This window comes from Lepidochelys kempii, chromosome 5 (genome assembly GCF_965140285.1).
Source record: "Lepidochelys kempii isolate rLepKem1 chromosome 5, rLepKem1.hap1, whole genome shotgun sequence".
Classification (NCBI taxonomy): domain Eukaryota; kingdom Metazoa; phylum Chordata; order Testudines; family Cheloniidae; genus Lepidochelys; species Lepidochelys kempii.
The window spans coordinates 56749714-57038071 of record NC_136384.1 but is presented as its reverse complement, the minus strand read 5'-3'; the positions used below and the strand labels follow the sequence as shown (position 1 = coordinate 57038071).

Genomic DNA, 288358 nt, shown 5'->3' with positions numbered 1-288358 from the left:
GCTATATGTGGAAAAAAAGATAGGACTAGACATCAGTTAATTTATTAATCTACTACAGTAAATTAAATAAAATAAACAATTTATTGTGTAATTTCTAAAGTTCTTAATCTCTACAAGTTACTAAATAATTATAAATACCATTATTTTTCTCTTCCCTATCTCTCAGTGTCTTAGGACTAGGTGAATTTAATAGTAAGCAGAAACCTAATTGATATGTTTTCTGTTTTTGCTTTATTGTCTTACTTCAAGTCATACATTACTAATGAATCTTTGTACACTGTACATTGGAGGCAAATTACAGATGAATTAGAATGTCATAATTAAGATTTCAAAATATAAACTGTCAAGGCCTTGTCAACAAAGATGAAAAACTAATAGGAAACAACCCCAAACCAACTAAATGAAAACAAGAGGCAGATAGACAAAAAATACTTGCAACATATGAATCAAATGTTGTGGTTTTGTGGGAAGAATATTGGTCTTTTTTTTAAAACTGCCCCCATGGGTCAGATCTGATGTAATATTTTAATATGAATTTTTAAAAAAACATTTATTAAATTTTGTCCATCCTAAAATCTCTGCTGCATCCAAATAAAGGATAACATTACAAAAGACTGGATTCTCTTCTTATTTACACTGGTGTATGTCAGGATGAGAATAAGGGCTACTGCCTTTCTTTATATCCAAGCACTTTCCAACTTATGCTTAATCAGCTGAATTGATGCTGAAAATGGCTAACTAAAAATTTAGGTAGAACCAAATCATATTCAACTCTTTTTCAGATGCCCTAATTTGACCCTTGCTTGGAGATGGCCTGAAAACATTCTGGTTCTCCCCAAACTTTCAACTGAACTGTTTTTATAACTGTCTCGTTGGTATCTGTTGGTAACTCCTGTTGTCAGCAATGGGAAAATTTCAAAGTGTGGACAGGCTGATGGTGACCATTTAAATTATGACATCACAAGAGTCAAGAAACTGAAAACTGAACACAGAGAAAGGGATTTTTTAATTAATGAGACTTTTAAAAGCTCATTGTTTTTTGTTTGATTTTAAAATTTGCTTAATTCCAACAGCTAATGTACATTTCGGAAGAGATATCTTTGCTAAAATTTCATCTCCCCTGCCTCTTGAATTAAGTTACGATTGTTCACAGTACACATGGTCTCAGACCCTAAGATGTCCTTCAGCAAAACCACAGAAAACTAAACTTAACATTCTTACCTTCTTGATATTTCTATTTGTAAAAAACAAGCAGTCAACTTTATGTATCAAAAAGAAGCAACAAACTCAATTCTTCTCAATTAAAGAAGCGTTGGTCATCGACCTTTTAGAGAAGACAAAATACCTGTTTTTCATAGGCTTTTTATAATGTATGCAAAAAGAAAATAAATTGCTTTTAGTTTCATATTTATTTTTGTGAGGTGCAATTAGATTAAGGTTTAAAAGAACAAAATGTGATGTAGATTATAAGTGGTTCAAATGGTCCATGAAGATCTATAAAACTCTTCCAAGTTTGCGATCTTGAAATTCACTACAGAGCAGAGGACTTTAAGCCTGTGGATCCTCTTGATAGGGTCAAAAGATACTAGTGGAATGGTCATATAGAAAATAATACACAGTGTACTGTACACCTTGCACAAACAATGAAACAAAACAGAAGTAAGGCAACAGAGAGGTTAACAATAGACAAAGCATCCCAAACAACAGGTAGTTAGTAGATAAAGAAATAGTAGGAAGAGTAAGGAGTGATAAGTTTGCAGATGCAGCTTTGTTTACTAACATATTTTGTAGTTTGTAGACTGTTTAGGATCTGTACAGGGATTAGTTGCAAAAATTAGTAAATCAGACATAAAATGTAATACAATGTAAAATGTAATGAGCATTCATTAGTCTATGTACATAATCTGATTTATTATTATGTCCTTTTGGAGCTGTAGTAAATCTTTATACCCACCCCACTGCATTTGAGCGTGATCATCTCAGTGTAGTGTTGCTGTATGCCAATTAAAAAAAAAACAACAACAACCCCTAGTGTCAAGTCCTGATTCAAGCTAATTTCTTGGAAACCAAGTGGAAAAAGATTTCTGAGAATCCCAACATAGACTGTCTTCTATATTTAGCTAAATCAGTTATTTAGTTAAACATACAATAAAATTCTAATCTTCTTTTGTTATCATTCTTCATAAAAACTCCTAACCTGATATTATTTAAAAAAAACCCAAAAACATAAATAAATGAAATAAATCTACAGGGGATAATTATTTTGGAGAAATATCACAAACATCATTGAAAGAGAATGAGAGAAGTCTTAATTGAAAGGTTGTCTAAAAGCATCTCTCACTTAAAGGCACCTGGAAAAAGCCTTTTGTTAGTACTTCTGACATAGAATGAAGGTTGTCAGGGACACAAACTTGAGTGGTTGTCCTCTGAGTAAGATAAACACAAGTGAATTTGGACTTAAGGTCATATGCTGCAACTTTATCAGTAAATTAAGTAATGAAAGGAAATAACTACATAATAGAAGCTCCCTGTCTCACACATTCCAACAGACCTTCCCATAAAGCATGCATGGGAACAATTCTATGACTAGCTTTTCCAGGAGAGTCATCTCCCAGACCAAGAATCAAGAAACAGCCCTTCACCTGTAGGGAGAATCAGGCTCATGTCTGAAATGGACTTGTTTATAACCTTGAAGATCTCAGCCCAGACCCTACTTTGATTTGTGAATTTAGCCTTCCTGGTCCTCAATCCCCAGCCCCATTAAGTTAATGAAGGCTAAACCCTCTAACATAATCACAAGGGGTGGTAGCTCCTAAAGTTATGACAATGAATAAAAGCATGTTATAATCAGAAAACCACCAATGAGTACCCTGTACAGACTGGACAGATCTAAAATCTCTTGAAAACATTTACAGTGTAGTAAGGTGAAGTCATTTTCCACTGGACCCCACATAGTGTGTCTGCAAGGTACTACAATGAATCTGAATGGGGCTGAGTACCTCCTGTGACTTGCTCACATTAATTTTAAAGAGTGTTGAGGCTGTTCAGTACATTGCAATAAGTGTTCAGCACCTCAAAAGCCTTACATTGCATTCTCAAATGCAACAGGGGAAAAAGAAAGAGAAAATACAATCTCAAGACCAAGTCAATATGCCCCCTAGGAAATTTATTTTCCTGACCTAAATCTGGCAATCAGTAAACCTAATTGTATGACATCAGGCATCTCTGACACAGCAAACAGCATCAGAGATCCTATGAACTCTGATCTCTGCATTCCTTTCAGTCCTTTAACAACAATATGTGGCAACTACCAAATACAGAACAACAACAAAGAAAAGGGGAAGTAAGGTGAGTGGAAAATTTGCTGCTGGCTGCCAACATGGAGCTGGGATGGGCTTCTACATCTTGTCAGAAATCTCTATCTTTTGATGGAGGCACCTTGACTAGTTATATAGACTGGCTGAATACAAACAAATTTTCACACAGTGGTCAAAGGCTGTGTTATGGACAATGAAATCTCCCAGTAATCCCAGAGAGCTCAGCAAGTGTCCTCCCTATGGATGCAGAGAGCTGAATTATCACATAACACGCCTGTTTTTCCCCAAGTCCTGAACCTTTATCCTAAACACAGCAGGGAGATCAAAAATTATTGTGCACTGGTATAAATCCTTGCCAGAGTGAGAAGCAAATATTATGTAACTATAATTTATTAGAAATAATATGAAAATACCTAAACAAATCTATTTTATATTTGTGATTGTTATACAATTGAATTCTTTATGTTAATAAACTGAAGCACGCTAGACACATTTTAAATTGCAAGATGTGTATCTGATCTGCTGGTTGTGAATATTGTTCTGTGTTTCCTCAAGAGCAAACACCACAATAATTTCCTTTCCCCAAGTCCTGAGCACACTGCTTCTGGAGTGGGAAAATTGTGATTTTCCTAAGTTTTTTTGATTTTCCATTGGGAAAACTGACAAAATATTTTGTTTCAGGTTAATTTAACATTTTTCTGTTATGCTTTGCCTCACTGGTTCTGTAGTTTGGGCCCCCACTCTCTGACTGGATTATTTCTTCCAGGATGGAATGCAGTGTCCCCTCTGACCAAGCAGATACTAACCTCTCTCAAGTTGGGTAGCCAAAACTTGAAGGACTCTGAGTCAGCGGCTACTTTTGAAAATGTAGGCGTATGTAATTAAAAGCCAGATTTTGCCACCCTACACATAGTAATTAGTACTTTGAGATCCTACTGATTTCCATGTAAGTAAGGGTGGCAGAATCTGGCTCTAAAGAGGAAATAGGGTATTCTTGTCTGTTTCCTTTTACAACTAGTGTTACTCCGAGAATCCATTTTTACTTTTAACCATAGACTGGGGAGAGTCATATAAACAACTCTCCCAAACCCAGAATCTGGGATCAGGCCTGCTTTTTTAAGGACATAAGAGCTGCCTTGCTGGGTCAGACTATGGTCTATCTTGTCCAGTATCCAGTTTCGGACAGCAGCTTGTACCAGAACTTCAGGGGGAGTGAAGAGAACAGGGCAATTATGGAGTGATCCACCCCTGTAATCCACTCTTGGCTTCTGGCAGTCAGAGGTTTAGGGTCACCCCAAGTGATGGGGTTGCATCCCTGACCATCTTGGCTATTAGTCATTGATGGACCTATCTTCCATGCACGTTTAAAAGTGCATGCATACTTTTGTGCATATAGTCCAATGCAGATATGCATGTCTAATTTGTATTAGTCTGCACATTTTGCTTGCACAAACCTGGCTTGCCCTTGTGCATTGGGCATTTTGTACATGCAACTCTGGCACAAACAAAAGTGCTTCTGAACTTTTAAAAAGTGGCCTCAAAATTGAATTGGAATGTCTATTACACATAGCCATTTTTGGTCTTAAATGCTTTATCTGCATGTAAACTTAAAATAAAAATGGGATTTTCTTGTTTATTTTTCTAGTCTACTATTTCAATAAAATGAAAAATGTTATCTGATACATGCTCACCTCACACAAAATGGACTGGTCTAAATTAAATAAGGAAAGAAAAATATTTTTCCGGTTTGATTGTCATAGTCTTTGCAAACTTTATCTTGACATCAAGCAAAGAAACTAATTTGAAATGTTTAAGTAAAACAAATTTTGTAGATTAAAATCATGGCTACACATCTTAGATATTAAAATCCTATTTTAAAAAATATATTGGTTCTTAGACAATGAGTTTCTGGATTTACTTTGTTTAGAAGCTAAATTTCCACCATCTTTTACATCACCAGCTTTAGGCACTGAGAAGACCCTTGCATTGGAATTGCATCCAATGACCTGGAAAATAAATAGAAGAGTATCTTACATTATTGTGATTTTTGTAACTTTCATAAGTATCAACAACCATTTAAAATTGAAACTGCTATCATTCTTCCACTTTTACTTTGGTTATTATTTATAAACTACAAAGAAAAGAAATAGAAAAATGATACTTACATTTTCCTCACTTCTAAATTAGGCAACATTGTTATTAATTATTCATACATATAAATTATAATAATATAAAGTGATTTATACTGATTTACGTTATATATAATGTAAAATCAAATCTGGTATGTTAAAGTGTTACAGTTGCTATGAAACAGTTGTTTTAATTACAAATATGTTTTACCAGCTGTAGCTCTCATTTTTTAATGTGAATTACACTTTCAAAATCCAGAACAGACACATCTGTTGATGATTACAAGTACATTTTTGTGTCTTAAGAAAAATGTATGGTCTAAAATACAGCAAATGATCTTCATAGGTAATTGATATTAATTTTATTTTTTGCAGAGTCTTTGTTTTCTGTAACCCACTGAGGCCAAATCCAGCTTTCTTTTCTTATATTAGTTAAGCCAGTAGGGTTTATCTCAAAAAAACTTTTAAGTATGAACACACTTTAGCATGACTGTCAAATTTTGAGGCCCATTCGAAACATCAACGTGGTCTGTTCATTCCACCTCTTTAGCTGGCATTCATTTGCTATTATTCTCAGAGAGATGTTTAGTAACATTGGACCAGATCATGCCATTGATTTCTAACCAGCACTCCCATTGACTTTAATGGGGAGTTCTGCTTAAAATCAATGGCACGATCTGGACCATTGTGAGACTCTTCATAAGGAGCAAATATAATACCCTATGAAAACTAGAATAAGCTGGAAGTACTGATTGTGTGGCATCAGTCTGTAGGCTGAAACGAGAAAGACTGTTTGACAGCAAACAATATTTAGAAATAGAACCAAGTTAAAGGTGATGTTTTGGCTGCTGGGGTTTCTTCAGGCCATGGTCTAAAAACCAAAAATTTTTCTATTTCTTCAGCAGCCTGAGGAAGGCCTCAAAGAAAAAATGTTGCCTTTAACCTTGTTCTGTATTCCAGCATGTATTTTAAAACTGGAAGAATGTTTTGGGGACAAAAGGGATTGGTTAACTAAAAGATCAGAAGAAAGCTGCTATTATTGGTAAATAAGACTGGTCCTGATTTCACTAAGCCCAGTTATGGACCCAAGCATTCCTCCCAATACCTCTTTCTAAACAGTTCCCTAATGATAATGTTTTTATACTTAAAGATCTGATCCTATAACCCACATTTACACAAGCACCCCACTGAAGTTAAAAGGTCAAATTCTGATCTCACTTTCTCAGTGTGTAAATCTGGAATAAATCCATTAAGGTCAGTGCAGTTGCTTTAGATTTATACCAGTGTGAGATCCCAGAGGAACTACACACGAATGATACCCACATGAATAAAAGTTACAGGCTTGGACCCTAACATTTTACTGTTCAGATGAGGCTACTTTAAGTATATAAATTCTGAGATTAATAAATATTTTATGCTCCTACTATTTTTATATTTTCCTACAAGTTATTGATGGTAATCAAATACTCTTTAATCCATATACAAATTAGGCCTCTTTGATATAATCTATACTTAAATGTTAAGGAAATATAGAGTGAAAACAAGGTAAAGCATTAACTCCTTAAAACAGTTTAGGACACTCAGTATATTTCCTAGGAAGGAGATCATCATATAGACTCACTTCTGTAATGTACATGCTAACATGCACTGCTAAAAATGGGTTTGCCTTTGACAGATATGGCCTTAGGCATGCAGAGATTGTGACATTCATGGGCGTAATGTATGAAAGCCTAACACACAGAGCCTGCATCTTTCTGATTTTCTGAAAATAAAGTGATGGAATCCCACTGAATTTCTAGTACATGTAACCTCAATAAAAATATATGTATTATTGTTCAGAGTTATAGGAATAATCAAATAATTAATAATAATTCTTAGACCGTATAAATTTTGTATGGTCACAGTTCTGCATAAACATTAACATATTAATCAATAATATAGATAATGCGTTTTCGACTTGAGACAATCATTGCTTTTTGAGAGAATAATATGCAATATATGGCAATGAACAAAATCATATCTCAGAGAACAATACATCACAAAGGGTCTACATGGTTTTTAGTTCCGATTCATTCAGAAAATGTAGGGCAAAATTCAGTAGGCAGTGTGTTATTATATAGGTGGCACACTGATTTGGGTTAAATCCTGTTCTCCAATGCCATACCTAACTCAACTAAGTAACTGCACTTAATTCAGGTAGTTCACTGGGCACTCAGAATAAAGGGATCTCCCTCCTACCCCCTCTGTCCAGGCATGGAGTGGCAGTGGAGTTGTTCTTCAGCCCTAAAAGCTGCTGTAATCCCAGATATTTGACAAGTAGCAATAGCTGGTAGATCTTTGTAGTGGTGAATCCATTAGTCCTGCTCCTATTCCTCCCTCTGTCCACTCCCAAACCCGTGGGGTGTCACTATGTACAAGGAGTTCCTGAAGAGGTAGGTTCCACATTGTGGAAAAGGTGAGGACTCAGCACAAACAAATCCCATCCTGAGACAGCAGAACTGCTGCTTCCACAGCAGCTGTACTGTACAAGAAGGAGAAAGATGTGTCATAGAAAATATGGATTATGTTGGGTAAGGATTCCTCCCCTTTCTTATGGGCATGGATACTTATTGATAAAGAGGTAAAAGATCAAACATCCCAGCACTGGTCAGCTGAAATAGAGTTCCAGGAGCCCAAGATGTGGTAGATCAGCAATTGAACTACTTGAAAGACCCTAAAGATGCTACAAAGATGTAACAGGCATTGACAGAGGGCTAGTCCTGCTCCAGTTGAACTCAATAGGAATTTTGTCTTTAACTTCAGTGGGATAGGAATAGGTCCTGACTATGCAAAAAGGAGCCAAATACCTAAACTGGATAAAAAAAAACTTTTACAGAAAGAAATCTGGCTCTTGAAAAGCTTGCAACCTGCTATATTTTAAGCAGTGGGAAAGAGGGAAGAGTGTTATGATATGCAAAATGAGTCAGCAGAATAAATAGAGGTGAATTTTTTCACACTTCCTACTGCATCACGCACACCCTGTAGCATTGTTCAAGAACCAATAAAACTGCTGTAGCCAGTCAGGGAAGAATTCTCCCAACACAGACATCATGTAGGACAGCCGAAGGCTTACCATAGATGTACAATAAACATAAATCACAAACATTTGTGGAGTGTCCAGACTAGTATGTACAAACATGTTAATTAACTCAAGTTAATTGTCAATTAATTAATTTAAAAATTATAGTGTAGACATACCCTTGGGATAAATGACTAACAAAGAGACAAGGTGGGTAAGGTACTATTTTTTTATTGGACCAACTTCTGTTCCTTATTTCAGATGTGAATAATTTTCAACAATAAAATTGAGGGGGACACCACATTTGAGTGGAATGTAGATACTCTGGGGACAAAAATGAGTGACAGTATTTGAAATGAGGAACATTTGGGGTATGCATACCTCTGAGGGATGTTGTGAATCTTAATTGATTTAAAACACTCTCTGATCCTCAGAAGAAAGATATGATAATACCTTGCATTTATTTTGTCAGTTTTATACTGCTATGAATTACCTGTAAAATTTAACAATTTTTCCCCATATAAATCTTCAGTTATGGTTTCCATAAATAATGTTTTTATATTTTTTCATTTTAAACTAAAATATGCCCTTCTAAATGTAAATTTTTACTTACAAAAACAGGGTGTTTCCATCTACTTTGGACTGAACTATGTGTTGAATAATGGGGAATCAGTATATCTCTACAGCTGGGGAATTATTGCAAATGTTTTCCATTATATTCTCTTGAATTTTTAAATAATATGTTTGCATCCTCTATGCACATACTTTAGGAAATTTTCTTACTGGTAGGGATGATCTTGGAAGCAGTGGGTTTTAAGCAAATATGGCAGAATGTTTGAAGTAAAGCAATTTTAGTCTGTAATCTCAAGCATTTGTACCAGAAGACTAATTCTAAGAGTTGTGTTCTTTCAGACAGGAAACAGAAACATATCCCGTGACCTGTCCTAATGAAAGCAGCTCAGATTTCAAATACTCACAACTAGCTGTTCATAGAGCTCTCAGTTGTGCCAGCTAGGCACAGCCCTTAGTGAAGGAAGGTGTGGAACTTGCACCTCCCCTGTGGGAACTCGGAGATAAATTCTGCTTCAGACAGTTTCTTGTGATTTCTTTTCTTATTTGACTTTCACACATCTTTCTTTCCAGTTCCATTTCCCCTATCATACTCCCCCTTATATTTTTCTTTTTTACTGAGACTCAGTGAAACACATGCTTCCTTGTCCCCCTCTCCTTTGAGCTTTCTCCTCTTCCCACTCAAGCCTGAGAAGTGGCCTCACCAGGATGATCCCTTCCTCAGCTTGTGAAGTATCTTTGAACCTAGATCGCCTACTCCACAAGGTTACATGGTGATCTGCTGAACCAACCACCAAATCCTAACATCAGTCTGTTAAAATCAGACTATTCTACACATGAGTAGAAATTGCTGGAATTATTATTTGAAGACGTTTCCAGTTGTGACAAGAATCACAAGACCAAAAAAATCAGTCCGTTTTATGTTTGCTTAACCATCAGATAAGGAGTAAAAGGTGAGACAAATGTACAATCCTGCATAGTACAAAACATCTCAAGATCACTTTGACATGTTCATGTAAATTCTAAAACTACAGAACATGGAGACTTTAAAGGTGGGCTAAATCTTTTACCTCATTTGCTTTGTTATCCAAACGATATACCTAATTGGGAGTAATTTCATAAAATACTTTTCTCCATTCAGCGATTCTGTTGTGTCCCAGTTTACTGGAAGCCACTTAAAGGAGAGATCCAGTAATGAGAAGTTATTTTACCTTTGTATTTGGCACTGGAATCTGTGAGTAAAAAGATAGCTAAATATGGCCTTTATTAATCTTGTCTGCTTTGCACAAATGTTGACATTAAAGCTTTAAGAGGACCTTTCCTTATATGTTTTAAAGCCCTGGTCATGAATCTAGAGAGGATATCGCCAGCACATTTCAGTTTCCAATTTCTAATAGAAATGGTTGAACCTCTCACTTCCCCCCAACTGCCCAAAATGATAGAAAAAGAGAGAGAATATTTTCTTCTCTCTTTCTCATCAAATGCTGGACAAAAATATTATAGAAATTCAGAACATTTCAACCAACTCTCACATTCACTACCAGAATCATGGAAAAAATGGATTTACTTTCATTTGTTAACCCACAAATGCCAGTTACTTTTTATAGTCAGAATTTTGAGAGTCAAAAGACGTCTTTGCTCAGCACAAGATGAGAGGAAGGGGGACAGAGGTAGCCACTTTTCTGTCACTCTTATCCTGGGGGTATCTGGGGTTGGATCAACCTCCAGTGTAACTCAGGGCAGGCTGAGGGCCCCTGGGGAATCACTGAAACACAAAATGCTCCAGTCAGGCCCTTTCCCACTCTCTATGCAATCAGGGAAGGAGAGGGGAAGAGGGGAGAACAAGAATAAGTGGTGTAGAGTTGGCTACACTGGCCTTATGCTACCCAGGTAATCCCCATGCAAGGGGAATCCCCAGCTAGCTGTTTAAAATAGCTTGCCATTCTCATTGAGCTGCTCTGGCTGAGGCCCTACATTATGTATGCTATATGCATTCTGTTGGATATATCAAAGATATGGATTGAAAATTCCCCCACATATTTTGCACAAGTATAATTTTTAAATATATAGTAAAATGGGATTCCAGAGATTAATTTAAATATATTAGAACGTTAAAAATAATCACATCTTGCAGTAATTTTGCCCTGCAAGCCCTATTTCTAGAACCATGTTGAGATCATGGATGAAATTATTAATGATGTTAATTATGCTAAAAAGAAAGCAAGTGTGTCAAAAATATTTGACTTTGGGCTCCATTATACATTTTCTTTCCTTGATTGTGTTTTGCATTCTTTCTTAGGTCGTTGCTCACAATAGTAACAAACTTAGGGAGAAATATCAAAAGCAAGAAACTAAGGGGAAAAAAACGTAATGTTTACCAAATTGAACACAACAACACTGCCAGGGAAAGCAATGCTGTTTTCAAGCTTCTGAGTGAGAAATGAAATCCAAAAGTTACAGAAAAGAATTTAACATTGTCTTATTAAAGATGGGTTATATCAGCTACAACTGTAAGATGTATGAGGAGGAAATGTGCTACATAGTTAAGATAATTGCATCCCTACAGGAATGATCCCTGAAATTTTCTTTGTGGTAGTTTAAGAAATACAAGTGCAAGTATTATAACAATGAATCAAAGTGGAGTGCGCGGCATGTACAGTACTATCACGAAATTTTTCAACTACAGTAACAATCAAGACCTTGTACTGGTTGTGTGACATTTTAAATCCTGGCTATTGATCATAAGCCTTCCCTTCAGGGAAAACCAGGATGGCCCAAATGAGTATTGCTTAGCAGTCATTATATTATTCTAGAGAAGAGTGGCATCACGTGTTCAAAATCAAACTCGGAACTGAAGAGCAGTGAGGAGAATACATGTTCCTCCACATGCTCCTTCCTTATGGTATGATAAGCTTTCCTTTTTAGAGAACGGCAGACAGAGTTCAACTTTCCTTCTGTAGGCCAGGGAGTTGTTATGAAAAGCTGCTCAGTGAACAATGCCATTCCTTATACTTTCTCAGATTAAGGTTCATAGGTCTAAATCTGTAAATCCAGAAGTGATAACACTATTCCAGTTGCTGGTTTTCACATCAAGCCACACCTCCTCTCTGTGGCTTTACACTGTGCCACATGACGATGATCATTTTCATTGACACTCCCACACAAGAGATTCTTAAAATCTTTTAAAAATAACTTTGAGGAAAAAAAAGTTCAGAACTAGAGCTTCATGAACTATTCACAACACAATTTATTCTGTAATTTTCCACAGTCAGACTGTTTATTATTCCTCTCCCAAGCACACTATTAATTATTCAACCAATCCTTTGTGCAAATAATCTTCATCCTGTGGATTGATCACACTGGACTAAGTATTCATGCAAGTGTTCAAGACTCCTGATTCAAGATTCTCATATGTGATTGGTCATCTAATTCACATGCTATTGTTTCTGCTCTCTGATTGGATGACCTTCAAGTTCACACACCTACAGTGAAATTTCAAAGCAGCTGTACAAGCAATTCTGGAACGAAATGTGCAGGAAAAAATATATTTGTTCAAGTATTTGCATGAACATTCATGCAAGAATGAATCACCTTCCACTTTCTGCCAACATAATAAAGATGTAACTTGAAAGTTAATGGAAAGTAAATGGGGTCATACCAACAACAGTGAAGCAAACCCACAGTCATCATTGAAAAGGATATTTATATTTTCCCAGCTATACTGAGAATTATATAAGGCAGATGGTAAAACCCTAGTTATTCATCTAGTCCATTTCCTTGCTACTGAAGGATTATTCCTTTCAGTATTTTCGATAGTAATTTGTCTGGTGGTGGTGTAAAGTCTCAAAGAATGGGAGTCCACCACTTTCCTTGGAGACTTTTCCACACTGTAGTAGAGCTCACCATTAGGAAGTGTTTCTTTTGTACAACCTAATTTTTTTTTCCTTTTTGTCATTTCATGTTGTTACTCCTAATTATTATTAATGATAATCTAAGAGTTATATAACATCTTATTTCCAGGTCTATCCTGAGGCACTGTGTGCCTGATCCCGCAGCCCTTACTAATGTGAGTTGTTCCATTGATATTGAAAATCACTAACTCAAATACAATTGTGCAAAGTGCTGAGTTCCTCACAAATGAGAGTCCCTCCACATTTATTAAATTCAATGAAAATTCAGTATCAAATTAAAACTTCTTGCCCTTTGCAGCCAAGCATCTGCATAACATTGTCCCACCTTATTTGGCCTAGCCTCTTGATCTGTCCCTATCTCTTCTTGTCTGCCACGGATGTTAACCTTGATGCTGTTTGCTTCTCTCACAATCTCTCTGCACCTTTTCCCCCCACATGCCTCTGCATAAAAGAGCCTCCCTAGACTGATTCACCAAACCTTACCTTTATTCAGATCTCTCCTTAAGGCCGACTTATTCCGCAACACCCACTGAGTCAACCAAGACAAATTTTTTTCATCTTGGTAACTTTATTTTGTAAATTGTAATATAAAATACAATCAGCCATGCTGTGGATGTGCTTTTTCTGAATAACCACAATCTTTTGCTTTGTGCATTGTTTCTCCTCCTGCATCCTACCCTGACACTTTTGTCATCCTGTCATTGCAGCTTGTGTCAGAATGCAAACTCTTTAGGAAGGGACTGTTTGTTTCATGTAAGGGACTGTTTGTTTCATGTAATTGTATGATACATAACACACTTTTGTATGCTCAATGGATATTAATTATTAGTATTATTAATAGCCTGATCCTGAAGTACCTAAACAGGAAAAAATCTGTAGACTTTACTGGGCATTTTGCCTCAGCAGAGAGTTAGGTTAGGGCCCAATAAAGTATATTCTGATATACTTTGTTCACCACTTCAGTGCAGCTACCTCTGAGCCGATATGTAGCAACTGTTTTACAGTACACAGTAACAGTACATAATTCAGGACTGGAGGTGAACAACTACCAAAACTGGAATTTGGTCACATCACTGATGTCTAGCACTGATTAAGCTGTTTGACTTGAACTGCAAAAGCACATTTAATCAGTTATGTTGGACAGTGAACTGCATCTGCAAATCATCAAAATGCTCAAATGTTATGTATATCTTTAAAAACCTCTATAGAATCTTATATATTTATTGCTCTCCACATGGGTAGCCACAAACTTTTCCTGGCATGTGTGACTGGTGTATTTTTAATTTGAGCTTGGTTTGTAGGGTTCTGGTCACGTGAGGCAAGCAAGATGGAGGTCTTAGTGGTGTCTCTGGTATCTCTGACGAAGTGAGGGATCAAGTGCCATTTTCCTTTGATTTCTCAGAAAAATGACATTTCAGATGGGCCTTCTGATTTTGCTATAAAAATCTGGAAGAAAATATTTTCTCCTAGTACTAGCCATAGTTCTTGTTGTGTGACATTTATTAATTCCTTCTGTAATTCCTTTGGGAACTGTCTTATTTTCGTTTTTTATTTAACATGACGTAAGTAGCTTTCAGTTTTATAAGGGGACATTTATTTTTTGCACTGATATCTAAATTCCTTTGTACTATCTGCCACAGGTCTGTGTTGTATTATTCCTGGACAGAGACCTATGCACAGTTCACCTTCCTGTAATTTCTCCAATTAGTCTTAACGTTTTCATCACTTAATATCTGGTGTGACAAAAGAATCTCCTGGTTTTTCAAGGAGGAAATCCATTTGTTTTACTGATATCTGTGTATCGGAGTTCTTTTGCACCATCTAACTTAGAGTCCTTAACACCATACATGTGCTCATAATCTCCCTAATTAGTGAAAGTTGTCTTAGTATTGTTACCATTTAATGTTTTGCCTGACATGTCTCCCAGTCCTAAAGGGGAATTTTCTCACATGCATGTGCATCGATTCATAGATTCCAAGGCCATAGAACTTCCCCAAAATAATTCCCAGAGCAGATCTTTCAGAAAAACATCTAACCCTGATTTTAAAATTGCCATTGATAGATTACACCATGACCCTTGACAAAATTATCCCAATGGTTAAATTACCCTCACTGTTACAAATATATACCTTATTTCCAGTCTGAATTTGTCTAGCTTTAACTTCCAGCCATTGGATCGTGTTATACCTTTCTCTGCTGGACTGAACAGCCCACTATAAAAATATAAGTACTAATAGACTGTCTGACTGCACACTTTATGTGAATATAAATTTTGTGTTCACATGACCTCAAATTGTTTATGACTTTACAGTTTGCAATTCATGTGAACATTGGATACACAGGTAAATTAATGAAATACTATGATAACTAGATTTGGGAGTTTCACCCTACTCTTGTGAAATCCATTACCATGGGATTTCTAATGACCTTGCATTTGTACTCATCCAAAACATGATACTTCTGACAAAATAATGCACTATGTTGACACAGATTTAATTCTCGCTCATAGGGAAGCATGCTACCTATTGTTTAACAAAAAAAACCTTCTGGTCGCACCTGAATGTCTTCCATCCAAACACTGACCTGACCCATCCATGCTTAGTTTATGAGATCTGTTAATATCCAATCTTGAGACAGCATGGTTGCAGATAATTATATTTTCTTGTACTACCCTAAACAATTCCTTTCCTTAGTGTTGACTCTTTTTTGGAGATGGTTATGTAATCAAGTACATTTATTGTAAACTTTCTTCATGCAGTTCCTTTTCTCTATTTTCCTTCCAGTTTGTCAACATCTTTTTGGTCCTAAATTGTCCAGACCTGTACACAATATTCTAGATATAGCATCATCAGAACTGCATAGATAAAAATATCACCTCCCAACTCATTTGATTTAATGACATTTTGTATACAGGCCAAGATAGAAGCAGCTCCCCCTCCGCCAGACTGTATTGAAAAACCTTATTTCCAATTTTTTGTTGATTGTCAACTGTTTTTTCAGAGATGCTAGGCACCCAAACCTTCTACTGAAGTAAAGGGGACCACCCAGAACTTTAGAAAACCAAACCATATATCTCTTGGAGTATGACTGCTTTCCCCATGTTTTATTTCCCTCCCACCAAATATCTGTGCTTCATTTTGTGTTTCCTATTTATAGGGCTGGGCCAATATTGTAAAAAAAAAATTGAGATCATCCATGCAACTAAAACTTGAAAATTTACTTTGATGATTGTATGTTCAGTTTTTTTCTTTTCATTAATATTTGTATGAGCAGAGCTGCAGAAAGAGATCCATGGATATTTGAATAAATATGTATTTACATAAGTATTTGCAGTGGAAGTGCTTGCACAGCCATTTTGAAAGAACTTTGTGGGTTTGGAAAAGTGGGAATGGGAAGGAGGGAGGTTTCGACAGAGGACCAGGAGGAGGAACAAAAACATATAAATATAAAACGAACAGCAGTCTTGAGGAGGTGTGTGAATTGTTAAGGGCTGTGACAATAGTGTTCCTGCAGCACTTCTGGGATAGAGAGATATTTAATCATGCTATTGTTGCTTGGAGTACATCCTGGCATTGTGATGGAATGATTGCCTCATAACTGATATTCTTTGGTACCACTTGTGAAGGAGGCATTTAAAAGGGATGTGATGTACTGTGTCCAAAACGGTCACTGCTCTAGTCACAAAGACCTAGATAAGCTCCTTACAATGGCATAGTGTGGTGGGGAAACAAGTAGCACCAGAGTAGAAAGTAGGTGAGAAACCACATCAAGTGAATGTGGTGGAAGAAGATATACATGCTATACTTAATGCCAGCATGTCATGTGTAACAGCACTCACTTGGCTATCGGTCTCATTGGAAAGCAGTGGAAACTTGGATGAACTTCAATGAAGTCCTGAGGCTACTGTCAGTACAAGACCAGGTTCCAAAAGAAGTTCAGTGTCTGCAGCAGAAGCAGCAGGAAGTTGACACACAGGAAGGTACTGAAGAGGCCTTTCCTCTGAGGATGGCAATAAGGGACATATAACTCTGTCCTGAACTTGCTGCTAAGGAGCTCCCCTTGCTATGCAGGCTGGACCATATATGCGGACTGATTTAGCACTGTCATTGAAAAGGGATAATTTTATTTGTTTAGTACTGTTAGCTTTCCATTTTTATTCAGAAGGATTTTTTTAAATTAAATTATTTTGCAAGATATTGTTTAAGCAGTTATAGCTCTACTTTAATATTAGTAGTTGTAGTTTAATGCTTTCCAGGAACTATTGCACATCATTATTTGAAATGATCTTTTCATGTGACCCATCTGCTGCAAACAAGTTTTTTCCTCCTTTTTTATTTTAAATATCAAAGGAAATTTTTATTTAGTTAAAGACATCCAGAATATAAGGGGTGTCAGACAGAGTGAGCACTGGTGTTTGCAGTATTTCATTTTCCAGGAGCTTGTGGGTTTCTTCTAACAACATTTGAGAGAAAGGGACTTTTCCAGGAATTGTTTTCAAGAAGTTAAAGAAATAGGATTCCTAGAATCTTTTGTATTTCTCCAGTCATTTAACTAACTAAAAAACATTATGTATATGTGTGATAAACATTTTTAAAGTCTGCTAAATAACCTGCAAGTCAAATAAATCTTGTTTCTATTGAAGATATATGTCTATTTCTTTCCTTCAGCCAGGAGGAACCCTAGTTTTTTTTAACTCTAAGATCTACATACATAGCTAAGTATAATGCTCTTCTGTAAGGAAAAGATTCAACATTGCCCAGAATTCCTTAAGCATATTTTTCTTCCCCCATTCCACCTTCCTGAGAGATTTCAAACCCCAATCAGCCCATCATCCTGTTTATAAAGATTTGGTCATCCAATCAGGGAATAGAAACAATACTATGTGAATTAGTGACAAAAATAACTTTTTATTCTTTTAGTCTTGCAGACCCAACATAGTTAAGAGAGACTGAGCTGGAGTCTATTCCTTCTTGTATATCAAAAAATAGAGTTAGGCTCTGATCCTGCAAACACTTACACCTGTATTTATCTTTATAGAAGTTAATAGTCTCATTGAAGTCTATGCATAAAGTTAAGCATATATGTGTTTGCAGCATCAAGGCCTTGTTTACTAAATTTCAATTCCAAGATCAAACAGTAACACCTGTGCAACCTTATTAAAGGCCTTGAGTTTCACAGGTGTAACTGAGGCCAGATTTTAACCTGTAAAACCTTTATTACTGATGAACAGGTGTTATCCTATCCACTCTTAACTTTGAGATCCTAAGACTGAGTTTGTGAGAATGGTAGTTAGAAAAATGTTCCTTATAAATTGACTACATTTGATATCGAACAATTCGGAAATAATAAATAAGGAACCTGGGATGCTATGCTTATAGTTACTTCTCAAGGTAGAATTACATTTTAACTCTTTCCAAGTTTCTCTAAAAAAGAAAAGGAGTACTTGTGGCACCTTAGAGACTAACCAATTTATTTGAGCATAAGCTTTCGTGAGCTACAGCTCACTTAATCGGATTTTCTTTTTGCGAATACAGACTAACACGGCTGTTACTCTGAAGCCTGTCATTATGCAAGTTTTTCTCTGTTACTATCAAGACCCATATCATTGCGGATAAAGATAGGGGTTTAGTAAGTCTGGAAATCACTAAGGGGTGGCCTGTTGTTTTTGAATATTATACACTCTGGAGCTTTTCCTATATTCTTTGTTACCTTAGATACATTAAGGGTACCACAGGTCAGAAGCATGTTAATGTACATAAGCTCTGAAAATAGCCGCTGACCCATCAGGTTATTTAGATAGACCTATTGAGATCTTGCACCATGGATTTTGTGAAATAGAGAGACAACTTTTAAAAAGAGCTTCTAATGCTCTACTCTTAGGCAAACAAAGACTTTGGGCGGGGGGGGGGGGGGCTACTGGCTTGAGTAAAGATATGCATGTGCCTAAGTGTTATCAGAATCACCTAATTAGCTGAAGGCTTAATTTTGCCCTTAGAACCAGCTGAAAGCATAAAATTAGAAGCTGGACCAAGGCTCTTTTAAACTTTTGGTCTATAACAGTAAAAACAACCCTTGGAGAAAAGTATATGGTGGGTTTGATAAAACTGCTTTTGAAAAAGCTTCTATTCTAAAATATGGATTACTGTATGCACAAAGTACCATGTTACATTGCTGATTATTTTCTTACAAAATAAATATTCCAACTTAATCATTTTTATAAATAATGTTCTTGGGCGCTTCAGAGTGATGTACCATGTGTGTGAATTGCAAAATGAGATTTTGGTCATTACATAATTACACAGGAATTTGTTTTGTTTCCTTCTGCTCCTCCATCTCTTCTCTCATAGTTGGATTGTAATCTCTTTGGGACAGGAACCATCTTTTTTTCTGTGTTTGTGCTGCAGAGCGCAATGAGTCCAGTTGCACAATTTCTTAGGCACCTGAGTCCACTGACTCCAGGCAACAGGTTCCCATTTGTGGATCACTAATCCGAAAGAGGCACATTCCAGCAGCCTGGACGTATGTGCCTATCTCTGAGAAAGGGGTAGGGTGTAGCGCACACCCCATTATTTGGCCTCTCCTTCCAGCCAATTTAGGTGGCTCCCCATATAGCATGCTGGCTTTTGTGGATCATGTCTAAGGAACCTATGTCTTCCCATTTATAGGTTAGGGAGTACCTAACTCAGACTTTGTAGATCACAGTGTTGCTCCTGTGATTTTTCTAGGCACCCTGATGCTCAACTTGCCAATACCTAAGTACCTTTGTAGATCCTACCCTGGGTCCATGATTGGGGTTCAAAGGCGTGTCCCCAGGGGTGAAAGTAAGGCAGTATGGGCCAGTATGGTGTACCGGTAAAAAGTGGCTGCCAGTACCAGCCTGCACAGCTTTAACATTGCTGCCCTTTTTGCTCCCCCCGCCCTCTACACCCCCCCCCCCTCCGAGTTGGTGGCCCTGCCGGATCCCTAGCGGCAGGGTGGTAAAAGAGGCAGTGACATTAAAGCACTGCCACAGCAAAGGAATAGCACTTTAACGTTGTTGCCCCTCCTGGCTGCTGATGGCAGGGGTGGGCAAAAGGAGCAGCTGCCCTGGGGCCGGTAATTTAAAAGGGCCCAGAGTTCCAGCCGCTGCTGCAGCAGCCGGCTCCCCGGGTCCTTTAAATCGCTGCTGGAGCCCCAGGCACCATGGGCCAGGCAGTGCAGATGGGCTGGCTGGGGGATGCTCACCCTCAGCCCTGCCCCTTCCTCTTGACGCCCCACCCTTCTGGGGGGTGGGTGTGAAGTCGGCCCCCGTACCAGTAAGAGATCAATTTTACTTTCACCCCTGCGTGTCACAAAACAAATAGTAATAATAATGAGAAGATAGCACAGAAAAGTAACTGAAAGAAATCTCCATTATGCTTCCGTTGGATGAGTAATCAAATTATATAGCAAAATAGTACTTGGAAAAAGTAATCCTCTATTGCAAACAATTACTTTAAAAAATCTGATTACATTAACATCCTTAGTCAGCGTGTTACTTCATTTAACTTACTAGAACCCTCCCAACATTTTGGGTTCTGGTAGGTGTTTGGGTGGAGTTCAGACCAATTCTTATTTTTTTCCTGAGTTGTCTGATCATCTACGTAGATGTTTTATTCCTATCATTAAAATCTGCAGGAGAAAGAAAACATCAGCAATTTCTCTGTAACTGATAGTATTTCAAGAGGAAGAGTCAAATGGCTGTTTCAGTATAATTAAATGTATAATCAGAAAAAATATCTAATTATATTTTTTTTAAATTACACTAGTACAAAATGAAATAAAAAGAAGAAATCCTTAGTTTAATTATGGGTCAACTAAAAAGCCCTAGCTGAAATTACTTTTGTTTTAATGAATTGTAAAGGTGCCAATCCTGTAAACTCTTGGGAAGCCCTGCTGCAACCGATAGCATGAGGGCAGACTATGTACCCACATGGAGTCCTAATGAAATTAGCAGAGCTCTGTGTGGATTCAATACAGGAGTATGCCCACATGTTGTCACTTGCTGGATTAGGACCTTGCACACATGCTTAACTTTACACACTTGAGTCATCCCATTGAGCTCAAATGGGAGAGATGGTCTTACAAAATAGCCATGGCTGGAGTACAAATGATTATTATGGGCATTATGTAAACGCAAAAAAGACACAATCCCGGCCTTGGGGGGCTTACAATCTAAAATACACAACAGGCAAATTAGTGTATGAAGAATTGATACCACTTTAGTTACATGTGTTGTTGTTGGGTTTTTTCCCTCTCCAATTTACTTGCCAAAACCCACAAAGAAAAATATTTTAAAAATAGCTAGAATAGCACTACAACTTCTAAGAAATATTTTGGATCTCTTGTTACTGTATTACATACTTTGTGAATCAAACTCATGGTACATGAATTTCATAGAAAGGCAATATTTTGAGTGTGCAACATATCCCAGAGCAAAATGGTGAATCTTTTTCCATAAAACCTTGGTTAAAATATTTTTCCTTTTTCACACAGTGTATGATAGTAGTTAGGAAATGTTAACACTAATAATATACAGGTTTCAGAGTAACAGCCGTGTTAGTCTGTATTTGCAAAAAGAAAAGGAGGACTTGTGGCACCTTAGAGACTAACCAATTTATTTGAGCATAAGCTTTCGTGAGCTACAGCTCACTTCATCAGATGTAGCTCATGAAAGCTTATGCTCAAATAAATTGAGTAGTCTCTGAGGTGCCACAAGTACTCCTTTTCTTTACTAATAATATAATAAATACAATTTATCTATTCTGTATGTGACTATATAGAACATTATAACCAAATGTTCTTATGTCAAAACAGTATTCAAATGCAATATTGTGTTATGACTTTATTCAGTGATATATAATAAAACATTGTTAAATGAACATTTTTCTTAAAGATGTCCTAGGCCAAGGTATGTGTATTTTCTGACATTACTCAGACTACTCAAACCCAGACAAGAAAGTGTTTTATGAAAAAACTTAAGTTTTCCTGCATATTTATGATTTTTGTAGTGCTACTTCCTACTCTCAGCTGTGGACCACAGTTAATTGTCATAATTTGCTTTTACTTTGTGTGATTATTCAGTGCGTGTGAAAGGGCCTAGTCTATTTGACCAAAGTAGTAGGAGGAGCAGCTCTCAAAGATGGGAGGGATCACACAGAGTTGTAGTTAGTCTTCTGTGGCCATAAGGAAGGAAGGCAGGATTTCCCCTTCATCAATACAGTACTGTGCACTATCTTGTGCTACAAAATTTTGCTATAGGAAATTTTTTTTTAAATGCTTGACTTTCCTATATACAAATGTTGTTCATTTACAAATCCATCTCTAATCTTTTCAGATGTATTGAGATAAATAATCTTTAACTTGGATATAACACACTTTTGTTTGCAGGTCTGTGACAGGTTTCCGTCGGTCCTCCAAGCCCCTAGGGGACGATGGAGAGCTACGGTTCCACTGGCAGGCCTTAGTCACACCTTTCGGGTGCTAGGGAATTAGTGGGGCAGGGGGGAGCGCCAGCCCGAGTCTGCAGCGCGCCCCGCGGGCGGGGGGGGGGGAAGCGCCGGCCCGAGTCTGCAGCGTGCAGTTCTGCTACCCAAGGCAGGTTGGCCGGGGTAGGGAAACGCAGGCCTACCCACCTCTGCTGCGTTCCAGCCCAGGGCCCTGACAGTGGCGGGAGGCAAAGGTCCCGGCCCTGGGTCAGTAGGGAGCCATCCACGCTCGCTGACTAAACATACCCACCCCACAGTGCAGTTCTGCCCCCGGCTACTTCCTACCCGGTCTCTCAAGCGGGTCTCTCTGGTCCCTCCAGCTCGTCCGGGTATTCCGCTGCTGGCAGCTCCAGCTCCCCCTCTGTGTCGGACTCACGCTGGCCCAGGCTACAGCCGGGCCCCTCCAGGTCCTCTGGGTACTCAGTGGCTGGCAGTCCTGGTTGCCACAGGCCTTCCTCCCAGTCAGGTTCCTCCTGGCCCAGGGCCTCCCCTGGGACGGCAGCAGGATCGGGAGGGAGCCGCCTGTGTCTGTCTCCCTCCCTGGTGCTCTCCTCACTGGAGGAAGGGCCTCGCCCTTTGTACTTCCTGTCCCACCCCTCCCCTTCCGGGGATTGGTGGAAGCTTGATCTGGCCCCGCCCACTCAGGCTGAGAGGGTGGCTCTTTATCCTCTGGTTCGGAGGGAAGCCACCCTGGCTCCCTACAAGGTCTCAAAGTGCTTTACAAAGGAAGGTATCCTTACCCCTATTTTTCCGGTGGGAAAGTGAGACGTGATTTATTTCCCCCAAAGTCACAGCAAAATAATACTACTTTGCTCTTATATAACATCTTTCATTGGTAGCTCTCAAAGTGCTTCAAAATCTTTACATGTATTTCTCCTCAGAACTCTCTTGTGAGGTACGGAAGTGCTATTATACCCATTTTTACTGATGGGAAACTGAGGCATGCAGAGCCTAAGTGACTTGCCCAAGATCATACAGGAAGTCTGTGGCAGTGTAGAGAATTGAACCTTTGTCTCCCAACTTCTAGGCCAGTGCCCAAACCAAGGAAGAGAGCCCAGGTCTAATGGCATAGTTACTGGACTTCACTGCCTCCCATTTAAGAGGCCTGTTTTGCACAGAATATGTTACATTTTGGGTTGAGACACCAAAAATTAAGTGATTTTACAGATTTATTCCTGCAGTCTTTTCTTTCTTTCTTTTTCTTGTTACTCTGAAGTGTGCTACCTATTTAAGCCCAAACACTCCCCTATTGACACAGTAGGACCACGTGGTTCCACTGCATGTGTAGTGAAAGGACACAAAGGGCCAGATTTTTTGAAGAGTTGAGGTGGGTAAGGTGAGATCTTCTATTAGACCAATTTCAGAGACAAGCTTTGGAGTTTAGACAGAGCTCTTCTTTAGGTTTGGGAAAAGTAATCAGAGTATCACATTAAATACTAGGTGGGAAAGATTGTTAAGCATAATGGGTTAACACAAGTTGCTGGTGGCCAGTTAGAGTGCAGTAGGCAATTAACACCTTTTCAGTCATAGAACAAAGGACGGTTACAATTTGTTGTAATGAGCCATAAAACCTCTGTGTCTCTGTTGAACTCATGATTTTTGGTGTCTAGCAGAATTATCAATTAAAATTCCCAGGATTACTTTTGAAGGTGTCTTCTTTTAAGACAAGGAATGAGAGGTCAGATATGGATGATCAGTTTTTAAAATGTGTTTGCCCATGGGTGAAAGGGTGTTTTTGTCTTTTATAATTATTCTGTGTGTTTGTAGAGAGCGTAGTGATTGTCAGTTTTATCCACATAGTTGTTGATGGATTATTTGATGCATTGGATGAGGTACACTATGTATTGTGATAGGTATGTGTAGGACCCATGGATCTTGAAAGTGGGTTAAGGGGGGTGTGGTAGTAGTGGAGATATGTCTGCAGGTTTTGCTTTTGTTGTTATGGTAGGATCTACTGCTGCTTTGAGTTTGTGTGTTCTGGTCTGTGGGGAGATTGCTTCTGATGATCAGCTTGGTGAGGCTGGGGGGTCCATTGAAGACCAGAGGAGAGGGTTCAGGAAAGATTTCTTTCATGATGTGGTCTCCATTGAGTATGGGTTGTAACTGTTTAATGATAACCCCATATGGATTCCAGTGTGGGATGGTAGGTGACAATAAGATGTATAGGGCCAGAGTGGTGTGTTTCTTTCTTTCTTTTTTTTTTTTTTTTCATATTGAAGCAGATTCTCTTGGGACATCTGGGAGGCTTGTTCCATTATGTGATCTACTTCTCTGGTGGAGTGTCCTTGGTTGGTGGAGGTGATTTTAAGTGTGTTATGGCATATATCCCGGACTTTCTCCTTGGAGCATATTCTGTGCAATCTGAGTGTGTGGTTGTAGATAACAGATTTCTTGGTGTACCTGAAGTGGTTACTGGATCTGTGGAGGTAAGTGTGGTGATCTATTGGTTTCTTGTGTATAGCTGTCTGTAGGGTTCCATTGCTGAAGTTGATCATGGTGTCCAGGAAGCTGATGCAGGAGTATTCTAAAGAGAGTTTGATGGATGGATGGTGGTGGTTAAAGTTGTGGTGGAAGTCTCTGAGGGAGTTTAGGTTTTGTGGCCAGAGGATGATGATATCATTAATGTATCTCAGGTATATCATTGGCATATCAGATTTTTGAAGGTATGTAAGCACCTCAAGTTGCTTAGATACCAACTATTCTGGGACTTCATTTGATGATATGGTAACAGACACCATATAGAAATCTAAGACAAACAGATTTTGCTTGCCCCTCCAGAATTCTCCAGCACCCAGCAAAGTTATTTAGATGGGGGGCTGTAGGAAAGACTTGGAGCTTAATGCCATCTTTCATGCCATTGTTCCACATATGGAACTCCCATGGCTGCAAATGGGAGTTTTGAAATGGATTGATGACAGGAAAAACCTGTTATATTAACAGGTTCATTCTTTTATTTACTAATTATTCACTTCACTGCATTTCATATTCTCATTTGATTTTTGTGCACAGTAAATGTATTTTTAAAGAAGTCTATTGTGTTAACCTTTATTAATATAATATCTAGCACTTACCTCAGTGTAACTATAACCTTTTTTATTATCTTAATATGCTCCACAAGAGGGAATGTGGCGGGGCGTATATCATCCTTGTTTTCCCCATTTTACAGAGGTAATGAGCCCAAGAGAGGTAGAATGATTTGCCTGAAGTCTTGGAGCAAGTCAGTGTCACAGCTGGGATTAAGATCCACGGTTTCCTGGTGCCCATTCCCACACTCGGACCATTTGATAATGCTACTTCATGTGCTCTCTTGCTACTATATATATATACATTTGTTATAACAACTATGTTAAAGAGAAAATTACCTGAAACATAAAATAATATGTCATTATTTTTGTGCCCTGCTATCTATAAACTGAAAGATATATTTTCTCTCAGTAGATAAGCACACACATATGCATTAGTGTATTGCACATAAAGTGAAAGAGAGAGGATTCTGTCCTTTAATGTTATTTTTTACTCAGAAAAATGAACGTGCTTTGCAACAAGCAACTTTTTCTAATACAGTTTAATAATTCTGTGTTTCAGAATAGAAGACGGCTTGTGACTGATGTAGAGAAGAATGACTGAACTGACTGTTTGGAATTATTCTGGAATTAGACTAGAATGAGGTCTCCTCTCTGCCCATCTAAGGTAATATTACTGAACGGCAAGAAATCCAAAGTGATATGTGTCCAGTTGACTGTGTGTTGACAATGTGTGAGGCCTGACAGAAGTTCCATACACCTGAAGCCAAAAGAGCCAGGAAACTGGGTAAACCTGGGAATGTCATCACTCTGTGACACATGGGAAACACAAACCCCTTTCTAACAGGTATTTAGTCAGTGGGATCAGAAGAAATATTAAAACCTTCTGCATGTCGTCAGGTGATATACAGAATTTACTGACAATTAAAGTTAAAAGTTCTGTCACAACAAGCTAGCGTCTTGAAGTTGCAGTGAAAACCGCTAACAAGTTATTTACCAATCAACCTATTGTAGAACATGAAATACAATCACATGCTAGTTTTCAGTTCATTTGTAGAGAAAACCTTTCCAACATCACACATCCCATTTAAAAAAACAAACAAACCCACAGTCAGTTTTAAATGAAAAAGTGGACAGTTAATCATAGATGTTCCAATCCTGCAAGGGCCTGAGTGCCCTCTTGGAGTCAGTGACCGTGATTCTGATCCCCCTTATCCTGGTGTAAATCAGGCCTATGGAGTTAGCTTGGTATAAAATGAGAACAGAATGAGGCCCAGTGGGTAAAGCAAACAGGATTTGGCATACAATATGCATCAAAACTAGTGTGATTTATTTAAAACAATGTTTTTTCTTTAAGTTGTTATCTGTACAGGAGCAGAAAATACATTGAAGTCTGAGGTATACCTTGTTCTGTCTGACTCTGCTTCCTTAAGGTTACATAATTTAAATTATCTACTCCCTCTTCACTATAGATAGCAGTCTGGTCTGTAAAATATATTAATTATTATATAATAACTTTCACTAATTGTTTCTCCCCTTTGGGTATTTAAAAACTTGGTTGTGTTGACAATAGTAAAGGATAATGAATGGTTGTTAAGTTGTCAGCCGTGCAAAATGAAGTACTCAGTCTCTGCTAATCATTTTGGTGAGATAGTCAATATGATTTTACTGATATTATGCCATTATGCTTTTGTCATCTTATAAAAAACCCTTCACAGTAATAAATAAATAATAATTTTATTATTTATAAAACACCCCACCAAAGTGCTCAAATTGCTATACAATAATACATTTAAAACATTCTAAAACATATTACAGACAATACTGCAAATCCTTAATTTTCAGAAATCCTATTTACTTCAGCAGGTTTGACTTGTTCTATAAACATAGGGCTATCAAAACTGGGTCCTTAGTAATACAAAGCACACAGTACAAAAAATGCAATAGGCATGAAACTAGGAACAGTTAGATGAATTTTAAAAATTGGTTTGAATGAGAGAGTTTCCCACAACTTTATCAGGCACTTTAAATTAACTTGCATATACATGGATATCTAAAGTTAATAAATGTCCTGTGCGTTAGAACTCACCAGTAAGATTTATAGGTGTATTATCCTCTCTTAAAGACAAATGCTGTACACATATGCACAAAGTGTCCTTTTGTGGGAGTTGGGTGCTTTTAACTGAGACAGATTTTGGCCCAATCCAAGTATGTAATGCTCATTAATGTTGTTGGGAATTAGGCATATATTGAAAAGGGAAATATACTCTCTAGTGTTTAGTGGGCTGTAATTTTAGAATCCACTTAAATGTTTAGATTGTTTTGAAGCACTTCTTTAATATTATATTATTCTGTGACACCAATGCCCTGCCCATCTATTACTATCAGAGCACTTCACTTAAACAATATTTTATTAATTTAGAATACGAAAAGATGCTTACTCTCTTTAATACTTTTAATCGTAGCACTAGTATTATTCTTTACAGTTTTTAATGAGATCTCAAATTGATTTTGATGCTATTATGCATCTTAGTCTTTTGTTCATTATGCATAACTCAGGTGCTGATGATTTACGGTGCAGCCTAAAACAATGGAGGCTGTTGCTTAGCTTCGAAAGGAAAGTCTCCTGTAAAGTTTAGTTTCTTGGAGGCTCTAAATCATGTCTTGAAGACTGAAGTCCTTTATTAAAGTCCAGAACATGTACAGCAATGGAAACTTCCCTACATTGCTCCACCACTGCTCCTCAGGATGGTTTTGAAGGAGTGTTGTCTCCATACCCATTCAGTCCTTGGTCTTTTCTGCTGACACTGCCAATGGTGATTTGTATTATGATGTGGACATCTGTCCACAAGGAATTCCACTCAGATCACCACCATGTTTTATACTAGGATCATGCAAATCTGTGTGCAAGCTGTTTGGATTTTTTTTTTCATAATTTAATTTTAGGCAGTTTTGTGTCTGAAAAATGTCATTTTTTCATGAAATTTTGTGAATGAGGTGTTTTCACATCTAAAATAAAGAGACGTGTAAAATTTGCTTGTTTTTTAAATTGTCAGTGCAGCTTTGATTGAAAATGGTCCTAAATTTCACCCAAAATGTTGCCCATATTTAAGAAAATTTAACTTTTTTCAAAATTAAATGACCTAACTCCCAGGGGTATTATGAGGATTAACGAACTAATCAACAAAATCCTGTTTGCCGTATTCCTATAAGTAGTCTACTTGTGTCAAATTTTGCTCTCGGTTACAGCAGAGGGGCTACTCGCATGAGTAAGGCAAGCTGGATTTGATTCAGTGTTTGTACAGACTTTTGAAGAAATTTGAAAGCACTAGCTATGTAAGTGGGACAAAGGCTTTTGGATGTGATCCTCTAAGGTACTCATGTGCCTGAGTCCCATTTTTAGGCACCACAAAACTCTGACTTGGCTGCCACCTAATCCTGTGAACAACTAACCTCACTTGGCACTTAAGTTTTTACAGGAAAAGCTCCCAAGGAACCTATGTTTCTGCCTCAGAACGTGTACTGCATCCTTTTCATGAACTGGGGAAGATAAGTGTTCAGCCACCTAAGTAGTGTCTGGGCGCCTGATATGGTAGGTGAGCTCAGAGTCCACCTATTGGATTGAGCCCCTCACACAAAATATCTGGGGGAGGGGAGGGGAGAGGAGGAGGAGCTCCCTTATAATCTTTAGTGTAGTGGTTAGGGCACTTACCTGAGAGGCGTCATATCCCTGTTCAAATCCCCTCTCCCCCTCATGAGGAGGGGATACTTGAACTAGGGATTTCCTACATCCTGTGTGAGTACCTGTCATTCTGGATTGCATCCCAGACCAGTGAGGACCTGTGTCACCACCTGCCCTGTAACCCTGAGTGCCTTCAATGCTCTGCTGCTGTGGCTCACAGGTTGGATGCTGACAGCCCACAGACAAGCATGCCCTGAGTGTCTGTGTGACAAGCATCTCTGAACCAGCAACTCTGATTCCAGCAGCCAGCTTGTTACATCCCAGCAATGCTCTAGTTAATGCCAGCATTGGTTATACCTGGCAATTAGCACCCCAGACATGCCATTTTTCTGAATTGCCAGGGGGTGCTTGACTCCCACTCTACCTCTTCCTTCAAACCCCATCCCTGCCCTCCTGTTCCCACCCTGTTCCATTCCTTCCCCTGAGCGTGCCTGGCTCTCACCCCTCCCCTTCCCCCCTAGTGGCTCCTGCCCGCCATTGAACAGCTGATCACCAGCAGTTGGGAAGTGTGGGCAGGGAGTAGGAACTGATCGAGGAGCTGCCAGTGGGTGCTGAGCACCCACTATTTTTTTTCCGTATATGCTTCAGCCCCAGAGCACCCACAGAGTCAGCGCCTATGCCAGTCCTGAATTGCTTGACAATGTCCAGCCCTCTCCTGGACCATTCAGAGGAATAATTAAGTTTTTCTCCTCTAAAGAGACAAAATGCTCAGGTTATCACTTTGGCATTAACTAGGTCACTTTAATTCAAACACATCACTGGGTTGGTTTACGTTAAAAGTAAAACAAATTTATTTACAAAAGGATTTAGGATATTAAGTGAGTTCAAGTATAAAAGATAGTGTTAGAAATGGTTATAAGCAAATAAAAGTGAAAAAAACACGTCCTAATGGCTAAGACTTAACACAACAAGCCTTTGTTTAAGGTAGTTTCTTTACCAATCTATCTTCCAGCAAATGGCTGACGAACCCTCTGTTCAGGATCTTCCACAAAGTCTGAAGTGCTTGGTTCTATTGCCATCTTAATTTGGGGTTCTTTGACACTTGATTTTATAGTCCAATTAACCTTTGAAATGGATTCTTCTGGTGCTTTACCCCCTCACCCCCACAGTAAAGTTCCTTCAAGCTGTGAGAAAGGAGGCATGGAGTTTGCTGGAGAAGGAGTTTCTATGCCGATTTCTCTCCATACTGGTGTTTGCTAAAATGCAAATGAATGTATCTGTTCCTGCAATCGCTTACTCTTGCCATGATACTGAGTGGTTATCTCCTCCCCTTGTTAGCTTGATGGTTTTTCATGTAAAAGTATTCCCACTGTCTCTTAATGTATGTTGGAAGTACCATCAAGGAGGCAGAACCACATCCCTTTGTCTAGGTGGGGTAACTTCAGTCCTATCTGGCAGATGCTTGAACAAGATAATTCCCAATATATCTGTAATTTTGAATTTGTCTTCTGCCCATGCACCATACAATAATATTAATGATCAGTATGTTATTAGCTTTTTACTGATATCTTACATGACACCTTTTAGAAACAGGTTATGACATTACTGAGTTGGGGTACACTGAATTGATCAGACCAGCTGAAACTCACTACAAGATACCAGTGAACCCCTTGCCTTCTTGTACTGTGATGTTATTAGGGTCACAGTACCCTATTACCTAAGCTAAAGTTTATAAGTAAAGACCTCTTCCCTTTCTGCCTACTCCCGCTCTTTTGTTTCAGGCCTTGCATCAACTTAGGCAGCTGAATGCCCCCAGTTTGTGGATCACTAAGCAGAGACCGGCACCTCCCTGGACTTTGGCACCTATCTACAAAAGAGGGGCAGTGCTTAGCACAGATCCCTCTCATTGGCATCTTCCAGTGGCTAGCTTAGGTAGCTCCCTGCCTAACATGCTAGCTTTTGTGGATAGTAGCTCAAGGTGCCTAATTCTCCATTCATTGTGTAGGAGCCTAAGTGCCTAACTCAAGGTTTGTGGATTGCAGTGTTGTTCCTGGGATTTTTCTAGGCACCTAAAAGGCATTCTGTATCATAATGCTTTAGTCACTTAGTGGATCCTACCCTTTGTACTTCCCACAGCTGCCGAGTTTCTATGTGCCAGGGGGTGCTCCACCCAGGCCCTACCCCCACTCCACTCCTTCTCTAATGTCCCACCCTGCCCCACCTCTTCCTGCCCCATTTCACCTCTTCCCTGCCCAGTTCCATCCCCTCCCCTGAGCGCACTGCACCCTCGCTTCTCTGCCCTCCCCCCAGCAACTCCAAATGCTTTGAAACAGCTGATCCGCAGCAGGTGGTAGGCACTGGGAGGGAGGGAGGGGACGCGCTGATAGAAGGGCTGCTGGTGGGTGCTAAGCACCCACCATTTTTTTTTTACCTTGGGTGCTCCAGCCCTGGAGCACATCTGCACTTGCACACTAGGGACATTTACAATCTGTCTCTTACTGTAGTCTTAATGTGTTACTCCTGTTAACATTAATGGGAATAACTGTGTAAACTCCTGTTCATGGTAATGAAACTCTTTGTGATTGGCAAATTTAGTTTTAATTTCAGTCAAATTCCTTTCCTTGGGATTGGTTTTATTTGGTTATTGAATTATGTGCCCCTCTCATATTCATAGCCTCCTCTGCTGGTCAAATGTCTGTCCGGTTATCTCTCATTAAGATACCTCCTCTTTTTTTATGTCCCACCCTTCCCACTGAGACCACCCTACTGGCATCTGGCTCCCATCTCTTCCTCGGTCCTTTCAAAACCTTGTTATGAGGCCCAGCTGTATTGTTAGTCCTAGAGGCTCAAGCTCAATGAAACTGTCTTGTCACCACCCAGAGGTAACCTTTTGGTATACAGCCTATCCCTAGGTTGAAAAATGACAATTACTATGAGGTTGCTGCTCTCTGACCTAGCATCCTGGCTTTCAGACCACCAAATCAACAGTTACTTTCCACTTTTCCTTGATACTTTTTTCTGGAACTGAAGGCAGGTAAATAATAACTCTCTCTGTAGAAATAAGTGGTCCAAACAAAGTGGTCCAATTGCCTCCAAACTATAGAAAGCAAAAGATGTATTTCTTTTAAGGTACATCACAGAAATATGTACAGAAAATATAAGTGATTATTTGTTTAAACACCGAGAATGATGGCTAAGGAAAGCTTAATACATACTAGTGAAATTCTTAAAAACATCTTAGTTACAATGAATGAGTCTAAAATTTTACCAAGTTTCTGTCCGTGTCAGGCTCCTTTCAGATTTCCATAGTGGTGCAAAACACACTCTTTACTTTAGAATGAATTCTCTCCCAAGACTGACCTTTCTGAGTTTTATCCCTCTCTACTAAAATGAACAACTATAGAAGAAATGGGCCTGAATCACAAAGTTCATATGTAGACCCAAATTTTCTTGAAGTTCAGACTTGAAGTTTTCAGTCAAGTTTGTATGACATAGGGATGCTACAGCTGTGAATTTAAGATCCAAATCTGAACATCCTTTGGGAGGAGTCTGGAACTAGGATTTCGGTTTGGGCCCATCTTTGAAATATAGAGGAGGGTGAAAACCATTCCAATAATACAAACACAGAATCAAAATCATAAGAATGAAATAGGAAAGTTTTATCAAAACAATATACCGCTAGGCAGATACCGAGTGATGGGGAAACCTCATGGGTTTTGGAGGTTTCAAAGACAGATAAGGCATATAACTATGCAAAAGTTTGTTTGCTGATTTCAATAGTATTAATAGAATTAATAAAATAAAATAAAAATAATTATAAAGCGATTACAATTACCAGTACTAAAATATTTAAAATCTTCAATTGCAGTTGGTTTATAGGCTCATTTTTAAAAATGATGTGTGCAATTATGCAGTGTTGGTCACAGGATATTAGAGACACAATGTGGCTGACTTAACATCTTTTATTGGACCAACTTCTGTTGGTGAGAGAGAAGGTTTTGAGCTTACAGAGAGCTCTTCTTCAGGTCAAGAGCAGAAAAGGAGCTCTGAGTGAATCGAAAGCTTGTCTCGCTCACCGATGGACGTTGGTCCAATAAAAGATATTACCTCACCCACCTTGTCTCTCTAATGTGTGCAGTTATGCACACAAAAATGTATGCAAAATTGCATGCCTGATCTGTACTTGCCATTACTATAATTAAAAGTGAAAAATCAGTTATTTGGCACATAAATGTGTAATTTAATTGACCATTTGTATACACAGAAACTTTGTGTATATAATCATGGTACTGGCATATGCAATTTATGAGCCAGATTATGCCGGACTGCTCCAAGATGTGCAAAGGGAGAGCACAAGAAGCCTTCTCTCCACTTTTGTGCCCTAACACACCAGCCTGGCACAGTTATGGTCCCTGCAGCCAACTGAGTGCACGGACTATTCCTTAGAACCTCTGAAGACTCCTGAAGGTACAAGACCCCTGAAAGAATGTAGGAGGCAGAAGGGGCATAGTCTTGCCCTGATCTCTGCACTGGTCAGCAGAGCTAGCTAGCCACACAATAGGGAGTCTATTATTAAACTTTGTGAAGCTTCAACTTTTAATGTTTGATAATAATTTGCATACAACTACACATTTCAGTTTACTCTTTGTTGAGGATTTAGTGCTGGTGAAAGTATTGGTTTCAAAGCTGCAGCGTCTGAAGTCCTCTGTTTAACAGGAGGCTGAGATTTCCATACACGCTGCATTATCAGCATGCCTCAACTTTGATCTCTGTGGGAATTTCTATGGAGATAAAATGGGTATTTAATTCTCCATGGCCCATGCAGTTCTTGACCTATCTTCTGAATCTGCCAGTTAGTGCAAAGTATGGTAGTGAATTTATGACACAGGATCTGGAATTGAGACCCACTAAACTCATATCATATAAAGCTACCAAGCATCTATAGGTTGCGAACAACTTGTAATCCATACTAAGCTAGGGTGAATTCAGACTGGTGGCCTACAGATCTCTAATGTTACACCTTCAAAAATAGGTGTGGCTTTCTTGAAATAAGAGCATTAAACTGAGTTGTGACCTCTTTGGCGCTTACATAAGCAGAGTCTTCCTTTCTCTGAATACACGGGCAAACCTATCACATGTACTGTTCTCAGGCTTCTTCAAGCATACTCTACAATTGTGTCCCACCCATCTACAATTAGTATTCCTGCTCTTAAAGAGAGAGCTCCTATTAACCAAAATGCAGACAAACAATAAAACAAATGTGAGTACAAATCCAAAATCACTTCTATGTGCAGTGTTTTGCAATCTAAAAACAATTATAATTATTCAAGGTCCCTAATACTAATTTAGGAGGAGCACCTATCTCACTTGCTTTACATCTAGCTAGCTAGCTATTATATAGCAGAGAGAGGACCCCAGAACTGCCTCCTAAGTTAGTGGCAGGACCCTGAAATAATTCCAATTTTATGGAAAATAAAAGATACAACAAATTATACTAAAAGAAGCATGTAAAAAGTCAAGCTCTCAAATTTGGAAATGCAAGAATTAAGGTTACCTGTACAACTTAATTTGGCCCGTTTGTATGCATTAGGGTACAGTATTTAATTATATGATCAAATACTATTTTTTTCTCACGTGTGGGATCAGCCAAGTTTGAACAAAGGACCTTCAGAAATACAGCAAAGCCTCTTCTACTTGAGCTAAAGGAGCAACTAATAGCAGAGGTAGTGTGTTTTCCTCTGGGGATCAACTCCTAGAGAGAGACATGACACACAGTTTGTCAATGTGTTCCATATCTTTGTGAAAGGTTGGATATCAGGGTTGCACGTTATATTTCTAGTTCTGAGGGTAAAGTTTAGTCTAGAAGTTAGAGCAGCAGTTACGGATCGGATAGTGAAGAACACAGATTTGACATTACCAGTTTGAAAGGCAATGTATCCCAGTAGATGAGATTGGGGTTCTATTTCCAGCTCTTCATCAAGTGAGCTTGCATAAGCTCTGATTGACTTTATTTGTAAAATAAATAGTTGCCTGCTTCCTGAGGTCTTGGCAAGGAAGCGTTGTGAACTGAACAGAAATACAGAACTAGTTAGAAGAAATTAGACCAGTTCCTGTGGATCAACTAAGTGCACCTTCCTTGCTTAAGGGTACAATGCTGGAGAATCACTCATAAATGTTTGACATTTTACCTGAGATGTGGGCAGGCATTATAGGGTTGAGTGTCATACTGGGGAATTTGGGAAAGATTCTTCCTCCCTTTTCTGAAATTCATCTTGTGCCTGTACAGCTCTCCTCAGCTCCCAGTGCAGGCCAGTACCTCTGGGACACAATTGATCATCATGCACACAATTGTGTGCACAGTTTTAAGATTCAAGCCCTTCCTGGTTTAACATTCTAAACTCAAAATTAAATGCACAAAACCATAAAAGTGATGATCATAGGGAAATTATGTATTAAACAAAATCTATACCTTGAACAATTGCATACCATGTTTTATTAGCTTGAGGTAATTTAATCATGCTTTTATTGCACTTCCAAAAATAACCCCCAGGGTTTTTATAAGTCAACACTGTTAAACTTTTATTGGGCCAAATTTTGCCCTTGGATGCTGCACAAGACTGCCATTAGCCTCAATGGGAGTTCTGCGTGTAGAAGAGAGGGCAGAATATGACCGCTATTGTTTGCTTAGGTCGGCCAAAATATCCATTGACTTTAGTGAGAGGTTTGCCTTAGGGAGGGCTGCAAAATTGGGCCCTATAATTGCAGCTACTGTTCTAAATGTTAGCTTTGCGTTTGTGCTAAAATATTTTTATTATAAATCTTTTGTTTGTGATATTTTATATTTTAGTTTTGCTTATGTATCTTGTTCAAGGCACTTTATAAAAAATAAAAACTAATGACTTAGGAAGTAATTTATTGGTGCATGCCGTATATGAATCCACCTGGTGTCCACACTAACATAGCACAATCCTTATTACTGACAACTCAACCCTCTCCAATGTGAACTTCTGAAGAATGAAAATGAGTCGGTAGTTTAAAGTCCAAGTTTGCAGCCAGGCCTATATTTGTGCATATACATAGAAATACCAGCATTTTGCAGATGCAAACACCAGCTGCTGCAATTAAAAAAAAATCTAGCACCTGCTTGCACATAAATAGTATAATTTGCACCTACAAAACTGATTTGTTTCAATGCATTTTGTGAGGAATACTAACAGTTGTGCATATTTTAGAAATATTGAAATAGACATTCTGGTAATTGCACTAATAAAGTGTGGAAGCATATGTGTCTGCATGGAATTTTGCACATGCATAAATAGAGGTTAGATGTTGACAATGTAAACTTAAATGTCACCAAATAAAATAGGATGAAATAACTTGCAGCCTCAGAGCTGCACAAGCCAAAGGTATTGGCTTCACTATAGGCCAATCAATTCAATAATAAGGTTGACCTGATCTGAAAGCCAACAGCAAATAAACAAACCCAGCTCCTTGTTTTCAAATTGCAGAGTTGCATAGGAGAGGACCATGCTCACACAGAGGACACTCAGTTCTCTGGACTACCCACCTAGTCCTTGCAGTAGAGCTTGGTGAATACTGCACATCATTTTCTGAGAATGTTTGTTCACATTTCTAAACTACGAACTTTAATTGTGTTTGCCCCTCTTTTATGTTTGCTTTCTGTGAATGTTCTAGTGGACATGTTTACTGGCAGGAGTGGTCATTAAAACAGCAACTTTTAAGCAAATATTACAGAATATTCATGGAGAGATAATTTCCAATTCCTGCTCATCAGTATTTGCACCAAGAGCCTGATTTGAAGAGTTATGTTAAGCCAATCAGAGAACAGAAACACCATGTCACCTATGTGCCCAATCAAATCAGGTTATACTTCAACTAAGATCACCAATAAAGCTATAGATAAGAGAATTACGTGAAGAAATTATTCAGCAAATAATTATGAATAACAAATATATTTTTTAAAAGTCATGATCAGTTTGCACACAATTGAACGAAAAGTGAACAGAAAGAGGTGAAATAAAGCAAATGATTAATTATAAAATTATTTACCCAGCTCTACCTCCCCACACTGGGCACAGCAGGCTTCATAACTTACTCTAGCCGACTTACCTATAAAACCCTGAAATGGAGGATGACACAGCTCTGCATGCTCCCTTGAATCACTATTACCATTATTTATTGATTATATGTATTGCAATAGAAGGATCTCATTGTGCTGGACAATGTAAGCAGAACTAACATTTCCTGTACACGAGAGACTCCCCAAGAAAATAGTTTACTACAGCTGAGATACCCACCCCTAAATCCCACAACTGCCATTCTTTTGCAGTATACTCTTCCTGACCACAGGTATGCTGCTGGGACTGAGGTGGAGTGTATGGGTGGATTAATCTTTGGGTTTCTGGCCCCTTTCTACATCTCTCTGGCTCATCTTCAAAACAAAAACAATCAGCTAGGAAAAGCCTGAAGACTCATGGCCACAGATTCTTTAAAACACTTCCTCAACTGACTGATCTTTCATCCGGGAAATAACTCATTGTGGAAACCCACCCACCCAGTGTAAGTCCCAAGAGCTTGTTTACCCTAAAGTCGCAGACTGGTCCTGGGTGCAGGATGTCTGTGAAAGGCCGCAGGCAGCATTCGGTAGACATTACAAAAGTTGTACTTCCATCACGGAATAGGAGCTGACCTCAAAGTCCTGGTGCCCAAGTCCCTACTCTGTTTCACCAGTTTGATATTGGTGTAACTCCATGGAATTACACTGGTTAGAAAACTCATCTAACTGAGTTGAGTCCCAGCCCACTGGGTGTACAAGGCCTGCAGAGTGAGTTTTAGGTTGAATTAGGCACTCTAGAATGGTTCTTTGCAAATTTCGAAGACAGGTCATAATGATGAATAATTGCAATGTTATAACTTTAAAATTAAATATATGGGTCAGATCCTAAGTGATGTCAATTGCATAGTGGTATTGAAATCACAGCTTTACCAGTTTTCACCAGCTGAGGTTCTGGCCCATGTATATGTAACTGTAAGGTGCCCAACAGGAAATTTAGCACTTATCATAATTAAATCATTACAGGCAAGGCTCTGTCCTCAGTTACACTCTTATAATATACTTGCATGTACACTGATCCATTGATTTGCTTCAGATTAAAAAACCATTTAACTGAGAGCAGAATCTGACCTTGAAACTCAATCCTGATAATCTGATCCTACATTCCTTATCATGCAAAACATCTTGTTACATCTGTCTTTGGTCTTACCCATGTCTGTGTCTTGCGAAGTGTGGACATAAGTGCTGGAACTAGGTGTGCTGAGGGTGCTGCTGCACCTCCCAACTTGAAGTGGTTTCCATTATATACAGTGTTTACAGTTTGGTTTAATGGCTCTCAGAACCCCCCACTATACAAATTGTTCCAGCAACCCTGAGTGTGAAAGCACACGGCCATGTGGCTAGCACAAGGAGGCATTCTGGGTGCACAGAGGCAGAAGATGCCCACTTTATGAGGTGCTGATTATTCCACCTACCCCACATAGCTGGGTAGGCCCACTAGCCAGTACATGAGGAGGTGGAGCCATGCCTCTTTTCCCCTCTCTTTGGAGTGTCGTATGCTCCTGGCAGGGAGCAGCAGTCTTTGGGCTCTCCTGAGTGAAAGGACTTCAAATCTGCTTGTTTATGTGGGCTACACAAGGTTTGGGAGAGACTTCTTATGCCAGGTTTTTCAAACTCTTTAAGTCCCACGCACAGCCTGGGACTTTGATTGTAAGCTCCTTGGGGCAGAGATATTGCTCTTGGGTCAGATCTCAGCTGGCGTAAATTGATTTTAGCTTCATCATTGACTTCAATTTGATTTACCGCTAGTCAAGAATCTGGCCCATCATCTTTTATTTATCTTTCTATCACCCATGCACACTTACAGCAAAGTAGGATGATGATTATTATTTATTTATTATACATGCCTTTAGGATTGAATCTCTAAATATTATTAACTGGTATAAATTATTGGCATAGAGAATAAGATTCCAGTCCTACAACTGATTGCACATCATGGGGCTGGTGCACTCGCACAAAGCTCATTGAAGTAAAAGAGGCTAATGGCAGGGGCAGCATTCTTCTTGTGTGCTATCAGTTGCAGAACTGGAGCCCAAATGTGCATATTCTTACATTGTGAACTCTTTGGGGTGGGGACTGTAACTTCCTGTTTATGTGAACAGTGCCCAGCACATCATGGGTGCTACTAGGATATAAGGATTAAATAACAACATCGTACACCTCACACATGCATTTGCATAATCAAATGTTGTGAAACATGGTAAAATTTCACCAGTGCAAGAAACATTTGAGATAACTGAAGATAGGAATTAACAACCACAATAGCACAGACAATAAATTGTTGCATTAGACAATATTAAATGAATGTAACTCTCTTGGAGCCAAATACTCATGGTAGCACCCAGTCCAAACTGTGAATAGGCAGCTGCACGGGAGTAATCATAGAGAAGGAGGGATTTTGCCAATCTACAGCTTAAAAGGCTGTGGATCCACTTTGTGAGGCAGATCAGATCAATTAATTGTAACCAATTCCTCTGCCAGGGACCCTCTGAAACCATGGAGGTGGGGGAAGGATTGGCCCCTTTATGAAAGAGATTCTACTTTCAGAAACAGCTTGCTTTTTTGTGTTTGTGTTTTACCATAGCAGAATAGCATTAGTGCCACTAAAAAGTCTTTGTGTTCAAAAAGGAGTTTAATTCGACTATAGTTGATTAACCTAATGCCTCCACAGATTGTATCAAATCAAAGAAAAGGGGCTGATCCTGCAAGATGAGGATCACTTCTTTAAATAATTCCACTGAAGTGTAGGGTGCCAGGCGCCTTTCAGGATCAAGGGACCTGACTTGACATTCCCCGTGCAGTCTAATCATCCTCTGAACACAAAGGAAAAAAATGTTGTTGTGTATGTTTCTATGCTAGGGGCCCAATCGTGCTCGAATTGAAGTCAATTGGAGTTTTGTCATTGTCTTTAACGGAAGCTGGCTCAGACCCCATTATCACTTTCAGTTGGATACTTTGTTAATAGAGAAAACAAGGACCTGATCTGGGAAATCTTACTCATGCAAATAATCATTCCTCTTGTGAGTAGACCCACTGAAATCAATGAGTAAGTTTTGAAGAATCAGCCCCAAAATTTCCATAAAATTAAAAAGTACATGGTACGCCACAACATGGAACACCCTGAAATTTACAGTACGCTTACAGAGTCAAATTCCTTTGTTTTAAGATCATGGGAAAGAGATAACCCTTGAACTTAAAGGTTAACTGTCCACAGTGAATTGTATATACAGAATATGAAATACATTTTATAAGGCCACTTTATCCAAATCTATACAGATAGATGAACAGTAGACACCCCCACTTGTCATAAATACAATATTACTGATTACTTATCACTAGTATATATGTTTAAACTAACTGGAATAGTAAGATTTTTGGAGGGGCTTTAAACAATAGCATCCACTTTTAAAAATAATTGTAAATCTATTATTATTTTACGAGCAGAAAGAATGCCTCTGGTTTAACTAATGAATCATGTTGATAAATGAAATGCTAATATCAGTAGGTGAACAAATCCCTCTCTGCATGTAGGTTTTGCTTTGTCACTGTACTGTATTCCATATCACTAGAACAAAGGCTGTATGCATAATGAGTCCATGCAAATGAAGTAAAATCAGCAAAAGTATAGTGGGGGAGGGGAAGATGTAAAATATGGCAGTCAGTGTAATGACCAAGGAGTAGAAAATTTAAATGTTTAATGCCTGTATATTCAGGCTCATTTTTCTGTCATCTCTTTGAATGGGTAGACTGAGGTTCTGGAAAGGCCAGAATGAAAACATCTCCCTTTTGGGCCAAAAGGATTATTAATATTATTTAACAGAATGCATATTGAAGAATGTTCATATATACCTTCACTGCCATAAATATTTCTTTATTTTTAAATAAAAGAGGCATGGTTATAATTAGCACCTGGGGAAAAAAAGGCCTGCTACTTGTGTTTTCAAAAAGCTTTCCTTTCCTTTTTTTTTTTTTTTTTTTTGTTGCCCTGCTGCACTGCTTGCATGCCAGCTTCCCATCTCTCAGCCATGATGGAAGCATAGAGTACAATAGAAACACAGAACAATATGAACTACAAATACATTTATATCTTACTGCATGACCTTTTTATGGACTCTTAAATGAACATCTTCTAAAAATATTCTCCGCTGTAAATTACTTTACTACTGATGACAGTGCCTTGCAAAGGTACTTTACAAAACAAACAAATGCACAAAACCACTTGACAGTCATGTTAAACTGAATGGTTTAGCTCCTGTCTGTGAATTAACTTTTTTTTTTTTAAAGGATGTGAATTTCATTTAATAATATATACTGCATGGCATGTGTTTTAACTGCCCATCCTAGTGGCTTGAGTATTTTATATATGATGAATTCATATATAGTGAATAGATACAACTTAGAATCAAAAGGAATACAAAAATAATGTATGTACTGATACATGCTAAGTATACCTTCTATTTTTGTATATTACTGTATTCTGGTTAAACTAATATCTATCCCTAAAAAGCAGTTAATTAATTTTTAAGTGTGAATCTCTGGAAAAAGAACAATATATGTGGAATCTATATTAATATCCGTTTTTTGATTTTAGAGTCTCGTTCCACAAACACACATGGGAGAAACTTTACTTATATGAATAGTTCACTTGAGATCAACTGGGACAAATCACATGAGTAAAGTTATTCATATGTAAGCATTTGCAGGATCAGGCCTTTATTCTATAAATATTTAGAAAACAGATCACTGATAAAATGTATCACTCCCTTACGATTAAACAAGGAAGTTCCTTCAGAAATATCCATGTGGTACTTGTAAAATGTACTATTGAAAAGCTTTCTTACATTTAAATTTAGCTGAATACAAATGGTTTCTTTTGAACTGTTTAAAACCTTTCTTTAGTTGATACCACATGAAAAACTAAAATGAATAACCCTTTCTTCAGCTTGTTAACTCTTTTGTGAAATATCTTAATGTTGTCAGTGTGAGAGTACTGAGCTTAATCAGCAAAATTGACAGGGATTTATGAACTTCTTCTTTCCAAATGCATTTACATATACACAAGCATATATATATACATAAATTCACTTTATTACAGCCATTTTACACAAACTGAACCTTAAGTAGTTGAAGACTTAAAAGCCAATCAAAATATTCTTCATTTATCCATAAGTCTACACACCTCTTAAAATTGTTCCTTTTAAAAAACGGCTAAATTATGGAAATGCAGCCTACATTACTAATATTTGCCAGTTATATCTTGATTCTTATTTGAAATTCCCACAAGAATATAGGCATGACAGTAATATAAACCATAGAAACAGGCAAAAAGTAGAACACAGGGACTTGTAAATAAATCCATGAATATCAAGAAGCAGAGATGCTAGGATTATGCATTTTACCAGTACAGTTTCTATGCTTGTAAACCACAAGGCCAGACATTTGTAAGATGCAGTATTGCCAGCTCTGCAGAGAGAGAGAGAGAGAGAGAGAGAGAGAAAGAGAGAGAGGTGGGGACAGGCAGACACAATAAAGCATAACAACATTCCTGCATGTCTAATAGCTTAAATATGCTATGCCTCCCTCTATCCACACATTATGAGTAATATCAAAGAATCAGTTAATATTTCATCAATAGTTCATCTCTGAACCAAATAGTTTTTACAAAAAAAGATTTGTAGCTTGAATGGGTGGGGGGAATGAAATTTTTAGAGTAACCATATTTTTAAGAAACAATATTTGTGTATCACACATTTAACACAGTACATGCCAATCATAGCGCACTAGCATTATATTATTTGTATTTTAGCATTGTTAGCTTGTCTTTTTTACTTGGTAAATGAATATTGACAGTTCTAACTTCCCTTTTAATAATACAAATGTAATGCATAATTTTAATGTAAAAGAAAACCCTTAATTGCCATATTTTTGTATTATTTGGATTTATGGGGGATGTTTTGTAGAAATATAGGAAGTTTTTGTTTGTTTGATGAATACTGTGGCTTAAACAAAGAGTGACTGAATTGTCTTAACAAAGATGAAGGCTGTAAGTATTGGTTACAATACAATAACCACCTTCCAGATCTCTTAAATCCACAAGATATGTAGTGTGTGTCCTGAGTGGCTTTTGTTTTCAATGTCTTTTGTAAGCTTTTAGTTTTTTTCTGCATCAAATGTCAAGTTAATTTACAGGGCGCTATTACTGATATGTTTCCTTGGTTTGTGGTTTTCTGTGAAAGGCAGGCAGCTGAGACCAAGTCTTAGGATGGAGGGGGAGGGGCAGAAGGAGAACCCATAACACATACAGTGTGCCAGTGTCTGTAAATTGGCTGCCTATATGACAGCGGGCCAAGGGAAACCTCTAGTATTCATTTGCATGCTGAAGAATATCCAGGATTAAACTGAACTGATTTTCATACAGGATTTAGACCTGACATTTATTATTCAGTTCACAGACCTCTTGAAGGAAAGTTTGTTTTCTACTCATAGATGAAAAATCTTCTAAGATAAATAAATGCTGGCTTAGCAGTAACAGTAAATAAATATCTTTCCTATATTTCATATGAATTTCTCTTATATAATTTTTAGACATATGTTCTCCACCAAATTATTGTATTTTGCTCCTTAGCAATTTCAAAGAATAATATCTATCACATCCACTATGTGGCATTTATAAAATGTGTCCATTTAATTCTGGAAGTTTATTTTCCATAAAGAAAAAATAGACAGTTGGTTTTAAACCCAAATTAAAACAATTTTTGGAACAAAAGCTATAAATAAATATATGGACATGTTCAATTTTACACTTGTCCCATGTTTTTCTGTAGATTATTTTTTCTTCATACTGTATACATCAATTAGTAATTTTTATATACAATATGTAAAATGTGAACGATTACTACATAAGTGCCATATGTACTGATATTATACCATGTTACTCATTCATTTTCATCACTTAATAGATGCATAAAATATTTCAGTAATGTTTGGCATTCTAGTCTTAACCATTGGTAGTGATAAAAACTCGTAGCCCTATATTTTAATAAAATGTTAACTAAACGAAGCCTTTACTTTTAATCAACAAATGTAAAATGATTTGACATGTCACCAGTCTGAAGAAATATATTAAAATATTTGGGCACAATTGTTCAGGATGCTGTGCTCCACATATCCTTCCCAATTACTTTGAAACAGGGTACTCAGCACCTTGTGTGAGATGCTCAGCATTCTGGAGGACCAATGACTTTGTAAGTATAGCCAGTGGAAACATTTGTCAATTTTGAGTGCCTACTGAATAATATTTAAAACATAGGCCAGTCTGAGAACTGAAAATAAATGGTTAAAATAGGCCCAATTTAAATGGATGATTCCACAAATATTGATATGCAGTAAGGTTCCAATATACATTGAAAACATATAGGGGCAAATCCTCAGCTGGTGTAAATTGTAATAGCTCCACTGATTTCAGTGGAGTTCTGACAATTTACAGCAGCTGATAATCTTTCCCAGAATATGTGCTTTTTGGGTTGTTCCTGTAAGGCACTGAGCACCTCAATGTAAAACCAACATGGGTTGAGAATACTCAGCACCTCCCATGTTTGGACCCCTTCCTAACATAGAACTGAACAGTGTAAATGTCAGCAAGTCCATGCACGACTGTTTTATTCTAAATATATGTTCAAAGTAAACTGGGAAACCTGTGACATATTTACACATTTTGATATTTATAATTTGTGAAAACAAATTGTTAGGACAGCTGCACCAATGTTTCATTTTGATGGATAGTATGACAGACTGTGAATTATTTTACTATTTAAAAATATAGCTTTACTGAGAAATATTATTTTGTATGGATATAACACATTGAGACATGTACATTACTCTACATATTCCTTTCTAAAGTAAGAGCACAGTTTTAGGGTCATTCTGTAATGTGTGACATTCAATTTATATAGTGATATCTATATATCACATATAAAACAAATGTATATAAAATATTACACTGATAATGCCTACTTTATATACCATTGAGGTTTTTCTCATATTCAAATATTTCATTACCTTCTGTCCAATTTCTATTTTTAACACTGTAATTTAATAGAGTGATGACAGAATCCAAGAAGAACTTTAAGGGAGCCACACCTCTACCACATTAACTTAGATGTGTTCATGTGAGAGCAGGATTGGGTTTATATACCTTTTGGAAATGCTGTATTTTAAATCTATAGGACATGAGGAGTAAGACAAAGGATGGAAAAATCTTTCAGTTGAAGTGTAGCTGCAATGGCATACTATGCTTTATTATGTAATGAACTGCACCCTTTCATTTACTGAAAAATTAATAAGCTTTATTCAAAACATTCAAATCCTTTATCTTGGCCTTCAAAATGCTATTTTTTTCAACTTAAAGATATAGCACTGAATCATCTTTTTCTGGACGAAAGGCCTTATACAGTATTGATTTGCATGTTTTTAAATGTGAACATTTTATTAAGGTGTGTGCTTGTCTAAAGATCGTGTACTTTTTGCAAAGTAATTAATTTTAAAGCAATATACAATGATACAGTATTAGCAGTGTAATAGACAAGTATACATTTCTATGATTCTGTGTTTTTTAGAAAGCTAGGCTCCTCAATGCTACTGTAGCATACTAATGTATAGTATTATCCATTAATACTTTGAGGTCTGATTCAGCCACCATTGCATTGCACTGTACCTTACCGTGTGAATAATTTCACTGATATCAAATGAAGTCAATGGAGCTGTGATGATTTATACCAGCTGAGGATCTGGCCCTATAAGTTAATTCACAACAAATCTATAGAAGAGCAAAGATTAATCATAATTGGTAATCTAAGCATGAAACTGTTAGACTAGGTCCTAATTAATCTCTGAATTAAAAATCATATACAAAACTCTAGGAGGTTCAATAGAAACAGAACAAAATTCCAGTATGCCACAGTTGCCAGTAGATAATTTAATGTTATTGTTCCACAAAGCTATTCTTAAAATACAATGGTAGGGGATGCTTGCTAAATCATTCTGTCAGGTGGGCACTCAGAATATTGCAGCAATTAGACACATCAGATTCATTTTAGAAAACCAAACATATGTTGAAAATTTTACTACTGTAGCTTTGTAGCCTTAGGTAACATAATGTAAAATATCAACAAAAGTAGAGCTTTAATTTTTTTAAGTAAGTAAATCATCCTTCCTTCTTGTGTATGACAGGTTGTGAAATATATATAAATATATATATATATATATATAAAAGACCCTATCAAAAATGGAGCTTTAAAAAGTAGTATGCTTTGTATTTGATTTTTTTTTAAATTCAAATTCCTACTAGTTCTCACTGCTCCCAAGAGAGATCAAGGAAATATTAAAAATACTATAGAAATAAAAAGGATAAGATATTTGTCACTCTCATTTAAATTGAGGTATGCTGCTGTCCTATAAACGTCACATTGGATAACTCTGAAAAATTACCATGAATCTCCATAATTACGCATATTCATGATGGTATTTTGCATAGCACTAGCAGCAGACTGTATGTGGAGAGATGGAGAGGGGTGAAGAAAAACTGAATGATTTGACAGATTAAAATTATTACCAGCATCCTAGAAACAGACACAGCAACAGTTCCATTTGGTTTAGTTTATAAAAATAAAACAAAACCCATAGTAGTACTCATAGAATAATTACATAAATAGAAAATTTCTACTACATATTTTGTCATAAAATGTTAACAAGGATAAACTGCTGAGACATGCCAGTGCTAATTTGAAGGTTTTTTTTTTTTTTACTATTGACAGTTGTAGACAGAACCAGCAATGAGAAAAGCAAAGGAGTATTTTTCAAAACTGCTTTGTTTGTTGCATTTCCAGTACCAGACCAATGCAGAGACTTCTTATTTTTACACATGATGCAGATGAACTGAGTGCGAATTATGTAGGTACATTGTTGTTTCTGTGAAAAAGATGAGGCCCGAGCAATATTCAATAAATTGTTAAAAGGCTATGAAAGATAGAAAGGTTGGCCTGTGTCTAGCTCAATAGTTTTTTGTGCTGAAGCGAAGAGCAGAGTTAATCAGGGGCTCTAGAAGTAATTATCGACAGAGTTTGGGTAGTACAAATGCTTGGGTAAACAGCGATTGTTCTTTCCACAAGATTCCGAATAGAAACAACAATACTGGTATTGTCCTCCACTTCTCATTAAGGGGATTCAGAGATGGAGCTGAACACTCTGAGGCGGATGGGAAACTGACAGGCAAACTGTGCTCTGAACGAATCTCTCATGATCCCACTACAACAGGCTCTGGCTTTTGGCATCAGCAGTGCCAGCTGCTTTGGGAGAAGCCAAGCCTGTCATACTATCTTCTCATCAAATCTTCAATATACAGAGGCAAAAGCATAGTTAGAGCTTAATGAAGAAACAAATACAAAAGAGAAGATTAGGCCTTGTTAACACTTGCATTCATTTGTCCTTATAAAACCTGCAATAGATGGGTTGCTTTACAGAACTCATTCCTTTTTTTTTTTAAAAAGAGGAAAGTTACGTTGATGAGGCGTTGTTTCTGTAAATACTTTTTTTAGATCATGCCATTGCCACATAATTATAAACTAGCAAATTGCTTTGTCAAAAATTCCATTTGAAACAGTTTTGTAAATAACTGTCTGAGTCCATAAACATATACTTTAAAAATGTTGATATTAATAATATGGTACCTCATTCCAACTGAAGTGTTTAGTTACATATTTTACTAATAAAATTGTATGCTTCTGGAAAGTAATCTCACAGTCATATTAAAGACAATCAGTTCTTCAAGGCTAAATGTTTACATTTTGATGGCTCCAGATTACTATAGGGCCAGATTATGAGCCCCTTACTCACATTGAACAGAAACTTACTTCATGAGTAGTCCCACTGATTTCAGTAGTACTACTTGTGGGATAAAATACTATTCATTGTGAGCAAGGGGCTCATAATCTGGCCTCCTGATTCTGTTTTACCTCCGTGAGCTAAATTTATGATGCCCTTAATCAGGGTCCAATCCTGCAATCCTTTTGCATGTAGAACTCTCACTGAAACCCATGGGTATTCAGTGATAGGAAGGTATGAAGAATCAGGGCCTCAGTCTTTAATCATAGAAAACTTCATTGCTTGCAACTGGAGTTTAGCTGGGACAGGCGTAACAGACAGAAACCTGCACTCAATCGCCCTCAAGATCAGGCTTTCAGAAAGGACTTCAGGATTTGGTCTTCTGTTAATTGCATTTGAGAAAAAGGAAATATATAGTTTTACACTATATATAGGTTTACACTAAAGTAACCGGAAAGTTTGATGAGCATAATGCTACAATTTTTTATTGTTGTAAGCAGTCATACAATGAGTATAAAGGTGAATTGTATGTAGATGCACTGTAAAATGTATATTGGTTAATGATACATTTAACTGCCTGTCAACCACAAATGTTGGTAGGGTATATTTTAAATCTAATACTGTAAAGAAATCAAGATAATTTTCATTGAATAATCTGTTTACTATGTTGCACAGTGTGCATGTAAGACCTGTACAAGAAAGATCCATAATAGATCTATAGCTTTAAAACCTTAGATGCATGTTTAATGAAGACAATGTTTCTAGAAGACAATGATGCAGAAGAATGTGCACATTACCTTGTTCTGAGAAACATTTGATTCTTATAAATTTTTGCACAATTTATGTATAAGTTCCATAAGCAAAACACTTTCTTTTCTTCTATTTGCATAATGACAGGCTGTGTCTCAGAAAAATTTGTGTAAGGGACACTTAAGAATTGTTTCCAGTAAGCAACTTCTTTCTGCTATGAAAACTATTAAATAAAATAAACTGACATTTAAATATATTTATATCTATCAATCATATGCATAGTTTGATGTAAACATATAAAAATATAAGACCCTAAAAGCCTAAAATGTTTTTTAGGCAAAAGCAGGTTTTGTGTGTGTTTATTTTCATATACTGACTCACTGCTGCATCCCTGACAAGACGAGGAAGAAGTGCTTATTATAGATGAAGCAAGTGATTTGCAAAAATAAGGCCCCATATCACAAGGACTCTAGCCCCTAAGTTTTCAATAAATGTATGTTTATGTTTACATTACCAATTTTGGGATATTATTATTTGACATCATTATTCTTATTATAACTTCTATAAGAAAATTTTGTCTTTCTGTTAACCACAGAAAGTACTATCATTTCCAAAAGGTTTTTATGATTGAAGGCCTATTGAAGTGAATCATCTTTATCTCCAAAATACTTTCATAGACCCAGAAAGACCTTGAGCAATGAAAGCATGCTTTTAGTAATTATTTAAATGACATTATTTGGTATTGCAGTTACCAGTCAACAGCCCACTGTTGTGATCACGGGAGTTATATTGTGAAGCTGCTGGTTTGGTAATGAAGATGTATATGACTTTTTAAAAAATGTTTATTTGTTCAGTTTTCAATTAAGGGCAACAGAGTTTCACATGATGTTTCCAAATGTCAGTGTCACTGTACAATAGTATTAAAATCAGTATTGGTGCAGTTAGCAAGTAAAATGAGGCCATGTTTGTTTGTTTTTTACACCAAGAAAAAGATGTATCTGACATTGTTACTAATTACTTAAATAAAGATATCAGCTGAATTATAGCTATGTAATCGTTTATGTATCAAAATTAAACAAAGTGCACTGCATCAGTAAATACTTACCTCTTAAAGTCTTTGTGGTTTAAACATACAATTATAAAATAGATTAATACTACCTTAAAAGTACTGTTCATCCAACACATAGTATATTAGATTCATGTTCTGAGGACATAACATGCTAAAAGCACATAGAAATAATGCTTACAGTACTGTTACAGTCCAGTACTGTTATCACATATGTACATCATATATTTAGATATATGATTAATGAAGATCTATTTAGAGAGAGGATATTAAGACACCGTAGTCATTTTTTTTAAACAGGGTGTTGCTGGTAAATGAGTGGTACTGCCGCCCTCAAATTCCAGGGAGCAGATTACAGCACTCTTTTTGTAATGTTTACATTTTAAGTAATTTTTGCAGAAAATTAAATTAAATAGGCAAAGCTATCTCTCTGAAGAACTGAAAAACCTTTTAAGGAGGTTATAAAAATGTCTTCAAAATAAATGAGATGACAGTGAGCCACATCCTAATCTCATTGAAGTCGGTGGGAATTTTACCACTTGCTTCAGTGGGAGTAGGATCTGGCCCAATTTGTGTTAAAAATTCAGAAAATATGTTGAAAAAATAGAAGGGATATATTTCTGCATGTACCTTCAAAGAACTTGCATAATAAGCTACTGTACAGTGTTTTTCATGTACCAGTACAGTACTACCACCATAAAAATTTGATGATTTGCTACAAAAGTCAGGCATGATATATAACAATGATCCCATATTTACAGAGCCTGAAAAAATTGGCAAAAATTAACACTAATTTATAAGATTCATCTGTGTTTGCGCATGCCTCTTTTCCAATAAAATAGCAAAGCAATAAAAAGGCATAAAATGGTATTGCAGCCAACCATTTAATAGGGTCTTGAATAATCCACTCTTACTCACTTGTGTAACGCTTACATTAATAGTCTTCAGGGGAACTACTTGTGCGAGTAAATGCCTCTCAGTGTAAGGGTTGCTGAACTGTACACTAAAGGCATGATCCAAATCCTAATGAAATCAGTGAGAGTCTTTCCACTGGCTTCAGTAGAAGCTGAGTCAGGTGCTAAAGTCTTGATTCTGCAAGATGTTGAGCAGTTGGGCCCCATTCCAGCAAAACACTTAAGAACGTGCTTAAATTTTTAGGCATGAGCATTGTCCTGTATATGCGAAGTTACAGTTAAGCACTTGCATGATTAAACTGAAAGTGAACAGAACTTTGAGCCCTAGTATCTTGTACAATGTATTAAATATTTTAAACTTGTAATCAGAAGGAGTTTCTTGAGATGTCAGATGTTTTGTGTAATAAGTTTTTTCCAGTATAAATAATTATAATTTTAGGATAAAAATAAAATTTCTTTGGGATAGGAACAAGGAAACTAAGGCATGGGATTGTGAGTTTGTACTCTGGGTTTTGTTCCCAGCTCTGCAACAGATTTCTGTGTGAAATTTGGTATGTCTCAAATACTACTTTAAACAGATGCAATTCCACAAAAAATGAATGGGATAATATCTTACCTGCTTCACAAGGGTGTTAAAGCCCTTAATCTGTTAATATCTATGTGCCATTTTGAGAGTCTCTATATAAGTGCTAAGTATTATTGTGATGATGATTTAGATCTTATGCACCTTATTCACAGAAGTAATCTCATTGACTCTAGTGTGACTGTGTGAGTGAGCTGAGCTGAATTTGGCCCAGTATGGGAATGAGTATGTGAGTTGCTTAGCACCTTCTGTGAAATGCTGAGCTCCCGAACTCCCAAAGTTCAGTACCTTACAAGATCTGGCCCTGGGAGTGTATCTGCTTGTGTCCATGCATGGACTGTATGTACACATACACTTTAGCAGTTTTCTCTTGATGAAATTCGCTCAGTTGTGGAGGCCCTCAACAAAATTTAAGATGCATGGGATCTGCTGGATGCAGTGACATTGCCATGCTGATGTGGGCGGAGTGGCCATGTTCTGTCTAGAGCATAATGGAGGAGTGGCTCTGTGCCAGCTCTGAACAGGCCAATACTGAGTTGGTTGTAGGTGAATATGTAAGGGGAAGGAGTGATTGCAGGTCCAGCCCATTGTGTGGAATAGTGGCAGTAGATAGCAATTTTACAGCCTGTGGCTTGCTAATGCATTGGATTATGCATTAATTATGTATGAATTGCTTCCACACAGCCCTTACAGAGTTCCCAACACACAGGCATCATAGGACTGGCAAGTTCAAGAAACCTGGACAATATCTTTTGAAGAGCACAGAAATTAATGTGCAGGGGTGGGGAGATTCCTAAATCCTTGCACAACATTCAGATTTTCTGCTTTCAGGAAATATTTTGAAAATACCTGCTATTTAGCGTATTCCAAAGGCAAAACAATCACTCTTTATGAACTAGGAATAAAAGTCAGCTCTGTCAGGGTTGGTTTAGCAATTTACAGAGAGGGGTATAAACACCAGAGGCAATAATATCTTTATCACTCGAATCCCCCCTTCAAGTTGAACATTGGTATAGAAATCTAAATATTAACACATTCAGTCTTTAGACTGTAAGCTCTTCTGGCAGGAACTTTTTTTTTATTGTTTTGTTTCTTTTTTGGCACAGTTTGCAGTAACTATTGTACAGTGCATCTATACTTTGTATAGTGCTATATCTATCTATATGTTATACAGTCAGTCATGTTAATTTTATTGCAATATTTTGACACTCAGCTTTCTATTAAATCATTTTTTGTAAATGTAATATACTATGTCTCCTTTGATTTTTTGTCCTTTTTCTTCTCCTTAACTCTACTGTTTCTGTGTATCTTGAACATCTTTTCCTTTTCTGTTTTCAATGTTGTTTTTTCTTGTCTCCTGTTAACTCCCTTTTGTTTCCTGTTCTGTTTTCCTTTCCTTGCACTATGTCCTCTCATTGCTTTCTAGCGTTTTCAATCTCTTTCCCTGTCTCTCACCTACTCCCTCTTACTTCAATAATATTATTTTCCTTCCTAAACACTCTAAATCTGTTGCTCCTTATCCTACTTCTAATTTCTAAATTATTCCCTCATGCTTTCCCTCCTCTGTCACATCACATGTATTCATTCCCTACTCATCCATCTATCCATCCCACTCACTCACCCACAGTCACTCATAATCACCCTTTCGGATACCTCCCTTCATACAATTACTCTCTATACTGTCACACTGTCCCATGGTCTTCCATAATCAATATAGCCTATTTGCTCCTATCCATTCATTCATTCATCTGCTCACCAGCATTCACTGACCCACTGTCATTCACCCACCCTCACATACCCTCAGGTATACTCAGCACGGAGAACCCAAGTGGGCCAACCTGTAATCCACCCTGGTCTCAGGGCCTGCCGGGGATATTAGTTGGCAGCTCCTTTATGGAGCAGTGAGCATGGGGGTGTACCTGGTGCGATTCACCTCCCTCCCCAACACCTGTCCCTTCTGTGGCATGAGGAAGACCCTGGCGCGCATCAACCTCACCCCTTTTCAAGCTCCTTCACAACTGTCTTCTTAGGTTCTGGCTGCACTTTCTCCCACACCTCCTGATTTATGCAAACCCTCCCTGTGGCCTCACAAAGTCAGAAGACCTCATCAAACTCCTCCTGGAGCTGGCCAAGGTGGCCATCTATTCCACCAGGAGGAGCATGCTGGAGAGGTGCTCTGTGCCTGTGGGGCCTAATTCCGCTCCTCCCTTTGATCACAGATCCGGGCAGAGTTCCTCTGGGCCATGTCCACTGGCTCTCTAGACACCTTTGAGGAGCAGTGGGCACCGTCTAGGGTTCTCTGCTTGGATCCTTGATTTTGGCCTTATGACCTCACTCCTGTCCCTGTTTTTCATTTGTTGTCCCCCAAGCTTGCCTGAGGCCTGGGCTCAGTAGCTCCTCCCCTTAGGCTGTGGGAGGGGCCTTCAGATGTGAACTCAATAGGTGGATGGGGGTGGAGAAGTGGGCCATAAGAAGAGCTGCTGCTGCCTTTGCAAACTCCCTGCACCACCAGAGTTGAGATAAGAGGTGGTACTGCTGTACAACAGGCGAGCTCATGCCCAGTAGCACCCAAAACCTGGGAGAGTTGCAGAATGAGAGGAGAAATGTTCAGCTTTCAAGTCCAGATCTTCACAAAGTCCAAAGAGGCTTTGTGCTAGGGTTGTTGAATTTTCTCCCACGTGCTTATTTTCAAAGTATCATTTAATATATATTTTCTAGTGTTACTCTATAATCTTTCATGCCCCCCCCGCTTCCCCTACATTATGAACAGTTAAAACATTGTGGGGCACATTTTTCTCTGGCTTTAACTGTGACACCCTAATGACTTCTGAAAAAGATTTGTGGATCATGGTGGATAATCTGCTGAACACGAGCTCTCAGTGTGACATTGTGGCCAAAGGGGCTAGTGCAATCCGTGGATGTGTAAAGGAATCTTGAGTAGGTGTAGAGAGGTTATTTTACTTCTGTATTTGGCACTGGTGCTACTGCTGCTGTCATACTGTGTTCAGTCTGATGTCCACAATTCAAGAAGGATGTTGATAAATGGGAGTGTTCGGAGAAGAGCCGTGAGAATGATTAAAGGATTAGACAACATGCCTTATAGTGATAGACTCAAGGAGCTCAATCTATTTGGCTTAAAGAGAAGGTTAAGAGGTAACTTGATTATGTCTATAAATACCTACATGAAGAACAAATATTTAATAATGGGCTCTTCAATCTAGCAGAGAAAGATATAACATGATCCAATGGTGAGAAGTTGAAGCTAAACAGTTTCAGACTGGAAATAAGGCAAACATTTTTAAGTCAAAGTATTTAGTATTTGTACCGGATGCATTGGGAGCGCCGACACTTTTATTATTTTAAAGGAAACTTCCTGGATTTACTTGGCCAGTGGTATCCATTTATGATTTTCTGACCCAAAAAACTCTGTCAAAATTGATAATTTGAGAGTTGCTTGGAATAGAGACTTGGGTACACAAGTATCTCTGATCCAGTGGAATACAATTTTACAAAATGTTTAAAAAGCTACTGTAGACCTGGGACTATGGCTTTTTCATCAAAAGACACTTTTTCGAATATATTTGTGCCCACATGGTAAGGGTAATGGACCTCCATAAATGCTGATCACTATTAGAATTGTAACTGCATTGGTGCTACATTAGCTCATATGTTTTGGGAGTGCCCCTCTATCAAAAATTCCTGGTATGAGTTGGGTCAAAGGACCACTTAGATGTTGGATGCTAAATTGGAGCCATTCCCCTTATATTTCATTCTTGGATGTATTCCTAATACCTGGAGATTACCACGTAACAAGGCAGCATGGTTCCAACATGCAGAATTGGTTGCTAAAAAATTAATCCTACAAAAATGGAAAAGTTGATCCCCAGGAAATGTTGATGCTTGGCTCAGTTATCTGGCTGACCTCACAGCTAACAAATGACTGGCATTCTGCAGAAAAGGAATGTCCAGAAAATTCAAAGCAGTTTGGGCTGACTTTTTAGAGGTCTAGGATTAACATCGACTCTGAAGATAGATATGTTGCTTCCCCTCCTCTCCCTTTATTCTAACTCTCTTTATTTCATTGTGTATTATGATGAATCTGGTATTTTGGTTTATATGTTATATTTGGAAAAAATAATTTAAAAAATTATAAATACATAAAAAGTGAGAGTAATTGGAACAACTTACCAAAGTTTGTGGTGGGTTCTCCATCACTGACCATTTTTAAATCCAAGATTGGATGCTTTTCAATAAAACACTGATTTTCAACTTGTGGTCCGCAGCCCCCTGGTGGTCCGCAGACTGTCTAAGATTTCCAAAGGGGTCAGCACCTCCATTTGAAAATTTTTAGGGGTCTGCAAATGAAAAAAGGTTGAAAAGCACTGTTCTAAAAGATATGCTGTAGGAATTATTTTGGGGGAGATCTAGGTACTGTGTTTATAAAGGAGGTGAGATTAGATGTCCACAATGGTTCCTTCTGGCCAAATTCTGCCCTGATAGGCACCCTGCACCAGAGAGTCAAATTTTGTGCAGGTCCTGTGCAAGGCTCTCCACAGCGCAGAAGTCACACTGAACTCTTGAATAGTCCATAAAGCAAGGCCTCTGAGCTTCATACACGCAAGGAGGTGCTCTTCAAACTGCTTTTCATGTAAACATGTATGTATGGAGGGGCTATTCTGTTCATACTTATGTGGAACTAGTGGCCAGGATGCCTAGCACGTGGGGGAGTGGTGGGAAAGCAGATCATAATCTAAAATAGCATCCCTGAGTGACTGGTATATTCCATCCTCACCAACCTCCATTCAGTTCCCAGTACAAAGCCTATTTATTTGGGCTTTCTGCTAAGGGAGGGGTGAATTTCATCCCCAGTTACATGTGTGTAATCATATACTTTAGGGAAGAATTTGGTCTACTAAGCATTCGTATTAACAGTGAAATATTTTGCAGCTCTATATGGTTTTTCTAGGTAAACGTGTCATATGAGTGCATGAAAAATGCTTCTTTACTATTTTATGAAGGCTGGTGTATTTTCAGGCATGACCACATACATTTATGTTAAATCAAATCTGCTAACTGTATGTAGGCTAACAAAAATGAATTCTCTAGCTGTAGATGCTATGGTGACCTGTTAGCCTGAATTTCATTTCTAAATCTTTCTGTATGTAAAATTTAATTTAGTTAGCCATGTGCATTTTAGCAATTAATTCTTATTTTATTTATTCATTTATCTATGTATTTTTGCAAACTTCTACCCAGTATAAAAATAGGTGACACATTTTAATGAAGATTATCACTGTTGTGTGTAAATTCCTCAAGTGAAAATGTATTACTCAGAAAATTCTCTTATGTAAGGAGACTACTAATGTATGTAAGTCTTTGCAGGTTTGGGCCCTAGGAATGCAATGAGACTACTTGTATGGGTAGAGTTACTGATGCAAGTACCTGTTTGCAGGACGGGGCCCAGATGCAGTAGAGCAATTTGCAGACCTATTGGTTCAGGATTAATGCAGGTATTTTCAATAAAGCCATTTTGCTCACTGGTATTCATTACATTTATGTCATAACTATATATGTTTCACATGCCAATATAAATATTTTTTTAAAATTAGATATATTTTTGGAGTAAACATAATTCACATGAACTTCCGGGATTCAGAATAAAAGGAGGTGGGGCCAAAATTGCAAACACTTAAGCATGTGAAAGCACTATTGATTTCAGTGGGATTACTCATGTGAGTAAACTTACGCCTGTTCTTAAGTATTTGCATATTGCATCTTAATAATGTCATCTCTCCAATATAAAAAAACATCCTAGCCCCCTCAAAAAAATATAAAGATTATGAAAAGCTGATAAGTGATGTCATCAGTCACAGAGATCCTGCTAAAGTACCAATTTATGTGAATTTGCAAACTGCTAATGAGCAGACATACCAGTATGTTATAAAAACAAACACTTGTACACTGATGATAATTAAGTGCTCTTCTTTTAGGGCTAGACAGTGCTTATACAACCAGCTCTGTGTAAGTGGTTGTGTGGAGCTGATTCCCCCTGCCCCTCTTCAAGACCCTTGCTTCCATCCTGTGTGTAGTAATCTCCATCTGAGCTCTACCAATAGCAGATTACCCCCTGCCACAGCTCAGCTCTGAGCTGGGTACATAGAGACAAGACTCTGCCCATTCTCCAGACCTCTCTGCCCATTCCATGTCCAACATGCAAATATTAAATATATCAGACCAGACAGTCCATTCACAAAGAAACAACCAACCAACCAACCTTGGGAGGGGAAAACTGAGTAGAAATGCCATAAGGTTCCTCTCATAGTTTCATATGAATTCTCCATTCCAAGAGAAGGAATCTGTGGCCTAGTGGAATAGGGATGGATGAGACTTTTAAATTCAGTCGATCCCAAAGAGCTGTGAAGGCAGAGGGCAAATGCATGAATACAGGACGTCTCAGATGGACTGTAGGACACTCTACATGAATAGCAGTATAACTTCTTTAGGAACCCATGCTGTCCTTGGCTCAACCTCAACTGCATGTGCACTACTCCGCTTGGAAAAAGATGCAGAAGCAATGGAAGAGTGTTAATGCTGATAGAAGGAAATTTCCGAGCAAAATTCTGCTGAAACCACCAGGGGAAGCCTGCCTTTGACAGTAATCTGCTCATTAGCTTTAAACCATTTCTGCTTCCATTTTGTGGAGCCTGTTGAAATAGATTTGCTGCAGAGAGGTTCCTCATGTACTGCTCTCTCCTTTATATATCTCCCCTGCCCCTGGTTTTGCTTCTCCCTACCTAAAGGGAGAGGAGCATCAGGATGATTTCTAAAAAGAAAAGGAGGACTTGTGGCACCTTAGAGACTAACCAATTTATTTGAGCATGAGCTTTCGTGAGCTACAGCTCACGGATGAAGTGAGCTGTAGCTCACGAAAGCTCATGCTCAAATAAATTGGTTAGTCTCTAAGGTGCCACAAGTACTCCTTTTCTTTTTGCAAATACAGACTAACACGGCTGTTACTCTGAAACCTGAGGTTGATTTCTGTTACTTTATGCCCTTAGAGACTTTTGATCATTGTTGCATCTTATATTTTGTTCTTCTTGTGACTAAGATGTTTTGTGCTCTTCATCTCTCTGAAGTTTACAGTTGTGTTTGCCAAAGCAAAACTTCTAGCTCAAATAAATTGGTTAGTCTCTAAGGTGCCACAAGTACTTCTTTTCTTTTTGTGAATACAGACTAACACGGCTGTTACTCTGAAAACTTCTAGCTTCTGTGTGTTATAAATAGTGCTGGTTGAAAAACAGAAAACTTCTTTTCCAAAAACTTTTCATTCCTATTTTTGTTCAAAATTTAATTTTAATTTCTATTTTCTAACAAGCTCTAGCTATAAATAAGTATTCAGAATAAAAAATAACAAAGTCCCATAAAAATTCCTCTTATGCACTTGGGGTCTAGCTGTACAGTTTTTATGTGGAGAAGACTCTCATTAAAGTTTTCAAATTAAAAGGAGTTTTGCCTGAAATAGGATGGCAGGATCAGATCCTTGAGCTAAGGATAGCTACTTATAACAACATTTAAGCATATAATGCTTATAATTGAAGTAGATTATATTACTGTACATGAATAAACAAATTTTATTTTATGAACACGAACAGCAAGAGAGAACTACATTTGCAATATTTTGGCTAATATTTCTCAATATTAAAAATAGTTATATACAAATTGTATATTTTGGATTATATCCATTTCTTCCAACCCTTGTATGTCACTTTGATTATAAGCGGTTTGGGGAAGAGATGTTAACTGTGTACTTATAAATCTTGATGGGCCCCACTGCTGAATAAGTGGCTCAGTGCTATTATAATATAAGTATTAAGTAATGAAAAATAAAAGTGAAAAACATACTTCCATGTTTCATTTCAAAATATAGCAAAGAGCTTTATTTTACTGGCAACTCAATTGTTAAGGAAATACCAGTTCTAAATTAAAACAAAATTGGGTGGCCTTTAAAAATTTGTACGGCGACTTGCCATTATTGACCATAATTTCAGAACTTTGTTGATATATGAACCTTTCAACATATATTCCAAACTGGTTAAGTTACAGTACCTGACAGAAAACTGCATACGGTTTGAAATTGATTCACACCATTCTATGCATATAGGTGTATGGATAAAAGACCTTCAGTTAGCAGCCAGCAGGCTCATGTTTTGTTGTTCTTTACTATTTTTAAATTCTGGCACTTGAAGTACACAGTCTATGTAATCTGTTACATAGTATTATTTGCTTAATATAAATTCTGTTTTTCTTAATGCACCACCATGTAATATTAGCAGTTAACATTACGCAAAATTGCTTTGTCACAGTCATGTGAGGTCAGAAATAAAGATTCCACACTGTTTCCTGGTGCAAACCCAAGGTTTCAGTTCTTATATATTTATTCGATAAGCCTGTAATATTATGAGAGCTGATAAAATATTTTTCATTGAAACATTTTTTTCAACATTTGGTTGAAACTAATTTTTTAAACATAATAAAATTCAAAACAGAACTTTTTTCTAAAGATGTTAATGTTTCAGTAAACATTTCAGTTTTAAGTTTAAAAGACAAAAAAAAAAAAAAAACCCAAAACATTTTTACCAATAACCAAAAACTTTTACCAGACATGGTTTCCTAACACAGAAGATGTTTCAGTTTTTGGTTCTTCAATTGAAAAACAAAAGAAGTCATATATATTTTTGAAAAATATATAAAATAGTTGAAATTTCCCTCAAAAAATAATTGGCATATTTTCCAACCATTTCAAAATATTAATCTCTCCCTCTCTTTCTCTAACTAGTGGTGCTGGAACAATTTGTATGGCAGGGTGCTGAGAGCCACTGAACCAAACTGTAAACCCTGTATATGATGGAAACCACTTCAAGCCAGGGGGTGAGGCACACCCCCGCACCTCTTGTTCCAGCGCCCCAGTTTCTAACTGCTAACACTTCCTGTTCTCTAATTGGAAGTAATTTTTGCCTAGTGGGCACTTTCCCCTCCCCCCCCCTCCTTTCTCTGGTTCTAACACTTCCATGGCCCAATGGGACTTGACTTTTTTCTCTATAACATTGGGATTTGGTCCCAATTAAAATTCCCCAACTAACTTTTTGTCTGTGGAAGATCTGGGCCATTACAAGGGAGGATCATGATCTGTGATGGATATCAAACCACATTCCACTGTCCCACCCACATAACCTGGCCTCACTTACTCACAGCCCTGTGCAGAGGGTTAGGGTTAGGATTAGGCTCTGGCCATGATAAACCACCATTACTACAATGGACTAAACAAATACACCTGGCCACTTGGTTTACTTTAAATTGCAAACACACAACCATGCTTACTGTCTGGCTAGCTGGCTTGGCTGAATCTACTGGCTCCTCAAGAGAAAAAATTCATCTGGCAATCTGCAGCCAGGAAAAATTCTTTTCTGACATCAAGTTGGCATCCAGCTAAGATTCAGAGCAAACCAGGGATCCCAGCTACATTAAACCTACTCCCCCACATAAGTTAAATTTAATGTTGCCATGTCATTCATATAAACATAACCAAATGAGGAGAGTGGTGAGGGTCAGGAACAGAATGCCCCCTTCCCTTTTGCCCCTGAAGGAAAGTGAGGACAAGAGCCAATGAGGAGCCAGTGGGATTCAAACCCATCATCTCCCATGGGAGAAAAAAGCCTTCCAAGCTTATTTCTTCCCCTTCTTATGTGTGAAAGGGAAGGCTGGGGTTTGGGAATCAGCCCAATTCCCTCCCCAACAGCCATCCCAAAGCCCTTCCCACACGTGAGGCATTCACTGAAATTCCCATTGTACCGAAATTTCAACATACAGCATTTCAGCCCTCTCGTGTGTACACCTCGTTGAAAGTCTGCTACCAATCAATGTTCCTTCTTTCTTGATTCATCACTGCCTGTGACAGTGTATATGTTCTGTATGATCAGCCTCCTTGGGTTGCCGTAACCTTGCTCAACGCGAGCATTAGCAAAGGGATTCCATTATTTGCAGGTATTAATAGTGCTTTGCCACAAAAGGCTTTGTAGTGCTCTGCTGCACATTAAGCCCCTCTTAATAACATACATTAATGCTAAAGGCATATTTAAACTACAAATGTAACCTTTAGGAGAATTTTTGTTTTTCATTAAAGAAATACTGCATCCCAAATACTAATTAATCTTCCCTACTGTATTTTAAAAAATCATGTGTTATTTACAGCAATAAAAAGTACATGGTATGTAAAGCAACACTCAAATCAAGAAAAACATTGCTTCATAACAGAGCAGCTTGCACCTTCTTTGGCGGCATACGCATATATGAAGTATTTGATCAGTGGTGACTGGCTTTGTTTTGCTCTGTGCTTTATGTTTTGTAAATGCCAACGCAAGCCTGATTAGAATGCTGAACATATCGTTAGCACCATCACTAATAAGTGAACGTTCCCTGATGCTTATTAGCAAGATCTAGCAATGTGGTGAAATTGTCAGTTAAATGCTTGGATTCTGAACAGAGGAAATGACAAGCAATGCTGAAAGTCCAGCTGCAGTGAATATCTCCACTGTAGCTGAAATCACTGGAATGGTGAAACCAGTTTAGGTTCAAGGTTGCTGCTGACATTCAGCTGTCATGGCTTTATTGTCTGCATGCCTTCTCTCCATTGACACATTCAAGGGTACTTTATAGCAACCACAAAGAACCAGTCAATTGATACCATTGCACTTCATGCACACACAAACCACAAGCTTGTTCAGGACTGTTGATACAGTCTAACATTTATTCATTAATGGAGCCATTGAAATTGCAACTTGCCCAACCCCACTTCTAACAGCGTATACTTACTTGTTTAGTCCAAACATTTAGCTATGGCTTTTTCAAGTTTTGCATAGCACTCTCTAATTGAGGTAACATTATCTGCATTTTAATGCTCGGCCATTTGTGTCCAATGAAAGATTACCTGAAGAATCCTGCCATTTACAACACCAGTTTAAATACAGGCAGTCATAGAGGGGGAAAAAATACACAGGAATGTAAGGAAAAGGGAGATATTTATTTGTTCTGAGGCTGCCATTGAAATCTAGTTGCTCAGAAATGAAATAAGAGTCTGTAGTGAAAAAGGGAAAAACATAAGTTTGGCTCAGGGAAGAGACAGTGATTAGATCCATTGTTCAGGACACTTTGAACTTCAATAGTCCTACAGAAAAACTCACTAATGAATCTATTGAAGCTTGCCAGAACTTTGTGTGGAAGACAACTTAAGTTATGGTGCTTATCTAAGGCCTGGTAGTAAAGCGTGTGGTTATAGAAACAGCACACATGTGTCTCTATTAACTATTTGCCTATAAAAACAAAAAAAATGTTTAAAGAATGTTTATGCCACAGATATACTGCACTTCTAAATGCTGTTCTTTTATTTAAAATGTAAATGTTTTGAGAAATAATCAAATTAAACTAGTATATGGTGGAGCAAAAAAGAAGTAAATACAAGATAAATTCAACAATCCAGGCCTATTGGTAGATATTAAAAGGGAAATATTCAAACTCCTAAGTGCCTTCTATTGACATTTGCAGAAACAGGGCTTTACTGAATGAAAGTTTGGGCTTATTTTCTTTAACTCCTTTTAAATATATTAAATATAGTTTCTTTTAAAAGTTTGGCTTGACAGTTGATCAAAGCCTTGAATTGTATGCAGACTCTTAACTTTGCAACCACACTTAGCTTTGCATACACCACTCAGTTTCTCCATTTGAAAAAATAAAATTTGTACATTTAAAAAAAAATCCCTTAATGTTTTTGTATGCTTTTATTGCCTATGAAACATACCGGCTTGACAGCTCTAGAGAATGACATCCTTTATTTATTTACAGAACAAGTGTAGCACAGGCAGAAGCAAAACAAACTTACCTCACATTGCACTGCCACTGGGCCTCAACTCTGATCTGCAGAGACCACTTCTAGAGGTTACAGCGTTGTTGAGACAGCGACAAGGATACCATTGTCGTGGTGGATTTTGTGATAGGGACACCAGTCCGCTGGGAACCAGGCTAAGACCACCAAACTAATTTCACAGAAGCCACTGAATAGACATCAGATAGTAACTACCTCAGCTCACATAGTCCCAGATCCACAAAGGTATTTAGACTATTAACTTCCACTGATTTCAGTGAATTCAGTGAAACCAATGGAAGTTAGGAGCCTAAGTATCTTTGTGAATCTAAGGCATGCTGGCTATTTAAACTAGCCATTCTAGGGCAAGTCTACACAGGAAATGAAGGTGTGAATGCAGCGCAGGTAGGCTGGGGACCCTGGGTATGTACTCAGGTTGCTAGCCTATGCTTGAAGACTATGCCAACACATCTTATACTGTTACCAGTGTTAGCTAAGTTAAAGTGACTGTGGGTGTACTTACCTGCTCTACAATCACACCTCCATTTTCTGTGTAGATGAACCCATGTTTATTCAAATAGTTACCTGGGGCTTCCACCTGTCCCACCCCTACACTTTCCATCCAGGTCCCCCAGCCAACCCCTGACTTGAACCTTACCATCCACCCGCCCTCATAAGAGGGTTAAGGTGGGCAGTAAGAACGGGGTGGGGTTGGCTCCCTGCCGTACCAATTATACTAGGCCCCAGTCCTCCTCTCCCATTCTGTTCCTTTATCCAGCACCTCCTTTTAAGTCCTTCACCAGACCATTTATCTGGTCACTGGCTGCCTTCCCTATGGAGTACCTGCACTGGACATCTGTCCCACATTTACCAAATAAGTTACGAAATATAACCTATCACCTTTTCTTCTTACCAGAAATGGTCCCCCTGACACCTGCTGTGGGGAAGGTGAAAAAACCTCACTCCACTGAAGCCAATCTGGTGGTGAGGGGAAAATTCCTTCCCAGTCTCCTAAAAAGGAGAGACTAGCAAAATGCTCACAGCAGGTCCTAAACCAACCTGATATTTGCCACCTCTAGGGGAGCGAGGGGGAGTGCTGAGTGGAAAAAGGGCTTCCAATGCCCAGGCTTGCACCTTTATAGCCTTCCGACCTCACATTCCTGGGGAGTGAGTCAGCGCTACAAAGCTGACCACCACTCACCTTTTGCGGCAGTTTCTGACCTCGTTTCCCCCGACTCCCCCTTGCAAGTCTGAAGGCAGCATTTTAAGTAGGCTTGGCAGAATTCAATTTTTTTTTTGTAATTTTGACTGACCGTATTGATGATTTTAAGCATTTTTTTTCAATTTTTATCTATTTACATATTCACATTTGTGGAAAATTATGGGGTTGGGGTGGGGGCAGACAATAATTATTTAATGACAGTAGATCTTGAGCCCTAAAAAGTTAAAGTTGTTATAACACAAATTGTCAACATCACATGTCGAAGTATGCAAAGTAAATATCTTTAAATCAAACTCTAATAAGTTCTGAAGCAACATGTTTCTTATTTTGCCTATCAGTAAATGTCAATGATTGTCAATGGAGATATTTTTTCATTGGTTTGTGTGGGTATGGTGAAATCGACATTTACCAAAATGTACTGATAAAAATCTAATCTTTTCCAAACCTTTGAGTCAGAATAGCTGTGTTGTCTTGTCATACTGACCTAAATTGTACCAAAACCATGCACTCAAACTCCCTCTTCTTTTCTGACTAAAAGGCTACATATACTTTAAATGGATTCCTGATTATTTTTCTTTCTACTATGGCCTACTAATTACACCAAGTCTTACTCAGATATTGTTGGAGGAAGGTTAATTAACAGTGGTAAAAACCAGACTTCTGAAACTCAGACTACAATTAGACCAGATTGTCACAGAATTTCAGTTGTAATAGTAGCATTTTGTGTTGATCAAACCTAGACATTTTAATTACATTATCTGCGTCTTTAGAAAAACAGAAATCATTTTTTAAAAAGAGATAAAAGACTCTCTGGTGTAATTTTCTTTTACCTCTCAATAACCCACAGCCAAACCAAGCAATTTGCAAGGCAGGCCTCCAAATGATATTTCTCTCTTCCAGATTACCCCCCTCCCCCCCCCCAAACACACTCCCCAGGAAGAAAATAGCAGAAGGGGAGGAGGACGAGGGAGAGAGAGACTGACTATCATGATATAAACTGTTTTATGGAAGGATTGTTGAAATAATCTTTGAGCTAATTTTTAATTCAAAAGGAGACTCATCTGATAGGTTTACCTTGTAATTAGCAAGAGCGGTAATCAAGGCAACTGATTTATTTTACTGAGAGATCTGAGAGACTGAATACATCAGTCACAGGACAGATTCAAAGTAATTCACAACTTGCTTTGTTGTATGAATCTAGTAGTGACTGGTAGAAAAAAAGAAAGCTAGCACTGTATTAGTATCTAAACTAATGTAAAAATGAAATAATATTTATCCTATGGGAATAATATCTGCCTGGTACTATCGAATACATTGGGTCAGAATGTAGCTAGCAATAGATACTATAGACTATTTTGTTCTATTGCTAGTAGATAAAACTGGTTTATGCTATCTTAAGTAGTTTGAAAATTATTTTTTTATATTAAACTTAACCAATTTTAAGTTTAAATTGGGGTTTGTATAAATCTTTTATAACAGATAACTGCTGACAATGTTAGTGTTTTAGGGTTGTTTGTTGTTTAGCTTGTTGGTGATGCTTAGCAAAGGAGACACTTCCTTTCAGATTCTGTTCTAAAAACCTCAGGGCTCTCTTTTAGGCAGTTCAGCCTAATGGAATTAAGCCTGACATGTTTCAACTCTATTTCTTTATAAAATAAACATAAAACAATGGTTTAGATTTCTAATAACACTCTTGAACCATGTGAGACTCAAACTTTCCCTGTCCTTTACACATCTGTAAATAAAGACCATAAAAGAGGAGTACAACAGGATAAATCAACATGAATCTGAAATCCACTGCAGCATATTAAATGGCGCAGTCTCACTGAAAGAGAGGGTGACCCCACGGCTTCTTGCAGTTTGAAGCTAATTGTTTTTGTCAGGATGGGAACGTCTGGAAGTCCACTGCAGTGTCCCACCAGCAAGGCTTCAGTAACTGAGCTGGCCTGCAGAGAATGAACCCACTTTGTAGCGACACAGCGGGCTCAGACACCACCTATTCTGCTCTCCAAACTGTCATGCATAACAACTTTATTGTGCTAAATTGAACTTGAAAGCAACCAAAGGCTATGAGAAGGAGAGGCTATGAGAAAAGCGTGCTGTCAGCGCTGGCAAAGTCTGACCTGGAAAGTAGGCTCAGAGACAGGAGAATAAAAGACCGGGGCCCTGAACACAGCATATTGTTTCATTTTAAAGTATGATTCCCATACCAGAGAAAGTACCAAATGTGATGTAAATTTATTTAAATAGATTCCACTGCTTAAAAGTTTGCCAGCCGCTCATATCCAACTTTCCCAGCTCTCTGATTCGTTACTTACAGTGGGAATATAATGACATATAGTCATCATTGTAACAGCTTCTTTGCAGGGACACAATGATGATTAATAGCTAGCAGCAAATTTTCACATGGGCTCTGAAGCACTATAGCATTAAGCAGCCAAACACTCCCAAATCCCCCTTTTCTGTTCCACTGAAAAGTCCTCTCCTTGTACCTTGCAGATATGAACAAAGCCTATCTTAATTCCAATCAGCTTTTCCTTATTCAAAGAGACCTTCTCTTTTTCATAATTGATTCATGTGCATTTTTTAGTCTTTCACTGAGCCTGAGCCATTTTTTCACTTTTCTCCTCCCCCCCACACCCCCGGGGAGACTCATCTAAGCAATAATTTGTTGGGGGGGAGGGAAGGGGTTCTTCTAAAATATCTGTTTAAAAGATTTCTTAATTAGTTGAATTTTTTAAAGAGAAAATAAACTCTTTACTTTCTAAGTCTTTTGCAATTATCAATCAGTAGCACTGATGTATGTGCTCATAGAAACACTGACTTATCTTTGCCAGAGTTTTTTCTAAGACTAGAGAGCAACAACAATAAGCTGGTTCTATTTATTGTATCAGCTCTCATTCCCATGAGAGACTTACAGCTGAAACTGTAGACGAGATCCATTTTTCTCGACAGAATTATTTTTATAGACAGACTGTACTAAAACTATTTCCAACATTTTAATTTTTTTTAAACTATTCACGAATGTTTCAGAATCAATGGCTTTTCCACAAATATTCAGTTCACATGTAACAGGCAAAAATATATACAGTTAAGGCTTGCTTCCGCTCTCACCTTCATCAGTTTGCTACAGGTATAACTCAATTCAATTGAGTTATTTCTGATTTACACCAGGATGAGATCAAAATTAGATCCTCAGGATTCAATTTTCATTTCTATTGGAAAAACAACAACTTCAAAAGAAAGGTGTAAATTATATAAATTAGTGTTGAAATTATACATTTGCATTGGTTTTCTTCTTAGGCACTACTGTCTACTGCATTGTCTCTTTCAAATCCAGGATGATATTCCCTAGCTATTTCATTATTGCATATAATGAAGACAAGAATGGTTTCTGAGATTAGCATAATATCTATGAAATCATAGCTTCCAAACATACAACATGTGTGATAATGAAACAAACTCTATAATATTCGCAATCATTATTTCTCATATCCTTCTGGTGACAGCTTCAGTCAAACATTATATATAAGTTCACTGAGGCTATTTGCTAAAACTGACTGAAATTTTTCATCCAAACTTTTTATTTTTTTTTCAAATAAAAATGTCTTTTTGATCAAAATTGTCATGGAAAATTTTCATTTTGGTCAAAAATTTTCAGTAAAAAGATATGGTGATTCATTTTCAAACCCAAAACTTTTTACTTAACAATAAACATTTGGGGTGGGGGTGGGGGGGTTGCTTCCAGTTTTTCATCACAACTGAAAAAAAAAATTGAAGGATTTTTTTTCCCCAAAATTTCCCGGGAAAAATAGAGCATTTTTTAACCAACTCTACTTTCAACTTCAACATGCTTTGCAACATTTTGTAATTAGGTTTGTAGTACTTAATTTGCTTCTCACAGAGATTTTACGCTGATGTAACACCACTGATTTCAGAAGAGCTACTCCTAATTAACTGTGATGTATCCAAAATTAGAATCAGATCCACAGAATTTTTGTCAGGTGGTATAATCTTGGTGCAGTAAAAGTCTTATTACAAAGCTGGCTTTTTGACTGCAGCATGCCTCCTGAAAAACTGGAGTGTGACATGCTTTTCTCTTCATTGAAGGGTATGCTATGTGCCAGAAAATATTATAATGCCCTCTCATGTTTTCAACCAGCAATTTCTGTTCTTTGTGTTTCTCATTTTGGTGTTCTGAAATAATTAAATATAATCAAGGGGTTTAAAAATATATATATTAGTAACTTGTATTGAATAATGCTTGCATTAGTTATTAAACAGAGAATATCACTCATAGTATATCTGGTAGAGGTGGAAACCTAAAATTGCATAAAGTCATTTATTGGTTTATGGATCCAAAGTTTCTCAGATAGAGTCACAATCTAAATGATGTCCCTTAGTGCTGAAATTAGCATTTGGAATCTTATGTAGTCAAAAAACTCTTTATTGATTATACATCTGAGAAGGCTTATGTGTGTTGTTTATTTCAGAAAACACTTTGAATACATGTATTCTTGATACTGTTAGACAGCAGTATGCAAATAACTGCATGAGGGGCTAAAACCTTCCACATACCCTTTCCAGGATATATCAGCACAAGCACATTTAACATGTTTGGGCATCCTAACGTACCTTTAGAGGACAGCAGAATCCCAGCACAGTTAGGGTTTTGAACAGAATCTGCTATTAGCTCTGTCAATGCATACTTCATTCCACTTTTTGGAGCTATATATGTGTGGGTACGACATCAGAGTTGAGACCTTTGTATTTGAAACCAAAGATGTGACTATGATCTGAAACCTCTTTCACCAATTGTCTTGTGTGATTTCTGGTGTTTGAACGTATTACATCATTTACTGTAAAAACAGTAGATGGTTCTGAACTAAAAGCATGATCCAACATGCCTGATCTTTGGAAAAGTCTGTATCAGGATCTAGACCTGAACTCTGCAGCTCAGGCCCATGTCTCTAGTGTATATTATTCCATTTCTTGTGATATATTGTATGTGCATTATCTGTAGACGTGATTCTGCAATCCTTTCTCACTTTGAGGAACATTTGTTCACATATGTAGTTCCAGTGGCAATTTAATAGAAATTTTGTCATGTACTGCCTCCCTTCACAACCTCCCAAGCACAATTCCAGTGATGATGACACAACATCCCTGTGACAACTGCAGCAATTGTAGACCTGGAAAGCATTACGGTATTTTTAACTGTTTTTAGTAGAATAGCAACCTAATTCTTCCACCCTTACTCACCTGTGTATATATAAAGCCTGCTGCAGTTTCCACGATATGCATCTGAGGAAGTGAGCTGTAGCTCACGAAAGCTTATGCTCTAATAAATTGGTTAGTCTCTAAGGTGCCACAAGTACTCCTTTTCTTTTCACCCTGAGTGGTTCTTTACTCCAAGATTTCAATGGGGCTGCTCATGAAGTAAGGTACTATCCAATAAGAGACCATTTCATGAAGAGGTTTCCCCATAAACATAATGTACATTCTTCTTCTCCTGAATCTTTGAGGGAGACAGTCACCCAGGAAGAGAAGGAGAAATTTGAGAATGTGACAGACTCTCAGAGGAACATGGAGACCAGCCTTTCATTCATCATGGCAGACTATTTCATTTTGTGACTGAATTTCCAGATTATTGTAAACTGTTTCAGTAGCTATTTGCTTATCTGAGGAAAGTCTTGCCATTTCAGAATTACCAACTGGATAGAAACTTGACAGTATCTTTAAAATGCTGGTAGTGAAGGACAAGGGACGATTAGTGATGCATAGTAATAATGGAAGCAAAACAGCTATAGATTATATCTGCTTCAACACCTGACATAGCAAAGATTTGACTGTACCAAATGACACAGCATTTCTTAAACTACCATCCACTGAGGTCATAGAATCATAGAATGTCAGGGTTGGAAGGGACCTTAGGAGGTCATCTAGTCCAACCCCCTGTCAAAGCAGGACCAATCCCCAATTTTTGCCCCAGATCCCTAAATGACCCCCTCAAGGATTGAATTCACAACCCTGGGTTTAGCAGGCCAATACTCAAACCACTGAGCTACCCCTCCCCCGCAATCAACTCAGTTCCATCAGATAGAGGGGCATTCATCAGGTGTCTGGATCTTTCCAAGTTTTCCTTCAGAAACAGGGATTGTGCCTTTTGATTCCAAAGCTGGATTTCATCAGAACAGTCTTCCAGGAAATTGCATTTCTTTTTAAGTGTCCCCTTCATAAGGACCTCCTAAGATGTGCAGTTGCTTCATTTATCACGTGAGATGCAATAGGAGTCCCTCAGCCATATTTGGAAAAGAGTTTCTATTTTTTATACTTTCTAATCCCAAAAGAGGATTAAGAAAGGAAATCTTCATTTCATATTAGATTAAAATCTATCTGGAGAGTCCAGCACAAACCTAATTTTTTATTTAAAGTTTACACATGTACATTTTTAAATCAGTTCTGAAAAAATGACATTTTCAAATTTCCTGACTAATATGTATTAAGATACCACTGAAAGAGAGTTGTGATTAGTGGTTGGAGTACAGCCATGGGAGCTAGGAACTTCTGGATTGCAATCTAAGCATTTACACTAAATCTCTGTGGTGCTGGGCAAGTCATTTAACTTATCTGTCTTAGTTTCTCATCTGTTAAGAAGGAATAACATACTTACTTCACAGAGGTGTTGTGAGGATTAATTAATGCTTATAAAGGGCTTTGAAGAAAACTACTGCTTATTATCATATTATTTGTACAATAACACAACCAGGCAATTGTGTGAGGTGGAATATTTGAAGCTAATTATGCAGATTTATAGGGTTTTGACAATATTTATTGTAGTATCTAAGATATCAGTGCAATATAGTTGTGGAATTTTCAGTTTAGTTTATAGTTTTCTATAGTTGTATTCTTCCATGACCATTGTCATTACACTGTTACCTCTTCCTGCTTCCTCTCTGATGTCACCTTCTTATTCTCCCTCTTTCCTGCTTCAAAGCCTCCCTGCTATCATCATTGGTCACTTCACCTCCCACATCAAAGATCCCTTCCATTTTGCTTCCTCTCCTTTCTTATCCCTGACTTCATCATTTACCTGTTACTGTGGATCATATTCCACATTCATTTCCATGGCCAGCCTTTCATGGACAAGAAACTGCTCCCTCTCTCTGATCACTTAAATTCCTCTTCTACCTCTTGCCCTGATTCCTTTCAAGACTTACTACCTGTCAATGTCACCAATTGGTCTGCATTTTGCCCTCCCTTTCTTGAACTAGTGTCCTGAATTAGTTCCATAATTGCCACCTACAACTGCATCCCTTCTCCTCCTGCCCTAGAATCCTTTGCTCTCCTCTCTATCAATTTGTTTGCCTCAAAACCCCACAAACTTTACCCATCCCTTCCAATCCCTTCCTGTACTTCTACTCTTATGCCATAGAACTATATATTACAAGTACCAAGTGGCCTTCCTCTACTGCACATTTATTCACACCTCCTTCAGCCAGGCCATTATCTTTGTAAAATAACACTTCTTCTGTTGCCTGATCAAGTGCTGCTGCTTCTCCACCTTCATGTCTCTTTTAAGAGACCACTCCCGTATCTTTCCAAGATCTCATCAAACTCTTCAAAGAGAAACTTTTCTGCCCTCTTCACCCTTCTTTTTATTCTTCCACATCACATTTAAGATCCTTGTTCTGTCTTTCAAAGGCCCAGAATAATCTAGTTCCTCCTAAACTCTCTTTTCTCATCTCCTTTCACTCCCCACTTTAACACCTTTGCTCTTCTCAAACTTGACAACTTTATGTCCTTCTCTCTCATCTTCATGCATACGTTGCAATCTGGATCAAAAGAGGGTTGGGAAACAATCACTTGAGAAGCAGAACAGAACTGCACTGAAACAGTCTCTTTTACAGTAACTTATCCTTGTGCCCCTTCCCTGGGCACGATTCTCCTTTCTTCCAAATCCTGATTCACACTGAATCCATTTTGGAATGAGCTTCTCTGATAATCCAAACATTTACTCAATGAAGAGGGTGAGTCCTCAGTAATTCAAAAGGGCCACATGCTCAGTGGCCCTTGTGTCTCACACTCTTTTTCCCTTCTTGCATCAGCTTTATTTGCCCCCACCCATTCTCCTTCTTCACCATATTCCAGACAGAGGCTTAGTGGACACCTCCCGCAGTGGTCCACTTTGGAACCACATCTTCCATTTTAACTTTCCCTTTGAAAGAAATAATCAAGGCCTGATTCTCACCTGCACCAAGTGTAAACCTGACATAGCTAACAAGAGCAGAGGGAAAGGTAGCTCTAAGCTTGGGCCATCTGGGAACCAAAAGAGCAGCTGAAAGGAAAGTGATCAGAATTATGCTTGTTGCACTGGTCCCAGAGAGACTGTTGCACTGGATGAGGATCAGGCAGAACACTATGTTATGTCCCACCCGAATGCCCCTTCCTGTCCTTGACATGAGTCCTATGTGCAGGGAAGAGCTAGCAGGTAGAGTACAGCAACAAAGTAGCTGAAGCCAGAGCTCTCAATTTAACATTTTTTAACATTCTTCTAGGATAAGAACATCACCACACTCAAAATAACTAAACACTAATAACAAAAATAGTATCTCTTTCTCCCATGGCTCTACACACGCACAACTGTAGCCCTACAACTGCGCATACACCTTTGGTTTTGCATGTGGGTCTCAAGTTTTTAAAATTTAGTCCACTGTGTTAGTGTCTCTCTGCCCATCTAGGTCCTGAGGAGGCCGGGCTGGCTCCAGGCACCAGCTTTGCAAGCAGATGCTTGGGGCAGCATTCAGAATGGGGCGGCAGTTGGTGTCCCGGGGCAGCAATTCTGCGGTGGCTTTTGGGCGGTGGCCCTCTCTTCCGGGCGCGGCGGCAATTCGGAAGGAAGGCAGGAAAGTTTGGATGAACAAATTGTGATAGCTGTCCAGCCTTTCGGGTCCAAGACCAGGACTTCAGAGAGCCAGATGGACTAGTGTATCCCCTTCACCCCACATCTCTCTCTTATCTCCTGTGGGTCTCACTCTGATGGCACAAAAATGAGATATCAGTGTAAATATCTCCTTATAAAACTCAGGGATATTTATGTCAGGCTAAATGTAAAATACAAATATGACGGTTCCCACAGGATTTACAGAAGATAATAAATGTAGTAGGTCACTGTGTACCAGATTCCAAACAGGCACAATGGGCTAATTTCAAAGAGTTGCACCAAGGATGAACTTGGCCTAGGGGGTAGAAATACGAGAAAATTAATTTTTCTGGCTTTGCTTTTGATTGTTTAGTGTCGATAATATGCTCCGTGTCATACAGCACACAAAAATAAAGATAGTCCTTTCCCCAAATTGCTTACAATTATATAAATATGGGAGGGGTTATTATCAAGCTAAAAGGCACATTAGAAAATGTTCCAGAGATGGGATAACTTGGTGTTGGGGAAAGAGGATTGTTTTTCTCTCCTATTGTGAATATTGCAAAATAAATGAGTTTTTAAGATGGAGTTGAATGAAAGGAGATTTTTCCAAGAGGATCATAGATTTCAGCAGAGCTGCAGCCCCCCCTGCTCTGAGAAACCAACTGATGGGTAGTTTCTGTTGAGCCAGCCTGGCTAAACCAGTCAGAGAGACAAGAGTAATACCATGTGACTTCTATCATGTGACTAGCTCTATGTCATTTGTCTAAAACCAGGTATGAACTTGAACTCACTGTGAACAGCAATGTGTGTATGGGTAGGGGGAGGGAAACCCAGAGATATTCAGATAGAGCAAAAAGCTTTTAAAGACAGTTTGTCATCACAAACAAAACTTGTTTTGAGCCAGTCTGTTCACTGCTAGTTCATAGATGCAGTTCAGGACACAGTTTATACAACACTTATTTTAAAGCCTTCATCCAATGGAAGATAAGGCAGACTAAATTGGGCTGTGATCTGGCAATGAGCTGTGAGTGTGGGTTGTTGTTTAAAAAGGTTCTTTACATATTGTTTATGTTTTCTGCTTCATATTTATAAATAAACCTTGAAATCATACCTGACCCACTCTGGTTTTCCAATATAAAAACCTGTGCTCTGTCTCAGAGATTCTAGTGGTTTGTATCTGGCATCTACAGGAGACAACTTATAAGAAACACCTGAAATAATATAAAATGTAGTATCATTGTCAGGCTATCAAAAAAGAAATCAAAGAACTTGCAGCATGCTATAATCTAGAAAGGTGTCTTAATGTATTATACCTAAGACTGTATGTTATAAACCCACTGTTCTTTCTAAACAAAGAATCTTTTTTTAAAAAACAAAACCTTTCAATGGAAGTGTTGGTAAACTTACATCAATGAACTTAATAAAATTGGACCAGACTCTATTCTTAAATCTCATAAAATTGCCTACATTTTGATGTTTCCTGTATTGGTTCACATTTCCCCATGGAAATATATCAAAGACATAAATAGAAAAGTCTTGAAATCTTTTTTATGCTTTTGATAAGATACTTTCTTCAAATAACATTTAACTTGAAATAACTCTCCAAGCCATGTAGAACAGTTACAGAGCATTTGTTAACTTCTCTTTCTTCCTTTTCTTCCTCCCCCCCCCCTCGAAACAGTTGTTAAAGGAAAAAGAAAGCAATTGAAATTTCACCTACATAGTAGACAACTCAATTCGTTGTTTTGCTGCAAGGTAATCTATACTTGCCAGGGCATACATTGAAGTCTCTGTGATTGTTATGATAACTGAGTTATTTCATGGTGAAGTTTTTAATTGCAGAATTTAAAGTTTCATTCCTTTTGGATGAAATATTATAATTTCTTTACTAAAGTTAACTGTTAATTTGATCTCAATTGCATCTTTTGTTTCTTGAAATGATAATGACATTTCTCTGTTATGTAAAATACATAGCTGTGACAACTGTCTTTTCTGTTCAAACCAATTTTTCAAGTGAAGTTCATGTGAATAAGCTATTGGGTTATCTTGTAAATTCCATAACTGTACTTTCTATTTATTACATTTTACAGTTGAAAAAAGTATTTAATATAGAGGTATTTCTAATTATTATATACACTAGAAAGCAATTTAAAAAAAATTGGTCAGGGATAATATTTTTAAACTACTGAGATTCTTTATCAGATGAAAAGAGAAGACATATATCATGAAAAATAAAATTACAGTACTATTTGAGAGAGGAATAGTTAATCCTTAGGTAAGAAAAAAATTACTATAAATATTACCTTTCCCTAGAGAGAGAAAACTTCGATGGCTATAAAAGACAGATTTCTTTCATCATCATTGTTTTTTTCTTCTTTTTTTCCAGTATTTTTGTGGTGTTTATTTTTTTCCAAATGTTTACTTTTCTTTAGATTTTTATAAAGGGGGAAAAAAAGGCTATGTCTATGCTGAGAACTAGTTTCAATACTCTTTATTGTTAGGGATGTAACCAGATGCTTACCTAAAATGTTTGATCCTCTGTCTTTCAATGGAAAGCTCCTATTTAAACCATAGATAAACCTAGGTCAAGAGAAAGGCATTCTCCTGCTTTATGAACAGAGGAAGTAATCTGGGTGCGTGTTTTAGAGAGATCTTACTCCCCACATAGGAATAAAGCTAAATCTAGAGTTGGTTGCAGGTTTAATATCTTTCATTGAAAGCTAGACCTTCTGAAATCCAGTGCAAGGTAGAACTCAAAAGTGGAGATTTTGTTTTGTGAGGGGCTAATTTCACTAGTCAGTTCATCTCTAAATCCATATTCCTTCCCCACTTGGCTTATATCTGTACAATAGCTATAATGCAGTGATAGAGTTTTATGAACACTTCTTATACACCTTTTACATAGGTTTAAAACTGATATAAATTAACTTTACTGTACTTAATGTGATTTATACCAATCAAGAAGGAACTAGAAAGTCCTTTCTTTGGTGTACAACTGCAGGAAAATTTTACATTAAATGATATTAACTGTGTTGTGACAACTTTTATTCAGGTGCTGCTGTTAGGGTACAATGGTTGTTGTGGTGTATGTTTGCTTTTATGTTTAATCTCTATTATAGTGTAGAGTTACCACTTTTTTTCTTATTGATCTTTGATCAATATTTGATCTGACATATATTTAAACCAAAATAAGATATACTGTTGATTAAATGTTTATATAATACCTATTAGCAGCTATTATTTTATGCCTCCTTCATGTTATGACTACGTCAGTGACACACATCTGACAAAATGTTTATCTATTGCACATCCGTTCTCCTTTTTAATCCCCTTAGCTTTGATTCAAAGCAGAAGATTTCCATTGACTTCAAAGTTTTATTGGATTACCCCCTAGTGCATCCACCCTAGGATCCTAAATCTAACATTTAGAAAGACAAGGTGGGTGAAGTAACATCTTTTACTGGACCAACTTTCTGCTGATGAAAGAGGCAAGCTTTCAAGCTAGTGATCGATTGTCTGATTTCACCCACAAAGCTGCTATTGAGTCATTTAGTGCCCTGGATGAGGTACACCACATGTTGTGATAGGCATGTGTAAGACCCATGCATATTGAAAGTTGTGTGTGTGTGTGGGGGGAGGGTATTGATCATTGTAGTAGTAGAGATATGTCTTCAGGTTTTGCATCTGTTGTTATGGCAGGGTCTGATGCTGGTTTGAGTTGATGAGTCAGTGGGAGCTTCCATCTGATCATGAGCTTGGTGAAGTTGGGGAGTTATTTGAAGGCCAAAATAGGAGGCTAGAGAAAGATTTATTTCAGGATGTGGTGACCATCAAGTATGGGTTGTAACTGTTTAATGATAATCCATAGGGGTTCCAGTGTGGAATGGTAGGTGACAACTAGGGGTGTACACTTGGACTTTTTTTTTTCTGTATTTCAGCAGGTTCTCTTGGCAGATTTGGATGGCCTGTTCCATTATATGATCTACTTTTCTGGAGGAGTGTCCTTGTTTGGTGAAGTGGTTTTAAGTGTGTTAAAGTATGTATTCTGAATTTTCTCCTTGGAGCATATTTTGTGGTATCTGAGTTCCTGGCTGTAGAGAACAGATTTCTTGGTGTTTTTGGGGTGGTTACTGGATCTGTGAAGGTAAGTGTGGTAATCTGTGGGTTTCTTGTATACAGTTGTCTGTAGGATTCCATTGTTGAAGCTAAACAATCTGTTCCATCTTGTATTTAGTTGTGACACTCTGAGTATCTTTCCCAGAGCTGAAAAAGAGCTCTGTGTATCCCAAAAGCTTGTCTCTTTTACCAAAAGAAGTTGGTCCAATAAAATATATTACCTCATCAATTTTTCTCTCTAATATCCAGGGACCAACGCAATTACAACAACTCTACACTTTTAGAAGATATTTCCATATTAGTCACTGCAGGGATAGTTTGTTTTCTAATCTTTTACTTTAATGCTTCCATTTTAGATCTTTTGGGGTTTTTTGCTTACACTCCACAATTTGTACAACATGCCAATAGAATGAGTTGCAGCTTCCTTACGCTCAATCAGCCAATTCCCTAACCTCCATATTAGCATCCTCGTGAAAGAGGGTTTCCACCAGTCTACTCTGTCTTGCACAATACCCAGCCAGAGTGCTACCTGTGGGCAGATGGTGTTTATACCCTTGAAGCTCATACTTCCTTCAGGTCATTAAACTTTGAAGTGCTTCAGATAACCTAGCAATGTTTTAAACTGATTCTGTGCCATTCTGAAGCTTCAGAAAGGCCACAAGTCATTATAAGTACTTTGAAGACGATTTGTATGAGGCAGTGAAGTCCAAGAGACTTGTTATCTTCAGTACTGGCTAGTTCTTAATGGATAAGGCACTACTGTTGCTGAAAAAGTAACCTCCAAGTGCCATAAAGAGGTGACTATTTTTCTCTATTTTATTACTGTTGAGCTCATAAAAGCATAGTAGGAGCTTTACATAAACAAATAAAGACACTCTCTCTTCCCCAAAGAACTTACAAACAACACTCATTCAGGGCACAAATGAAGGTCATGACGGGTCGGACCCCCCGTTCCAAGGTGCCACCTGATGTACTGGGGTCCCACCTGATGTACTGGGGTCCCACTGAGCCTGCCTATTCCACCAGCCTGGGCTCCCTCACGCTGTCCTGCTATGCCAGGCCCGCAAGCCTCCTCCAGCACATACACAGGTGGGGCCACACCCAGCTGCAAAAGGGCACACAGATACTGAAATAAGCTCTGTTGGGAAGACTCAGCCCAGGGAATGCCCCGCACTCAGGTGTATTTCCCCCGCCCCCCTCCTCCCCCCAGGGAGTGTAAACGCAAGATTGTATTGTCTTTTGCTGTATGGAGATCTATACAGTGTAAGCTCATGAAATTCGCTCCCTCCATGTGGTAGAAAATATGCACAACTTTCCCCCGCCCCCCCATTATGATTACACAAACTGGTTATAGAATAAATTAAAGAGAAGTTTATTAACTACAAAAGGTAGATTTTAAGTGATTATAAGGATAGCAAACAGAACAAACCTGATTACTGAACAAATAAAACAAAACATGCAACCTAAACTTAATACATTAAATTAACTGGTTAATAGTAGCAAATTCTCACCCTATATGTCGTTTTATGCATGTTGCAGAGTTTCTTAATGGTAAACTGCACTGCTTGCAGCTTAAATTTCCAGGTATTCTTTTCACAGGCCAGACCTTTTTCAGGTGTTTTCTTCCTTCTTGGGTGGGAAGGCAGTGGAGAAGAACCTAGATTAACTCATTCCCCAGCCTTAAATAGGATTTGCATATGGCGAGAATCCTTTGGTTCTCAGTTTGACCCCCAACCCCTCTGGGTGGAAAAACACTAGAAGTCCAAGATGGTGTCCAGTACCAGGTGACATGATCACCTGACTCTGAAGTGTCAAAGCAGCATTCCAGGAAACTTCCCAGGAAAGAGGGAGATTAGCATCTTCAGAGTCCTATTGTCCTTCCAAATGGCCCATCCAGGCTGATTGCATACTGTCTGGTGGGCATTCTCCAAGTGTAAACACAGTTGTAATTGTTACATAGTCAATATTCCTAACTTCAGATACAGAAATGATACATGCATACAAATATGATAATTATATTCAGTAAACATAACCTTTCCAATGATATCTCACATCACCCATCTTGCATAAAATATTTTCTAGGTATGCCATATTTATATCATAAGCATATCTCTATGAAGAATATGGGCCATAGGGTCACAAGGGTAGTAAACAAACAAAGGGTGGGGAATGGAAGATGTAGGACAAGGGTTGCAGTACAGAGAACACTCAATTGCTCAGCTGAGCTGTACACATTTTGATGATTGCCTTACATTTGTGCTGTATTTTTCTTCCACCCAACTCAGGGGTGCAAGTACATGTGCTCCGTATAAAGAAAAGCAAAAATATACTTTCAGCTTCAAGCTCTTTTTTTTTAGATTTAAAGAACAAACAAGAAAGAACAAAAGCAAAATCTCCATGAAAGAGCATACAGTGTGTGTCAACTCTGCCCTGTACACAAAATTAAAGCAGGGAGAGGGATTTGAAGGGGCAGTATGAACACACACACAAGCAAAAAGCCACTACATACCAAGGTACAGACACCACATCAACTCGTGTGGAGCTTTGTTTAGGTATGCAAGGCAATCCTAAATGCCTATGAATGGAGGAAGCACCAGATATCTGAATCCCTGCAGTTGTATGCTGGACTTAGGGTCAGATTTTCAAAACAGCTCAGCACCAGTCATGTCCCACTGTGATGCTTCTGGCTGGATTTTTAAAAAAGAACATTTGAAAATCTGGTGTCCTATTTTGGGGGATAAAGGTAGCTGAGCTCCATTGAAAATCTGGACCTAGGAGGCTAAAACTTAGCTATGGTGGTAGGATGAAGCTACAGGAACACCTGCCAATGCCTCATGACAAAAAGTAGATTTTAATTTGCATAAAAGTACACAACTTTGTGTAAATTAAGCTCATGTGCATAAAGCTCTGCTGGACAATGAAAAGGGTTCCCACTTCTCCTCAACCCCCAATTAACAATTTATGTGCCACTCCAGCCCCATCTCTATCTGTTCCCCAACCCCACATCAGTTCATTTTGCACCCATACCATCCCTACATGAATTAATTATATACTTCCCAGCCCACCTCATCAGCCCCACATTAATTTTGAGCTCCCAGCCGCAAATGAATGGTGCACCTCCCTGCCCATCTGTAAACCATGCATTCCAGCCTCCAAATCAATTAGTTTTGGCCTGGGGGACACGTCCAGGGGTTTTTCACCCCCACTCCCAGGCTGGGGGGCAAGTTCCATGGGCTTTTAACTCCCCTCCCCTCTCCCACGCCTAGAGAAACATGGAGGAGAACAGGGAAGTGGGGAGGAGCAGAGGTGTGCTGAGCTATTGTTCACAGGAGGGGCTGGGGTAGGAGGGAGTGGAGCTGCCCTGATCTTCTGTGCTTTTTCTGCTTCCTTTCCCCCCTCCTCTACATAAAAACGCCTGGGGGGGGGTTGAGGTGAGGAGGGGGATGAGGGAAGATCTCTGGCTGCCACATCTGGTTGGTTGCATTTCCTAAAAGGGAGGGCTGTTTGGAAGACACTCAAATCATTGGCAGTCTCTTCAGATCCCATCAACTGATGGGTTTTTCTCACAAAACTGTAGGCAGATCTGAAAACCCCCTGTCCACAGATAATCAACAGGTGGACTGTGGGCCAAATCCGGACCGCCAGATGCTTTTGAACGGACCCCAAAATCTTTTCATTTACTGATATCATTATTGTTTTTATGATTATTATTTTCTCTGGATACTGAGCCTTGACTATACCTTTAACCAAGAAATGTGGACCTTGACAAAAAATAATTGACTACCCCTGCCCTAGTCTGGAGAGTTTGCAGATCTGGAAAGGGGAGAGTTATTTCTCGATATTCCCAGCCCTGTAGGTTCAACAATCATGAAATGGGTCCTCCAAAATCATAAGATTGGCTTAAATGTTATCAGATTTTACAAAGGAATAAAGGTTGAGTTCTGTTTATTTGCCTTTAAGTGTCTGAGCCTTTAGAATGCAATCAGGTCACATTTTCAAGGTTTTCCCCACAACCGTGTGGGCTACATTATTTTAAATGAAACTTGAGATTCTTACACAATCCCTTGTCTCCAGGAGCGGGGGCTTTAAGTAAAGAATCAAACATGATCAGACTCATAATAAAATTGTGGAAATTAGCTATACTGTAGCCACAGAAGCAATTCATTGGGCCAGATCATGGAGTATGGCTAAATTGCAGGTGCTGTACACAAGTGACTTGTCCTCCCCTAATCCTGCAGTAGCTCTGTGTAGGGCTGTATAGCTTACCATGCTGCAATACCCGCAAGCGGCCAAAATGAATCCAAGGATCAGTGTGGTGCAGGGGCATCTGGACCTCACCCCCTTTCATCTATAATGCCTTTTTTCTCTGCTATACAGACCACACTGTGGGAATGTAAGAGCTCTTATATGGGCTCTTGACCATGGGAGGATCACCCTTACATTAGGTACCAAATTACAAAAACAGCAATGTGTAAAGTGACCACATGGCACAGGAGAATCTGGCTCATTTAGTTTTCAATGCAGTACAGACTCCAGAAAAGCTGGGGAATATGTACCTCTCATGCCACACAGATGTGACACCTCTTTTCTCGGCTCGAGAAACAAAAACTCCATTCCTGTTGTGCATTTCTGGCAAAACCACTGATGTTGCATGACGGCACAGGAAAATAATTTTTAAATGTGATCCAGTGAAACCACTTTTTTGCCCCCTGAGGCAGAGAAAATAAGCTATGAAACAGAGTTGAAATAGTTACCAATTTCTTAAGAAAAAGAAAGAAAGGAAAAAAAAAACATTCACTCCCCTTTCCCATCAAAACAGACACAACATTTATTTTATTAGGTCCCAGTCCCACAGTTGCTAGCCACTGGGTGGATTGCTGAAGCCCTGTGAAACGCCACTGAAGATTAGGCTCACTGAAGTTCATCACTTAAGCTCAGGTTTCAGAGTAGCAGCCATGTTAGTCTGTATTCGCAAAAAGAAAAGGAGGACTTGTGGCACCTTAGTCTCCAAGGTGCCACAAGTCCTCCTTTTCTTTTCACTAAGCTCAGGCTCACTAGTCTTTCTATGTGGATCACAATGTAGCGTCAGGCCTTAATTAGGTTTGTGATGAGCTCCAGCTTGCGTAAAGAGAGGAAAAAATGACAGAATTTAGCAAGATAATTTACTATTTTAATTTACTATCACATATTCAAGGGCAATATTATTTTTTACATTTGTGTAACAAAAGCTCTTGCAAAATACTGTAGTCTTAACATACAAAGTAACTACAAAGACCAGAAACCTGGTGCTGCAGAACATTGACCTACAGTGATGCTGCTACAGTGGTATCCCACTACTATACTGCTTAGATCAGAGGATTCTGACTTCTTCAGAAAAACATAATATAGATTATGTAAAGCAAACGTGCCAGCGTTTAAAAAGCTGCTACCTGTAGAAAAGCAAAATGCTCAACTTTCCAGATAATTCTGCCTGTCCGTTAATCATGAACATTGGACATTGAGCAGCCAAACTGAAATTTTCATTGGAAAGCAAGATTAAAATTTGGAAAGCATTTTAAAAAACAAACAAACGTAATTTTCAGAATTCATAAAGAAATAAAATTATATGGTTTTCCAACAGTGCCTTTAAATACTGAAGAAATAGGACTGGTATCCTTGAAAATATTTAAGTAGTGTGTTGAAATCTCATAGCTTCTTTCTTCATTTGCTTACTCCTTCTTACCCCTACTGTCATCAGGAGAAATGATATGGGGTGAAATAGAAAGCCTGATTCTGATCTCCTTCATGCTATTTTTCTTGTGTCTCATACCTGTACACACATGGGCCTTGGCAAGTTAGGAGGTTTGTCCCAGATGCCAGACACAATGTTGTTTGTCTTATGGACAAAAAGGAAAATGTAGAAAGCGTGTGTGTGTGTGTGAATCTGGGAGCATTGGAGATGGCTTCAGAAGAAAGGAAATTACTTATTTTATGTAGGAAATATTTTTCTTGTCACTGTTGTCAGTTCAGAGAAGCACCTTCAAAAAGTCAGATTACCAATAGTAGAGAGGAAAATATCCCTACAGACTATGGATACCCTACATCCCACTGTGTTTGGAGACGTCTGATTTGTCACAAACCATCTCTCTATTTTGTCTGTGGTGGATGAATCTCCACCACCCCTGCACCGCTTCAGCAACAGCAGCGGGAGCAGAGGGTATTTCATGGCAGGATGGCCAAGAGCACAGAGGGGGTTAGATGTATGTTTGGATGAGGGTTGGCTGGGGTGGGGAGAGAGGCTGTGCCCATGAAATTCTGCATTCCTACAAAGCCCCATAAGGTTAATTCAAGCTGGAGTGTAGCTAGCTTGTTGAGGGCCCACACTGGCTCTTGCAGCTCTTGAAAACAGGAGGCACAAATTGTGTCCCTCTGGTCATGTGCAGCCACCTGCATCAGCGCAGGGATGAATCTGGCCTAGAGAGTCTGATCAGCTGCTTTATGATCAAGATGTGTGGAGGGCCAGAAGAGGCTGAGGAGTTCCCTTTTACCTACAGAGGCACTCAGATACTACAAAGGCACTTAGAGATGTGGGCTATATAAGAACCAAGTTAACTTGATCATGGCCTCTCTATCTCCACCCTGCCTGTCCCCCCTTCAGTCTGTGGAGGCAGTTGTAACCCTTGGATTACACTAGCACAAACTGAGCCTCTTGTATGAGGAAGAGAGAAGGGACTAGAAGGGGAAGAAGCTCAGTCAGAGCCCACTACAATAGGAGGGGTTGAATGGATCCAAAAAAACCTTTGTGACAAACGTCATTTTAATTTCCTGTGGATGACAAGTGGGAATTTTGGATCTGATAGTTCCCCATCCTTGATGGCTGACCAGCTCTGTCACAGTGGGGATATGGCTGGGCAGCCACAGAGCAGCCCTCTGGCTGCTGCTGAAGAGTATCTCATCTCCAAATCTGATTCGTATGGATTATACCCAAACCTATAAACTGACCCAGGTTTACTCAAAAATTGGCCCAGGCTTACTCAAAATTCAGCCCAGCTTCACTGAAAGGTTCACAATCCTTGGCAGAGTTTTGAGAACCCTGACCCAAATTTCAAGTTTCTAATGACGCGTAATAAATTTCACTTGGTTTGGGGTTTCATTATAAAATTTTTGCATAGCTTTATGTATCTGCTTGTTGTGTTGGCTGCCTCAAATCCCTCTAAACTGTCATCATATTATGATTACTTTCAGGAATTACTGAAATTACGTAAAAGTACTTTACTCTTCAAATATTTCCTTTAGAAATTATCTTCTACTGTACTTATGCAAAACTTGTAAGTAGGCCTATACACCATAAAAGAAAAATATATATACACTGAACACACAGGAAAACCAAAAGCAACTCTAGGCAAATAAAAAGTTGTCCATTTCTAGAAATAAAATACATTTCTCTCTCTCTCTTGCTCTCCCATCCTCCACCAAATCTTCAGTTCCTGGAAGCCATTTGAAACAGGAAATTATAGGAAGATAGGCACTGATTTCCAGCTCTTACATATTCTGATTTGTATAGATACTGTATCACATTCACAAACTACATTATGTTCACCGAAAGCACTTCTAATCCTACAGCATATGTTCAAAGTTCGGTGTTTCGTTGTACTGTATAAGGCTGATAATTCTGAGCTGGTGAGCACCCAGATATCTTGGCAATGGAGACTGCACACAGACAGGTAGATTAGTGTAGAATACCTTAGATTTCAAACATTTTTCCTGCTTATCTGGAGTTCTCTTCCAGTATCTCTATCTTGAAAAATTAAATACCTGGTCCTGTAGTGAATAAATTACATATTATTTTCTTTCTTTGGGATAATAAAATAATCCTCCACTTAAAATACATTAAACAGTTTATCTCACACTGCAGTTTACTACAAAACCCAAATGCAGTTATGGATAACTGTTCACAATATCAATTTTTTAATTTTGTATGACCCAATCCTGCAGCCCCATGTTGACAAGGACTTCAGGATCAGACCTGGGCCATTTAATAAACATGAACACTAGAAATTTAGGCATAAAGAAAATCCATGGAATCCTATAGAATTAGGATTGTAGCAGAGATTTTGCTGAAGTCACCAGAAGTTAAGTTTTTTATTTGAAAAGAAAAATAAAGTTTTTATTCTTCTGGTTGAAAAGTTAACCTTCACAGTGTAAACTGATACAGTGCCATCTTATTGACTCTCCTGTCTATATTGAGGCTATAACAACACCAGGAGAGGTGTGAACTTTCACATTCATTTTAACAGAATGTTAACTTTGAATCTTAATAATGGCCTCTAAATGTCAGCACTGTTAATTACACTTTGCAAATCCTGTCTGCCCCCTCCAAGGATTAGAACCTCAACTAGGTGATAGCTGAGTTGAGAAGATCATTACTGTCTTATGTTGGGGACAGTTACTTGACATTGTGTTATCTTAGATATAGTTACCAAATGTATTTATATTACGAACAGTACATGCATCTAGCATATCTTGTACAGAAACAATATATATATATATTGAGTAAATAAAAATAAACAGACACTTTGCTGGGGAATGACCTGGCAGATACATCCAGTGCAATTAGATATACCTTGCATGTTTCATTTATCTGAGAGTTATCTAGCATATCATATGCATTTTTCCAGCAGCAGCAATAGTATAGGAAGATAAAATGGAACTTGGAAGATGTAATTTCCATGTTTCTTTTGATGATGAGTGGAAAACCAAACAAACTAAAAAGCTATAAAAGTCACAATCAATTAAATTTTTAAAAATTGAGTATAATGTTTTGTATTTTCTCTCTGTTTTACAGGCAAACTATCTAAATTGATACAAAAGTTCTTAACTTCCCCATCTGAATAGGCCAAATAGAATTGTTGTTATCACATCACAAATTACAAGACTGTAACTACTGGTTGGAAAACAAGGCCACCATTATACACAGTAATAACAGTAACCAGGTGGGAGAGGAAGGGCAGGATGTCGTTGTCAAGTTCTAATCTCACTGTTTTCCATGCAACCCTTCAAAACCCAAACCATCCCCTCAGAGACAGAAATGTTACTTAGGGTATGTCTACACTGCAATTAAAAACCCATGGCTAGCCCATGTCAGCTGACTTAGGCTCACAAGGTCCAGGCTGTGGGGCTGTTTAATTGCAGTATCGATGTCTGGGCTTGGGCTGGAGCCCAGGATCTAGGACACTGCAAGGTGGGAGGGTGCCAGACCTCCAGCTGCAGCCTGAGCCCAAATGCAATTAAACAGCCCCACAGAATGAGCCCCATGAGCCTGAGTCAGCTGGCAGAGGCCAGCCACGGATATCTAATTACAGTGTAGACATACCCTGCATATATGTCCATACATATGTCTCAGTACAACTACATGCTAGAAGCCCCTGCAATGGAACAACCAAGTCCAGAGTGTAGCCCGGTTTAGATCCAGAAAAGGCCATTGCAGAGGCATGCCTACAATCCCAAGCCAAGTAATTAGCTGAGTTTTATTTTAGTCGTATCAATGTTGTTCTATGAAAAACCAGAGGTGTGTTGTATCCTATTTGGGAACAATTGTAGCTGGCAGATGCAGCGCTCCAAACTTGTTGCCACAATTGTCCACCAGATCACTGATCTGGAAGGCTGAAGAAAAAGGGCTTCCATGAAAGCCATGTGGAATGTACATTACTTGAAAAATGACATAAAAAAACCTTTTGTGCATCCAGAGAAGCGACTGCGATAACTTAGATATCTTTGATGCCTGTTCTTTTATATCTGATGCCATTCCCTGACCATCTTCCATCATCCTGTATATGGCAAGACTATCTGCACATAAAGGGAAATCTCAGCCAAGTGGAAAGGGAGGCCATGGTCACAGAAACCTCAAACTTGTCCACATTGTACCAGCCGAGCACATAGTTACCTGTTTTATCTCTGAAACAGACAAATAACTGTATCCCATTATTGGGCCCCAAGCACTTTACTGTTGCCTGGGAAAATAATATTTTCCCTCCTACCAAAAGTTAATGGTCAGGTGCCCAAGTGGTGTCAAGCAATCAAATAAGATCTCCACTGCCCTTCAGTGCAAGTGTTCTAAACTGTCTATCTGCAAACAAGTTATTGTCAAAAATACAGTTGTTAACTGCAAGGATCTGTACAGTGCTTAATAAAGTATAATAGGAATCTGGTCCCAACTGAGGCTTCTGGTTGCTATTATAAAATAAAATAATGAGAAATTATCATAAGACAACATAACTTGTGTTAAAGTAAATGACATTTAAATCACAGGCATTACCTGTTCTGGTTGATGGGTGCTTGTTGATGATGCCTTGCAGGCTTGGTTCCTCATCCTGATCCCATTTGTTTTTTAGTAATGCAATTTGCCTAGACCATGGCCACTACCAGAATGGACAGAAATTTCAAGAAAACTATAAGAAGCTGACCAATCTGTGTACCATCATTAGGCACTCTACATGTGTACAAAGTACTCACTGGAAACCAAGCCCCTCCTAAACAGCCAAAGCTGTGTTTATCTTATTATGTTTATCTGTTCCAGATATGGGCTGGTCACAGAGCTCGCTTATCCACACCAGATATGTTCATCATAAAATCCTTTAATGGGTGATTGTAAATCCCTGTGATGTCAGCTCCTGAGTCAGTTTTGAAGTCAATAGTCTTGCCATGAATATTCAGTTTCACTCTCCAGGCAAGCTCTGTGTCTTCACAAATGATAAATCCCAGAAACAATGGCTCTTGATTTGTCTGTAATATGAGTCAACTCTCTGACTGCTTTGGTGTGTCAAACAGCCACAAAATGTCCATATTTCATGCATTGGTATCACCAGATGTCTCTGGCTGGACATGCATTATCTCTTGGGATACGCCTTTTTTCATACCTTGTGCATCTAGGCTGGAATTTGTCCCTCTTAGCCTGGGAGTTCTCTCTCCTTGCCTCAGGTGTTTAACAATAATGACTTTAACACTCACATATCTGTTTATAGCTTCTAAGCTAGTTTTTCAGGTTTTTCAAGTTGCTCCTGCCTTATTTTCTGTTGTTTGACTAATTCTGTCTGCTTTGTTATTTGTATAGCTGTGGCTAGGGTTAAATCTCATTCACTTGTAGCTGCTGTGAAAGATCTTTGTCTGTTAACCCAATAACCAGCCTGTCTCTGATATTTTCATGTTTTGCATTCCCAAAATCACAGTTTTCAGCCAATGTATGTAGCGCTCTTATAAAACATTCAACATTTTCCCCTGGTTCTTGACTTCTCTGGTTACAACCTACTCTTTCATAAATCACAGTTCTCTGGGGGTATAAAGTGTGCATCAAACATAGCCAGAATCCTTTCATAGTCATCTTTGTGACAGACTGCAGTAAAGTCAAAGGATATAAAGATATGCTCTGCTTGCTTCCCCATAGCATAAATTAATGAAGATATCTGTATATCTCCTGTTTCTTTCTGGCATTTGTTTGCAATGCAAAATCTTGCAAAATGTTGTTTCCAGTCTGTCTATTCTGAAGATTTGCCAAAGCTGGGATGATGAAGTGGTTCTGCAACCTTTGTTGCTGTTTTAATTCTGTTTCTGTTCTTAGTTTACTCCTGACACCATGTCATGTTCTTTTGTACCAGATATGGACTGGTCACAGCACTTTCTTAAACACATTAGATGTATTCATCATAAGCTCATTTAATGCTCTGTGAGGTATTGCAGAGGTTCCTTTAAATAAGATATTTTACACATAGTGTCACCTAGTGGCTGAATGGTATTATACATTTTTGCACGCCATTACACATCTGTTCTTAATTCATTCTGCATTAAAGAGCAGGACTTCAATATGTTGCTTCCATGAAATGTCTCCATGAATGCCCAATATTGTGTCTCCAAGCATCCCATCTGCTGGACTAGAGCAGTGTGGTGGACGTATGCAAACCTATCAGGGAGTTCCAGGTTGTGCTTCTTGCTGCGCACCCACAGCCACACTCTGAAGATGAAGACATTGGTACTTGTAGTTCATGTGGGTGTTCCCCTAACTAATGCTTATACTCGTAGTTCAAGAGGTAGGAGCTGAACTTTGATTACATAATCAATTGGGGGGGTGGGGACTTAGTGCCTTCTTTCTGGGATCCAGGCCGCATCCAATGAATAAGGACTGTTCCCCCATCATACCCATTTTAGCTTGTTGACTCATGACTACAGAAAGGGCCTGGCATACTTCCTGCAAAGGGTTGCTGGCCACTTGGGTGTTACAGAAGCTGCAATGCTCCTGATGGCCTTTGTTGGGGGAGGTGCATGGTGTGACATTGGCAAACCAGGCGCCAGCTCATGCCAAGGCCCCTAGGGCTCAACTGAACCTTGACACTAACTGCACTAACTAAATACTAACTGCAACCAGTCTGGCTCACCTGTATGCTGGTATTGTTTAAATAAGTATTTGAATAATGAGAATGTATCCAGACTTATGAAATCCTTGTAAGTTGTTGCATGCATTAATCTCACTTATAATATCTGTATCCCATGTTATAAGATAATATTTAAGTGTTTGTGTAATCCACACACCTCCTATGTGTGGTGTTCTGTCCCATCTAGTGGCACTGAGGCGATTTAGAGAGAGAGATTAATGAGTCTGCTCTACAGCCTTAGCTAAGGCCCATATGGCTTTTAGCTCATGCAGTAGATGCTCATGCACTAAGCTCCAGAGGTCCCAGGTTCAGTCCTGCCCATGGATGACCGGGATCTGTTTGCATAACATTTGCTCAGTAACTGTAAATCACCAGTCATAAGAAAAGCATTAACGAGTCTGAAATACTAGTTTCCAACAGGAGGTGTTATCTTCTGTCCAACAAAGAAGGCCCATCAACACCAGATGAACGATTGTGGAACATCACAGAACAAAAGACTTTGTTTATTGCTCACTGCTCCTCTCCCACCCCAACCCCGAATCGGAAGACGAGACTTACAAGTGAATTCCTCCCAACAGTTGAATTTGTGCCTGGAAGCAGAAGGGAGGAAGGAATAAAACATACTAACAATCAGGGACTGTATCTTTTATGCTGCTTGAACTCTGAGGCACAAGGATTACTTAGCATAAGCAAAAGATCCCAAGTGCTTGCCATGGGTTAGCCCTAAAGGACATATAGAGCTTGCTTATTATAGAAGCTTCTATTGCTTTTTGAAACTTAAGATTGGAATTCATGTGTGTGTGTGTGTGTGTGTGTGTGTGTGTGTATATATATTTACCTGCTTTAACCTTGTAAGTAACTCTTTTATTTCATTTTCCTAGCTAATAAACCTTCAGATAGTTTATTATGGAATTGGCTCCAAGGGCTGCCTTTGGTGTGAGATCTAAAGTAAACTTGACCTGGGGTAAGTGACTGGTCCTTTGGGACTGGGAGTAACCTAAATATTGCTGTGATCTTTGGTATAAGGGACGAATCTATCACAAAGATTAGCTTACCAGGGTGGCAAGATATATTTGGAGGACCCAAGGGGATTATATGACTCTATGTTAAGGTTATTATATTGCTTGAGGAGTTTACACTTGCTAATTGGTTGGTGACATCTAAGCATAGAACTCACAACCAATTTGGGGTTTGCTCCCTGCGTTGTAAAAATCTGCCCTGAGATTTGTACCCATGTTCTTGAGCCTCTCCAGGACAGCTTGACCCTGGCATAGTCTTGGCAGGAGTTACTTACCACAGGACAATTAAGGTTATAGATCTTAACCCCAGTGCTGTTAAAGTTTAAACTTGACATTGAGAGTTTTAAAGGTTAAAGAATAGACACACTGAATGATATGATGGTCTTGAGAGAAAAGACCTTGAACAATTATGTAGGCACTACCCCATAAAAAGGAAACCCCAGTTCAGGACCTGAGAGCTTGGCTCATAAGTTCTGATCAAAGGGAGACTGATGGAGAGAGAGAGGACCCTCTTGCCCCAGATGCTGCAGAGAAGATCACTGCAGTGGAACTGGCCTGATTGCTGCACCTTAGAGCCCAGAAAGAACACAAGCACCAGAAATTAATGGCAGAATTGTGGATCAGGGAAACCAAAGCAAGTGAAGCAGCTGAGGAGAAAGCCCACCAAAGTTGCATGGAACAAATAGCAGCAGTCAAAGTTGACAAGGAAGCTGAGAAAAGGGCAGACAGGAGGCTGATGGTAGATCAAGCAATGTAGTCAAAAAACTGGAACAGCAAAAGGTGCTTCCCCAGCCAGTGAATATAACCTCCACAACACAAGGGTGTAGGAGAAAATCTGCCCAATTTATAAAGAAACTGACTGTATAGAAGAGTTCCTGTCCACCTTTGAGAAATTACGTGGGATACATAATATCCCAATTGAAGTATAAAAATCTCACAATGTTTGACAATATGATTCATGTTGAATATGTACATAAAATGTGTAATTTTATGAAAAAATGGATAATGGGGGTGGGGCTGAAAGTGATTCTGGAAAACTGTTGCAGATGATACTAAACTGCTCAGGATGGTTAAGACCAAAGTAGACTGTGAAGAACTTCAAAAAGATCTCACAAAACTAAGTGATTGGACAACAAAATGGCAAATGAAATTTAATGTGGATAAATGTAAAGTAATGTACGTTGGAAAAAATAACCCCAACTATACATACAATATAATGGGGGATAATTTAGCTGCAACTAATCAGGAGAAAGATCTTGGAGTCATCGTGGATAGTTCTCTGAAGACGTCCATGCAGTGTGCAGTGGCAATCAAAAAAATAAATGGGATGTTAGTAATCATTAAAAAAGGGATAGAGAATAAGATGGAGAATATCTTATTGCCCTTATATAAATCCATGGTATGCTCACATCTTGAATACTGCGTACAGATGTGGTCCCCTCATCTCAAAAAATATATACTGGCATTAGAAAAGGTTCAGAAAAGGGCAACTAAAACAATTAGGGGTTTGGAATGGGTCCCATATGAGGAGAGATTAAAGAGGCTAGGACTTTTCAGTTTGGAAAAGAGGAGACTAAGGGGGGATATGATAGAAGTCTATAAAATCATGAGTGGTGTGGAGAAAGTGAATAAGGAAAAGCTATTTACTTGTTCCCATAATATAAGAACTAGGGGCCACCAAATGAAATTAATGGGTAGTAGGTTTAAAACAAATAAAAGGAAGTTCTTCACTCAGCGCACAGTCAACCTGTGGAACTCCTTGCTTGAGGAAGTTTTGAAGGCTAGGACTATAATAGGGTTTAAAAGAGAACTGGATAAATTCATGGAGGTTAAGTCCATTAATGGCTATTAGCCAGGATGGGCAAGGAATGGTGTCCCTGGCCTCTGTTTGTCAGAGGGTGGAGATGGATGGCAGTGGAGAGATCACTTGATCATTGCCAGTTAGGTTCGCTCCCTCTGGGACACCTGGCATTGGCCACTGTCAGTAGACAGGATACTGCGCTGGAAGGACCTTTGGTCTGACCCAGTATGGCCATTCTTATGTTCTTATGTTTGATCTGATGTCCCAGAAGCAATTGTTATGAGTAGTTACAGATGATGTAAAAAGGCAACCATCTGTGACAAAAAAAACTCCCACAATTTTAGAGGCTGCAGAAATTGCAGCTGAACACATTGAATCAAGGGGACCGCTTGCAATTCCATGTTAAGGCAGTTATAGTGCTTGAGGAGCTTACGCTTGCTAATTGGTTGGTGAAATCTAAGTATAGAACTCCCAACCAATTTGAAGTTTGCACCCTGCTTCTTAACAGTCTGCCCCGAGGTTGGTAGTCGTACTCTTGAGCCACTGCAGGACAGCTCGACACATGGTATGCCACATGATGGTAAGTTACAGAAAATTTTCCACTGGTGTTCCACTCCTGCTCTCTGGCCCATACTATTATGAGAGTGGTAGGAATTTCAATCGCTGAGCTCCAGTCAGGCTGCCCACCTGTGTCCCCCAGTGTAGCTCATTAAGCTGCGAGTGGCTGATTTGCTAGTATTCATATTTGCTCATAGGCAACTAGCAAAATAGTTCCGATGGGAGGGGCAAAACTAATGGTAATCTATTGGCTCAAATAACCTGGTAATCAAATATTGTTTGTTGTGCTTATAATGCTCTAGGTGCTCCCCAGACATTCAAGAAGGCATGGTCCCTGGTCCTAGGTAATCATTGTTTAAGGTCAAATGGACTAGCGTACAAAGTTTATTGCCAAGCATTCAAAACCATGAGTCAGGACCCAAGCCCATAAGATTTCAGCCTGGAAGTCTATGAATCTATTAAATTATTTTAAAAATTATGAGATTTTTTTTTAAATAGTAAATATTTTTATTTGCTTTCTGGTTTCTGAGCCTTCAGGGTTAACTCAGTGCGTGCTTTAAGGATTTTCTCATCAACTATAAGGGCTAGAAACTTCTTCTTTAAATGAAAGCTGAAATTATCCCCTAAACACTTATCGCTAAGAGCTTGGGCTTTGAGAAAAACACCAAATATTGTAAGACTTTTGATAAAATCGTGAGAGTTGGCAACACTGGGAACAACAAATATGAATATTTTATACAAGTCAACCAAATTCACAGCAGGCAGCATAGCAGAAGTGGGTCTTTAAGTGGGACTTAAATGTGATCAGAGTAGAGAGACTGTGGATGATCTCAGGGAAGTCATAGTGCATACCTATATTGTTTATTTTTCACCGATGTGACCATAGCCTACCAATTTCAGTTGTATCCAAACATTACACAAATTATTTCATATTCTGCTAGTGACATACTTAGAGGGGGAAATAGCAAAGTGAGCAGAGAATATTACTGAGAAATGGAGGATTCTAGAATCAGAGGTTTGGGAGTTCTGTCACTCTGACCTTTGAAAGTATAATCCAATCCAATTTATTTTTTTCATTCAAAAGTATCACAAAGAACTTTCCAGTATATAAAATTAAAGGCAAATATAAGTAACCTATAAAGGTTTAGATATCATTGAGGTAGCATCTATATAGGGCAGCAGAGTCAACAGACACAATCAGGGGTCCTGGAACAATTTTTATAGTGGGGGTGCTTATGATGGAAACCATGTATTTGGTGTTTGTTATCACTACTTCAAGCTAGAGGGTGTGGCAGCACCCTGAGCACTCTTAGTTCCAGCACCACTAGACATAATGATCAAGTTTCAAGGAGGATGATTTCTCATGGGGAAAACTGAGAGGTTCAGTACTTCTCATTTGTCACTCTTAATAGTTGTTTCTTTCATTTCTCCCTCACATATAGAATTCACACTGAAGTAGACTGAAAACTTTGTTTTTTCACAAAGTGTCTAAGAGTTATAAAACCTGTATTCAGCTTCATGAATCTCTAGGGTCATAAACACCTATATCCCTCATTCTTTTCTTTTTTCCTTTTTGTAGTTTGCCGTAAATTGGAAATCTTACCTCCAAGTCACTCGCTATAAGTTTCTCCTGTTTTGTAATTAACACCTAGAACCTGCACTTTTTTGAGGCAAGCAGACAAAAGCCTTGTTTTCTGCAGTCCATTAACAGTCTCTCAGTTTATTATACTCTCCCTCCTATTTGTTTTTAATTGAGACCTATGTTATAATGGGACCATTGTTGTTAAATGTAGAATATTGCTACATTAGCACAGATCAGTTTGCCTGGTTTTCATGTACATTAGTAAATTATGAAAGATCAAATATCTCAGGAAGCTGACACATATTGAATTAATCCTGAAATAACCTTGTATTTACTGTTTCAAGTTCACGGTAGTATGTCAAACCACCACACTTAAAAGGCAGTCCCAAAAGCAAACTACAATGGTGCTTGAGGGTAAAATGATAGATGAGATGTGAGGTAGATGATAGAGGTAAACTCGTGGTTGACTCATCTATTTTTGAATAAAGTGCTAATTGCACTAAGGACTAGGAATTTGAAAAATCCGAATATTGTAAATGCATAACCCTGAATGAGGTGTAATTATATTTACATACATAAGGAGACACTAAATGAAAAAGAAACAACAGATACAAAAAGTTATTCATTTCATCTTTCATAATTATCTGGAAAATATATAAATTAATAGCATTCATCTGAGAAATGCGGTAGCTGTGACAGATGTTATATTTTGAATTAAAAATGTAACATTCTTGTAATAGTTCCTTGTGCGTTCTACTTTGTTTAATTTTACAAAATAATTTAAGTTCACTTCTGATGTGAATCCCAGAAAACAAAAGATGACACTCTTTCCCTTTCCATCTACCATAAACTAATCCTTTTACTCTAATGTTCAAGTCATGATAAAACTAAGACCAACATTTTACAAGTCTATTTGTAACTTAACCATTTGTAAAAGTGTAAAGCAAAAACAGAGCATAAGAAAAATTTAGATATTCAATGATGTGGTGTTTGGGAGACATATTCTGGAGATCTCATGCAGCTACTAGTCTTCTTCTTAGCATATGCACAATGTGCCTCAGGTGGCACATGACCAGGATGCATCACCGAATTTGGTCCACTGGTTGGATCATTAGCTTTCTTGGCTTGGGCCGGGTACTGATGGGGAATGTGACTTGAACACTGATCCATCTCCCCCCAGCCAGTAGTAAAACATCATTAGAGATTCTATACATTATAGATAATAATTATCTAACATGAAAAGTATTGCAGCTTACACAAGGTAAACTCTATTTTGGGTACATCATTTTGATGGATAAAGATGAATTAATCATTGGACTGGCAGTTGGTGGCCCTTATGCCAGCCGCAGGGTTGGTCTCTTCCGGTGGGCTGGGGAGATGTTTGACTGGATGCACCCTTGTAATCATGGGTTCTACGGTCCTACATTTCCTTTGGTCTGGTCCCACCCTCATAATCTCCCTTCTGTGGTAGGGCTTCATAGAGGCAGCTGCACGTCCTGTGTGGGCTTTCCATAGATTGCCAGTCCTGAGCAGTGTTACCACACAGGTCTGTTGCAAATGGAGCCTTCCATACTTGCGAGGGTGCAGGCAACAGGTAATTAGTCAGCAGCGTGAGCTAATAACTTTCTGTAATTTGTAAAAAATATAATTGATTATGGCATTTCATCTTAAAAACAGAGTAGTCACTGAACATCTACAATCAGGTTTTCAAATGAAAATTTCACAACTATTTAGCATATGTTGATTTAACCATAGACACATTTTGTCCTCACTGACCTGCTACATCTCCTTTCGAGTAATTAACATCTACTATCTATCACCTTAAAAGTCTCTAAGTCTTGGTGAGGCAGATCTAAAAAACAACTCCAAAGAGACTCATTTTAAAATTGTTCTGTTAGAGGTCACAGTGGAACAGGCCATAGTCTAACCCCAAATCCAATGGAGTGCATGCCATGGGCCTGGGGGAAGAGAGGGACTTCTGCCATGGAGGCTACCTTTTGTAATGGGGAGAAGAGAACCACACACACAGGATCCCTTCCATGCTCAGATCTAGGGTGTACTATCTCACCCTATTTATTTACTGGATCCAGTTAGTACATATTTCAAATGCTTTTTAGCTATGTATTTCCCTGATGGCCTATGGTATTTCTAAAAGCAGTAACATAGTTACCCAATAATCCACAATGTCATACTGTAAATTATGGAGTTTTCAAATGCATGCTGTTGATACTTTTCTTTAATATACTACCTAAGGGTCTGATCAAACTCCCACTGAAGTCAATGTAATTTAGATCAGGCTCTAAAAGAAATTAACTATCAAAAAACTAAATGATAGTCTTTGCTTCTGTGGACACTATTTTTAAGGTTGCAAAATGGTTTCAATAATAGCCCCATGTTTTCACTTCCTCATAATTTACTGAAGAATTCTCCTTTTGAGATGAAATTTTTCGTGCATAGTTTCGTGCACAGAGACAAAGATTTATTTTTATTTTTAACATGTTTGAAAAAATCGCTTCAAGCTGTTTTTGAATTCTGAGTGTCTGAAAAAATACAACATTCACCCTGAAAATTGCTTACTTTCCCCCCTACACTTTTGTTCCCTCCTCGCCCCCTCCCCCACCCTGGCATAGTTAACTCAAAACCAACTACACTTTGAAACTTGAAATGTGGCATGTAAATAGTCCTTACTGAGTAAAACGTCCATGACCAAGTCTGAAAAACAATATGCTTGATGTTAGTTTTTGCAAGTGCATCCTCATCATACCAGGACCTCGATACTAGTTCTTAATGTTAGGCTTGATATGCTGGCAAGAAGACACCACTGTCATAATAAGCTGTTGCCATTGATTTTCATGGGTCTGCTCACATGGTTAAAGTTAAGCATATGTGGAAGTGTTTGGAGGATCAGAGCCTTAGGAAACAGGCTGTGTGCTCATTTGCAAGTGCATAGGATTAGCAGTGAATCATCAGTCTCCAGAAGCTCATGTAGCGCTCCTCCATTGCTGTTATGGCAGGATATGAGGAGGTTTAGGGGCTGCAAAGCGTTACTATGCCCAAACAAAATGTGGGTACCTCACACTGCTCTGCATTCCTTTCTCATCCCAACCCCTCTCACCATGGAACTACAGCAATTCTTCTGGGTTATGACACTTCCATAGCAAAAGAAGTTGAGAAGTAGCCCTGAGGGCTCAGTCTTTGACTTCAGTAGGTTTGCCTGAGCAGGACAGCAGGATTGAGTGCTAAATATTGTTAATTCTAATTCCATCTTGAGTTCCTGATTTAGCACCATATTAATTTGAGAGGAGACATCTGAATAAAATGGCTCAACGTTTTTCGGAAAAATTGGCAAGAAATTAACAAAGTTATGAACTTTTACATATTGTACACTACTAGCCAAGTACAGCTGAAAACTTTCACTGAATCTGAGAGTTCTCTCTTTTGGATTGCTACATTGTACAGGTATGCATATTTCCAGAAATGTACACTTTTTTCAATGATACATAGTAGCTGCTGACTCTTAACTAAGCCAGTGTCCACTTTTTTAAGGAACTGAGTAGGCATAGTTGACCCGCCAACTGGTCAATGAATATTTTTGCCTTCTTCCCCTGCCCTTTTGCCTTTGCAGTTTTCATTTATTTAAAAACAAAAAAATTCCTTGTGCCTAAAATATTAAATTCAAAAACAACCCCCCAAGATTAATGCAACTTAAAAGAGTGCACTATTAAAATAAGAAAGATCAGGAATTTCCTAAACTTAACATTACCTCAACACAGATCATACATTAATTTAACATATATAGTATTTTCTATTCCTGGTTTTTCTGATTTTAATATGTAGCTTAATGTAATACTGTTTATATTGCTAAAGATATACTATAAACATACAGGACAGTACAATATGGCTGGACTTATCTTGCTGTGGGAACAACTTTGTATTACCAGACTTTATATGATTGTAACAGTGCAAACTTAACATTGATTAACACAGCTTTTTGCATTCAATTTAGCTGACATTTAAATTTAAAACCCACTAAGGCAAGAAAATGCTCCCCTATAAGAGTTTCTCCAGGCATGGTATAGTACATAACCAACCTCAGCCCCCTCACAGAACCTTGGCACAATGCAAGGATTCAAAGAACCAGGCCAATTGACCAATACAGTACACATAACAGTGGTTAATTTAATTAACAGTAAAAAGAAAAGGAGCACTTGTGGCACCTTAGAGACTAACCAATTTATTTGAGCATGAGCTTTCGTGAGCTACAGCTCACTTCATCGGATGCATACCGTGGAAACTGCAGCAGACTTTATATACACACAGAGAATATGAAACAATACCTCCTCCCACCCCACTGTCCTGCTGGTAATAGCTTATCTAAAGTGATCATCCAGTTGGGCCATTTCCTGCACAAATCCAGGTTTTTGTGCAGGAAATGGCCCAACTTGATTATCATGCACATTGTGTAGAGAGTTGTCACTTTGGATGGGCTATCACCAGCAGGAGAGTGAATTTGTGGCGGGGGGGTGGAGGGTGAGAAAACCTGGATTTGTGCTGGAAATGGCCCAACTTGATGATCACTTTAGATAAGCTATTACCAGCAGGACAGTGGGGTGGGAGGAGGTATTGTTTCATATTCTCTGTGTGTATATAAAGTCTGCTGCAGTTTCCACGGTATGCATCCGATGAAGTGAGCTGTAGCTCACGAAAGCTCATGCTCAAATAAATTGGTTAGTCTCTAAGGTGCCACAAGTACTCCTTTTCTTTTTGCGAATACAGACTAACACGGCTGTTACTCTGAAACCTTAATTAACAGTGTCTTTCAGTCTGGACTCCTAGTGTTTCTCTGAATTTCCTTACATTTATGGATTGAATTTACGACCACATGGTTATGTAAATACATTTCTGTGTCTGGACTGAGGACACAAATATGATCCTTGACTACTGTGATGTGTAACTCCACCTTTTTTAATCAGTAGTAATGCATGCTCATTTTTTATGTTGATAAAAACAAGTGCCTATTGATATAAAGCAAGTTTATTTTGTCAGTGCTGTATTGTTGTTCATATTGATTATTTCAGCATTATGCCTTTTTCTTTTCCTTTTGCATTTATAAACCATACTGTTGTGAAAATGTTTATATTTTAATTTAGAAAACAAAATTGAACTACCTTTCTTTTTTACATACCTTTTAGTTGTTGACTCAACTTACATATTCCAGCCAAACAGAAGCTTTTAGATTTTGTTCTGGCTTCCACCTTAAATTACATTCGGGAAGCTCTTTACTAATGGCATTTTTAAACAGAATGATTTGGGGGTATGTTATGGCATTTTTGTAAAAATGGCAGGGGAGACAGTCTACTCTTAAAATCTTGCACATTACAGGGTTTTTTTAAAAAATGTGAATGTTCTATGTGGGAGAACAATGTCCGTTCCAATCACAAACTTTCATCGCCTGTAAAAACTGAGTAAAAAATGAAGTTCATGTCATGAAACCACAAAGCAAATTAATGAAATCGTGTCATATGTATCAAGTCTGGCTGTATCTGCTAAATATTTTCTAACTACTCTAAGGGAAAAAAAAACAGAAGGCAAACTAGCAATAAATGAAAACAATAATGGTCAGCAGCATGTGTTGCATGTTATTTGAATGGAAAGTAATTTATCAGTTTTGAAATAAAGGTTGTTTATTCTTGTGTTTCACTGTCTATAACAATCTTTACAATTTATCTGTGAAAAAAGTGAGAAACTGTATCATTATTAGCATATGAATACTTGACACATCAAATTGGCTGTACAATAACAGAAGGACATTTGCTATTGGTGTATGCACACAGACAAAGCAGCCATTTTGAAAAAAAAATGAAATGGTGTGGATGTTTAACCGTTTGTCTGTCTGTCTGTCTGGTTTCACACTACTGCTTTGATTAGGGCAGCTTGGAAGCATGAGCTGAAATTCTTAAAATATAAGCACACACATTAAGTACTGGGCAATTGATTATTTCTTTTATATTTTTATTCAGACATGAGCCATAGAAAAAATATAAGAAACGGGTTCAGAATAAAAGATTTTGTGTGTGTTTGCGTGTGGATGCGCATCCGCACAAGGTGGGGGGAGGGGGCAAAGCCTGCCTGTGTGAAAAGTGTACAGAAATGAAACATTGCCTTCATACAGTTTTATTTCATGGCAACAACATAGTGGGCCTTGGGTCAGATGTGTGAAACTATTTCTCAAAGAAGCTGCATACATAATTGAGGCCCTATGAAGGGTTCTCAGTTGAAGTTGCCAGGCTACATTCATTTCAAAAGCAGAGCCATTTGTTATCAAATTTAAATTAACTCCCTCAGCACTGAACTCCTCATTTAAAGCACAGCTTTTCAAACAGTACTCAAAGTATCTAAGGAAAAGAGAAATTGTGGCTACTAAATGACAATAACATCATTCCCACAAAGAACCGAACTGTTACCCATATTTAGGCCTGCCAAGTAATAGTCTAAACAGATTAATTTCTAAAGGAGCTATTTTGGTGCCTCATTGTGTGTTAGGAAGCACAAAGGTATTCTTTTAAACAAAATCTCTACTATAGCTTTAATATGGAAATAAATCAGTATTTCAGGTTTTTCCTGCTATAATCTGTAAGGTGTTAAGGCTGCTTACATTAAATGTCTCTTTTCTACAAGACTGCAAATGCTTAAATACAGAAATTAGTGATTCATGGAACATTCATAATATGATTCAGCTGCTCATGTTTCAGCTTACATCTGTTGGGTATGATCCTGTAACCTTTACTGACATGTAATTCTTGCACATGTGAATAGATCCTTTGACTGCAGTGTGACTACCTGCATGTGTAAGAATTACTCATGTGAATAAATATTGCAGGATTGTACTAATTATTATTATTTATTAATTTTCAGCAATGCTCCCAGTGTGCTATGTGTTTTCCAAACACAGAAGAAGCCATGTTCTTGCCCCCAAGGAGCTCAAAATGCTGTACTGGTATCTTTTAAAAAGCAATCCATATGACTTATTATGCAGTATCTTAAATAGTAAGTAATGCAAACAAACAACAAATCACAAATATTCATTCCAATTATTTCATGAATTCACTATGGCTGTGTTCATGACCTTTTTGTGATCACTTTTGGCAAACATTTTCACAACTAAGTTTTACTGGCAAAATATTTGTGGAAAGCAAATTTTATATTCTATGCAGAAGAATTTTTATTGTGTGCTCACCCAGGACTCAATCCTGCAGGGTGCTGGACATTCTGGATTTAATGGGAATGTGCATGTGCTTAAAGTTAAGCACTTTGAACCAGATGGTAAAGGTACTTAGGCCTCTGCTGGGATTTTCAAAAGTATCTAGGTGCCTAATGTCCATTGAAATCAATAGAAGTTAGGCACCGAGATGCTTTTGAAAATCTGCTAGGCACCTAAATATTTTAAAAATCTGATCCTTTGTGCTTAGCTGGATTGTGGGCAGAGAGCTCAGCACTTTGCAGGATTGAACCCCCAATAAGGGAACAGAAACAACCCCATATGTCTTATATGGCCAATCACAACAAACCAACATAGCTCAGATTTTGAATATTCGTAATCATATCATAGATATAGATATATAAGCCCCGCTCAAAAAAAAAACAAAACCCCAACCCCTAGCTTGCAATCTGCTTGCATGACAAGAGTTGAAAAAATGGCTAAATTTAACAAATAAATTATTCATTGTGAATTATTCACTCTGTCTAGTCCTAAATTAGGTTTTCTCAGTCCAATCAGCAAAGTTATGCCAACAATTAAACCCAACAGAACATTCTGGCCATATACATATAGAGTGTGTGCCTGAATGCATCATTATACAATGCAGGCTTTCTGAATAGGAAAGTTCCATGAATTTTACATAAAACACAATTATGTTATTTTCTTCAGTGAATTTTATTTAAAATGCTAAGGGTTTATATTTCTAAAGCTGTAAAACCCGGAGATTTTTACCTGATTTAATTAGATATTTCTGTAAGAAATTGGAGTGCCTAGATATGAGTCAGACTTTTGCTATTGCTAAGTTTAATACACAGAACTAAATATAGCATTCTTAACAATCTGTGATTTTCTTTCTTGAAACATAAGTTTAAGGCATGTAATCTACATCCCTTCATCAACATAAGATACTGATTTGTTAGAGTCAAGTCAAGTCTGTTGTAGCTGTTGACATATATGCTAGTAAGTGATTGAATTTCATCTCTGTAGTCTGTGAATGGAAAGAGGACTTTGTTTTAGAAAAGACACAATTTTAATATCACCTAATACTGTTTTTTAAATTACAAATATCACTATCTGCTATAAGAATGATCAATCTGTCCTTTATAAGTTGCACGTGTAAACATGTTGTGCAGCTATTTAAGCAGTTATTAGATGACTGCCACAAATTGTAAAGAATATTAGAAAATGGTCCCATATATGTGCAAATATTTTATGAAAAATATGAGATAAAGGCAAATTAAATTAAAAAGTGAGGACAGTAAAGTTACACAATTTAGCATGTACCTTATGATTTTTAAAGAACTATATATACCATATATGTGCTTCTCCTCAACACTGGATATTATTAAAAAACTACAAACCATTTGCTTATTTAAAGCTCTGTGCAGGTAACAATACTACAGGGCTAGTAAATCCTACCAAGCACTCTTTGAGAATCTTGTTTATTTACTGGTGGAAGTAATACACCATACTTGTGTATCCATGACAACACTGTAACATGCCAGAGCAGTACTAGGTCTTTTCTCGCAATTGCAATATGAGATTAAAAGTAAGAGGCTAAATCTTATTACATAGCAGAAGCTTCTCACAAGATAAAACATAAAGTTTATGAGAGCATATGATAGTTGTTCATGGTAATATATTTGTGCTATTTCAATGCTTTAGTTGGGTTCATCCATTGATTGTAAATAGTACTGAATAGGGAACATACCAGGAAAGATAAAACTTTGCATTTCCTGCTGGAGTTTTCCATAATAGAGAAAAGTGATTCAACAGTGTCAAGAATGAGTCGTTAACAAAATCAGTTTTATAGAGTGTTAAGTTAGATAATACTTTTTGTTGTTTTAGGATGTTTGAGGTTCCTTAATTTTTTTTCATTCTCATGCCAAATACTTTGAGAATGTTATGTGATCCAATGGATTAATGATGTAATTGCCTAGTTATATTTATAACTTCATGTCTTCTCTATGTGCATTTCTCTTTGCTGTGCCAAGGCCACCAAGATGCTAGACTGAGATGAGATGCAAAAAATGGAGGGGAAAAATGTACACACAAAAAGGAAATTCAATTCTCTATTATCCATTATTTTATCTATTGTCATTCTTGATTATCTTACTGTTTTCTTGACAAAATTTGTGCAAATTCTCAAGAGTTAGCAAATCAACTTTAAAAACTGAAATATTTTCTCCCCCCAGCCACAAATTCAAATTAATGCAAAAAGAACTGTCACTTGTCTAGCTGCAGGTTGCTTATAACCTGAGCTAACGTTGTAATACAAAAAATACTGTGCGCCAAATTCTACCCTAATCATTATTGTTATTATTTATTATTTTTGTTATTATTTTTATTATCATAGCACTGACAAGCCCTAGGACCAGGACCCCATTGTGCTAGGCTCTGTATTCCTAAATTACTGAGGTTTCATTAGTTTAAATGAAGCAAGAGTTTGTCTTAATATGTTGTATTTTGTCTTTGGAAGTCTTTGAAATATACTGTATTGCCTAGAAATGTCAATATTTAAGCAAAGATCTGAAGCATACATTGATGTTTTATCCATTTCCTGATCTTGGAAAAAAAAATCTCATTCTTACCATTAACTCAGGATCCTGAATTTGGCAAATGGACAGGTATCTAAAACACCCAGAAAGCCTTTGCTGATACCCAATCTGCCTTGTACCACTAAAAGAAGTGGGTTGGGCATACAGTATCTAGAGAAAATATCTTTAAAATGACTATTTGGGATTGTACCCACTGTTTTCTCATTCGGATTCAGAATGGAGAAAGAGAAAAACCACAAAAGGGAGATAATGAGAAGAAATAAATAATTTCTGTGGATTTATTCTGTCTCTACTTTATCCTCCACCCAATATATTTTAAGTCAGTCAACTTACTTGCAATATGTTCTGGTTGAGCAATGACACTCATACAGCCACAAATGTTTGATGGGGGTGATAAATGTTTTTACAGGCATTTGATCTATGGCCAGGAATGAGAAATTTGTCCGATTTGTGTTGGGGGGTGGAGAGGTTGGTTTTGTCATCATATTTTGAGAGTGGGGTGGCTACTTACAGGTGTTTTGCGCATGTACACACAGACAGACAGGTGTCAGTGTATAGGGAAATAATGTATTGTTCTTGCTGATTCCCTGGTCAGCTACATTCATATTCGGTGGCATATGGTAGAGGAGTGGATTTATAATTTGAACATGTTTCAGATTTTTTTAAAATAAGAAATTACCATTCCATTACAAGTCTTCGCCTTTTGTGGGTTTTTTTACAAATATTTCCCAGATTTACAATAATTTGCCTGGGTAGTTCTGCCCTATTCTGTAGAAATGTCAAAAGAAGCAAACCCAGTTTATCAACCTGCTGCACAACAGAAAGATGTGGGAATGGGAGTTACCAGCTTTAGATGCTGTTGTTCATCCAGGTCCCACTGATATACATGAGGAAGTAACTATTTTAATACTGTGGAATTCAGTTTTACTGATCACTACTTGAGGTGATCATTCATCTCTATGGTTTAAATCTTACCTTCCAAAAGATGTATGTTATGTTGGTTTTGTTATATTGCCTCATTTCCACTGATTTATCGATTGGCATTCAGTTGTAAGAAATAGATTGGAAGTGATTTCTTTGATTTTCCACATAGGAAAGAATGAGTTTTTTTGAGTTTCAGGGAAGAAGGTTATATTTGTTGCCACTGAGAGACAGATAAGGAATATTACAACTTCTGGGTGTGCTAAGTAGAGCCAATAATAATGTATCTTACCTGCCATGGTAGTAAGATCCCCTATTTGAATTTGCTTGGTCCTTGTAAAATGTAGATTTTTCTTTTGACCACAGACCTGATCTAGGAAATTCAATATTTCCTGGATCTGAATGTCATGATCATGTAAACATACAGAAATGATCAAAGGTGGGTTGACCAAATTATTCATGGTGACAGTGTTATGTAGTAGTTTCTTTTATCGTCTCAGGATAAAATTTATATCTAGGGTCAGATTCATCTGGGGATTACTCTGGTTAAATGACAGCACAACGGTCATACTAGTATTTTATAATATTGTCAACTTCTTGAGAGGACAGTTGAAATGGGCAGAAGTTATTCACTAAACTAATACCTGTATTCTAGTGAGTGGAGCTGAAGGTATATGCTTTCCTGATCTCCTGTTTACTGAAACAGGCATATACAGGTTTTTGTGATTCCTGAAGCATATAGAATGTGGAGTTCTGATGACTTACTATTTTGTAATATTATTTTCATCCTATAACTGAGTCTGGACTTTCTTTTTCTTTCTTTTTTTAAGCCTTTATGAAATTGCTGATTTGCCCACAAAACTTTTGTGCAGCCCCTCTTATATTTTCAGTAATGTTTATCCTACATGGCTCCAGCCGGTAGGAGCAGAAGTAGCCAAAGCAGGGACTGCTGCACTGGAGGAAGGAGGTTAAAATGGGGCCCAGATGGGACCAGCCCCCTTCCAGCAATATCCTGGACAAGAACTGTGTAGGGAAGGACCCACATACACACTCTGAGGGCACTAGGTTCCAGATGGTGCCTACCTCCCTTTTCCCTCGCCATATGGCTTTTGGGGACAAACTGCACAGAGAAGCCAGCCAAAAGCTCCAGTTGGTTGGAACAGAACTAGCCAAAGCAGGGTCCTTCAGATATTCCAGTCAAAACTGTAGAATGTTCTTTGACTTTCTCTGGCTTGTGCTGATGGGCTATTTGCTCCAACTCTCCATCTCTCTCTCCATCACAGTCTCTTCACCATAGCCTCACTGCAGACCTGCCACTCTTACTCTTTCCTCGCCTTCCCTGTCTCCCTTCCCTTCCCTTCCCTTTCCGTTCAGCTGATCCCCTCCTAAGTAACGCCCCCTCCCCCCATAGGTGAACTAACATGGCATGTTACCACATTGCTGCTACCACATTGTTTGCTCTGTTGTGTGTTCTACCCCTTACCCCACCCGTGTCTGTCTTGTCAATTTGGACAGTATTCTCATATGGTTTCCCTGTTGCCTCTTAATTTATACTTAGATTGTGTGCTCTTTGGGGCAAGGACTGTGTTTTTGTTCTGTCTGAACAGCACCTAGCAGAGTGGGGGCCTGGTCCATGACTGGGGCTTTTGGGCACTGTGATAACACAAATACAGTAATAATAAAATAAAATAATAATAATACCATTATTTAGCAAATCTAAACAGTGGGGGACACATGACACTACATTTACCATTATTCACTGCCAGGATTGTTGATACCATTAATAAGATATAATACATTTTAGATCTGTCTTTTCATCAGCCTTCAGTGGCTTTATTTTCATTTTCCATGTCTGATAAACTGAGCTCCTTTTAGATTTTTTACTTTTCTCCACAACAATACAGTAGTATTTTTTTAGCAATTATATCTATATATCCTGAAATTAGATATCCATAGGTTCTGTAACACTTCATTACAACTTTGTGCCACACCTACAAATTCTTTGCTACTACTTATGCTGACCGAAGTGCTCTCCAAGTTTCATTAGTGATTGAGTTTAAAACAAAAAAAATGCAGGGGGGGGAGTAAGCCTTATTTTAACTAATAATGTAACCTCTGGCAGCTGAATTTCATAATGTGTATTTCTAATGATTTACACTCAGTGTCACTGGGGTATAACAGCAGTTGCAGAAGAAATGGTTTGGCTGATTGTCCTTTAAGGGGAGATGGGACCAGCCCCACCTGTGCCATAATTAATTAGCTGCTTCCCAGCCTGGTACTAAGAGGCTCATCTGATACTTTAACGGACACCTGAGCCTTATAAAAGGCCTGAGAGAGCTCAGTTTGGGAGTAGAACTGTGCCGTGTAGGGGATGTGAAGGTCCTGAGCCAGGTTCTGCAGCTGAATGATATTCTAGGGGAATCAATCTGGTGGCTGAGTGATCTATAGCAGGTCAGGGGAAAGACACAAATGTGGCTGAGAACAGGGCCTAGAGGATGGTTTGAAAAGAAGCCCATGAAGGGTTGAAGAATCTTTTTTTTGTTTGCTGGTATTTTTTAGTTGGACTTTTGTTACTCCTGGAAGTGGTTAACTTTATGACTTTGCTGAGGAGCTATCTCCAGCACTAAACCATGTGTGTGGAGTTTATTAAGGAGCTGTGAAGAGGGAAACTGAGTCAGGGTGCTGCAGAGCCATCCCCAGCCCTGAGGCAGGTGCTTGGGAGGTGGCTGCCCCATTACAGTGGTGATCAAGATGAATATTTCTAGGGTCCATATTCTGCTCCCTGATTCAAGGAGTTTGAAGTCAATAAACATTCCACACAAATACTGAATGCAGAATTTGGCCTTAGATTAAGACTCACAGAAAACTCTGAGCATGATTAAGCATTTTGTTATGCTTGATATTCAGTTACCACCACACCCCCTTCTACAAGTTATTTTGGCTATTTCAACAATACTCAGTGTGGTGGTAATTGAATTGTTAATTTCACTACCAACTTAATTTTAAGGTAGTTATTGTTTTTCAGTGATCTAGTCAAAAGACCTCATGCACAATATAGCTAGATGTGGGGCCAAATTTGCTAGCACAGAATGGGACCCCTCATGTTTAAAAGTGCTGAAGAGATGTGTGACTATTAGCTAAGGAGCTAGTGCTATTGAAGAACTAAGGAGGTAGTATGACTTTGTACTGTAATGAATCTGAAACTTCTGCCTAGACAGAGATGTGGAACAAGGAAAATATATATATTTTTTAAAACTTTGTTTTAAAGATGTGCCAATTCTTTGCTGTCTATCTTGTTACTGATAGAGCAACTAAATCCATCCTCAATATGCCTAAACCAACCATTCAAATGACAACAAACTAGATATATTTTTCCTTCTTGCTTTTATGTTATGGGTATGTGACTTATTTGCTGTCAGTACCGTTTGTGATGTTCTGTGCCTTATCAACACTGACAGTACAGGTATAGGGCTCAATCTGGCAAGGATTTACACACGTGAATGACCTCATTCAGACTACACGCATTTTCTACTGGCCTAGACAGGCACAATGTTTCTGTGTTCCTAGAATATCCAGACTGGTGAACTGCACTCTATTATGGAGCAAATTCTTACTTTGCTATATTTTGCCTTTAAACAAACCCTCTGTGAGGTAAATAAACTCTTCAATAGAAAATTACATATAGCATGATATTAAGCACAAAGGGAAGGATATATGGTTTCTTTAAAGGAAAGAAAACAAAGTTCAGCCTGAATAAAGACTGGTAGTGGATGGACTAATTTTACCATACTAATTTCCCCCTACTGTTACTCACACCTTCTTGTCAACTGTTTGAAATGGGCCACCCTCACTACCACTATAAACATGATTTTTCCTCCCTTGGTATTCTACTATTAATTGAATTATCTTGTTAGACTGACACCCCCCCACCTCACTTGGTAAGGCAACTCCCATCTTTTTGTGTACTATATATATATCGTGTGTGTATATATATATAAATCGTGGGGGAGGGATAGCTCAGGGGTTTGAACATTGGCCTGCTAAACCCAGGGTTGTGAGTTCAATTCTTGAGGGGGCCATTTAGGGATCTGGTGCAAAAATTGGGGATTGGTCCTGCTTTGAGCAGGGGGTTGGACTAGATGACTTCCTGAGGTCCCTTCCAACCCTGATATTCAATGTATGTATGTATGTGTATATATATATATCCCACTTCATCAGATGCATGGAGTGGAAAATCCATGCATCTGATGAAGTGGGTTCTAGCCCATGAAAGCTTATGCCCAAATAAATGTTAGTCTCTAAGGTGCCACAAGGACTCCTCAAAGTTCATTACATGTTCCAGTTGTTCCTTGGAGTCCATCATGGTGGGGAGGAAAATATGCACTGTCCCAAACACCCCCATTTTGTCCTCTGTTTTTGTGACCATCTCTAAGAGGAGAGAGAGATCCCAAGCTTTTCAACCTATTAACAGCAGTAGGACACTGGAGCCATCTGAGACAGTAACATTAGCTGGGCGGTCTGGAGCCATCACTAGCAAGTTACAAGGCAGTAAGGACACCCAGATTCTTTTCTTAGAGCTAATTGTAACAGAGACCTTCACCCCACACTTAAGTCCCAACCAGTTGGCAGTGTCTCCCTGTCTCTGGCTACCACTGAGCCTTGACCTCCTTGCTCTGTTGAGCAAGCTCATTCTAGTATGAGTTGACCAAGTGTCTGCCAGGTCCCTTCTCCAACAGAGATGGAGCCAGTTACATTTGAATACTGTGCTTTGTCTCACTGGCTGAAGATGGCTCTGAGTTCACCCAAGGTACTTCAACATGGTGTGCAGGCATACATGTGGGGTAGGCAGCTGCATGACTGATATTTGGATCCTAGATAATATATGGGGAATCTTATGTAACACCCCAACATATGTCCATGTGCCAGTGATGTATTCAGGGCACCTTTAGAACAACTGATCTTGGCTGTGTGCCCATCAGAAGTTCACCATTGTGTGATATTACAGTTAAATGCAGGTAGCAAAAACAGACACCAAACCGGAGTGAGAGAGAAAGAGATAGACGTGAAATGCTTTAAAAATACAATTTTAAAACATACTTTTTAAAGACTTTTATAATTTTTTGCCAAATAAGAATGAAATAGAACAATATCCTGGAGTTTCATGCATGTGAAATTTGAGACCTGGATGCAAATAGGAAGACTGACTTCTATTTATAGAACTAAATAACTCCTGCAAAAATCCCCCAAATCCCATCTTTCCATTCTGGATTTACAGCATTTCACTTTTCAGAGCTCTAAAACTTGAATGTTTGTGCATCAAAATGCACGTGCTAGAGGAGCACATTAATTTATTTTATAAGGGGATGTCACGGGATGCACAGCCAGCCCCTCTTCTTCTGGGCCTGGTTGCCCTCTCAAATAAGTCCAGGGAGACCTTCAACTCTGTGCAACACCCGTGTCTTTTATTCTTTTAGTGTTTTCCCACCACCAGTGTCCAACTATATACAATCCTTACAGGTTTCTTGCCTAGCACAGGCTGGGTCAGTAACCAGCTAGAGGACTTCCACATCCCTCCCTCACTGACTGACCTCTCTCTCTTTCTCTGGCTGTCTCGCTCCTTCCCAGCCTTTATAGCTCCTGGCCTATCAGGCTGGCAGGTGTTGCCAATCTCCAGGCAGACATAAGGCTTTTCAACCAGTCCCAGTCTATCCCCCTGGATTGGGGCTGGCATGGCAGGGGCTGATTAGGTGTGTTTGAAAAGCACCCTAACGCAGGCAATAATAAAAAATTTGGGAAAAGATGAAGCTGTGGAGTAAAATAGGATATAATTGTGCACATATAATAAAAATTATAAGTGCCATATTGGGCAAAATTAATTTGGATTGCCTTGTTGTCATACTGTCTGTAGTCACTCATGAATGTAGTTGCCAACCTCAGGCCAGACTGCCACAATTAGGGCACAAACGCCAAATCAGTTGTGTGTTCTGCAGTTGGATTTCACCAACCAAGCATCCAGTGTGGACACCTCAAGCTCTATATCAGCCTTAGTCACAGACAGTCCCCCTTAGACATTCTAGTTTATCTTGCCACCCTGGCAAACCTGCCTTTGTGATAGATGGTCCCTTACATCACAAATCACAACAACATTCAAGTTACTCCCAGTCCCAAAGGACCAGTCACTTGTGCCAGGTCAGTTGTACCTCAGATCTCAAACCAAAGACAATGCTTGCAGCCAGTTCTATAATAAACTAACTAAAGATTTATTAAAAAGGAGTGATATTTACAAGATTAAAGCTGGTAAACATACACACAAATGAGATACAGTCTTAGGTTCCAAAAAGTAATAGCAGCTGCTATAATGTGCAAGCTGTAAATGTTCTTTAAGGCTAACCCAAGCTAAAAGTTGGGGACCCCGTGCTAAGGCTGTTGGAGAATCCAAATGTTAATTAAATGGCTGTTTTGTGTGTCCATTAGTACTTATGTGTCAACAAAAGAATTGTAAAACTTAGTATATCGGTTGCAATTATGGTGTAGATCTGAATGAGTTTAAAAACTAATTTTACAAACGCATATGTGAAATGGTGATTTTCAACTAACGTTTTGATTGTGGGATGAGGTAGGTGAATCTGCTAGACAGAGTGAATGATCTCAAAAACAGGCAGGCTGAAGAGGATTTGTTGAACATGGCTACCAGCATCACTGACTAAAAACATAAGTCACAAGATGGTACTATAAATTAAGTTGTCATTATTAGCTCTGGGCAGCAAACTAGACAGCTAGCAATAATAAATTGTAAAAGATTTATAGATTCTATTTAGTTCAGATAAGCATCCAAAAACATTTAGTATGGATGTTGAAATGAACTTGTGAGTAAAGGCCAAGGCACTTCAGTTAATATCCAGAGGCCACAGTGAAGGCCATGTAGGGACTGACAGAGGACTCCAGAGCCTTAAAAATGGCATATGGTTGATTCAAGAGGTTGTTTTTAGTAATACTGACTCTGATTTACTCTGCCAAGATAGATTCAGATATATGAATTGCTATGCAATATTCAGATATTGATACAATGGTATTTGTTAGATGTGACTTGCACAGTGTTAATCTGGAAACTAAAGGGTTAATTGTTACAGAGGGTCACACATGGGTTAAACTGGAATCCAGTGAGCTATGGTGTCACTGTTGACTAGACGTACCTAGAACAAGTGAAAGGTGATATACTGTTGTAGGCAACGTTCCAACCTGCCCTTAGTGTAATTAATGGAGACAGCACAGAAGAGCAGGTTGAGAAGTGTGGTTTCTTCTATATGGTTAGATCATTGTTTTGTGTTCTTAAGGTCCAGTCTTGCAAGGTATATTGAGCACCCTGAACTCACATGTGGTCAACAGAGGTGATCAACACCTCACAAGAGCAATCCTTATACACCCTTGCCATGTCCTTTTCACATTCAGATAAAAGTTAAGTATTTTGCTCAAGAAATTCTCGTGTTTCATTGTTCCTCTATACAAAATAGTAACCACAGAGGCAAAGCTTAAACGCCTCATGGTGTCATGAGAATCCCATAATATATGTAGCCAAATTCACAGCTTTACTGCATAGTGTAAATAGCACCCTACAAAGGGTTGGTAATACAGGATAACCATACAACACACATGAAACTTGAAGCCAAAGGTAGTTGTTTTCAATCTCTTAAGTGCAGGAAGGAATCAGTATAACTGTACTTAAGCTCACCATTGCTGTTAATAAAATGCTTGCTGTTCCATTTTTGTATGGATGATAGTCCAGTCCTGTCCTGTCCTGTGTAGTTATACTTGCACAATAACAACCTTTTTCATTCACACACATTCTTGTTTCCAAAATGACCATTGTGTTAATGTTACATATTTGATTATATAACAGGATTTCAGTAAGAATTTTTAATGAAATTCATAGGCAAATTGTTCCCTTTTCCACTTGTTTGTTTACAATTGCAAAATTGTATTTAGTAGAGATTTACTCTTACCAGGAATCATTTCTAGGTGCTTTTTTATATTTGCAGTTTGGTTTCACATTAATTATGGGAGAGTTTACTGCAGGAGTGAAGGAGAGACTCCGCCAATAAGAATACAGTATACTTCAGTTAATATATGTACATTAGTCATATTTCTTAAAAAGCCAGAGGCCAAAATGTTCTAACTCGGGTGCCTAAAATTAGGCACTAAATCCAGAGTGGACTATTTATAACTGGTCTGATTTTAAAGGTGGTGAATTTTCCCTAACTCCTATTGGATACTTTAAATGCATACATCACTTAAGTATCTTTTGCTTAATTGCATAATTACTTATTGTCTATCCATAAGAGAAATTTAGTTTTGATCTGACCCATTAGACTGAATGTGTTGCTACTCCATTTAATTACATATTAGCAATATATAAATCAATAAATAAACAGCAAAAATGGCTAATTGCATAATTTGACTTTATGCATTCTGAAGAGGTGTAAATATTGAACTTTACAGAGCAGTACATCCAGATAAATTAGAAGTTGGAAAACCTCATAAGATTTAGTCCACTCACCAGTTTATATCAGACTGTGTAGTAAACATAAGAGCTAATTTCATCCTTGGTTAATGACATTTAGATGTATAAAAACTGATTCTCCAGTGTTCTACTTCAGTTTAACTTCAGTGGAATTACTCTTGATTTACATGAGTGTGAGCTCAGAATCAGGCCTCAGGATTGTGTGACATGAACATTTTCTTTGTATTAGTTTGAAGTACTTAGTATATAAACATTCAGTTCTCTCAAATTCCAGCCATGCAAGGTGCTGGGAATCATGTGATTGACTTCAATGGGACCAGAAGAACCCATCACCTCACATGTGGTACTCTGTACTTTTCCGTATTAGGCTCTAAATGCTTAATTGTAGGAAGCTACTTACTCCAGTAATGTGCATATTCAGGGGCTGATCCCTTGTATTGTACATCAGTAAAGTGCTGTGTATATATTGCCCATTCTGGCAGCTCACATGGCATGTCTATTTAAAGCTATTGTTTTACTCTATACTTACCCAAAAGGAGGTAAATTATGGGTACTTTTTTATACACTGCCCTTAAATATAATTATATCTCTTCAATTTTATAGGAAAAATGAAGTTTAGAACTGACTCTTGACACGTGATGCACATTTGGCAGGAGGCCAAGGCCAATCAGAATAAGTAACCAGAAGAAAATGCCAAATTCTAGAAAATAAAAGTAGCTTAATATGTTTTAATACCAATAAAGTGGTTAAGGTTAGTGGAAACAATCTTTGATCTTTTCTTTTTCCCATAAATTAAAAAATATTTTGTAATACATTATATAGCTCGTGTAGCTCACTCTAACTAGAGCTATCTGTTATGGCGAACTAGAAGCTCTAACTTGTCCAAATCATAGCTGTCAAGCTCTTGAGCAAGACTAGTCACAGAATACACGTTGCAATGATGCTTTACATCCTCCATTGGCACCAGTTCGATATTCTGATCTTGTTTTTTAAAATCCTTAATAGGCAGGGATCATACTACCTCAGGAACCATCTTTGCATTCATGAGGATGAGGATAACTTCACTCACCAAGCATATGGAACCTAGACTTGCCCAGGGTGAGACTGCGGATAGCAGCGGAAAGAGAACTTCATTCCGCTTGCAGAGGTGATCCTCAAGACTGAGCCATGTTGACAGGGCAGCGTACGGAAGCTTGTACAGTGTCTTCTTATATTATACTTCTTCTTGATTAAACCAGAACCTTTAATAATTCCTACATTCACTTCAAGAAATTTAAAAAACAAAAACAATCCTTGTCCCTCTCCCCCATCCTGTTCCTTCAATTTCTTAAGAACCATATACTCCACAAAAGTTCTGTATCTTGTATTTAATTGACTGATTATGTTAATGCAATGGATCTCAAACTGCAGCTTGCGGAATGCTGGTTCTCCGTGTAGAACTTGCTGGTGGTGTATAGAGAGAGAGCTAGTCACAAAGGATTTAGGTACCTACTTGGCACTTTAGGCACCTAAATCCAAAATTTAGAGTCTATAAACCCTCACTCGGCTGCTGCCTAACCATGAAGGAGCCTACATTTCCCTATGTTTCCACAGGTAAAGTCCCCCTGGAACCTAGAAGTCTGCCAGTGAGCATGTGAAAAGCCACCTAAGTCGTGGCACCCTGTGCCTAGCTCATGCCTAGCCTCTGGCAGGATTTACAAGCTAGCAGTACCCCCCACCTATCTCACCTGTGGGTCCTGATCTGATAGGAACACTAAAAAGGTACCTTAGAACATGTATACTAAATCAGGCCCTGCACAACATGTAGACAGAGATGTCCCATTATAGCAGTGATCACTGTCTCCTGGTGAAACTATTCCACTTTGTATAACTAAGTAAATATTCATTTGGCCAAAGAGAGAGAGCTTCTGGGGTCCCTTCCAACCCTGATATTCTATGAAGGCTGACTATGGCCTAGTGGTCAGGGCAATCCCCGGCACTGTACAAGCACCCATTCCAGTCCCTGTCAGGCAGAGTGGAGAACCGCTTGGGTCAGTGTTCTCACCACTTCGGAAAAGGAGAGGCTCTTCTTCATTTTATTTGTTTTATGACCTGGCTTAGGTACCTAACTCTAGGAGAGGGCTCATGGCTGTGATTCCCAAGTGGAGAGAGGTGCCTCCCTCTGGCCTATATTTAGGTGCTTGAGTCCCTTTGAGGTGCAGGGTTTAGACCACACCCTTATTATCACCATTTTCTATTGACTAATTTAGGCCGCTCCTCACTGAATGTGCTGGCTTTTGTAAATCCCATTATTAGGTTCCTAATTCTTCCCATGCATTGTATAGGTAGTCTGGATGCCTAACTCAGAATGCTGGATTCCACTAAGTGACAGTAGACCTAAAGTTATTTGTTGCAACATTGGGTCTAAGGCCCCTTTGTGGATCTAGCCCAAGATGCTAAATATTCTATCTACTTACTAAATTTAAAAAGGTAAAAATACATTAGATACTTTACTAATATTGCTTTTCCCTGTAAGCAATTGCTGCAATTTCCCTCAGGAATATTATGTGACGATGAATGGGCAGGGGGGAGGGGCGAGTTAGTCATGCAATAACGAATAGATGAAGATTTGTCCATGAGACAATCTTTCTAGTTCATGCTAAGAAAAGGTTTGAGAACTCCTATAAACCAGCTTATTCAATGAGGAGTCACACTTAAAACTCCAAACCCCCTTAACTTAGATTATGTGCCCTTTCTCTTCAGGAGACACAATCTGTTTGACCCTCAAAGATACAAACAGCCAGAAATATGACTACAATATAAATTGTATTGCCCTCTTTTTGTAAAGGAGCAATAATATGATAACAATAAAGAACTGATACTAAGACCTACCATCCCAGATTCTTGGATATCTATGTAATATAATAAACCCTATACACAGTGCATTTGGAGATTAACATGACTACTGGATAATTATGTCAGTGCTGCTACAATATCAACATTATGAAAAAAATCCAATGTAATTTACTCTCCATTTGAAGATATGGTAAAAAATTTTAAATTCTTTACATTTAGTTAACAAATTAGACCTTCAAAAGCTACTTCAATTTCCATTTAACTCATCTGATGTTTAAGATCAGATGACAGGCATCTGATTTCAAAAGTCTACTTCTTGCTCTTATTATCATCATTTCACATGAGCATAACTGCTTTTATGTAATGTATAATTTTAAATACAAAAACTGTAATGGCATTTCAACAACTCTTTGAAAGTAGACAGTTACTTTCCCTGAATTGTGTTAAAATCTGTTACAAATCAGAGGATATATCCAAGAAGTAAGGGTGGAGATTTTTACTGCATAGCCTGCATGGGTTAAAGAAGAGGAGGAAAAGAAAAGAGCATTGTTGGCAGTATTCTCCCAGACTTTCAGAATTAAACTCAAAGCCAGACAAAACTTTCCTGGGTCATATTTCATTACAGCCTTGAAACTTGGACCTGCATCACTGGTATTTAAGTGCCTGAGCCTGTTTCAGTTAAATCTGATCTGATTTATGGTTTCAGATATAAACAGGTGTAAAGTTTATTCACCTTGACATAAAGCTAAATTTAGCAGTTTGGATTGAGTTCTGCTCTGAAGTTTTAGGATGAAGTTATGAAAATTTCAAAGTGAAATTTAGGCTGTGAGAACCAAAACCAAGAAAAAACCAAAACTTCTGAGCTTCACATGGGGCTGATAATTATCTAATATGATACAATATGAGAAGTAAGACAAGCACATGGGAAGAAATGGAGTTTCCACAAGACAGGCCTTTCCAAGTGCAAGCTAATAAAACACTATCAATTTTAACATGCCAATAAAAAAGGGAGTTTTTCGTAGCATGTAGTAAGTTTTAAGGAAATATAAACTGTAGCTCTGCATTACAATTATACTTGCTTTTTAAGATGCACTGTAACTTCTATGACAATAACCTTACTGAAAGGATAAGTGGACCTTTATTCTGTACAGGGTAACTACAGCATTCCAAACCCTGCCTGTATACAAGGCCACAAGTGCTGGATTTGCCTCTGACCAAACTATGCAGGAGAAAAACCAGCTTAAAGTCTATCCAAGGCCAATCCCCAAAAACCAAAACAAATGCCGTGCCACCCATTCTCTGCAGTACTGGGCATTGTGGAAAGCTCCTGTAAATGTAACATGCTTCCTGTACTGTACATTTCCTTTTACTCAGTCAGTCTGTCTCCCCTTGCTGTGACTGCACTGCCTGTAGGAGGCTGGGATGGAGTAACCCCAAAGCATATCTTTTATTGAGTGGGGAGACTGACCCATTTTCTGTTAAAGAATCTCCTTCTGTTGTGGGAAGGAAGTGCTACCACTCCAGGTCTTGGGGAAATGGGGGCCTGAAAGAATTAGATAGGGAGGCTCTGAACCAAATTGCAGGAATCACATGATGGGAGACTCAGAGAGAAAGACTTCCGACAGTCTCCCCTCAAATTTTTGTTCTCTTGTCTGGATGAGAGATGCCCTCATTTTGCTCTGGACCTCTCTTTTTCCTGGGTGACTGACAGGGATGAAGTGGAATGTCAGTCAGCTAGGAAGAACCTTCCTCCATATTTGAAAGTCAGAAGACACACTAATCATACTCAGTGCATTTCCCAATGAGCCCAGTTGCAATCAGACTTGGTAGCGTCTGTGACTTTCCTGCGGGGGAAGGGACAGTCTTGAATGGATAATGTCTGAAGTAGCACAGTGAAGCTACCACCAATAAGGAAGTATCCTCTCAGAGTAGGGAGCAGTGTACAAGTCACAGTAGCCACAGAGGTTCACAGAGCCTCTATTGGCCACACACCACTGAAGCTACTTTTCTGCTGGACAGATGCGAAGAAAAATAAAATAATTTTATCTGTAGTGATAACTGTATGAAGTTGATTTTATATACCATCATTGTGGAAGAGGTTATTAGTTCTACAAAAGCTATTATAGTCCAGCACTGAGACATTTCCTATTGCAGCAACATATTTGTATTAAATTATTTTTGGAATAAAGAATTATAACTGAAGGAGATTTTCATAGGCAATATTTTAGTCAATCAAAAATTTTAGCATTCTGAACTCCACTGTCTCTTCTTTTTCAAATGATAAGTAAAAAAGTACTGTATAGTTCATTTTCCATCCTTTTGTTTGCTCCGTAAGTAACTATATACATTTCGTAGAGTTAGCAGCAGCATCAGTAAAGGTTTTCCACACCTTTATGTAAAAAAATAAAATAAAGATGTTGTTTTTTTTTCTTTCCTAAATATATGAAGTAGAAAGCAAGAAGAGAGAGAACCCTTTAGCCATGGATCAGTTCTTTCACGTGTGTGGAAAACAGTAATTTACTTCTCAGTATTTGTGTTTTGTGTAATAAAGGGTAAAATGCTAACTTTTTTCTCTTTTGTTTTACAGATGAAGTTTCTTAAACTCTTTTATGGAGTCTGGTTAGCAATTACATGGATTTTTGAGGAACAATTCCAGAGCTTTGACTGAATGAAATATACTGAAACCAAAAAGAAAAGCTTGGTCTTGATTATCTATATTACAGATTAGCTTGAAGGAAATAATTATTACCAATCTGTACCATAACAGCTGTACTTAACTGCAATGTGACATTTAAGGTCTGTGGAGCAGGGGATGTCTTTTTGTTCTGGGCCTGCATAGCATGCAGCACAATGAGGTTCTAATCCGTGATTGGGGATCCTAGATGGTCCCATAAAATAAACAATATTATATTAATAATAATATTTCTATTATTCTATTTGGATTGTTGCTTTAATTTTATTTTTGAAGGTTTATCTTTAGCTCTTGGAGCTAAACTGTCAAAGGCTCATTCATCAGGCCACTCCCAAACCATATATAGTCCTATGGCCTGATTCTCATCTTGTAGAAATGTAAGGCCCCAGTCTGGTAGTCAAATCTGTGTGAGCAGTACCTGGGGACTGTGCAGAGCCCACTGACTTCAGTGCAGGTCCAGGCAGGCATAAATGTCAGCCCATACAGCTCTGATTGCAGGAAAGCAGCCTTCAAACAGAAGTGACTCTGCAGAAGTCAGATGCAGTTAGACCTAGGTAAAACAGCGATGTAAGCAAAAGGAGAATAGGACCCAAAACACACTTGCATATGCACATTCAACCAAAGAAATAAAACACCTGCACATGTAACCCAAACACCTCCTGGGTGTGCTGTTCTGTCCCACCTAGTGGCACTGAGACCACTTAAAGAGAGAGGTAAAATCAGCCTGCTGTTTTAAAATGAGTCTGCCAGTTGGCTTTTAGCTCATGCATTAGAAGGCTCATGCACTAAGCGCCATAGGTCCCCGGTTCAATCCATAACCAGGGTCTATCGGCGTTACACACCCATATGCAGATGAGGGCTTTGCAGGTGCAATGGGTGGTGCACATTTTGTATCCTTCACCTCTTGCACTGGGCTTTGAAAATATGGCCATTTTAATCAGTCCAGTTGTTTACAGCCATCTCTTAGGTGTAATGAACAAATAGATAGCAAGGACATTGAAGTTGGTTTATTAGAAACCTTTTCATTTTTTATAATTTTAAAATGGAAATCAACAGGGAAAATACCAGATTCATTGCTAATAGGTGAAGTGTGACTTTTCCAATATGTTAAGATTATATTTTATTAGTTCAAGAAAAATATGGTTCTAGAAAATTAATATATTTACCACTCCTTAAAAGATTTTGCAGAATTTTCTGTCTTCTCTCTGTTTCTTTCGCATTATATTTCCCCTTTTCTGATATTTATGCTTTTTGTTTCACATGTTCAGCAATCACAATATATCTCTTATACTCATGGTTTTCAATCAAAATATATTTAAAATTGCATTTAATAAATACCTTTAACATAGTATCAACAGCATTTTATTTTTGTTGATATTTCTGGCTTCACTATATGTCAAAATGTAATTGGTTTATTAAGGACCAATCCTACATTCCTAATTCAAGATAAAACTTTCACTGAAATCAATGGGAAGTCAGTTGTCTTGGTATGGATTTCAAAGTTGAGCCTTTAGCTTAGTTTTATGGGTGTAACAGAGCCTTAAATATTTTTTCTTACCGTTGTCTGGCAGAACATTTTTTCCACCAGTCTAGTTTAACTGGTGGTGTAATTAATATGTATAATTCCAAATTTTGTAATAAAATAAACTGCATATGTTGTTAAGACAAATCTCTGTTCAGACTTTTTCTTAACTGAAGTCCTGGAGTCCCCAGGCTTTTAACCCAGCTCTGGTCTTTTGCTGCAAGTTAATCTGGTGATGAAGTGGGTGGTGTGGTTTGGTATATGTAATCCTGATTTTGAGAAAATGACTATTTTGAACTTGATCTATCAAATGGAAAATGCATCTGGATATTATGGTGATGAGATAGAATTGAATAGATAACACAGTGATGGAGGTATTAAATATGGGTATAATAGATCAGGGGTGGCCAAACCTACTCACCCTCTGAGCCCCATACAACAATCTTCAGAAGTTTGAGAGTTGGGGCACATCTGGTAGGACTCAGGGCTTCAGCTCCTCTCCTGCTGAAGCCCCAAGCACTGGCAGGTGTGCCCCACAGGGCTGTAGCTCTGAGACCCTCCTCCCCACTGGGCAGAAGCCTCTATCCCACCACCCCGCTGAAAGGCAGAGGTCCCGAGCTCCCCCACCAGTCTGGTAGGTAGCGAATGATGGGTGGCAGGGGGGGAGAGGGGGCTCTGTGAGCTGCACTTTAACTAAAAGAGCCACATGTGGTGTGCTCATAAGACACAGTTTGGCCACTCCTGTAAGAGATTATACTAAATAAAGTATTTGTAAGATACGCAATGCACAAGATAACTAGTTTGACATAATCATGTTTATTGATGCGAGCAATATATATTGATACAATATAAAGAACATACTGAAGTTCTACCTTTATATCAAAGTATGCATTAAATTCTGATGTATCTTGCACATATGTTCATTTCAGAAAAAACAGTGTACGAGCCTGTGTTGTGGCAGGAGCACACAATGGAATATAGCTGCCACCTTTCTGGCTCTCCTGAAAATAAATGGAGAAGCCACCCACAGGGCCTTCCCAACAAGGGCATGAGTAAGGGCTAAGGAAGAATGGTCCATAAGTGTAGACATGGCCATGTACCTTGACCATGCAGGGTCTCACTGTATGGATGAGACGATGGTGTTCAGTGGAGGGATTTAGGTTAGTAGGCACTGGGCAACCTTTTGGGAAAGGAGGAGCCTATACAGGGAGGATGGGCTCCACCTAAATCAAAATGGAACCATTCTGCTGGCATGTAAAATTAAAAAGGTTGTAGAGAAGTTTTTAATGTAAGAGCTGAGGAAAAGCTGACAGGTACAGAGGAGCACATGGTTTGGACAGAGCCATCTCTTAGGGGAGAATTTATTAAAGGGGATGCTCTGTATCCTAGTAAAGAGGAGAAGATGGATTTGGATAAAATACAGGCAGGAAGTGAAGAGAAACAGTCAAAATGAAAAGGAGCCCCATTCAATTACATCACATGAAGACAGACACCAAAATATTGACAAGTTTTATAAGTGTTGATATGCTACAAATGCTACAAGCTTAAATACTAAAATGAGTGAAATTTGAGTGCCTGGTATTAAATGATGATATTGATATAATAGGCATCACAGAAACTTGGTGGAATGATGATAATCAATGGGACATGGTAATAACAGGGTACAAAATATATAGGAATGACAGAATAGGTTGTGCTGATGGGGGAGTGGCACTATATGTGAAAGAAAGCCTAGAGTAAAATATATCAAACTATATCATAGAATATCGATGGATAAAAATTCCATGCTTGAATAATAACAGTACAGCAATCAGGACATACTAACGATAACCTCAGCAGGATGGTGACGGTGGTTGTGAAATGCTCAGGGAGATTAGAGAGACTACAAAGACAGAAAATGCAATAATAGTGGGGGACTTAAACTATCCTGATATTGACTCGGTACACGTCACCTCAGGAAGGGATGCAGAGATAATATTTTAAACACCATAAATGACAGTTTCTTGGAGCAGTTAATCCTGGAACACACAAGGGGAGGGGCAATCTTGAGTATAGTTGAGTATATGGGCAAGAGTAGAGTATAGTTGAGTATATGGGCAAGAGTTGAGTATAGTTGAACCGCTCAGTAATAACGACCACAATGTACTTAAATTTAACATCTTTGTTAGGGGGGGAAATACCAAAGAAACCCACCGCAGTAGCATTTAATTTCAAAAAAAGGGAACTACACAAAAAAGCAGAAGCTAGTTAAACAGAAATTTAAAAGGAACAGTCATAAGCATGAAATGCCTGCAAGCTGCATGGAAACTTTAAAAAAATGCTATAATAGAGGCTCAAACTAAATGTATATCCCAAATTAAAAAAACAAAGAGTATGAGGACTGAAAAAACAAATGACACCAAGGCTAAACAACAGTTTAAAGGAGGCAGTTAGAGACAAAATAACATCCTTTAAAAATTGGAAGTCAAATCTTACTGAGGAAAATAAAAAGGAACATAAACTCTGGCAAGTCAAGTGTAAAAGAATAATTAGGCAGGCCAAAAAAGTATTTGAAGAGCATCTAGCAAAAGACACAAAAACTAACTGCGATGCTGGCAGAGCAGATGCTAGCTCTTGCCAAGGCTTTCGGCCTCAGCCGCGCGCTGACAAATCCATTGCTGGAAACCTGTCTGTTTCACCAGTGTGTTAGTATGGTTAAGATGGGTTAAGATGAACTTATAACAGTGTGTTTAGTGTTTAGACTTTATGACATGCTTGTACAATGTTGCATGCATTAATCTCACTTATAATTTCTTTATCACATGCTATAAGTGTTCGCTTTGTAACTGTAAAACTTGTTTGCCCTGAAGCTGTGAACCCAGTCGCTCGGTAGGGATCATCTCCTGCCCATCAAGAAGGCCTAGCAAAACAAAATAGGTCATTGTGGGATGCCACAAAACAAAGACTTTGTTAATTGCCCCTTTATACTCTTGAAGAGGCTGGGAAAAAAAGGGCTTGTCCCATCAGGTTGAATTCGGGAAGAAGGAAACAAAAATATTTGGCAGGAAAATTTTTCATCTCTTTTGCTGTTTGGACTCTCACAGGGATGGAGCTAATAAACAGAAGCAGAGATCCCCAGGGTAAACCAGGGTTAGCCCTAAAAGACATTCAGAGCTGACCAATTACTACAACTCTGTCACTTTTTGAAACCATAGACTGTAACTCATTTGTGTATATGTTTTCCTGTTTTAACTGTGTAGTAACTCTCATTTATTTTCTTAGTTAATGAATCCTTAGATAGTGTGCTATAGGATTGGATACAAGTGTTGTCTCTGGTGTGAGATCTAAGGTACAGATTGACCTGGGGTAGGTGACTGGTCTCTTGGGATTGGGAACAACCTGCATAGGTGCCAACTCTGTGGGTGCTCAATTTGCAGCAGCAGTCAAAAAAGTGAACAGAACGCTGGGAATAATTAAAAAAAGGGTAATAGAGGGATAGATAATAGGATAGAAAATATCATGTTGCCTTATATAAATCCATGGTAAGCCCACATCTTGACTACTGTGTGCAGACATGGTCGCCCCATCTCAAAAAAGATATATTAAATTTGAAAAAGGTGCAGAAAAGGGCAACAAAAATTATTAGGGGTATGGAATGACTTCAGTATGAGGAGAGATTAATAAGACTGGGACTTTTCAGCTTGGAAAAGAGATGGCTAAGAGGAGATATGATTGAGGTCTATAAAATCAAGACTGGTGTGGAGAAAGTAGATAAGGAAGTGTTGTTTACTACTTCTCATAACACAAGAACTAGGGGTTACCAAATGAAATTAATAGGTAGCAGGTTTAAAACAAATAAAAGGACATATTTCTTCACACAACACAGTCAACCTGTGGAACTCCTTGCTAGAGGATGTTGTGAAGGCCAAGACCATAACAGGGTTGAAAAAAGAATTAGATAAATTCATGGGTCCATCAATGGCTATTAGCCTGGATGGGCAGGAATGCTGTCCCTAGCCTGTTTGCCAGAAGCTGGGAATGAGCGACAGGGGATGAATCACTTGATGATTACCTGTTCTGTTCGTTCCCTCTGAGGCACCTGGCACTGGCCACTATCGGAAGACAGGTTACTGGGCTAGATGGACCTTTGGTCTGACCCAGAAGAGCCATTCTTATGTTCTTATGTAAGTACATCAGAAGCAGGAAGCCTGCCAAACAATCAGTTGGGCCACTGGACAATCAAAGTGCCAAAGGAGCACTCAAGGAATAGAAGGTCATTGTGGAGAAACTAAATGAATTCTTTGCATAGGTCTTCGCTACAGAGGATGTGGGGGAGATTTCCAAACCTGTGTCATTCTTTTTAGGTGATAAATCTGAGGAACTGTCCCAGATTATGGTGTCCGTAGAGAAGGTTTTACAACAAAGTGATAAATTAAACAGCAATAAGTCACCAGGACTAGATGGTATTCACCCATGAGTTCTGAAGGAACTCAAATATGAAATTGCAGAACTCACAACTGTGGTATGTAACCTATCACATCCCCTGTATCAGATGATTGCACGATAGCTAATGTAATGCTGATTTTTTTAAAAGGCGTCAGAAGCAATCCTGACAATTACAGGTGATCCAAACTTCAGTATCACGCAAATTGGTTGAAAATATAGTAAAGAACAGAATTACCAGACACAAAAATGAACACGACATGTTGGGGAAGAAACAACAGGGTTTTTCTAAAAGAAAATCATGCCTCACCAATCTATTAGAATTCTTTGAGGGAGTCAACAAGCATGTGGACAAGGGTGATCCGGTTGATATAATGTACTTGGACTTTCAAACCTTTCACATGGTCTCACACCAAAGGCTCTTAAGCAAAGTAAGCAGTCATGGGATAAGAGGGAAGGTCCTCTCATAAATGAGTAACTAGTTAAAAGTTAGGAAACAAAGGATAGGGGAAAATTGTTAGTTTTCACAGTGGAGAGAAGTAAAAAGCGGAGTACTCCAAGAATCTGTAATGGGACTAGTGCTGTTTAACATATTTATAAATGATCTGGAAAAGGGGGTAAACAGTGAGGTGGCAAAGTTTGCAGAAGATACTAAATTACTCAAGATAGCTAAGTCCAAAGCTGACTGTGAAGAGTTACAAAGGGTTCTCACAAAACTGGGTGACTGAGCAACAAAATGGCAGGTAAGTGTTGATAACTGTTGATATATTCAAAGTAATGCACATTGGAAAACATAATCCCAATTATACAAACAAAATGATAGGGTCTAAATTAGCTGTTACCACTCAAGAAAGAGATCTTGGAGTCATTATGGCCAGTTGTCTGAAAACATCTGCTCAGTGTGCAGTAGCAGTCAAAAAAGTTAACAGAATACTAGGAATCATTAGGAAAGGAATAGAGAAGACAGAAAATGTCATAAAGCCATTATATAATTGGTACACCCACACCTTGAATAGTGCATGCAGTTTTGGTTGCCCCATCTCAAAAAAGATATATTAGAACTGAAAAAAATACTGAGAAGGGCAACAAAAATGGTTAGGGGTATGGAACAGCTTCCATATGAGGAGCAATTAAAAAGACTGGTACTGTTCAGAGATGACTAAGGGGGGATATGATAGAGGTCTATAAAAGCATGAATAATGTGGAGAAAGTGAATAACGAAGTGTTATTTACCCCTTCACATTACACAAGAACCAAGGGTTACCCAATGAAAATAATAGGCAGCAAGTTTAAAACAAACAAAAGAAAGTACTTCTTCTCACAATGTACAGACAACCTGTGGAACTCGTTGCCAGGGGATGTAGTGAAGGCCAAAAGTATAACTGGGTTCAAAGAAGAACTAGATAAGTTCATGGTGGATAGGTCCATCAATGGCTATTAGCCAAGATGGTCAGGGATGCAACCCCATGCTCTGGGTGTCCCTAAACCTCTGACTGCCAGGAGTTGGGACTGGATGGCAGGGGATGGATCACTGGATAATTGCCCTTTTCTGTTTATTCCCTCTGAAGCATCTGGAATTGCTTATTATTGGAAGACATGATACTGGACTATATGGACCATTAATCTGACCCAGTATGACCATTCGTATGTTTTTATGCCCATGTCAGGGAGAAAGGAGGCATCAGGCAAATTGCAGGTCACAATATCAGAACCACCAATGGGCCACTACTCCCCATCCCCTGTGGACTTAGTTCTTTATATTCCCCTCACCATGACTTTAAATGCTTTGTCCTATGCTGAATCTGTGCAGATGGGAAAGAAAACCATGAAAGTAAATTTATGTTTGTACAGTGTTTGTACAATTGGATCCAGATGCATGACTAGGGCTCCTAGGTACTAACTACGGTAATACAAAAAAATAAATATTAATAAGTTCCAAGAAATGGGCTGATGAATCTTACTTCTCCTGTGGAATAAGGAACTTAACTGTGACTGTAAATCAGTGGTGGGTAACCTGCAGCCCGTGGTTGCCCACCACTGCTGTAAATGCATACTTCTCTTTAGTCAAGATGCCAATCTAACCCTATGCAACTGTGAAAGGAGTATTCACATGAGTAATGCTAGGATCTGGCCCTATACTTATTTATCTTTGTGCTCTTATTGGGTGAAAAAAGTGAAAAGTCTCACCTCAGATACATGTGCATGGCCCCCTTTGTAAATGAGAGTTATAGGAGTGGATCAGAAAACAAAATTTGCCCTATTTCATTTATCATAAAGCCATAAAGCGAACGTGTACTGGTGTATAATATTAATTGTCAGCATGCTAAGAGGATAAAGGGAACACCAAACAATGTCTAATCTGTTTAATGAGATAACTTATTTCTTTTTCATGTTCTTCTCTATATAAGGCAACCTACAAAGCATGCGTTTTTGTTTTTCCCTTCTGTTATTTTCATCTAGGTGCCAGTAGATCAAAGAGTTAAGAAAATCTTACTGCTATAAAAGGTCATTCAAAACTAAATGCAGCAATTCAAAGTGGAAAATAGAATGAAGGCCAAGGAGATGTTTAATGAAGTAACATTTTAGATGTATTCTTTGAAGAATATTTGCAGAATTGTTTGATTGCTTTAGAGCACACAGGAAACAATAAACCCCACACAGCGTTAACATTGACTTTCTTGGTTACATTCTGCTGAAATGTTGCCAGACCAATTTGGAATCACAAGTATATTTGATATAGAATTACAGAATATGATGGAAATATTCCTGTGTAGTTTGCATAGCAAAATGTTTGAGGAAACTGATCTTTCTGTCAAGATATTGAGGCTTGAGTTCCCTTAGCTGAGCCTGAGGCTAGCTGGCTCAGCCCTCAGGCCAGTTAATAAGCCCAGCTAGGCTGTGGCAGAATTGCCTGATTGTCTGGCCCACTGATTGGCTGCAAAGAGCCAACCAGTCTGCATTTAAGCTCAGCAGCAGAGGTGTCACTGTCTGGCTCAATGTGTCTGTCTGCAGCTGAGATCTCTTCCGTGCCTGCTTTGTTCTAAGCCTTCCTCCAGACCTGCTCCTGCCTTGTTCTTGTCCTGCTTCAGTCCTGTGCCATTGTTCATCTTCTGACTGCAGCTCTGTTGAGTGGCTTGTCTTCTGGTTCCTGACTCTGGCTCTGACTCCCAGTTCCTGTACCCAGCTCCAATCACTAGGCTAACTTTTGGCTCTAATCACTAGGTCAGACTGTTCACATCCCAATTCCTGACACTTTGGCCTAAATATTCAAAGCATAAGAAATGAATAGCTAATTTATATTAAAAACAATTGAGAGCATCACCAGCGAAAGTACTTCTAAGAGTTTGGACCAAGTTTTGGTGAAAAAAATGGGATTGTGGTTGAATGAAATTTCCCTTTAATTTGTTAGAACTTTAATTTTTTATCTCATGCTCTTATAATGATAACAGTAGAATTCTATACTTGGAAACAGTCAATATTGCACGTATTGATTTTATTCAAAAGAGACAAGCTGGTGTACTGCACTTGCATTTCAATGTGTAGATTCCAGTGTCTGCTACTCAAGGACAGGATTCATTTCAGCATCTAAATTGCAACATGCCAAATATGGCATTCCTTTTTTGGTCCAATTTTTCTTAGAAGAAGAAAAATCATAGCTACCTAGCCACAGTGGAATTGACTGTACAGCTGGAAGAAATGTGCCTGTATGTCATTGTGGTTATTACCCTAAACAGAAATGGAAATAGAAATATAGAAGATTAAAAAACAGATTCTGTGACTTTGTTTTACAGAAATTGGCTTCAGGTGAAACAAGGAAACCCAGCCCTTTCATTGTTTCAGCCACTATAGGGTATAGAATAGGTTTCTGAGACCTGGTCTACACTAGGACTTTAGGTCGAATTTAGCAGCGTTAAATCGATGTAAACCTGCACCCGTCCACATGATGAAGCCCTTTATTTCGACTTAAAGGGCTCTTAAAATCGATTTCCTTACTCCACCCCGACAAGTGGATTAGCACTTAAATCGGCCTTGCCGGGTCGAATTTGGGGTACTGTGGACACAATTCGACGGTATTGGCCTCTGGGAGCTATTCCAGAGTGCTCCATTGTGACCGCTCTAGACAGCACTCTCAACTCAGATGCACTGGCCAGGTAGACAGGAAAAGAACTGCGAACTTTTGAATCTCATTTCCTGTTTGGCCAGCGTGGCAAGCTGCAGGTGACCATGCAGAGCTCATCAGCAGAGGTGACCATGATGGAGTCCCAGAATCGCAAAAGAGCTCCAGCATGGACTGAACGGGAGGTACGGGATCTGATCGCTGTTTGGGGAGAGGAATCCGTGCTATCAGAACTCCATTCCAGTTTTCGAAATGCCAAAACCTTTGTCAAAATCTCCCAGGGCATGAAGGACAGAGGCCATAACAGGGACCTGAACCAGTGCCGCGTGAAACTTAAGGAGCTGAGGCAAGCCTACCAGAAAACCAGAGAGGCGAATGGCCGCTCCGGGTCAGAGCCCCAAACATGCCGCTTCTATGATGAGCTGCATGCCATTTTAGGGGGTTCAGCCACCACTACCCCAGCCGTGTTGTTTGACTCCTTCAACGGAGATGGAGGCAAAATGGAAGCAGGTTTTGGGGACGAAGAAGATGATGATGAGGAGGAGGAGGTTGTAGATAGCTCACAGCAAGCAAGCGGAGAAACTGCTTTCCCAACAGCCAGGAACTGTTTCTCACCCTGGACCTGGAGCCAGTACCCCCCGAACCCACCCAAGGCTACCTCCTGGACCTGGCAGGCGGAGAAGGGACTTCCGGTGAGTGTACCTTTTAAAATACTATACATGGTTTAAAAGCAAGCATGTGAAAGGATTACTTTGCCCTGGCATACGCGGCTCTCCTGGATGTACTCCCAAAGCCTTTGCAAAAGGTTTCTGGGGAGGGCAGCCTTATTGCGTCCTTCATGGTAGGACACTTTATCACTCCAGGCCAGTAACACGTACTCGGGAATCATTGTACAACAAAGCATTGCAGTGTATGTTTGCTGGCGTTCAAACAACATCCGTTCTTTATCTCTCTGTGTTATCCTCAGGAGACTGAGATATCATTCATAGTCACCTGGTTGAAATAGGGTGCTTTTCTTCAGGGGACACTCAGAGGAGCCCATTCCTGCTGGGCTGTATGCCTATGGCTGAACAGAAATGTTCCCCTCTGTTAGCCATGGGGAGGGGGGAGAGTTGAGGGGGTAGCCATGTGATGGCGGGAGGCAAAATGCGACCTTGTAACAAAAGCACATGTGCTATGTATGTAATGTTAACAGCAAGGTTTACCCTGAAAGAGTGTAGTTACTGTTTTATAAAATGTGTCTTTTTAAATACCGCTGTCCCTTTTTTATTTTCTCCACCAGCTGCATGTATTTCAATGATCACAGGATCTTCTCCTTCCCAGAGGCTGGTGAAGATTAGAAAGAAAAAAAAAACGCACTCGTGATGAAATGTTCTCTGACCTCATGCTGTCCTCCCACACTGACAGACAACAGATGAATGCATGGAGGCAAATAATGTCAGAGTGCAGGAAAGCACAAAATGACCGGGAGGAGAGGTGGCGGGCTGAAGAGAGTAAGTGGCGGGCTGAAGAGAGGGCTGAAGCTCAAATGTGGTGGCAGCATGATGAGAGGAGGCAGGATTCAATGCTGAGGCTGCTGGAGGACCAAACCAGTATGCTCCAGCGTATGGTTGAGCTGCAGCAAAGGCAGCTGGAGCACAGACTGCCACTACAGCCCCTGTGTAACCAACCGCCCTCCTCCCCAAGTTCCATAGCCTCCACACCCAGATGCCCAAGAATACGGTGGGGGGGCTACTGGCCAACCAGCCACTCTGCCACAGAGGATTGCCCAAAAAAAAGAAGGCTGGCATTCAATAAATTTTAAAGTTGTAAACTTTTAAAGTGCTGTGTGGCATTTTCCTTCCCTCCTCCACCACCTCTCCTGGGCTACCTTTGTAGTCATCCCCCTATTTGTGTGATGAATGAATAAAAAATGCATGAATGTGAAGCAACAATGACTTTATTGCCTCTGCAAGCAATGATCGAAGGGAGGCGGGGAGGGTAGTTAGCTTACAGGGAAGTAGAGTGAACCAAGGGGCAGGGGGTTTCATCAAGGAGAAACAAAGAGAACTTTCACACCGTAGCCTGGCCAGTCATGAAACTGGTTTTCAAAGCTTCTCTGATGCGTGCCACACCCTCCTGTGCTCTTCTAACCGCCCTGGTGTCTGGCTGCGCATAACCAGCAGCCAGGCGATTTGCCTCAACCTCCCACCCCGCCATAAACGTCTTCCCCTTACTCTCACAGATATTGTGGAGCACACAGCAAGCAGTAATAACAGTGGGAATATTGGTTTCGCTGAGGTCTAAGCGAGTCAGTAAACTGCGCCAGCGTGCCTTTAAACGTCCAAATGCACATTCTACCACCATTCTGCACTTGCTCAGCCTGTAGTTGAACAGCTCCTGACTACTGTCCAGGCTGCCTGTATATGGCTTCATGAGCCATGGCATTAAGGGGTAGGCTGGGTCCCCAAGGATACATATAGGCATTTCAACATCCCCAACAGTTATTTTCTGGTCTGGGAATAAAGTCCCTTCCTGCAGCTTTTGAAACAGACCAGAGTTCCTGAAGATGCGAGCGTCATGTACCTTTTCCAGCCATCCCACGTTGATGTTGGTGAAACATCCCTTGTGATCCACCAGAGCTTGCAGCACTATTGAAAAGTACCCCTTGCGGTTTATGTACTTGCCGGCTTGGTGCTCCGGTGCCAAGATAGGGATATGGGTTCCGTTTATGGCCCCACCACAGTTAGGGAATCCCATTGCAGCAAAGCCATCCACTATGACCTGCACATTTCCCAGGGTCACTACCCTTGATATCAGCAGATCTTTGATTGCGTGGGCTACTTGCATCACAGCAGCCCCCACAGTAGATTTGCCCACTCCAAATTCATTCCCAACTAACCAATAGCTGTCTGGCGTTGCAAGCTTCCACAGGGCTATCACCACTCGCTTCTCAACTGTGAGGGCTGCTCTCATCTTGGTATTCATGCGCTTCAGGGCAGGGGAAAGCAAGTCACAAAGTTCCATGAAAGTGCCCTTACGCATGCGAAAGTTTCGCAGCCACTGGGAATCGTCCCAGACCTGCAACACTGTGCGGTCCCACCAGTCTGTGCTTGTTTCCCAAGCCCAGAATCGGCATTCCACAGCATGAACCTGCCCTATTAGCACCATGATGCATGCATTGGTAGGGCCCATGCTTTCAGAGAAATCTGTGTTCATGTCCTGACCACTCACGTGACCGCGCTGACGTCGCCTCCTCACCCAGTATCACTCTGCCAGGTTCTGGTGCTGCAAATACTGCTGGATAATGCGTGTGGTGTTTAATGTGCTCTTAATTGCCAAAGTGAGCTGAGCGGCTTCCATGCTTGCCTTGGTATGGCGTCCGCACAGAAAAAAGGCGTGGAACAATTGTCTGCCGTTGCTCTGACGGAGGGAGGGGCGACTGACGACATGGCTTACAGGGTTGGCTTCAGGGAGCTAAAATCAACAAAGGGGGTGGCTTTACATCAAGGAGTATTTCAGGCAGGACTTCACGGAGGGTTCCAATAAGAAATGGTGCACCTAAGTTATTGTTCTTATTGGAACAAGGAGGTTAGTCTGGCCTCTGATTGATACATGGCTAGATTTACCTCGCTGCACCTTCCCTGTGAGTGACTACAGTGTGACCTAGAGGAATGAGTCCCCTAGACAGGGGAGGGGAGGAAGCAAATGAGTACAAAACAAATCTGGTCTATTTCTTGTTTTGATCCACTCCATCTATCTTTTACATCTTTGGCTGGCAGCAGACGGTGCAGAAGGACTGCATGCCATCCACATCTCATGGCTGCTCGGCAGAAGATGGTACAATATGACTGCTAGCCATCCTCATCTCTTGCCTGCCCGGCAGAAGATGGTACAGTACGACTGCTAGCAATCCGTATCGCCTGCCTGCTCACCATAAGATGGTTCAATAGGATTAACTGCAGGACTAAAGAGAATGACCTGGTCAAGTCACTCCAAATTTAGTCCCTGCGTCCATGTCTGTCCAGGCGCTCCCAGCTGACATGGCCAGGAGCACCTTGGACATGACGATGACGGCTATCAGTCGTATTGCACCGTCTGCTGCCACAAGGCAATGGGTTGTTGCTACTGTGTAGCAATGCAGTACCGTGTCTGCCAGCACCCAGGAGACATATGGTGACAGTGAGCTGAACGGGCTCTATGCTTGCTGTGGTATGGCGTCTGCACAGGTAACTCAGGAAAAAAGGCGCGAAACGATTGTCTGCCCTTGCTTTCATGGAGGGAGGGAGGGAACGGGGGCCTGACGATATGTACCCAGAACCACCCGCGACAATGTTTTAGCCCCATCAGGCATTGGGATCTCAACCCAGAATTCCAATGGGCAGTGGAGACTGTGGGAACTGTGGGATAGCTACCCACAGTGCAACGCTCCGGAAGTCGACTCTAGCCTCGGTACTGTGGAAGCACTCCGCCGAGTTAATGCACTTAATGCACTTAGAGCATTTTCTGTGGGGACACACACACTCGAATATATAAAACCGATTTCTAAAAAAACGACTTCTATAAATTCGACCTAATTCCGTAGTGTAGACATACCCTGAGCTGGTATGCAAATAGTCATACTACGTAGGCATTTGTAATGCACCTATTATGGTAGCATACTGTTACTACACTGAGTGCACTACTTTTCATAGGGAGGGACTAACTTTAAAAAAAAAGACTATTTATACAAAAAGCAGTTTATTTAGCTAATCATTTCCTGATTTCCCTTTGCTAATATTTCAATTATTTGTATTTGACAAATAGTCTCCCTGTTAGCCCAGATCCTCCTCCTGCTTGATCCTATCCTACAGTGAAGTCATAATCCTGTATGTGACACATCATAGCCCATACTGTAGCATTTTACACTCCCTTTTCATGGCTGTAAATGACTGCACAAGAAGCAAGGCAACAGAGAATCAGGCCCAATGTGTAACTGTCAACCCATTGCTCCCACGTTCCGTGTGTGAATAAGGACATTTTACACAGAACCAAGGCTTCCCTCCAGTAGCAAGCAGGAAAAAATGATGGGCTGAGAAGTAACTCCCATTGTCCTAAAATGACTGATTTTTTAACTCAGAGATGACAATAAGAAAACATAAATCCAAAGCCAATATTTCATTATTTCCTTCATTGATACCAGGGGAATACTTTGTACATGGATTACCTCCTACTGTAAGATTATGCACCAAATTTAGACATCATGAACATCAGTGGAGTGTTTCCAGTTTTTGAGGTCTGTATCTCATCAATTACCTCAATACGGTCAGCCATTCAGTGTGAAATTTCATAGACATAATTGTTACACTTGAACTGGGAAATTATATTCAGTCTTCCATAGATCACTAATTTCCAGAAAATGAAAACAAACATTTTTTCATCAGAAATACACCAACAAAAGATGGATTTCATACACATTTAAATCTTAGGAAAATCTGATTTTCATCTCAGCCCCAACACAGACTCCTTTCTTTTGTACCCATTGTTTTGTAGATACAGCTGTACTATTTAAACATCTAGCTACCTGATATCTCTAACATATAAGGCAGTATGACCACTAAATGACATCTCCATATTGTGATACAACATGGCCAGAGGGCAGCAGGAGAGTTTTAGAAGGGAGCCTTATTCCCTGTAGAGGGAAGAAAGTTTGCTATAGATTAATTAAGGGCTGACTTTCAAAAATTAAGGAAATTAGTTAGGGAAGTGGATTGGACTGAAGAATTTATGGATCTAAAGATAGAGGAGGCCTGGGATTATTTTAAATCAAAGATGCAGAAGCTATCGGAAGCTTGCATCCCAAGAAAGGGAAAAAATTCATAGGCAGGAGTTGTAGACCAAGCTGGATGAGCAAGCATCTCAGAGAGGTGATTAAGAAAAAGTAGAAAGCATACAGGGAGTGGAAGAAGGGAGGGATCAGCAAGGAAAGCTACTTTATTGAGGTCAGAACATGTAGGGATAAAGTGAGACAGGCTAAAAATCAAGTAGAGTTGGACCTTGCAAAGGGAATTAAAGCCAATAGTAAAAGGTTCTATAGCCATATAAATAAGAAGAAAACAAAGAAAGAAGTGGGACCGCTAACACTGAGGATGGAGTGGAGGTCAAGGATAATCTAGGCATGGCCCAATATCTAAACAAATACTTTGCCTCAGTCTTTAATAAGACTAAAGAGGATCTTAGGGATAATGGTAGCATGACAAATGGGAATGAGGGTATGGAGGTAGATATTACCATATCTGAGGTAGAAAAGAAACTCAAACAGCTTAATGGGACTAAATCGGGGGGCCCAGATAATCTTCATCCAAGAATATTAAAGGAATTGGCACATGAAATGAAATGAAATGAAAGCAAGCCCATTAGCAAGAATTTTTAATGAATCTGTAAACTCAGGGGTTGTACCGTATGATTGGAGAATTGCTAACATAGTTCCTATTTTTAAGAAAGGGAAAAAAAGTGATCCGGGTAACTATAGACCTGTTAGTTTGACATCTGTAGTGTGCAAGGTCTTGGAAAAAATTTTGAAGGAGAAGGTAGTTCAGGACATTGAAGTAAATGGTAAATGGGACAAAATACAACATGGTTTTACAAAATACAACATGGTAGATCATGCCAAACCAACCTGATCTCCTTCTTTGAGAAAGTAACAGATTTTTTTAGACAAAGGAAACACAGTGGATCTAATTTACCTAGATTTCAGTAAGGCATTTGATATGGTGCCACATGGGGAATTATTAGTTAAATTGGAAAAGATGGGGATCAATATGAAAATTGAAAGGTGGATAAGGAATTGGTTAACAGGGAGACTATAGCGGGTCCTACTGAAAGGTGAACTGTCAAGCCGGAGGGAGGTTACCAGTGGAGTTCCTCAAGGATCGATTTTGGGACCAATCTTATTTAATCTTTTTATTACTGACCTCGGCACAAAAAGTGGGAGTGTGCTAATAAAGTTTGCAGATGATACAAAGCTCGGAGGTATTGCCAATTTAGAGAAGGACAGGGATATCCCACAGGAGGATCTGGATGACCTTGTAAACTGGAGTAATAGTAATAGGATGAAATTTAATAGTGAGAAGTGTAAGGTCATGAATTTAGGGATTAATAACAAGAATTTTAGTTATAAGCTGGGGACGCATCAATTAGAAGTAATGAAGGAGGAGACGGACCTTGGCGTATTGGTTGATCATAGGATGACTATGAGCCGCCAATGTGATATGGCCGTGAAAAAAGCTAATGTGGTCTTGGGATGCATCAGGAGAGGTATTTTCAGTAGGGATAAGGAGGTTTTAGTACCGTTATACAAGGCACTGGTGAGACCTCACCTGGAATACTGTGTGCAGTTCTGGTCTCCCATGTTTAAGAAGGATGAATTCAAACTGGAACAGGTACAGAGAAGGGCTACTAGGATGATCCGAGGAATGGAAAAATTGTCTTATGAAAGGAGACACAAGGAGCTTGGCTTGTTTAGCCTAACTAAAAGAAGGTTGAGGGGAGATATGATTACTCTCTATAAATATATCAGAGGGATAAATATCGGAGAGGGAGAGGAATTATTTAAGCTCAGTACCAATGTGGACACAAGAACAAATGGATATAAACTGGCCACAGGGAAATTTAGACTAGAAATTAAACAAAGGTTTCTAACCATCAGAGGAGTGAAGTTTTGGAACAGCCTTCCAAGGGAAGCAGTGGGGGCAAAAGATCTATATGGCTTTAAGATTAAACTTGATAAGTTTATGGAGGAGATGGGATAACATGGTTTTGGTAATTAAATATTCATGGTAAATAGGCCCAATGGCCTGTGATGGGATATTAGATGGGGTGGGATCTGAGTTACCCAGGAAAGAATTTTCTATAGTATCTGGCTGATGAATCTTGCCAATATGCTCAGGGGTTAGCTGATCACCATATTTGGGGTCGGAATTTTCCTCCAGGGTAGATTGGAAGAGGCCCTGGAGGTTTTTCACTTTCCTCTGTAGCATGGGGCACGGGTCACTTGCTGGAGGATTCTCTGCTCCTTGAAGTCTTTAAACCACGATTTGAGGACTTCAATAGCACAGACATAGGTGAGAGGTTTTTCGCAGGAGTGGGTGGGTGAGATTCTGTGGCCTGCGTTGTGCAGGAGGTCGGACTAGATGATCATAATGGTCCCTTCTGACCTAAATATCTATGAATCTATGAATTAAAGCACCTGAAGCCGATTAAAGCACCTGAAGCCAGTCACCTGATAAAACCCCCCTGCTTCAATCAGATAAGGGAAGGAGTTGAAGCAGATTGGATTGGTGTTAGAGCAGAGAGCAGTTTGGAGGGAAGCAGAGGAAAGTTTGGAGAAGTGCTGTGGTGGGCTAAGAAGACCAAGACCCTAGGTAAAGGGACACCTGGTTTGTGCAGAGGGAGGGCAGGAAGCCCCACAAGTTGAAGGGCAGGAGGGGGAAGTAGCCCAGGGGAAGGAACAGCTAGTTCAAGTGGTTTACTGCTATCCCTAGGGCCCCTGGGCTAGGACTGGAGTAGAGGGCAGGACCTGGTCCCTCCCTCTTCACTCTCTCCTAAGACACTAGGGGGGCAGTTAGTACTCCAGTTCCGGGTGAGAAACAGTGCCCTGAACCCTCCCCAAGAAGGGAAAGTGTGAAACCCATCAAAGTAGTGCTTGCAATTTGTCACAATATGCAAATGACTATGGAAGGAAATTAAGATGATGTGATGAAAATATAGCCCATGGAATGTGGGTGGAGGTATAACAATAAAGAATTAAGTGACAAGATAAAAATATCTATATTCAGGGCTGGATTTTCAACCTCTAACAGCATGTATACAAAATTGCACAAGAAAATACATGTACACACACTTTGCATGTGCTAATACCTGTACATACTGTTGCACTATTCTACCACCTGCAAGCACTTTCAAGTGGTGGACAGATGGGTTTTGAAGGCTCCATTGCTTCATTTCTGTGGGTGTAAATTCTAAGGCTTTTGTGGGCACAGATGTTAGACTTATTCAAGAGTACACACAGGTGTTTGCATCTGCCAAGTGGGGGTGCATGAGGAGAATACCTAGGCGCAAAATGTAGCCATTAAAGCATTGTAGAATTATCTGCTAAGAAAACTCCTTTTTTCCCCACAAAAGGAGTACTTTAAATATGTAATATTAAAATTAATATATTTATGTGAAATAAGCAATATTTCAGCTTCTTCACTCATATAAAATGCACCAGTGCATTATATCCACAAATAATTTGGATTTGCAGCCTAACGATAAAAACTCTTTCAACACAAACTGCTCATTCATTATTTGTTGATGTCCCAAAATACAGAGAGTCCGTGTCTATTGTGTTTGAAGCACTAATACTCTCAGATGATGGGGTCAAGGAAATGTTCCAGGTCTTCATCTACTAAAGGGAGACAACCCAATGTTAACCTGCTATGAAAGAGCTAGTCTTGCAAAGCAGCAGTATGATTATTTCCTATATAAACTAAGAGGGCTTTAATTTCCAAAGACGTTGATCTGGCTCCTTTCATAAGCACTATAAACAAAAACAGACAGACCATTTATTCAGGGATCCTTTTAAGTGAGAGATTATTTTAAAGAGCTCACACATGGAACAGGATTCTGCATTTCATCTGTTGAAATCGTCATGTATAAACCAAAAAAAAAAAATCTGATTCTCTACGTAGATATATTATACCATTCTCATCACCATGGTATTACTGCCCAAGGCCTACTAGAGTGTGACAGGGTTATCTCAAAAAGAATTAAATAATGGAATTTGGTTTGCATTAATTTCTAATAATTAAGAGAAAAATGATGTTCTGATTTGTGCAGAACAGTGGAAATATTGTTCAGTTCATCCCTTGAAAATTATTGCCCAAGTGAGGCTGCGCATATCAGTGTAACCACAGTTGTTTGCTATGCATGTTCCAGGTGTAGAACATAAAACATAGTAGGGGGCTTGCCTTTTCTACACGTTTTTAGAACTGTATATTGGCTACATTTCAGGCTATTTTTAAAACCGCTTTTGTCCTTACCTGCTGTATCTTTTACTTTGTTATGTAACTTCTGAGGAGTGATCATGCTGCCTGGTATTGTGACTATTTTTGTCACACTGCATAAGGCCATTCAGGGAGGATTTTGCTCAAGGTATTTTTTTTTAAGAGTCCTGAGCTAGCAATAGCCACATTCACATATATGGTGACAGCATGAATCCAGAGATGGATTTTAGGCAAATCCTTATGGGCTAAATTTATGGCTTTGCCACAAGCCCTGTGAATTAGGCAGCACTGTGTTGCACCCCACCAGGAGCAGCCTATGAAACAGATGGTGACTCAGAGTCGCAGTCTGCCCCCAGATTTCCCCCTGCTCCAGCTGAGACATACCTTGCACCAGCCCCTGTGCCTAATGCAGCATACATCCACAAGTGTGCTGGTGTAGTTACATTGTCTGGTGCATTGAGAATATTGACCCAAGGCTCTTTCCACTTCCTACCCACCTGTGTTGCATAAAGAGTAGGAGCTCTACTATGGCCTCTCCTTCCTTTCCTCTGTGCCCCCTGCTGCTATCCACAGTGTGGGTGCAGAAAAGTGAGGGTGCGCTTTTCACTACTTTATTCCCCTGTGTGGGAGTGTTACATTATAGACCATTAATTTGATCCCTTTATTGGCATTGTCTAAACTGAAAAAATTGAGATTGTGTTCAATTTACCCCTGGTGCGGTAGATTAGCAAAAGATCCTCCACGCCACTTCTAACCTGCATAGGGACTACACAGAAGATCTTGGGTACAGTGACCATGTAGAGGAATGGATTACACCCTCCATGAAACCTGTGTTCTTATTCTTCCAACAGTACAGTTTACATCACAAGAAAAATGCCTCTTCTATCTGTACATAACGGTCGCCTAAGATGACATCCTCCCCACTTTTTGTACTTTTCTTTGCTCAGCATAGGGTTTGATACTCCCTTGACAGGCAAAGATGCTGTCTTCAGCATGGAAATATAAAGAATGTCACCATTTTATGTGCAATTATTTTTCCACACATGGAAAGTATATGCAAGTTTATATTGTTTGTTCCCCAGACAGCTGTGCAATTGTAATTTGGAAATATTGCATTATACACTCATTCACACACAGGGTCAGCCTCAATATTCAGTTATGCCTGCACCTGCACCCATTATATACCTAACTACACTGGCAAACAAGACAGGTAGGTATCTAAAGAGATGCCATCATGGCCATAGTATTAGAGGCTGGATTAAGTCCTGGCTAAAAATCAGGCCTTTTATTTTAGGATTAAAAAGATGTTTAACAGTGCATTACGTACAAATATTTTCTAACACTGTAGGCATTTATTAAAGAACATATTTTGGAACTGTTAAAGCAATTGATCTAGCTCTGAGACAGTGCCTGGCTGAAATTTATAAGGATTGAACCAGGGACTTGATTCTGGCATTTTCTCTTAATCATCATGAAGCTATTCAAATCATGGTGACTGATCACTTATGAAAACTGGCAGAGATTGGTAAAGGGAGCCATTTATGTCTATATGCCATGTTTAGATGAAGCCCAGACAGACTTGCAGGAACAGAAAGCTGTTATCATCTGATCATTGTTAGGTGTCCTAGGCAAATCATTCATGAGCCAATCAAAGCCCTACATATCCAGATACTTTGAATTTTTTTGTGCATTAGATTTAATAAGTCACGTAATATCCATGGGCCTGCTCCAGTTCTAAGTCCATGGGAGTTTAGCCACTGACTTCAGGGGGAGCATGACTGGGATCCAAATTTGCTTGAGTGTCTTTAAAAAGGTATGGCACTGGGCTTTAGAAAAGAAAACAGGGAATGCTTTTATTAAAAACATTTTTTGTTGGGGGTGAAAAACCTTCTTTTTATTTCCAGATGTGTGTATCATGTTTGGTTGATGATCTCATGTATCTACACATTTAAAATGCTTTTCTACTATCCTAAAAATACTTCATAATGGAAGAATAATTTTCTGTAAGATCACATATTAATTTGCTATGTTCGCCATAGAATGCCCATCAGTTATAAATTATTATTATAAAAAACATACAAATATTAGGAAGAATCCAGGAAATGATTTAATTTAAACTTATTCAGAAAGCTAATTTGAAATTAATGGGACTTTTCTATGGCCTATCTGTATCACTGATAACTAGAGACTACTATTTCTCCCATCTACTGGCAACACAGAAAATACTGTTTGTATAAATGAAAATGCTAGCTCCAGTCAATGGCATTTCACACAAGGCAGTAGAGGTTGTATGCAGGAACTGTACATAAACATAATTTAAACAGGTGATGAACGAAACCATATTTACACCAGCATTTGAATTAATGACTCACAAGTCTCACAGAATGTTTTATTTCTATTAACTCAGTAGCACACAGGTCCCTATTGGTTCATTACTTGGTACCTTTTTTCATCCTAAAAGTCATCCAATCTAGTCCCTTTCACCATCATTTTTCACATCAAGCACACATCTGCAGCTATATTAGGAGGAAGTAAAATCTAAGGATTCTTTAAAACACTTCATTATTTTTAAATTCTACACTACAGCACATTAAAATTAAAATGAAAAGCCCCTGCACCTTATATTAATTGATGAGCTTTTCAGAAATTGTCATAATTGTGTGTGGGGTTTTTAATGATTGCTTCGTGTAAAATATCTTTGGTAGCATGAGATCAAAGCAAAGCAGAGATGTCTGCTACAAGATGATAATTCAGGTAAACACACTCAATGGTAAAAATGCAAATGTTCAAATGTGATTGACTTTGCTTCTATTTAATGTTTGTTTTCCCCGCCAAGGCAACGACAAGTTCAAATTAATTCCATACTTGCTATAAAATTAATTTTTTAAAAAATCGAAACAACTATAAGTCAACTCATTTCAATTTTTTTAACTTAACCTAGATCTCAAATGATGAAACACTCCTCAAAGGTTTCATTTTAGTCAGCTTTCTATTGTGCTCCAGGAACATGAGAAGGAAACCAAAAGAAATTAATCCAACTAAGAGTATTTTCAAAATAATTCAATAGTTAATTAAAGCCGTAACAAATCATAGCATCCCTGCTCCCTACCCTGTCTGACGGCTGCAGTTCTTTCTATGCATACTGTACACCTCATCACATTAATTGGTTCCCACTAGCTAGCCCCATCTAGATATTCCAGAATCAAAGTGAACTTTTAAGGCATTAAAGGCCCTATTCTGATCACACTTGTGCCCTAAATCTAGATTTTTCACATAATATAAACACAGCTATGGTGTGTCACTGCTCTCAGCTACTTACAAAAGCTCATCATTATTATTCTTATTTCAGCATGCTCAGAGGTCTCTTGCAGGATTGGGTCGTCTTTCTGCTAGACACTGCACAAGCCCAGAAGCAGACACTGTCCCTGTCCCAAACAGTCTACAACCTAACAACTTGCAGCGAGTGCGGTAAACAATATTAGACGGGAGGAGGGGAGTGAGGACGAGGGTAACGTGTTCCAATAATGCACCCGCTCTCTGTGCCCCTTGGTGCTACTGGCAGTGGCTGCTGCTGCTGAGCTCACAGAGCTCTTCTTCAGGTCAGTTCTTCTTCCTACATGGTCTGTAACAAATGGTGATGACCTATGGCAATAGAGCAATAAGAGATAATAACGGTATAGCTAATCACCACTAATCATGATCACCACCCCCATTCACACCTCATGTAGTTCTACTACCATAGCCAGAACTGCAGTTTACCTTACAGGATGCTATTTACAGCATTTACCATTCTGTTACACCCATTGCATTCTTGTATCCCATAGAAATATTATTCTTCTCCCTGATCCAGGATTCTCTCTGTACGGGAGTACGTTAGCACAAGGAAATGTCAAATGCTCTAATTCAATTGCTTTTAGAAAACAGACATAAAATTGAGACTGTAATAGTGTAAACAGAGAGGTGGAATTACACTCTAGCTGAGAGAGAAATACATAGACACTGAGACTGAGTTATAGACAGCTAGACATCCGTTACATCTGTACTGAAACACAGTTATTCACAATAATTTATCTACACAGTCACACATAACATTATATTAATTTTTATTTGTGGAAAGCACAGAAATGGCAGGAACTGTCATCCTTACCTTGCCATCCTATATAAACCCTTTCCAGACAAAGGACAAAATGTTTCCAAAGGGTAGTTGAGGATGTCACATATCAGATGTGACAAGATGCCCATTTGATACCAGCACACCATGGTAGCACACTCCAAGAACAGCCACAGGATGGCTGAAAAGGCTTCTGTGTCACTGACTTTCTTCCAGCAGCCTGATTTAGTTGGGGATCGGTCCTGCTTTGAGCAGGGGGTTGGACTAGATGACCTCCTGAGGTCCTTTCCAACCCTGATGTTCTATGACTACACACATGTTGTCCTGTCACTGCATCCACAGACATTTCCACACAAAAGTATACAGGCTGTGAGGGACACCATACCAAGAATTATAGCAATAATGTTCTTGACGCTTGACCTTAGGTTGTTACAAGGGGCCAAAATGTTGGCCCCTTGCATGTGTAAGTCATACAATCCATGTGTGTGTAAGCTCAAGAAGCTTCCCCCATGTTGCACCCTGCACATATAACAGCTACAGATGCAGTTCCTGAATTTTCCTGCACACAGTTGCTCCCTGCTAGCACTTTCTTCACCTCCTACACAAATATGGCATAAGATGTAATAAATAAATAGATCTTGATTTCACAATCAGTCAGGTTTACACAAGTCGTCTTTCACTAGCACCCTAGATGTCAACCTTCTTGTTTCATTCACCACAGGACATCTATAAATCACAACAATCTGTGCAGATGAAGCTGAAGAAAAGGGCATTGGCCACTATCTCAACAGGTAAGCACAGAGATCATTATAATATTTTACAACGCCAATGATAGAGTGATCTGCTGGCCAGAGAATATTCGCCATCCAAACTATCTGCAACTATACTAAGGGCAAACATTAACCTCCAAGGTGAAACATTAAACAACTCCTGGTTTCCCTAGCAGAAAAGGTGCAACCTGACCACAAAGCAGTGGCTATGACAGTGGTATAAACCCACCAATCCCAGCTCAAAAGATAAGATATAGAGTATGGTCAGTTACAGAAGTTGAGAAACCAACTGCAACAGTCCCATGGTTGTCATGCAAGCCAAAGAACTTGGGATAGACCAGAGGAGTCTCATCTATGAGGACACTTAACTTCACTCAGAACAATAAACCAAGCAGCTTGTGCTACCCTAAATCTCAGATAGACCACATCTGAGCAGCACAGTGATCTGCACAAAATCACTAGTCCCACTTTAACCCCACTGTGAGATTCATGTACAAAATGGTCACACTTAACCATTCTACTTTTGGTGTAGGAGACTTCCTTCATTGGAGGCAGTATGCAAATACCATCTTCCTGATCCTCCCTCACTTCAAGCTGAATTTTGCCTCTAGCTAGCTGCAGATACCTGTGTCACCCCAAGCCTTACAGTGTCATCCAACAAGGTTTTAGCTCAAAAAGCTTGAAAGCCTATCTCTGTGATCAGCAGAGGTTGTTCCAATAAAAGATATTACCTCACCCACTTTGTGTCTCTAAGGTTTTAGTTACACATGTAAACATGGGGCTTTATAAAAGTTACCATCATATCTGTCTTCATAACCAGTGACTTTGCATTAATAAGCATAATCTTAAAAGAATCCATGCTGACACCCAGCACTGCCAAGAGGAAACACATCACAAAGCCATCTGGACTGAAACTAATCACCTCAATGGAAGTTTGTACAAGGTACACAATCTTTTCCATTTATTAAACTATCGCCTTCCAAAGGATAAAACTTATTGATTACAGGGAAGAAATTGGGAAAAGATTGTCAGTTATATTTAAATTGTCAAGTTTAAATTTCCCTTTTTTTGTCTGCTCTGGTAAACTCAACTGGGTGGGAGCAAGTCAATTTGAATTTAAGTCAAATGATTAAATCAATAAATAATGGAGAAGGAGGTCCCACTCTTAACGGACTTCACCTAGGATCACGTTTAGTAATAATGGTGTGGCCAATTTTCACAATTCTATTATGTCTCCCATGTTGCTTGTCTTAAATCTGCAGCTCCTGGAATCATGTTGTTATCTCAGCTTTCATTTAAAAGATTAAAGTAAGTTTCTAACTCTCATGGTTGTAGAAAAGGTTGGAAACATGACTCAAGTAGATCTTAAAGGATCACAAAACAAAAGACACACAAAATTAACCCAGAATGTTTATCTTAAAACTCATGAGATTTAAAAAAAAAAAATAACAAACCATCTCCTTATTTTTGCGGCCTGACATGTGACTTTTGAATACTTGAGGTTGGCAATGCTGCAACTAGCTCTTTTCTAAACCTGCTTGGACCTGGCTAAGCATTACCATTATGCTGATCAGTCTCCATAATTGTTTAGATGGGCTAAATCCTTCTGTATTAAATCCCACATCATATTAACATTTTATTTATTGTATGGTGGTCTACAGAAAATTACTATAAAGTGGATGGATCACTGGTTGAAAGACAATACTCAAAGAGTAGTTATCAATGGTTTGTTGTCGGAGGGTGTATTTAAGTAGGGTCCCACAGAGGTCTCTCCTGGGTCTGGTACTATTCAACATTTTCATTAATAACTTAGATAATGGAGTAGAGAATATGCTTATAAAATGTGTGGGTGACCCCAAGATGGGAGAGGTTTCAAGCACTTTCAAGGACAAGGGTAGAATGCAAAATGACCTTGGCAAATTGAAGAATTGATCTGAAATGAACAAGATGAAATTCAGTAATTACAAGCACAAAATACTACACTTAGGAAGGGAAAATCTTCACAAATACAAAATGGGGAATAACTGGCAAGACAGTAGTATAGCTGAAAAGAACATGGGGTTATTATAGATCGCAAGTTACATGTGAGCCAACAGTGTGATGCAGTTGTGAAAAAGGCTATTATAATTCTGGGGTGTATTAAAAGGAGTGTAGTATGTAAGACATGGGAGGTAATTGTCCTACTCTACTTGACACTCGGGTGGAATACTGTGTTCAGTTTCGGATGCCACACTCTAAAGGCCTGGCTACGCTTGCAAATGTAGAGCGCTTTGAGTTAAACCAGCCTTCGTAGAGCGCAGTAGGGAAAGTGCTGCAATCTATCCACACTGACAGCTGCAAGCACACTGGCATGTCCATATTTGTGGCACTTGCAGTGGCATTGGGAGTGGTGCACTGCGGGCAGCTATCCCACAGAGCACCTCTTCCTATTCTGGCGCTGTGGCTTGTGGGAAGGGGGCAAGATGTGCTGGGCATTCTGGGCCCTGTCCCAACACCCTGTGATGCATTGGTTCACATCCCAGCAAACCCTCTGCTTCTGTCCACAATTGGCGTCATCTTTCAAACTTTTTTGTACTGTGCGCTCTGTCTTCCCTTTCAATCTGCGGGAATGGAGCCCTAACTGCTGATGAATATGCTGATTAGTCTCGCCAGCACAACACGTTTGGCAATCAACTTACTCCTTAAGATCCAAAGTGACAGTGAGGACTCCAACGATGATATTGACGTGAGTAACGCATATGACACGAGATTGCTTGTGGCATTCACGGACATGCTCACCACTGTTGAACAGTGCTTTTGGGCTCAGGAAACAAGCACTGAGTGGTGGGATCACATCATCATACAAGTCTGGGATGACAAGCAGTGGTTGAGGAACTTACGGATGAGAAAAGCCACTTTCATGGGACTGGGTAAGGAGCTTGCCCGCACCTTGCAGCCCAAGGACATGAGATTGAGAGCTGCCCTGACAGTAGAGAAGCAGGTGACTACTGCAATCTGGAAGCTAACAACTCCAGACAGCTACCGATCAGTTGCTAACCAGTTTGGAATGGGGAAGTCGACCGTTGGAATCGTGTTGATCCAAGTTTGCAGGTCCATTAATCGCATCCTGCTCAGAACAACCGTGACTCTGGGTAACGTGCATGACACTGTGGCTGGTTTTGCACAAATGGGTTTCCCTAACTGTGGAGGGGCGATAGATGGGACGCATATTCCATTTCTGGCACCAGCCCACCTAGCCTCCGAGTACGTTAATCGGAAGGGCTATTTCTCTATGGTTCTCCAGGCACTTGTGGATCACCGTGGACGTTTCATTGACATTAACACAGGCTGGCCTGGAAAGGTGCATGACGCACGATCTTTTGGAACACTGGCCTGTTCAGGAAGCTGCAAGCCAGGACTTTTTTCCTAGACCAGAAGATCATCGTAGGGGAAATCGAAATGATCGAAATGATCCATTGTAATCCTTGGAGACCCTGCTTACCCTTTAATGCTGTGGCTCATGAAACCCTACACAGGGAGCCTTGACAGCAGCAAGGAGCACTTCAACAACAGGCTGAGCTGGTGCAGAACGACTGTGGAGTGTGCTTTTGGCCATTTAAAGGGCCACTGGCGCTCTCTGTATGGGAAGCTGGACCTGGCCAATAACAGCATCCCCGAGGTTATATCTGTGTGCTGTACCCTCCATAACATTTGTGAAGGGAAGGGTGAAAGATTTACTCTGGCGTGGAACTCGGAGGTTCAACACCTGGAGGCTGAATCTGAACAGCCAGAGAGCAGGGCTATTAGAGGGGCCCAGCACGAGGCTGCAAGGATTAGGGATGCCTTGAAGGAGCAATTTGAGGCTGAAAGCCACCAGTAAAGTCTGGTACCCTGCACGGGAGGAAAGTGCAGTGGTCCCAACGTTAGCAGGAATCTGTGTTTTCTACGTATGATGCACTGACTTGCAGTGCCTGTTTCTTTCCTGGGCTAAGGTATCTTTTACATTATGCAATAATAAAGAATGTTTTCAAAGCAAAAAAAATCCATGTAATGAAAAGAAAATGGATTTATTGAAAAGAAACACAACTGCTTAGGAAACATAAAGGGCAAGGGGGTGGAGTGGGGAACAGTACAATCACAGGTTTGCGTATGTCCTGTCATACTCAGCCTTCCTGGTTGGAGTGCTGTGCAATGAGTGCTGCACTTCAGGATGGCTATACTGCATGGTGATAGGGGTTGAGTGCAGTGGGTGAGGGTCGTAGTTTTCAGGGCTGGGTGGTGAAGCTACAGGTGTTGGAGGCAGCTGGTGGCGATAAGAACCCAGATGTTGAGGAAAGTGGGTTGGAGGTGACATGGGGGCACAAGGGAAAGAGTTTTGGGACAAGGGCTGCAGGGGGGAAGGGCGCGGTAGTGCTCTGCCTGTATGACTATGAGCACCTGGATAGAGTCGTCTTGGTGATCCATGTTGCTTATCAGCCGCTCTGGGCTTTGGTGCCGGCGCTCCTTTCCCTCTCCTGCCACTTCTGCACTTTTTGATTTTCATTAAGGGAGTGCTGCATGACTTCATGCAGCATGTCCTCTTGCTTCTACGTGGCCTCTTACTGATTCTTTGCAGCCTCTCAGTCGGTGATAACACGGACGGTTGAGATCTCAAGGTTGCATCTGTAAAGGCAAAATGCAACACTTAACAGAGGCAGCATTGCTCATGCAAGAGAGCAATGATTCCCCCATACTTAAGGAGGGCAAGCACAGTCTACGCAATCACATAATTTGCCTGTCCCAAAGGGAGAGCACATAACCCCTGGGAGCCCCAAAATGGTGAGTAAGCACAGTGTCAAGGGGGACTGATTCTTTCATGGCTGTACTGTCTCCTGGGTTTCTGTGCCTTGGGGAGAGCCAACAGCATTAGGCGGTCCCTATACTGAACACTGTCCCCACATTTTCCACAGCAGTTCATCCTGGAAGATATCTTGCTGTTGAGGGTGACCTGGGAAGCAAGGGAGGGTCTTCTACTGCAATGCAGCTTCTGCCCTGGCCCATATGCAGCTTGCCTGTGTGCAGCAATGGTCCCCCTGCCCCTCACGGTACAGTGGGGCGGACATGTTAGCCTGACTGGGACAAGGACAACAGCAGTTCTCCCACAAAACCTGCGCAAGCGCATTGCCCAAGTTCTGGATGAGACCTTTGAAGAGATCACTGAGGCACATTACCACGATGTGTGAGAGCACATCGATGCCCTATTCCGCATCTAGGCATGCATGCAGCCCTAACACTCCTTGCCCCAAGAGCCCACACAGAATAATTTTCTTTTATTTTATTCCCAAAATAAAAGCTGCTTACTGGGAACCTCCTCTGGTGTTTCTGTCCCCAAGCACCAGCCCCCATGACTGGCTACCTTCCTCCTGGCTTGAGAACAGCTCCTGGCTGCATGCATTTAGGGATTCTGGGGTGTATTCCTCCCCCTCAGCACCCTTGCTCCTGCTTTGCTCCTCCTCCTGCCTTCTTGGACTGTGCTCTGAAGTGTCCATGGTGGTCTTCGGAGTGGAATCGTGGAAGTCAATGAATGGCTACGCAGGTGGTGTCGGAGAGAAGGCTTTGAATTCTTTGACCATGGGATGGTGTTCCATGAAGGAGGAGTGCTGGGCAGAGACGGGCTCCACCTAACGAAGAGAGGGAAGAGCATCTTTGTGAGCAGGCTGGCTAACCTAGTGAGGAGGGCTTTAAACTAGGTTCACCAGGGGAAGGAGACCAAAGCCCTGAGGTAAGTGGGAAAGCGGGATACTGGGAGGAAGCACAGGCAGGAACGTCTGTGAGGGGAGGGCTCCTACCTCATACTGAGAATGAGGGGCGATCAGCAGGTTATCTCAAGTGCTTATATATGAATGCACAAAGCCTTGGAAACAAGCAGGGAGAACTGGAGGTCTTGGTGATGTCAAAGAATTATGACATGATTGGAATAACAGAGACTTGGTGGGATAACTCACATGACTGGAGTACTGTCATGGATGGGTATAAACTGTGCAGGAAGGACAGACAGGGCAGAAAAGGTGGGGGAGTAGCACTGTATGTAAGGGAGCAGTATGACTGCTCAGAGCTCCGGTACAAAACTGCAGAAAAACCTGAGTGTCTCTGAATTAAGTTTAGAAGTGTGAGCAACAAGAGTGATGTAGTGGTGGGAGTCTGCTATAGACCACCGGACCAGGGGGATGAGGTGGATGAGGCTTTCTTCCGGCAATTCGCAGAAGCTACTAGATCACACGCCCTGGTTCTCATGGGCGACTTTAATCCTCCTGATATCTGCTGGGAGAGCACTACAGCGGTGCATAGACAATCCAGGAAGTTTTTTGAAAGCGTAGGGGACAATTTCCTGGTGCAAGTGCTAGAGGAGCCAACTGGGGGGGAGCTTTTCTTGACCTGCTGCTCACAAACCGGGAAGAATTAGTGGGGGAAGCAAAAGTGGATGGGAATCTGGGAGGCAGTGACCATGAGTTGGTTGAGTTCAAGATCCTGACACAGGGAAGAAAGGTAAGCAGCAGAATATGGACCCTGGACTTCAGGAAAGCAGACTTCGACTCCCTCAGGGAACTGATGGGTAGGATCCCCTGGGGGAATAACATGAAGGGGAAAGGAGTCCAGGAGAGCTGGCTGTGTTTCAAGGAATCCCTATTGAGGTTACAGGGACAAACCATCCCGATGTGTCGAAAGAATAGTAAATATGGCAGGCGACCAGCTTAGCTTAACGGTGAAATCCTTGCGGATCTTAAACATAAAAAAGAAGCTTACAAGAAGTGGAAGATTGGACAAATGACCAGGGAAGAGTACAAAAATATTGCTCGGGCATGTAGGAATGAAATCAGGAGGGCCAAATCACACCTGGAGCTGCAGCCAGCAAGAGATGTTAAGAGTAACAAGAACGGTTTCTTCAGGTATGTTGGCAACAAGAAGAAAGCCAAGGAAAGTGTGGGCCCCTTACTGAATGAGGGAGGCAACCTAGTGACAGAGGATGTGGAAAAAGCTAATGTACTCAATGCTTTTTTTGCCTCTGTCTTCACGAACAAGGTCAGCTCCCAGACTATTGCGCTGGGCATCACAGCATGAGGAGTAGGTGGCCAGCCCTCTGTGGAGAAAGAGGTGGTTAGGGACTATTTAGAAAAGCTGGACGTGCACAAGTCCATGGGGCCAGACGCATTGCATCCGAGAGTGCTAAAGGAGTTGGCGGCTGCGATTGCAGAGCCATTGGCCGTTATCTTTGAAAACTCGTGGCGAACGGGGGAAGTCCCGGATGACTGGAAAAAGGCTAATGTAGTGCCAATCTTTAAAAAAGGGAAGAAGGAGGATCCTGGGAACTACAGGCCAGTCAGCCTCACCTCAGTCCCTGGAAATATCATGGAGCAGGTCCTCAAGGAATCAATCCTGAAGCACTTACACGAGAGGAAAGTGATCAGGAACAGTCAGCATGGATTCACCAAGGGAAGATCATGCCTGACTAATCTAATCGCCTTCTGTGATGAGATTACTGGTTCTGTGGATGAAGGGAAAGCAGTGGATGTATTGTTTCTTGACTTTAGCAAAGCTTTTGACACAGTCTTCCACAGTATTTTTGTCAGCAAGTTAAAGAAGTATGGGCTGGATGAATGCACTGTAAGATGTGTAGAAAGTTGGCTAGATTGTCGGGCTCAACGGGTAGTGATCAATGGCTCCATGTCTAGTTGGCAGCCGGTATCAAGTGGAGTGCCCCAAAGGTCGGTCCTGGGGCCGGTTTTGTTCAAAATCTTCATAAATGATCTGGAGGATGGTGTGGATTGCACTCTCAGCAAGTTTGCGGATGATACTAAACTAGGAGGAGTGGTAGATACGCTGGAGGGCAGGGATAGGATACAGAGGGACCTAGACAGATTGGAGGATTGGGCCAAAAGAAATCTGATGAGATTCAACAAGGACAAGTGCAGGGTCCTGCACTTAGGACGGAAGAACCCAATGCACCGCTACAGACTAGGGACCGAATGGCTAGGCAGAAGTTCTGCAGAAAAGGACCTAGGGGTGACAGTGGACAAGAAGCTGGATATGAGTCAACAGTGTGCCCTTGTTGCCAAGAAGGCCAATGGCATTTTGCGATGTATAAGTAGGGGCATAGCCAGCAGATCAAGGGACGTGATCGTTCCCCTCTATTCGACATTGGTGAGGCCTCATCTGGAGTACTGTGTCCAGTTTTGGGCCCCACACTACAAGAAGGATGTAGATAAATTGGAGAGAGTCCAGCAAAGGGCAACAAAAATGATTAGGGGTCTGGAGCACATGACTTATGAGGAGAGGCTGAGGGAACCGGGATTGTTTAGTCTGCAGAAGAGAAGAATGAGGGGGGATTTGATAGCTGCTTTCAACTACTTGAGAGGTGGTTCCAAAGAGGATGGTTCTAGACTATCCTCAGTGATAGAAGAGGACAGGACAGGGAGTAATGGTCTCAAGTTGCAGTGGGGGAGGTTTAGGTTGGATATTAGGAAAACCTTTTTCACTAGGAGGGTGGTGAAACACTGGAATGCGTTACCTAGGGAGGTGGTAGAATCTCCTTCCTTAGAAGTTTTTCAGGTCAGGCTTGACAAAGCTCTGGCTGGGATGATTTAATTGGGGATTGGTCCTGCTTTGAGCAGGGAGTTGGACTAGATGACCTCCTGAGGTCCCTTCCAACCCTGATATTTAATGATTCTATGGAGGTGGAGTCTCCCTCAAGTATCGTGTCCAGTTCTTTGTAGAAACAGCAGGTCGTGGGGGCAGCACCGGAGCGGCTGTTTGCCTCGCGGGCTTTGTTGTAGGCATTCTGCAGCTCCTACACTTTAACCCTGCACTGCAGAGCATCCCGGTCATGGTCCCTTTCCATCATGTCCCTTGATATCTGCCCAAAGGTTCCTACGGCTGGAGTGCAGATGGGCCTGGACAGCTTCCTCCCCCAAACACAGATGAGGTCCAGCACCTCGCCATTGCTCTATACTGGGGATTGCCTGGCACGTGGAGGCGTGGTCACCGGGAAAGATTTGCTAAAAATATTCCACACCTGGCTGAGCAAACAGGAAGGGGATTTGCAAAATTCCCAGAGAATTTAAAGGGTGGGTTTGATAGTTGGTCACCTAAGGGCAGGGCAGGGCAGTACAAGTCAAAGTGATGATCAGAGTGGCTAGAACAGGCATTGTGGGACACTTCTGGAGGCTGATCAGAGAGCACTAACCAACCAGGGTGTCCACACTGGCACTGCGGCGCTCCAGCAGGGGCACATCAAACGTTATTCCACTCGCCAAGGTGGAGTACCAAGAGCGCTCTAGCCGCAGAGTCAGAACGCTCTATGTGCATTGCCAGTGTGGATGCATCGTGAGTTAGAGCACACTGGGCTCCTTTAATGCGCTCTAACTCGCAAGTGTAGCCATGTCCTAAAAAAGAGGTGGACAAATTGGAGAGCCCAGAGGAGGGCAACAAAAATGATAAAAAGTTTAGAAAACCTCACCCGTGAGAAAAGGTGGAAAACTAGTCATATTTAGTCTTGAGAAAAGAAAACTGGGAGGGGATAACGGGGGAATCTTATAAACAGTCTTCAAATATGTTAAGGGCTACTATGAGGACGGTGATCAATTGTTCTCTGTGTCCACGAAAGGTCGGACAAGAAGTAATTGGCTTAATGTGCATCAAGGGAAATTTAGGCTAGATATTTTCTAACCATAAGGATAGTTAAGCACTGGAATAGGCTTCCCAGGTAGCTGTGTTTGACAATGGTCTAGTATACTTGGTCCTGCCTCAGTGGGGGGGTATAAACTAGGTGACACTTGTTGTTCCTTTGCAGACCTATATTTCTATGATACATAACAGGAACTAAAAACAGACTATTACAAAGTAACTATAGCCATTAAAATATCAGTTACAGAATATGATTGTATCAGGATGGCCTGCCTTTTTAAGGGTCAGGAGGCCTAGGGGTAGCTCAACCCTGTTCAGACAGCTCCACTTATGCTATAATCAACTGCATCCAGCCTGAGAAGGCAGAACTAAATGGGTCAGATGTTAGTATAGTGAACACCTGGGCCTCATGCTAAAAAGGCTTAAGAGCACACAGCCAGGAGGAAGCTGGGACAGGAACCACACAGAGCAGCGTAGGCTGTTGTGGGAAGGCCTCAGATCAGGCCTACAAGAAAAGGGAGTTTCCTGGGAGAAGCTGCTCGCATCCCTGGGAGGTAGTGGGAAACCTGTCAGGCCCAAGAGGAGCAGAAGCAGGGTTGGTTGGATGTTTTGTCTGGTGGTTTAATTGGACTTTTTGTTACCTGAGAAGGGGTCTGAACTTTAAGTGTGACCTGGCTGAAGGGCTTTGTAACCCAGAAGAGAACCATGGAAGAACCAGACTGGTTGACAAAAGGGGCACTAAAGTGGAAGACCCTTGCAATGCTGTGTCCTAATGCCAGGAGTGCTATGGCGGTAAGTGGAATGTTTACAATGATATTATCAAAATCACAAAAATCATCAAACTTGAAAAGAGAACACAAGATAGGTAGTTGACTATTCTAAAATGAAAAAGAGAATCTTCTTGCACCACTATTAGTTTTTACTGCTGGAACTTGAACAATGGGACAACAATGCCATATGAAAAGGAATGCAAACATTTTGCTAAAAATGACAGAAGTCTTCCAAGACAATTACAATATATAAAATGTAGCCAATATGTTTGCTATAAAATCAGCCAGTACAAAGCATTTACTATTATGTTTCAGTTAGATCTGGTTGAAATTGACACTTGAAAAAAGTTGCAAAATCTTTCCCCTTATTTTGGTCCAGCTTTAATTACAACGTGTTTACAGTGGTCTGCTTCAAAAGGGAAGAAGGCAAAGTTATCTTCCCATCTTAACCAGCTTTGCTTTTGTGTCAAACAACTTAATGTGAGTGCTTTTAGCAATCAGCCATAATATTTTTATTACATGCTGTCATGCGGTTTTGCTGTTCTTGCATCATCTTGAATTTTTAACTCATGCTATATCTGGGACTCTCGCTGCATTTCCAATGCTCTTCTTCAAGTTCTTTATTTATGTATTTATTTTTAGTGCTCTTGAAAGATATGAGAATGACAGTCTGGAGACCAAAGACCTTGATTTGCAGAGCAGCTTACTGTGCAAGCTCTCCTATATTATCCTTCAACTCTGCCCTGGTGGGAACCCTTCTAGGAATGTGATCCAAACATTTACAGATATACCTACAGTAAGAGGTGTAAAGAGAATAAAGGAAACTGACATAAAGACAGACACAGGGACCTGAAAGGAGAGCAATGGAAAGGACCTGAAAGAAGAAGAAAAGAGGCAGTAGGCAGGAGCAGAGAGTGAAAAGATGTTGGAAGGAGGCAAAAGACAAAGAAATATTTCTCCTTGTTTTCTTTTAATTTTTACTAGTGGAATGTATTAGGTAAAATAAGTGACAGAAGGACCTTATATATTTCCTGAAACAGACACACAGGACACATGATGTAGTCTTGTATAAAGATTTAATTCACTTAAGTCTGAGCTAGCCACATTACACGTGAATGACAAAGCCATGAGTGACTTATATAGGGCACTGTGTGTGAGTGCTACTGAAATCTTTACACTGCACCACACCATCTGGTATTCTGTATATTCAATCAACTATTATAAAAACCTATTTTAGGAATGTTTTACAGATATATTTGTACTACAAAAATAGACCCAATTAACATTTTTATACCTACAAAGCCAAGTTTGTTAGATGACCATCAGTCCAACTATAGCAGGCTCAGAAACAGCCAGGAAAGCTTCTAAAAATGATGTAAGGTAACTTTTCTGGATCCAGAAGTTTGATGATGACTAGAAAATCTTACCTTAAGCTTTTCTAGGACTCAAAGCATGTGCCAGCTCCCATTGGGAATCCATATTTTTCAATGATATACAACTCCTGTTTGGTAGAAACAGCCATGTGCTAAGATATCCAACATTACATTCATAATATTGTTCATAAAAGAAAATATGTTACTGTCTCCCAGATGCATCCTTTTGGGAAGGTGTAAATCTGCAGGGGAAGGAGGAGGAAACGTTTCTCTAGCAGATTGGTTTTTTGTTTGTAAATGATGTCTATTTGGATTGTTAGAAAAGGTCCTAGAGGAGATAGATCAGTGGGCAGCATGAAGATGAGGTGATCAAAAGGGCATATTAAATTAATTTACCACATGGTTATTGTGGCATATAGGTATTTACTAGGTCAGGCATAGGCAATAAAGCAATGAGTCTACAGGCCTGAGGCTTGTAAAATAATAGCTTAGCTAAACAGGGATAAGCAGTTAACCAGGAATAACCCTAGATCATAAGTTATCCCAAAATAGACTGTACTGACTAAACTGCTGACTGGTAACCACAGATGCTAGTTTACACCAGCTTTAGATATTTTTAAGTTAGGAAAATAAGCAGATGTCTGTTCCCAAGAATGCCATGGTAATCAATGAACTATATGCTAATGACCTTGAGGTAAATTGACTAGTAATCTATGGGAGAAGAGCATCCCAACATTAGTAAGGTCAGGAAATACAAAAAAGGAAAATACCCACTATACCTAATGCATATTCAGTATCAGTAGAACACATTATAAAAGTTGTATCCCAGCCTTTGTGCCTTGGAAGATGTAACTGTTGGAAGGACCAGGATGATGACCACTGGTGATGGTGATAAGGAAGAGGAAGTGGAAGATAACTACTAACACTGCTGGTTGTTCAGGGGATGGTGTGAGTATATAAATGCTCAGACACTCATTCTGTGTTATCTCTATCTACCTTGCTGGGTTGTAACTTTGCTAACTGAGTTAACAAAACTATCACAAAAACAAAGTGTTTTCCTAAGTGTGAGTGTTGCAACTGTGCATATTAGGGTTCCAAAGAGAACAGTAATTTTAATAATACTGGGCTTGATCTTGGGATGAGAACCTACTGAACATCAATCAAGTGTTAATGGGGAATTCTTAAGTAATCAAAATAATTAATACACAATTAATAGACAGGCAACATTATATATGTATAAATAAACACAGACACACATACATGAACACTCTTTCTGAAGAACTTCTGAGAAATTCTGGAGCTTCCCCATAAAGAAACAATTTATGTACATATTTTGGAGATTGAGGAGACCTGGGTTTATTCCTGGCTCTGTCACTGACTAGCTGTGATGTTATGGAGGTCACTTGGACGAGTAATGGGTTCTGTCACTGTCTGACCTGTTACCTTTTGTGTCTTAATGCTATTGTCATAAATATAAAGGGAAGGGTAACCACCTTTCTGTATACAGTGCTATAAAATCCCTCCTGGCCAGAGGCAACATCCTGTTACCTGTAAAGGCTTAAGAAGCTCAGCTAACCTGGCTAATAAGGGGACGAGATACTTTCAAATCTTGGGGGGTGGGGGCTTTTGTTTGTGCTCTTTGTTTACGGGGTTGTTCTCTCTTGGGACTGAGAGAGGCCAGACAGAAATCCATCTGCTCCAACCCATCCTAATCCAAGTCTCCAATATTGCAACCAGCATAGGTAAGCCAGGCAAGGCGGATTAGTTTATCTTTTGTTTTATGTGAATTTTCCCTGTTTTAAGAGGGAGGTTTATTCCTGTTTTCTGTAACTTTAAGATTTTGCCCAGAGGGGGAATCCTCTGTGTTTTGAATCTGAATACCCTGTAAAGTATTTTCCATCCCGATTTTAGAGAGATGATTTTTACCGTTTGTTTGTTTAAATAAAATCCTTCTTTTAAGAACCTGACTGATTTTTCCATTGTTCCAAGATCCAGGGGTTTGGGTCTTTGATGATTTTGTAACCAATTGGTTAGGATATTATTCTCAAGCCTCCCCAGGACAGGGGGTGTGTAGGGCTTGGGGGGCATATTTTGGGGGAAGAAGTCTCCAAGGGGTCTCTCTTCCTGTTCTTTATTTAAAATGCTTGGTGGTGGCAGCATACTGTTCAAGGACAAGGCAAAGTTTGTACCTTGGGGAGATTTTAACCTAAGTTGGTGAGAATAAGCTTAGGGGGTCTTTCATGGGGGTCCCCTCATCTGTACCCTAGAGTTCAAAGTGGGGAAGGAACCCTGACAGCTATGCTGCTATGGCTCAGAGCCCTGACACCAGTAACCACCCTACAAGTGACTTCCACCAGCCTAGTTATTTCTTGAAAGGTGACCTCAACAACTCTTCCAGTCCTGTGTCTTTCCAAATTTATTTACCCTAAGTTCTTAACTGTGAGACACTCAGACTTTTCCCCTCTGGTTCGTCCCCTGCAAAAGAGTGAAATCTGTCCCCCGCTATCAGTTCACTTTGGGACACAAACTCCATACAGTTTGCACAAGAGAGACCTGTTTGCCATAAAAATAAACAATGGTTTATTTAATAGAAGAATCACAGCTTCAAAGATGAAATAGCACCAGGAAGCAAACACAAGTTACACGGGAAATAAACATAAAGATGCAACCTCCGGTCATTTACACATTAGATAAAAATCCCTTTTCTAATACAAGTTACCTATTGCCTTTGCTCAGTCTCCCAGCATGTCTCCTAGCTGTACCAGGGGATCCAGTATTCAAAGACAGCAGCTCCCAGCCCTGGCCTTTGAGACTATCCCTCTGTTCTGGACACCTTTCACTTCAAACCACTTTCCTTTTTTCTTTCTCTCCAACTTTGGTGGTTCAGGTTGGGGGAAATTTCCTCTTTTCTTAGGCCTGGCCTACACTAGAAAATTAGTTTGGCATAATTACATTGGTCAGGAGTGAAAAATCCAAAAGCCTGAGTAGTGTAGTTCAGCCAACCTAAGTCCTTGTGTAGACAGCACTAGGTCAACAGAAGAATTCCAACCTAGCTACCACCTCTTGGGAGGGTGGCTTACCTGCACCAATGGAAGAATCCATCCCATGGGCATAGGTAGTGTCTACACTGAAGTGCTACAGCACTACAAGCCCTTAGTTTTCCTAGACAGGGGGTTTCTTTTTGGTTTCAAGTTGCTTCAATGTTTTCCCATTTAATGGCTCATTACTTGTGTTTTCCTAGTTGTACAATGCTAGGTGCTTGGAGTTGCACACCTCCCTGTTGTGAGGTGAAGCTAAATGTTGCAGTACAAATTATGAGCATGGTTTTAGATCTACACAAATACATGAATTCATACATGTACAGTCTGTGTACATATCCCTAAGCTTCTGACTGCTCGAAGCTGCGACTGGACAACAGGGGATGATCACTGGTTAATTGCCGTGTTCTGTTCATTCCCTCTGAAGCACATGCATTGGCCACTGTTGGAAGACAGGATACTGGGCCAGATGGACCATTAGTCTGACCCAGCATGGCCTTTCTTTATGTTCTTATAACCAGGGTTAAAATTACACTGCAAATGACATCTTGTCAGTGCTGATCCCTAGCTCATGGGTTCCTTCTCCACAACTAGCCCTTGAAAGCGGAAGCCAGAGACAGTTGTGCAACAGGTTTGAATTTGGCTCAGATGACTGAGGGAAGAGTGAGTTACCCCTGGGCAATGCTTGCTGGGTGGAAGAGACGGTGTTTAGACTCAGTGTGGCTACGTTCAGTCTAAGAAAAAAGGGTGAACTTAGGGGCTACTGCTGTCTAATATAACAGTCATTACTGCCAGCTAATATTGTGCAAAGTAAGCTGGTCATAATACAAAGTTGTCTCACTCCTCCTCCTTTCACCTGCCCTGCCTTTGCCAGACTTAAAGTGCTGGCCTGAACTCCTGCTCACTCAGTGCGCCAATGCAAGAGAGGGCCCAGGACGATACACTTAAGAGATCGTGTGCGCTCTGTGATGGAGTGGATGTGTGTATAATGCTAGGAGTGTTGGTTAGGTTTATGTCGCCATTGAAAGCTGCAGCCATTAACTGAACTATTGTAGCACCACCCTACTGAACTGGTACAGTTATAACAACTTAACCTATATTAATCTGTCGCATTTTCTATTGTCTGGTGCTAGAATAACTTTTAAGGAAAATTGTGTTTGGTTCTGGTCCGGGTGGTTTTTGCATATGTAAGATCCAATATTTATATTTTTGTTCCTGGAAGCAACTGAGGTACAGGGGGTGTATACAGTGCCCGTCCAGGTGGAGGCACCACCCACACTAAAGTCAGGGGACTATTGCAGAGGGGTGACTAGAGGATTTCCACCTAACACTCCATCTCAGCTGGGACCTACAGGTTCTCCCTTGTCCTTAATGAAGCAAGGAACAGGTGAGAGTTGCCTGCATTTGAGTGTTCTGGGAGGGGAGAGGCAGTCAGACAAGCTTTCATAAACTACCTTACTTGATACACATTTATAATACAATCACTTTGTATACAATCAGTTGATTTAATTGTTTATTATTTGACCCCCTGTTCTCCCCTTGGGATAGCTGCACCCTGATTGTCTCACCACCTGAGTGACTTTAGGATGGGATTCAGTTTTCTCATCTGTAAAATGGGGGTAACAATACTTACTACTTGTCTAAAGTGCTCTGACATTTAAGGATGAAAAATACTATAAGAGCTGGGTATCAATTAATTGTTGTTACTCTATTGTCTATCATTTTATATCCCTAATCTGCAAGGAGCTAGGGGTTTAACACCCATTGAAGTAGTGAGAGTGCTCAGCTCCCAACAACTCCCATGAAGTACTCAACACCCTGCAGAGTCAGGCCCTACATTTTTAGGTACCAAATTAGAAAATCTCTTAAGTACACTTTATGCATCTGGTTAGTCTCAGTGACTTGGAAGGGAGTTAAAAACCTGGTTAAAGTTAAGTGCTCTTTTGGAATAGGGATGCTTTCCTGAATTGGAGCCTTAAAAACTACTAAAAGCATGTTATCTTCAAATGGACGTTCATGCCATTGGGCAGATGTGCATGTGGAAGGACATGTGTAGTGTTTTAAAAGTAGTTACTGTTTTTCTAAGCTTAACATATTAATGGGTTGCTTCATTTTCTCAAAATATCCAAATCAGGTAGGCCAAACCGCAGCCTCATAATTTCATAGCTGTGAATTGTTTAGATATGGGACTTAGTTGTCCATGTTGTCTTGAATTATGAAGGTCTTTCCACGTATCATGTGCAGGAAACTTATGTTAGAGATAGAAAAGACGTCTTACAGTTCATCTCTCAAATAATGTAGGATTGTTTTCTTTCGAACATTTTTGTTTGAGGACCTGCAGTTTTTGTGTAAAGTACCATAAAAGCTTTTAAAATGTAATAACCAACTTCCATTTATTTTGCACCTTGCTTTTAAAAATGGAGTTAATTTTGCATTGTAGAATTTATAAATAAGAAAAATTACTTTCTTTTTAACATTTTTCAGGACAACAAAATGTGCTCCTAGCTGAAACTCTGGATGCCAGGGAATGATCTTCTCTCAAAGCTTCCAGTTATCTCAAATTGTAATAAAGAGAGTAAATGTAACATTTTTTTTCTGATGTAAGATAACATTTTGGTTCCTATAAGTTAAAAGGTGCTACAATATTTTTAAAAGAAGATTGGAAAATATTTCTCTGCATTGTCATCTAATTGATTTTTGCATTTTAAAAAAGTAACAACATAATACTAAAGTGAGCCAAAAGGCCCCTATTACACAGTGCCCTACCACCCAAAAACATCTCCAATGTAGGTGTAATAGTGATATATTTTATACTGACAGAATGCCAGAGAAACTGTGGGGGGGGGGGGTTTAAAAAAAAAACCACACAGACACAAGATCAATAAAATACACCTTTGGTGCAGATGATGACAGTCTACAAGCAAACAACACACTGTACTACAGTGGCCAGAGGAGGGCATTTGGACAAAGGATATAGGAGCAAACACTTTATCTTACAAATGTCTATACCATCTTGAATGCCCACCCAGCATAGAAAGGTCTTCAGTTTTTAGACTGTGGGAGATCTAACAAAACACGATTTAAAAACTCCCTAAATAAAGGTCTTCAAAACACACTTTTTTAATTCATTTTTGTTGCAATCTTTTTTTATTTATCTAAGACATGGATGATACATTCAATTTGTATAAATATTTCCATATGAATTTTATCAGATCCAAACAGTATTGGCTGAAATAGCTATGGAAGGATCTGTGATTGGGGAAATAACCCTATAGTCAGTCCAAATGCTGAAGGGTAGGCCTAAAGGAAGTACCTAGCCCTAGTCATATGGATTTCAAAAAGTGTAGATTTGCTTGCAACTGCCCTGGTTTCCTGAAGAGCCATTATTATCTTGTATTGTGACAACACTTATACATTTTGAGTAAGGATTTTTCTCCCTTTTGGAAAAAGTACTATGAAAGGTCATTAAAACTAAGTTCAGATGTCAGTAAAGTTGTGACACAATCCATCAAGAGTTAAGCAGTTCAAAATTATGGTTGATACACAATCCTTGCCTCATTCTTATGAGCCTATATATTGTATGAATATGATATTAAGTTCCAAAAATATGATATAGTTATATAATGATATGTATCTCTATCCATAGATATATTGGTCCAGATTCTCATAAACACTCAGGCCCTTTTACAACACTGACGTCGGTAGTGTAAAAGAGCCCTAGAGTGTGAAGAAACTATTCTTACACTATCAAAGTGATGTGTTAATGAGAATCTGGCACTTATATGCAATGTAGTGGTAGCAGTGTCAGTCCCAGGATATTAAAGAGACAAGGTGGGTGAGGTAATATCTTTTTTTGGACCAACTTATGTTGGTGAGAGAGACAACGTGTCGAGCCAAACACAGAGCTCTTCTTCAGGTCTGGGACAGATACTCCCAGCTTCACAGAAAAATGCAAGGTGGAACAGACTGTTTAGCATAAGTAGTTAGCACATATTGTAAGGGCCCATTCAAGGTAGAATGGCCCATTCCAAACCCAAGGGGAGCTAGGGATACTAGGATGGCTCCCCAATATGCCAACCTCTTCATGGGTCACCTTGAAGAATTTCTGGACAAATGCACCTAGGGTGACTAGATAGCAAGTGTAAAACATCGGGATGGGGGAGGAGTAATAGATGCCTATATACAAAAAAGCCCCCCAAAATCGGGACTGTTCCTGTAAAATCAGGACATCTGGTCACCCTAAATGCACCATGAAACCAATGAGATACCTGAGATGTGTCAATGACATTTTCATTCTCTGGACACAACTTCAACAACCAGCACCTATGCAGTAAGCTCTCTCTGGAACATTCCCATGTGAGCATCAACTTCCTCACCACCAAGTCAGCTTCAACAATGGAGCCCTTCAGACAGCTATGTACAAAAAAACCCACAAATCACCACACCTACTTTCATAGATTTAGTAACCACCCTAAACACATCAAGAAATGTTATCTATAGCCAAGCCCTTACATACCACATAATATGTTATGAGGATAAAGCCTGGGATATACACTTTAACACACTCAAAACTGCCTTTACCAACAACAAGAAAAGGAGTACACGTGGCATCTTAGAGACTAACAAATTTATTTGAGCATAAGCTTTCATGAGCTACAGCTCACTTCATTGGATGCATGTAGTGGAAAATACAGTGGGGAGATTTTATATACACCGAGAACATGAAACAATGGGTGTTACTATACACACCATAACAAGAGTGATCAGGTAAGGGGAGCTATTAGCAGCAAGAGGGCAGGAGGGACCTTTTGTAGTGATAATCAAGGTGGGCCATTTCTAGCAGTTAACAAGAACGTCTGACGAACAGTGGGGTGTGGAGGGTGGGAAATAAACATGGGGAAATAGCTTTACTTTGTGTAATGACACATCCACTCCCAGTCTTTATTCAAGCCTAAGTTAATTGTATCCAGTTTGAAAATTAATTCCAATTCAGTAGTCTCTCGTTGGAGTCTGTTTTTGAAGTTTTTTGGTTGAAGAATTGCCACTTTTAGGTCTGTAGTCGAGTGACCAAAGAGACTGAAGTGTTCTCCGACTGGTTTTTGAATGTTATAATTCTTGATGTCTGATTTGTGTCCATTTGTTCTTTTACGTAGAAACTGTCCAGTTTGGCCAATGTACATGGCAGAGGGGCATTGCTGGCACATGATGGCATATATCACATTGGTAGATGTGCAGGTGAACGAGCCTCTGATAGTGTGGCTGATGTGATTAGGACCTAGGATGGTGTCCCCTGAATAGATATGTGGACACAGTTGGCAATGGGCTTTGTTGCAAGGATAGGTTCCTGGGTTAGTGTGTTTGTTGTGTGGTGTGTGGTTGCTGGTGAGTATTTGCTTCAGGCTGGGAGGCTGTCTGTAAGCAAGGACTGGCCTGTCTCCCAAGATCTGTGAGAGTGATGGGTCATCCTTCAGGATAGGTTGTAGATCCTTGATGATGTGCTGGAGAGGTTTTAGTTGTGGGCTGAAGGTGATGGCTAGTGGCGTTCTGTTTTCTCTGTTGGGTCTGTCCTGTAGTAGGTAACTTCTGGGTACTCTTCTGGCTCTGTCAATCTGTTTCTTCACTTCAGCAGGTGGGTATTGTAGTTGTAAGAATGCTTAATAGAGATCTTGTAGGTGTTTGTCTCTGTCTGAGGGGTTGGAGCAAATGCGGCTGTATTGTAGAGCTTGGCTGTAGACAATGGATCGTGTGGTGTGGTCTGGATGAAAGCTGGAGGCTTGTAAGTAAGCATAGTGGGTCAGTAGGTTTCTGGTATAAGGTGGTGTTTATGTGACCATCACTTATTAGCACCGTTGACATAGTGTTGTCTGCACTGGGGCTTAGGTCAATATAGCTACATCACTCAAGGGGGCAATGTAGTTATACTAACATACATTACTAGTGTAGATCAAGCCTTAGCTGAATAGGAATTAGGACAGATTGTTAAACAGAAAGGGTAATGCATGTTGGAGGTGGTCACTTGAAATGAAGTGGGCAATTGGGGGTTAGACTGTTATGCATAAAGGGTTTAAAGTGGACAGTTAAGGGTAACAGGCACCCTGGTGTATTACAAACTGTTCAAACTGTTCAAAGTGTCCCTGTCCATGGTTTTTGTTGTCTAGCAGAGGTAGGAACTTAAATTCCCAGGCTTGCGGTGAAGGTGTCGTATGAATACTGCAAAAAGAAAAGGAGTACTTGTGGCACCTTAGAGACTAGCAAATTTATTTGAACATAAGCTTTCGTGAGCTCACGAAAGCTTATGCTCAAATAAATTTGCTAGTCTCTAAGGTGCCACAAGTACTCCTTTTCTTTTTGCGGATACAGACTAACACGGCTGCTACTCTGAAACCTATAAATACTGCAGTTACTCTAGGCACATTGCTGTAGATTTATATTTTGTTTGTAACTATCAGCTCCTAATTCAGCACCTAAGGGTAGGTTAGTCCAGGGGTTGTAAGGTGGGACTCCTCCGGCCTAGTGCCAGGGACACCCACCCCAGGCCCTCACCAGCCAGAGTTCATTCCCTTTGTCCATCTTGTTTGGACCCATGCACACAGCCCTCTTGTTTGCAGGCTGCTTCCAAATACCCACCTTTCCATGGCTACCCCTGAGCCCCTCCACAGCAACAGGCTGCTTCTAGGCCTGGCTTTCAGCCTTTCAGAGTATGTCTTCACTGCAGCTAGGAGTGAGCCTCCCAGACACACTCACACTAGCAGGGCTCAAAGTACAGCACTGAAAAAAAGGCAGCCTGGAGTGGATATTGTGGCACTGGTGGAGGCTCAGGCTAGCTACCCGAGCTCAGACCCAGAGCACTGGGTGGGTCCAAGCTCGGGTGGCGAGTCCAAGCCTCTGCCAGTGCCGCAACGTCCACACTGCTATTTTAATGCACTAGCTGGGAGTCTTGCTCCTAGTTGCAGTGTAGACATGCCCTCAATCCCAGCTCTTCAGCTGACCTGCTTTCTTTCTGAAATCAGTTTCCGGACTGCTGTCTCTGGCCTACTGTTCCTGCTTTTAAGCAGCCTTCAACTCTACCCTGAGAGCTGGTCTACACTAGGAGCTTACATCAGCTTAGCTATGCCTCTCAGGGCTGTGAAAAATCCACACCTCTGAGCGGTGTTGTTAAGCTGACCTTACCCCTGGTGTAGACAGCACTAAGTTGACAGAAGAATTCTGCCATCAACTTAGCTGCCACCTGTCAGGGAGGTGGATTACCTATGCGGATGGGAGAACCCTTTCTTTCAACATAGGTAATGTCTACTGAAGCACTCCTGTGGCGCAACTGCAGCTGTATCTTGAGCCTGATCCATTTTGATCTTGGGTGGTACTTCCCTTTCCTGTATTCTGGAGGTTATGAAGTTCTCTGCTGACTGGCAGTTGCTCTAGGGTTAAACATTTCACCCAGTAATGTTACTTATCACTTTTCAAAACCTATTTTCTAACAAACTTCTTTGGCTGTTAGAGGCTATTTAGAGGCACAATTCTTGATTATAGAAGATAGGCCCCAGAGCTTATCTTGTGATTTCCAGTGTAAATTCTCACCTATGTGTGTGGCAATGCCTATTCTCAATTATATTAAATGATGACCTAGAACTATATTCTGAGCTGATAATTTCCTAGCACGGGTGGCTTGTGTTGTAACCATTTTACTTAAGCAGAGTATTTTTGCATACCAATTTGGTATTGTAATATATGTGCCGGATTCTGATCTCACACCATTTTATTCACCTGTGTAATTCAGTTGACTTCTGTAGAGTTCATCCTAATTTATGGTAGTGTGAGATCAGAATCCAGCCCAGAGTGTGAAGATTCAGTGCTAGATGAATACCAACATTTTCATATAAAGATATTCTGGATTTCTCATACCACAAGAGGAAAAGTTCCTGAGCCTTTTGTGTGCATGCGTGTATGTGTGATTTTCTTTAGCATATACTCTCCATATACAACTCTAATCCTAGCTCAAACAAAGCTATTTGATAAACTATATTACTCTATTGAAAACACGTAGAAAAAGTTGCATTTTACCTTAAGGAGAAAGAAAAAGAGAATAAATTATTTCCTTTAGGAGATCACAACATGATGTAGAAAACAAGAAAATAAGCTTAAACGGTGTTGTAATCCCCAAAGAAAAACCTGCAGTAATACTGTGCTCACAGCAGATAGTTCACAAATATGTAAATCATTTTATCTATAAATAACTCAAGATTACAAGAAACTGTCCTCAACCTGATTTCAATAGGTTTATTCTAACTTAAATAAACATGGCTATTGGAAAACAGAATTATGGCAGGGTAGGGGTCTACCTCCATAAAAGCTCTATTAGCTGTGTCGATTTGAAAGGATTCTTTTGGAAAGAAAGAAGAAGAAGAAGGGAAAAGAGAAAGAAAAGAAGATTGTTGCTCTGTCTGGGAGTAGAGAAACAAAGATGGAGAGAGGGGCTGTGCATCATGCCTACTCTTGTAACTTCAGCATTGTCATATTTAAGCATTACTGTATGAAAAGGGTGCATATTATACATGCTCCTCAACTCAGCTTAGACTGATTCTCTGGAAGACTTCTGAGTATTTTATTAAAACAATGTTTGATAATATAGTTTATCTTTCTAGGCATTTATATTACGCTCATTGCCATGATATCTGAGCACTTGGTATCCCTGTTATATTTTCCCAGTTATAGCCTCAACTGGATACTTGATTATATAGCAATGGAGACCATTACTTGTAAACTGCTGTACTTCCTGTAGCTAATCAGCTGGAATGTGTGGAGGTGTGAAGCCCATTGCATTCAGTAACAGCCTGCACAGCTACCTCTGCACCCCTTGCCGGAGAAAATGCTCCACAAGAGCAAGTGCTTTGGATTATGTGAGGTGGCAAGTGGACAGGCCTGAATGGAGGGTATACATATTCTAGCTCCCCATCCCCTAAAATGTGTTTGTGCAGCAAGTGATCTGACTGTATGGCATTCACTTCTCATCTGGACCATCACAGATGGATCATCGCATACTTGCTTTACGGCCAGCATTGTGCTATGCCCCCAGAAGAGGTCTCTATTACACACAAGTTATGCAATGGAAGGAAATTACTGTTCCCAGATTACCAGAGTTGCTGCCTACAGTGCACTGCACACAGGAAAAGCTTGCCAATGACACCAGCATAATGCAACTTACATTGTATTGGGAACCATAACAGCTGGTTGTACTTCAACAAATTGATACCATACATGTAATGGGACCTGATAGCAATTGACAGCTGCATTTACATATAAAATGGGCAAGTGAGGGGACAACTGAGTCTACTAGTTTGCCCACATTTCCTGTCAATGCAGTTCTGAAAAACCATTGGCTTGTGCCTCTGGCCGTGCACCATATGTCATTGTAACTGGCAATGGTTTACACTGGGGGCAGTTGCTAACCTGTGAACCTTTACTCTCCCACAGGTGACTGTCTATTCCTCATACGCTACAGGAGTTGGTCACTACCCCTCAGCAGCTGGACTCTTCCACTGATGCCCCGACGGCCCCCACCATGAGTGAAACAGCTGTATAGGTGACCGGGACTTCCCTATGAATTATGGAATCTGACTTACCCTGATATTCTGAATGGTGTGAGCAGTGTGGAGCAAATGTTTCCAGAATCTCCTCTATACCTGTTTTGCCTTGTGTCAGTAGTACTCAGCACCTCCTTCCACCAGTGTCCACAGTGAAGTTATCAGTCATTGTGGACCGCACCACTTCTGTACTTCGATTTTGATTTTCAGGCACCAAGTCCTATCATCACAATCATAATTCTACAACCGTTTAATGCACATGACATGCCAGAGTATACAGTAAATCACTGAGTAGGTTTGTGTATCCTTCCCTATTCACTGAAATCAGGAAACAAACATTCTTCCTCCCTCCCCCAGCCCGCCACAAATATGGATCAGATCTGAATTGTCCAGAGCAGGAGATTTTGTGCTAGACTATGAGGGAGCAGGGAGCATCATGACTTTGAAATCTCGAGTCCTGTATTTATCCACAGGTGAAGTACAGTGCATACAGCCAAAATGTAAGTTCCTTTATACTGATGAGTTTCCTTTTCTTCTGCTAATTTCAGCTGCAACCTACGAGAGACTCTTCCTTAGACTAAAAAAGTAAATACGTAAAAGTACAGTTGTTATGCTTTAATGCCGCAAGTAGAACTATTGTTAGATTAAGTGTGGAATTGGGTGAAGGTGGCCATAAACTTATGCTCGCTAGAATACACTTTGTGGCTCACTAAGAACTAATCTGAGTCCACTGGGTTCATTTCAGTTACGTTCTTATTTTAAACTAATGGTGCTCAACACTGGCGCCTAAGCTGTACTCCTGATTTTATCCAGTTGGAACACTGAGGCATGCAAGAAGCAGTAATAATTTCTGCACAGAAATCTACTTGTAGAGCATGGTGCTGCCCTAGCTCTGCTTCCATATTGTCTGACATGGCCCCCAAACCCCTGTGTCGCCCCGGTCACAGTGTGTATCAGGGAGGGCTTTTGCAACCACAGAGAAAGGGAGAACCATGTTGCAGAGTTACCACTCCTCAATTCTGTGAATTAGGTCTTCTGTTGGCATGGATTTCTGCTCTTTGGCTTGCTTTGGTGCCATGCAGTGCAAGGGGGAACATAGGTGAAACAAAAATACTGAAGCCACAAGTATGTCTAGAAGTTTTGTACCCAAGAATGAGATGTTCTCTTGGCAGGCATGCTGAAGAGCCTCGCTAACTACTACAATATGTGACTCCACATGCTACTTCATAAATTGCACTGCCATACCTGTAATGAACTGGTAAAGTCAAAAAGGGTGTGGCCTAATGAAAGGTGCAAGGAGCCAGAGCAAAGCCCAAATGCTATGGTCACTGTCCTTGATAATCAAAGATAGAAAACAGATACTAAGTTAATACGGCTATTAACTTGATACAAGCAAAACGTGGCATCTCAGTGACCAAAGAAAATAATTTCAGAGTGTACCTAAGAAAAAACAGGGCTATTTGCAAATGGTGAAGGGTATGGGGTTGGAAAGTTCACTGCAGATTTCCATATGCTGGGGCCCGCTACTTCAGATTTTTCCAGACTGTGTGCAGTAGAGTCTCCTAACCTGCTCATGCTATCGAGGAGGTTTTAAAAAAGAACCTCTTCATTGGATGTTTCTAGCCATGATGACTTCAGATTATTAGAAATGTTTTCCCCATCATGATTAAGTACATATTAAACTATACAGTAGTCACTTCCCTTCAGATATTAGCCCTGTCTGCACCTTTTTTTTTTCTAAACAAAATTCAAGCAAGTGGCCCCCAGTGCTCAGGGTTATTAGAACATGCCTAATTTCAGATCTATATTAGGTTTAGTAAGTGAAAAACTGAGCAGTCTGTGCTGTTAATTACAGTGTAAACATTTCATAAATATTCCTGCTTTTTATCCTTTGCCCTTTTCAAAAATGAAAGGTTGTAATCTACATGTAAGATAGTTCCTAATTGCCTCTTCACAAAACCTGCTTGTTTTATTTATTTCCTATCTTCTTTTGGGAAGAGGTGGAGTATATGAAAAGAGAGCAACATTTCTACCCTAATCTACATTTCTCTAATAAGAAAGACGTACACCAGAATCACAGCCACTACACAGGGTTCTCATTCATCAGCCTTACGACCTTAACTGCTAATTCTACCAAACTGCATTTTAATTATAAGACGTGTGTGTGTGTTATATATTAGTACAATAAGTGTGCATGTATATCATACTATTTATTAGTATGAGTGCACTTTTGCACATGCACTTACACTAATAAATAGTATAATTGTGTCTACATATAAAGTACTATTATTTATTTGTATAATTGTGTGTGTGTGTGTGTATTAGATACACAAAGCATTTGATTATTATCCTGATGCTGATAAGAGGTTTTTATAGCAAAGTAGGGTTGCAGGAATGGTTATGTGTGGGATCCATATGCAGCTTCAAGTCATACATTCAGAGAGGACAATAAAGCAGGGAAAAAACAGCTGATACACAAAAGGGACCGTCTAGACAGTGCCCCATCAGTCTGGCTAAATTTGGTGCTGGCATTCCCAATGGGATTGTAATATAATTGTTCTGGTGTCTGCGTTCATTCCCCCTGTCAAACACCATCCCAAATATACATCCTTTATTTTCAAATACAACAGGCCCAAATTGTACCACTATATGGAAGCAGCTTTGAAACTACCAAAAGAAAATATAGCCTGATATGCAGCAAAACAGTTCTTTATTTTCTGGGAGGAAGCTCACATTATTCCTTAATCCCAAATGAACTTGATTTCCAACTCAATTTATAACTATTTTGATTAAGACTCTGGAACTAATTTGAAATAAAAATAAAAAACAAACATTCTTAATACAATGTACCTTTGCATGCTATAGAGCAAAGACATCCTTTCTCCTTTTTTACGTTTGTTAACCTCTCAAAGAAAATTCAACAGAAACTCAGAGATGTGAAAGTGTAATGATGGCTATGGATCATAAATTCTAATGAAGGAAAAAAATCTAATGAAAAAAGAAAAGTGATAATAAGCAAAAGCATGGAAAAAATGTAAATGATGTCATTTCACCACCTCATAGTTAAAAGAAACAAGAGGTTCCCCCCGAATTGCTATAAAAAGACACAATCTTATTTATTTCATTTTTAAATCTTCAAGATACATTTTTTGGAAAGTAAAAGTTATGTCTATTTATTGGAAACATTTACGCACATATTTTGCCAAAATCTGGAAATTAGTGGTAGACAGTAGTATTACATCAAGGGAACTGTAGACTTTAAATAAGGAAATTCAAAATTAAGAAGAACATTGTATGATTACTATACACACCAGATGCAAAAGCACTTAAAATCTAAAAAGCAAAGGGCGGGGTGGGGGAGGCGAGAGGGAAGCTTTATTTCTTGGAAAGAAAAAATACTGAATATTTTTGAGATTTCAACATGTTATATTCACAGCTGTGTTTTCTTTGCTCTTTACTCAAAGCTGCCTTTACTTGTTTGATATTAATGTGACTGGGACATGATTTTAGGGCTTTAAAATAAATATTAGACTGTGTACAAGAAGTATGTGATGTTAAAAACATAATGATATCCATTAATATTGCATATCTAAGGTCTGAACATGCTGCAGTTGAGGTAAATGGTAAATTTCCAGTTGACTTCAATAGACCCTGTGTCCCCATGATCATTTCACTAATGTTGTAAGCAAATAATCTACCACTGTCCCCGCATCTTTCAGCAGCTCTGATCAGTGTAGCCAGCAATCGGGTGTATGTCAGAAAACCAAAGGATGGGGATCCAAAATCAATACCTCTAACACTCTGTAAAGTTTGAACCAGGGAAACTTTGGGCTCAGCAACCTTAGTCAACACAATGAGTCAAAAACACAGATGAAAACTAAAATAACCAGATTTGGGGTGTGAGAAGGAGAAAGGAATTTGCCCCAGGATTATCAAGGATGCACTGTAAGCAATATACTGATCCCCAACTCAGACAATACAAGGGAAGAACAAAAATTACGCATAAAGAACCACACAGACTAAAGGGAGATATCTGAAAGGACAAAAATCAAGGGTAGATTTTAATTTTGAAGTCACTAGCCCAGTTGGAAGCCATGGATTAGCCTGTTTAAATTTGAGGGGAGGAGGTGGGAAAAATGTAAATAGTGATTTCAGTATTTTTTCCCCTCTGAAATAGCTCTTTTCATTTAGCTTTATATGAAATAGAAGCATGATTTGCAATAAGAGTCCTGTATTAATGTATCTGTGTAGCTGGGTTTACTCCTTCGGAGCTGCAGTGGTGAAAACTGAAGGAAAGGCATTTCTTGTCTCCTTTGAGATCAATCAGTATTGCAAAATCTGAATTTCATACATGTTTTTCATACTATTGAATAAAGTCCTACAAGGCCTCTTAGGTTTTAATTTTAATTGGCTTAAAATGAGTGTATGTGTGATAGGTCTTTTTTCAGCAAACAAATTTACTTTGGAAGAGAGAGAGGGAGTGTGTGTGTCTATATATGTATGTATGTATAAAGAGTGGTAAATGGCCAGGTGGCTATATGACTGTTGTTGTGTGTGATGGGGTTCCTTGTGTGGGGAAAAGGGGAGGTGTGGCATATGGGAACTTTGTGGCGGTGTAATTGCTTCAGTTATGGCTGGACCCGAGTTTTTTGTTGTGTCTGTTTGGGAGGGCTGGGGAGGCTGGTGTAAACAGTCGGGAATTTCAGGTTCAGGTTGGAGTCCAGAGAAAGGGATTGCTGCTGCTTGTGAATTTCCCTTTCTGATCTCCACAGTGGTGGCTACATCGCAGTTCAAGGGGGACTCGAAAGGTTCTCTCTGCAGCTGCCCCTCACACACTTGAATGAAAGAGAGCTTTTTTCGGGAGGGGGGAAATCTGTGAATACCTTGCCCAATAAGAGATGAGGCATATTGAAAACTATATTAAATTACCCTGATTAACAATTTAGCCACGAACAGGGGAGCTTTGGGAGATCTCTATAGGCAGGGCTGGGGGCTATTCATGCCAGTAGCTAAGAGGTCGAAAGGTTTCTGAAGTTCACAGGCTCAGAGCCTTTGTTATGCTAACAGACAATCTCAAATCAGCTGCCTAGTGGAGTGTGAAATATAAATGATTCCTTGAGAACTTCCAATAAGTTGTCACTCTTGCTCTCCAAATACCAGGACAGGCTGCTAATTTCTAGCAGGCCCTTTTGCAGCATCGCCAGCCCTAAATGAATGCCTTTGTAGTTCAAATAATCTTTTCATGGGAGCTGTCCTATCATAATAGCCCAAATGCATCATGGTTTTGACTATTTAAATGAAAATCAGGACTTTTCCGTGCTTGACTTTTCCCGAGTTGCGCGGTGTTTTGGAAGGGTGGCAGCAATTCGCATACACAACAAGGTAGCACCCACTGCAGGGGGCCCAGGACATAAATAACAGGCTATATACGCTGGGAGTTACTGAGAATCAACCCCTCGGCCCTAGCCCGAACAAAGCCCAGGACAAGATTTACGTGTCTCCCCAGACTCTCTAGCTATTTTCCTCTCTCTTAGCGGGAAAAAATGATTTAGGTCTGATTTAGGGGACTTTATGCCAAACGGCTTTTTTACAGCTTTCGAGAGTTCAGCAGGATCATCTTACAAACAAACTTGTTTTGTTAGCTCTCTGCATTGCAACTGGGGCTCTTTGGTGGGGAAGGTGCATCACCTGAAAAGACCTGTGTCTTTTTTTTTTTTTTTTTGTAAGTGGTGAGACAATCAGATAAGCGATCTGAATTTAGTTGAGACTATTTGGGGCGTGGAGTCGGAATATGAACAGATTCGGAGAAATATGCATATCCATTCTACAGAACATTAATACTAATACCATTAAAAAGGAAGAGAATGAGTTAATTATCCTTATACATACAAGGAAATTAATCCGTTGTAGGGTGTTCTGTTCCTATTCAAGAAAGAAAGGAGGAGAGCCTGCCACATGAATTAATACCATCGCTGATGAATAAAAAGCAAGCTCATAAGGTACTACAAAGTTTGACACATTTACAAGAACACTGCACAACAGTCTCTAGAACAACAGTAAAATTAGTGTTTGGAGACAAAAAAAGTTGAAGGATTTCTCTTTGTATATTCATACTGTGTTAGAGGATGTAATAGAACACAGTAAGAGTAGTAATTAAAGAGTTTTGTCTAGATCCATACTCCCTCCGTGTCTGGTACTGTTGAAGTAGAGTGACTTTTTCGTGCCATAACGAAATCAGATGAAATATAGATGTGAAACGTATTTATTCTAATTCCACATTCACTAGAAATTAAACAAACCATTTCCCCATGGTTAAGTGTCATTAGAGTATGGTCCATATCAAAGCAGACTCAGAGGGACTATCTGATAAGTAAAAGCGTGTAAAAAATCACTTTTGTCTATTACACTATTAATACACACTAGAAAGTGGTTTCTTGGGGGAAGTATCCTTGTTTCCCTCCTAATCCTCATTTATTTTTCATCCTGGAAATAGATCTCTGCAATTACCATCTGCAAAAGCTTTCTAAAAATCCCTCCGAAATAGAAGGAACAAAAGTTTGGTTTATGTTCCCCGGAGGATGGAAAGTAGACTTTGTGTGCATATTATTATTCTGAAAACTCCAAAGTCACGAATTATCTGGGTTCTCAGAGTTATTAATAACACTTAGCACTTCGACAGAGCTTTGCATTTACAAAGGGCTGAACAAACAAACACTAATTAGTGCTGCTATTTTGTTTTGCTTTTCAAACCTAGTTTTTAGAAAGAAGAATGAAAAATTAATTTCCAATATATTTTTGCAGGTCTCCAAACAACCCCCCGCTACTTTTCATGCTACTTCTTACAGTTTATTTGTAGATTGCCAATAATCAATACGCTCTATGGCTATTTATACTGAACCAAAGTGTCTGCATGTTAAATGACTGTAGCACTGACTACATTTTTTCCATTGATGAATATGTCCACCTGGTATTTCTCACACGTTTACTGGTATAACTTTGAGGTAGTATTTCTGGTTTTCGTCTTTAACAAAAATATATCAGTGAATGCAGAATTTTTGTTTATGAAGGCAGAAGGTAACACTTGATCATATCTTAATTTACATAGGAACCAGTATTCTTTTAGAATATTTTTCTTTTTGCAGTTGATATCTTTAACCCATGTCCAAAATTAAAAATATAATAGTTGAAATATAAAGTTGGAATTGGAAGTAAGTATACTTTTTACTAAAATATGATCTCAAAAAAGTCTATATTCATAGCACTCATGCTGATCAGTGCCAACGCCGGACGTATTAACAATCAAAACAATAACTAATTAATCCAGCAATAGGTATCATAAAATCAGAAACCCCAAAGTTAATTTGGAAATGGGAGCATGCAGCAGATTTCCTATTTATTGAGTGGTATATCTGCATATTAGTTTGCAGACAAATTAATCTTGTTCCTAAGAATAAAATTTTGCTTACATTTTTGCTTTTTGTAAATCCGTTACAACACAGATCCTTGCAATGCAAAAATGATGTTTCATTCATATGTATGAGTAAATATCAAGACAGACATAGTTTTCTTGTAACCACTAGACATTGATTGCTTGAAGTACCAAAGGGGAATGCAACTTTTCCTCTAGCATAAGGAATGATGTAAATATATTTTTATATATCATGTATTATCTTCAAGACTAATTAAGGTGAAAGGCAATATCATAGCCAAAGAAAGGCTGACTGGAAAAGAACTAAGGATAAAAAGTACAAGATGACACCCACAAGATGGCTGCCTTTTCATTCTTTCCCTATGATTATAGTCCAATTTCTACAGGAAAATCAATCTAAACTATTCTTTAGGAATACATTATTCTTTTGCAAATCAGATAGAGGAACTAGAGCTGTTCCCCTTCCCCCCCTCCCCCAATCCCTGCAAGTAATGATAAAAATTATTAAATACATTTAGGTATATATAAATACAAGTGCACATTACATATGTATATGACAGTAGCAATGCCTACTGTACCTGTCAGTCATCATACCGATATATACAAGTCTATACGTGTGTACGTATGACACACAGTTCAACAGAAAAACACGCCAAGAAGAGATCCTGACTTCATTTTGCAGTGCACAAGGAAAGACGTGGGCAACATTACACCATTCTTTTCTTTTAAAAGCTTATAAAATAGATTGTTAAAATAATATATCTGAGAATTTAAAGATATGTATCGAATGGCTCTTTCATTAAGATTGCTGAGATTTGGGATTCCAGACATGATCTGATTAACTCGTCTCGCCTTGACCAAACCTACAATTATTTTAAATTGTCTATAAAAAAAATTCTCTGATATTCAGAGCTTAGTTTGTAGGTATGATCTACATTTATGATTATTAATAAAAACAAAACATGACAATATCATCAGATTCTGCCCAGCGAGCTAAGATAAAAAGAAGACTGAATATAAAATGTAAATAGTTTGGGTTTCAGCCCATTCAGCAAAACTGTTAGGTTACAAGGTTACTATGTGGGCTGAAACTACAGACTAAGAACAAAGCAAATGGTTCAGTTTCAATAGGAAATATAATAAAACCCCCTTTATCTAAAAGCCATCAGGGACAAGCACTCAATACAAGCTAACAAGCAGGAACTGATAAGATAACATTTATATGAGGTCAGAAGTCAAATGCCAGTCAAAGGCTTTTAACCTCTTGGGTCATAAACAGGAATAGTTAAAACACATAGATAGTTATTTATTGGATTTTAAGGGTACCTGATCATTATTAGTGGACAACGCGATGATTAAGCTAATTGGGATTTATAGAAGAACTTTGCAATCGTTAACATAAAATGGAAAGCCCCTCGTCTATCATTCTTTTTTTTTAATTCCCCTTTGTCTCTCATAAATCTATAGATCAAAGCAAACAGATGACCAAAAGGATAAACATTGTTTCAAAACAGAAGCACAGTCAATCCAAGACTTGTCTAAAGATTCAATGGACTAAATATTTACAGTCAACAGACATAAGAGAACAATAAACAGCCTCTCTATTGTGGTGTTAATGCCACTGTTCACCCCCCCCCCCCCAGTTCACTAAAAGAAGAAGACATAATTGAAATATAAAAATGGGGTTTCCTTCAGAATAACATCTTTTTAGCAAAAAAAAAAATATTTTTACAGTTATTATTTTATTACATATAAAATTCAGCTAGATTTAAAATGGCTTATTTATACGTTTTCTTCTAATCTAACCAGGGAATAGTCATTCTTTCTTTAGTGTCCTAGTTATTTTTGTTTCCTATTGCAGGCTCAATTCCCCAAAATCTATAATTTACATACATTTATGTTTAAACTTGCATTTTGAAGGTAACATTTTTTTAAAATTAGCAATGAAATATAAAATCTATCTATATATCTAGAGAAAGAAACAGGATCTGTCCTGAGGCCTTTCTAGGCCCACTGTTTCTTTAAACAGAGATCACAATACACTAGGCGAACATTGTGGATTTAAAATGCTTTTAAATATTTATCAGAAGTATTTTATCACCATATTCAAATGACACCTGGAGAGCACTCACCTTTATTGACAATCTCTGTTCTGAAAGTCCATTTGCTTCACCAAAGCCCCCCAAGCAGAACAACAAGGACTAACCGTTTTCATTCAGTTAATGTTTAGTAAAAAACCAAGCAACCTTAATCAGCATGCTGATTGCATCGTCAACTAACAAATAATTTACTACTCTGAGCATTGCATTCCATTAAAAGCTCATTAAATTTTCTGTTCTCCAATGGGAGCTTTAGCTTTTGAACTGCAAGCTTTTGCTCCGAATTATCACTTATTCAGTTTTTGCAAAATGTTTTTTCAAAGCATAGGTGAGAATTTCAATACCTACATACACTAAATTCCTGGGGAAACATACCTCAGTTTTTTCTTTATAATATACACTCAACAATCTTGTGGGGAAGAAAACCCTACTTTGTTAGAATCTAACACATCCAGTTTAACTTTGATGAAACAGCTTCCTGTTATGAAGAAGAGTAGTGAGTGATTTAAGTGTGTGTAGGTTTTGAACACAGAAGGAAAACTGTACAAAAGGATTTTTATCTTATAAATCTGAAATGATCCTTTAAAAAACGGTTGCTCCATATTTTATTATTGCAAGCAAATAGCAGAAAAAGAGCCTTTGTATTGCAAAATACAAAATTTAGTGCCTTCCCAAATATAAGGGGGAATCTAACAGTTCAAATGTTTATTGGGGTTGGGGGGGGTGGAGGAGAGCTTAATATTCTTTCTCAGCCTTGCATACTAAACTGTATATAATCGTTATATTTAATAATAAACGCAATAAAATGTCAGCCCCTAAATTAACATGCATTTTTGGATTGCTAATTGTGTTCATTGCAAATTTGGGTCATTTTGCATGAGTGACTCTAATGTAGGGCTGAGATTGCCATATAGCGTAGTGGATTCCTGATTCCCTGTGCTAATCCTGAACTCAGTGATTGTGTCAGGTGCAGTTCTGTATGCTCCAGCAGCTGGCTCATCCTCATCAATGCAAATAAGGCAACTCCTACAATCAAAGCCTCGTGAGTCTAAAGCCTGATTGCTGAGGGCAGGCTAAAGCACTACACAGGCTCACTTTCGAATCATACTGAACTGACAAGACAACTGTAATGTCCCTCCCGTTCAAAATCAGCCTTTATCAAACAAAACAAAAAAGAGATCCATCAATTTATGTGTGTACAAAATGCGGCTAGATTTTCTATGGATGTTAGCTGAAGGTGGGTAAAAATCCCCTGAACTATAATGAAGTCCACTTTGTTACAGGCATTAGCAATAATTAATGTAATATTTGAATGCCTAGCAAGAGAACAGGCAGCAAAAGGTTATAAACAGAATAGTTGCTTCCCACTTTTCCCAGGGAATTTTCTTAGGGACTAGTTCAAAGTGTGGGTCCATATCCATAGATATCTGTAGGTGTAAATAAACAGGCAGAGTGAAAGTGCAATAAACGACTGCACTTTAAGGGGCGGTTTCTCTTTGCTCTAGACTCTGAATACACAACTTTAAAAGTTATGGGATTACTCTGCTCCATAACAGGCAAAATGCCAGTCAGACCCAAAGGGAAGAAAAAAAATAAAAACCCAAACGCACACAATAGCCACTCAGTCCCCAAATAGCGAACGCTGGTACGCGTTCTTGTGCGAAAATGTAAGGGCAGATTCTGCCACTTTGACTCCCCCAGTAGAGCTTTACTCTGCAAATAACCACACTGATGGCATCGGAACAATTGGGCAAATATGGGGTGAGGGAGAGGGCTCGGGTCCTTAATCTCTAATTTCAATTTCCAAAAAGATCAGCGGATTGGGTTTTAAAATTAAACACCCCTGGTCCCTCTCTCCTTTTCTCTCTTTGCCTTAACCTCATAAATGAGTTATCGCACCACTTCGAAGAGCTGTGTGTGAGGCTACCTAATGGTGCACTGATTTGTATATTACACACTGGAGGAGTCTACGTTGTCCCCATTGGCCTGGCTTTTATTTGTAAATGTACAGCGTTTGAACAGTACAGTCCACGTTGGAATGGCAGGCTGGGGGCATGTATTTGACCGCTCTTTAAACATCGAGCCGATATCGGGACGTTTGAAAAGAAAGATCCGGCTGTTTTGCTCCTTTTATTATTTAGTCCAATAGTGCAAAACAACACAAAACACAACAACAACTTTGAGAATTGGCCTTAAGCATGTCCCGACAAAGCCCCAAAGACAAACAACTCGTTGGCTAAGGCATTAAGGGGTCAGGAGACATGTAAAAACCTAAAGGCCACGCTGCTCTATCAGAATCAACACACATAAATACCAAACAGGCTAATGCAAGGGAAGTATTAGCCTCCCCAGTAAGATCCTATAAATCATCATAGCCAGGGCAAAGCTCCAGCCTGCAACCCCAGCGCTGTTGACTCCACGTTGAAAGTCAGCTGTAGATAACATCTGATGCTGAAAACTGGCCTTAAGTTGGGTAAAATGCATCCCACCCCCCTGCGCGTATAGAAATAAACATGTACATTAGAACGAATGTGTCTCCATCTCAAGTCATAGCAGGGGCTCTAAGGCAGTCCTTGCCGGTGGAACAGCCGTACACTGGGGAAGAAGGGTTACAACAAACGTTTCCCAGGCGCGCAAAGGGAAAGAGGTCCTCTTTCCCTCTCCTCTAGGCTGAGAGGGTGAAGAATGCTGTTTCTCTTCAGCTAGAGCGGACATCTCCTGCGCGAGTGGCTGGCTGTACACAACTCCTGCACCTGCTGGAGAAGTTCAGAGGAACCGATTCTTTGATCGGACACCTGAAATTACAGGGACTTTGACTAATAGCATCGGAAGACCAAAAAAACCAACCAACCAAACAAACAAAAAACACACGCGTGAAAATAAATCAGATCCACCTGTGATCCGAACTTTTCTAGCTGCTCCAAGTAACTGACTTTCCCTTGCTCTGTCTCTCCCTCCCTAATAGGATTAACAGACATTTTCCTACAAGCAAATCAGAATTTGTCAAATCATCTGTGACAGTCGATTTGCTCATCTCCACATTCTTCTGGTACTGACACAGCACCATCCTCACACTGTTTAATCTTGGCTGATGCGGGGCATGTGCGAGGCAAACATTTGTCTTGTTAAAGCACTGTCACTCTCCTTAATTCTTTATATTTCTTTAAAACACCTCTTGGCAGACTGAGATCACTAGAGACCTAAGGTCTCCTGGATCTTGATGATGCAATGCCTATACTGTATTACTGCCATGAAAGGCTTCTTAATGTTCCTTGTAATCTGCTTTCTACTATGTCACAGGTCCAATAATCCTTTTGGTACGTCATATCCAAAGTAAATCCTCCTCCTACTCCCCCTGCCTCACGTGCTCTGTAATCGCCTCTCCCCTACATAGGTAACAGGATTTTTTTGAGTAGTAAATTCAATAGCCGTTCCCTCCAGGTTCAATAACTCATCCCTGCCCCCCTCCCTGAGGCACAGCCATTACCGTTAGTAAGAAAAATTCCTCCACCAAACCCTCCTCTAGCCTTCATGTGATGTTTCAATAAGCTTTCTTCTCCTGCCTCAGCACCTACAAGGAAAACTGTTCTTCCCCAGTGGTTTCATGAGTCTGCCATTCTTACTGTACAGCTGCCGACGATCTTCCAAGCACTGATAGTTAATCTAAGATTAAACACCCAAGAAGTAAATGGCTCTCAGAATTCCACTGCCATTGCATTATTCCATTGAAGCTCTCATGCTCCTTTTTTCTTGGGAAAACAGTTTATGATGTCAGCAGCAGAGGCTCTTAGCTGGATCAGAGTTTCATCAAACATTAGTGTTATTCTCTGGACTGGAATGGTAAACATTTCACAAAGAAACATTTTCTCTCTATAGAGATGTCAGGCTAAATCCTGCAGTTCTTACCCAGGCTCAGCCTTAAAGCCCAGATTCTCCAGTCCAGCCAAACTGTGCTCAGAACAGAAAGCCACTGTGGCTGCTCTTGGATTCCAGGGACCGTATTAATTTAGCATTCCAAGATCCAAGAACAGATGAACAATAATCCAGCACACAATGGTAAATAAACAGAAGGAACAAAGTGTGCTAATAAATAAATATAAAATGACAACATAATGGTGAAATGGTGCAAACTCAGTGACATATTTAACATTTTTATTAAAGCTAATGTTTATATATATATGTTGGTGAAAGAGTGTATGTACATCTGGGTATAGTGCTTAGATTATCCACAAATAGAAAGTTAGTTTTTAAAAGTCATATGATACATAGAGTACATAATCAGCAATAACCCAAATTTAGGTGAATAGATTTAACAATACAGTTTAGATATTAGAATCCAAATACTCGGATACATCATTCATGAACAGTTGTACAGAGATTTGGCTGTGGAAAGCAAAATATATCAATGAGTGGAGATTCTCTCTCAGTAATTGAGAATTAGGTTGGTTGTCCATTTAGAAAATATGCATCGGATGCATTCGATGAAGTGAGCTGTAGCTCACGAAAGCTTATGCTCAAATAAGTTTGTTAGTCTCTAAGGTGCCACAAGTCCTCCTCTTCTTTTTGTGAATACAGACTAACACGGCTGCTACTCTGAAACCTATAAATATGAGGTAATTTTAAGTGTGAACCATCAATTTTATTCTAACATTTGTAATTGTTGCTTTCATTTGTATATCTAACTTCATTTTAGAGCTCCAAAAATGACCTGATAAGTTTCAGCATTTCCCCAGACCTTTCCCTTGTTCTATAACAAGATATATTTTGTCTTGTACTTAACCCAATTGTAAGGCAAAAGACACCTTGGCTGACGTTAATGTAAAAATGGGAAGGTGATCATCCCATTTTTAAAACACCAACTCTTACCAATACTACACTAGTAAATTCAGAAGAATCTTTCTTGCTACCCAATAGGTAATATCCAAAACAAAGCCATCTAATCACTTTAGTTTCCCATTGTTATCTGATTTTCTGCTCATCCACCGTATAGGCAGATGGCTAATCAGCAAACATATACATTTAAAAGAATATGGTGGGGGAGATGGTTGTAAAATATTTACTCAAGTAAGCACTCAGCTATAGTAATGACTGTTTTAAAATATTCATATTATATAAATGTGAGTTGAAGTTGACAGTAAATATGGATCAGACATATCAAAAGGCAACATGTCATTTTACTCCCATGTTAAGTCTGACATTCAGAAGAAGGCCATTGTTTGCTCTGTTTAGATTCATTTTCTTATAGAAAATTAATTTTTAAAAAGTATACTGCAATGATGATTGAACATGACAGAGGAAGAGAGAAAGAGAGAGTTTTAAGAGCTCCGTGCCCATAAGAGATTGTGACTGAATTCCCAGGACTACTGTTTGATTTGTTACAATAATTAGTGCTTAGTTATTAGGTCTCTTCTTGCTTTTTTCAGGCCATTAGAATGAAAGATAAATGGAGGGATGAGGTCTAGTGCTATAATGATCTTAGAGCATAATGGAAGCATCAGGAAAGTGCTGTTGCTGAAAAACTTACATGAGTTTTTTAAGTGATGCACTATTAATAAGTGTTATATAAGCATTCATGCAGATGTAAAGATCAAAAATACTCAGGAGAGGTGGACAAAAAGAAGAAAACAGAATTTTAAAATGCTGTGTGATAACTGTCTCAGCTGTGTGTGTCCAGTTGTTTTCAAACAAAACATCTCCTCACTCCTGTAAGTTTGTTATACTGAGCCTGAGGTATGTAAATCAGATACCATTTACCAGGGCACCCAATATGATTTACAACGTTTATAAAAGTGGCAACATTGTATAAAAATGGCATCACTGTAACCACAGGTCTGCTCCCTGGATGAAATTCCACTTCAGTAGAGAGGGCCTGTACATCCTTTAAGACCACAACAGGAGCTGCATGCAGGAAAATGGGCAGTGGACACAAACCACTGGGTATGTGATGTGAAGGTGCTGGTGGCTACTATTCCCATCCAGAGGCTGGAATAGCCACCTGGGAGTTCTGCACATTAACCCCACTCCCTGGTTGTCAGCTGGGGAATGGATTTAATTTCCCCAGTTCTTCAGCCTACAGCCCAATTCCTTAGACTTTATGTGGGTAGATTGTACTACAGCCTATGTGTTCACAATTATATCTGCTTTCATTAGTGATTAAAATAAGTTTTTATTACTTTTTGTTCCTGTTCACTAGTTGTATTTAACTAGTACCAGGATTTTCAAGGCTATTTTGAACTCATATTCCACAATTGGCAGCTAACTTGGGTACATAGGTTTGCACAAGGGACTTGGTTTTCTTTTTTTCTGTATCCATACTTGAAATATTTATTAAACATTTACAAAAGGGTGGATCCAGTTACATTTAGACATACATACACCTGGGAGAACAGAAAAGTAGGAAGAAAAAATCCCTTTCAGCTTTTTGACAGCAGAAGGCTCAGGATTCTGCAGTCTGAGACTTAGCTGCTCTCTTTCTCTTCTCACCAGGTCAGCAATTGGCATGACTGGTCATATTGTTTGGGTTGCAGCTGTGAAACCAGTCTTTTCTCCTTTCCCTCACCAGTTTTCCTATACTAGGATCAGGTTGGGTTCATTTCTTACAGCCACAATACAGCCCTCTAGTCATTTGGAATAGTCAATCAAACTTGAAGTCCCGAAAAAGTAAAAATGATAGGACATAAATGGTAAAAAGAAAAGAAAGAGGGATGCACAGCAGAATCCCCTGATTTAGTTGGGGATTGGTCCTGCTTTGAGCATGGGGTTGGACTAGATGACCTCCTGAGGTCTCTTCCAACCCTGATATTCTATGATCCTGTGAATAGGGTTGGACTTTTACAGGAGACAGGAACAGGTGCTATTACTGAGGTACCATGGGACAAACTGGTTGGCTAATCCTAGTCTTTCTTTCTTTAGCCTGGTGAGTCACAGTCCGGAAAAGTCTTTTTCACCCCAGTGCTGAAAGGCATCCTTTTTCACTGAAAGTCTGTTCTGCTCAAATCCCAAAGTTCAAACAACAGTGCCGTGTTTAACAAAAAATATCCAACCAAAGTAAATTTATGATTACTATAAATGCAGATAATGTCTTTGTGAGAATTCTAAAGAACCTTCCAAACGAATTGTATAACAGTTACCCATTTGATCAGGATCCTAGAAAATTTCCAAATAAGCCAGTTTCTAGGTCTAAACATACATAATCACACATTTATTTAACTCCATCTTACCCTTCTTTAATAAAAAAATTATGTATTGTAGTGTATAGTATCCCTTTAATAACCTGTGAGTCATCTAGTGGTCCTCCCTGTGTTCTGTGTTTCAGAAGCCTCCAGAATCCTGCCAGAGCAGCACTGTATATATGTAGTTAGACCTTACATGTTATATATAGTTGTTAAACACGGTAATTTGGGCACCCTGTACCCCTGTGGTTTCTTCATATAAAGTAAGTTGTGTAAAAAGCAGAGGACACAATGTCCCATGTTTATAGATTAAAATAAACTTTTGTTGAAATCTTAAAATATGTTGGGGTTTTAACACAGCAGCATGACTGAGCCAACATAATTGTGGGAGAATAAACTGGATTCTATTCCTTCTCATATAGCAACAGAATTGTTTACTAAATTGCTATGAGTTACACTTGTGCAAACCCACTGAAGATAATGAGACTGAATAGATGTCAATCAGGACATAATTGGAAGAGAGGGGGTGGCACAGATATAGTTGAGGGCATAACATGAGCAGCAAATCCTTTATTATTGGTGAAGGAAAGAACCCAGCTTGATTCTTAGAGCCCGGGTATGCAGGGTTAGGAAGTAGAGAAAAACAATATAATATATTATATTATTATTATTTTATTATTATTTATTTACTAATTATTTATGGTAACAGGTAGGAGCCCCATTAATGGTCTAGGACCCCATTGTACTTGGTGCTGTACAAACACAGACCAAAAAGATGCTCCCTGCACAATTAATATGGAAATCAGTAAGAGACAACAAATATGGGTCCCCACAATGCCATTTTTACAGTCACTTTCCTAACAACTGCACCTTTAAGAAAGTGAGTTTTTAACTATCATTCTGGGGAAACGTATGACGTTTACAAAAAAAAAAAACAACAAAAAACCCCACAACGATCTACATTTATTTCAAACAACTCAGAATAATAGGTCTGATTTATTTATAAAATTAATATTATAGTTAAAAAAGGGGAGGGAAAAAACCACGTATTTAGGCCAAGAGTTTCAGAAGTGACTAGTGATTTGGGGTTCTGGCTCTAACACTGGCTTCCCGTATGACTTTGAACAAGTCACTTAATAACTCTGTGCCTCAGTTGTCCAATCTGTACAATGGATAAAATAATATTTTTATACCTTGGCTTAACCATGGCTTTAAGTCACAACCATAGCTAGGTGGAGGAACTCCTGCCTTAAACAGTGGCCCTTCGTGTAGGTTGCTGTGTCACCCTTTGAACAGGTATAATATGTTTTCTGTCTTCTCCATAGAGCCAGCTCAGCTTGCTGGTACAGGGTACGAGGCAAAGGTTTGATCCTTTTGGAGAGGCTGGTGTCTGTAGTGGTGCTAGCTTGGCACATCTCTTTTACTCAGGGACCAAAACAGGTGCCTAATGTCATGCTGCTAAATCCATATTTAGGCACCTAAATAAGTGGCCAGATTTTCAAAAGTGCTGAGCACCCTGCTGCATTAATTTGATGTCTAAATATGGACATAGGAGCCTAACTTTAGGCGCCCATTTTTGAAATTTTTGGCCAGGCATTCAAGGACTGCAACTTGCTCAGTCCGTGCACAGGAGGAGGAGGGGGAAAGTTCCTTGTACTTTCTTACCCAGTTGCAAATCTGTGTAAGACCAGACATGGACTTGCCCTTACCATTTGCAAAGCATATTAAGACTATTGGATGGAAGGTGCTATGTAATTTCTAACGATTTATGATTATTCTTACAAGATTAAGTAGAACAGTGTTAATTTATCAGTGTACTATTTAATAGGTTTAAAATATATTTGATAAAAATGTTTAAGAAAAAAATGCTATTTACAATATATACTAATCATTTGTATGCTCTGTATATTAAAACCTAATGCTCAAATGAATTTAGAAGAACTGTTTGTATGGTGGAAAATATACTATCAGGAATATTTTTAAAAATCTGTCAAGTATATTTCCTTAAATTTTACATTAGAGTTCCTTTAAATCTCAATGAGACAAGAGGGTGTGATTGAAAGCATTCGAAATGTAAGGGTCCTGTTATCCCGCATTGTGTATTCCTAGTTAACGCCAAAACAATGACTGTTTTTGCATCGTTTACCAGAAGCCAGATTATCAGATTAATTGATCTCTTCTTTGCATACCAGAAAAACTAATGCTAACTCTGCCTCTATGACACTTCTCATTATATTAGGATGGTATAGTTCTTCATATTTTTACCTTAGGGCTACTCTGGCATCACAATAAGGCACACCAAGGCATCGTTAAAAGCACTCAACAGATGCCTTGTTATGCTCGACTTTTTAATTTGAACCTTGACTACATTTATTTTAGACACTTTTGACCCATATTCATCTCTAAAGTAACTCTGTTGAAGTCAGTGGATTAACATCAGGGGCAAAATTTGGTCCTTTGTGTCAACATTCCGATTTCTTCATAATCAATTTGCATCAAGATGTTTTCAAGGTTTTCACTACTTTAAATAGGGTGAATAGTTACTCATATAAATAGCAGGTGTGCGCACATGCACATATAGAGAGATTGATTAATAAGTACAAAGAACAAAACTCCTCAATAGCTTTTATTGTATGATCACAGAATATCATTTACAGCTAATGCCACTGAAGCAATGACAGACTTTACTGCTGGGTATAAACAATACATAATGAGCATCTGAGGGACACTGAATAATTCCCATTAGTGAGGGAAGACCTTCATAATTCACATGTTGGTTTACCACTTCAGTTTATTAACTCTTACTCATTAGATAGCAACTGTATCCTCCGCTGCAACAATTGTTAACTTTTTTAGATTCCAAAGCAAAAGGGGATTTTTCTGAGGGGAGGATTTCACATATGATTGTGATGCTTCCTGGGGATACCCAGGGTTGTAAAGCACCTGATTACTACCAGCCCTTAGCGTGAGGAAGCCTTGGTTGTGCCTGCAAGGACAACCTCACTGACTCCACCAGCCACAAGCAACACAAGCACTCCCCTTTCAGCCTACTTATGCTCCACTGCACCTCTTCAGGTAGGCAATAGGCACACTCCAGCCCCGAAACTGTCCAAGCATCCCCCTGGAGTGCCCACTCCTGTTCCACTGGACACACACTGAATTCACATATCTGCTGTTCCCAAAGGAACAGTACAACACAGCTTACCAGTTTTACCTCAAGACCATTGCTCTGCTCAACTCACAGTGCTTACATTTGTTTATAGTGAAATCAGCATTAAGTTTATTTATCAAAGAACAGAGATTCATGTAATAGCACGTAAGTAGAAATATTGGAAACAATTGGTGACATATACAATAAAATCATAACAAACCTTCCAGAGCCTTGGGTTGAGAAGCAAGGCACGCTCCTTGTCTCATGAAGATTAGCTCACCTAAAGTCTTTCTCCCAGCACTTAACAACCAGGCCAGTTCTAATCCTCTGTTCCTAAGACAAGCATACTCATGGCTTGTCCACTAGATGAAGCTTACAGTGCAACTTTTTGCATTCTCCTGATATACCAGACTAAGGGCATGGCTACACTTGCGAGTTAGAGCGTATTAAAGCAGCCCAGTGCGCTCTAACTCATGACCCGTCCACACTGGCAAGGCACATAGAGCGCTCTGACTCTGCGGCTAGAACGCTCCTGGTACTCCACCTCAGCGAGTGGAATAATGTTTGATGCGCCCCCGCTGGAGTGCTGCGGCACCAGTGTGGATGTCCTGGTCTGTTAGCGCACTCTGATCGGCCTCCAGAAGTGTCCCACAAGTCCTGTTCTAGCCACTCTGGTCATCACTTTGAATTCTACTGCCCTGCCCTCAGGTGACCAACTGTCAGACCTGCCCTTTAAATTCTCTGGGAATTTTGAAAATCCCCTTCCTGTTTGCTCAGTCAGGCGTGGAGTGCTCTCAGCAAATCTTTCCAGGTGACCATGCCTCCACACGCCAAGCGATCCCCAGTATGGAGCAATGGTGAGGTGCTGGACCTCATCTGTGTTTGGGGGGAGGAAGCTGTCCAGTCCCAGCTGCGCTCCAGCTGTAGGAATTATGATACCTTGGGGCAGATATGAAGGGACATGATGGAAAGGGGCCATGACCGGGATGCTCTGCAGAGCAGGGTTAAAGTGAAGGAGCTGCAGAATGCCTACAGCAAAGCCCGTGAGGCAAACAGCCACTCCGGTGCTGCCCCTGCAACTTGTCATTTCTACAAAGAGCTGGATGCGACTCTTGGGGGTGACCCCACCTCCACTCCAAGTACCACCATGGACACTTCAGAGCCCAGTTGAACAAGGTAGGAGGAGGAGGAGGAGGAGCAAAGCAGGAGCGAGGGTGCTGAGGCAGAGGAAGACACCCCAGAATCCCTAGATGCATGCACCCAGGAGCTGTTCTCAAGCCAGGAGGAAGGTAAGCCAGTTGCAGTGGCTGGTGCTTGGGGAAGGACAAACACCAGAGGAGGTTCCCAGTAAGCAGCTTTTATTTTGGGAAGGAAGTTATTCGGTGTGGGCTCTTGGGGCGAGGAGGGTTAGGGCTGCATGCATGTCTAGATGCGGAATAGGTCATTGATGTGCTTTCTCACATCGCACTAATCAGCCTTAGTGATCTCTTCAAAGGTCTCATCCAGAACTTGGGAAATGAGCTTGCACAGGTTTCTCAGGAGAGCCACTGTGGTCCTTGCCCCAGTAAAGCTAACTTGTCTGTGCCATGGTGCCGTGAGGGGTGGGGGGACCATTGCTGCACACAGGCAAGCTGCATATGGGCCAGGGCAGAAGCTGCATTGCAGTAGAAGACCTCCCTTGCTTCCCAGGTCACCCTCAGCAGCGAGATATCTTCCAGGATGAACTCCTGTGGAAAATGTGGGGACAGTGTTCAGTATAGGGGCTCCCTGAGGCTGTTGGCTATCCGCAAGGCACAGAAACCCAGAGGACAGTACAGCCGTGAAACAATCAGTCATGCTTGACCCTGTGCTTAGTCACCATTTGGGGGATCCCGTGGGTTATGTGCACTCGCTTTGGGATGGGCAAATTATGCTATTGTGTAGACTGTGTCTCCTACCTCTTGCCTGACTAGAATCTGTTTACCACCTTCTGGTGACCAGCCTATACTTCTATACCTTAAGAACACAGTTTTCAGTATAGATACATAATTTTTTTCATAATATCCTTACATACATTTTGCAATGATGATGATGACCAGCAGGCTATGGGTTCTCAGTAGAGATTTCACATGCTAGCCTTTGGCTAACTATTATGTAGACATCAAACCCCTATGCACCCCTTATTCCATCTGCCAACTGGCACCAAAGGGTCCCTGGGTCACAGTGATTTACATGCACAGTGATTAACATGCATGAGTAATGGGGTGTGGTAAAGCTATTGAATTGGGCTTGGGGGCAGCCTAGGCAAAAGAAAAATAAGTGACTGCTTGGGATTCCACATGTTTGGGTGTCACCTGCATTTCTGTGCTCTTGTTCATGAGCCAGCCCTATCTCTTCCTCAGATGGGAGAGAGAGAGGCATAGGAAATTCACCACCGGATCTTGATCTCCCCCTCCGACAGAGATACTAGAGTGGGTGGAAACTTTTCTCCTGACCCTAGGCTTCCCCTCTGGCACTGTTGGACTTGAACAAGAGGAAAGTCACTGCCTGATCCCCACCCACTCACAGTTATTCATCCTGGGAGCACCACAAATCCCCATTCTGGTGTGGAATGCAGAAGCATGTGCATGGATTACAAATAGGGGAAAGAGATTTCCTATTTACTAGTATTATAATAGGTTTTAATGTAATTTCTTTCCTGTAGAGTTTACTTAAGGATATTCATAAACGTGAAGGGACAGAATATTCTTGGGCAATAAAGCTTTGTTGTTGCTGCTGTTTTTGTTGTATAGAGAGAATCAGTAGAAGGTAAGTAATAATATGTCCAAGTGCTTGGAATACATATTTTTGGATGCCTCAGGAATGCAAACACTGACTAGGCCTATGGCACTTTTGCAGAGCTTTTGAAGAATGCTGCTGTCAGTTTGTTAACTTGCTCCCAAGCCTCAGAACGCACTGTAGTTTCTTTGTTCATTACACTAGTTCCCTGTGAAGCAGTGGATTGATTTTAAAATTCTGTTTCTGACCTATAAGACCTTCAATGGTCCAGCTCCTGCAAACCTACATAAGCTCTTTTCCCCACTTGCACTGCAGATATGAGTTCATTGTTCACCATATGCTATTAGCTCTAACACTGAAAGAGCAAAGAACTTTACATTTTGTGCTATATGTATCTGGAACACTTTGCCAATTTGTAGTCTTCTCACTCATGATAAGATCTTCACATAGGAATAGCACACTGGAAAACTGCAGCCTATGCTCGCCTGTGGCTAATATAATTAAATTCTGATTGTTCCTTCAACACCAGCTTTAAAGCACTTTAATGTATCTTAAAACAAAGTAAGTGAAAACTGAAGAAAATATCAAAACCGTGCAGTTTTATTTAAAAAGATGCATAAAACAAGATTTATTGTTAAAATTCATTTTAGTTTTTAGTGGTTAAGCCAAATCATAACACACCACAGGCCTTTCAGTTCTACCTACACTGCTCAGCAAGAATGCACTTTCTGCTGAACAACTTGATTCTTAGAGCACAAAGGAAATACGTTTTCACCATCAGAGGTAAATTTCAAGTTAGCTTCTTTGTACAAAATAACAGTAGCCATTTGAAAAGGGACATACAATGGGTACAGTTAGGACTGTTACCTGCCCTGTTTTAAGTAGCAAACTTGGAGTCCACAGTTTGATCATGTGTCCATTGTCCTCTCATGTGGAAAGAATATGTTTTATATACTTAGTGTGTAATATTTTTGTGTGTCATACGTGTAGGAACTAATATATGAGAGAGGCTATTTTCATAGATGATTCATTATACTAATGTATAATTCCAATGTGGATTTAACAAAATTACTAGGTTGTTTTTCTCTGGAAGTAGACAGAATAGAAAATTATTATTTTACAATAGCATCCAAGAGGGCCAGTCAGGAATCTGGATACCATTCTGCTAGGTATTACACAAACATGCAGGAAAAAGAATCCAGCGGGTTTGTAATCGTACAATCCTGGCTTTATGACATGATGAAACAGATGGATGAAAGAGGCAAACTGGTGGGAGAACAGTGAGGGGAGTACAAGGTAACCAAAAAACAAGTGTACTTTTGCATATAGTCTCAGTTAGGTAAACAAAACAAAAAGTCTTACCTTCCTAAGTAAAAATAAATTATTTATGTTCTTTAACACAACATAATGAAGCAGTGTTTTAAAATAAGTAAACTCTCCAAGCCCAAGTACATGTGATTTTTCATGTAAGTATGTTGGAAAAATGTCTGGTTTACACAGTGGATTCAAAATGGTTCACTGAAAGAGAAGAAATTCAAAACTTCTGACCCCGAAACTCACCCCACCTACCAAAAAAATGAACAACCAACCAACACCTTTTAATAATTTAACAGAATAAATCTTAATAGTTTTTAAACCATTTTGTTTCATGTTTTCTTGAATGTCCAATCACCTTTTAAGCAATATTCTTATGTTCTCCAGCTGTTAGGTTGGAAACCTGCCAACAAAATGAAGAGATATCACATATGGGAATGGAACTTGTTCTAGTCATTCTCCTAAAGCAGAAGAATGGAAATATGGATTTCAGGCTTTTATCTTGATTCTGCTATTAATTTACGCCCTGATCCTGTAAAGGCTATATATGCAAATATTTCCATTAATTTGTGTGCTAAATCTAATACATAGACAACATACATATTTTGATGCTGTCAGATAAGTATCCCTTATTAATGATGTATGACCCCATACATGCGATGCCTACACTAAGAAGGAAAAGAGCAAAATTGAGAGGAAACTCCCCAGTTTGACTAGAGTATCAAAAGTGAAATATTTCCACTGGTGATAACTAATCTTGCTGTAAACAATATATATTTTCACATAAATATGATCATGATACAGATTTACTTTTAAATATGTACAAAGAAAAATAGGAGAAACTTGTTTTTCATTGTTTTATATGTAAACATAAAATTAAATGAACTTTCACAGAAAAATAAACTATATATATGCACAGAAATTTTCATAAATGTTAATAATTTTTTCAGTGTTTGGTTTGTGCAGCCATTCCATTATGGATAGTGGGAAAGGGTTACCCACTGGTTCAGGTACTACTGTAGGATTTGGGAAACCTGGGTTCCAGACCCTGCTTCATAGAATCATAGAATATCAGGCTTGGAAGGGACCTCAGGAGGTCATCTAGTCCAACCCCCTGCTCAAAGCAGGACCAATCCCCAACTAAATCATCCCAGCCAGGGCTTTGTCAAGCCTGACCTTAAAAACCTCAAAGGAAGGAGATTCCACCACCTCCCTAGATAACGCATTCCAGTTCTTCACCACCCTCCTAGTGAAAAAGTTTTTCCTAATATCCAACCTAAACCTCCCCCACTGCAACTTCAGACCATTACTCCTTGTCCTGTCATCTGGTACCACTGAGAACAGTCTAGATCTATCCTCTTTGGAACCCCCTTTCAGGTAGTTGAAAGCAGCTATCAAATCCCCCCTCATTCGTCTCTTCTGCAGACTAAACAATCACAGTTCCCTCAGCCTCTCCTCATAAGTCATGTGTTCCAGGCCCCTAATCATTTTGTTGCCCTCCACTGGACACTTTCCAATTTGTCCACATCCTTCCTGTAGTGAGGGGCCCAAAACTGGACACAGGACTCCAGATGAGGCCTCACCAATGTCGAATAAAGGGGAAAGATCACATCCCTTGATCTGCTGACAATGCCCCCACTTATACAGCCCAAAATCCTGTTAGCCTTCTTGGCAACAAGGGCACACTGTTAAATCATATCCAGTTTCTCGTCCACTGTAACCTCTAGGTCCTTTTCTGCAGAACTGCTGCCTAGCCATTCAGTCCTTAGCCTGTAGCAGTGCATGGGATTCTTCCGTCCTAAGTGCAGGACTCTGCACTTGTCCTTATTGAACCTCATCAGATTTCTTTTGGCCCAATCCTCTAATTGGTCTAGGTCCCTCTGTATCCTATCCTTACCCTCCAACGTATCCTATCCCTACCCTACTCCTCCCAGTTTAGTGTCATCTGCAAACTTGCTGAGGGTGCAGTCCACGCCATCCTCCAGATCATTAATGAAGATATTGAACAAAACCGGCCTCAGGACTGACCCTTGGGTCACTCCACTTGATACCGGCTGCCAACTAGACATGGAGCCATTGATCACTACCCGTTGAGCCCGACGATCTAAACAGCTTTCTATCCACCTTATAGTCCATTCATCCAGCCCATACTTCTTTAACTGGCAAGAATGCTGTGGGAGACCGTGTCAAAAGCTTTGCTAAAGTCAAGGAATAACATGTCCACTGCTTTCCCCTCATTCACAGAGCCAATTATCTTGTCATAGAAGACAATTAGATTAGTCAGGCATGACTTGCCCTTGGTGAATCTATGCTGACTGTTCTTGATCACTTTCCTCTCCTCTAAGTGCTTCAGAATTGATTCCTTGAGGATCTGCTCCATGATTTTTCCAAGGATTGAGGTGAGGCTGATTGGCCTGTAGTTCCCTGGATCCTCCTCCTTCCCTTTTTTAAAGATGGGCACTACATTAGCCTTTTTCCAGTCGTCTGGGACCTCCCCCGATTGCCAGGAGTTTTCAAAGATAATGGCCAATGGCTCTGCAATCACATCTGCCAACTCCTTTAGCACTCTCGGATGCAGTGCATCCGGCCCCATGGACTTGTGCTCATCCAGCTTTTCTAAATAGTTCCAAACCACTTCTTTTTCCATAGAGGGCTGCTCACCTCCTCTCCATGCTGTGCTGCCCAGCGCAGTAGTCTGGGAGCTGACCTTGTTCGTGAAGACAGAGGCAAAAAACAGCATTGAGTACAATAGCTTTTTCCACATCCTCTGTCACTAGGTTGCCTCCCTCATTAGTAAGGGGCCCACACTTTCCTTGACTTTCTTCTTATTGCTAACATATCCGAAGAAACCCTTCTTGTTACTCTTAGCATCTCTTGCTGGCTGCAACTCCAGGTGTGATTTGGCCTTCCTGATTTCACTCCTGTATGCCTGAGCAATATTTTTATACTCCTCCCTGGTCATTTGTCCAATGTTCCACTTCACTAGACTTCTTGTTTAACTTTCGGTAAGTTAGAGACTCTCTGTGCCTCAGGTAGGTAAGAATAGTGCCTTACCTTAGATGGGTGTTGTGATGACAAATACATTAAAGACTGTGAGATGCACGGATTCTATGGTAATAGGGGCTAAATCGGTACCATGGATAGATTGGAATTGATGTATGTGAAGTGATACTCTATAGCAAAAGCTTGGGAGTTAGAGATGGGAAACTGTGGTCTACTGCCAGTAATTATTTCTTCTATAATGCCCAAACAAGAAAATATATCTTTTAAAAATTTCTATGACCTGATAATGGCAGCAAGACTTAGGATTTCTACAAATTTGGAAAAATGACTAACTACTAGAGAGGTATGTTCCTTTTCTTCACACAAATCTAGTACTATCTTTTCACAGGCATAATGAACATAGCTGTGGGCATGATGAGAGGGTCTTTAAGTTGTCCTTCTGTGTATTCTGCAAGACTTGCATGATCTCACATGGTGTGATAGGTCTTATCCTAGCCTAGACTACTACATCAACATCCAGGATCACACCCAGCATTTTGAAAGACTTGGGATCTCTGATTCTTTCCAATATGTCATCCTGCAATTTTCCCCCAACGTTTTATCATACCAAGGAACTACATTATTTTTAGGTGGTGGCATTTTAAGTATAGCCTTGACTTCTGCTGGATCTGCCTCACATCCTTTGTCAATCATGTGCTCTAAGCAGCATAGGACGGTTTGTCATAGAATGCATATTTCTCTATCACTACTCCAATGACTTCAATTGCCTTATATTAACCTTATATTGTGGTTGTCTTCTTTGGATTTCTCAAACTGTCATCCATACAAATTTCCATTAGAAAATTTCTGGGAGATTTTGATGCTATTTGGGAGGCAACATAAGCAGGATCTTCCAAATAAGGTTATAAAAGGTGTCAGGTAGAAAGTGGAGTGGAATGTGCCAAAATCTGCCAACTGCTTCTAGAAAGAATATTGTAATATTGCTGAGATTTTGTCTTCCATAGCAGCTAACTGCTGCAACAATATTTTTCTTACTAGAAGCAGTTTCCTTCCTTTCTGTACCATTGATACTCTATCTACACAGCAAACATGTTAGACTACCCAGTTACAAAATGGATATGTGCTAACCATGTGTAACCATGCCTTAGTGGGTCACAACTGAGAATGCCATATTCAGGATGAACTGCTGAGAAATAGGGCAAACACAACCGAAAACTGGTGGTTATTCTTTTATAAGGTATACCAAACCAGCCACAAAATTAAACTCCTGTTTCACCACACTGGCTAACAAGAAAATATAAAGGCAGTTTCCTCAGGCATTCCAGTTCCTGTATCACCACCAAAACCACTGGATTCAGAGATGAGTGGTTCTTTACAACCAGTCTCATCAAATAAAAAGTTCTTCTGATCCCAAAGGACCAGCCACACACCCAGGTCAATATATAACTTTGATCTTACCCAAAAATCACGCTGATGCCAAGCTTTTAGTATCTAAAATCTAAAGGTTATTTATAAAGAGTTAAAATTGTTTAAAGGAATTAATTACATACGGTAATGGCAAAGTTCTTGGTTCAGGCTTGTAATAATGATGGAATAAAGTGCTGGCTTAAGTCAAGTCTCTGGAATACATCCACAGCTTGGATGGGTCATTCAGTCCTTTGTTCAGAGCTTCAGTTTGTAGCAAAAAGAAAGGGAGTACTTGTGACACCTTAGAGACTAACAAATTTATTTGAGCATAAGCTTTCGTGAGCTACAGCTCACTTCATCGGATGCATTCAGTGGAAAATACAGTAGGGAGATTTATATACATAGAGAACATGAAACTATGGGTGTTACCATACACACTGTAATGAGAGTGATCAGGTAAGGTGAGCTATTACCAGCGGGGGGGAAGGACCTTTTGTAGTCATAATCAAGGTGGGCCATTTTCAGGAGTTGACAAGAACATCTGAGGAACAGTGGTGGGCGGGGGGGGAGGGACGGAATAAACACGGGGAAATATTTTTACTTTGTGTAATGACACATCCACTCCCAGTCTTTATTCAAGCCTAATATATTGTATCCAGTTTGGAAATTAATTCCAATTCAGCAGTCTCTTGTTTTGAAGTTTTTTTGTTGAAGAATTGCAACTTTTAGGTCTGTAACTGAGTGACCAAAGAGACTGAAGTGTTCTCCGACTGGTTTTTGAATGTTATAATTCTTGACGACTGATTTGTGTCCCTTTATTCTTTTACGTAGAGACTGTCCAGTTTGATGTACATGTACAGAGGGGCATTGCTGGCACATGATGGCATATATCACATTGGTAGACGCGCAGGTGAACAAGCCTCTGATAGTGTGGCTGATGTGATTAGGCCCTATGATGGTGTCCAGTAATGACTGATACCAGCTGTTTCAGAAAAAAGTGCAAGATAAGTGACTGTAAAGGATGTTATTTCCTAATCCTAGGCAATTAGGCCTTGTCAACCCTAGCATGAGTCTGAAAATTTCCCACTGAGACAACTCTACAGGTTCTAGAAAAAACACTAGTATAGACAGAACACAGGTGCTTTTACCAGTGTAATTTAATACTCCATGGTACAATCTTCCTGAGCTCACTTGCAAAGTTCCTACTCAGGCCATATTTAAGTCCCTCTTAAAGATGACTTCTACATGGTGCTTACATTGCATATAGTTGACTTGTGTGTCTGTGTGTTGTTGCCTGTTATTCTACATCCTTTAATCACCATTAACTGGAATAAAAATATTTTAGAAGGAATATAAAGCTTCATGTTTTAGAGTATAAACCAACCTCCAAGATATTTTTCATTCTGTTTAATGTAACTATGGATGGTCTCATTATCAATGCCTAATCATTTCTTAAATCGTCATAAGCTCTTACCAGCAGGATCTTGTGGCAGAGAGTTCTTAAATTAATTATGCATTTTGTTAAAAAATATTTTAGCAGTTTAAAATATGTTGCTTTTCAATTTAATTGTTTTTATATTATGAATGAGAGTCACATCTTTTCAGTTAGTACATACCTTTTGTATTTTGGTAACTTGAGGTCTTTTTCCTTCTTCCCTTTTTGATTAATGCCTTGAGATAAATTATTTTAAAATGTTACAACCTCTAAAACTGTCAGTGGTTTTACCATTTTAAGTCTGTTGCAATACATAATTTAAGTAACTTTTAACAAATTTGTTATCCAAAAGTTACGAACTTAAAATTTAAATATGCCAGAACTATCTTGGCTTAGCCCCTGATTTTACATCTGAATGAAGTTCCAATGAAATCTTTTTTCATAATGTTGAGTTGGGTTTTTTGGTTGCTGTGTGTTTAAAAAAAAAAATTCAGAATGTCTGTTTGAGTCTCCATGATGATTGCTAGAATGTCACTAAATTTTCTGATATATGTGAGAATTTGAGTTTTTGAAATATCTTGCTGTTGTTCCCCACTTTTGGGAGTCTCTGCAGGCAATTTACATTAATCTTTATACAGACAGATGTACATAAACAGAAAATGTTTTCTTTAAAGACACCATTCATGCAGAATTCACATTCTGGATTCTCAGCTTCAAGAGTGGGAATCCTGTGTCATGGTATCAAAGAAGCAGAGTTACTAGCAATTATTTCCCCTTTATTATTTCAATTACAGTTTGTCAATGTGGGTGTGCTCTCCTGGGAAGGGTTTCTTGGGGCCAGGTGTTGGTGTGAAGGCATGTTCTGTTGGGACAGCATGGAAGCAAAGGGAGCACACATTGATTTGGTGGGCTAAGCTGAATGAACAAGAACAAAGTGAACCCATGCTGTCTTCTAGGACTAGTTTAAGATAGGAGTGAGGTTGGTGCATGTAGGCTGCCTTCAGGGCAGATAGCAGAGTGCATGTATTCTCTTGTGTGTGTACGGGTGGGATGAGGAAACTCCAGGATACCAATACAATGGGCACATGTTCTCTTTCTCAGGTATTTGTGGGAAGCTTTCAGCCTGGGGGGTGGTGGTGCAGCTATTTCCAGACCAGAGGGTGGTGGCCATGAACACTCTGTATTGGGAATATGGGGAAAGGACTACTTTCAGGCCAAGGAGGAGTGAGCTGCCTTGTATGTGTGTCAGGGTGACATTTCCAGGCCAGGTGATGGTGGACACATTTTTTTCTTGTGTGTGTGGGAATGGGTCTAGACATCTCATGCACTCTTGTTTCTGTGTAGTAGGGTTGTTTCCAGACTGGAAGGTGGTTGGTGAGTTCATTCTCTCATGTGCACTATACAATTGCTTCCAGACTGGATGGCAGATAGTGCATGTTCTCTTGTGTGTGAGATAGGCCTGCTTCCAGGCTGGATGAGTGTGAGAAGCTATAGTTCTCACAGTTCCATTGGGGAAAAGTATTATATACTAACTCCAATTTCCAACCAGCACAAAATATTCTGCTCCCAAAACGCTCTCTTCCAGTAAACAGATATAAAAACTCCTGGTTCTGAAGCATCACCTGCAATGACGAACAAGGGGATTGTCCTAGTACAGGGTGGCCGAGACCACACCCTATGGGTAATGCACATCCCTACAGCAGTGTGCGCTTGCGGTGAGTAGACGGACTTCAAGGCGAGGGGCACGGATTCTTGGGGGCAAAAACGTACAGAGGTGGCTATGTGCCGGGGAGACGAAGAACGTGACTGTAGCAGGTGTGAGGGCGATCATGCTGAGGGACAGAATTACTAGGTGCTGGGTGATTGCCTGCGGTGGGGGCATGACGCTGGATCACCTCACGTTAGCACAGATCGGAGCAGATCGCTACGGAGGTGCGAGCGAAATGCAGAGGGACTAAGCCCGCGCGCCCTTCTGTATGGCCTGAGGGGCGGGCAGCAGGTCCCTCTGGGGCTGGCGTGGGGAGCAGACGGGTTGGTTGGGAGGGCGGCGTGACGTATGCACAGCGTGGCGCCACAGGAGCCGGTGCACGTGCAGGGCGGTTGTACTGGGCTCCCCGGCTCCCAACGAACAACATGCAGCTGCCTCCTCCCCCCGCCCCGAGCAGGGCTCACCGGCCGCCCCTGCGCCACAAGCAGAGAACTGCAGCCGCGGGAGCCGCCGCCCCGGCGAAAGGCAGGGAAGAGCCGCTGGGTCCACCAGCTTCGGGTCCCTGCCGCGCCGAGCCCCGCCCCACAGGGGACCACACAAGCGGCTTTTGTCACCCGAAAACACCCGCGCCACTTCCGGGTTCAGCAGCTTTCACAAGATGTCTGCCGTTCTTAGCGCGCATGCTTAAGAGAAGGCCGGTGGGCTTCACGGCGGCGCAGGCGCACAAGCGGCACCTCCCATCCCCCCCACCGTGCCCTCCCCTGTTCTCCGAGTCGCGGCTTGTGGCAGTGACCTCAATGCCTCAGGCTCGGCTGCCCTAGCCTCGCCCCTGACCCTCCCGCCGGAGAACGATCCGAACAGGCGGCCCAGCTCCAGCCCCGACACCTCTTCTCCCGATCCGGCCTCCCACAGCCGGCCGGCTCCGCTTAGCCACCTGCGCTCACTGCCCCAGACCCTCCTCTGCAGCCCGCCCGCCCTCACGCGGGCACGGGTGGGAGGGTAGCGGGGTAGAAGGTGTTGGGAGCTCGGGTGGGCGCCCTAAATCATTCCGTCCCTTGCGGCGTGGGGTCTCTGGTGCTGACCTCCCGTGTCACGTGAATGGGGTCCCGCCGCCCTGAGCTGTCTGCGGCGTAGGCTGGCCCGGCCGCGCCTGACGGAAAGAAGCAGGCAGAGCTGCTGCTGTTGTCCGGGGCAGGCGGCTGTCCGCCCTGCCTGCGTGTTGTCCGCCGCCCGGGCGAGGCGAGAGTGTCTGTAGAGCTGGCGCGGGGTGGAGTGCGGGCTCCAGTTTGTGCAGGCAATTGGCTTAGCCGCTCTAAGGGTCCTTGGGCAGTGGGGTCCTGGCGTGACCTTTGTGAGGTGTGAGCCGGGCAGAAGCTGGTGCGGGACTGGTGCCTGCCGGGGTGCCTGGCTTGCTGTGTGCCGAGACCCCCCACCTAACCGTCGGCAGCTGCCTGTGCGGGGCACACGCGGATTTATGTGCTCGGAGCGGGGAGAGGCTGGGCGGCTGGAGTGGTAGCGGGAGGCGGCAGCAACATGGTGAGCGACGGGGAGGGCCCTGGGGGCCCCGCTGGGCGCCCGGGAACACGGGGGCTGCGTTCAGGTAGCGCAATGGGCTAGCGGCGCCTGGCCCCGGGGTTCGGCTGGTGACTCCTGTGGGGGCCTTAGTGTCTCGCGCGGGGTCCCAGCTGCGTGTGGGCTCGTGGCGTGCGCGGGGAAGGAGGCTTGTGTCCGCTGCGGGTGCCGCAGCCTGCCGGTGGGAAGGGTTGGGGTGAGAGGCTCCTCGGTCTGTGTTTCCTGCTGGGTTTGGCGGGGTCCCCCTCAGCCTAGTTCCCGAGCGTGGGGCAGAAATGGTCGGGTAGGTGGCTGCGTATTCCGTCTCCGAGCCAAGGGAGAAGTGATTTTCTTCACTACCGCGGCGCATTTCTCCTGGGGTTTGAGGGTGTTATCCCGGACATGATCTCGCCAGCTGTGCCTGCAACTCTTCGGCGTGGGGGGAGCATCAGGTTAACTCTTGGTGGCCAGGATTGACCCCAACATGCTAATGAATTGCTGGGAGCTGGTGTATGTTCTCGCTGGCGTTTCTTCATCCACCCACTGTAAGTAACTAATGGGGCACCCAAGGTTATTGAACTTAAATGTAATGCATTTGGTTTTGTTTCTTAGACTTAAAAGTAATAGCAGGCGTGGCCAAGGAAAAAAAATGGATAGGCATGGGGGCTTGAAAACAAACTAAATTGATTCAGAATTGATCTAGTTTTGGTAGTGCACTCCCAGAAGTATACTTAAACTGAGCTAAGCTTTTTTTAACTGTAAACAAGGAATGTGCTAGGTGTTTGCACCTGTGTAACTAGTGACATTTAAGATCAATTGAGTTACACATATGCAACTTTTCTTGTAAAGACCAGGACTGAAAAGGAATGCAGTAAATATTTTGATATTTGTTTAGAGAGAGGAATCTAAAGCATCTTTTATACAGAAACTGATTTTTTTATTTGTAAAGATTCAAGGAAAAAACAATGGTATGTAAGCATGACTCAAACAGTTCAGCTTACAGAGCCCAGGCACAAGGATTTCTATTAAATGGTTTTGAGCTGTAAAGCAGCAGTTCTCAACCAGGGGTCCAAGGCCTCCTAGGGTGCTGGGAGCAGATTTCAGGGGGTCTGCCAAGCAGGGCTGGCATTAGATTTATCGGGGCCTAGGGCAAAAAGCCAAAGCCATACTGCCCTGAGCCCTGCTATCCAGGGCTGAAGCCAAAGCTTAGCTTTGTGGGGCTCCATGCAGTTGCCTTGCTTGCTATCTCCTAATGCAGGCTCTAGCATTTATATGCAGAAAAAGTTGTTATGGAACAAGAGGGCTGTGGAGTTTTTATAGCATATTGGGGGGGGGGGGGAGGGTGGCTTAGAAAGAAAAAGATTGAGAACCCCTGCAGTAGAGTATTCTGGTAAATGACGTGCAGAAGAACATCTTTACTTTATTTTTATTATTTCATTGTTCTGTGGGTCACAAGAAATAGCTTATAAAAACCTGTGGGCTTGTTAACATACTAAAAATGAGACTTCTGAAATAATTCTGGAATACTTGTTTTGAGAATTCAGATCTTTGAATCACGATTGGTAGCAGACATCTTGATATTGCCAAGAGAGGAGTAACAACTTATAATAGATTTTTATGCATATTCAACATTCTAGTTTTAGCAGCTCAAACATCTGAGATAGTTTGAAAAATTTTCATAGTCCAAAAAGAGAGCTGCAGCTAAGAGAGCCAAATGGATCATGAGTTAGTAACTGGTTGACTATCATTGTTGGAGCGTATTGCAGTTTAGTTTGTATAATTTAGGCTCTCAAATCATCACTGTGGTATTCCAAGGTAAATTTAATCCTCTTCCCTTCCAAAACACCCCTAAAACCGTAGTGTTTTCGTTGTATAGAGACCCTTAAGGTATGTTTACGCTAGACTTTTGTGCTTTGAGTGACTTGATCACTTTGTTCACATATGGGGGATATGTCCATGCAAGCCTTCACAAACATTAAGTACCCTGAGTTAATTGTCAGTGAAAAGTCTGGTGAAGACAGGCTCTTAATGTAAGGCTATGGCTATGCCTTTCTTGCTGAAAGTGTGTGTTTACAGTGAGATAATGAATGTTAGCTATCTCGTTATAAAATCCTGGTAGAGCAGGGGTGGGCAAACTGCTGGCTGGATCGGGCACCTCAGGGCTTTGGATCCTGCCCATGGGATTGCCCCCCGTGGTGCTGCAGGCCCCGCGCCACTCTCAGAATTGGCTGGCACCCGGGCTGTGGGGGAGCAGAGGACTCTGTGCGTTGCCCTTGCCTCCCGGCACCACCCCCTGCAGCTTCTAGTGTCTGGAAACAGGGAACCGTGGCCAATGGGAGCTTTGGGGGAGATACCTGGAGGCGTGGCAAGGGCAGCGCGCGGAGCCCTGTGCCCGCCCTCCCTCCCTCAGGGGCTGCGCAGGGCTGTGGTTCCGACCGCTTCCCAGAGCGGTGCGGCTTGGGGCCAGGGCAGGTATGCAGAGAGCCTGCCCTGGCCCCGGTGTGTGCCGCTGCCACCCCAGAGCCGCTTTAGGTAAGTGGTGCTGAGCCGGAGACCGAACCGCTCCTGCACTCCATACCCCAACTCCCTGCCTGCACCTCGCACCCCTCCTGCACCCCAAATCCCTGCCCTGAGCCCCCTCCGCAGTCTGCACCCCTTCTCTGCCCCAGTCCCTTGCCTTGGGCCCGTTTCTGCAAACTGCACCCCCTCCCATACTCCCTCCTGCACCCCAATCCACTGCCCCAACCCTGCATACAATTTCCCCACCCAGATGTGGCATTTGGCCCAAAAAGTTTGCCCACCCCTGTGGTAGAGAAAAGGCTCTGTACTTTTATGTTGATATAGGTAGGCAGGATCAACCCCAGATGGGAGTGAGTAGGGTTAACTTTGACTAGTTACACTGAGGTTAAAAAGTACAGTCTTGTCTCCCCTAAGATTTTACATTGATTTAGCTGTGTGATGAAATGGCAACTGTCCATCTTAAAAAACAATGGCGTAAGCATTGTAAACACTTAAAAAGTCCAATTCTGAAGTCATAGTAGCTTGCCACAGATAATGCAGGCATAAGGCCAGGGCCAGAAGAAGAAGCTGGTACGCTATTAGTGCTCGAAGCCTGCTACATTTTTCATCTCTCCACTTTCCTCTCTCTCAACTACCTATCTTCAGCATTTTTGACTCTCTGGTGCAGTACAGCCCTCCATTGTAGCCTGTTGCTTATCTGCATCTTCTATTTCTGAGGTAATTCTGCCCCCCCAAAATTAAAAATTCTGCGCACAATATTCTAAAATCCTGTAAAATTCTGCATATTTTAATTATCAGTATAACGCTGTCATAAATATAAAGGGAAGGGTAAACACCTTTAAATCCCTTCTGGCCAGAGGAAAAACCCTTTCACCTGTAAAGGGTTAAGAAGCTAAGATAACCTCGCTGGCACCTGACCAAAATGACCAATGAGGAGACAAGATACTTTGAAAGCTGGGGGGGACAAAGGTCTTGTCTGTCTGTGTGATGCTTTTGCTGGGACCAGAGCAGGAATGCAGGTCAGAACTCCTGTAAAAAGTCAGTAAGCAGTCTAGTTAGATATGCGTTAGATTCTGTTTTGTTTAAATGGCTGTAGAGTTCAGAGTGGGGAAGGAACCTTGACAAATACAAATACTATAACAATATAATCACACCATTTTCAATTATTTGCTGATGAAATACATTACCAAAATAATTGAATATGGTGTGACTATATTGTTATAGTGTTTGTTATTTTGACAATTAAAATATGCAGAACTTTCCAGAATTTAAAATTTTTAAATTTTTTGTTGCAGAATCCCCTCAAGTGTACCAGGATTCTATGTGGGAGCTTGGTGCAGGGTTCTGGGTGCAGGGGGAATGGGACTCAATAGGGGAGTCTAGGTGAAGGTGATAGGGCTCAGTGGGGGAGGTGGGCTGGGAGACTGGGGCTTGGGGTGGCGGGGTCAGGTTGCAGCTAGCTGGGGCTCAGTGGGGTGGGGGGCTCCTGATGCAGGGGGTGAGGCTCAGTGGGGTAGAGATTTGGGGGACTTGGTGAGGGGATTCTGGATGTGGGGGGTGTTCCTTAAGCAGAAAGAGCTTGGTGGGGGGAGTTCTGGGTACATGGGTGGGAGGTGGGGTAATTGTACAGGAAGCTGCTCCCCCTGTCTGCCCAACCCCAGTGCATCTGGACCCCCTCTCCATGGTGAAGAGCTTCCTGCAGCCAGGGGAAGTTTCTGGGGCTTGATCTGACTTAGCCCTGGCTGCTCCGTGTACAGGGAAGAGGGAACTCGGTCTCTGTCCTCCCCTCCCCTCTGTGGCGGGGGGTGCATTCCCAGATTCCCCTTCCTCCAGTGTTTTACCTCTCCCCCTGGCTGTCGGAACAGACATGGCTGAGCTGCTGAGCTGCCAGGGAGGGGTGAGTGAGTACTGGTGCAGCTTCTCTTTGCTTCCCCATAGAAACCATTTTCTGCAAGGAAGCAAAGAAAATCTTCAGGGGGTGCATTTTTCTACTGCACTACAGTAGCGCAGAATTTCCCTAGGAGTAATCTTCCCAGCTTGCAGTGTTGACACTGAAAGTATTCAAATTTCTCTTGCAGCCATCCTTGACATTGAACCTAGGGTGGCCTAATGATGTTGGAGCATCTGCAAGTTCTCCATACAGGAGACCTTTGGAATGTGTCCATCGTGTCCACCGGGCACAGATGATCAAGCCAAGGACATGTCTGTGTCTGAGACTTGGTAATTTTGCTTTCTCAGGTACTTCAGTGTTAGAAACTTTGGTTTCCCACATGATATTTGGAATGCAGGATGGAAGGTGGCTAGCCTTTTCTTACCTCTACCATAGGTGGTCCAAGTCTCTCCACTATGCAACAGCATGCTCAAAATGAATGTCTGGTACACCCATATCTTGATGCTCAATGTTGGTTTTCTTTTATCCCACATACACTGGATAAGTTGGTCGAAAGTGGTGGCTGCCTTTTTGATGCAAGAATTAAATGTGTCATCTAGATACGTTATCCAGTACAACAGATCCTAGATAGTAGAACTTGAGCATGAATTTTACTCTGGTGCTGCTAGTTAGTAAAACCTCTGGTGCAGTCAACACACATTGTGCCATAATCATGATCGTCTTTAGATTGATCCTTTGTTCAAATTAATCACAAATGAGTTAATTATCGATGTAAAAATGCACAAAGACATAGCCATAGTCATGTTAGAGAAACTTGGTAGGGAATCCAATATAGTTGTATTTTTTTTTTTTTTTTACAGGCAAGAAGAATGAGTTGGTTTTATAACACTGGCCATGTCTAGAGAATTTTACTTATAATTGCTAACTACTATTACTGGTTCAGCTGTACTGGTGTGAGTACTGCTGAAAACTCTAGCATAGGCAAAGCTTTGGCTTTTGTAAAAATTCTTTGTTTATGCTAGGTCCAACTACAGAGAATTTTTTGGTAAAATTTCATTGTGTAGATATGGCCCACCTTACATAACTATATTTTTAAATGAAATTATTCTTGTCATGTGGGCAGAGGGAGGAAGAGAGTCTTAAGTAGCGCGATTGCTGATCAGTCACCTAGACTTGCTGAAAATTGTAGCTAAAAAATAGTAGAGGTGTGAGTTTTTTCCTCCCTCGTTCCATTTTTGACAGTCATCTGCGGAACTCCGCCTCTTGGTACCAATTCATGTCAATGAGAAGTTTACGTGAGGCGTTGTCTATATTCAGGCGTGGTGTACACGCACATTTTGTACCTGTATAACTCTTAGGAGTGTGATTTCTTTATTCTTTTAAATAGCTGTACTGTTACAATTCCTAGTGTGGATGTAGTTACACTGATGTACAGCAACTTATAGTGGTATATATTATTCCTCTTCTTTTACGGGAATAAGTTATACTGGTATGAGCAGATTTATAGCTGTATAATTGCATCAGCTGTAGGGCATTGTTCTGCTGTAATTATAGGTAAAGCAGTAAACTTTTTGTGCGGATTAGTCCTCAGAGTTGTACTGGTTTAAATAAAGTGAGATTTTTTTTTTGAACAGATGTGGTTAAAAAGATATACATTTTAATATGTTAAGTCTTGAGCCTAGTTGGGACTGTTAAAAACTTCAGGCTCAAAACTAGAAAATATGACTTCACATAGAATAGCCAGTTACTATAGTTGTTTGGTGTAAATATTTGGATTAAAATATTTTGACATGTTAAATAATTTAAAATCACTTTTAAAATAGGACACTGCAGGCAACTTTTGACAGTGCCAGAAACTGAGTATCTACTGCATATAGAAAATACGGTTTAAAAAAAAAAAGTTTAAATTTTAGCAATTTTTCTTGCAAACATTTTCACATATTCTATTCTTAATTGAATAAGAATTAAACTTTGATTTACTTTGTATTAGGAAAGATGTTAATTTGCACAATAGGTCTTGTAAAACACGTTGCCTTTACAGTGTTTACAAATTCAGATGACACTTGCAGTGCTTATTGATTTGCATAATATTGAGTTGAGATTATTGCTGGGTAGCTTTATTCACATAGGATTACAGAAACATGAAAGTTGTCACTTAAAGCAGTAAATGAAGCTTTACCATTTTTTGCTTATGCTTTCCTCTTTTTTGAGCTTGGCTTTTCTAAAGGGATGAGAATTGAATGCTGCTTCAGAAGGTTGTAAAATGCTTGCACCACTCTTAAGGGCTTATTGAGGCTGTAGTTTGGAACTGTATTTGAAATAGATGCAGAATATTGGGGCAGGGAAATAATAGCTTGTGTCCATTTAACATGGTTCCTAATCATAGTAGTCTTTTTCTCTTTCTGCCTAGGTTCTAGTGTATATTATGTGGTTGTTACCCAATCCAGAGTCTGAAAAACTTTTACCAGGTGTCTGTTAAACAGTAAACTAAAGCTATTAGCCAGAGGCCACTATGAAAGATGCAGGGGAAGGAGGTATGGCTGTGAAGTCCAGTGTAGTGGTGGAAAGCCCAGTATGTCCCATTTTTCACACCTAGCAGCTGCAAAGGGTCAAGGATGCTCTCCTTGGACTCTGCTTGGAAACTTAGTGTTTCATATCATCCAAGCTGGTCAATGTCTGAGTAATTTGGGAGATTGGGAACCACTTCCTCTTGCAGCTGCTGGAATGGAGGAGGAGAGCAACTTTTTTCTCACTTTCCCAGCACCTCAAAGCCACCTGCCCTGAGGGGTTTCTCAGCTATGATACCTTTTTCCTCTGTTTTTTTTGGGTTGTACTTTCCAGATTCAGTGTCTAGGAGGAGAGTTAAGTTTACTTGATGCTTGACAGTTTCCTGTTTGCTCTTAGGGCTCTGAATAGCATTGGTGAAACAGTTTTTTGCTAGCTTTGCTTTTCTAGGGTGTGTCCACCCAAGAACGCTTTGTATAGTTTGTCTAGTTTAGTATCGATGCAGCTGCAACAGTGGAAAGCACTGGTGTAGAGACAGACTAGCTAATAATACCTCTACTAGTGCTTAACAGCCTGCGCAAAAGTCCTAGTGTAGACAAAGTCTGAGTGTTGAGAGCTGTATAAAAAAGTACTAGAGATTTGCTCACAGAAGTGGGAAGATAGTGCCCCATCCATGTTTTTGAAAGAGATCTTTGTAATCACAAAGACTAGAAATTTAACTTTTTAATAAAATGAAAGCTTTAAATACTTTAGAAATCGATAGCTTCAGCCATCCCCATCTACATGTTCACTAGGGATGTTTTTTTGCTTTCATTTAGCATGACTGAGTGGGCACTTTAGATTTAATACTGAATGTCAAAACTTAATCTGGTTTCTTTCCATTATAGCTGGGTTAGGCTTTCTGGACTAGTTCTCCCTGTGGCAGGTGATTCCAAAATGCATTGTACTATGTGTTAGTGATTATGAGGGTCCTTCCAGTGCTCACTGGGTTAGTTGCTTCAGTGATGATGTAACATGTATAATAGAAAGTACTTCGGCTTTGGCCGGAGGATAACCGTAGAGTCCACTTAATTGCTAGCATCCGCTTTTGCAAGAGAGCTTTCATTTCACAACATAGGTTGCCTGTATGCTCAGATGGCCTTGAGTGAACATCTAGAGCAAAACTCTATTTCTTATAATACGAACAGCCAATTTATAAATAGAATTGTGGAAAAACTTAGTAAATTATGAATCACCTGCGAGTCTAGGAGAATATAAAGGCATTCAAGACCTGATACAAAAGTCCAGAACAATAACCTCTTTTGGTGGGTGGGGGAGGATCGCTTGCCATTTGTATGATAAACTTGGGGCATATCTACGCTTAATAAAATGCTACAGCGCCACTGGTGTGTGCTTCACTGTAGACACTACCTACACCAACAGAAAGAGTTCTTCCATTGGCATAGGTAATCCACCTCGCTGGGAGGCGGTAGCTAGGTGAATGGAAGAATTCTTCCATCAACCCTATGCTGTCTACCTTGGGGGTTAGGTTGACTTAACTACATCGCTCAAGGGTATGGATTTTTCATAACCTTGAGCAAAGTAGTTAAGTCAACTTAATTTTCTAGTGTAAACCAGGCCTTGGGGTTGAATACTAAACTGTTCTCCGTCCCCCAGATACTCAGAGGAGCTTATGGCCATCAATGGAGTGTGTATCGGGCAAAAATGGGGGAATGCATGGGGTTCATCAGTCCCTGGAAAACTCCAATATTGGCTAAAATGGAATTGATACTCAGGTTGATTGTTGTAAATTAACAGTTTTAATCTTGTTTTGCATTTGTACTTTTTAGTTATTTTCCTAAAGAAAAGTTTTTCAGAGATTCCAAGGCTGGAAGAGATTGTGATCATCTAATCTGAACTCCTGTATAATACAGGCCAAAGAACTTCCCCAAAATAATTCCTAGAGTATAACTTTTAAAAACATTCAACCTTGTTTTCAAAATTTAATGATGGAGAGTCCACCATAACACTTGAGAAAATATTCCAGTGGTTAATTACCTTCACTTATTTCCTTACATATGCCTTATTACCAGTCTGAATTTGTCTAGATTCAACTCCCAGCCTGTGGATCATAGTATAGCTTTCTCTGATAGAATGAAGAACCCATTATTAAATATTTGTTCCTCCTGTAGATACTTGTCACCCCTTAATCTTCTCTTTGTTAAGCTAAACATATTGAACTCTTTTAGTCTATCACTGTAAGGCATGTTTTCTAACTGTTTGATCATTCTCATGGCTCTTCGCTAAATCATCTGCAATTATCAACATCTTTATTTAATTGTGGCTACCAGAACTGGACACAGTACTCAAGCAGTGATTGCACCAGTGTCACATATAGAGGTAAAATAGCCTCTCTGCTCCCACTGTGGCTTCCCCTCCTCATGTATCTCAGGATCGCTTTAGCTCATTTGGCCACCGCATCACACTCTGGGAGCCCATGTTCATCTGATTATCCACCATGACCCCCAAATCTTTTTCAGTCACTGCTTTCCAGGATAGAGTCCTCCATCTTTTGTTCCTACATGTACATGTTTCCATTTAGTCCTATTAAAATGCATATTGTTTGCTTGTGCGCAGTTGACGAAGCAGTACAGATGGCTCTGAATCAGTGACCGGTCCGCTCTTCATTGTTTACCACTCCCCCAATTTTGGTGTCATCTGTAGACTGTATCAGTGAAGATATGTTTTCTTCCAGGTCATTGATAAAAATGTTAAATAGCATAGGGCCAAGAATCAATCCTTGTTGGAAACACACCCTCTTGATGGTCATTGTTTGTTTACAGTGATATTTTAAGACCTACCAGTTAGCCAGTTTTTATTCTGTTTAATGTTTGCCATGTTAATTTTATATTTTGTTTTTCATCAAATGTTGCATGGTACCAAGTCAAAACACCTTACAGAAAGCTAGGTATATTACATCAATACGGTTACCTTTATCAACCAAATTTATAATCTCATCTAAAAAAGGTATCAAGTTAGTTTGATTTCAGAGTAGCAGCCGTGTTAGTCTGTATCCGCAAAAAGAAAAGGAGTACTTGTGGCACCTTAGAGACTAACAAGTTAGTTTGAGAGACTCTATTTTCCATATACCCATGTTGATTATATGAGCCTCCTTTAATTCCTTATTAATCAAGTCCCATATCAGATGCTCCATTATCTTTCCCGGGATTGCTGTCAGGCCTATAATTACCCAGGTCATCCTGTTGACTCTTTTTAAAACTTGGCACAACAGTCTTTCTTCCCATCATGTGGAACTTCACCTGTGTTCCAGGACTTATTGAAAATCAACATTAATTGTCCAGCAAGCTCCTCAGCTCCTTCTTAAAAAAAACAAAACAAAACAAAAAACTCTTGGATGCAGATTATCTGGACTTGCTGATTTAAAAATGTCTAATTTTAGTAACTTCTGTTTAACGTCCTCCAAAGTTACTAGGGGAATAGAAAGTGTGTTACCACCATAGGATTAGATTATCTAATTTATTTTTCCTCAAATACAGAACTGAAATATTTATTAATAATGAAGAGTTCATTGATAATTCTACCATTTCCATCTAGTAATGGAATACCATTGTTTAGTATTCTTTTTGTTCTTAATATATTTTAAAAACTCTTTATTGTCTTTAACTGTGTTGGCTGTAGACTTCTCCTTGTGTCTTTGGGCTTCCCTTCCCAATTTTCTGTCATTCCTAACTTCTGATTTATAAACATTACTGTCTACTTTCTCTTTCTTCCACATTTGTTATATATTTTTATTTTTTATAGCTGCTGTCACTTCCCCTCTAAACTAGTTCAGCTTTCTTCCTGTCTGTCCGGTTAAGCAGCAAAGCCTTCTTTCTGAAATGTGGGATTGACTCTTTGGGCACTTAGTGAAGTGTTCTTAAATGATTTCCAATTATCATTCTGACTGTTGTGATGCAAATTTTCATCCAGCTGGTTTTACTTATAGTTGTTTTCAGCTTTGTGAAATTGACCCTATTAAAGCACCAAGTATATATACTACTGGTCTAGACTTTATTATGCTTGCACATTATAAATGTGATCAAGTCATGCTCGCTTATATCTAAGCTACCATTAACGTTTAGTTATGTGTTCAGTTTTCCTTTATATGTTAGGACACACTCTAATAAAGAATTCTCCTGTGTTGTCTACTGCACTTACTGAATTAGGAAATTGTCCTCTATAATGTTTAGAAAGTCCAAGGATGTTTTACTATTGGTAACGAGACTTCCAGCATATGTCACGCCAATTGAAGTCCCCCATGATTATGCAGTTTTTTTCCTATGCATTGTAGATAGATTTGTAAGGAGGCAGTCATTCTGTTCCCTGCTGTGATTTGGTGGTCAGTAGCAGACACCATTTAATATCTCATCTTGTGCTTTATCTGTTAGGACATTGATCCATAAGCATTCAAGATAATTTTCTTCCGAGTTATCAGTGACTTGGAAACAGGTAATACCATTTTTGACATCTAATTTTTATTTGCTGGTAACATTAAAACATGTTGATTTGCAACTCGGTTTAGCTTTTACACTAAATCTGTGGCTTCTTTTTGCTAACCAGGTGCATGCACTATACTTATACACATTTATTTAAGCAATTATAGCTTAACTTACATTTATTTAGCTTCTTAAATCTTGCATTTTTTATTATGTTAGAAAATGATGAATGATGCATTTCTTATTTACTGGATGATTAATTCTTAACTTGTGATTTGTGTTCAGCTTTATCCAGATGGAAACTGAATACAATTAAAAATGCACAAAAACATCAATTTAAAATTGCTTTATTAGTTAAATAAAACTACCTTAAATGCCTGGATACATAAGAAAAAAGTTGATCAAAAAGTTTATCAAAACTTGCTTTTCCTTTAAAACTGATTTATTAAATGAAGGAAGCTTTAGCTATAGTTAGTGAATTGAACTGATGGTTTCTAGTCACCATGTCCTTCAGGACTTTAGAAGTAGTAGATCTCATCTTCTCACACCTACTTCTTATCATAGATTGGAAGCAAACAAGCTTTTCTGCTCTTTCAACTCCCAGTTGGTTTCTTAATTTTGAATGAACTCATCATTGAAATGAACTAGTTGAATAAACTGAAATGAAAAGAATATGCAGAAGAGGCTACTGCTATCCCAAGCTTCATCAGATTCTGGTTCCAGGTGCTTAGCCAGTGACTTACATCAGATCAGTAGTTTTACTTATTAAAACTTTGGCAGCAAACATGTACTGCTTAATAGAATTTTTAAAAAAAATAATTTAAATGATTTTAATAGATTATTGTAAATTTAGGCTTCAACATAGGTTGTCATAATTTCAAATGTAATTTTAAATAGGTACATTTTCTGAAATCTGTATTTAATTTAAATAAAAAATCATCCTATTTTTATCCACACCCGTGCCCAGAGCCCCAGGACTTTGGAGAGGAAACAAGGTGGTGCTCTTTTACTTTGGTGATACAGTGTATTAAATAGTTTACAAAGGTGTCTGCACGAGATGCAAGAGGACAGCAGAATCCCTTTCTTCCCCAACTCTCTCTATGGAAAGCTTCCACAGTGGTGTGCGGAGGAGGAGCAGGTGGTGGTGGTGATGAGATCAGTGGGAAGCAGGGAGCACTATTCTGTGGGTCTAGAGGGGTGGCAGACTTCAGATAGGAAGTGGCTGCAAACATTTTCAAATGTCTGAGCCTGTTGGTGGTATATGCATACGCATCAGAGAACTCTGAGCTTGCAGATCCCTTACAGATTCTGTTCATGCTCCCAGGTTCTTTGTCTTACACAACAGTAGAGACAAGAAAGCAACAAAAACCAGGAAAACTTGGTTGTTAAAAGGGAATGTTCAGGGGCCCTAAGTGGCAGTTACCTTTCTCAAAATTAGATTTATTAACACTTAATATATACAGAAATTAAATTTCCTTTAAAGACAGTCTTACTAAACCTACTTGCCAGATATAAATCATATGACTTTGACTTGCAGATGTTCTGTGAGGTTAATGCCTACATGAAAGTGTCCCCTCTAAGGCATTATATTTTCTCTAATTATCACTGTCTCTGTCTTCCTTGTCCTTCCTACCTGGTGCTCAGTGACCTATGCACACATTAATTTTGGGTTGCTATTACACACTGAGTAATATTTGATTTGTACTTTAATATAAGAAAAGACCCTCTGAGCTTTTCTAAGATGCAAGCTCCAGCATACACGTGTACATATTAATGTTGTACTGTACATACAGAAAAGTACAACTTTATAACAGTAGGTACATGGGTAGTTGTGATTACTGTTCCAGATTGACCAAGAATTGCACACATCTTAGGCCATTTCTACACTTAAGGCACAACAGTGTAAACGTGACCTATGCTGGTGGGAAGGGTTCCCCTATCAGCTTAGGGAATCTACTTCCCTAAGAGGCAGTAGCTAGGTCAACAGAAGAATTCACAGCCCTGAGAGAAATAGCTATACCAATGTAAGTTCCTAGTGTAGATCAGGTCTTATTTTTGTCTCATCCATGGAATATATTCCCCTTTTTAGTTCTTTGCAAAAGGGTCTGGCATTTTCTCTGTTTGTAGAACACCTAGCACACTAGGGTCCCAACATGGTTGGCCTCTAAGTGCTACTGGAATATAAATGTTAAATGCTAGTACATCCCATTCAAAATAAAATGTGATGCTTCTGAGTCAGTATTACATATGACCATATACTGCCACTGTTTCCTCCCCACCTTGAACTGAACAGAAGGGAAGTAATTTTTAATTTGGAAATGTCCTATCCCTTGTCAGATGGCATTTCAGTCCCCGTCCTCTCCCCCATCACATCTAACTTCGGCTGCCCTAAATATTGTTGCATCATTGGGACTGGAAAAGATATAGGGTATTGCACTACATTCTACTAAGAGCCTTGGTGGCTTTGAAAATGCAGCACAATGCTTGTGTTTTTTACAACTCACTTGAAAGTTTTTCAGCTTTTTTTTTTTTGTGGGTTTGCAAGTATAGTTAAAGTAAATGTATGTTCTGAATTAAACTTCAAAGAAGACTCTTGTGCATTTGCTTCAGAATCTTATTTCTGAGACTTGTGGATTTACAAAGAGTTTCTTATTGAATTTGTATTTCTAGGGATGAGACTAAGTTTGCTATGGATCCCACTAGCCAGTTTCTCAGGAATATAGTGGTCTTCATGTTTGGCAGTCTGTGGGTATCCGTGTTAATTCTCAGTCAAGGTCCTGATCTTGCAAACAATTATTTTATGAGCTTAATTTTAAGCATGTAAGTAGTTCACTGACTTCAGTGGAATTGCCTATGTTTAAAGTTAAGTGTTTGCAGGATCTGGTCTTTAGGTACAAACCCAAACATGTATGTTTGAGATCAAAAGGAAAAAATCCTTCATTGTTCTTGTCTGAAAATGACCTTGGACAAAGTCAATACAGAGATGTTGAAATGGAGCCTTGGCATACAACTATTAACTTTGGTGATCTTTACTTAATATGCTTTCATTTGATTCTTATCTAATACTTATTTAATCCAACCGCACTCTATAAAGTAAGGATATAGAAATGTCTTTTTGAGAGTACTTCGAGAACTCATGTGTTAGGTAAGTATTTATCTATAACATTTTATTTTATTTCATTTCATTTGTAAACATAGCACAATTATCTGTCTGAGATAAGTGATGCAGGTGTTTTGCAACTTTATCTGAATTATTCATTCTTTACTTCTGTTCACTTTGTTTTTAACTTATCAAAGTTTTATGTACCTTTTGCAATAGTAAGGATGTGAAAGTCATGATCTCTAGAATACACTTTGTTCTACCTTCCCTCCCGCCCCCCCCCTTTTTTTTTCCCCTCAACCTTTGAGGTCCTTCAAGAATAGGAGGAACCTGAATAGAACAGGAACCTTGAAGCATCTTGTCTGTGCTAGGACTGTGTTTTACTAAAACTTCCCACTCTTGCCCACATGAGTTCAGCTTCATTGTTAAGAGCGCTTGTGTAAATGATGCACTGGCAACTACTAGCATTTTAAACGTTTAAGACAATGTGGTAAAAATTCCCATGCCCTGTCTACCCTGCTACTTAACATAGGTGACAGCACTAGCACTGAAAAACACATACACATTTTCCCAGCTGAATTCCATTAAAGGGACTGTTAATGAAAGGTGTGCTATATCCTGTGCAAGCAAAAGAGACTTTATTGTTCCTAGCTACACGGCTCACAATGGTCGATGACATTTAATTTTAGAATATTGGCTTTCGAAGTCGGGAATAGGGAGCAATACAAATTTAGTAAGGTGAAAAGTGGTGTATGATTTGTATGAGAAATAGTTCAAATATCTGAAACTAGATTGATCTAGAGAACAGGTGCAATACTTATAGTGGGACTATAAACTTTCCCACTCTATCCTGCCATGGTGCCTTAAATCTGATTTTTGAAAGGACCATTTCTATGGCTCAAAAAGTAGTGTTTCCATTCCTATTCAGTTTTTGGTGTCTCTGCTGCCTGTCAATTGTAGAGGCAGTTTTGTGATTTGGGTTCTGTTTGCTGGATATCTGATTCAGACTCATTTCACATATGCCTCTGAGCAGCTGTAAGATGTTAACAACTTTCTGTCACCATTGACCTGGTCTGGGTTTGTATCAGTGATCTGAAGCTGAAAGGCTCTGTAGGCACGATGATCAAATTCCTGAAAAATCGTGCTGTCACTTGGAGTACAGAGTTGAAATTATTTTTTAAAGGGTAGTGAGGAGAGAGAGAGAGAGAGAACAGCTCAGATATAAATTAGTATTGAAGCAGTGGTTTTTGTTGACCAATTCTGAATCTACATGTAGTTTTCTGAACGGATTATTACAGTGTAAGGTCTCCTCCCTATAAGGTCTCTCTTTGTATAGAATTTTATTTTCCAAATGTTCTTACCTTTCAGAAATTGATACTGCTTCTGAATTTTGAGCATTTTTGTTTATAGTATTTGTTTGCTTGTATGGCACACATGCAGTTTATTGGGGGGTTATATATATTTATGGAATAAAATGTAAATAACTTCACAGCGTGTCTTTCAACTATTGAGTGGTTGGCTTGTATGTAAAATGTACCACAGTTATATTGCAAAAAGGTCACAAAGATTAGAATGAAGTGCTGCATAATGGTTGTGCTAGCTTCCACATTGGACTTAAAGGGAAAAATATTCTTTGTCCGTAAATGGGACTGGGAATGTTTTTTATTTTTCTTAGCTTCTTTTTATATTAGAAATTCAGATCTTGTCTGCCCCAGGAGACTTTAGGGAACATCTTTTCTGAGAAAATGTACCTTTTTTTTTTCCCTTCTGTATCAGTGCTTAAAAATGCTGGCATTCTTACTACAGTATAGCTTTTACCTGCAAAGAGAGACTTGCAAATTTTGTTGGTTTAGAAGATAAATCCTGTGATGAATGGAGAACTAGTAAAACATCCCAAGTCAGTGAAAGAAACAATTGGGAGGAAAGGATTTTTACTCAGGTGGTTTCACTATGTGCTTGCTTTAACACTTTCAATTACCAATTAATATGGGCAAAAGTAGAATGGTAAGATATACAATGTTCTATATAAGTTCTCCCCTGATGATGTGCTTGTTATGCTGCTTCACAGATTTAAGGGGGAACGCCTTTCAAGTAATTTTCAAGGGCCTCATGGCTTCTTTATTGAAATACCAGGATTTTTTTCAACATATTGAAACATGATCCTCTAAGTTAAACCACTGAATGCAGTGTCACTAGTAGTGGTATTGTGAAATGGTGAGAAGTAAACTGCAATCTGTGTGGCAGCATGACATTAAAGTCACAAACTTTGTATTTTTGGGTACTGCTGAGTGAAATCTTAAGATTTAAAAAATGGTTGCAAGTAATAACATCTTGCCCATAATAAATCGTGGAAAAATGTCTGGCATGATACGGCGCCCAAGATTGAAAATCACACTCTCATTGCTGAAAGCCTTTCTGTGTTACAGATCTTTACCAAGATTACAATTGTGAAAAAGCATAGCTCAAATACAACAACCTGAGTGAAGAATAAATTATACAAGTTTTAGTTATTTATATAAAATCTTACCCCAAGCTGGCAAAAGTAGAACTTGAAAGGCCATAACCCATGACTGTTCTCAATCTATTAAAGCTTTAAAAGGTGATTGGTAAAGGATTTGTTTTTAAGTAGGATGTGTATCCTTTTTGGGCTTTGTGATGTATAAAGGTTGCCTGCAAAGCTTTTTTCAAAATAAATAAAATATGCTTCTTTCTCTAGAAATATCTGGAACAGAGACAAACAAATATACCTTTATGCGTACACATAATTTTGGGAGGCTCTCAAACCATACCACGGGGCTTTATAAAATAGTTAGGTGAACTGTCCACAAATTAGATCAAGACAGTCATGTTACACCATGCTGAATAGCGACACACACAGGAACTATTTGCTAGCCATGTTGTGTGAGGGTATTATGTAAGCCTTTGCTTTACTGTATTTTACACACATAATCCAGAAAGATATTCAGAATACAAAAGAAAATTTAAATTTGGAGTTTGAGAGTTTGGAGTGAACCATATAGTTACTTTTAATGCCCCAAAACACACCATGCAATGGTGAGGCTTGATATAGGATGTTTCTTTGTAGTTTTTTTCCATTTGAGAAATAAAGCATTCAACTGGTATGGAAGGTGTTTTGGTGAGTTCTGGGGAAAGAGGAACTCCATTTGCACAGTCAATGACAATAATTCCTGATCATGTACATAATGGACTCAAATAACCTTAGTAGGTTTGGTGATGTCTCATAACAATAACTTGACTAAGGAGATGAGTTTGTGTGTATGTGAGAACCGACACCCAAATATACTGATACCTTCTAAGCACCTAAGACCACCCACTGGACCTGTATGTTATGTGAAAACTACAGACTGCCTTGTTTTCATGAGGATTTTACCTCGTATTAGTTAGCTTGTGTTAGCTAACTTGGGTTGAAAACATACTTTTTTTCCCCAGTAAGGAAAAGGCCTCAAAGGCAATGGGTGCAGGGGTGAGGGAGAAGACTGCCGCTTAGCCCACTGCCGGTTTGGGGTTCCATCCGCCAGCTCCTGCCAGCCAGGGTCCCGGCTGCCAGCCCCGCTCAGCCCGCTGCCGGTCTGGGATCCCAGCCCTGCCCACGTAGAGTGGGTACCTACCTTCTCCTTGGTTCTAGCCCATTCTCTTCCTCTCTCTTTGCATTGAGCTGAGGGTGGGAGTGCACTGAGCACAGGGCTGGGGGTGAAGGAGCAGGCTGGGGGTTGGGGTGTAGGGTCTGGCCAGGAGCTAGAATGAGGGAGGGGGCTCAGGGTTGGGGCAGGAGGTTTGGGTGTGGAGCGCTTACCTGGGCAGCTCCCGTTTGGTGCGAGGGGTGCAGTTGGGAATGTGGGGTGGGGGGTGCAGGAGCTCCCATTTGGTGCTCAGGGTGGGGGTGGGAATGTGGGGGGTGCAAGAGTCAGGGCATGGGGTGTGGGGACGCTGGGGTGTGTGAGGAGGGTGCAGGAGTAAGGCCAGAGGGTTGGGGGTTTGGGCTATGGTCCTGGGATTGCTCGCAGCCCACTGCCCAGAGCAGCTCATGGCAGGGGGTTGCAGGGGATATGCCCTGATTTCACCCCCCTTCCCCAAGGCCCCGCCTCCACCTCTTCTCCACCTCCTCCCCGGAGCAGCGAGTGCGCTGTGGCTCGGCTTCTCTCCCGCTTCCCCGTAAGGGCCATCAGCTGATCAGCGGGAGGGAGAGGAGGAGGGGCAGGAACCCAGCACGGCAGGGGAGGGGGGAACTTGCCTGCCCTGCAGCAGCAGCTGGCAGGACCAAGCTTCTTCACCCCGCACCTGGGGGGGGCGGGGGGGCAGAGAAGAGCGGGCTGGGGCGGGCAGGATTTTTAATGGCACACTGCTGCTTGTTGGAGTCCCAGCTGCCGGCCTCACTCAGCCCGCAGCTGGCCTGGGTTCAGCAGCAGGCTGAGCGGGGCCGGCGGCTGGGACTTGGCAGGTAGCAGCGTGCCATTAAAAATTGGCTCGTGTGTTGTAGGTTGCCGACCCCCTGGTCTGGAAGCTACGGGATTGCACGTTCTTAGGGTTAGCAGAATGTGGCAATACCAGGGTTCTTCAAGTATAAGCTTGCAGAATTTGGTTTGCTAGGATGATCCTTAGTTTCCCGGACTGTGCCATGTACTGATAGGTGGCATGACGAGAACACTGATCCATTGCCACTCTACTCAAGCAGTACGACTCAACTGATGACCTGGACAAGGCTGACCACTTATTTGAAGCTTTGTGCTCGCTGAGCCAGACGAAAGGAAATGACCAAGTACCTGGACTTTACTTGTTCCAGCCAGAAATGCTGGAGTTTTACTTTGTTGCCTTGGAATAGCCCAGCAACCACCAAAACCAAGCCAATCATCTGAGAGTAGCCATTCACCTGCTTCGCATGGGGAAAGACACACCTGGAAAAGAAATGAATAGTTGAGTCCAGAGTGAGTGGGAAGGTCAAATCCAGCCGTACAAATCCAGAGCTTGCTCTGAACTTTTTGCAGTTCCAGAGCGCTATATAACATCAAGTCTGGTACCACTGTTTGCTATGATAACATCCTTCCAGAGTTCCTGAAACATCTTGGCCCATGTGTCCACTCTTGGCTGGCTCAATTCTTCACAAGGGTCACCAATGAAGGAAGACTGCCGAAAATCTGGCGCATGTTAAAAGTTATTGGCCTCCCAAAACCTGGTAAAGACCCAAACATAGCATCAAGCTATCTCCTGATATTGCCGCTTTCTCTGTCTCTCAAGGTTCTAGAGAGCCTAATGTTACAGTGAATAACACCAGAGGTGGAGAACATTTTGAAGGGCGATCAAGCAGTCATTCAGTGTGGTCTAAGCACATGCAATCAAGTACTTGCTCTAACCACATTAATCAAAAACGGTTTTCAAAGAAATCTGAAAACACGTGCTATTTTCCTTGACCTCCCTGCAGCGTATGATATGGTATGGCACACGAGTCTACTTCTTAAAATATCAAGAGTCCTCCCACCCTGGGTTACTGATGCCATTGAACTGCTCCTCTGAGACAGATGGTTCAGGATGCATGTGGGTGAGAAACCAAGTGCTTGGAAGAAAACAAATGAACAGGTTATGCTAGGGATCTGTTCTAGCCCCGACCTTTTTAGTCTATACATCAATGACCTGCCACCAACCCAATTGTGGGAGCTCATCTATGCAGACAACATATGCTGCGGGCTACCAGGCTCAGACTTTCTCTGCACTGGAGAAAACCCGACAGACGATGCTGCCAAGCTGGCCAACTATAGCAGGACATGGCACCTTCTGCCAAGCACCAGCAAGACAGTCTCTAACACGTTCTGTCTCCACCAAGCCGCTGCTAAAAGGGAACTAACGTCATAACGAATGGCCGGAAGCTGAAGCATGAAGTGAACCCTGTTTACTGAGGCGTGACTCTTGACTGAATGCTGACATGCAAAAGTCACCTGAACAAGGCAGCAGCAAAGGTCAATACATGCAACAACCTTCACAGCAAACTGGCAGGTTCTTCATGGGGAGCAGATGCACCAGCCCTATGGACCTCAGTCCTTGGCATGTCAAATTCAATAGCGGAGTACTATGCGCCAGTATGGAGTCGGTCAGCACACATCAAACTTGTTGACGTGCAACTCGACTCAACAATGTGCATCATCACAGGAACTCTCTGACCAACTCATCTTTCATGGCTTCTAGTTCTGAGCCACATTGCTCCCCTTTACATCACAAGGGAGATTGCAGTTGGCAAACTGCTTGAGAAGATATGTGCCAACCCAAGTTTGCCCTTGTTCAGTGACCTTTTAAGTCCGTCATCTGCACGTCTTTCATCACAACACCTACTATGGTTGAGGCTGCCACGCCACGATCTAACAGAGTCCTTGTGGCAGGAAGACTGACGGTTAACATTATCCGCCAGTCAGTTCCTCATCACAGACCCTAATGCTCACCTGCCCAGTTTTGACCTGCCACATCATTAGTGGCCCCTTTTTAGCCAATTCTGGACTGGGCAAGGCCTCTGTGCGTCAGCGAGCACCTTTGGGGTCTTTGAGGCAATCCAAGCGGTGTAGATCAAACCATGATACACGTTGTCAAGGGGTGCCGGCTAATCAAATTCAGCAGTGGTCTCTGAGGGCTACATTTGGCCACTAAGAACGCTATTGCTTGGTTCAGCAAATATGCAAACGCTAAATAAGCAAGTTGATACACCAGACCCTCGCTTTAGCTCGCGTCGCTATAGCACAGATTCGCGTATAGCGCGGTTGTGGTGATGGATCCCAAATTTAAATATTTAAATTGGGATCCATGGCAACGCGTCCCCCGCGTTAAAGCGGGACTGCGCATGGATCCCGAACCCTGGGCTATAGCAAAGGTCTGGAGTATACTCATATCATAATATTGAACTCATTAATATTTGATTTTACAAGCTTTGGAGCGTGCTGTAGGGTGTTCAAGAACAGAACTGGAATTACAATTTGTAAAGCATTTCAATTTTTAGTGTAGATGAACTTTAAGGAAAAGAGTTGTATCACATGAAAGTTGCATCGAGTGAAATTTAATAATAAAAAAAAAAACTTTTGTGATCTTATTTGAATTTTTGTTCAGATAGCAAGTGAGCAAAATTTGGTCAAGGACAAGGGATAAGAAGACATTATTAATCTTGCCAAAGAGTTACGGGCTGTGTGGTCAGAGTTTTAGACTTTAAGTTGTGCGACCCCCCCCCCATTACAATCTTGCTTTTTTCTTTCCTTTCTCCACCTATACCATAAATTGTCAAAATTCCATCATGATTTTAATTTATCCCTTGAATCATTAAAGTTGGGAACAACTGCTTTATGCTGCTTGAAAGCTGAAGTTCCAGCTTTCTTAAAAATATTATAGATCGTTAGCTCTAGAAGGTTTGTAAAGTATCAGCTGTTAAAATCATGTCAGAATTGAAGAAAGCACAAAAAGCAAGATGGTAATCTATGACATAATTTTGAGGTCTGATATTTTGTGAAATGTCACGGCCAGAAATAAATTGCTTGTACCACTAGAAAGCAGAGAAATCCCTGCTTTCTTGGATACATTTCTAGCACTAAGGATCAGAGGTGGATTTACCATGAAACAAAGAGTGCGGTGGCACTGGGCCCCCAATGACGGGGACCCTCAAAATGCAGGACAAATCTCATCTGACAACTTGCCCTTGAGTCCCTGCAGCAGGGCTCAGGCAGGCAAGCTGCTTGCATACCGTGGCCAGTGGCCCCACGCTGCTCCCGGAAGCCGACGGCTGCTGGCACATCTCTGCATGCCCCTGGCTGGGTGGGGGGAGGCGGCTCCACGTGCTGCCCCCACCCCAGGCAGTGCATGAGACCCGCTGCCCTGCCCGCCACACCCGAAGGGGCGTGCAGAGATGTGCCAGCAGCAGGACTAAGGCAGCTCCCTGCCTGCGTTGCCTCCCTTCCTCCACACCGCTTGTGGAAGCGGCCGGCATGTCCCTGCAGTCCCTAGGGGGGGGTGTGTCTGTGTGTTGCCCCCACCCTGAGCGCTGACTCCAACTCCCATTTGCTGGGAGCTGCAGCCAATGGGAGCTGTGTGACTGGTGCCTGCGGGCAGTGGCTTGCAGAGATCCCCCCCCCCACCCTCCGAGGGGTGTGCCGATCGCTTTGGGAGCTGTGCCACCCAAGGTAAGTGCCATCCCATGACCCCTTCTGCACCCCAGCCCAGAGCCCGCATCCCACACCCAAACTTCCTCCAAGATTCTGCCCCAATCAAGGTACCTCACTGTACTGTCATTTACTTCCTATTATTTATAATATAGGAGGAGGATGAAGAAAAAAATGAAAAACGGGGGGTGGGGGAGATGAGAGAGTGTTCCTTTGCTTGGCTGGATCCCGAGTGGGGGAGGGGTGTGTATGAAAATGAAGCTGTGCACAGGGCCCGCTAACCCTAAGTCCGCCACTGCTAAGGACTCATGAGCTGTCAGACAGGACACTTATTACTGGTCCCATGGCCTAACAGTGCCTTTTTTAGAACAGGTCTAGGATTGAATGTAGCAAGTCTCAGATCATTCAATAAAACTGATGTAGTAAGCCTCTCGTTTAAAAAACAACAACAAAAACAAACCTTCATTAGACGTCTTATGAAAGGTTGCTTTTAAAATATAAAAGGTCTGTACTTTAGGGTTTTTACATATACTGACTTAACTTATTCCTCCACAGGGTGTGATAGGTGTACAGCTCGTGGTTACCATGGTGATGGCTAGTGTCATACAGAAGATCATACCTCACTATTCTCTAGCTCGTTGGCTTCTCTGTAGTGGCAGGTAAGATAAGAAACAATGAATTGCTACAGTATATATGGATGTGGTGACACTTGGTATAGAGTCTAGAAATCGGAAAATTAAACTAATCAGGAAAGGTTTCAACCATTTCCAGCAGAATGCAACTACTTGCATCGTTTGCACCATATGTAGAAAATTGTAATATTGTGACATCAGACTGAAAATATAATGAAATTCTCATTGTAAAGGAACTATGTTAAGGTTCGCAAAAAGAAAAGGAGTACTTGTGGCACCTTAGAGATTAACAAATTTATTTGAGCATAAGCTTTCGTGAGCTATAGCTCACTTCATCGGATACATTCAGTGTTAAGGTTGTTATACAGTTAAGCATGCTGTTGGTTGGCTGACATTTTTTTCTTTTTTAAGAGAGATGAGCTGTACAGCACTTTCTAATATTAAGATACAGCTTAGTTCTTGCTCTCCCATAGTGATCAACTTTTCTCTGCAATGACTCCGTGTACCTAGTGGTTCCACTCTTGTTTTACCTTGCATATAAGCAGTATTTAGAAATTTTACCAAAAATCCTATTTTCTGACTACTTCATAGGGCAAGATTTGTGTAAATTTCAATATACTGCTCCCTCACAACAATAGATCAAACAGACATAATGTGTTGCAAAGGGAGCATTCCCAGAATGATTTTCCATAACTAACTAAAAACAGCAGCTACCGTGAATATAAATCTTTCTTACATTTTAGAAAACTGTAGTTGGTTTATTCTTCCGAAGAAACTCTACATCATTAGAAAATGCTATACTGTTTCTCATAGAGGGCATTTTCCAGATTTTAACAATAACCTTCTAAGTTATTAGTAAAGTCCCAAATCATCACTTTTTTTCAATGATTTCTGAAGAAGTACACTTGGATTATGTGTACATTCTCCAGGCATCTTACCAGTATTTCTACATGATTTTCCACTACCATTTTCTTCTGCAGTTTAGGGTTACCTCCCCTTTAAAAAGAAACCCATTTCCATCCTGTTACAAGGTGGGGTTGTGGGAATTGATTAGGTTAGGAGTTGTTTGAGTATAAGATGGTGCCAACCCCTGTCCTCGAAAAATAACTGAAGGTCCCAAAGTGTACATATTTATATATTGATATTTGAGAATGGCCTGTTTAGCTTGTATGCATATTGGGAGCTGTTGAGTTTCAAGGAAGAGAGGGGAATGATAACCTAAATTTAAAAGGAACTGCTAAACTTTTGTCTGTGCAAGGTCTCTCATTGCTGGGCATTATCTGCAGCATATTAAGCATCAGAGCAGCACAGGTTTGAGTGCTCTAAAAATAATTAATGAACTCTTTCATCTTCACTTGAAAAAGGAATTGCCAACACCATTTATCTCTAACAGGTGTGTGTTGAGTTTTTTGAGTTTTAAGATGTTCAAATGGCATTCTTTTCCTCCCTTTCCTATGTTCCCTTAAAAAACAAAATACAAACACAGGAGGAGAAGGGTGGGGGAGTTTCTAGAACAAATAAGTGTCCAAAACACAAGACCTGGTAGTAATGGGGGATCTTTAAATACACACACATCAGTTGGAAAGTAATGTGCAAAACACACAGTCCAAAAAGAACTTGGAATGTGTTTGGGACATTTTATTTAAGAAGGTGGGGGAAAATAACAGGAGATCAGCTTTATGAGACGATTCTGACTAATGGGGAGGAATTGGTTGAGAATCTGAGGGTGGAAGGCTACTTGGGTGAAAGTGATGTCAAAATGATAGTTCATGATTCTAAATAAAGGAAGGAGTGAGAGCAGCGGAATAAGGACAATGGACTTCAGAAAAGCAGACTTTGACATGGGTCCCATAGGAAGGAAACCTAAGGACGAAGGGAGTTCAGGAGAGATGACAGTTTCTGAGAGACAGTATTAAAGGCACAATAGCAAACTATACCAATGCAGAGAAAAGACAGGAAGAACAGTAAGAGACCAATATAGCTGTATCTGTAGCTCTTTCATGACCAGAAAATCAAGAAGTGGCAACAAGGACAAATTGGTAAGGATGAGAATAAAAGAATAGCTATATCATGTAGGGACAAAATCAGAAAGGCTAAGGGACAAAGAGTTCAACTAGTAAGGGATATAAATGGAAATAAGAAGATGCTCTATAAATACATTAGAGGTAAGGGAAAGGCAAAGGATGGTCTAGGTCCATTAATTAATGGGAAAAGAGACTAATAACGGATGATGCAAAGAAGGTTGAAGTGTTAAATGCCTATTTTGAGTCAGTCTTCACTGAAAAGGTTAACTGTGACCAGATGCTTAACACAATTAATATTAACCAAGGGGAAGGAACATAGGCCAAATTAGGGAAGGAACACGTTAAAGAATATTTCAATAAATTAATGTATTCAGATCAGCAGCACTTGACAAAATTCACCCTAGAGTACTTAAGGACAATAAGCAATCTAAGAATCATTAGTGATGATTTTTAAGAGCTCATGAAAGATGGGTGAGGTCCCAGAGGATTGGAGAAGGGCAAACATAGTACTTATCTTTAAAAAGGGGAAAGAGGAGGACCTTGTAAATTATAGACCAGTCAACCAGATACCCATAAAGATACCAGAACAAATCAATTTGTAAGTACCTAGAAGATAATTGAGTGATAATTACTAGACCACATGGATTTGTCAAGAACAAATCAAGCCAAAACAACCTAGTTTTCTTCTTTCACAGGGTTACTGGCCTATTGGATAAGGGGGAAGCTGTAGATATGATATATGTTGATTTTAGTAAGGCTTTTGATGCAGTCGCACATGACGTTCCCACAAGCAAACTAGGGAAATGTGGTCTAGATGAAATTGCTATAAGATGGGTGTACAACTGTTGAAAAACCATTCTCACAGAATAGTTCTCAGTGATTCATTTCAAACTGGGAGGACACTTTTAGTGGGGGTCCCACAGAAAACTGCCCTTTGTCTGGTGCTATTCAGTATTTTTATTAATCATAGAATATCAGGGTTGGAAGGGACCTCAGGAGGTCATCTAGTCCAACCCCCTGCTCAAAGCAGGACTGATCCCCAACTAAATCACCCCAGCCATGGCTTTGTCAAGCCTGACCTTAAAAACTTCTAAGGAAGGAGATTCCACCACCTCCCTAGGTAATGCATTCCAGTGCTTCACCACCCTCCTACTGAAATAGTTTTTCTTAATATCCAGCCTAAACCTCCCCCACTGCAGCTTGAGACCATTACTCCTTGTTCTGTCATCTGCTACCACTGAGAGCAGTCTAGATCCATCCTCTTTGGAACCCCCTTTCAGGTAGTTGAAAGCAGCTATCAAATCCCCCCTCATTCTTCTCTTCTGTAGACTAAACAATCCCAGTTCCCTCAGCCTCTCCTCATAAGTTATGTGTTCCAGTCCCCTAATCATTTTTGTTGCCCTCCACTGGACACTTTCCAATTTTTCCACATCCTTCTTGTAGTGTGAGGCCCAAAACTGGACACAGTACTCCAGATAAGGCCTCACCAATGTCGAATAGAGGGGAACGATCACGTCCCTCGATCTGCTGGCAATGCCCCTACTTATACATCCCAAAATGCCATTGTCCTTCTTGGCAACAAGGGCACACTGCTGACTCATATCCAGCTTCTCGTCCACTGTCACCCCTAGGTCCTTTTCTGCAGAACTGCTGCCTAGCCATTCGGTCCCTAGTCTGTAGCGGTGCATGGGATTCTTCCGTCCTAAGTGCAGGACTCTGTACTTGTCCTTGTTGAACGTCATCAGATTTCTTTTGGCCCAATCTTCTAATTTGTCTACAGCCCTCTGTATCCTATCCCTACCCTCCAGCGTATCTACTTCTCCTCCTAATTTAGTGTCATCTGCAAACTTGCTGAGGGTTCAATCCACGCCATCCTCCAGATCATTAATGAAGATATTGAACAAAACTGGCCCGAGGTCCGACCCTTGGGGCGCTCTGCTTGATACCGGCTGCCAACTAGACTTGGAGCTTGACAGTCTAGCCAACTTTCTATCCACCTTATAGTCCATTCATGCAGTCCATACGTCTTTAACTTACTGGCAAGAATACTATGGGAGACTGTGTCAAAAGCTTTGCTAAAGTCAAGGAATAACATGTCCACTGCTTTCCCCTCCTCCACAGAGCCAGTTATCTCGTCATAGAAGGCAATTAGATTAGTCAGGCATGACTTGCCCTTGGTGAATCCATGCTGACTGTTCCTGATCACTTTCCTCTCCTCTAAGTGCTTCAGAATTGATTCCTTGAGGACCTGCTCCATGATTTTTCCAGGGACTGAGGTGAGGCTGACTGGTCTGTAGTTCCCAAGATCCTCCTTCTTCCCTTTTTTAAAGATGGGCACTACATTAGCCTTTTTCCAGTCATCTGGGACCTCCCCCGATCGCCATGAGTTTTCAAAGATAATGGCCAATGGCTCTGCAATCACATCCACCAACTCCTTTAGCACTCTTGGGTGCAGTGCATCCGGCCCCATGGACTTGTTCTCGTCCAGTTTTTCTAAATGGTCCCGAACCACTTCTTTCTCCACAGAGGGCTGATTACCTTCTCCCCATGCTTTGCTGCCCAGTGCAACAGTCTGGGAGCTGACCTTGTTCGTGAAGACAGAGACAAAAAAAGCATTGGGTAAATTAGCTTTTTCCACATCCTCTGTTACTAGGTTGCCTCCCTCATTCAGTAAGGGGCCCACACTTTCTTTGACTTTCTTCTTGTTGCTAACATTAATGACTTGAAGTGCACAGTGGAGAATACACTTAGTAAATTTGTGAATGGCATGAAGCTGGGATGGGTTACAAGCACCTTGAAGGACAGGATTAGAATACAAAATGATCTTGATAAGTTGGAGAGTTGGTCTGAAAGGGATGTGATGAAATTCAGTGATAAGTGCAAAGTACTACACTTAGGAAGGAAAAATCAGATGCACAAGTACAAAATGGGCAATAGTTGGCTAGGCAGTAGTACTGCAGAAAAGGATCTGGGCATTTATAGTGGATCACAAAGAGAATGAGTCCTCAATATGATGCTGTTGCAAATGAAGCAAATGTCATTCCTGCGGTATATTAACTGGGAGATAACCATTCCTCTCTCTTGAATGCTGGGAGGCCTCAGATGGGGGGGGGTGTGTGTTCAGTATTGGGTACCAAACCAAAAGAAAGAAATGGAAAAATTGGAGAGAGTCCAGAGGAGAGCAACAAAAATAAGAGGTTTAGAGAACCTGATCTGTGAGGAAAGGTTGAAAAAAGTTGGATACATGTAGTCTAGAGAAGAAAATATTTTGGGGAGTGGGGGACAGGACGTAAGTCTTCAAATATGTGAAGGGTCATCATAAAGAGAATGGTGGTCAGTTGTTCTCCATGTCTGCGGGCAGGAGAAGTGATTTGGCTTAGCTTGCAGCAAGTGTGCTTTAGGTTAATATCAGAAAAACCTTTCTGACTAAAAGATAGTTAAGCTTAACTGTGTGCTTAAATAAATTAGATCTACAAGTATATTAATATTTGAACAGGAATTGATTTTTGTCAGTTTTCTTCGTTAATTACTGTCATAAAAATCCCATGTGGAATTCCAAGGGCAACATATAGTTGTGAAGCCCTGCTGTGATAGGCATGTATAGGACACATGGATCTTGAGAGGTGTGTAGTAGGGGGTATTGATAATTGTCGCAGTGGAGATGTGTGCGCAGCTTTTGGGTCTGTTATGACAGAGTCTGGTGCTGCTTTGAGTTGTGGGGTGTATGTCCATCCAGTGCACTAAATGCCCCAATAACAACTATATGGGTGAAACCAGACAGTCACTACACTCTTGAATTAACTCCTACAGAAAAATGATAAAAGACAAAAACAAAACAAAACAAAACAAAAAAAACCCTTATCACCTGTGGGTGAATACTTTTCACAAAATGATCACACTTTATCTGACTTCTCAGTTTTCATCCTCAAAGGAAACCTGAACAACACTTTCAAAAGATGAGCCTGGGAACTTAAATTAATAACTGCTAGATACCAAAAATCATGAACTCAATAGACTCACTGGATTTATGGTTCAATACAACAATCTAGAACTTACTAACCCTCCTTTTTCCTATGATTGCACGAGTGTTAACTGCCCATTTCATCTTGAATGGTCCTCTACAACATTAGCTCCTTATGCTAAACAATCTGTTCCACCTTGTATTTAGTTGCGACAATGAGTACCTTTCACAGACCTGAAGAAGAGTTCTGTGTAGTATGAAAGCTTGTCTCTTTCATCAAATAAAAGATATTACCTTACCCACTTCATTTCTCTAATATCCTGGGAACAACACGGCTACAACAACACTGCAATTTATTGTCATAGTATTCATTCTCAAAGTAAATTCAAGAAATATTCTTCCTTCTGTCAAGCAGTAAAGTCCAGTCCTTAGGAGCACTGACAGTCTTAGGGAAGAGAAGTCATGTTTCTTGTATTGAGATTTGCCAGGCAGCTGCATGAGCACTGGTATATTCGTTCATCCATATTTTATATATTGGTTAATCCAGTATTTTAACCGTGGCCATTTTTTTTGGCAGAAGTCAATACTGTAGTGCCCCAGGAAAGATAGAGTATATATAATATACTTCGTTTTAGATGTCCATATTTAAAGAATGCTTCTGCTTCCCACCCTAGAGGCACATAGCTATGAAAATCCAATTGTAATGGATCTGCAGACCTGAGCACAATAAAGAATAGGAAAAATTGTCCATATTTTTTTTTCTTCAAGTAATGAGGTCCACAGATCTGGCCTGCTCTGTAGACAAATTGCATCATCCAGAATAGAGATGGAAATTGACATGCAGTGATATGGCATTGTTTTCATTCGGGGAATTTCCCATGCCCAGCAGTAGGAGAAATTGTTGTCTTTACCTCGTATTTTTAACACAATCCGTAATTTAGGAAAGTAGACTTAAATTATTCTGACTGGAAGTTGCCTCAACTAAGGGGAACTTCAGGGGGCAGGCCATTCCCTTGCTGTCAGTGACCAACCAATCTGATTCTGGCCCCTAATTACAAGCAGGCTGAAATACCTGTTGTAACAGATCTGTGGACCTTATTACTTTAAGAAAAGAAACTTTAAGGTAAGTGCAGATATATTTTCCCATTGTGGTGTTTTCTTTAATACCTAGGCTCTCCTACCTACCAGTCTCAACATTTCAGAATGAAAATGTGACTGATGTATCAGCTCACCACCTGACTGAGAAGGAACTCTTGTGTAAACTCTCTTGTTTTTGGAACAGAAGGACCTAGGGTTCTAGTCAGTTACATCCTATCTGGCATAGAAGATACGGCCACCTGAGGAGTTGGCCAGCTCCATCTTCTCCATACTTTCTCCAATAGCTCTTCCAGAGTAACTCCCACATGTAGACAATTTAGTCTGGAGTAAAAGTGACTTCATTCTGGAATAATTACTCATTTTCTGAGAGGAGTAATCATTTTCAAAATAGTGTCCACACAGGGGAGTTATTCCAGAGTAATGACTGTCATAGCTATTCCAATTTCTTCCATTTAGACAAGGCCTTAATTGCTGTATTTGTAATGTCAGTTTAAACCAGTTCAGTGTTTTAATGTGTAAGGGAGCTTTTCTTGTAAAATTTAAGACTGTCAATGCATTCTCTTACGAATTTAGGAACTGAGCAACATAAGTACTTTTGTGTGTGTTTGGAAAGTTTTTTCTGTTCACCTCAAAAAGAAATGAAGGCTTAGCTGTAAACGTTTCAGGGTTCAGTTTCCTGCCACTCCCTCGCTCCCAAACACAGAGATAAAGTATTTGCTTGAGAAGCAGCAAGTAGCAGATGCTTTAATATGTAACTTCTAACTCTCACTTAAATATGAGAGTTTAATTGCTCTTTTTTGTTTTGTTTACTTAAAATTTCTCTTTTAGTTTACGATGGTATCAACATCCCACTGAAGAAGAATTACGAATTCTTGCAGGGAAGCAACAAAGGGGGAAAAGCAAAAAAGATAGGTAAATTTTTATTTACTAATCTTAAGCACTTTAACACACTACATGCAATGACTTATTTCCCACCGGATTTTTGCCAAGACATTCTTTTCAATGCCAGGATATAATTTTGTAATATAATGTGTAGGGCACTGCTTGAGTGCAAGGTGTGCTGCCATTTGCCTTCTACTTCTGTTTTTAACCTACTTGAAATGTATTTTTAATGAGCTTTGAAAGTGTTTGGTTCAGTCTTTAGTTTAAAAAAAGCTCAAATGTGAATTCTTTTTTAAAAACAATTCTGTCAACACAGCCTTTCCTCATAGTATCCGTCTCAAATTTGTTGTTGCATTTCAGCATACCATTTACTTTGTTTGCTGCAAATATGCATTGAATTTGGAGTTTCAGATATTCTCTAGTAACTAAAAGGAAACTCGTTTTAATGTTTCGTTACCAGAGCTATTATCTTATCATTCACAAACTACATCTCTGATCTATTCACCAGATGTGAAAGCAGTCTGTCTGTTTTATTGCTTAGCTTAACCTTCTGACTTGTGTTGACATTCAACTTGACAATCTGTTCACGCAGAAGTTTGAAAATAAAGATTAACAATTTATGCAATATTACCTCCAACTTTTACAGCTCTAATGTTTAAACTTCTGTCATCAATAAGCCCTTCTCTCATTTCTTGATTTTATTTCAACAAATTAGAGCAAAAATAATTAAAGGTATAAACTAGTGATATATCAATATTGATAAGTATTCATATGAATAGCTATCAATCATTGATTCAGACTTACTAGTAATCTGAAAAATTCTTACACCAAAACTTTCAAGGTTTGAGTTAATATTGCTGAACTGTATATCCCACCAATGCAAACCATAAAAAGCAAGACAAGAAGCAGCTAAGTGACTCAATACCCATCTAGTGTCCAATCATCAGTAGTCTGTCTCAACCTGAAGACCTTCCACAGCCTGCATATTTACACTCTCATTTAGAAGTCATAGAATCATAGAATATCAGGGTTGGAAGGGACCTCAGGAGGTCATCTAGTCCAACCCCCTGCTCAAAGCAGGACCAATCTCCCATTTTTGTCCCAGATCCCTAAATGGCCCCCTCAAGGATTGAACTCACGCAGTTTCAGCTCTGACAGGAAATATAATACACCAGTATGTGCATATGCTACAAGCTTGTTTTATTTTCTATATAAAAATTGCTACTAAATTTAGTAGCAATCAGTAATATAGTTCACCTAGTCACAAAACTTTCTTGAAACATGGAAAAAATATCTTGCAGTCACCATTTGAAATTTGACAGTGTCTATCGTATTTACACTAATAAAATTGACATACTGTATAACTTATGAAAGTCACACCAACCTTATAATAATCATCAGAACATATGAATATATAACCAATAAATGTGTTTTCTCTAGGATGAAGGGAGTGATGTGAGCTGTGGGTGGCGGAACTTAAGAGAAGCTGACAGTAGTAGTGTGGAAGGGGTATTCAATGGCTTTACTGCTTCTTTCTTTGCTTTTTATGGTTTGTTGGTGAGAGATGTAATTTAGCAACCTTTAATTCAAAGTTAAGTCTTTTTTGAAATGGAATATACCAATCATTTCTTCAGAGGTGCTATAGTTCCTTTTTTGTTTTAAGAACAAAAACACACACACACACACACAACACAGCTTAAGGGTAGGAAGGGGTAGTGCCGTTGAATTTATATGAATATGATTGCTAGACTGCTTAAGTGTTCTTCATGCCAGAGGGTGCTGCCTTATTTGAATAAGTGAAATGTGGAACTGGTGGTGAGGAACTGAAAGGAAGCTAAATCTTCTGGGCCTTTCCAGTGTCCCTTGAAGTTAAGGACTCTGCTCCAGAGAACCCCAGAATGTTGCAAAATGTAGCAACTACACATTTCAAATATAGTAGGGCAAATTCAGGAAGATGTTTAAAAGTAGGACTGGAAGGAGGGGTTCAGGACTTCCTGTCTTAAGGAAGTGTTCCTTGAAAACAGATTTAGGTCAAACTTTTAACTGACTGGTCTGTTTTAGCCTATGCTGCAATTTAGTATCTGATGCACTAGATTATGATCTATAAGTATTGCTATAAAGTTCTTCTGTTTCTGAATAACTTATTCTATACTAAAATACTTGAGTATAGTGAATATAGAGCTAACTGGCTCTTTCCACTTGAGAAACCCCAAAAAGCATAGGAATAATTGAAGAGACATGAATAGAAAATATTTTCGAAGGCATTATTTTTCCTGTTCAAGTGAAATCTGTTGAATTCAATATTGTTTTGTAATGTATAGCATAGTGAAAGGTTTCCCTTTTTATTACACTTTTAAAAAAATGTCGTCTTTGGTGCTTATACCTTTCTATAATGTGTTAATTGTTTTTTTGCTTCATTCTGATGTTTAATGGGTTTTTTTTAGAGACCTAATATTCTTCTTCGATTGATTGCTCATGTGCATTCCAATAGGTGTGTACACACGCCGCATGCACGATCGTCAGAAGGCTTTTCCCCTCGTGGTATTCGTCGGATCAGCTGTGGAGACTCCTGGAGTGGCGCCTTTATGGCAGTGTAAATACGTCCCTGCTGACCCACTACCTGCTCAATTCCTTCTTACTGCCAGTGCCAGTCGTTAGAGCAGCTCAGTCTCTTGCATTCTCAAGTGCCTACCTAGTGGTTCACTTTTCTTAGTTGTGTGTATAGTTGTTCATTATATATTAGTTTGTATATTAGTTGGACTTACTTCGGGGGGCTTCTTCCCCCCCACCCCCGGCCTAGTTTCCCCAGGCACCGGGGCATGCCCCGGTCTCGGGTTTAAGGTGTGCGAGACGTGTGTGAAACCTATACCCACAGGTGATCCACACGCTGCCTGTTTCAAGTGTTTAGGAGAGGGCCATCAGACAGATAAGTGCCCAATTTGCGGGAGCTTCAGGCCTGGGCTAAGAGAGCGGACTATCGTTTGAAGCTCCTCCTGATGGAGTCGGCCCTCTGCCCGCAGCTGGCACCGGAAGCGGCACCAGCATCATCGGTGCGCAGCGCCCCAGCCTCGGTGCATGATGTCCCGGCACCAAGGAAGGACTCCTCCAAGGAGCACCGGTGCCGCTCCCCAACCCGTAAGGCCAGCGCCACCAAGCGGCACCATTTGCAGTCCCCAGTGTTGCATAAGAAAAAGAACACAGACAGGGGTTGTTCCCCTGTCAAAAAGCTGCAAGGGGACTCCAGCGGTGTGTGTCCCCTGACGGGACACCCACGGTCTGGGCCTCAAGACCCTGCACTGTTGACTCTGGCCCCAATGGGAGGCCTGTCGAGTCTGGTGCTGATTGACTCCCTGTCTTGGGAGGATTTGGAGGAAGAGCTCGACCTTCCCTCCATGCTGGACATCTGCTAGGCAGCGTGAGACCTCATTGCCATGATGGCACGGAGCCTGGCACCACTAGCCCAGGCTAGTGTCAGCGGCACCAGCTACAGTGTCTAGCCTGGCACCGCATGTGGCTCCGGCACCCTTTGTGGCACTGATGGCAGCACCGCCTCTGGTTCGTCATCGTGGCAAGCCTATGATGTTACGGTGCTGCTCACCATCTCCCCGGTACTGCTCCCCGGCACCGTCCGCCTCCACCCCTCCCCATGGTGGGGCACAGACTACTGGTCTGAGTCAGACACCAAGTCTTCTCTCTCAACCGGGGACTCTGGTGGTTGATGTGGCCAACCACAAAGAGTGGCAAGGACAGCTGAGTCCCGCACCTAAGTCACGGGACGCTAAGAAGCTGGATCTTTTCAGCCGGAATGTCTATTTGACTGGGGGCCTCCAGCTTCGAGTGGCCAACTAGTAGGCGGTACTCAAGCGGTATGCTTTCAACTCTTGGAGATTGTTGGCAAAGTTCCAGGAGTTACTCCCGGCTGACTCGTGCAAGGAGTTTAGCATGCTCTGCGAGGAGAGCAGGGTCGTCTCCAGAACCTCCCTCCAGGTCCTGTTAGACACAGCGGATTCGGCGTCATCCACCCTGGCCACTGCCATCACAATGAGGTGCAGTGCATGGCTCTAGGTCTCGGGGATACCCCTGAGGTCCAGAACACAATACAGGACCTCCCCTTTGACTGTGTGGGCCTGTTCGCCCAAAATATGGACTCTTGCCTGCACAGCCTTAAGGACTCGCAGGCGACTTTGGAGTCTTTGAGGTGCAAGGGTGTGGATCCCCCAAGAAAGCCTTTTAAGCCTCAGCCCCCATCCTGCTTCTACTCTGGGCCTCCTAGATGAGACTTGTCAAGGAGATGGGGCAGAAATAATAGGAGGCGCCCGCCACAGTCCTCCTCAGGCCAAGACCAGGATTTGGTCAAACAGCCCCCGGGCCCGAAGCCAAACTTTTGAAGATGCACCCGCAGACAGCGCATCAGTTTCTGTCTCGGATCCTTACCCCTTCCCTTTGTGAATCAACTCTTCTGCTTCTACCGTACTTGGTCCCAGATCATGTCAGATTGTTGGGTCTTCAGCACGGTCGGGGTGGGATATTCTATCCAATTCTGTTCCCTCCCACCCTCCTTCAGAGACCATGCTCACAAGCAACTCCTCTTGCAGGAGGTGCAATCACTCCTCGCTCTAGGGGCAATAGAGGAGGTTCCTCAGGGGTATTCACCAAGTGTATGGCAGTCATGGCAGCCTTCCTCCGCAAACGTCAGGTGTGAGTATTCCGCTACCTAGCCAACTGGCTCATCAAGGCCGAGTCCCAAGCATGGGCTGCAGAGCATATGTCCTTGGGCTGGGCCACATTCCACAGGCTGGGTCTCATACTGAACATGCCCAAATCCACGCGGGCCCTGACGCAGAGAATAGAATTCATAGGGGCTCTCTTGGACTCCACCCAGGCCAGAGCATTCCTGCTGGAGCTGCGCTTCCAAGCACTCACGAACATTATTGAGAACCTTCGCCCATTTCCACAACCACAGCCAGAAATTGCATGAAACTATTGGGACATATGGCAGCCTGCACATATGTGGTACAGCATACCAGGTTATGCCTTCGGCCCCTCCAGTCATGGTTGGCGTGGGTGCACAGTCTGGGCAGGGACCCGCTGGACATGATAGTTACTCTCCCCCATTGCATCCTCAAGTCTCACCACTGGTGGCCACAACCACAAGTTGTTTGTGTGGGAGTACCCTTTGCCAAACCCCATCCTACATCACAAATGCCTCGGCAGTCAGTTGGGGAGCACGCCTGGGCAGTCTCAGAACCCAAGCCTATGGTCCCACACAGAACTGCATATCAATGTAAGGGAGCTAAGGGCGGTTCATCTGGCATGCCAAGCATTCCAGGCCTGCCTGCAGGGCACAATTGTGTCGGTGCTGATGGACAACACTGCAGCAATATTCTATATAAATAGGGTGATGCTCGCTCCTCTCCTCTGTGCCAGGAAGCCCTTGAACTGTGGGATTTTTGCATCACCCAGTCGATGCATCTAGAGGTGTCACACTAGGAATGCAAAAGGAGCTTCAGCCGCTCGTTTCACCTCTGGCCAGACATTGCACACTTGATTTTCCAGAAGTGGGGCTCTCCCCACATAGACCTGTTTGCGAAGTGGAGCAACAGGAAGTGCCAGTAGTTCTGCTCCTTCCTGAACCACAGCGTAGACTCCATCGCGGACGTCTTTCATGGACGAGTCACCTGCTTTACGCATTCCCTCCCTTCCGTCTCATACACAGAGTCTTCCTCAAGACTCGCTGAGATGGTGCTTCCTAGATCATCCTAGCTCCAGCATGGCCCCACCAGCACTGCTTCACAATGCTGTTGAACCTCTCAGTTGACAGACTAGTGGCACTTCCTGTATGTCCGACCCTAATCACACAGGGTCACGGCCGTCTGCAACACCCCAGTCTGGAGTCCCTCCACCTCATGGCGTGGAAACTCCATGGCTGACCCCTCTTGAACTTCAGTGTTTGGACCCAGTGAGAGAGGTCCTGCTGGAAAGTAGGAAACCCTCCACTCGTGCCATGTACCTGTCAAAGTGGAAGCTTTTTTCCATTTGGTTTTGGCAAAGGGGAACCGAACCACAGCTAGCTCCAACTTCGCTTACTTTGGACTACCTGTTATACCTCAAGCAGCAGGGGTTAGCAGTATCTCTAAGGGTACACCTTGCTGCCTTTTTGGCCTTTCAACCAGGGGCAACAGGTGGGTCAGTGTTCGGTAATCCCATGGTGGGCAGGTTCCTTAGGGGCTTAGACAGGCTTTATCCCTAGGTACGACGGCCTGTTCCCCAGTGGGACCTCAACCTGGTCCTGTCCACACTCATGGGGGCCCCATTCGAGCCCATGGCAACCTGCCCTCCGTCCTATCTCTCCTGGAAGGTGGCCTTTCTGGTGGCCATAACTTTGGCCAGAAGGGTATCGGAGCTCTGACTTCCAAACCACCCTATTCAGTCTTTTATAAAGACAAAGTGCAGCTGTGCCCTCACCCCGCGTTTCTGCCAAAGGTAGTCTCCCAGTTTCATGTGAACCAAGACCTATTTTTACCTGTGTTCTTCCCTAAACCCCATGCCAGTAGCAGGGAGTGCATGTTCTATTCCCTGGATGTTAGGCGTGCCGTAGCATTCTACATTGAGCTCACGAAGCCATTTCATAAATCACCACAGCTCTTTATTGCAATCGCAGAAAGGATGAGGGGGGGCCCCGCCATCTCATCCCAGCACATTTCATCATGGATCATAGATTAGAATATCAGGGTTGGAAGGGACCTCAGGAGGTCATCTAGTCCAACCCCCTGCTCACGTTCTATATCAGGACTTGCTATGACCTGGCAAAAATTCCAGCCCCTTCAATTACGGCGCACTCCACAAGAGCACAGGCGTCCTCCGTAGCATTCCTGGCGCAGGTCCCTATCCAGGACTTATGCAAGGCACCAACACCATCCACACCTTCACGTCACACTACGCCATTACCCAGCAAGCGAGGGATGATGCAGCCTTTGGCAGGGTAGTCCTGCACTCAGCAAGCAGGTGAACTCCGACCCCTCTCGCAGGGAAACTGCTTGGAACTCACCTATTGGAATGCACATGAACAACCACTCTAAGAAGAAAAAACAGTTACCTACCTCTCGTAACTATTGCTCTTTGAGATGTGTTGCTCAGGTCCATTCCAAATCCCGCCCACCTCCCCTCTGTTGGAGTATTCCAGCAAGAAGGAACTGAGCAGGCGACGAGTCGGCAGGGACCTATATACACTTCACAGCTCACCCAACGCGTACCGCTAAGGGGAAAACCTTCCGACAATCATGCACGTGGCGCGCGCACACACCTGTTGAAAGGGACATGAGAAACACATCTCGAAGAACAATAGTTACGAAAGGTAGGTAACAGGTTTTTTCAGGTTCAGAGTAGCAGCCGTGTTAGTTTGTATCCGCAAAAAGAAAAGGAGTACTTGGGGCACCTTAGAGACTAACAAATTTATTTGAGCATAAGCTTTTGTGAGCTACAGCTCGCTTACTCCTTTTAGTTTTTTTCAGAGTCTCCAAATTCTTCTGTTTTGATGATCTTACGGTGTTTAGTAGATGTTACCCCCAAACTACTGTCTCCCTTTAAAAAACAAAATGCTCTTATGCTGGCATGATTTGAAGGCCTCAGTTCTTACTCTGTGATGAGCATGATCTTTAAAACTTGGAGCTAAGCCCCTACAGAAGTGGAAGTATTCAGTATATATATGCATGTGTGTCCTTTTTGTTGTAAGGGAAACTACAGAAATGATGCTTAAAATCTAGACAAAGCTTGAAGAAATAGGATGCAGGAGGAATTTTTTAAATCTTGCTGGGGTAAGGAAATAGTTTTCTTGGCCAGTATGTCCTCACCAGCAAAGTGTATTGGACAACCCTTTGTTCAGGGTGAAAGTAACTTAAGGGACTTACCAGTACACAGGGCAGCCGGGGTTCTGAGTGGGGGCTCAACTGGAAGGGGTGAGGTCTCAGGCAGAAGGGGCAGGGCTGGGGCCAGACTCCCCAGGCCAGCCCTTCAGCATGGCCAGGCTGTGATTTAAAGGGCCCGGGGTTCCAGGCTGCTGCTGCCAGAGCTACCCTAGGGTTCCAGCAGTGATTTAAAGGGCTGGAGCTCCGGGCCCTTTAAATCGCTGCCGGAGCCCCGGGGCTCCTGGCCACTGCTACCACTATCCCAGGGCTCTGGCGGCGATTTAAAGGGCCAGGGGCTCCAGCTGCGGTAGTGGCGGCCGGGAGCCCTGGGCCCTTTAAATCATCGCCGGAGCTCCATGGTAGTGGTAGCAGCAGTGGCAGCCAGGAGCCCTGGGTCCTTTTAAATTGCGGGGCCCTGGGGAAGCTGCGCCTTTTGGCCCCCCTCATCAGTGGTCCTGCCGGTATGGTTGGCTGTGTACCGGCTCTTACTGGTTGGCTGTATCAGACCGTACCGGCTTACTTTCACCTCTGCCTTTGTTTCTTTCTGTTGCAGCTAGTTAGGGACCTCCTGTGTAGGAACAAGATGGAATGGCATCAGCTGGTAGGAGTCCAGGGAAGAGGTTAACACAGTAATTCCTTTTCCTTTCCCCGGAGCCTCCACCTTACAAAAAATGTATTCTCTGATCCGTCTCCTGTGTAGCTCTATCCCATAGTCAACTGGCCTCCCAGTTGAGGCTGTTTACATCCCACAGATCCTTTCTCCTAGACCTGTGGTCCCCAATGCGGTGCCTGTGGGCACCATGGCGTCCGCTGAGACACTTTTGTGCGCCCGCAGGACACCGCACCGCCGACATGCTGCCACCGAGCATGGCCACTGGAGAACTGCCCGCCGAAATGCTGCCAAGAAGCATTGCCGTTTCTCGGCAGCATTTTGGCGGTGGCGTTTGTTGCTGCTGCCGCTTCTTGGCAGTACTTTGGCGGCTGGTTCTCTGGCGGCCGCGCTCGGCAGTGGCATTTTGGTGGCGGGGTGTCCGGTGCCTGCCACGGTCTTCTGGGAATAGCAATAAGCTATTCCCACAGAAAGGTTGGGGACCACTGTCCTAGATTTTAAGTGTAGATCTACACAGAAAATATTTTTTACTTTAAGTTAATAAAATTTACACATTGCCAATTACTTTTCAAACAGCCTGATCTGCAAACTCAGCCAGGTATCTGAAAGTCTGGCCTGTGCATACAGTTTGTACAGGACACATTATGTCCTCATTTGCACCTGTTTCACAGGTAGGCAGAATTTTGAATGAGGGCAAAACTTGGACACGGTTGGCCTTGCAATTGGAGGTTAGTTAATCTTGCTGCTGATACACAAGCCAGGAAAGAATATGACACTGATATAGCTATGCTGTGTCTGCAGTTATAAGGATAATAAGCAGAGTAAGGTTTTACTAAAATAAGCAGGTATGACTGAGTGTAGAACAGTTGTTTAGAGGAGTAGAAAAATGTCTTAAACTCGTTTTTATTTGGTAGTTAACAGGAGAACTGGTGTGGCAGGGATCTACGTCATCTGATGAGCTGGATTGTACTTGCCAAACATTGCAGTGTATGTGTATGTTGGGGTGGTGGGGGGGAATAAAACCTAGGGCAGCGAGTCTCAGAACCTGGGTCTACAGACTCAAGCTTGTGTTATGGCGCTAAAAATAGCAGTGCAGACATTCCCACTTAAGCTCTGAAGCCCAGCCTGCTTGCCGGATATCGGAGCCTGATCTCTGGCTTCAGCGGGAACATCTCCGCTGCTGTTTTTAGTGCTGTAGACCCAGGCTCTGAGATTTGGTGCTGCAAGGTGTGTTTTTTGTTTTTTTTTTGCAGTGTAGATGTAAGCTCTCAGGCTTCAAGACTGCAGAGAGCTGTGGTCCCAGTCAGTGTTTGTATGTATTTGTTCAGATATTAATAGACTGTTGAAACCAAATGTTTCCTCTTTTCTTATTCAGCTAGACCACTTATGTCCTGGGCTGCTGATCCACCCTCTCTTCCAACAACACCAGTTATCTTCAAAGCTGGATAACTGATCATTAATTCCAGTAAATATTTCTCAGCAACTTACAAACTCCAGCTGATGACAGGTGGTATTCTCCCAGCACGACATCAACATTGCTTTCTGTCAGTCTCCAGCTGAGATGCCTGAGCCTCCGCTTCAAAGTCTCAGATTGGCATTGCTTGATAATTTAGACGTGCATACACAATCAGAATAGTATTTCAAACTTTGACATGGTAAAGCTAATAAACACGCTCATCTCAATTATTATAATGGTGTGTAGAATTTAACTCCAGTTACATTTTTATATATAAAAACTTCAAATATGAAAAATGTTCATATAACAACTTTTAAAGAGATTACTATGTAAAACAAGGTAATGTTTTAATAGTGAATAGATTTTTGATTAGTTGTGTGCATGGCTTTTACAGAAAATATAATGGTCATATTGAAAATAAACCCCTAACCATTCCTAAGGATATTGATCTTCATCTGGAAACAAAGTCAGTTACTGAAGTGGACACTTTAGGTAAGATAAATTATTGTAATTGGTTGAATGTTATCCCAGATATATTCTGTGATTACAATATGTTCTTTTCTATCTAGTACATATAATTTGTGATATATATTGGAATATTTTGATGGTTAATGAGAATGTAAAAATGCAACTCATTACAAGGAAGGAAATTAGCTGAAAAGCAAGAAGTAAAACTCTTCTCTCGTTCCTTGCTTGATATCTCAATATCTGCATAAAAGAGAAGAATGGGTGAGAGGAATCCAGCATAACAGATATATATTGCTACAACAGACATCTCTAGCAATGTAAGAGGACACTGGAAAGGATCAGATCATACACAATGTACTTGAAAACGTGACAAAATATGGTTGTATGCTACTGTAGGAAGATGAGATGATTGGTGGATGTGAAAAATAAACTTTACAGATAAAACCACTAGAAGTACATGGGCACTGTGGTGGTGGGGAAACCTAAACATCTCAGATATGACATTCTGAAGTAAAATATTTAGAAACTACAAGGAGATGCTAGAGAAACAAGCAGATGAAAATAACTTAAGTTTCTGGGATGGAGGCTGTGTCCCTAAAATATCAGGACCATGACATATAGCTGTTAATAGGCATATGTTGTGTTGAGAAGGAGGACCCCCACCGAGCTTAAATTGGCCATTACAGTGATTAAAATGCCAGAAGCCTTTGATTTAGTCTCTGAAGTTGTAAGGTGTGAAAGGGTTAGGGAAGGTTGGTGTGTGTTTTTTATATTTTAGAGTTAGGCGCTTCACTTTGATGCAGTTGCTAAAGTTCACAGGAGAGAAGTTTTCTCCATGCAAACCACCTAGTATGCAGGAAGCATGGCATACCAGTGGTTTCTAGCCAAATAATTTCAGATTATTTTGCAAGCCAGCAGAAACTATAAAATCCTGAAGAAGAAAAATCTTTTGATTTTTTTAGAAGTTAGGGGGAGCAATTCCGCACAAAATGTTAAGCATACATTACAGGTTAAATTGTTAAGCACTCAGATTTAAAATTTAATGTAGGTAGAACCCAAACTATTTGGCGCTTTGTCTTGAATTACAGCTGGAAATAAATTGGAAATCATTTCATATTTTGGAATTTAAGTGCAGGACTCTCCTTTCATAAAGCATCACTAAGCAAGTAGTGCATAAAACCTGAATACTAAATAATACTTCAACTTTGTGCATTAGATGAGGTCTCTGAATGGAATTCATGTGTTAGCCCTGTGTACTTTGTGTTACAATAATCCGGTCCAGAAGTGAAAAAGGCCTGGATAAATTATTAAGTACAGAAGAGCAAAAACACCGTTTTGCCACTGCTGCTACTTGGATATCTTAGATCTGCCTGGACATCAAGAAGCAGCAGTTGTAAGGACTTTAAGTATATTTTCTTTTAATCATGTGGTCTTCTTTCATTTTGTCATTGCTTGCCTTAAAGTTTACTTAAGCTTTTGGTTCCTGAAAACCTTTATTTTTCAGCATTGCATTATTTTCCTGAATATCAGTGGTTGGTGGATTTCACAGTTGCAGCTACAGTGGTGTACTTGGTAACTGAAGCCTACTACAGTTTGATGAAGCCCTCACAGGAAATGAATATCAGCATAGTCTGGTGTCTGCTTGTTTTGGCTTTTGCCATGTATCCTTTGCTGTGTTCTTAAATCATTTTATTTATTTTTCAAATGATAACTTGTATCCCCCTGTAATTTGCAGATGGTAACAATGGATTGTTTATTGCAGAATTAACATTTGGAAAAGGATCCTGGATGTCAGTGGCTATCAGTCTAGCTGTGTATTCTATGTTCAATAGTTTGTTAATCTTAATACCAGATTGTATTTGAGTGCGTGAATTTTACTTCATTTTTTTCTATAAAAGGGAAATGTTAATGCTGATTTATAAGTCTGCAATATCAGTCTCCTCACAATGTTGTTGTATTTCTGAACTAACTTTGTTTTGCTGAACTGTACAATCAAGGAGAAAAGATACAAAAAGGATTAAAAGGTGGTAGCAGAAATCTTTTGTGTTAATATGAGCAGTAAAGTACAGTACAGAACAATGTCCAGCTGCCATATAGACAAATATACTAATTGTTGCCTGAGGCAGGTCTGAAGGGGAATGTGACATTGAGAATAGGAATAGGAGGAGACACAGGGAGTCATTTGAAAGGTAACAGATTAGGAAGTGAGAAGGGGTGTAGACAGATGAGAGCAGAGAACTAAGTGGGGGTGGTATTGTACAGAACCTCCAAGATAAAGAATTGAACATAATGTGGAAGTATAGTGAAAACTATGCAGAGGCATATAACATCAGAACAAACAGTTAGCTGCCTCTTTAGCTGGATATGTAGGAGACAGGAATGCATGAGGTAGGTAGTTGCAATAGTCAGTGAGAAATGACCAGGTTTCTACTTTTAGGGAATGGAGAGGAAACAGTTGACTTTAGAGATATGAGGTGATGAAGCACCTGGTTTACGTGAGAACCTGATTGTGAAGGGAGCAGCCCCAGAGGTGAGTTAGAAGGCAGACTGAATGACTTCCTTGCTGTTCCAACATCTACTAGCCAAATATCAAAAGCTGCTCTGGTAGAATTAATACCAAAGATGGATACCCCATGAGAGTTCCTGTTGTGACCCATCCTTGGTATCAGGTAAAACTTTGGAGCCCTGATACTGAGTTAATGAGCTAGCACAACTTTTGCATCTGTACATGCAAAAGTGCTCATCTATATCTGCTAATAGAATGTATGCCTTGATTGTACTGATAAGGTACCTGAAATAGCCTGAAAAAAGATGAGATCCAGAAAACGTTCGCAGTAAGTTACTAGTTGGATTGTCATACTTGGCTTTGGTAGCATGGTACTTGAAAAGCAGGGATTCAACTAATGTAAAAATGATGTAATCTCATTTTGTTGTACCCTAAAATACCAATATTTGACTTATCTAATTTAGGTCTAATGCATATTCATGCAGGTTTTAAAATAGGCAAAATTACCTTGCTTCTTTCTTGGCAACATGTGCTCTAGAAGTATGAAACCATTTCCCTGGTTTTTAGGGAAGGAAGAAGAGGGAAACTAGTTGTGTACATACCTTACTTCAACTGGGAGAGCAGAGGTAAGGAAGAATAATGTACGTTTGTGCAGGTGGTTTAAATCACATTATGAAAGAATGGAAAGTTCGGCAGCAGTCCACTTCAAAGACACCGTATTTCTCCACTGGCTTTCACACACTAAGGGAGACCTTGTTCAAGGCATGGTACTGTCTTACTAGAAAGTAACTGGAAATTAGTGTCTAGTCCTCATGCAACTTAAATGATGCTGTAGCTAGTATATCAGGTAGTCTTTATTTATTGTTATAAATGATTTGGATATAAATCTTATTAATATAAAAGTTATATTGATTCAGTTTAAAGTCTACAGAAGATACCTATCCCAGGCTGTAGGTGCTCTGAGAGTATTTTAAAAAAAAAATACAATCCATGGTAGAAAATAACGTCACTACACATGTAACCCAACCCTTCTCCAGTGAAGGTAACAAAACTAATCATGTCCCTAATTCTGCAAGAACCTCTTTGCTCCATAGACTTCATCCTTCTCAGTACCTCAACCAAAAACACAGGTTTTACAGCACCCCCATAGGCTATATTTGAGCTATTGTAAGTTGAAGGGGGGAGTGGATTTCAAAACTTGAGGAGCTTTCACATTGAAAGACTGGGAGCTTGTGATAGGACTTTCTAAGGGAGTACCAGTTCATACTTTTCTGCTGATCATAATTGTGGAAGTATTGTATGGCCTACCTATCCCTTTCTGCCTTCCCCATTTAGGGCCTTAAGTCAAAATCAACACCTTAAACTCTGTGTGGAAGCCAATAGGCAGCTAATGTAGTTAGTGTAAAAATAATTCAGGTGCTTGGGCAAAGATACACCCCTGAACATTTGGGTGGCTGCATTCTGGACTAGATTCATTTTCCAAATAGTTTTAAGGAGTAGCCCATGTGTATATATATTGGAGAAGTCATAGGTGACAGGTGTGGATTATGATAGCATTTGAGAGAAATGGTTGCAACCTTCTGTTCAGATGCAGGTGATAAAACACAGACCTGGTTGCAACTTCCATTCCATCTATGAACAAGTGTAAAGCCAACAAAATCCCCAAGTTGCATTTATGGGAAACAGATGATGGACATGCATATTTTCAGTCTCAAAGGTGCAGACACAGCCATTACTGTATCTGTTGGGTATTTACCCCAACATTTCTCAGGTTTATCTGGATTGAGCCTCAGCCAACTTTTCCTCCTTGCCCCAGACTCACCCAAGCACTGAGAGAGGTTCTCTAATTGCACTCCGGATTGGATGAGATGGAAACAAAGAGCAGGCATCATCAGCATATTAAGCCCCTTAGTCCAAATTTCCTCTGTAGGCTTCCTAAAAGACCTCAAACACTGAACAAGAGGTGTGGCATAGAAGAAAGTTTCCAGGACCTGTACATTAAAGCTCATGAGGCAGAAGAGCTATTACCCTCTGGGTTCTCTTTAAGAGGAAAGAGTGAAGCCAGTAGTAGGAAGCACCTTCCAGTCCCATGAAGATCTGCAAGTGATTTGATAACTTCAGGGTTAGTGGAATTGCAGATGATGATAAATCTAATATCAGCATGGACACCTAGTCTTCATCCACTTCCCAGGGGAGATCATTGGTCCTTCTGTGTTGATCATACTCTTTGCCATAACCAAATCAAGATTGACACACATCCTCTCAGGGAATTTGCACTGCTAGGATAGTTGGACTACCCAACTAGTCCAACTTAAACTTACCTCAGTTCTCATACTAAATAGTATGTCTATCAGATCTAGCTCTAGAATAGGCGAATCCCTAGATTTTTAGGTTGGATGTAAAAAGCAGAGCTGCGCAACCTCCTCAACTGTCCACCTTCAGATCATGCTGTACTGACTAGCCAGCAGAAGCTAGCTGTGTCAGGATTGGCCAGCGTTTGTCATCTTGCTGAGTTTGTTATACATGAAAGGCACTGTGTTCTTCTTAAAATATTATGTTTTTTCAATGCGTAGTTAGCCACTGACTTAGCATTCTTTGTTTCATATTATTGAATGCAGTCTTTATCTTTCATTAAATCCGCCCAAGTGATAAAAAGCAAAACAAATGGCACTAAGATTAGATATTTCAATCTAGATTTCTAGCAGATTTAAATCTTTTCCTGCCTTGTTTTCCTTTACTCACAAACAAAGGGACCAAGGATTTAAAGGCCTTGTAATTAAATTCCATTTCTACAAACTTCCATATCTCTCAGCATCTGACAGCATTGCCACCCTCTTGGCTTGTCTATGGTGGTCAGTGAAGGAATGCTGCTGGACACCAGCATATAAGAACGGCCATTCTGGGTTAGACCAATGGTCCATCTAAACCACTGTCCTGACTCTGACAGTGGCCAGTGCCAATTGCTTCAGAGGGAATAAACAGAAAAGAGCAATTTTGAGTGATCCATCCCTCACTGTCCAGTCCCAGCTTCTGCTAGTTAGAGGTTTAGGGACACCTAAACCCCTCTGAGGCAGAGTACAAAGGCTGTTGGGCGTGATCACCATCCTGTGTTGAACCCTGAACAGAGTCAACCAAATAATATCTCACCCCCAGATTGACCCCAGAAACCCACCCTGTTGAAAGCCTTTTTAAAGCTATGAGTCTAATTCCTGATGAAATCCACATTTAAAAAAAAATCTCCCTGGCCAGGATAAAGTCGTTGTCATAATTATTTTACTATCCTCCCCATGACATTGTCACGCTGAATCCCACCTGACCCTCCATCAGAGTTTAGGGAAATACGACATTTCCTAATGCTCTTGCTTTTTCCTGATCACAGATATCCAGACCCAGTGAAAAGCACCCCCATCACTCTGGAAGACATTATTGCCAGCAATAACTCAGTGCCATGCTGCTGAACTATTAAAAGTAACCTAACCAGGCAAGAGAGCCAAATTCTAGTCCCTTTCTGGCCATGTGAGATGTTTTAAAATATTGTGACAAGCTTTCAAAAGAGAATATTTGGTGGAAATAATTATACCACAGTTGCATGAAACTCCAAGACAAAAATGAAGTTTTAAAATATTTAATATATGGCTGTCTTACTATATCAGATTCCTAAGATGATGATAATCTGCTTATAAGCCACATTGTTATATGCAAGCAAGCTGTGCTTTAGGAAGATTGTAAAACAAAACTGCTGACTGTAGGGGGTTTGGTTTGTAGTGGGTATGGTATTGAGATTTTTTTTAATTGAGCTATTCTTTCCCCCTTTATCTAGTTTTTTTAATACCACACATCAACATGTGATAGATCTTATCTTAACATACTGCAATACATACTTTAAGGAACTGTTGTTTTAATACATAAGAAAATTATGTACAATAAATATTTTTGAATGCTATAAGTCTCTACACATTCTAATGTAATGTAGAAAGCAGCATATGACTGGAGTCCATTAAATGGAGCTCTCATGTCAACTGTTAAAATTGTACATCTGCAGTCAACCATTACAGTTGAGGAGTAGACTATATACAGTACTCTGCTTCTCTTCCTTTTTAAAAGATCTTAGCATGTGCATGGCTCTGCTTATCTGCAGAGTTTGCCTTCAGAAAGAGAATCTGGAAAATGCTTTTTATTTGGACTAGTGGATGGAAAAAAATGTAAAATTGCTGATTGCTTTCTGTAATAATTGTATAGATGGTCCTAAATTATCATTTGCCCACTTCTTCAGTGGTTGTGTATTGGCTATAAAGTAAACATCCACAAACTCTGAAGGAGTAAGACCAGATAGGATAGCATTGAAGCAGATGTTCAACATACATAAAGCCATACTCTGATTTAACAAAATGTGAGCAGAGAGTTGTTCAGCATTGGATAGTTGCACATGTCAATACTTTGTGCATGGTCTTGCGTATTCATCAGTTTCTTATATAACATGGATTTTATGATTTTTTTGGTTTCAGATAGTATCTCACTTAAGATTAGAAATTTTTTAATGTTGTAGTCTTAGAACTTCATGACTTTTTCTTCTTCTTCGTTAAGGTAAAACTTTTTTAAAACCAAAGCAAATCCTGAATGGGATGGGGAAAAGTTGAAATACTGGAAATGGTAGAAACAGCATTAAGGTTACTTGGGGTGGTATTTTACTTTTGACCTACCAATGAACATGTATTTCATCATGTATGGCATGCCTATGTGTGCAAAGTATTAACAAGTGTCCCTCTTAAGCCAGTATTTTTGGCAGTTTATCCATACATTTTTGTATGTAGAAGCATGTTAAATCCCATATATTCTGGAAGTTTGTATATACCTTAAGAAATCTGCAGCAGCTTGCAGACATATAAATATGGCCACTGCAATTTATGTGACATGGTATATATCCAGTGCACAAGTGTATTACAAGGATTAATTTCTGTAGCTACAGGAAATCTGACCCCTAGGGATAGTAAAGGTAACTGGTTTATATGATGTAAGGCAACGCTTCACAAACTATAGAGTGAGCCTCCCAAGGGAGGTGTGAGCTGTGTGGGGTTTTTTGTTTTGTTTTTGTGTTTTGGTTTTTTTAAGAGCTTCGGCCCTCACCCCTTGGTGGCTAGGGCTCGTGCAGACCATAAACACCTGGGCGGCAGGGATAAAGGGGACAGCCATAGACCCACGGCTCAGGTTCCTTCTCCCTCGAACTCCCCAATCCCTCACCAGGAGGCAGCCCGCACTTAGGCTCTCTTCCCTCCCCTGCCCCCATTCCCTCACTGGGAGGCTCCCCCATCCCAGTCCCTCACCTGGAGGTGGTGGTGCTCCGGGTGTCAGCCCTGGGGTGGCAGCAGCAGCGCAGAAGTGAGGGTGCCAATGGGGCACTAAGTCTGCTGTGAAAAGTGATATTGAGGAATATCACTTTTCACATTGCCACCCTTACTTCTGTGATGCTGCTTGTGCAGCGCTGCCTTCAGAGCTGGGTAGCAGCATATGTACTTGTAGGGACGTAAATGACTACAGACACAAAGAAATGGGGCCCATTCAAATAAGTATGAGAACCAGTAATAAGGGAACTGTGTTGAGAAGGTGGATTGAGTTTTGCATAGGTGGTGTTTTCTTGTCTTAGAATTCATTTGCACACCAAACACCAACATCTTGCCTCTAACTAGGAGGAATTGGGAGAGCGGTGTGTATATCTTATACGATTGTACATATATTGCGTAGACATTTTAGTGAGGGCTCACTGCCACTGCTGAAGTAGTGTTCAAAGTAAGGCTGTCTGATAATTTTGGATGGACAGTAATGGATGGTGTGGGATGAGAAACAGTTTGTACCTTTACTCTGTATTTCTCAACCTATTTACGTTTGTGAGTCGCATATGCAGTTGCCTGTATGTTGTGGGCTGCACCCACACAATATATATACTACCTGGTTGGCTATGAGGACGTCACATGGGACGCAGATATGTGCTGATTGGGCCGCAGGCGATTCACAAGTTGAGAACTGCTGTCTTAACTCTTCATTTTTCTGTTTTCCAAAGATTGTGTGTGTGTGTCTGTCTAATGTATCCCTTATCTTAAAAAAATCCTGTTTTATCACTGGAAAAAACACCACAACTTTTTTTCTAAGATTTTTTTCTTTAAGTTCCTGATGTGTAATTCCAGCCTTAGTTTCAGTTTACAGCATTTTTTGTCTTGATGTTTCCTTACTGTGACAAAGTTCCTCCTCTGTCTTGGTGGGTCCTGCGGTTATTGGCAGTTTTGCTCGCCTGAGAGGTTCACGGCAGCCCTCAGTTTGGCCACTTTCGTGGCTCAAATCTGCCGTTCACTCAGTTAGCCTCATCACTGGCCAGCATGGGGAAAAGGAAGAAGAACAATCCCTGCAGTCTCTGCTGATCCACCTAGTGGATCAGGGAACAGGCCAGAGACTTTCCCATCCGGTGGAACCCACAGTCCAGGTCAACTCCTCCGGTATCAAGTAGGGAGTTGGGTGGATGGAGGGATGAGGGTATCCAGGCCTGCCCTCTACTCCAGGTTCCAGCCCAGGTTCCTGTGGATTGCAGCTGTCTACAGCTACAACTCCCTCGGCTACTTCCCCATGGCCTTCTCCCAACACCTTGTTTATTCTTACCATAGGACCTTCCTCCTGATGTCTGGTAATGCTTGTACTTCTCAGTCTTCCAGTAGTACGCCTTGTCACACTCAACTTCTTGCTCCCAGCTCCTCGCAGACACACCACAAACTGAAATGAGCTCCTTTTTAAAACCCAGGTGCCCTGATTAGCCTGCCTTAATTGATTCTAGCAGCTCTTTGATTGGCTGCAGGTGTTCTAATCAGCCTGTCTGCCTTAATTGTTTCCAGAAAGTTCCTGATTGTTCTGGAACCTTCTCTGTTACCTTACCCATGGAAAAGGGACCTACTTAACTTGGGGCTAATATATCTCCCTTCTATCACTCTCCTGTAGCCATCTGGCCCGACCCTGTCACATAACTTTTGGAGATTTTTTTATATATTAAGAGACTCCTGTGATAGTCTATATATTACTGATTTCCTGAGATGGAATGTATGTGCCTCGACAGCTGTGAAATATTAATGGGATGTTCAGTTGTTGGGTTTAGTGTGCAAGTGCTGGGTGATGTTGGTGGCTTGTGATATACAGGAGGTCACACTAGATGATCTGATTATTCTTTCTGGCTTTAAACTCTGACCCTAAACCAAAAAACATGTTCCCATAAAGGGCTTTAGGACTTGAGTACTACCTGTGTCAGTATTCTGCCTCATCTATCCTCTTGTTTTCTACCAGAGTTTTGATATGAATGTGTTCAGGCTTTTACTCCTGAGGGCATTCCGTGCCCAAAAAATAAAAATTCTGTGAATTTTATTTGTTAAATAAAAGTGGAGGCTCCAGCATGGCATTGGGGAGCACAGGCCACTGGCTTCCCAGAGGTGGGAGATCACTCTGCAGCCCCCGCTCCCCTCCCAGGACACGGACCTAGTGGTGAGGCTTCACCCAACCCTGACACAGTGCAAGGACCAGGCCTGCCCCAGAAACACCCTCTGCCCTTCCATGTCAGGTGCACCAGGTGTGGGCAGGCAGGCTCAGCCCAGCAGGATCCAAGTGTGAAGGAGCTTAATGTGTGTGTGGGGGATCCAGGTGTGGGTTGAGAGGGTTCTGTGTGGGGCCATCTGGGTGCGGGTGGCTCTGGGGGATCCAGGTGCGGGGACGGATCAGGATGCACAGGGGCTTGTTAGGGGGTTCTGGATGCAACACTAATAGGACGCTTCAGAGGGGTCCAGGTAAAGGTGATTGGGGCTGGGTGTGGAGTAGGATAGACCTCGGCATGGGGGGTCTAGGTGTGGGAGGCTTAGTGGGAGGGGTCTGTGTGTGGGGGGATAGAGTTCGGCGGGGGATCCATATGCTGGGGGAAGGGGACAATCCAGGTGCAGCTAGTTGGGGCTCGGTGAGGTGGGGATCTGGATGGCTCAGTGGGGTGGTCCAGGTGCAGGGGGGAATGAGGGTTCTGGGTGCGGGGGGGGGGGGTGAGGCTCTGTGGGAGGGTCTGGGAATGAGGGGGTCTGTATACACAGGGGTTGGGTGGATGGGGAAGCAGCTTCTTGTACATAGATCCCTCCCCCTGCAGCTGAGGAGCGATGGGTGCAGGAAGCTGGGGGGAGGGGGTGTGAGTTTGCAGAGCTTCCTGCAGCTGAAGGAGGAATCTGGGGGTGGGTCAGACCCAGCCCCAGATGCTGTGCAGGGGAAGAGAAAGTCCCATCCTTCCCAGCCCAGCCGGGACTAGCATCTGAGCCTGGCGCAGAATAGCAGCCACGAGTCCCGCCACCTGGCCTACAGTGATATACCTCTCTGCCGGCTGCCAGGGGCACCTGAAACATACTGCTGGGGAAGGTCGCATTACTGCTTTTGTGGCTTCCCTTTGCTTCCCTGTCAGTCTGCTTCCCTGCAGAAAAATAAGAAATCTGCAGTGGACATAAATTCTGTGCATGCGCAGTGGTGCAGAATTCCCTCAGGAGTAAAGCTTTGTAATACCAGCATGCAACCTTACATAAACTAGTGTGTGAGAGAGACCTTAGAGCTCTCAGAGGTTCATCACAAATGGACTGAATAACCACCTGTTCATACCCAAAATTGTCTGCTATTGGACCTTCCTGCTGCTATATTAAATCAAATTGGAGTACTGTATATTATAATGTATACAACAGGTATAGGTTAATTTCCAGAGCTCACTGGTCTCCCACCTCTCCCTCCACTCCCCGACATGGACATTGCTACATGTAAATACCAACTATTGACCAAGTGAAAAGATTTAATCACATAGATAGCTAAGATTTCTACAGAAATACTTATATAGATAAATGCCCACTAAAATCTGACTTTAGGTTTCTTCTCTTGTAATTAGCAGATTTATATGTGGGAGTTCATTGCCAAAAATAGCAATAGTGAATTAGAATAATAACAAATCCTGCCCCAGAAAGGATTTTTAAAAGACCTCATATTTTCTTGGTTCTAGGAGTTAGGAAGTTTGCTCTGTAAGACAAAATGAATTAGCACTTACGGCAGGAGGTCTGCATTGACTGCTACTGCAGGTTAAGAGAAGGGGAAAAACCCATTAGAGGAGGAAAAAATGATTGTTTGCATCAGTACTTTTCTGTATTTGCGTTTATGAAAATCTGTTAATAAGATTCTCTTCATTAGAGTGTAATTTGCAGAATGAGGCTAGTGAAATTAATAGTGTGTAGAACTAAAAAACAGCTCTAATTTTTACCTGAAAACCATGATACTGTGGCCTTTCGTGTTAGACTAACGCTTCACAAATGAAATTGAAGTTGTTAAATTCTGTAATTCCCAATAATAGCAAATATCTAAACTTTTACAGTTAGCCAAACTTCTTGTTTTGAATGAATTGTCAAGTTCTTGATTAATTCTAAATTCTGATTTTGTTAAAATGAATAGTAATTTTTTTAAAAGTCGCACAAATGGAGTTATTGAGTGTAGTCTGATGTCTTGTGGCAAGAAGAAATAATGAGTAACCATACTGGGCGCCAAGAACTGGGTGTTGGTGCTTCATTGAATAACTGTATAGTTTTTCGCACAAAGGAAACAAGCAGTTAAATCAAGGTTCCTTAGACCCCCCCTAAAATCTCTTACGCCACCTTAACTATGCTGTAGCACAAAGAAAATTTAAATCTGATTTAATTGAAGCTAGAGGGTTCCCCAGGCATCGGGAGTATTCACGAAGTGGGGTGGAGCTGTAGGTTCCCACATCAGCACCGCCACTGCTTCCTGTATCTGGAGGGTGCATGGCCAGATTGCAGCAGTGATCCCTGCTGGCCAGCAGGGCCCATGGGGGCCTCTGGCAGCCAGATTATAGTATAGTTCCACTCCAGTTTACATGAGGGGCCAGTGCAAGCACAGAATGGCCCTATGACCAGGGAACACACCATCAATTGCTCCAACAGCTCTCACCCAAAGAGTTAAATTGTCAGGTTTTATAAATATGCCCACAATTTATATTCTGAAGTACATAAAATCAACAGAAGGCAACATGGCCAATAAGGGGTTAATTCCAGAACAGCTTATTTTGTTTTGATGATAGGTGCTTTTTTTTCCTGTTTTGATGTTGAATGTTGGGTTTTACTAAGGATTAGGCAGTCAAAGATGCCAACCGAATCCTATGGAAATTGGATGTGATGACTGATCTGAAAGGTTTCCAGTTATTTGTTATAGGAGTTGTGATTCAGTGCAACAAGCAAATAGTAGCTTTTTATATAGTGGTGTAATAGAATCCTAGAATATCAGGGTTGGAAGGGACCTCAGGAGGTCATCTAGTCCAACCCCCTGCTCAAAGCAGGGCCAATCCCCAATTTTTGCCTCAGCTCCCTTAATGGCCTCCTCAAGGATTGAGCTCACAACCCTGGGTTTAGCAGGCCAGTGCTCAAACCACTGAGCCATCCCTCCCCCCATATAGTATAGATACACTATATCTATACTATACACTCTAATAGATGTATAGCATAAACTTCTGAACAGAAAACGATTCCATGTGTACTTTTTGGTTTCTCAACAGAAACTTAGTCTTGAATGAACAATAAATTTCAAGAGTTTAAAATATAATGATAGACATCCCCAGTAAGTTATCACACAGTTGGCAACCGAGATTGAGTTTCAGTTCAGGAAGATCTTTTATTGCCTGTTAGCCGAAGAGAAAAATGAAGCTTTTAATCGCCAGATAGACTGAGGAAGTTGCACTGACAGTCTGTACCTCGGAGGCAGCAGTCAGACGGCCTGCTGAACCACCTGGCCCTTATCACACTAGTATTTAATATTTTTGAGAGGATGCGTGATTCACTGTAAGCAGTAACTTTTTCATCTTTGTCAAAACTCAATATGTTTTGAGTAGTATGTTTTTGTTCATAGAATCTTAGGGTTGGAAGAGACCTTAGGAGGTCATCTAGTCCAATCCCCTGCTCAAATCGTTCCTGTATTGTGTTTCAAATCTTGGCATACCACTAGTTGTAGGTGAGGATAATCAGTTACTTGTAGAGTGATGTATTTCATGATTCTGAAGACTGCTGTTCATACTGCCTTTTTTAAAAAACAAACAAAAAAACCACACCCCAAGGCTAGACACTTGATGACAATTTAGATGTAGCAATTTATAGCCAACACCCTTACAGATCCTACAAACTTAAAACTAAATCCCTAGCAGTGGGCTCGGGGGGTGGCCCAAGAGAGGGGAAAAAACTGGGGAACTGATCTTTCAGCAATAGCATCTATTAGGACAGTGAATGTGTCTCAATTTAAAAGTACTAAGGAAATTCCCTAAAAAAATCTGATTGATTGGGACATCTTAAGACAAATAAGTTTTTTACAATACACAATTTACTTTTGCATGTTTTTTGTTTTTCCCTGGGCAACATGCTTTTAAATGGGGTCCCACACGTAATCATGATGGTTGCAATGGTAGTTAACTGTGTGGTCAAAAATCGCTATTTTGCATTTTGGAAGCAGCTTGTCTTCATCTGTACAACCATAAAAGATGGCCTTTTAGGTAACTTAAGTTTCCTAATCCTTTAAGAAAAATCATTTCCCTTCCAAAAATGTCTTTGTATATTGTTGGGGGCAGCCTATCATGTTATGAGAACTCAGGAGCGAGACAGGTGACTCGTTACTTTTCACATGGTTTTTCTCTTCTCTTGTCTCCTTAACTTGACTGGGTGGTGAAATGGGTGAACTTTAGTTAAGACATAATTAAGGTCTGAGAGTTGACTGGCATCAAATTTACACTCTGAGCAAGAAGCTATTTCCGGATAGAAATAGGATGCAGTGACTAGTTTGCTCTTCTACTTTTCTTTTTTTAGAGTACATGTGCAGACATTTCAGCAAAATAAATGTATTTTTGTGTTCTGTGTAAGGTATTGATTAACTTTGGTATCATAGCAATGTAATAAGTTAGTGTGAAGGAATTCCCGAATTGCTATTTACTTAAGCCCCTTCAGTTCTACTTTAATAGAGTATATTGCACGGATTTTACACGTTTTTAATACCCCATGTGACTAAGTAATTAAAAAAATCTTATCAAAACTGCATAAAATGAAGAACATACAAATTACCACAAGTGACTGATACAAGTCAAGTGAGTGTGGGATATCACCATTTGTCATTCAGTGACTTGAGTACGGAAGTGGGAGTCAGGAGGTCTGGGTTTGATTCATGAGTCTGCCATTTACTACTTCATCACACTATGCCTCAGTTTTCCAGTCTATAAAAGTCAATGACACTTGCCTGTTTACATAAGGCACTTCAAAATATGTAGGTAAATACCAATGTACTGGTATTAAGTGTGTTATAATAATCCAGTAAGTGTGACTTTTAAATTTAAAATTTCAAGAGAATTTTTTTTCTCATATAAGGTATTTACACGCACACACATACAAGTGATCTTAAAATTTCACCAAACGTTTATTTATTGGTGAAATTTTAAGATCCCTTAGAAAGCCACTTGTTAAAGGGTATATTGTTCTAGTTATATACGTGTTAGTGAAATGCAGTGAAACATGCATTGACATAAAAGTAGTGAAGTGCAACACCTCACTGAACCCTCCATATTCTGTTATGAAAAAGTGTGTCTTCACCCAGAAGCACATATGCTATTCAAAAGGTTTCACTAAAATGAATTAAATAAAATAGATTGTTCTTAAAAATGCTTTTATAACCTTAAAAATATTGTACTAATATAAATGGTTATGGTGTTGTGTAATGGAAAAATGGGTTATGGCTTACAGTTATTCTCTGTTTTGTCTATGGCCTTTTTCTGTTCTAAATGGATAGTGTAGACTCATTGACACAACTATTTGTTTGAATATGGATTTGATATCTCCTGCACTTTAAAAATAAATTCAATTATAGTGGACTGCAGCTTGTAGTAATAAGAGGTATATCGTGAAATATTAATCTTAATCTATTGTGCAGTTATGTATCTAATTATATTTAGAAATGCATTTAAAAGGAGTAGTCGTCAATGAAAGTTTAAAAGCCGCTTGATAAAAGGTCAGGTGACCTATCAGATGTTCATATTTGTGGCGAGTTGGTTATATGAAAGAACTTTACCAGAGTGCATAAGGTACCTAGAATCTCTACCTCTCCCTTTTGAAATTCTCTTCTAGGTATTACTGACTTTGTTTCTAGTTTGCTAATAATTAACTTCTATAGTTGATAACTCCCAAACACATGATGATAAACTGCATAGTAATAAAAATGCTTACTCCTTATGTATAAAGTTATTGTTAATTGAATGCTGTTCTGTACTGTCCAGGTGGTCAGCATTTTTTTTTTTAAATACCAAAAAGTTTTCTCAAGGAATATTTGTCTTGTTTACCCTGATTTTTTTTCAAGAAAACTATATATAGGTCACTGCATTTTTATAGAATTTCCATTTTTATTCAGTGAGTAAAGTAAATTATTGGAAATAAGTAGGGTTTGTCCTCATAAGTACTAAGAAAGTGAAGCCTGATTGAGAGGGGACATGATTTTTTTTTTCACTACGACTACTTGAACTTTAACACTTGTGTAACTCAAAGGCTTAACAAACATCTGAGGAAAAGCTTTTGTGCTAAATATTCAACTTCCTCTTTTCAGTTAAGGATAGAGAAAGCTCCCAATCCACGCCTCTGAGTCCTCCAAAAAAAGACCTCCAGGAAAAGAGTGATGACTAAACTAGACATCTTGATTTCTCCGAAGTAAAAAACACACAAGGGATGAATAAAACTTTTGAGGTTTTTCCTATATGAAGAAGAAGCAAAAAGTGGGCACAAATCATTTCCTTCCCACAAATCATTAAATCTTGACCCTGTTGAAGTCAATCGGAGTTTGTCGTTGACTTCAGTAGTCAGAATTTTGCCATTTAAGATTTTCTTAGTTAAACTTTAAGCCAGAGACTGGGATGTGCAACTACCACTAGGGGTTAGAATTGCATGTATTCATTTGCTGCTTTATAGACATAATCTTGGCTATTTTGAATATTAGCATGACATATATTAAATCTTGAATTATAGCATTTGATAAATATTCTGCAATTATTTTTTTGTAAAATGTGTACTGGCTTGTAAGCTTCCATTTTTCCCAGAAGTATTAATTTGTAACAAGTTCTTTAATATAGAACAATATTTTAATTTTTGTAAAAAGATTGAATATTATTTTGGATATTTATGGCCATAAATCAAAACAAAAAAATTATCAAATGGCATCTTTCCAAAATCCCATTTTGTCAAAAAATGTCAGTTGTATACTAAATGTTCCAACATTATGAAGCATAATTCTGGTTGTATCTGGTCTAATAAAAATATTGTATTGTTTGCAATTGCACATCTCAAACAAAGCCACAGTATGGGTTCCTAAAGTGTATGTAATAACTTCTTAGCCAACTTAAGGTATAATCCTTTTTATTCTACAGAATTCCTTTTCCTTGACTTTTCTTATGTAGCAAGATACTGTTCTCATTGACTACTCACTACTTCAAAGTAGAAGATGGTGGTGAAAGATCTCTCTGTGTCACCTTTGGCTTTTTTTTCTTTGTCAAAGCCATGGCAATCCTTATTGTAACTGAAAATTATCTAGAATTTGGACTTGAATCAGGTAATTTTATGACAATATTTATGAGCTCTGTTTACTTTCATGTCATGTATCAATATTATACCTTCAGATATCTTTTTTTAAGAGTATCTGTTTTAAAACAAATTCTATTTTAGATATACTTTTGAATCTGCATCCCCAAATATCTTTTATTAAAAGTACATCTTGTGTAATTGCCTTGCTTTCCTTCAGAGTATTTTTCTGTGTAGTCTATTTGTTTTTGTTAACTATTTGTTTACCTTTTTTATTTTGAACCCCTTTTAACCTCACATGGTTAAGTGAGGCTCCTCTGATGCTGAAAAATTACTTATATTCTTAAAGAATTAATGTAAATTTTATTCATGTTCGTGGAGTGCACAAATATCAAAGGGATGTTTTCAAAGACTACTCCTGCTAATAACCAAGTTTTATTGCATTGTGGCATGCTAATTAGCACATGAAAGAGCTAAACCAGACTTATGAAAACTTATTTAAAAGATGTTCTGTTTTCTAGCATTTTCTTTCAGGAGATATTCCATGTTTGCACCATGATTTTAAAAATAAAATGTCTGTTTCTCTCTGCAGGGTTTTCAAATTTTTCAGAAAGTGCTGTGCAGTTTCTTGAAAAGCAAGGTTTGGAATCCCAGTAAGTTTCTGAAAAGTACACCTGTGTGCTTTACACTACTGTAATTTTTTTTTTTACCATACCACTTGTTTTTTGGTAGCGAGCGTTTGTCTCTTGATTATTCACTTGTGTGCTTTGGTCTTGTACTGTGTTTATTAATGTGAAAGAACTGGATCAATACGACTAATCCAGCTCTACATTCAAATTACTTGACATGTCTTGGTCTAATGCTTTTTGTTAGTTTTCTTTTTTTTTTTTAATTCAAATCAGTCTTAGGTTAACCTATTAAATATAGTTCAAAATTACAAGCATTTTTCTCCGACTACTTCTTACACAACCACTTCATCTTAATATTACGTAAACTTCGACACACCTCTGAGGGTAAGTATTGTCCTCACTGTATAGATAAGGGGACTGAGAGGTGAAATGCTTTGCCCAAGGTTACAGATGGAGCCTGTGGCAAAGTTGACAGTAGAAGTCAGTTTTGGCTCCTAGTTCTGTGTTCAAGCTGTTGTTTCATACTGCCTCTTGTGCAAATATGATCCATCTGCCTTAGGACCCCCAAGTTTTATGTGACTGACAAAGGCATATCCTATAATCAAAGTGATGTTGCTTACATACTCTATCACAATAACTATAAATAGTCCCTTTTGCAAGTAATATTTTAATCTGTGTTTTAAAATATTTAGAGGATGTCAGTCACACTTACCCTTATATGAAGTGAATTGTGATGGTTGTGGGAACATGACTTTGAATTTCTTTTGGGTATTAATTCTAAACTGCCATATTAATATAATATTTTTGGGAAGGGGTATCTGAGGACTCTGGGTCTTAACTAAATCAACCTTTAAAATAACCTACTGAACGTTTTGCATTTCCTAACCTGTGGTCTATCCTCCTTGTAAATTATTCTGATTGTGGTTTGCTAACTTTTTAATTAATTTTCCAGTTAGTGCCTGTCTGTCCTCATTCCCTTTTGAACTGCACTGCAGTGTCTTGGCAATTTACAGGCAGCGATTGCATGGTCATGACATCTCTTGGGAGTTGAATGAGATGGATTATGAATGCATCTACTGAAATTCTCTTGTATGGGTCCCCTAGACTCTATTATAATTTGTTGCCCCCTATTAATAGTAATCTCTATTTGTATTGCATCATTTAGGTCTTTGATTCTCGCATAATCCTGAAGACGGGGGTGCAAAAAGTTCAAATACTTGATTCTAGATTTTGTTTAAGTCCATTATACATTTATAAAAATATTGCATGGTTCAATAATAAAAAAAGTGGTCCTCTTGGGAGATAAGTGAATTAAAATTATCCATTTATCTAATGGTGATAGGTAACTAGAGTAACAGTAGTTTAATATATTTGAGTGCTACTTAGTGAGTAAAGGTTGAATGCAAGCAAAATAGCATAACTTAAAACAGTGGCTAATGTACTTTAGCTTTTCTCTGTTGATCAGTTTGATCTTACAGGTCAGTCGGTCTCTCTCTCTCTCTCTCTCTCTCTCTCTCTCTCTCTCTCTCAACGTTGTTTGTTTGTTAACTATTTCTGCTAACTGTTTTTATTCCTTGACCTTCACATAGACTTCAATATGCAGGATTATTTTTTGTGTGTTTTACAGTTAATGATGTCTCTTTTTTACAGGTTATTTTCTGCATAGTACCAAATTTACAAAATATATTTCTTGGAAGATTGTTTGTATTTTTCTGCATAGAAGCTTTTTCTGGCCTTTTTTTTAAATGTACAGTCTGCATGGGCTTATTAGGTTTTTATTCTAAGTTGCTGAATCTATTGCTAGTAATTCTAGGCTCAGCCAGTCTTGGCATCCTAGCAAGATGGAGTTAAACTGCTTTCTTCAAAATCTTGAATGAATGCCTTTTTGCTGTTGTTTTTTTAAAAAATAGTTAATTGTTGGGGGGATGGGATGAAGTGTTGAGGAAAAAACCTTTAAAATTTTAAAAAAAATAATTTCCCTTTTTTTAGGGGTCCTGTGTCTAAACTAACCTTCAAATTGTTCCTGGCTGTTCTTTGTTCACTTATTGGTGCTTTTTTGACATTCCCTGGCTTACGACTGGCTCAAATGCATCTGGATGCTCTGAATTTAGCAACAGGAAAAATAACACAGTAAGAGAAAATATATATACATAGATACATGCTGTTAAGTCTTTTGAATATCTTTTTTTATGTACAAAGAAGTAATACAATTCATTTCCAATGAGAAACTAGTGATTCGCTAGGACTTCCTCCCCCCATTTCCAAACTGCTTTCTCTAGTCTTCCAATAGGCCTGCCAGCTTCCTTTGCACCACCCATACCTTCCTACTCAACCTGTACTGTCCGTCACTAGATGACTGGAGAGCCAATAAAGGAACGTTCTTTTCTCCCCTTCTTGTATAGGAGCTTCACACTGATTGGCTCTCCTTCTCCACTTTGGTCACATTTTTGGCAGATTAGGAAATAGTGATGAAAAAAGGCACAGCTGCCAGTTTCAGATGTGCTCCATTCCCTGAATGCTTGTAAGATTAGGGGCAGGGTACAGAAAGAGAATAGTGTGGAGAGAAGTGTTTTCAGGAGGGCAATAAAGAAAGCAAAACAAAATCAAGCAGAAAAAACTAACCCCTAATTTTCAGTCTCTTTTAAACCTCTGACTGAAACTGCAATTTCATTTTATATTTGTTGCACCTTAAATACATTGTAATTAGGAAACCATGTAGGAAGAGCAAGTTCAAACTGCAGCAGGCATGGAGTAGCATCTTTTAAAATGATAAAAGAATAAAATCCAAGTGTCATTTTCAATAAGGTTGAATAGGTAAGTGGCTATTACTTGTGACGCTATTTATATATTCACAGGTATTTAATTGGGGAGAGGGAGTTGACACCAGATTAAAGCCACATTTTCAAATCTAGCTTCTTACCTAGATAGAGGCCCAAATTCAGAAATATTTTATTTAATACACTTTAAAAGTCCCTTCAGGTTTTCTGAGTACCTAATCCCCACTGACAATCCTGGACTGTAATATCCTAATATTTAATTATACTTGTTCTTGGTGACGTATAGAATAAAAAATCTTGTTGTGTGGCTATTTTTAATGTTTAATTTTGATAGTCCTTTTAATTTTCTTTCAGCAGCACCATTTGTGTGTGTGTGTGTGTGTGTGTGTGTATTTTCTGTAGTTACCCATCCACCCCTTTTCCACGAGTTGCTTTGAGTGCTTTCAGCCTTTCTCACACTACTCCAATGGACAAAAATGGAATCTTGCCACCCCTTTACACATTCTAGTCCACTAACCTAATGATGTGACTTAAATAAGCAGAAGAGCAGGTAAAAGCCTTTCACAAGCTACTGAACTGCTTTGAGCTGCTCCTTGATGCTGTAGTGTTCCCTAGCAACACTGCATAGCTAGCACTGCTTTTTTATTTCTGAACCAGTGATTTACTCAGACTGCATGATGAGATGCTTCTGAAAGTACAAATACAGATGGTTTTAAGAGTCTTATTAGCAGTTTTTATTGAGTGACATCTGATATTTTTAGGATAAGTTTTTATTCACCTGGTTGTCTCCCCTATAGTATTGTAGCACTTCCTTTAGATATGGGAGTATGGGCAGTCTGGCTCAGCTAATATTGCATTGGTGCACTGGCACCAACATTTAATCCTATACCCACTGAAGTCGATGGAAATATTTCCATTGTACTTCAGTGGGTGCACAATCAAGCCCTTTTGAGGTTGTACTGATATTAACTTTATGAGAGGAACTGAGAATGGGCTTTATCTTCACAGAACACAGCTTCATTTAAAAAAACAAAAAAAAAGTTCATTCTTGTTTTGCACTCCCACAACTTGGTTTTTATTTTAACCATACAGTTTAATTTGCTGTGAATCCAATACCTTTAAAAGTAACTATTCTAGAAATGATCTACTATATTTCTTTTAACGTTTTCTCTCCGAGCGTCTATAATTGGATGCAAGTACCAAATTTCACTTTGAGTTAGTTAAGGTTCCCAATTAAGAAAATCTATACAAAATTGGGAAATTTGACTTGCCAGAAATGATAAATGTTTCCCTGATTTTGTGTGGATAACAAAAGCTTATCTTTTCAATAGTACAAAAATATTCAGATACATTCCTTATTTCACTTTCCACTAATGGAATTGAATATTTTCAATAATTATCAGTTTGAGATACTGAGTTCCTCGATTAAACATACATTATACCAATGTAGATATTTACAACAGTTGTCACTTACCATGTTGCTGTGTAACATGTGTTTCCTTATGGTTCATTAGAATACACTGAAATAGGAGTTTATTCAAAGTTGTGCACCTTTCACCACAGTATCTAATAATTATCATGAAATTGCACTGGCTAATTCTTTTGTTGTTAAAATCCCATAAGCATGCTGAAGAAAAAGAAAAAAAATCCCTATTTCCACTACTTTCTCATAGTTATTGAGAAACTCCCATATTATTTTTAGGCTTGGAAGGATTTGATTTTTATTGGTGTATGTCAGTAAACATTTATTTCAGCATACATACAGACTGAAAAAAAGATGTTTCCATCAATGATTGTTTGAAATTTACAGATAGGCAAAGTCAGAAAAGTGCTTCCTGAGTTTGTTTTATTTAAGGATATTTACTTTGTATATTTTTACATGTGATGTTGACAACTTCGTATTTTACAGTTGTCAAGCTTTAACTTTTTGACTCTCAACGTCTACTGGCATTAAATAATTTCCTGCCACTGTGAAAATTTAAATCTATAAAAATTGTTAAGAATGCTTAAAATTAAACAAGTATATTATCAGTCAAAAATATATTAAAAAAACAAATTCTGCCAAGCCTCATTATTTTCAACAATTTAGAGGTAGGAAAACCTGGATTACCAGTGTAATGATTGTATGTATTAAATATGTTTTTCCTTTTCTCTTTCCTTTCAGAACATTGCTGCATATAAACTTCTTGGCACCTTTACTTATGGTCTTATTGTGGGTAAAACCAATCACCAAGGACTACATTATGAACCCACCTCTGGGCAAAGAGAGCGTGCCTTTGTAAGGTTCCTTTTTAACATTTGTTCTGAAGTCTTAGGATCAGACTCTCACCCCCACTCTGTTCCATTTATGCCATGTAAAAGGGCTGAAGTGGCGTAAAGGGGCCTTAAAATCCCTGGTTCTGGCCATGGAAGGAATCCTTGGCTTAGGCTCTGCAGAGATTCCAACATAGCCCTAGGAAGCTGGTATGGCATAGGCTGGGCTTGTATTTGTCAAGCTATAACTAGTGTTGTCCAAACTCTGTGCACACACAAGTGTCTAGCTTGAGTGATAAGTGGTGCTTTAAGCTTGAACAAGCTGGCCTATTACAGGGTATGGGTTGAAGGTCAAGTGCTGCTGACACCTGAGAGCTAGTCATGTAGTGGTGATGCAGCAGCTGAGTTAGCATAATTCATCAAACACTAATCCAATCACTCTAACAGAATTGCTGTGCTGCTAATCAAATAACTCTCTGTAGCTGGGGTGTTGTCTTGCAGTGTGGTCAGTAGAGTAGCTAACTTCCTTTGGGGAGGAGGTGTTCCTACACTGACAGAAAAACCCCTTCCGCAGTGTAGGCTGCATGTACGCTATGGGGTTTCAAAAATAATAATAATAATAAATAATAAAAACAACTAACTCGGTAAAAATAAGTTTGAATTTTTACGTTTTCGTTTCTAGAAATAAAAGCTGTCTAATAGCTGTGACCACTTTGTATGCCAAAGAAAGTTGCATTGGGAGTGAACTCAATAATTTAATTACAATTTGAGTTTTTGTACTTAAATCTTTAGTGTTTTTTTTTTAATTTAGAAATAAATTATTGCGGTGACGTGGCATTTAACCTGGCTAGAGGGCCAAAGATGTAATTAGGCTATACTTCAGTTGATATTTTACAGCTGTATAATGAGGATTCCAAATCTTAAAGCATTTGGAATGCATAGTTCTTATTTATTATTCTAGATTGCTTGAAATCGTCAATATTGACAGAACTTCCCAGTTTTTCCTGTTGCAACCACTTGGGTATTTATATAGGCCTAATGCTATGGCATGAGTAGGAAGTGTAAGGAACTAAGGGAGAAAGGAAAATTGTATATTGCTTGCACATGAGCGCTATAAATAATTGTATTAAATATTTCCTTCAAGACATGTCAAGTTTTTTGTACAGATAATATAATGTAAACAGATATATAGCATTAAGTATAAGATGACTTTTGGAGACTATTACTATACTGTTTTGATCCACAGAATGTCAGAAGCAACATTTGATACGGTACGACTGTGGATAATTATCCTATTGTGCGCTTTACGGTTGGCCATGATGCGCCAACACCTGCAAGCCTACCTTAATTTAGCACAGAAATGTGTGGATCAGATGAAAAAGGAGGCTGGCAGAATAAGTACAGTTGATCTGCAGAAAATGGTAAGTAGAATGGAAGAAAAATGGTAAATGTATGAAGTGATTCGCACACGAATTTTAACATAGCTTGTTGGGCACAACACATTGCCCAGGCCTTGTACCTTTCCACAGGCTCAGAATTCACATCCAAAAATCATAAACTGAGAGGTTTCCTGAGTATGTTCTTTTACAAGAAGACTCCCATTGCAAGGGGAAAAACCCTCAAATTCAGAATATGCAGAGTTGAACTGATATTTTCCACACACCACAGCCACACAAACTAAACTGTGCTTCCTTTGCTCCATATCCTAAGGAGTCCCTACAGGCAATCACAGTACTATACCTATCTCAACCTCTTTGTCCGGCATAATCTCTGGCAATCAGCTACTGTATTTCCAAGATGAATGGTGCAACACAGACTTCTGCAAAGGTCTGTGGAGTGTATTAATAAGTAGTGATTTGGACTTATGGTGGGCACAGAGGAAATGGGTGGATTTGTTAGGAGAAGCAAGGGTGCTGTTATAGTCCCACTTCCACAGAGGCAAAGGTAAGGTTGTATGACTGTATACTGTGCTAAATGTGTGGAGATCCTTGAACTGTGAAAGGAATTATATACAAAATAGTATAAATTTAAAAAAAAAAAATCTCTTCCATTTTAAAGAGCTGAACGATATGGCAATTTTGTAAGTGTCTCAAAAAATGTACTCGCCTGCATGTACAAGTACTTGTCCATCTTGTTACTATGATACAACTGAATAATTATTTCTTTTTAGCAGTCAAATTACTGTGGCCAAATAAGTGGATAGAAATGTGTAAGGCCACTGTGTAACTATTTGGGAGGGATATGATAAAGAAAAGAACCAGAAAACAACCCTATAATCATGTAAAGCTAGGCCTCTGTCTTTTTTTCTATGCTTATCTGTCTTCCTCTATGGGTAGAAGGAATGTGAACTGTGTGTAACCTGTACTCCCCACTTTGGGGAAAGAATTCCTTATACAGATAAGCCTCCATGTTTATACCTACCCCAGAACTTCAAACAGACTGGGTTAACCGGCTTGAACTGGAAGAGATATCACACTGTATGTTGAACCAGGCTATAAAAGCCCATCTCTGTTCTTTGTTCGGGGCTTCACCATTTTCCTCTGTAAAGGAATTGGTGAGCCCTTCAGCTGTCGTACTTGCTAGCATTAAAGTGCCTCACTTTATCAAAGAGCCAAAACTCTGTGTTTTGTTTGGCTAATACAGAAGTCCAGGGAAGGCTACCCTCCTAACCCTAGAGGGGAGGGGAAACCTTTTTCCCTAACAGGCTCATTTTGCAGAGAAGTACGGAGTGTAACATGTTAGTCAGTTTCATGGGAGATGTGATATGGAAAGTGTCATATAGCACAAAAATGCACTTGTCTATTTTAGGTTTTTCAGTAATAGTACTTATCACAATGACCATTAGTGTAGTATCTGTGTCACCAGTGAAATATTAAGGAGCTTCGAAGGGGATTTCTAGCCCATATTTTTTAGTCAGAAACATGGTGACTAATGTGGGGCTTCAGGATTAAGGTGGATTTATTCACAGGGCTCTTCTCACAGTCAATACCAGAATGAGTCCAGTTGTTGCTGTTAGGAACCTTGATGTTCTCTTTAATCAGCATCTTTCTGCACCCATGTTTCTCGTGTTATCTGGAAAATGCAACATCTTCTAAATATCTCAGTTAACTATAAGTTTTTTGTAATTTTCATATTGCAAAAGCCTATTCCATACAATGCCCTCTATTTCAGTCTTCCAAAATCCTCCTTTTCAGTCAGTTCAAAGCCACTGAACAAAATCAGTTTTTGTTTTATCTGACTATTTGTGTATCACCTCCTCTCTTTTTGGTCTTCTGTTGCTGTGACCAGGAAATGATCCTTCAAATCCTTTTCCTTTATAGGTTGCTACTTTTCTGTTTGATCATATTCTATCAAAGGGGGAGCAGTCATCTTATTATGCTTTGGTTTCGTGGTCATCATACTTCCTCTTCGGTATCCAGTGTTTTGGAACTCTCTTCCCCATACTGTCTTTTTGACATTTTTTCATCTCAAAACCCTTCCCTCTTTTCAGTGCTATTTTAAAGAATTCCATGCCTTTTCATCCTCTAGGCAAGGCCAATATTTTGTTCTCACTTAAGACGTATAGTTGACTTTTTCATTGCTGATTTTGTTTTTTTGACTTCGTCCTCTTATTTTTCCCCTAAAATAGGTCAACAGTTATATGTAATGTAACAGTAGTGATTAAGAGAGGAGGACCCACTCCCTGTGAAGAAATAAAATTTAAAAGTGGAGTCCAATAAAACATAATCTGAAGTGAAGATTCTTTACGTGAATTCTGTTAACCAGTTAAATTAACCACGGAGCTTCTATTCATATTTCTCATTTTTCTGACCATTTTCATTTACTAATATCTCACATTGTTAAACAAAAGCACCTAAATCCCATTTCCCAAAAGGGACTTAGACTGGGGTGGGCAAACTATGGCCCATCAGACGTTTTTATCTGGCTCTCGAGCCCCTTCCAAGGGAGCAGGGTCGGGGGCTTGCCCTGCTCCGCCTGCCCGGTGCTCTCCAGCCGCTGATTCAAAATTCCCTTGATGAGCACCATCCTCCGGCACACAGAGCCACACTGTGCAGGCACATCTTCACCCCACCTCTATGCAGCAGCACACCCAATCCCCTCCCAGTCTCCTGTGGCCCCACCCTTGAGAGCCTCGAAACCACTCAGGGACCACACCCATCCCAGCTAGGGTACTTCTGCCTGTGGCGGTGCCTGGTATGGCCACCTTGGTGTCACTGCCAGCAGAGCCACTAGGAGTCCCCAGTACCACCCATGTAGAGCCCCCCCGCTCCGCGCCACACCCCATGAGTGCCTCCTCCCTCCCCCCCCCCTTGGTAACATCCTTTATAGAGCCCATCCATGCTACACCCCAAAGAGTTCCCCTCCTCCACCATGTGTTCATGGCCCGCCATACAATTTCCATACCCAGATGTGGCCCTCGGGCCATAAAGTGTGCCCACCCTGACTTAGACCCTTAGGAGCCAAAGTCTTATTGAAAGACAGTGGGACTTAAGCATTTGCCTAAGTCACTTTTGAAAATGAGACATAGGCTTCTAAGTCACTCCAGCACTTTTGAAAATTTTTATCCAAAGTACATTAGTTTTGAGACTACTTTTTAACAAACTTCTAGTGTATAGAAATGCAGATAATTGAATTATAGCAATTTTTTTTTTAGAAAAAGTGAGATGAATGGGTTTTTTTACCTTTGCCTTTTGCAAGGAAATAACTAGTAATGTGCTCTTTAAATATTATGAAATTTTTATTAAGTCTGAAATTCTTCATGAAAAGTCTTTTTGAAGACAGTACTTTAGACACTAAAAATCTGGTGGGAAAAATCTTTAGAATGAAGCTTCTCTCATAAAGATCACATTTCTTTAAGCTGCTCTGTTTTACTGACCATTGTATTTAAATGTTTGCTATGATCATTCATAACATGTCAGCTATGTTGAGAATTTTTGCACACTAAGTCACTCATAAGGATTTTGTTGGTTTCAGGTGGCCCGAGTATTTTATTACCTTTGTGTAATTGCATTGCAGTATGTGGCACCTCTGGTAATGCTGCTTCATACAACTCTGCTTTTGAAAACATTAGGTAAGCAAAATTTGATAAATGAAAACAGTGCATATGTTTACAAAAAAATTTCTAGTCCTATTATGAAAGGCTTTTATCATTTTATATCTGTCCATTAAAAGAAAGCATGTGTAACCAATAATATACAGAGATGTTTTCTGGTCATTTAAAACAGTAGCTTTAAGACAACTCTGTCTTCTTTCTGATTTTAAGACACCTGTTAACCAGATGTTAATTCCTATTTGTGATTGATATTCCAACAGGCAACTATTTAGTATAACAAATTGAGATGTTTTATGTATATTGAAACATGGATTTTTTGTTAGCTTTTTACATTTTATAAACAATTATGCTTTATATATCATTTTATGGAAATCTGTTACATTCATTGTAGAAGATTTCATTAAGTCTTAAAACATCCTTAAAACTGCATGGACTTCTTGAACACTATTTGTAAATGAGGCATGGGTTTTGTTCTAGTATTAATAAAAGACTAGAGCAAAACCAGACATCATGAAGGATATGTCTTTCACTGTCTTAACTAGATCTGCTGTAGTGAAATTAGGGAGTTGATATCAGGCATGTTGCAATTTCATATTTAGAAAGTTATTTAGAAATAATTTTCTATTTCTAATATGTCGAGGATACTGTTGCTACATTTATAGATTTGACTAAAGTAAAAGGAGTTAGAATCTAGTTGCTTCATTTATTATCTTACTTTTAACAGGTAATTATTCCTGGGGCATCTATCCAGAATCTAGCTCTGACTTTCCAGTGGAGAACAGACCACTTCCCAGTTCAGTTTACTCTGACTCTCCATCTGCTGATGGAAAGATGAAGGTAACTGTAGTACAAATAACAATGGCATTGGGCAGCCTAAAGAACATTTTCACTCCTCTCCTATTCCGAGGACTCCTGTCTTTTCTCACTTGGTGGATTGCTGCTTGCCTCTTCTCCACAAGCCTTTTTGGGCTTTTCTATCACCAGTATCTGACTGTGGCATGAATAATCAGCTCACAAAGGAAATGTATGAAATTAACTTCTCAGTTCAAACCCATGTACCCCAGAGGGGCTGAAGAAAAAAATGGAAGAATGCACACGTGAATTAAAAACACATATCAAGTTTTATTCTTAAATGCTTCCTCTGTATTCTCAGGGTGAATATTATGTTTAAAATCACAAGTGGGTTTAACTTTTGTTACCGAATGGTAGGTAACTAACTGCTGAATTATGATATTGGAACTGTGACTAACTTTTTTGAGTGGCTGATATTGGAGGGCTAGTTAAAAGAGTAGCGCCTGTGGGTACCTTGCTTTCCATTAACACTAAGCCACCCTCAAAACTTTGTATACTGCTTCAGTCGTTGACTGATGACTCTTCGTGGTATTGAGGTACAGGTAACACTCATGGTGGCTGCCTAGTTAAACAATCTTGAAACTGAGCCATACAATGAGGAGAGAAAATAATTTCTGTTGGAACGATATTGATCACTTTTCTGTTTGAAAAGCAAAAAAAATCCAACAGGACAAAAGAAATACTGTATATTACAGTGAAGAAAGCTATGTAATATTTGAATTTAGGGTAGGAACAAATGCATGGACTCTGCAAGTATTGCTGCTGAAGAAATGCAGGAATGCTCATGTGTAAGAAGAATATTATAAAATATATATATTGTTTCAATCCCTGCGGTCATTTTAAAATAACGAATGGCCATATAAACCCTTGCAAGTACAGTATTGGTGCTACTGTTGATCCACAGATTCCATTTGGGTCTTTTAAATTTCATTTTTCCAGGTAATAGATAAATTCCATTGAATTCACAAAATATTTGGAATAGATTATCAACACTGATCAAACTGTTTAAAAAGAATAACTATAATCCTGCTGAGTGTGTATGTATCTGTAAGTATATATAAATATATATTATATATTAAATATATAATATATATGGAGTCTATAAAAATAAATATTGAATCTTTAAGTTTGCTGAATGTATGTTACAGGGCAGTGGGACAGGGACATATATGTACCTAATAAGTTCAAGTTCTCTTTTTGAATGACAATTAAATTTTTTTTTTTGAAAATTCAGCTGGAAGGGCTATTTTTTGGTGCCTCTACAAAGGTATTTAACTTTAATAAAGAACCTTTGAATTTTATTGAAAGAGATTGACCCAGAATCTTATCTTTCCTGCTCTGTGTGATCTTTGTTTGTTAGTCTAATGTGAGGTTACCCCGCTGATGTAGAAATATTGAACATCTTTTAGTCTCAGAAATATATTTTCTGTACATAAGTTTTAAAACGTATAGTAAGGAGGAGTAAAGTATTAATTTGACAAGTTTTGTTCAGTTTGAATAACAGTTCCTAAGTGGAGTATTTTGAGAACAAATTAGAAGGACAGCTTTTTTTTTTTTTTTTCAGTTGCTTTGTGTATACTGTAATCAGAAATGCAGGATTGGGAATTAATGTGGGGTAACATTTTTTTTAAATTTTACTTTAAAAAAAAAAAGTGCACTGCAGAAAGATATCTCAGTGTTTAGTATGAGAAAGTAATATTAGCCATACATAGAAAATATGGGTAATGGTTTTGGGTTTCTTTGAATTATTTGTGTAAAACTTGGAATATAGTAAACAAATGGAAAGACTGTTACAAAATGCTTAATTTAAATGTTCTAAATCTGTGGTATGGGAAAACAAAGCATCAAAGAATACTGAAAATTAAGGATTTTAGATAATTATCCATTCTTCTCTCTCCATCAAATAGTTTTGAAAGCATTCAAAAATATTTTAGCTCATTTTCTGTTACCATAATAAGGTTTATATACCACTACTTCTCACCTGCATCCCCCACTGCACGCACACGCCCTCTTAAATATCCTGACAAACCTCTTAGATCCTGCCAGTTACCATAGGAGTATAGTACTTCATAGCTAACAGTGCTGTAAACTTCGCTTATACCCTAATTTTTAATAGGTGATAGTGGCAACCACTATCTGAATGGCCTAAAGAATATTTGACTTCATAGATTCAAAACTTGAAACATTCCTATGAAAAATGCCCTTTCAGATGATTGACAGATAGGTCCAGCAATACTGGACAGGCCCATTTGCTGGGTGTGTGTTGTATATGATTAGCAATGAAAGAATAAGGTAACCTTATTCTTAGGGCCGTACCAAATTCATGGTCCATTTTGGTCAATATCAGGGTTATAGGATTTTAAAAATCAGTCAGTTTGTCTTTCTGACTGATCAAACTGATATACCTGGAGAACTGACTTTGGTAAATCAAGAAACAGCTTGATTGTCTTTCTATCTTTGTTCTGATTACCATTTCTAGCCATTGCTTCTTGATCCAGGGTTCATCCAACCCTGTGGTCCTGCAGGTTTCCGGTTGGCTATGGGTGGAAGATATTCTCTCTTCAGTGACTTTCTCATTGACTTAGAATCTTGCATAATCCATGGGACTTCTTCTACAAAACCTATCTAGGTCAGAAAATCTTTCTGACATGGGGGAAATGGACAAAAAAGAAGTAAAAAAGGACATTACTATAGTGATGAGTATGGTATAAAATAGGTCTGTTGACCTATAGTTGAATGGCATCTTCATGAGCGAATGAATAACCTGTTTTGTGCTTCATATTAAGTCATTTCTAGTTATCTTTTACCCTTGTGTATCTGTCTGCCATTCTCAACAGTAACCTGTAAAGGAAAAAGTAGGTTTGTGCTCTTTTTTGTTGTTGTTGCATCTTTATTATGTATAAAGAAGGCTTATGGGGTATGGACTTTGGCAGGAGTTCTCCTTCTTTACATTAAAAAAAAATAAGGTTTTCTTCGTTTCTCTTGGAGGATTATATGGATAGCTGCAGAAAACTAATAGGTTTCAGAAATACAAAGCAAGTAATTCCCTGACTGAGAGAAAGCAGTTTTTAGTCAGGCTGCTTAAAATGTTGTGTGGCTTTCTTCACAAATTACCTCTTTCTGAGAAAAAGAACTGGGAGATAAGATGTCTTTGGTAAAGATTCAACAGTCCTGTCCATTCAGTTAAGAAGATGTGGCTTGTGAGCCTAAGGACTTGACTAGAGAGTGTGATTTTTTTTAAACCCACTATTTTAACTAAATTGAAGTTTGTGTCTTAATTGAGTTTGTGGCTTATTTCAGTTTAACTTGATCTGTTTATTTTTTACAAGATTAAACTAAACTGAAATAAGAATAGCAAACCACAAACTTGCACAAGTTTAACTAAATTGGTTAAAATAATATCTTTTTAGTTAAATGGGTGTGTCTAGACCAGGCTTGAGACCTCTGAGTTCTCATCAAAAAGTAGGGAAGATCAGCTGTGACATTCCTGATAGGAACTCTTTTTAAGCTTAGAAATGTTTTTTATACATCATAGGAAAGGAGAAAAAGTCATAAACCAGCATTTTTCACTTTGCAGGGTACCTTGGAGTGCCTTTTGGACTGTACTATCATCATGTGTATATTTCAGTAATTGAAGAGGTCTTTGGGATTTCCCAGCTGCCCAAAAGTTTGCAGTTGTTTGCAACCACAAATTCTGTGTCCTCTCTTTTTTTCTTTTTTTTTTTTTTAAACTTCTTTCTTACATAAGAATCAATTGGTACAACAAAGGAAAAGGGCATTTGGTATCAGTGAGAGAGAATGAACAGCATTATATGGAAGAAGAGCTGCCTTAGAAGATTCATTGCTTAAACCCAGTGTTACATAACATCAATCCTTTATTCAAAGGAGATGGAGAACTTGTGAATAGGAAGCCACTTAAGCCCTAATTATAAAGTCAAACTTACCTAGAAGCAAGCAGTGTGCCATGAAGATACGTGTTAGCTGTCTAAACCACAACACTCAACTTCTGAGTATATAGTATGGTTATTGAATACAGAAAATCCTAGCTAATCTCATCCAAACACCTGTCTGTCTCTCTTTACATCGGCCACCCATAGGCGCAGAATTCACCATTGCTAATTGAGGTCTTAGGTTTAATATTTTTAAATAAACTTATGACTATGAAAATTGTCCTCATAGATAACAATATTGTGAAGTTAGTGGTGCCATAAAATGGAAGCCTTTACACCTTTTTATTCTCAAAGACCCTTAGTGTTATACTTTTCCCTTTTAAGCATTAGCTCACTTTCCATAGAGGAACTTTGTGTTATGTGAACCAATAGCCCCCAAATTTAGTACTGCACATAGTCTATTGCCATTGCTTTTTTCCCCCCACAAAGCTCCTAAACATTTTACTCATGCTTGAAGAACAATGTCCATAGTAAAAATAGAAATAATGAATGAAAATACTCAAAGGCCAAAGGAGCTGAAGTGTTTTATCTTAAGGAAATGTTCCTAAGTCAGAGTGGGATCTTAATAAAAGGAAGAGAGCAGATTACTAGTGTTCTGAATTTTAAGATGAACATTTACTGTAAAATAACAAACTGTTATTTTAATCTACAGTTTAAATCCCCCCAAAGAAGTATTAAGGGCAAAATCTTGGGCTCTCTGATAAAGGCGTACTCTCCGGAGAGTACAAGTGTTACAGAAATATTGGATACACTGTCCTGTTGTTGGGCAAGATGGCTTAGGACAGCCAGTCACGCTGTACAGTGACATGGAGGTTGCTTCTCCTTTGAAAAGCATCAGCATGCCCACCAGTAGTACAGCACCATACAGTGTTGCCACCTAGTTGTCATTCCCAGTGTGAGGTGGGATGGGAAAAGCCTCCCGAAGTGGTTCTTACTCACTAGCATGCCCACATTGCACCAGTCAGGATTTTGCTCTAAGGCTTCCTTGCTGCAGTCTGCTCAAATTTTTTACAAGGAAGTTTAAATTTCGCTTTTCCACATAGTCTCTAACTTTTGAAGCGATTTGCTGAAGCCCAGCGAAAAGTAAACCACAAACCAAGTCTTTTTTGAAATCTCCCATTATTGGTTGTCAGGTGAATAATGATGTACTGGCCATTGTTTTGAGAACCAGTATATATGCATTTTTATACCTTTGTTGTAACAGTGTTTTTAATGAAAAATTAAGTTTATTTGTAATCCTGTTGCCATGGAACATGTCCTCGTGTTTATTCATGTCAGTGCCTCCAATTAGATCAACTGTTTCTACATGTTGATTCTTGTTTAAACTTGAAGCCCAGATTGATAAATTTATAACAAGTATAAGCTTAATAAGTATATACTTATATAATAATATATATTAAGTATATACTTAATTAAAAAGTATAATTTATAACAAGTACAACTCGGTATCAGTCTGTAAATGCCAAACAGTTCTTTAGGTTTAGACTCCCATTATTCAAAATCAGGAAATGGAAGAAGTTGAGATCTGTAATATCTCTTAACAACACAGTATGTTCATGACTTTGGTATAACATTCGTGGGGGAATCCTGTGCTAAAAAATTTAAAATTCTGTGCAGAATATTTTAAAATATTGCATATTTTGTCAAAATAATGCCATATGACCATGTCAGTTTCAATTATTTTGGTAATTTATTTAAACTACAATACAATGCATGGAGAAAGGAAGTAGGGAGTGTTGGAGGAGATCCCCAAATTCCCTTTGTCTAATCATATGTCGCTAGGTTTGACCTTTTTAGTTCTAGTTATTAGTCAACAAATATAGGCATCCGTATGCTCAGTATTACATCGTAGGCAACTGAAGAGCACGTGAAGGCTGGGAATTCAAACTCACAATTTATATTAGCTACTGACCATTTCCAGAAAGGCCGACAGTAAACAGTTCTTGGAGCACATTTTGATAGGAAAATTTTTCAGTCCAAACATTTTGAGCAGTTCTAATCACTAAAGCACCATAAGCATTGATAAGGCTGTTTTATGCTCCTGAGGGGAATTCACTAAGAATGGGAACAGTTCACTAACAATGATGGGAACAACTAAGCTGGCAGGCTGCTACATTCTGCTCTGAGGGGACAGAGTCTACCTCACACATACCTCCAAACACCCAGAAGCCCTACCCCTCCACATGGGATGCACCACAATAGCGAGTGAGAGGGACAAAGTCTCTTTTGCTTGCATGCCTGCACACCCAGCCCCCACTCCCTCACAGTGATTTACATCTCCACTGGCTGCTCCAGGTACCCAAGCCAACATGTCCAAGGGGCGAGTGACTGCTCTTGCAGCTTCCCTTTGCTTCCCTGTCAAAAGTCATTTTTCTGCAGGAAAGTAAAACATTTTTGCGGGGGATATGAATTGTACACGTGCACAGTGGCACAGAATCCCTCCAGGAGCACAAGTAGTAAACCTCCTGTAGCATTTAAAGAAGCAACTTTTCGAAAAGTCTTACTGGTTGGCCATTTTCAATTACTTTGTGTGATAGTTTTGCTGTATTTTTGAAACCTGATTTATGATGTTTTATGCTTATAAAACCAGGCTTTGCCCTAATTTTCAGTATTCTTTGTAACTTTGTTTACCTCTTATGTACTATTGTCTTATTGTAAATACCCATCTGCTTTTGAAGTACATATTTTTCATAAAAGGTAAAACAAAGAAAAGTATACCAAAAATTCCTTTTTGTAAATCTGATTCTTACATGTGTAAACATGGTGTGCCAACAAAAACTGTATTTCTCCTGTTTCTGGTTTTCCTGTCTTAACTAAAGTGGAATATGGGCATGATTTATCTTGCATTGTCATAAGATGAGTAGATAAACATTTTTGAGAACATTTATCTGTGGCAGGAATGTGGGAGAGGGGAACCCGCTTTTATCCTAGTATATCATTCCCTTTTAAGTATAAGGACATATTTGTACTTAAAAATACTATTACATTGTTTAGGCCCAGAATTTCACTGAAGTTAAAATTGTTGTAAACTGTAAATTATTGCAAACTGTACATGTCTCCAGACTGTAAATATTTTTTAAATCTATCATAGTTACTGGAAACTTTAAAAATTAATATTTTATGTATAACCTGACAATTGTTGCTCTGTTGCTACTGAAATAGCTTTTGTTAGCAAAGGGTACATAGATCAACACATCCTGTTCCTAGAACTATGCTGGCATTGACCATATTGATGCTCACAAAGCAAATTATCTGTAACAGACTGTGACCAAGAGATGAAAAATCTTTATTTGCCCATGGAAAAGGTCAAAATTTACGGGAAACTTCCAAGTCCCCCTCTCTAGATTAGGGTAGGTTTTCAAAAATTTCCCACTTACGCTTTGAGTTCCACCATCTTGGCAAGATTAAGCACCTTCATTTGATTGTCTACCAGTTATCACTGTTTTAAAACACCATATTGATTAGAGCTGCTCTGAGCAAAGTTACATGACGTGGTGCTTTAAAATCAGGCACACCATCTATGCTGTACTGCAGAAGGCTCCCAAAAGTTGATAACATAGTGGAACCTAACTGGTATTGGCAAAGTTGCATCATTTAAAAAAAAAAAAAAACCCCAAAACCAGAGGATAAGGGTACAATATTACCAACGTCTACACAAAGAACAAACTCCATCTTCTGTGCATGCAAGGTGTTACTAAAGTGCCTGGACCTGCACATCCTAGAGCAGATACTAGGAATGACATTTTCAAGCAGACATTTTCTAAAGTTGTGCACATGCCTTTGTGCTTCTCTTGGTAGGTATGCATACCTAGAAGATAGCCTGCATTTTCTTAAAAAGAGATCAGCTAGTCTGTAAAAACTTGCCATGGGAATTTAATTTTAACTCATTGAAATACGTGTGTATGTATGTATGTGCATATGTATAGATGGATGATGTGGAAAAATAAATTCTCATGGCTAATATTTTAACTCTATATACCTTTTTATTTCCAATAAGTTTATTTTTTGATTTTATTGCATAAATATTCCAAGAATTCTGCCTTCCCTTTACTGTATTTGTAAGAACACCTCAGTTCCTCTTACACTTACACACTTTTTCCATACTTGAGATTAAAGAAATTACAATTCTGTACCGTTAGGACTGTCTGCAATGGAATGGTTGACTTTGAAAGAAGTTTAACACCTGCTTTGCTACAAGTTTGTAGTTTGAGCTCCAGTCCTGCAAGGACTTACGTATTTAACTTGATCTCAATGGGACTATTCATGAGCATTAATGAGATCAAACCTAGAATACAAAAGAGCAGGAATTACTTGGACGTATGGAGCTGAACATAATGGATCCAAAACAGGAGACCAGTGTTAACTGTTGTACAGTTTTTTAAATTTTGTATTTTTAATAACAGCCTTATGTACTGTTGAATGCTTTTGTTAGGACAGTGGGCTGCCAGCTTGACTTTTAACTATCTTTTATAAGAATTTGCATGCTTTAAATTTTAAGATTAAAAAACTCTATCAAACATGATCAGTCTGATTCAGCAGAAAAAAAGTGATGAAATAAACATTTTTAGATGCCTAGTCTGGAGGTAATTATTCTGCATGTTACCTGTAAAGTGCTTGTAACTTGAACTGTTTGCATTGAATTAAGTCTGTACCAAAGGAAGCACTCCTTAAAGGAAGCCTTATAGTGTGAGCTTTTAGCTCTAAAAAATGGCTGTAGCAATTAGTATATTTAATGTATATAGCACATGGTTTGGGGAAAACTTGTTCCTGTAAGCTACTATACATTAGTTTTTTTTACACTGTGTGTAAGAAATTATGTTGCTTATTGCTGCTAATGGTTTATCTGGAGAATTTAAGATGATTTTCTATCTTGCTTGAAAAGCGTTAGCATGTGTCAGGCAGCATTTTCCTAATGTTGATGAACATAGTAATAAAGCTCACTAAGTTTTGATGTTAATTTAATAAAATTCTGTGAAATACAAAGATTATGCTTTTTGAGCTCCCCAGTTGTCATTCGGTGAAAAATTTGTAATTTATGATTGTGGTTGATTATACAAACATAAAATAAAATTGTGTGCTAAAAGAGAACGTATATTGGCTAAAGTATTAGTGGGGTTACCACAGTGACTGCAGGGAAAGCTGTTGATAAACTGCTGTACGTGGACTCACTTCAATCAATCTTGTTTGGCTCTTCATTGCCAGGGGTATTGTGAAGGACAAAAGTGTAAGTGAGTTTGAAAAAAAATGGTAACATTCATAGAGGATAGGTCAATCAATAGCTGATGGCCAAGATGGTCAGGGACACAAACCCCATGCTCTGGGTGTGTGACTGCCAGAAACTGGGACAGGATGTCAGAGGGGTGTATCATTCAATAAATTACCGTTATGTTCATTCCCTGTGAAGCATCTGGCACTGGCCCCTGTTAGAAGACAGGATGATGGGCTAGATGGACCATTAGTTTTGACCTACTGTGGTCATTCTTATGTTCTTAATCTGCTTGCCTTTTTAAAGCTTTAATTCAAATGAGGGATTTAATGTTTGATGCAATGTTGGTGGTTTAGAATTTGCTAAGTGTAATAGAAGTGTTCTAATCTTTAGTTAGCATATGTCTTGCTTTTATGCACTGTAACCTTTTAAACTGTTTGTTTATACAACATATACTGGGCTGCAGTATAATTTCCATTATTTTATACAGTGCTGCCCAAATCAGAAATAAGGCAACTTTTAAAACCAAAGGTCAATAAATGTTTCATTCTTAAATTTGATTTTGTATATTTATACATCTTAAAATTATACTAGTTACTGGTTCTGCAAATTTGTGCAAAACTGACTTCCAAGGAACTATTTGACAACCTAATTAACTGAATAGCGCTAGTCAAAATGTTTAATTGATTTAGCTGTGTTAAAAAAAAAAATCCCACAAACACCTTGATTTTTGTGTGAAAGTGTTTTGAAAACATATTTTAGAAACTTTAAAGGAAGAAATGTAGCAGACATGTAATGTGTTAGTTCAATTTGTGTGTGGGAGGGAGGTTAATTACTACTGTGTGACTTGATTGGTAAGCATAGGCCTTGTCTGCACAATTTTTGCTCCAGTATAATTGTCGGGGTAATTTTTTTTTTTAAATCAGTATAGTTAAACTGATACAACACCTAGTGTGGGTGCAGTTGTACTTGAATAAATGTGCTTATACGTGCATAGCTTGTTGCACTTCCTATTTGGGAATGAGCTATCCTGGGATAACCACATTGATACTAGTATAGGTGCATCCACACTGGGGGGATTTTAGTGCTTTTATGCTGGTATAGCTAAAGCAGTACCACTCTTGAGTGCAGATGAGGCTTTAGTTATGTGAGTAACAGTCCTACAACTGGCTCTGTGCAATTGCAAAGATCTGCCCACAGAGAGCCGGTTGCAGCATCGGACTCACAGAGAGACTTTTTCATAGATTCTAAGGTTGGAGGAGATCATTGTGATCATCTAGTCTGACCTCTGTGTAGCACAGGCAATAAGTCCCGCAAAATAATTACTAGAATATATCTTTCAGGAAAACACCAAAGTTTGTTTTAAAAATTGTCAGTGATGGAGAATCAACCACAATCCTTGATAAACTGTTCCATTGGTTGGTTAGTCTCACTGTTAAATATTTACACCCTTATTTCCAGTCTGAATTTGTCTAGATTCAACTTTCAGCCATTGGATTGTGTTTATGCCTTTCTCTGCTAGAGTGACAAGCCCATTATTACATATTTGTTCACTGTGTAGGTACTTAGAGACTGTAATTAAGTCACTCTTAACTTTCTCTTTAAGATAAAAGAACAGGAGTACTTGTGGCACCTTAGAGACTAACAAATTTATTCGAGCATAAGCTTTCGTGGGCTACAGCCCACTTCATCGGATGCATAGAATGGAACATATAGTAAGAAGATATATAAATATAGATATAGATACAGAGAAGGTGGAAGTTGCCATGCAAACTGTAAGAGGCTAATTAATTAAGATGAGCTATTATCAGCAGGAGAAAAAAACTTTTGTAGTGAGAATCAAGATGGCCCCTTTAGACAGTTGACAAGAAAGTGTAAGCTCCTCTGGTCATCAACTCTAGTGGGTGGAGACATGCATCTCTTCCTTCCTTGCCTTCGCTGTGTTATCCCCAGCAATAGGCAGTCTGCCTGACCTGGACTGCTTTCTTTCTTTTTCTGAATCAGTTAACAGTGTTGTTGCACACAGTTATAAATTACTACACAGTTAAAGTAAAAAATGTTAGAGAGAAAACATTAAAAACAATAAAAGAGCCTACATACATGCTAATAAACTCACCAGAGATCTGGTAACTTACCTCAACTGTAGCTCACGAAAGCTCATGCTCAAATAAATTGGTTAGTCTCTAAGGTGCCACAAGTACTCCTTTTCTTTTTGCTCAACTGTGGCGTAAGTAAGGGATTTTCAGAGGCAAAGCTCTTTCTGGGCTTCAGCCTTCTGGATGGTGGAACGTGTCCTTTCAATGGGTGTCTTAAATCATGCACCTGTTTTTATTTCCTTTTTACTAAAGGCATCTTGTCTCATTGATGGTGCGGTCCCTGTGAAGCAGTATAGCTACTGTGTAGTAGGAAGAGAGCCTGAGACACAAACCCTTGTATCAGAGACCTGATATGAGGCTCACAGAATTTGGCAAGAAACAGGGCTGATATTGCAAAAATGCACATTCTTAAGAAGTGCTACTCTCAGAGTGTCCACGCAAACACCTCCTGATATCAAGTGGTACCAGAACATTTTAATATTAAGGATGGTACAAAAACATTCCTCAAGGATAACACCCTGACCATTCCTAAAAGATAAGGTCAGGATGACAGTACATGATAGAGATGTTTTGATTGAACCAACATGTACAAAATGATGGGTGATAACTAGTGATCTTAGGAGGCAGTAACTAACTATGTGAAAGGGGCAGTACTAACTTGTTTGTATTGGGGTGTGATCAGGTCACTCAGGGTGAACTGCAAAGAATGGGGCAGACAATCCCCAAAGCTGGTTGATATTCCAATACTTAGATTTACCAAGCCAGCACAAAACAGCTTCTATAATACCTCACTGGTTACCCAGAAGCCAACAACACACCTCCCTTAAAGTAACCCAGCCTTAGGTCTCCACCCAGACACCTAAGTCAAATGTGATGAGGATTGCTGAAAATTCTATTCATCATATAAAAAAGTTCTACCAATTCCAAAGGATTGGACACATTACCTCTCAGGTTAATGAATACAGTGGAGTCTCATCTTTTGCAGGGGTTAGGTTCTAAAGTCAGCGCGTAAGGCAAAAATTGCTTATAGTCAAAATTACCCTTGAAAATCTCTTAAATCGCCCATAAAGTACAGTATACTGTACCTGGTTTTGTGTATACTACCCTGTACAGTAATATGTATAATGTATACAGTAATGTACAGTATATAATAGTACCTATGCAAAATATAATTTTACAGTACTGTATTTTTAATTACTGGGGTAATTACAGGGAGTCGTCAGGGCTTGATGTCGATCCAGGAGACGGAGATGACAGAGAGCTTGAGTGACAAAGAGCAAGTTGTAGACGAAGTGGTTGGCTTTGGTTCAGCTTGAGAAGTTGATTGAGTATGTTCATCTGCTGCTTCCTTGAAAAACATGGTGATCGGCAATTGTCACTGTTGTCTCTTGAGCTGCTCGAACATTTCTTGATATGGTCTCAAATCGTCCGTATTAGTATGTGTGATTTTTGAGGCTTCGTTCCACAGAGGGATAATATTCAGAAATTAAATCAAGTGTTTTGCTGCTTAGGACACTTCTGCAAATTTATGAAGATTCCAACTTGCTGGCTCTTCCTGTTCGTTGTCGTCATCTTCGTCTTCTGTAGACTATTTTCTCAGTTCCTCTAACTGTTCGTTAGTCAATGTTTCTCTATGGCTCTCAATTAATTCTTCAATTTCTTCCTCAAGGATGTCGACGAAGCCATCGCCACCCACTTGCCTGGCCACCTGAACAATGCGTTTCACTTCTTTGTCAATGGTCGGGAAACCCTTAAAATCATTCACACATTCTTTCCATAGGTTTCGCCAACATGCATTGACTGTTTCAGGTTTGATTGCATCCATTGCCTGTTTAATATAAGTGATGCAACTGGCAATGTTGAAGGACTTCCAACACTCCATCACATTAAGATTGGGATCAGCATCCATAGTGCTACGTATTCGTGAGAAAGTAAGCCTTATGTATGTGGCCTTGAAACAGTGAATCACACCTTGGTTGAGAGGATGGAGGTGGTATTGAGGGGGAGAAAGACTGCTTCAACGTAGTTATGCGCAAACCAGAGTGTTGCAGGGTGGCGAGGAGCATTGCTTATGATCAGGAACACTTTAAAGTCAAGTCCTTTCTCTTCGAGGTACCGCTTTTCCTCCGGAATGAAACACTTGTGGAGCCAATCCAGAAATAATGCTGCCGTCACCCAAGCCTTTTTATTTGATTGCCAGAACACAGGCAGGAGATTTTTGTTCTTGCCTTTTAGGGCATGGGGATTTTCAGCCCTGTAGAGCAAGCCTGGCATTTATTAAATGCCCAGCCACATTGCTACAAAACAACACAGTCACACGGTCTTTAGCTGCTTTGCAGCCAGGGGCTTGTCTTTCTGATTTCAAAGTATAAGTGCGGTTGGGCATTTTTTTTCCAGAAGACCTCAGTCTCTTCAGCATTAAAAACTTGTTCTGGAAGATAGCCTTTTCTACTATGATTTTCTTTAATTGTTCGGGGTAGGCTTTTGCTGCCTATTCAATGGCAAATGCAGCTTCACCAGCAGTCTGCACGTTTTTGAGGTTGAAGCGGTTCCTAAAACTGTTAAGCCAACCTTGGCTGGTTTTGAATTCCTTCTCATCAGAAGGCTGTCGCTCTTCAGCAGGAGGTTTGAACAGCGCATAGAGGCTAAGAGCCTTTTCTCGTAACATGTTGCCATCGATAGGCACACGTTTACAGTTCAGGTCTTCTAGCCATAAGTTTAATGCCTTTTCAGTCTTCACTAAAGTCTTATCACGCAGCTGGCTCGTCATCTTAGCTAGCAGTCACTGGAGCACTTGATGCAACGGCTTGATGAATTTCTCTCTCTCAAATCTTGATGGCACGGATGCTAGATTCATTGTGGCCATATTTACGCGCCATGTTGGAGACTGATATACTGTCTCTCAATAAGTCCAACACAGCCAGTTTTTCCTCCAGCATTGGAACAGATTGCTGTTTCTTCAGTTGAGCACCAGATGAAGTAGTTGGCTTGCGTTTAGGGGCCATGTTGTACAAAAAATACATACAGTATCTTTAAACACTAGAATCACACTCAGCACAGCGAGATGCTCACACTATGAGAGAGATGCAGGAATTGAGACCGACTGAGGGAACAGCAGATTCACGTCTCCCATCTCACGCTCACTTCAGGGCATACACTTATTGAGTGGAATGGTGGGCAGAATCGCCCACGCTATTTACAGATATCTTGTTGTTTTTCTTTTTTTGCCAAGCGCGTATAGTTGAACTAGTGTAAGTTAAATGCACGTATGATGCAACTCACCTGTATTTCAGATCTTACCCAAATACATGCTTACAGCCAATTCTTATTAACTAAACTAAAATTTATTCAAGAAAAGAGAGAGAGAGTATTGTTTAAAAGATCAGTATACAAACGGACATGAACACAATTCTTGAGGTTCAGATTCATATCAGAGATGGTGAGTTTTGTAGTTGCAAAGAGTTCTTTCAGGAATAGTTCATAGGTTGTAGTCCAAAGTTTATATTCAGGGTGATCCAGTCAGGACTGGGATCTCAGTCCTCATGGCTTAGGCTTCCCCTGCATGAAGTCTCAAGCAGATCTGAGATGACAGGATCAGGGCCTAAGGGTCTTTTATACAGTTTCAGGCCCTCTTGTGACAGCTTGTAGTCCTTTGGCGAACAATAGGCACTTATGGGGACTTTGAAGTGGACCCATTTCCTAAGCATTGTGGGTAATTATACAGATTAACGTAAGGCAATTGCCTGTTTTTCCACCATTCTCAGATGATTTGCTGTACATTTCAAAGACACATGAATACAGCAATATCCTATGTTTATCGTTCATTTAAATGTTAGGGTGTCCTTTTGATCTTTTAATTAATAGCTATAGTGAGACACAGGAACTGTCTGTTTACATGGCTAATCATTAAACAAGATACAAGTAAATACATACAATTAATATCACCTTTAATTTCCATCAATATAGGTTTGCATGTCAAAGTTCTAGCTTATCTAACATGTTTCCAAAGGTTGACTCTGGGTCAATTAGCCTGCAAGCTGCTTATCCCTTTCTGGCTATGTGTCACACGGGATATCTCAGAGGGAGTATCTTTGGCCAGCCTAGGGAGCAGTGGTAGAAAGCCCTGCCACTGACTGAGCTGCGTCCATTGTCACGAGTATATATGTCTTGGTATTCTCATAGAGTCTGCCATGTGCTATTGCCAAGCTTCGTCAACAATAAACCTGGCTAGGTGCCTTCACTAAAAACCACGTCTGGATATATTGGGCAGTTTAGTTACGGTCTGCTATCTGCACAGAGCTGGGACTGCACATTGAATGAACACATGTAGCCAATATCTGACCACAGCTACAGTGTGGGATTTGGTTTCCAGGTCCCTGGATCAATTTTGTGTTCATGGCTCAAGTCTGAGCACAGTACTCTGCAGCTGAGTAACACAGGGTGAGACTCATTGCTTGGAGTGTTTTGGGGCATCTCCCCATTTCGTGCTGGCCAGTTTCTAGAGTACACAATTCCTGGAGTTCA

At 40.0% G+C, this 288358-nt stretch overlaps 1 protein-coding gene and 3 long non-coding RNA genes across 17 annotated transcripts in view; 2 read left to right on the top strand and 2 right to left on the bottom strand.

The window, feature by feature from the left end:
* LOC140911428 (uncharacterized) overlaps nucleotides 1–121502 on the top strand; it is a 162416-nt gene extending 40914 nt beyond the window's left edge. For 2 of the 7 annotated variants that reach the window (XR_012158942.1, XR_012158946.1), the window contains 5 exons: nucleotides 26077–26181; nucleotides 90982–91064; nucleotides 114919–115066; nucleotides 115321–115462; nucleotides 119738–121502. This is a non-coding gene — a long non-coding RNA (uncharacterized LOC140911428). The remainder of the gene's footprint in view (nucleotides 1–26076; nucleotides 26182–90981; nucleotides 91065–114918; nucleotides 115067–115320; nucleotides 115463–119737) is intronic. The other 5 variants (XR_012158948.1, XR_012158945.1, XR_012158943.1 and 2 more) reach the window with 5 other exon arrangements.
* Nucleotides 121503–148818: 27316 nt separating this feature from the next.
* LOC140911429 (uncharacterized) lies at nucleotides 148819–178883 on the bottom strand. 2 transcript variants are annotated; one of them, XR_012158950.1, is made up of 4 exons: nucleotides 178748–178883; nucleotides 156625–156698; nucleotides 150108–150427; nucleotides 148819–149429 (listed from the first exon to the last, which is right to left on the bottom strand). It is a non-coding gene; the product is annotated as an uncharacterized LOC140911429 (long non-coding RNA). The 2 variants fall into 2 exon arrangements; XR_012158949.1 differs by lacking the exon at nucleotides 156625–156698.
* Nucleotides 178884–192399: 13516 nt separating this feature from the next.
* On the bottom strand, nucleotides 192400–201730 carry LOC140911426 (uncharacterized). The gene is made up of 3 exons (XR_012158941.2): nucleotides 199135–201730; nucleotides 197662–197779; nucleotides 192400–193511 (listed from the first exon to the last, which is right to left on the bottom strand). It is a non-coding gene; the product is annotated as an uncharacterized LOC140911426 (long non-coding RNA).
* On the top strand, nucleotides 201709–272796 carry TMEM161B (transmembrane protein 161B). 7 transcript variants are annotated; one of them, XM_073344432.2, is made up of 13 exons: nucleotides 201709–202197; nucleotides 213556–213616; nucleotides 225400–225503; nucleotides 233388–233471; nucleotides 243806–243903; nucleotides 245384–245540; nucleotides 260898–261049; nucleotides 261611–261671; nucleotides 263637–263777; nucleotides 266589–266702; nucleotides 267924–268098; nucleotides 271652–271748; nucleotides 272455–272796. In XM_073344432.2, the coding sequence occupies exons 3-13, from the start codon at nucleotides 225430–225432 to the stop codon at nucleotides 272730–272732; spliced, it is 1431 nt and encodes a 476-aa protein (XP_073200533.1). In that variant the 5' UTR covers nucleotides 201709–202197; nucleotides 213556–213616; nucleotides 225400–225429; the 3' UTR covers nucleotides 272733–272796. The 7 variants fall into 7 exon arrangements, with proteins under 7 accessions (XP_073200533.1, XP_073200531.1, XP_073200537.1 ...); XM_073344431.2 differs by lacking the exon at nucleotides 201709–202197 and adding an exon at nucleotides 202205–202757; XM_073344430.2 differs by lacking the exon at nucleotides 213556–213616.
* The last annotated feature ends 15562 nt before the right edge of the window (nucleotides 272797–288358 follow it).

Coding starts and splice junctions, on each gene's coding strand:
- TMEM161B (XM_073344429.2), top strand. CDS start 202,725: ATGTTCTCGCTGGCGTTTCTTCATCCACCCACT. Junction 233,472..243,805: donor GGGAAAAGCAAAAAAGATAG/GTAAATTTTTAT, acceptor TGGCTTTTACAG/AAAATATAATGGTCATATTG. Junction 266,703..267,923: donor GGCAAAGAGAGCGTGCCTTT/GTAAGGTTCCTT, acceptor TTTGATCCACAG/AATGTCAGAAGCAACATTTG.